The sequence below is a fragment of the Oncorhynchus keta genome, chromosome 13 (genome assembly GCF_023373465.1).
Source record: "Oncorhynchus keta strain PuntledgeMale-10-30-2019 chromosome 13, Oket_V2, whole genome shotgun sequence".
In the NCBI taxonomy this organism is placed as follows: Eukaryota; Metazoa; Chordata; class Actinopteri; order Salmoniformes; family Salmonidae; genus Oncorhynchus; species Oncorhynchus keta.
The window spans coordinates 29,515,770-29,759,537 of record NC_068433.1 but is presented as its reverse complement, the minus strand read 5'-3'; the positions used below and the strand labels follow the sequence as shown (position 1 = coordinate 29,759,537).

General features: G+C 43.6%; 12 protein-coding genes across 17 annotated transcripts; 6 read left to right on the top strand and 6 right to left on the bottom strand.

Moving 5' to 3' along the window:
• Nucleotides 1-8,606: 8,606 nt before the first annotated feature.
• Nucleotides 8,607-30,323, top strand: LOC118375081 (splicing factor 3B subunit 2-like). Of its 2 annotated transcripts, none has more exons than XM_052459963.1 (22): nt 8,607-8,845; nt 10,099-10,145; nt 10,247-10,306; nt 10,584-10,811; nt 11,018-11,080; nt 11,783-11,906; nt 18,017-18,138; nt 18,382-18,490; nt 18,755-18,858; nt 21,963-22,163; nt 22,421-22,537; nt 22,843-22,923; nt 24,619-24,846; nt 25,825-25,974; nt 27,218-27,307; nt 27,520-27,627; nt 27,777-27,884; nt 28,089-28,231; nt 28,430-28,531; nt 28,653-28,752; nt 29,047-29,238; nt 29,796-30,323. In XM_052459963.1, exons 1-22 carry the CDS (start codon nt 8,716-8,718, stop codon nt 29,865-29,867), a joined length of 2,679 nt encoding a protein of 892 aa, XP_052315923.1. In that variant the 5' UTR covers nt 8,607-8,715; the 3' UTR covers nt 29,868-30,323. The 2 variants fall into 2 exon arrangements, with proteins under 2 accessions (XP_052315923.1, XP_052315922.1); XM_052459962.1 differs by having other exon boundaries at nt 8,608-8,845; nt 10,247-10,330.
• Nucleotides 30,324-36,651: 6,328 nt separating this feature from the next.
• On the top strand, nt 36,652-92,028 carry LOC118375080 (phosphofurin acidic cluster sorting protein 1-like). Its single transcript, XM_052459961.1, has 24 exons — nt 36,652-37,067; nt 66,649-66,733; nt 67,166-67,255; nt 68,128-68,253; nt 69,386-69,530; nt 69,675-69,766; nt 70,170-70,247; nt 71,491-71,550; nt 75,573-75,733; nt 76,950-77,049; nt 78,976-79,059; nt 79,148-79,269; nt 79,530-79,677; nt 82,398-82,502; nt 82,905-83,011; nt 83,431-83,585; nt 83,780-83,890; nt 84,024-84,126; nt 84,260-84,302; nt 84,858-84,900; nt 85,034-85,175; nt 85,893-86,131; nt 86,371-86,490; nt 87,405-92,028. The coding sequence occupies exons 1-24, from the start codon at nt 36,913-36,915 to the stop codon at nt 87,521-87,523; spliced, it is 2,733 nt and encodes a 910-aa protein (XP_052315921.1). The 5' UTR covers nt 36,652-36,912; the 3' UTR covers nt 87,524-92,028.
• Nucleotides 92,029-92,310: 282 nt separating this feature from the next.
• Nucleotides 92,311-108,814, top strand: LOC118375084 (kinesin light chain 2-like). Of its 2 annotated transcripts, none has more exons than XM_035761574.1 (15): nt 92,311-92,809; nt 97,156-97,404; nt 98,179-98,301; nt 98,609-98,792; nt 99,174-99,390; nt 99,632-99,821; nt 99,955-100,128; nt 100,392-100,491; nt 101,183-101,232; nt 102,133-102,200; nt 103,527-103,635; nt 103,875-104,021; nt 104,382-104,506; nt 104,682-104,739; nt 105,044-108,814. In XM_035761574.1, exons 2-15 carry the CDS (start codon nt 97,183-97,185, stop codon nt 105,125-105,127), a joined length of 1,851 nt encoding a protein of 616 aa, XP_035617467.1. In that variant the 5' UTR covers nt 92,311-92,809; nt 97,156-97,182; the 3' UTR covers nt 105,128-108,814. The 2 variants fall into 2 exon arrangements, with proteins under 2 accessions (XP_035617467.1, XP_035617468.1); XM_035761575.2 differs by lacking the exon at nt 92,311-92,809 and adding an exon at nt 92,866-93,062.
• Nucleotides 108,815-108,943: 129 nt separating this feature from the next.
• Nucleotides 108,944-123,416, top strand: LOC118375082 (serine/threonine-protein kinase D3). The gene is made up of 19 exons (XM_035761573.2): nt 108,944-109,261; nt 109,563-109,765; nt 111,302-111,440; nt 112,130-112,261; nt 112,445-112,602; nt 113,551-113,755; nt 113,996-114,085; nt 114,556-114,712; nt 115,281-115,404; nt 115,499-115,576; nt 115,801-116,014; nt 116,361-116,389; nt 116,555-116,627; nt 116,768-116,874; nt 116,998-117,159; nt 117,347-117,445; nt 117,556-117,823; nt 120,021-120,106; nt 122,980-123,416. Exons 1-19 carry the CDS (start codon nt 109,204-109,206, stop codon nt 123,142-123,144), a joined length of 2,547 nt encoding a protein of 848 aa, XP_035617466.1. The 5' UTR covers nt 108,944-109,203; the 3' UTR covers nt 123,145-123,416.
• An 11,845-nt stretch (nt 123,417-135,261) lies between these two features.
• LOC118375090 (leukotriene B4 receptor 1-like) lies at nt 135,262-158,697 on the top strand. Of its 2 annotated transcripts, none has more exons than XM_035761583.2 (7): nt 135,262-135,476; nt 141,836-142,282; nt 142,665-142,934; nt 145,436-145,539; nt 145,744-145,840; nt 145,977-146,020; nt 146,190-150,510. In XM_035761583.2, the coding sequence occupies exons 2-7, from the start codon at nt 141,845-141,847 to the stop codon at nt 146,356-146,358; spliced, it is 1,122 nt and encodes a 373-aa protein (XP_035617476.1). In that variant the 5' UTR covers nt 135,262-135,476; nt 141,836-141,844; the 3' UTR covers nt 146,359-150,510. The 2 variants fall into 2 exon arrangements, with proteins under 2 accessions (XP_035617476.1, XP_035617475.1); XM_035761582.2 differs by lacking the exon at nt 146,190-150,510 and adding an exon at nt 155,655-158,697 and having other exon boundaries at nt 135,264-135,476.
• A 45-nt stretch (nt 158,698-158,742) lies between these two features.
• Nucleotides 158,743-162,051, bottom strand: LOC118375091 (leukotriene B4 receptor 1-like). Of its 3 annotated transcripts, XM_035761585.2 has the most exons (4): nt 161,781-162,051; nt 160,303-160,846; nt 159,761-159,970; nt 158,743-159,246 (listed from the first exon to the last, which is right to left on the bottom strand). In XM_035761585.2, exons 2-4 carry the CDS (start codon nt 160,843-160,845, stop codon nt 158,848-158,850), a joined length of 1,152 nt encoding a protein of 383 aa, XP_035617478.1. In that variant the 5' UTR covers nt 160,846; nt 161,781-162,051; the 3' UTR covers nt 158,743-158,847. The 3 variants fall into 3 exon arrangements, with proteins under 3 accessions (XP_035617478.1, XP_035617477.1, XP_035617480.1); XM_035761584.2 differs by lacking the exon at nt 161,781-162,051 and having other exon boundaries at nt 160,303-160,938; XM_035761587.2 differs by lacking the exon at nt 161,781-162,051 and having other exon boundaries at nt 159,118-159,246; nt 159,727-159,970; nt 160,303-160,938.
• Nucleotides 162,052-168,035: 5,984 nt separating this feature from the next.
• LOC118375089 (leukotriene B4 receptor 1-like) lies at nt 168,036-175,412 on the top strand. Its single transcript, XM_035761581.1, has 4 exons — nt 168,036-168,228; nt 172,588-173,153; nt 174,178-174,448; nt 174,591-175,412. Exons 2-4 carry the CDS (start codon nt 172,648-172,650, stop codon nt 174,984-174,986), a joined length of 1,173 nt encoding a protein of 390 aa, XP_035617474.1. The 5' UTR covers nt 168,036-168,228; nt 172,588-172,647; the 3' UTR covers nt 174,987-175,412.
• A 13,365-nt stretch (nt 175,413-188,777) lies between these two features.
• On the bottom strand, nt 188,778-191,167 carry LOC118375094 (complement C1q-like protein 2). The gene is made up of 3 exons (XM_035761589.2): nt 190,841-191,167; nt 189,711-189,845; nt 188,778-189,418 (listed from the first exon to the last, which is right to left on the bottom strand). The coding sequence occupies exons 1-3, from the start codon at nt 191,061-191,063 to the stop codon at nt 189,132-189,134; spliced, it is 645 nt and encodes a 214-aa protein (XP_035617482.1). The 5' UTR covers nt 191,064-191,167; the 3' UTR covers nt 188,778-189,131.
• Nucleotides 191,168-191,297: 130 nt separating this feature from the next.
• On the bottom strand, nt 191,298-197,859 carry LOC118375093 (kelch-like protein 33). Its single transcript, XM_035761588.2, has 3 exons — nt 196,932-197,859; nt 196,637-196,807; nt 191,298-196,501 (listed from the first exon to the last, which is right to left on the bottom strand). The coding sequence occupies exons 1-3, from the start codon at nt 197,855-197,857 to the stop codon at nt 195,979-195,981; spliced, it is 1,620 nt and encodes a 539-aa protein (XP_035617481.1). The 5' UTR covers nt 197,858-197,859; the 3' UTR covers nt 191,298-195,978.
• A 488-nt stretch (nt 197,860-198,347) lies between these two features.
• LOC127906868 (uncharacterized) lies at nt 198,348-199,468 on the bottom strand. Its single transcript, XM_052460679.1, has one exon. It carries the CDS (start codon nt 199,071-199,073, stop codon nt 198,348-198,350), a length of 726 nt encoding a protein of 241 aa, XP_052316639.1. The 5' UTR covers nt 199,074-199,468.
• Nucleotides 199,469-202,586: 3,118 nt separating this feature from the next.
• On the bottom strand, nt 202,587-222,711 carry LOC118375085 (zinc finger protein 79-like). The gene is made up of 2 exons (XM_035761576.2): nt 222,412-222,711; nt 202,587-209,784 (listed from the first exon to the last, which is right to left on the bottom strand). The coding sequence occupies exons 1-2, from the start codon at nt 222,575-222,577 to the stop codon at nt 208,736-208,738; spliced, it is 1,215 nt and encodes a 404-aa protein (XP_035617469.1). The 5' UTR covers nt 222,578-222,711; the 3' UTR covers nt 202,587-208,735.
• A 6,820-nt stretch (nt 222,712-229,531) lies between these two features.
• On the bottom strand, nt 229,532-243,492 carry LOC118375086 (zinc finger protein 793-like). Its single transcript, XM_035761577.2, has 2 exons — nt 243,194-243,492; nt 229,532-234,555 (listed from the first exon to the last, which is right to left on the bottom strand). The coding sequence occupies exons 1-2, from the start codon at nt 243,357-243,359 to the stop codon at nt 233,591-233,593; spliced, it is 1,131 nt and encodes a 376-aa protein (XP_035617470.1). The 5' UTR covers nt 243,360-243,492; the 3' UTR covers nt 229,532-233,590.
• Between the last annotated feature and the right edge of the window lie 276 nt (nt 243,493-243,768).

The window sequence follows — 243,768 nt, the reverse complement described above, 5'->3', positions numbered from 1 at the left end:
CGAGATAATGCAAGGGGTCCAGTCTTTCAACCCAAAGAGGACCACATTCTTGAATTGACCTTTTAGTAAGATTTAGGGACCTCAAACACAAGGTTCATCATACCAAGCGGCTTCTTGATAGGAGAGAGAAAAGTGGAAGGGACAGATCGTCTACTCTCTTTGACTTTGTTGTGTATCTAGAACCTTATAAAGAGGTCTTCCATGACCTATTTCGACTTTGTACGATTTCTGTTGTTACACCAGTCAGCAGTGCTTCTTGCGGGAGAATCTGCTCAGATTTAAAACGGATTAAAACCCACCTTAGGACAACAATGGTTGATGACAGGTTAAGTCACATTGGAATTCTCAGTGTTGAGTCAAGGAGGGCACGCTCCCTCAACATGGATGAGTTTGTGAAACATTTTGTCAGTTCTCACCAGAACTGCAGAATTATACTGTTTTAAATCTACCTAGGATAATTTGGCACTTAGGCGGTCCCTCTGGTCATGATTAAAACCTGCACTGTGTACTAGCTAGTACACTGACATTCTAAAATGATATCATATATCATGTCACACATATTTAATTTGGTCTTGATTAGGCCAATTCCAAAACTTTTCTTTGCTATTAGTTAACATAATATATATGAGCATACATATGATACTGTAAGTTTGTTATATTGACGGGCACCAAAATTATTTTTATCGAAGTCCATTTCTGCTTCATACCCGGTATGTCAAATTGCAGTGTTTTTTTTGTAAATGTACTATTTTGTAAATAAACTATGCAAATGCTATCTTATGTCCTTGGTGCTTGAGCTTTATTTTCTGAAAACATTTGGGATGTTCCACACTTACAGACCCAGATTATATATTCATGAAAACAGAGTGACCTAAGTCTCTCCAGTATGTGAGTACAGTGTGTGTGTGTGTGTGTGTGTGTGTGTGTGTGTGTGTGTGTGTGTGTGTGTGTGAGGTATTGAGCTGCAGTTCCGAGGTAGAGACACTGACTATTCATAGTATGTTAAATCATTCTAATGAGGTAACTCTTTTGGACCACACTATCTGCCACATTGAAGAACTCCGGGTTAAGTGAATTATCACTTCTACCTCTAATCATCAATCATATGATTCACTCATGCTCATTAGATGCCAGGTTAGGGTTACACACAAGTTTTCTGTCATGGTCAATGGACCCCTGGCCACCCCATGTATAAAGCTCTAGTTCCGCCACTGCACTTGGGTACACTGCAGCATCCACCGAGAGGTTCTTGCTGCCAAGGGAATGCCTGACAGCTTGAAAGACGTTTTGGACACTACAGTGAAAATGGTTAACTTTGTTAAAGCAAGGCCCCTGAACTACCATATATTTTCTGCACTATTCAATGATATGGGCAGCGACCATGTAACGCTATTACAACATACAGAAGTGCGCTGGTGATCAAGGAGCAAAGTATTGACACGTTTTTGTGAATTGAGAGACGAGTTTAAAGTTTTCTTTACTGACCATAATTTTCATTTTTCTGACCGCTTGCATGACGATGAGTTTCTCACATGACTGGCCTATCTGGGTGATGTTTTTTCTCGCCTAAATGATCTGAATCTAGGATTACAGGGACTCTCCGCAACTCTCCGCAAAATGTGCGGGACAAAATTGAAAAGCTCTTCTTGTCACGCCTTGGTCTTAGTATTTTGTGTTTTCGTTATTTATTCGGGTTTATTTTGTTGTGTTTCATATTGGGGTGTTAGTAGGCATTGGGATTGCGGCTGAGTAGGGGTGTCTAACATAGGCTTGGCTGCCTGAGGCGGTTCTCAATCAGAGTCAGGTGATTCTCGTTGTCTCTCATTGGGAACCATATTTAGGTAGCCTAGGTTTCACTGTGTGTTTTGTGGGTGATTGTTCCTGTCTCTGTGTTTGTTGTCACAAGATAGGCTGTATAGGTTTTCGCGTTTCGTTTGTTGTTTTGCATATTTAGTTATTTCATGTATCGTTCAATTTTCATTAAAGAACATGAGTAACCACCACGCCGCATTTTGGTCCGACTCTTTCAACAGACGAACGCCGTTACAGAATCACCCACCACACCCGGACCGAGTGGCGTGGTAACAGGCAACAGCGACAGCAGAAGCAGCGAAAGGAGGAATGGACATGGGAAGACGTTTTGGATGGCAAGGGTTGTTACACTTGGGACGAGATACTGGCTGGAAGAGATCGCCTCCCATGGGAACAGGTGGAGGCACTTAGGAGAGCAGAGGCAGCCGGAGAGAGGAGCCGACTTTACGAGGGAACACGGTTGGCAAGGAAACCCGAAAGTTAGCCCCAAAACTTTATTGGGGGGAGGCTCAGGGAGAGTGTGGCAGAGTCAGGGTTCAGACCTGAGACAACTCCCCCTGTTTATTGTGAGGAGCAGTGATCACAGGACTTCTGGACTTGGGAGGAGATATTGAACGGAAAAGGACCCTGGGCACAGCCTGGTGAATATCGACGCCCCAAAGAAGAACTGGAGGCGAAGAAAGCGGAGAGGCGCTGGTATGAAGAGGCAGCACTGCGACGCGGATGGAAGCCTGAGAGTCAGCCCCAAAAATTTATTGGGGGGAGGCTCACAGGGAGTATGGCTACGCCAGGTAGGAGACCTGCGCAAACTTCCTGTGCTTACCGGGGGGCTAAAGAGACCGGGCAGGCACCGTGTTATGCTATGGAACGCACGGTGTCTCCAGTGCGGGTGCATAGCCCGGTGCGGTACATACCAGCCAGAGCTGTCAGTCTGCATAGAGCTGCTAGTCTGCATGGAGCAGCCTGAGCTGTCAGTCTGCATGGAGCAGCCAGAGCTGCCAGTTTGCATGGAGCAGCCAGAGCTGCCAGTCTGCATAGAACTGCCAGTCTGCATAGAGCTGCCAGTCTGCATAGAGCAGCCAGAGCTGCCAGTCTGCATGGAGCAGCCAGAGCAGCTAGATCCGCCAGTCAGCCAGGATCCGCCAGTCAGCCATGATCTTCCAGATCTGCCTGTCAGCCAGACTCTTCCAGATCTGCCAGTCAGCCAGACTCTTCCAGATCTGCCAGTCAACCAGACTCTTCCAGATCTGCCAGTCAACCAGACTCTTCCAGATCTGCCAGTCAACCAGACTCTTCCAGATCCGCCAGCCAGCCAGGATCTGCCAGAGCCAACTACCTGCCTGAGCTTCCTCTCAGTGCTGAGCTTCCTCTCAGTGCTGAGCTTCCCCTCAGTCCTGAGCTTCCCCTCAGTCCCGAGCTTCCCCTCAGTCCCGAGCTTCCCCTCAGTCCCGAGCTTCCCCTCAGTCCCGAGCTTCCCCTCAGTCCCGAGCTGCCCCTCAGTCCAGTGGGGTTCTTGGGTTATTAGGCCTAGGTCGGCGGCGAGGGTCGCCAATCAAAGGACGCGGTACAGGGGGACTAAGACTTGGTTGGAGTGGGGTCCACGTCCCTAGCCTGAGCCGCCACCGTGGACAGACGCCCACCCGGACCCTCCCCTATGGGTTTAGGTGTGCGGCCGGGAGTCCGCACCTTGGGGGGTTCTGTCACGCCTTGGTCTTAGTATTTTGTGTTTTCGTTATTTATTTGGTCAGGCAGGGTGTGACATGGGTTTATTTCAACAGACGAACGCCGTTACACTTCTCTATCTGCATTAACAAGGACAACACACAGGTCTTTCCATCATTGTATGGTTTTTTGCGTGCATATGAACTCAAGCTTACGGGCTCAAGCTTATGTCAAATGTGATATAGTGAAGCACCTGAGTGACTGGATTCGTTATCCCTTTCATGCCCTGACTCCAGTCCACTTACCGATATCTGAACAAGAGAGCCTCATCAAAATTGCAACAAGTGGTTCTGTGAAAATGGAATTTAACCAGAAGCCACTGCCAGATTTCTGGATTATCGTGCCTTGGCAAATTGCGCTGTTAAGACACTGATGCCCTTTGCAACCACTACCTATGTGAGAGTGGATTCTCGGCCCTCAGTAGCATGAAAACTAAATACAGGCACAGACTGTGTGTGAAAAATGATTAAAGACAGAGACTCTCTCCAATAGAACCCAACAATGCAGAGTTATCTGCATCCTTTCAAGCACACCCTTCTCATTAACGTGTGGTAAATTATTCAACATTTTCGATGAACAAATAAGGTTTTATATGGTTAAATAAAGAGCAAAATTATTGCTTATTATTATTTGTGTTCTGGTCCTCTAAGAGCTCTTTGTCACTTTGTACGAGCCGGGTTGTGACAAAAACTCGACCTCATTCTTATGTTTAATAAATGTATCGTATAGTGTGTGTGTGTGTGTGGCAGGCTTACAATGATGGCAAAAAACAACATTTGAGAGTACGCTGACCCTGGTGCTAGAGGAAGGTACGCAGCTGGAAGTTGAATGTTTGAAAGGGTACGGGACTATAAAAAGTTTGGGAACCACTGCTCTACAGGATCAGTGGATCCCTTGCAGGATGGTTGAGCTAACGTAGGTTAATGCGATTAGCATGAGGTTGTAAATAGCAAGAACATTTCCCAGGACATAGACATATCTGATATTGGCAGAAAGCTTAAATTCTTGTTAATCTAACTGCACTTTTCAATTTACAGTAGAAAGTACAGTTAAAGAATTTCATACTATTGTTTGAGGAGAGTGCACAATTTTGAACATGAAAAGTTATTAATAAACAAATTAGGCACATTTGGGCAGTCTTGATACAAAGTTTTGAACAGAAATGCACTGGTTCATTGTATCAGTCTAAAACTTTGGAAATACACTGCTGCAATCTAGTGGCCAAAAACACAATTTCACCTGGGATGGAATAATACATTGTGGCCTTTCTCTTGCATTTCAAAGATGAGGGTACAAAAAAAAATACAAAAGAACTGTTGGTTTTTCTGTGTAATATCTTTTACCAGATCTAATGTGTTATATTCTCCAAAATTAATTTCACATTTCCACAAAATTCAAAGTGTTTCCTTTCAAATTTTAACAATAGTATGCATATCCTTGCTTCAGGCAGTTAGATTTGAGTATTCACCATTTTAGGTGAATTTATTTTATTTTATTTTTCCTTTATTTAACTAGGCAAGTCAATTAAGAACTAATTCTTATTTTCAGTGATGGCCTAGGAACAGTGGGTTAACTGCCTGTTCGGGGGCAGAATGACAGATTGTCAGCTCAGGGGTTTGAACTTGCAACCTTCTCGCTCTAACCACTAGGCTACCCTGCCACCCCAAAAATGGGGGAAAAAGGGGCAGATCCTTGAGATGCATTGGGTTAAATGTGAAAGACATTTCGGTTGAATGCATTATGTTGTACTACTAGCCTGAACTTAAATGATGACAAAAAAGCTCATTTTTGTTTCCATTAATCATTACGATATAGCCAATTGGGCCTTTGTGGCTGTGGTAACTAGTGACAATCCATTTTCTTCAGCGAAACTGGAGATTAGTCTGAAGAATTGCATGACGAGAAAGCTGAGAAAGATGAGCTTCAAGACCACCCTGCCGCTGTTCTATCATGAGCAAGAAGCCCCCATCTATCATGAGCAAGAAGCCCCCACCAAAAGCTGTTTTAAGAGCTTAATGCTGCTGTTCCTCTCTCTCAGTGGCTTTGGACTCACACGTGTTTTGTTTGCTGGGCCCAAAACACACCAGGGACAGCATCCAGGAACCCTGCAGTGTGTCAGCTGCGCCCTGCTGTTCTCCAAGGGGACGCTTTTGGGGGCTCGCCTGGAGGAAGGAACTTAGATTTGGAAACAATGGTGGAGTAAGGCCAAGGGGATATGGTTATTAGCATAAATTGGAGGGTCTATAAAACTTGTATAAGCATGAAACTGTATAAAAGGAGTGGGCTGAGAATGAGTCCGGCAGTTGCTCCATGGACCAACTCGGCTTGTTACTTTGTAATAAAGTCTATTTGAATTCCCAGGCTCCGGTATCTGAGAGATATTATTGAACCAATATTTCCACAACAGGTGCTCATGGGCCGAAGGGCAAGGGCACCAGCAAAATCATATTTGCCCTTTACCACAGTGGATGGATGGCAAGAACCCACCACTAGTGGTATCCCTCGGCTGGAGAAGACGCTGGCTGCCCACTTCGTTCCAGGTTGCAGACAATGGAATGCAAAGATGCCTTCACTGCCCCCCTTCAAAGACTGCGCAACTGGCAGACACGCGCTATACCCTCAGCTGGCAAGCTGTGGCAGCGGCTAACAATGTCACTTAGCTTACTGCGACTCTGTCCCGAATGTCAACCTGTCAGACATCCTTCTCCGAGGCCGAAGTCGAGGAAGTGTCACGTCTGTCTGGCGACGTGCTCCACCTTTACCAGGCATTGGCTGTGTGCTCGGTACGAGTTATGGAAATCTCTGTAGTTACACAGAGGCACCTTAGGCTTTCTTTGACAGCCATCAAAGAGGCTGACATAACGCTCCTACTGAATGCTCCCATCTCTGATGACAGCGTTTTGGGAGTCACCGTCGTAGAGGCTACGGAGAACTTTTAGAAGATGGAGGAAGATATGTGACTGCTGACTAAGCACCTTCCTCTAGCCAGAGCTGTAGCTGCCCACCGAGACTCGGCTCCCCACGCCTCCACCTCATTGCGGGCCCAACCTGGAGCGGTGGCACGTCGTCGTCCTACCTGTGAAAACCTCTACTCTTACTCCGGCGACACCAGCCGCCTCTACGGCCAAACCCACAGTCAACTCATAGCTGGTTGCGGCCCCTACATGGCAGAATGCGCCTCAAAGTTCCTACAATAGGAGACGCCGAGACGTGGGAGTGTGTGTCAAGGACTCAGTGACCAACTGTTCTGTCATTATGCCTACTCTCTGCACGCTCTCCCCCTCTGTTGTGAAGGGAGGAGAGACTTGTTTGTTTATTGGTTATCAAATATAGATATTCTAATTCTTGCTCAAGGGCACGTCGGCAGGGTTTTCATCTAGTCGGCTCAGGGATTTGAAGCAGTGATCTGTCTGTTACTGGCACAACGCTCTTAACCAGTATGCTACCTGCCAATACCACATACGTATAATGCTCTCGTGTCATATGCTCTACGGGCCCCTGCACTACAGGTTTAAACCATGCCAAGTAAGGGCATGGGGCCTACACACAGGCTCAAATGCTGGGGTTACAAATGTAACCATCGTGGTGATGCCTCCGGTACACACAGAGTGTAACACACTTTGCTCTCCCTTTCAAAAGGGGCCCCCTTGGGCGGACAGGGCCATAGAGGACTAAAGACGTTTTGGACGGAATGCTCCTCGACTTTGCACTCAGAGCATTATTGGGGATGGCATCGAAGCTGTTCTCTGCCCACCGGGTTAGACTGGAAGCTGAGGCGAGGTGGAAGTTGAGATCTCCTGCTCTTCTCTCGTTGACGTCATGCCACATTCCAGGCCACCTCAATGTGGGGGCAGACCTCATATCCCGTGGAGGCCCTCTAGATGACGAGTGGCGCCTACACCCTGACATTGTCCTCCAGCTATGGGAACTTTTCGCACATTGCCCCTTCTGGTTCTCTCTTTGGGCCCAGGATAAACCGCCACTGGGATTGGATGCGTTTGCTCACCACTCATGACCAAGGGTTCTCCTGTATGCTTTCCCCCAATAATGGGGGGGCCTTGCGGTCGGAGGCCGAGCAGTTGCCATACCAGACATTGATGCAACCCGCCAGGATGCTCTCGATGGTGCAGCTGTAAAACCTTTTGAGGATCTGAGGACACAAATACCTAGGATTGCGAGGTTTTATTGCAGAACAGTTGCAGGGGGTGTTGGGTGGTGGTGTTATGTCTTCTCAGACCGTTGGTCTGCAGTAGGATTAGATAGGGTAAATAGTGGAATGGGGTGATGTTGTTTTTGATTATATTTTTTTTTAGAGAGGACTAATAGTTGGCAGGGTAATATACCCCAATTTAATAGTACCGTATCACAAATCATTTAATGTATGTAGGTAGGCTGTGAATGGCCTCACACTCCAGTAGAGTAGGTGGTGGTGTATGCACCTTAAAATTGGACGCGATCCGTCAACAATCCCAAAGAAGCCAAACTGAGCTCAGTACCGCATCGCCTTGCGCCTCTCAAATTTGGTAAAAATGCGGAGGGCTCCATAAAGCTCCGCATTGACATGATTGGTTGACGATAGGTGAGGGCGGGAGGTCCTGAATAAACACAAACTGACTTCTTTAGCAACTTGCTTCACAACAGCTCTGCGCTGCTCAGCAAAGCACAAGAAGTAGGAATGCCCTGACATCTGCAGAGGCAGTATCACCATAACACTTACAAAAAAAGATTGCTGTTTTGAAACTGGTATTTTGGACGCAGTATATACTGCAGTTATACTCCACTGACTGAAATCTTTTTTCATAAGGGAAATGCGGCAAGGCCCATGCAGGTGACAGATTGACCATACAGCGCCCTGTATGGAGCTCAATTTGGCCTCTGAAGACTCCACAATTGTGTCACACCATCCATACAGCGCCTCTGACCACATTTCTCGGATCAAGCATACATTACCTCTCACTTCACATTGGCATGTCATTTTGGCAATGAATCAGGATCGTGTTTTTCTTAATTAAATACTGCGACCTAGTGGTTGTAATTTGGAAACCCATGGATAATATTATACCTCCTACAACAAACGACATTACCCAGGAATCTCCAACTGCTTTTTCCGGTTTGCAAGATTTGTCAGGTTTTCGTGTCTTGTTGTTTCTGTAGAGTTTCATTGCTCTGTTGAATTTCAACATGGCTTCCGACGGACCGCCGGGGACTGAACCCATGCCTTCTGACTTGGGGAGCTCTGTAGCGGCCCTGAATACATGGAGCAATCCGGAGCTTAAAGCCAAGCTAGGCGAGCTAGGCGCACCTAACATGGGTATGATTAGAAGCAAGCTTTGAATTGAATGAATTGTGTGTAGCAGTAGCTAGCCGCTAACATGCTATCCATACATATGTACATCCGCGGCAAAGTTAGCTAGCAGGCCCTCGTGAAAGTAATGGAGAGTGCAAACTAACGGTATCATAACTCGCTCGCTATCTACATAAACAATACATATTAGCTACAAGTTCATCTCTACGCATAGTGTTTTGCTTAACGTTAGTGAGCCATCTTGGTTGATAGCTAACAGCTAATCTTAACTTGCTGTTTTGGTTGGGTGTTTGATTGATAAAAGGCACATTTAACGCCAATGTATGCTTGATTCGAAAATATGGTCGGAGGCGCCGTAAGGATAATGTGACGCAATAGCGATGCCCCAGAGGCATGCAGAGCCCAAAAATGAGCTCAGTATTGCATTGCCATGCCCCTCAAATTTTGTAACAATGTGGAGGGCTCAATATAGGTCCGGCATTGACATGATTGGTTGAGGGGTAGGTGAGGGCGGGAGGTCCTGTATAAACACAAACTCACTTCCTTGACAACTTTCTTCACACTAGCTCTGCGCCGCTCAGCGAAGTGCAAGAAGTATGAATTCCCTGACTTCTGCAGAGGCTGTATCACTGTAAATGCTGCACGGCCAATGCAAATATCTGATTGACCATGCAGCAGCGCAGAGCTGTTGTGAAGGAAGTTGTCAAAGTTTGTGTTTATACAAAACCTACCGTCAATGCAGAGCTATATTGAGCCCGCCGCATTTGTACAAAATTTGAGGCGAACAGTGACGCGGTACCAAGTTCAAGTTGGCCTCCTGAGGCTCCGCATTTGTGTCGCGTCATCAATTCGCCACCTCCGACCACAGCCGCGCGAAGTAGGGCTGATGAGGTACAGCAGCCCCTGAAAAAACGGAATTTAAAAAAATATCAAACTGGTAGAAATATATTCTTATTGCACTGGACATTTAATAGTCCTGTATTATAGGACCTATATAGCCATCTGCAGCACGGGGGAAAACGTCCCCCCTCCAAGAAAACAAATTGCTGCACCCCCAAACCTTCCAACCACATTTTCAGATCAAGGATAAATGATCTATTAGCAAGTCACGCATGCGCAGATGCTTTCCTCGAAGTGGCTGATTTAACTACACAGCAATATAAATGAACCTTTCATTTCATCCATTTGTAATGAAATCATTGTTGTCCCAGCTGTATTGTTCATTGTTTGTTTACAGTTGTCTTTTCCTCCTTCCTTAGGCCCCAGAGAGGAGATGCTGGACAGGCTCAAGGGATACATGATGCAGGTCGGTGTGTGCTAGTGAGGAGGAGAGTGGAAGAGTGTATTGCATCTTATGCGTTTATCTGATCCATTTATCTTTGTGTGCATCTGTGTTTTCCCACTCAGACTGGAATGATGCTCAGCAAGCCCAACCAAGGGGGTGATGACAAACCTATGACCACGCAGGTCAGCACCAACCGACCCTATAAGGTTATTAGACAGTCTAATCTAATTCCTCTCATTCTTACATTTACTGTGATTGTTTAGCCATACACTCTGCAGCATGTGATCAATCTGTCATGAACAGGACCAGGAGTTTTACCTTTAGCATGTGATCTGACCAGTAAAAAACAAGGGGAGTTTTCCTGGTTAGGGCACATGGTGCTGGAATTACGACTTACCCAAATCAAAAACAACCTTACCAACAACCACCCTTCCCTCCTCCTCTATATTTGTCCCCCAGATGCCAGGCATCCCCCCCATGCCCCCAATGCCCATGCCGCCCATGCCACCTGGTATGGGTATGCTCCAGGCGATGAGCATGATGGCGGGTGGACCCCCTCCACCAGGGATGCATATGGGCATGGAGCCTCCAGGCATGCCCCCTGGCCTCTCCCAGGAGGACCAGCTGAAGATGGTGCAGCAGAGGGCTGCCATGATGATGCAGCATGAGGAGAGGGCCAAGCAGCAGGTAAGACCAAACCACCGGAGAGGGTTTTTTATCTAGGCCCCTGAGTTTTACCTGACTAGGAAATACTCTAGGCCCCAGTTGTAAGGTAGTCTGTCTTCTCTTGCATGGGATGGAAGCAGTGGCTGTAGAGGGGTTCTGGTATTGATCAGTTGGTGATGAATAGTTTCAAAAGTTTACCTTTTGTGTGTGTGTGTGTGTGTGTTCAGGGGGATTCCCGTGCTATGGAAGAGCACATGAAGGAGCAGGAGCTTCTGGAGCAGCAGAAGAGGGTGAGGGCTGGAGGCTGTTCATGTCTTTCTCCCATCTAAATTATTTTGTTGTTATTGATCAGTAGTTTTGTGTCACAACCAATCACATTGTAATGGTACCGTCCCTTGCTTGAAATATATCAATCTTCTAATTCTCGCTCTTCCCTACCTCTCTTCCCTTCATCCATCTCTCCCCTCCCTTCTCTCTCTTCTTTCCCTGCTCTCTTCTTTCCCTGCTCTCTTCCTTCCCTGCTCTCTTCCTTCCCTGCTCTCTTCCTTCCCTGCTCTCTTCCTTCCCTACTCTCTTCTTTCCCTGCTCTCTTCCTTCCCTGCTCTCTTCCTTCCCTGCTCTCTTCCTTCCCTGCTCTCTTCCTTCCCTGCTCTCTTCTTTCCCTGCTCTCTTCCTTCCCTGCTCTCTTCCTTCCCTGCTCTCTTCCTTCCCTGCTCTCTTCCTTCCCTGCTCTCTTCTTTCCCTGCTCTCTTCCTTCCCTGCTCTCTTCCTTCCCTGCTCTCTTCCTTCCCTGCTCTCTTCCTTCCCTGCTCTCTTCCTTCCCTGCTCTCTTCCTTCCCTGCTCTCTTCCTTCCCTGCTCTCTTCTTTCCCTGCTCTCTTCCTTCCCTGCTCTCTTCCTTCCCTGCTCTCTTCCTTCCCTGCTCTCTTCCTTCCCTGCTCTCTTCTTTCCCTGCTCTCTTCCTTCCTTCCTCATCTCTCCTCCCTCTGTCAGGCGGCAGTGATGATGGAGCATGAGAGGCAGCAAGAGCTCGCTAAGATGCAACATGGAGGACCAGGGCCCAGGATGTCTGACCCGGGGCCACGACCCCCTGGCATGATGCCCCCCATGATGAGAGGTCAGTAGTGCACACCGCTAGAGAACGACTCGTAATTGGTCGGGCCGATATTAACCCTTAGTTACCGGCAATCGGCCCTTGAGTATCGGCTAAGCCGATATTCCCCTTTTATAGCATGTTAACACACTTGCCTCTCATGTGAAACTCATGTAATCCGGCGCCACTGCTGACTAGTTAGCCTGTCCTCGAGGAACCTCTGGGCTGCTTGCTAGCTACCCACTCCTAGACCTTTCATGCTGCATATACATTTTGCACACTTTAATAATGCCACACAGAATGTAGACATCTCTACAGTGATAATTGATTAACTGTTAGGCAAGACAATGTCCATGCAGGCTGCAGCCCTTACAAAGCAACCAGGGCCTTACAAAGCAACCAGGGCCTTACAAAGCAACCAGGGCCTTACAAAGCAACCAGGGTTACAAAGCAACCAGGGCCTTACAAAGCAACCAGGGTTTTTTTTTTTTTGTTGATTGCGATCTAATGCTTTTAATTCATTGGTGGTGTGCTCCAACTTCAAAGTCAAATATACTTTAGGTTAATAAATCCTCAAGCTGCTTGGAAATGAAGAGTTTCTATTTTTACTCGCGCAAAAGACGCAAGGTCCTTCAGATAAGTGTACCCCGATTGGGCAAAATTGGCGCCGGTTGTGTTGATTATCTCTGTGTTCAGTGTTCCCACCGAGGGGATTCTTTCTCCAAAACAGTAGACTGCCTCAAGATTTCACTTTTTTTCCCGAGGAGAAAGTAACAGGGCTGATGCACATCGCACGCTGCTCCAAGGAGTTGTAACAGTTTTGACTTCCCAACAGCAGCGGCTCACTTTGAGCAGGTCACGGTCCACCGCAAACGCAAATAAATTAAGAGGCAAATTGCGTTCGTCAGGCCCAGTCCCCAACAGTTCTGCTGACGCCCTCGGCAAGATCAACACATCCCGCCCTTGTGTCATGTATAGTATACAGATTTGGAATGGATTGAGAGAGGAGAGTAATTATGTGTAGGCTTATCATATGAAATTGGTGCATTTCATTTCAGCTTATTCAGTAGCTCTTGGAAACGAAACATCGTTGCCAACTATTCACATCGGAGAGTTTCAATCATTAGTCAGCCGACGGCATATAATAGTTGTTTATCAATAAGCCACGTGTATCACACATGAAGAGTCACGACCCCACAATAGTTCAAATTATAACATAACATTTATTTAACATCCAGTAGAAGTGTAAAAATAGATAATTTTGGTTATGGTAACCAGTGCTTTCATAAATGCATGGCGTGGGCCTTCTTTTACAGGACCATTGTAAAATAAGCTTTCTCTCCATGAGCCAGCCTTACCGAATGTTGTTTATTTGCATATATCGAATTTGATTGTCCAATATCAGGTTGTTAATTTCTTAATTTCATGGCCTCCTAGAGTGGCCTCTTTAGCATCGGGAGTGGGGCGGGCTAGCCCTGGTCTTCATAGACTGCCATGTTGTTATTTATTAGGCCTAATTAAAATGTTTAGGCCTAGATTGTATTGTAAAAGAGCTGTGTTTTGTTATTTATTAATAAAAAATATTCATAAAAATAGTCTATAGGACAGGTCGTTCAAGTTATATTATACACTTTATTATATTTTGAAGTTTTATTACTGTGTAGGCGGCTTGTTCTTCTAGGCGTAATATTAATATTTTTTTTTTATATATATATGTATATTAATTTATGATTTATAACAGGGAGGAAGACGCAATGGGCAATGTTTTGCTTTTCAATTAACTAAATGTGATTTTGTTCACCGTGGGTGGACACCCTAATTGCGTTAGTGTTTAGGTCAATTACAATCTTTCCGGTCACACAGTCCGGCGGAAAATTTTGACGAAAACCCTGAAAGCAACATACCAGTAGCTAGCTAGATAAACAACATTCAGCAAAGAGCTAACTTTTGCTAGCTAATCAAATCAAATTGTATTAGTCACGTGCCGAATACAACAGGTGTAGGTAGACCTTAGTGAAATTCTTACTTACAAGCCCCTAACCAACAGTGCAGTTTCAACAAAAAAATATGGCTAAGAATAAGAGATAAAAGTAACAAGTAATTAAAGAGCAGCATTAAAAAATAACAATATATACAGGGGGGTGCCGGTGCAGAGTCAATGTGCGGGGGCACCGGTCGGTTGAGGTAGGTAGAGTACATGTAGGTAGAGTTATTAAAGTGACTATGCATAGATGACAACAGAGAGTGGCAGTGGGGCGGAGGGGCAAATAGTTTGGGTAACCATTTGACTAGATGTTAGGGAATCTTACGGCTTGGGGGTAGAAGCCTCTTGGGCCTAGACTTGGTGCTCTGGTACCGCTTGCCATGCGTTAGCAGAGAGAACAGTCTACGACTTGGGTGGCTGGAGCCTTTGACCATTTTTAGGGCCTTCCTCTGACACCGCCTGGTATAGAGGTCCTGGATGGCAGGAAGCTTGGCCCCAGTGATGTACTGGGCCGTTATCACTACCCTCTGTAGTGCCATGTGGTTGGAGGCCGAGCAGTTGCCATATCAGGCAGTGATGCAACCAGTCAGGATGCTCGCGATGGTGCAGCTGTAGAACCCTTTGAGGATCTGAGGACCCATGCCAAATCTTTTCAGTCTCATGAGGGGGAATAGGTTTTGTCGTGCACGCTTCACGACTGTCTCGGTGTGCCCTGACATGTTAGTTTGTTGGTGATGTGGACACCAAGGAACTTGAAGCTCTCCACCTGCTCCACTGCAGCCCCGTTGATGAGAATGGGATGCTGGGTAACGTCAATTCACTACACTAACTTTATTTGTGATTGCTAATATGCAAACCCTAATGCAAGGTATGCTAACTTTAAAGCTGTGTTTGTGCTGAGCGATTAACCAAAATGTAAGTTAATTTTCAGTTTAAAAAAACAAATTGCGTCATCGGTTCAATTATTTGAATTCCATTTAGTTCGTTTTTTCTTCTTCTGTGAGCTCAATGCGCGCATTGCATTGCACAGTTTCTCTAGAGATAAATCATATCCAGCCTGAACTGTGTGATGTAGTTGAGTTGTAGTTTCCAATAGGCCAATATTTGACATAGTCTAGCGCATAAAACATGGTAATTAACTACAATGATCATAATCCATTGCACATCTCTACTGAACAAAAAATATAAACGCATCATTCAACAATTTCAGTGAATTTACAGTTGCAGTTCATATGAGGAAATCAGTCAATTGAAATAAATAAATAAATCAGGCCCAAATCTATGGATTTCACCTGACTGGGAATACAGATATGCATCACAGTGGGCCTCAGGATATCGTCTCGTCATTTTTGTGCATTCATATTGCCATCAATAAAATGCAATTGTGTTCGTTGTCCATAGCTTATGCCTGCCCATACCATAACCCCACCACCACCATAGGGCACTATGTTCACAACATTCACATCAGAAGACCGCTGGCCCACATGATGCCATACAAGTGGTCTGCGGTTGTGAGGCCAGGTGCACGTATTGCGAAATTCTCTAAAACAACGTTGGTGGCGGCATATGGTAGAGAAATTATCATTAAATTCTCTGGCAACAGCTCTGGTGGACATTCCTGCAGTCAGCATGCGAATTGTACTCTCCCTCAACTTGCGACAACTGTGGCATTGTGTTTGTGTAACAAAACTGCACATTTTAGAGTGGCATTTAATGTCCCCAGCACAAGGTTATCATGCTGTTTAGTAAACTTCTTGATATACCACACCTGTCAGGTGGATGAAGTATCTTGCCAAAGAAGAAATGCTCACTGACAGGGATGTCAAATTTCTGTTAACTTTTATGTCAGCTCATGAAACATGGGACCAACACTAAATATTGTTTATATTTTTGTTCAGTGTGCTTGACCGGTCTGTTTATTTTTCACGCCTGCTACAGAAGAGACAAGAATGCATGCTCGTGAAGGGATATAGAGAGCAGCTGTTGCTTTGTGAGGTATCTCTAACTGAAAATACAAAGTTATTGATAGTTGGTATTCAGCAGTAATAAAAGTATGCCTTATTTACTTTGAAGAACTTCAAAATAGTAATTTTGTCAGACCGCATAGGCAACAGCTGATGATGAATTGGAATTAAATAATATTAATCAATAAAACAAATGTAATATACACAACTGAAATATTTTATTAAAGTACATTTAATAAATTATTCAGTGGTGTTACAGCATTCAACCCAAATAATCTAATCCGAGATTATTTTTAGTAATTCAACCGAAACTGAACCGACCTCAAAAGGCACTAACTGTTCTGCGCTACCAGAAATGTTGTTAATTCACTGAGTTAGCTAAATGACTTGTCTTTCTCTTGCTGAGCCGACCTGAACTGCCTGACTACATGCAGAGTATGGGAGCGGAGTTGAGCATCGGAAATCCCGTTCCTCGCTCACGGAGCGCTGCTTGCCGCTCTAGCGCTCCACATCCTTACGCGTTCAGCATTTAAACATTTAATTGTATTAAATCACCATAGTCTATAAATTGCGCATGTAGGCCGTGACTTAAAACTAAATAAAAATGAAAAAATGCTTTATTCGGCTCCTCATCTTAGTAATTAACCTTGATTTTGCACCTGTGCGCTTTTTCAGTTTATTTATGAAAAAATGTAGTGAACTCCATGACAGTGCCTTTTGAATTCACTTTTAGAAACACAAGTTTGGCCAGAGTCTGTGGCTTCAGGCTCATGTGACGGTGCCTGGAGAGTAGGCCAGTAGCGGAGAATACCCTCTCTGCGATTGCAGAGCCACGGGATGCTGAACACCCTTCGGCCCACTCTTGCCAGGCTGGGCGGGGAGGAGGAGTTTTTCTTTATGTAGGCGTAAAGTTTTTTTTTTTAGGAAAAATAACCCTATCAAAACAGAAAGCCTCTTGAAAGAGGTAATATGTCAGGCTTATTGAGCCAAAATCAAGGATACCCTATTGTAGAGATAATAGAACGAACATGAAGGAAACATTTAAGAGATCAGATTTTTTGTTTATGAATACTTGAATACAATGGCACACTTAGCTAGCTACCCATCTCGTTCCTTTCTGTTAGCATGTGCATGTAATACATCATCATGCTTTCGGGGTACGTGTCTTTTCAGATTCCACAGTGATTCGTTAGTGGACACTACATCACCGCTCTCCCGCTCTTGCTCTTGGTCCTCATCTTTGTGAGTCACCTTGATTTTGCACCTGTGTTTTTTTCAGTTTCTTTATGAAAATATTTAACGAACTCCATGACTGTAGCTAATGCAAAAGGAGGTATAGCAGCACACAAGTAGACTACAAATGCATGTCCTGATCTCGTGAAATAAGTGGAACTGGAGCGAAATTGGAGGGGCCGAGACAGCCGCTGCTCCATCCTTTGGGAAACTGGCTCTGCGCTTCAGTCAAATTCGGCAAGCTCCTCTCTAGGCTCTGCTCAGGCTCTGCTCACATACTTTGGTTACACGACACAGGAGTGTTGTCATGTCTCTTAAAGAGACAACACATATTTTTGAAAATATATATTTTTTAAAATAAGAAAAATGTCTTTATCAGTAGGCCTAACGTGGTCTCAAATGAAAGGGCAACAGATTGTCTTCTGTTGCCCCATAGACTACTGAAAAAAGCCCAAAAGAGTCAATAAATCAATCCATGAAGACCTCTTAAATATGAATTCACCTGTATTCTGATTAGGCCTATACAATCTTGCTTCACCCAGTTTATCAATAAATGTACCATTATGTTAAGTAGTTATAGTGTTAAGAACAAAGTCAAATGGATTGTATGGTTGTATAAACGATTTGTTGAAGCCATATATGGCTTTCTATGGGAATATTTATTCAAATGTTAATAAAATTATTGAAATGTTCAAATGATTAAAATGTTCACATTTTCAAGGTATTATCGCCATAAACTATTGGCCATTTTTCAATTTTTCTCCATATCGGCCCTTCAAAACCCGTGATCGGTCGTTTTCTCCACAGAAAACGACAACGAAGCGTTCTTATTGGACATTTCCAGATAGTCCCTCCCTGTTTCTGTCCATTTTCGTCTGTTTCTTGCTTACATAACACGGCGGTACATCCACATGGTTGGTGTAAATCAAAATGTGGGTCTTGTTGTGTTGTAGGTATGAACCCACCCCCTCCTGGTATAAACACTGGTGGAATGAACCCACCCCCTCCTGGTATGTCCATGATGCATACCCAGAGACAGAGAGTTCCCCCACCGCCAGGGGAGGACGCCAGAGAGGTACGACCCAACGTCGAGCTAATAGACATTGTCCTTGTAAATATTGTTTGTCGTGGTCTACTTTGCTTTTAAACACAAGGGACAAATACCCATGTCTATTGAACTGGACGCTTGTTTTCATTTAGTGAGTTATCTCAGGTAAGAATTCAGCTGCTATAGAAGTCTGCTCGGTGTAAGATTTAGAAGAAATGTATATGCGATATGTTTAGTATCAGGAAAATCTAGTGTGAGTGTGTTTAACAGGTGTGGCAGGGAGAGGAGGTGGGCATTGGCCCTAAGATCCCTCAGGCCCTGGAGAAGATTCTCCAACTAAAGGAGATCAGACAGGAGCAGCTAAGCACCGCTCCCACAGGTCAGAACACACTGGAGTGGGATTATGCATAAATCCTTAACAAATGACAAAATCGTGACTTAAGCAAATAAAGTAAGCTAACTCTATTTATAACATATATTTATTGAATGTTTCTTTCAGTAAGTTAACATCAACCAAACCTCTAACCCTGATGGTATCTTTTTATTCTAAGTACTGCAGTCCTAGTTCTTGTTATCTGGGTTCAGAGCCTTGTCGGAGCTTGAACTGGTCAGTGAATGTTCTGTGTTTTCTATCCTTTTCCAGAAGAAGAAGAGGAGGAGGAGAGCCAGGAGATGGAGATGAACAACTCCTCCGCCCCCGTCTTGTCTGAGACGGAAGAGGATGACAGTTCTCTCTCCAAGAAAGATGTGAGTATTGTTCTCATTCACAACTTATCTCCTGCTGTCTGTGGGTGAATCTCAATTGTATTTTCTTGATTCCTCGCGTCCTCTCCTTGCCTCCTTTTCAAAATGCAACAGAGGGGAAGAACCTTGGCGCTTCTCCAATGCGAATTCAGAATGACGCGACTCAGCAGGGAATTTAGCTCACAACCTTAGAATTTTACGGCGGACACTCTAACCCAGGGGTGTCAAACTCATTTCGCATCGTGGGCCACATACGGCCTAGGGAGATGTGAAGTGGGCCGGACCATTAAAATTATACCATACTCTGCTATAAATAACCAAAATATCATGTATTTCCTTTGTTTTGGTGTAAAGAAGACAAGAACATTAGGAAAATATTGAAATTTAATGAACTATCCTTTACAAAACATTTCATGAAACACCTCATATTTCCTTAGACAAATGTGCAATTTACTTTTATCATTCACAAATATGCATTGCAACTGATTGTACAAAGGCACAAAACTTTAATTGGTACTGAAAAATATAGTAATGCACTTTAAGATTAAATGAGACTTTTAAAGAAAGGAATTTTAAACCACTTACACATACGCATATAAAATCTAAATGTAATCCCTGCGTACACCTTACAAACTAAGGAGAGTGATTTTAAATGTGTAATGAAGAAAGTGTTCGCCTGTCCTGTAAATCTGTAAACTTCATACATGAAACATACATACACATACAATACATACTGAAAATTTATGGAGTTGTATGAACAGTAGAATTCCATCACACAACTTTTGTTTTGAAGCTGCTGACTAACATTAAAGTGCACTTTTTTTAAATCACCACAGTAAGGATTCATCTTCACAGAGCTGTATTCTTTCAATGCAAACAGTATCTAAGGCAGCATTTTAAAGGTGTTAGTCTAGTCTGGACTTGTATTTGTACCTGAAACTTGGCATATTTTGGCCTGTACAAGTGCATCAACACCAGGTGTCATGTCCTGACTAGCTGTCACTTTCAGAATGTCATTTAAGTGCTTGTTTGTGAGCCTTGAACGCATTTTTGTTTTATTGATATTCGTCACTGAGAAAATTTGTTCACAAAGGTAGGTTGTCCCAAACATGCACAAAATTTTAGCAGCCAGGGCTGTTAATTTGGGGTACCCTGGTAGTAGATACTGATAAAATCTGTCCAGACCTACAGAGGCAAATTTGCCCTTCAAATCTGCATCACACTGCAAATCAATTATCTCTAGCTGAATTTCGACCGGCAGATCAGAAGCTTTAACTGTGAAAGGTGAGCGAAAAACTGAAAATTCTGTCTCAAGTTCACCAAATACCTGAAAACGTTTCTCAAACTCCCGCAGTAGTCCTGCAATTTTGTCTTTGTACCGTTTCATGTCCGCATCAGGTCTGGTCACACACACATCTCTCAGACAGGGGAAATGAGCAGGGTTGCCATTTGCCAGTTGCATCTCCCACAAAGTCAGCTTCAACTTAAATGCATGTATGTTGTCAGAAAACTGTGTGACAACTTTTTGCGGCCTTGCAACATTTTGTTCAGATTGTTCAAGTGTTCAGTAATATCAACCAAGAATGCAAGGTCCCGTAGCCATTCCTGAGATTGTAATTCCAACACCGGTTTTCCTTTTTCTCCATGAACTGTCCGATTTCCTCTCGTAGATCAAAGAAATGCCTCAGCACAGCGCCTCGGCTTAACCATCTCACTTCAGTGTGGTATGGCAGGCTGTGGGTAATGTTGCTGTCGCTGAGAAGTTTGTCAAACTGACGATGGTTCAGACCTCTGGACCGGATGAAATTTACAGTGCGAACAACCACCTCCATGACGTGGTCCATTTTCAGCGACTTGCAACACAATGCCTCCTGGTGCAAAATACAGTGAAATGTCCAGAAACGATCTCCTCCATTAAGGGCTTGTACTTTGTCTTTGAACTTTGTCGCGACACCTGCTTTCTTTCCGACCATGGATGGCGCGCCGTCTGTAGCCAGGCTGACAGCGCGGGACCAGTCCACTCCAACTCTGTCCAATGCAGCAAGGACAGAGCCGAAAATGTCCTCGGCTGTTGTGGTGTCCATCATTGGCACCAACTCAAGAAACTCTTCAGTAACAGTCAATGTCTCATCAACTCCTCGAATAAATATGGCCAGTTGGGCCACGTCTGTGATGTCAGTGCTCGTCAATTGCCACGGAAAATGCAATAAATGACTTGACTCTCTGTTTCAATTGACTGTCTAAATCTGCCGATAGTTCCGAAATCCTCTCTGCTATAGTATTCCTCGTCAGGCTAATATTGGCAAAAGCTTGTCGCTTCTCGGGACATACAAGTTCAGCCGCCTTCATCATGCATCGTTTAACAAAGTCACCGTCGGAATACGGCTTCGATGCTAATGCTATTTCGCTAGCAATTAGGTAGCTGGCTTTTACCGCTGCTTCACTGACTTCTCGGCTCTGGATGAAAGTTGACTGCTGTTTCCTCAGACCCGCCAGCAATTCGTTAATCTTATCTCTTCTCAGTTGTCCTTGCAAGCCGTCATATTTTTCGCTGTGATGAGTCTCGTAGTGGCGTCGAATATTATATTCCTTCAATACCGAAACTTGTTGCAAACACACCAAGCACAAAGGTTTTCCGTGCATCTCTGTAAATAAATAGGACGTGGTCCATTTTTCTTTGAAAATTCTACACTCCTTATCTACTTTTCTCCGTTTGGATAACGACATTTTGGCTAATGAGGGTGTAGCGGAGAGGTAGAGACCAAGGTATTAACAACGTCGTAACAAGCAGCAGATGGCGCATTGATACCGTCTGCTGTTTTCAGTCTGTCTCAGTGATGCGGCTTGTCTTCTACTCTGATGGAAAGAGTGCGCCCCTTAGCGGATAATCCATGAATTGCAGCGAATTAAAAATATTAATTCCATGTCTTTTATGCATTTTTTCCACTTTCAAATTATCCTGCGGGCCTGATCGAACCTCCTTGGGGGCCGGTTCCGGCCCGCGGGCCGTATGTTTGACACCCCTGCTCTAACCACAAGGCCACTGAGTTGGTGTGCGGATTAAGAAATGGTGCTATTTCCTGACATTATCTCTCTTCCCTTCTCAGAAAAACCGCAAGCGCAGGAACCGCAAGAAGAAGAACAAGAAAAGGCGTGTGCAGGAGAAGAGGGAGCAGGCGGTGGAGAAGAAGGAGGAGGATGGAGGGAAGGAGAAAGAGCACGAGGTGGAGATCGAGTACATCACTGAGGAACCGGAGATCTACGATCCTAACTTCATCTTCTTCAAGAGGATCTTTGAGGCCTTCAAGGTGAGAGCCTGCTCCGTTTTGATCATTTGTTTATTCATAACGAATTAACAAATGATCAGTCAAAACATCCTACACATTTGTCCGCAATCTCCTTGGCCTTACTGTTTACCATTTTGATGACCACTTATGAAATACAATATACTGTTGTTCAATTTGGATATTGGTTTTCTGTTTGAGTGTTCAGTAAATTGCTTCACTTAACCCGCTTTGTCTCCGTCCCTCTCACTGTTTTTTTTGTTTTGTTTTTCATCCCTCAGCTGACTGACGATGTGAAGAAAGAGAAAGAGAAGGAGCCGGAGAAAAAGGAGGCTCCTACCATGTTTAAGAAGAAGGGGTTCGAGGAGGAGACAAAAGACAGCGATGACAGTGATGACGTTAGTATTCGTCTATCCTATGGTTTCTTCATTCCTTGGCTTGGATGAAGAAGACAAAATCTCAAGCAGGACTGTTCAGTGTCTCAATTATCTAGGCTACTGCCCTAAGTAGTGCACTTTCAGGGAGAAAGTTAGAGGATTGGGACATGGGGGATAGTGTCTTCCTGTTCATGTTGTCAATTACTCCTTCTTTGGAACTGTTGACCATTGAAGTCCTCCTTGCTCCTCTTTCTCCATCTCTCGCTCTCTCTCTCTCTGTCTCATTCTGTCTCTCTGTCTCATTCTGTCTCTCTCTCTGTGTACAGGAGATCAGAACAGATGTTCCCAAGCTGTCTAAGAAGAAGCTGAGAAGGATGAACAGACTGACTGTGGCTGAACTCAAACAGGTAAACCACTTTCTTATAACATAGTGGTTATGAGATCTAGCTGGTACCAGTCAAAAGTTTGGACACACCTACTCGTTCAAGGGTTTTTCTTTATTTGTATTTTTCTACATTGTAGAATAATAGTGAAGATATCAAAAACTATGAAATAACACATGGAATCATGTAGTAACCAAAAAAGTGTTAAACAAATCAAAATATATTTTATATTTGAGATTCTTCAAAGTAGCCAGCCTTTGCCTTGATGACAGCTTTCCACACTCTTGGCATTCTCTCAACCAGCTTCATGAGGTAGTCACCTGGAATGCATTTTAATTAGCAGGTGTGCCTGTTAAAAGTTAATTTGTGGATTTTCTTTCCTTCCTTCTTAATGCATTTGTGCCAATCAGTTGTGTTGTGACAAGGTAGGGTTGGTATACAGAAGATAGCCCTATTTGGTAAAATACCAAGTCCATATTATGGCAAGAACAGTGCAAATAAGCAAAGAGAAATGACAGTCCATCATTACATTACTCTAATGTACCTGTCCTGACAGGTGTGGCATATCAAGAAGATGATTAAACAGCATGATCATTACAAAGATGCACCTTGTGCTGGGACAATAACAGCACTCTAAAATGTGCAGTTTTGTCACACAACACAATGCCACAGATATCACAAGATTTGAGGGAGCATGCAATTGGTATGCTGACTGCAGGAATGTCCACCAAAGCTGTTGTCAGATAATTTAATGTTCATTTCTCTACCATAAGCCGCCTCCAACATCGTTTTAGATAATTTGGCAGTACGTCCAACCGGCCTTACAACCGCAGACCATGTTTAACCACGCCAGCCCAGGACCTCCACATCCGGCTTCTTCACCTGCGGGATCATCTGACATGCTGACCACACCCCAAAAAATGACACATACATGTTATTCATTAATTTCAACCAAACCGCTCGCACACGTCAACGAGCATCTGCGTAGCCAGGCGCTAAAATAGTCCTGCCTCTCCCATCTTGTTATTGGTTTTTAGAAGCATATACCCACGTGGGTGATTGAAAGCTGAACTGAGGTCCACACTCCAGTCGGGGGTTATAATGCACCTTAAAGTTGGGGCGGCAGGTAGCCTAGTGGTTAGAGCGTTGGACTAGTAACCGATCGAATCCTCGAGCTGACAAGGTTAAAATCTTTCTGCCCCTGAACAAGGCAGTTAACCCACTGTTCCTAGCCGTCATTGAAAATAAGAATTTGTTCTTAACTGACTTGCCTAGTGAAATAAAGGTACAATTTAAAAAATTTAAATAAAAGTTGGTTGCCAACCGCCATATAAAGTCAGAAGATTACTAGAATCTTACTAGGTTTACCCTTTTCTCTGTGGATTGTTGGAGTAGAGGACCTTGTGTTAAATAACACAAGGTCCTAAATAAATAATATCCCAGGACAAATTAGCTACAACTGCAAGCTAGCTACTGCAAGCTAGCTAAATGGCATGAATGTTTAATGCGATTCGACCTGTCCCCAAATGTATATCGTTGGTTCAGAGTTAGTTTTGATATTTCCACCTGCGTGTCCTGATCGTGAATGGACAAAATTAACAAGCGAGCGATAGCGCATGCGAGTCCCAAGTCTAGTCAGCATGTGACATCCCAACTTTATTACCTCTCTTTTCGCTCCCTTCTCTCCTGTCATCCCCCTCCCTCTCTCCTCCTCTCCAGTTGGTGGCGCGGCCCGACGTGGTGGAGATGCACGATGTGACGGCCCAGGAGCCCAAGCTGCTGGTACACCTGAAGGCAACCAGGAACACGGTCCCCGTACCCCGACACTGGTGCTTCAAGAGGAAGTACCTCCAGGGCAAGAGGGGTATAGAGAAGCCCCCGTTTGAGCTGCCAGAGTTCATCAAGAGGACGGGCATCCAGGAGATGAGAGAGGCTCTGCAGGAGAAGGTGGGTGACTGGTTGGGGTTGAGTGGGTACAGGGGGCCACAAGCTGGTGGCAATATAAGTGGGTCCATTTTGGGATGTACTCATGTTTGAATGCTTTCCTCTTTGAGGTTAACAAGGATCCATCATGACTAGATAGGTGTAAGAATGTGGTTGGGGCATTGCTTTTATCTGTGATTACTTAGTACGGAAGGACCATGTATTTCGGGGATCATCAACTAGATTTTTCTTGAGCGGATGGATGGTCAGGGGGCCAGAACATAATTACAAATTTGTTGACGGCAAGAAGCACAGATATAAAATTAGACTAAAACATAGTAATTTCAAACCTTGCTTGTGTTTGTATAAGATCACGTTAAAAAAAGAGAATTTTCTGCACATCTAGGCATACCTCTTGAGCTGTCTGTATCCTCCTGATTGGTGGTTATTTTAATCTCTGCTAAAATCGGGGTAAAAGATTGAAAGGAATGCGAGTCTCATTCAGTACATTTAGTAATTAGTTGCTTTTCTAAAGTCTACCAACCTTGCCAGCAGGCATGCCAGCTAAGATAATTAGACAAGCTAGCTACTTTAACTTGATTGATAGCCTGAAATTGGCTTCTTGGTAGCTAATTGAGGTTGGGAGATTGGGAACCTGTCTGAAACCAACTTTATACAATTGCTAGGTGGCTAGTAGTATTACAGAAAAACAACAAGACAAATCTGATGGGGCATGTGCCGCTTTTGATCACATACAGTGTATCTTATTATACTTTGGAACAGATTTCCAAAATGAAAATCAATTGGAACTGATTTGCTAGTGTTTTTATAGTCCCCCAAAAAGTAAAATAAACTCGAGGGGCCAAATAAAATCACCTGCGTGCCAAATTCGGCCCGCGGGCCTCCAGTTGGGGAACCCTAATGTATTTCTATTGTAGTAGGACACAAACTAATATGCATCTGTTTTATCCTGTGTAAACTCTTCAACACTCCTGTTCACAGGAGGATGCCAAGACCATGAAGACCAAGATGAGGGAGAAGGTTCGTCCCAAGATGGGCAAGATCGACATTGACTACCAGAAGCTCCACGACGCCTTCTTCAAGTGGCAGATGAAGCCTAAACTCTCCATCCATGGAGACCTATACTACGAGGTAGATATACTACACCAAAAGTATGTGGGCACCTGCTTGTCGAACAACTCATTCCAAAATCATGGGCATTAATATGGAGTTGGTCCCCCCTTTGCTGCTATAACAGCCGCCACTCTTTTGGGATGGCTTTCTACTAGATGTTGGAACATTGCTGCGGGGACTTGCTTCCATTCGGCCACGAGCATTAGTGAGGTCGGGCACTGATGTTGGGCGATTAGGCCTGGCTCGCAGTCTGCGTACCAATTCATCCCAAAGGTGTTTGTCTAGAATGTCATTGTATGCTGTCACGTTAAGATTTCACTTCACTGGAACTAGGGGTCTAGCCCAAACCATGAGAACAATCCCAGATCATTATTCCTCCTCCACCAAACTTTACAGTTGGCACTATGCATTGGGACAGGTAGCATTCCCAAGTTTAAACAAATTTGATTAGTTTTACATGTATAGACAGGTTGGTTGTTTAGCAACAAATCCGATGTGTGCGCAACTATGGGGAAAAACACACGGTTGGCTTAGATGGTTGACAACATGTAAACTATATTCTATGATTATTGAAAACATAAATACATTTGCACAAAGAGCACTTCTTGTCTCAAATACATCATTACAGTTGTTGGTTAGTTAGCTAGCACATTTTTTTCCATATTAGCATTGACATGAAATCAGTCAATACACCTCAAAACAAGACATGGTATCAAGAACAAGATGAAATGAGCTTTTATTTATTTATTTAACCTTTATTTAACTAGGTAAGTCAGTTATGAACAAATTCTTATTTACAATGACGGCCTAGCTGAAACGAGTCCCTTACGATTCCCCAGCATGGCAGTTTCTTATCATTGTTCGTAGCCATCTGGCCATCCAGAATCATAACAAATCACGGACCTCTGCACCATTGAAGCATGCGCATCGGTTTTTGTGTGTGACATTGTCAGCTAATCCATCTCTTTCAACTATCCGGATATCCCCCCAAAATATCATGATATTATTTAAAATAGTGAATTATTTGAAATTCACTTCCCTAGCACATGAATGTTATAAACTTACCATTCTATTTATCAATATCCCATACATTTAGGGAATTTATCGCGATATGGATTTTTGTCCGTATGGCCCCAGCTCTCCTATGTGGTTGATTTTGGGTTTCCTTCAATAGTTCCTTGTTCTTGAATGAAGTCCTGGTTGTCAGTGGACTGCTCTGGTAGGTTTCTGTTTCTCACACTGACCTTTCTCTCTCTTTCAGGGTAAAGAGTTTGAGACGAGGCTGAAGGAGAAGAAACCAGGCGATCTGTCAGATGAACTGCGTATCGCTCTGGGCATGCCGGTTGGACCGGTGAGTTAATCTTCATCCTCATCCTCACCACCGCTACTTCATTTTATTGTTATCTCGCCACTAACTTTATTGTTGCTGGGCAGCTTTATAGTTGTGCTTTATTTGATTTGACGAAAATAATTGTATTGATGATCGTCTTTTTGAGAGCAGAATGACACTGATACACAATGGTCTTGTCACTAAAATTGCTTCACCATCCCCTCTCTGTGCAGAACTCCCACAAGGTGCCCCCTCCCTGGCTGATCGCCATGCAGAGATACGGCCCCCCTCCCTCCTATCCCAACCTCAAGATCCCTGGACTCAACTCACCCATCCCAGAGGTAAGCCCGACTTTAACAGACACACCTTTTAACAATTTACCGACTTGTTACAAAAGTATTAACACTGTGTTGAAATGTTGCAGTGTCGTGAAGCTCATTACAGACGATTAACTCCCCCTCCTCCGCTCTCGCTCTCTCCCTCCTCTCAGAGCTGTTCGTTTGGTTACCACGCTGGTGGTTGGGGGAAGCCTCCTGTAGATGAGACAGGCAAGCCTCTGTACGGTGATGTGTTCGGGACTAACGCAGGAGACTTCCAGGTTAGATCCTCCTCATACACTGATGGATAACCTACAATCGAGCCTCATACCCCTAATATTTACCGTACACCAAACTTCCCTACACTCTACCACATGTGCCTATATCATACAACCAGTCTGCTTTTAATCTATTGGTGTATTGACTGGTGCCCTAATGTGTGTGTGTGTGTGTGTGTGTCTCTCTCTCTCTCTCTCTCTGTGTAGGCTAAGGCTGAGGAGGAGGAGGTAGATCGTACGCCGTGGGGAGAGCTGGAGCCTTCAGATGAGGAGTCTTCAGAGGAAGAGGAGGAAGATGAGAGCGACGAGGAGAAACCAGACGAAACCGGCTTCTTCACACCGGCAGACAGGTAGACATTCACATGTTGTTTACTGGACGTTTGAAACACAAGTTGACATTGACTTGAACTGAACCAGTCTCTTTATACTGTTGGATCAATTGGCCTTTGGTCGCACGGAATGACATTTTGCATTTGGTTGACTTGAGTACCTTGATCAGTGTTCCAACTCCAGCCCTGTGTGTGTTTTGTATATGCCTCTTCCCCCAGTGGTCTGATCACCCCAGGAGGCTTCTCGTCAGTGCCTGCTGGTATGGAGACTCCAGAGCTCATCGAGCTGAGGAAGAAGAAGATTGAGGAGGCCATGGACGGGTGAGTGCGTGGCCATACTTAAGCTGTGTGTGTATTCTCTATTGTGTGTGTTGTGCTACCTAGGCTGTGAGTGTGTGGGTTTGTATCTTCTGGTGATTTATTTCTGCTGAATGATGTGTAGGAATGAGACTCCTCAGCTGTTCACGGTGCTCCCAGAGAGGAGAACGGGCTCTGGAGGGGCAGCCATGATGGCATCCACACACATCTACGATGTATCGGGGGTAAGAACCACGTCTGCTTTCATGCCAGCTTTGATACATACTGTACACTAATGCATTGCGTAGTCAACACATCTTCATCCATCCTCAGGATCATACGCACACACACGCACTACGACTGCGCCTGAATCAGCACCCAATCTATAGTGAACTACTTTTGGCCAGGTCTCCAAACCATTTGGACGCAGTTGTACCACACACACACACACACACACACTAGGGAATTAGGGTGCCACTGCCATTTCAGATTGTCTTTTGTTTGAACCCCCTTCTCGCTCTCTCTTTATCCCTCTCCAGGCGATGGCTGGTCGTAAGGCGGGTGGAGGCCAGGAGTCCCAGGGGGTGGAGGTAGCCCTGGCCCCAGAAGAGTTGGAGCTGGACCCAATGGCCATGACCCAGAAGTACGAAGAGCATGTCAGGAACCAGGAGGCCCAGGTGGAGAAGGAGGACTTCAGCGACATGGTGGCCGAGCACGCCGCCAAACAGAAGGTGAGAGGTGGGAGCGACTGCAGGCTAGCGTACTCGAAATCTTATTCTCGGTTTTCGAAATGTATTAGACCACTAGAGCCTTGCTGAGGTCAAGAGTGTTTGTATTACCAGTTTTCAGTTCAAAAGGAAGCCAAAACAAACACTAGATGGGAAGACTAGAGGGACATTTTTATTATCTACTGGTATGAGTGATTTCAACACCTTAATCCCTATTACAAATTTAGCTCCAGGAATCCAATGTTTTTAAAAATGTACTTTCATAATAACTAATATTGCAAGGCCTTGCTTTAAAAAAATGTTCTCTATGCTTGTGAATATGGCCATCCTCCTGTAATATCAGTATTTGAAAGGGGCGTGCACATGCACAGCTATCTCCCTCCTTCCTCTCTCTCTCTTATCAGCCCTGTAGAGATAATGAGAGAGAGACCTATGTCAACATGTTGTGCCGGGATAGGGGGTTAGTAGAAGGGGGGGGGAGTAGTCTTTTCACTGTTGTATGACAATATTGACAACTTGTTTTTTTCTCGCACTCTCATTTCTCTTTCTCTCTCCCACAGCAAAAGAAGAGGAAGGCCCAGCCCCAAGACACACGAAGTGGTGCCAAGAAATACAAAGAGTTCAAGTTTTAGACCAACAAAATCACACAGAGCGGAAATGGTAAGGGAAGAGAGGACCAAGTAGAACGAGACTGACAGGGCTCAGATTTTAAACCATGAGGAACCACTCTTTCATGACCACAAAACCATCAATTATCACGGTTGTTTTATTTTCCTTTAAATGATGATGTAAATAAGTGTCTGGCAGGTTTGGGGTCATTTCCATTTCAATTCCAGTCAATTCATAACGTAAACCAAATTCCATTTCCCAATGTTCCTTATTGAGCGTTGAAGATAATTGGAATGAGATGTTCAGTGTAATTCCTGAATTGAAATGAAATTGACCCCAAGACTGGTGTCCGGTAGAACCACTGCCAGGTCTCCTCCTCCGTATACAGCATTTGTATGACCCATCAATTCAATCCTGTGTGACTGTTATTTGTTCATGTACCTGCTTTTCTGTTTTTGTAAATAAACGACTCAAATCCATTCCATGGTTAATATTTTCAGGGTTTATTGTTTTTTTTCCTGGCCATGTGACCTGTCACCTGACCAGGAACACTCCTGTCCCTAGTTAGTGATCGCCAATAACAAGTCGAGACACACGGTGCGGAAAAACTGGGCCCTACATTGCTATAGTCCTTACTTTAGTGATCTACACCTTTAACATTCTGTCAACATGCCTATGGCTCTATGAAGTCAAACCTAGCATGAAAAACCATGAGCTGGCCTCATGCCTCGCCGATATACCCCCTGACCAAGTCCTAAGGCTCTCTAGAGCCATAGAGCTGACTGATGTACTAACAAGGTGTAGTTCTAAACTCGTCCACCAGGGGCTGACAGAGGACCCAGTGTGACAGACACCTGACGTCCGGGGAAACTTACCCTCATACGAACCATCCTGATCTCGCGAGCTTACATTCTGTTTCGCCTAACAGAATGTAAGCTCACGAGATCAGGACGATGCTAGGAAACACTCACTGTGACCTAAATAACTGCAGTAGCCGCATGCTGACTCGATCACTAGTACACACACATATACACACACACACACACAGTAACACAATGCCTGTGAGGCCCCCTCTGCACCACACTGTCTGGCAGGCTCTCTCCAATACCATTCCAGGATTTGTCAGGCAAGCGTATAGTAGCCTACTACAACCTCTCAGCCACATGCTAGAATAACTATTCCATGTATTTTTCTCATTAGCCTGCTTAAAAAAGAGGTGACTGCTACATAACCATATGATATACACTATCTCTCAAATATGGTTAAAGATATTGTGTCAAACCCAGATGAAAGACCAAATAAGTATTTTCCTGTGTCTTAACGTCTTCATGAAAGGTCAAGTGGACTCGAGACATTGCCTATTGTTTGTGGAAAAATGCCATCATTTTAACAGCGTATGAATGATTTCCCGCCCCACACTGGAGAAACCCTGGCATGAATCATCTGGCCGAAGACACCACGTAGATGGGATCACACACACCGTGGGAGATTCAGGAAACCGGTGAAGAGACTCGCATTAATGAATGAATGTCATCCTAACTGCAAGTACTAGGCTTGGCCATTTATACCGTCATCAGTGATGCGCAATGGCCCCTTCAATAGACATGTCCTTGTCTTCCATACTCAGTTCTCGTTGATAAGATATATTCAAGACACTGTTTCTTTACCACTAATTGGCAGTCAAGCCAAAAGTTGCATCGTCACTGATAAATGGTCATAAATGACATTGGATTAATTTTTTTATTTTTTTTACCATAGCTGGTCTGAATAAGGTATCTTCTCCACTTGACGTCTTGGGTTCAGGGTTGACGTCTTGGAACGCAATGAGATGTGGCAGATCCAGAGCACTGTTTAGAACCCCTGGGTCCATCCATGGCCATCATTTCATCTGTGTCATCCTAATCTCTTTCTGGATGTCATCACAAGCAGCAGTGGTGGGAAGAAGGAAGCAAGCAACACCTTATTTAATTTGACCTTTATTTTACTAGGCAAGTCAGTTAAGAACAAATTCTTATTTTCAATGACGGCCTAGGAACAGTGGGTTAACTGCCTGTTCAGGGGCAGAACGACAGATTTTGTACCTTGTCAGCTTGGGGATTTGAACTTGCAACCTATCGGTTACTAGTCCAATGCTCTAACCACTAAGCTACCCTGAGACAAATATAAATGGCCTGCCTGCACGCATATTATTCACAGGTGCAGGCATAGCCACGGGAAGTAGGGGTGCTGCAGCACCCCCTTGAAAAATCTGAATTAAAAAATATATGTTTTGAACAAATATATTTTTTTTTGCCTCAAAAGTAGTGCACTGGGCCTTTACTTGTATTAGCTGACCGATATCGACGTCTGCAGCTCAGGCCAAAGAAAATGTTCAGCATCTCTCCGCTTTGGCAAAAAAAAAAAGAAGGTAAGTTGTATAATTAAGAACAGTGTCGAGCAGGATTCAATGGTTGGAATTGCATGAGTTGTTGCCCTGTCCCTTTCTCTGATATTCATTGTAATGGAATCCAAAAGAACAAAACCCTGTCCTCAAACATTTTCATCAAAGGGTGCCAAGTTATGGGCAAAAACACAAAACATCCACATCAAATGTAACATTTTTCTTGATCAAATAACATGGAAAACAACTATTTTTTTTGTGCAGTGTTAATTGACCATCCTTACAAACCACTTAATGTAAATGTACGTTACTGTATATAGGCTGGTCATTTAGGTTTGTACCTGTAGACTTTCCATCACCGTGAAGAAAAACAATACACAATACAGTAATTGTGTACATTGAGACATCAAGTGGTATGTGATGATGTGGCTCATCTGGTGAAACATGGTGCATGCAATGCTGGGGGGTTTGATTCCCACGGGGGACAAGTATAAAAATGTATGCACTCACTACTGTAAGTTGTTCTGGATAAGAGTGTTTACTAAAATGGAAAATGAATTAATAGACCATTTCAGCTTCCACATAGAAATAGGTTGCATCCGCCAGTCAGCAATAAAATCGCAGCACTCCCAAACTATTTTCCAGCAGCTATGGGCGCAGGGTGTTTATTTCAATAAACCGTTGCCTCCAGGAAGATGAAACATGCTATGTGAATACCGGTTATGACTAATTCATGACAAGTATGCATAGATTATAGCCAAGTAACTAAACTCCTCCACGGAATTGAGTGTAGACGAGTTTTTTTAATGAACCTCTGACTCCTTCGAGTCGTTATGCGTCGATAGGCCTACTTCAAACATGTACATTCTTAAACCGTATCATGTACCTATGTTTGTCATCTGTTGTTTCATGCCTTTCTTTGTTTGCTGAAATCCATACTTTTTAATACAGTTTTAAGAAAATACAACCACTGACTGTTTACACATTGCTGTTGCTCTAAAATGGCAACAAAGCACGAACGCGTAGGCTATGTGCCAATTTAATCTCAACAAGGAAACAGTCGGTGGTTGTGTTTTATTCAGGCCATGTGACGTGTATGTGATTATCAAATGACAACATCTAAGTGATTCATAGTCTAGCCAGACGGTAGCCAGACTATAAAATGCGCACCACTTCTCCTTTTGGCATTGGGCCTACAGCTAACCGCAGTAGCCTATTCACGTGCCCGTATCACATTGAAACCGGCCACGATAAGCCTAATTATTACTATCACCATGAAGAATCAGTTACTCGGTTATAGGCTGTGACTACCGAAAGTAGTAGAACCAATTGTAAATGAAAGGGAAAGCAACCCGTAGTCAACATGTGCACAGTCAAACATTTCCCCAAGGTCGTGTGACGCAACGAAGGTGAGCTCATATGCTAAATCAAACGTCTGACTGTAACCAGCTCTGCATCCTAATAAGCTACCCTTTACTCATGAGCTAGATGAAACGGCTGACTGTAACCAGCCCTGCATCCTAATAAGCTATCTTTTACTCATTACATTTACATTTAAGTCATTTAGCAGACGCTCGCTCTTATCCAGAGCGACTTACAAATTGGTGCATTCACCTTATGACATCCAGTGGAACAGCCACTTTACAATAGTGCATCTAAATCTTTTAAGGGGGGGGGTGAGAAGGATTACTTTATCCTATCCTAGGTATTCCTTACTCATGAGCTAGATGAAACGGCTGACTGTAACCAGCTCTGCATCCTAATAAGCTATCTTTTTTCTCATGAGCTAGATGAAACGACTGACTGTAACCAGCTCTGCATCCTAATAAGCTATCTTTACTCATGAGCTAGATGAAACGGCTGACTGTAACCAGCTCTGCATCCTAATAAGCTATCTTTACTCATGAGCTAGATGAAACGGCTGACTGTAACCAGCTCTGCATCCTAATAAGCTATCTTTACTCATGAGCTAGATGAAACGGCTGACTGTAAACAGCTCTGCATCCTAATAAGCTATATTTTACTCATGAGCTAGATGAAACGGCTGACTGTAACCAGCTCTGCATCCTAATAAGCTATCTTTACTCATGAGCTAGATGAAACGGCTGACTGTAACCAGCTCTGCATCCTAATAAGCTATCTTTACTCATGAGCTAGATGAAACGGCTGACTGTAAACAGCTCTGCATCCTAATAAGCTATCTTTACTCATGAGCTAGATGAAACGGCTGACTGTAACCAGCTCTGCATCCTAATAAGCTATCTTTACTCATGAGCTAGATGAAACGGCTGACTGTAAACAGCTCTGCATCCTAATAAGCTATCTTTACTCATGAGCTAGATGAAACGGCTGACTGTAAACAGCTCTGCATCCTAATAAGCTATCTTTACTCATGAGCTAGATGAAACGGCTGACTGTAACCAGCCCTGCATCCCAATAAGCTATCTTTACTCAGGGTGAGAGATAAATGGTGGAAGAAGGTGAGTCACACCGAACACAGACCGCATACTGTCAGAGTCAGGTAGGCTAGTAACCGGACCTGGGCCGATTAATTCCCTGTGGGATTACAGCAACAATAACATGGCTGGAATTCCAAAACACCCGAGCCCCCCCCCATGTCCTGACTGATGGATTTAAAAATCTCAAAATTAAATAATCACCTCTAATCATGTCACTTTGGGGAAATTCCTGGAATTCATCATCAGTCACACCAAATGACTTTTTGAAGCATGAGCTCGGAATGAGGTGCATTATGAGTACAAATCCATACACATTGATTGACTCATTGATTAATCAATTTAGTTTGTTTAACTCTAACAGCATAGCCTAGCATTTATTTATAAAGCTTTACCTGAAATAGTTTCTTAATTAACCAACTTAACCTTTAAAAAACAGAATGTTAAGGGGGCACATGTTGTCACACTGTTTTTATGATTTTCCCAACTCTCACTCTCTCTCCCGCTCATGTAAAATAACAAAAAAATAAAATAAGCATACATCTTCTTTAACCCTTCAACCACATTCTCAACAGGCTTGTAGAGCAAGTTTTGACAATGGATTTAGAAGTGAATAGGAAAAAAATATTCACTTGAACTTGATTGGACTACCTGACATGATGACTCCTTGCTGTCCCCGGTCCACTTGACTGTGCTGCTGCTCCAGTTTCAACTGTTCTGCCTTGTTATTATTCGACCATGCTGGTCATTTATGAACATTTGAACATCTTGGCCATGTTCTGTTATAATCTCCACCCGGCACAGCCAGAAGAGGACTGGCCACCCCACATAGCCTGGTTCCTCTCTAGGTTTCTTCCTAGGTTTTGGCCTTTCTAGGGAGTTTTTCCTAGCCACCGTGCTTCTACACCTGCATTGCTTGCTGTTTGGGGTTTTAGGCTGGGTTTCTGTACAGCACTTTGAGATATCAGCTGATGTACGAAGGGCTATATAAATAAATTTGATTTGATTTGGTCAACTAATACAAATAATGCCTATAATAGTAATAAAGAACGTCACTTTGTCATATATTTTCAAAATGGGGATATTTTTTTGAGGGACTGCACTATACCTCCACCTGAAAACACATTCATTTCAATGTAACTGAATATTCATGTTTGGACATACAAAATGACCTTTATAGGTTAACATGTAACACTCTTCAACAATACTTACCTATCAATAAAAGGCCATTGAAGCAGACTTAAAGTATTTTTTAAATAATATTGAAATGAGTCAAAATGCTATGCAAATTGCCATTCTAATATGGCATTGCTGGTATGAGCTTATTTTACTATCTCAACTACCTGGTAGAGCTCTGTTATTTCCAAATAAACATCAAGTTGAAAATAAACTATTGTAAAGTTCTTATTTTAGTTGTTAGTAATAGGAATGTATGGTGCAAACATGTTTTTTTTTATTTTTAGAAACAATTAAAGGGTTAACAAGAGAAGAGGCACGTTGATCATGCATTGTGACCAAGATTTTCATTATATTGACAAGATAGTTGAGTGACTGCTGTTACAATGAAAATACATGAACTCTGATGGAAGACAGGCGCCAGCAGGCGAGATCAGGTGTGACCATTTTAGCCAATGAGAGGGCAGATACGCGTGTGACCACAGGGCACAACTCCGATAAAAAGTCGTATTTTTTCAAAGTGGCCGAAATGCCACGTGGTCCACTTATATAAGTGCATTTGTAACAACCCAACCAATACAAACCATATATTCGGTCAAAGAAGCCTCACGTAGAACATTTGCAATTATTTTTGTTGTTGACCAAATTCGAGACTCATTGACCTCCATACAAAAATTCCTCACTTCGTGGTCTTGTTTTCGTGGGCAGACTTTGGGGGGAGAGTAGAACCTCTCGCTTCGCCTCGTCTCTGATTGTGCGATTTGCCTTGGTGGAGAAATGTTCTGTTTCCTGCACCAGGCTAGAGACAAGTTGAGAGCGAGAAAGAGGGTTTGCTCGTTGTGCTCTCTGAAAGAAAGGAAATTCACGGTAAAGTTAGAATTTAGTACGACCAAAATAATAGTTATTCAATTGTATAGAAGATACGGATTCACTTTTAATTGCACAGACGAACATTTTAACGTGTAGCCTAGACGGGCACACCGAGGTTTTTGCAACGAAGAGGCAGAAGGGAAAGAGGCTTTTATACCCCTTCGTTTAAGCTAACCTACCTCCAGGATGTCGGAGCGAGGAGGGCTCCCGCGGACTGGAGGTGCACCCTCCCCTCACTTGCAACCCTCCAAACCGGTCACAATCACCTCGAATCGCCCTGTCCACATGAACCTATACGCCACCTGGGAAGTGGACCGCTCTTCACCAAGCTGTGTGCCGAGGTAAGAGCCTTCGAGTAAGGGAAGTAACGTTAGTTCTATCCGTTGGTTCTTATTGTCTGTTTTTTTGTTCGTTTAAGACAAATAAGTACTGTTTGCAGACCATTTAAAGACGTCCACTATGGGTTTTACGGGTCATACTTTGGGTTTACTACCAAAACGATCTTAAATTCTCTAACATAACTGTGGCAGACATAAAAGGCAGTCTTTGCATTGTTTTTAGGTGACTGGGTAAATAGCATAATAAGACATTCTCAACTTGCAATAACATTTTATTGTTGTCTATCTGGTCAACCCAGACACGTAGCCTATAGGTTAGTCTACCACAATCTAATACAGAATCAACTTCTGTATCGTTCTTGTACACGTACTCCTCACGAGAGTATCCTGTGCCTATGTTTCCGATAGAGCATTTTTATCTCTCGGTCGGTCGCGGTATTTTGGAGGAGATCCGTCATATGAAATGCACCACTGGCCATTCAGATGGTGGCATACAGAAACCAGTTGTTCATTCCACGACAGAACAGACTGTCTTGGTTTATTTCCCCATAGCTAAAGGCTCCACCGTTAGATTTGGATTCCAATGTTGCCAAGGGTTTTAGCAACGTTCTATGATCATTAGTATATCAATTGATAGGTTAGATTTGCTGTAATAGAAGTTATATTTTGGAGGGGGGGTTAACTGGAAGGGAGTGTATTAATCCAATGTAATGGAGCAGTAGGAAGAGTAGCCGGGAAATCTCACACACCTGACATCCATCCATGGTCATTCTGAACAAAGGCTCTCAAGATCGTGTGTGTGTGTGTGTGTGTGTGTGTGTGTGTGTGTGTGTGCCAGTTTTTCTATTCCACTTTTCCCCTTTCTCTGTTATTATAATATACTGTATGCTCATATGCTACTGTATGTGTTTATGCTAAGTTTATTTCCGATGCATTCGGAAAGTATTCAAACCCCTTGACTTTTTCCACATTTTGCTTTACGTTACAGCCTTATTCTAAAATTGATTACACTTTTCCTCATCAATCTACACACAATACCCTATAATGACAGAGAAAACAGGCTTTTAGAAATTTTAGCAAATGCATTAAATATAAAAAACAGATGCCTTATTTACATAAGTATTCAGACCCTTTGCTATGAGACTTGAAATTGAGCTCAGGTGCATCCTTTTTCCATTGATCATCCTTGAGATGTTTCTACAACTTGATTGGAGTCCACTGGTGGTAAATACAATTGATTGGACATGATTTGGAAAGGCACACACCTGTCTATATAAGGCCCCATAGTTGACAGCGCATGTCAGAGCAAAAACCAAACCATGACATCAAAAGAATTGCCTGTAGATCTCCGAGACAGGATTGTGTCGATGCACAGATCTGGTAAGGGTACCAAAACATTTCTGCAGCATTGAAGTTCCCCAGGAACAAAGTGGCAACCATCATTCTTAAATGGAAGAAGTTTGGAACCACCAATACTCCTCCAAGAGCTGGCCGCCTGGCCAAACTGAGCAATCGGAGGAGAGGGGCCTTTGTCAGGGAGGTGACCAAGAACCCGATGGTCACTCTGACAGAGCTCCAGAGTTCCTCTGTGGAGATGGGAGAACCTTCCAGAAGCACAACGGTCTCTGCAGCACTCTGACAAATCATGCTTTTATGATAGATTGGGCAGACTGAAGCCACTTCTCAGTAAAAGGAACATGACAGCCTGCTTGGAGTTTGCCAAAAGGCACCTAAAGGACTTGGATCACGAGAACTCTTTGGCCTGAATGCCAAGTGTCAGGTCTGGAGGAGACCTGGCACCATCCCTACGGGGACGCATGGTGGTGGCAGCATCATGCTGTGAGGATGTTTTTCAGGGACTGGGAGACTAGTCAGGATCGAGGCAAAGATGAACAGAGCAAAGTACAGAGTGCTCCTTGATGAAAACCTGCTCCAGAGTGCTCAGGACCTCAGACTGGGGTGATGGTTCACCTTCCAACAGCACAATGACCCTAAGCACACAGCCAAGTCAATGCGGAGGAGTTGCTTCGGAACAAATCTCAATGTCCTTGAGTGGCCCAGCCAGAGCCCTGACTTGAACCCGATCGAACATCTCTGGAGAGACCTGAACATAGCTGTTCAGCAATGCTCCCCATCCAACCTGACAGAGCTTGAGAGGATCTGCAGAGAAGAATGGGAGAAACTCTCCAAATACAAGTGTGCCAAGCTTGTAGCGTCATACCCAAGAAGACTCGAGGCTGTAATCGCTGCCCCAGGTGCTTCAACAAAGTACTGAGTAGAGGGTCTGAATACTTATGTACATGCCACTTTCTCCCCAATTTCATGGTATCCAATTGTCTCATCGCTGCAACTCCCGTACAGACTCGAGAGGCAAAGGTCGAACGGCGTGCATCCTCCGAAATGCAACCCAACCAAGCCGCACTGCTTCTTGACACAATGCCCACTTAACCCATGAAACCAGCCGCGCCAATGTGTCAGAGGAAACAAAGTACACCAGGCCACTGTGTCAGCGTGAACTGCGCCCGCCGGTCACAGGAGTCGCAAGTGCGCAATGGGACAAGGATATCTCTGCCGGTCAAATCCTCCCCGAACCTAGACGACGCTGGGCCAATTGTGTGCCGCCCCATGGATCTCCCGGTCACAGCCGGGCAGCGACAGAGCCTGGACTTGAACCCAGAATCTCAAGTAAGCACAGCCTTAGACCACTGCGCCACTCAGCAGGCCACTTTCTAAAATGTATACTAACCTGTTTTTGCTTTGTCACTATGGGTTGTTGTGTGTAGATTGTAGGGGGAAAAAATATTGATTTTTTTTTTTTTTTAATAAGGCTGTAACGTAACAAAATGTGGAAAAAGTCGAGGCGTCAGAATACTTTCCAAATGCACTGTATACCCCCTCCCCTCCAAATGGCGATTAGATACCTCAGCAGTATTTCAGTACTATGTCAATGCAACATTCACCTGTAGAAGTCGGAGGAGCGGTGCTCCCTCACATTTTTTCCCAATTTGACTCGAGAATACACTGAGCTGTGACACTATTTCTGTCAAATGGCTTCTGAGAAATTATATTTAATTACAGCAATAATTCAATGTCAAACCAAATATTTATAGCAACCTAGAGGTAAATGGTGGTTTCTTCTCTCTGGCGGTGGCAAGAACGATGAACTATTAGGCTACCAGTGTGCACTGCGGAGGCCTGTCCGAGTTCTGATTGGCCAAAGTGGTCAGGACGTTTGAATTAGTCCTTGAGGATGTTCACAAAACTCCACGGAGCCCTCGTACACTGTGGAACCCAGAACGATATGTGACCACTTGGTTACGACGACGCCGTTTTGTCCAGGACCATAGTGGCCATCGGTTTTGTTCACTGCAATTGATTTGATAAAATTTCATCTATGCACATCAATTCTATGTTTTGTTTTATTCTGTAATGGGGTATATCATCACCGTGTGTTCAAGCTAATCACGAACAGTTCAATGATATTAAGCTATATGCATGTGCATTCGGCTGTAGCCTAAAAACAGCTATACCACGTAGTCGTAGGCCGATTAGGTTAGTCCTACTGCAAGGGCCGTGGCTTTTGTGGAGCGATGGGTAACAATGCTTCGAGGGTGACTGTTGTTGATGTGTGCAGAGGGTCCCTGGTTCGCGCCCGGGTATGGGCGAGGGGACAGTCTAAAGTTATACTGTTACATTAGGTCAGAGCCAAGTCACAGAAAAACACAGCTATTTTTCCAGCCAACGAGAGGAGTCACAAAAAGCAGAAATATAGATCAAATGAATCACTAACCTTTGATCTTCATCAGATGACACTCATAGGACTTCATGTTACACAATACATGTATGTTTTGTTAGGTATTTATATTTAAATATTTATTTATATTTTTTATATTTATATCCAAAAATCTGAGTTTATATTGGCGCGTTATGTTCAGTAGTTCCAAAACATCCAGTGATTTTGCAGAGCCACATCAATTTACATAAATACTCATAATAAACATTGCTAAAAGATACAACTATTATACATGGAATTTTAGATCCACTTCTCTTTAATGCAACTGCTGTGTCAGATTTTTTTTTAAAATTACATAAAAAGCACACCATGCAATAATCTGAGTACGGCGCTCAGACAACAAAATCAAGCCATACAGATATCCACCATGTTGGAGTCAACAGAAGTCAGAAATGGCATTATAAATAATTACTTACTTTTGATGATCTTCATCAGAATGCACTCCTAGGAATCCCAGTTCCACAATAAATGTTTGTTTTTGTTCGGTATTGTCCATCATTTATGTCCAAATTCCTCCTTGTTGTTAGCACGTTCAGCCCAGTAATCCAACTTCATGACGCACGAGTAGACAAAGTACAAAAGTTCCGTTACAGTCCGTAGAAACATGTCAAACGATGTATAGAATCACTTTAGGTTGTTTTTAACATAAATCTTCAATAATGTTCCAACCGGAGAATTCCTTTTGTCTTCAGAAATGCAATGGAACGCAGGTCGCTCTCACGTGAACGCGCAAGACTGAGCTCGTGGCTGCTGGCAGACCACTGACTCATTCCCCTCTCATTCGGCCCCACTTCACAGTAGAAGCATCAAACAACGTTCTAAAGACTGTTGACATCTAGTGGAAGCCTTAGGAAATGCAACATGACACCATAGACACTTTTCAATAGGCCAAGCTTTGAAAGACTACAGTCCTCAGATTTCCCACTTCCTGGTTGTATTTTCTTCAGGTTTTTACCTACCATGAGTTCTGTTATACTCCGACATCATTCAAACAGTTTTCGAAACTTCAGTGTTTCCTATCCACATCTACTAATTATATGCATATTCTAGCTTTTATGGCTGAGTAGCAAAGCAGTTTAATTTGGGCACGCTTTTCATCCAAAATTCCCAACGCTGCCCCCTACCCTGGAGAAGTTAACCTCTCTAGGGTAGTGGGCAGCATTTGGAATTTTGGATGACAAGCGTGCCCAAAATGAAACGGCCTGCTACTCGGGCCCAGAAGATGGTGCTTGTTTAGAAAAAGTGATCAATGTCTTGCCAGATCATATAATGATTTAATTTGCATGTTACATAACAGAACCGAAATATAATGGCATAGTAGGGCTGTAACATTACTGCTACACCAAAAACACCTACTTTCTAATGAGATTTTAGGATGGTTAGCTGAAGCCGAGATTTTAGGATGGTTAGCTGAAGCCGAATTGTCAAAGATAGGCGCTTTGATTGAAACAAAACACAAGAAGGGCTAATTGTTTAACCCGGTCTTCTCTAAATACGCTCCCGGAACAGTCATTCAAGAAGACCTCTAAACGTATATATTCCCACGAAACTGACTGATCAATCAAACGGTCGGTGTGGACATGCAGCTGGGACTTTTCCCCGGGTAAAACATGAAGAACTATCCCTCAGAATTTGACGGTGGCGATGGCCCGTTTTAAAAAAAAAAAATGAGGTAGCCTATCCCGAACTTGGAGTTTTGAGGGTGTTAAAAATAGGCTCATGTCAAAAGGAAAATGGCTGCGTGAGCACAGGCAGATGTTGCATTTTGGAGGATCCGTTTTCTTTTGCATCTGTTGGCACACACTTTTGAGGAAAAGTTGACGTCATTTACATTTTTCTTTGTGCTCCCTCACCTAAATAAATAGAGCTACTAGCACCCGTAGTAAATTAATGACATTATTAAAATAATAACCATCCTATAGAATCAATGAATAAAGATACCACTGTATGAGACAAGGTGGGTAAAAGCATCATTAATGGGCCTTAGTACTGTACGTCTTCTCCTGTTCAAAAAGCTTTAGAGCTTGGCTGGTTTAGTACTAAAGCCTTTGAGTGTGTTTTGACACATGCTTTTTAGTATTTTTGTCAAGTGCTTTGTTTGGGGTAAGTAAAGTAGATGAGATATCTTTAGAGCACAACTCGTCTGTGTCCTGGACTCAGATCTCCGTTAGTTTGACGTCCTGTCTCTGATTACTAAGAATCTTTTTATTTGGGAAGGGGGGTGCATAGTGATGTCACCTTGCTGGATCTGGACAGTTTCAGGGCTTTAGCAGAAGCCACGGTCCATCACCCCTTCTTCCATTTCACTGCAGAGAAACCGAGAACCAACCAGAACGCTGAGAAATACAGCCTTCCTTCCTTTCCTTCCTGGAGACAATCACTGATCTGACACCATGTAGATTGTTAGACTGTGTTATAGAACCCAGAGTTTCGCCTGTCCAGTCGTGTTCGATGTGATCACTTCAAGGAAGGAAGGAAGGAAGTGGAGGAGGTGAGGAGTGATTTATTTTAGAAGCATCGTACCCAGCCCTCACCTGTGTCTCAAGACATTGTGATGGCTGGGTATGATTCGAACAGGCCAGGGTGTCTTATTATTGTTGTTGTTGCAGGAAGCTGACATGTGAACACCCTCCCTGTAGAGGTTTGTAGCTGTAACCTCTTCTACTTCCCGTCTACCCACAATGCTGTTGGTGTGTTTACATAGAGTGAGAGTGCCTCTGTAAGGTCAGTTCTTATGGACACTTTACCTTCATTAACTATTCTGTGGGCGGGAAACTATCAGTTTGCAGTAACCTACTTCCTCCAATTTACCATGTTTCTGCAGCATTGTCACCAACTGTCTCTTTCTCACAGCTTTTTCAAATTTATCCCAAGCTAAATAATCCCAGTGACACCAGCAGGCCAACTACCTGTCTTTGGGTCTCTTAAAAAGTGTCTTCAAAAGCTCTATTAAAGTGCATTCGGAATCTATTCAAACCCCTTGATTTTTTTCTACATTTTATGTTACAGCCTTATCAATTTTTTTCCCCTCATCAATCTACACATACCCCATAATGACAAAGCAAAAACAGTTTTTTTTTCTCATACATTTTTGAAAACGTGTATGTATATTTTATATATATATATAAACAGAAACCCGCCCGGAAAATATCAAATTTACATAAGTATTCAGACCCTTTACTCAGTATTTTGTTGAAGCACCGTTGGCAGCGATTACAGCCTTGCGTCTTCTTGGGTATGACGCTACAAAGCTTGGCACACCTGTATTTGTGGAGTTTCTCCCATTCTTCTCCGCAGATCTTCTTAAGCCCTGTCAGGCTGGATGGGGAGCATCGCTGAACAACAATTTCCATGTCTCTCCAGAGATGTTTAACAGGGTTCTCGTCCGGCCTCTAGCTGGGCCACACGAGGACGTTCAAATCAAATTTGATTTGTCACATGCGCTGAATGCACAGGTGTAGACCTTAAAAGTGAAGTGCTTACTTACAAGCCCTTAACCAACAATGCAGTTCTAAGAAAATCCCTAAATAGTAAGAGAGAAGAATAATAAATAATTAAAGAGCAGCAGTAAATAACAATAGCGGGGCTATATACAAGGGGAACCGGTACACAGTCAATGTGCGCGGGGCATTGGTTTCGAGGTAATTATGTACATGTAGGTAGAGTTATTAAAGTGGCTATGCATCGATAATAAGAGTAGGAGCAGCGTGGGGGGGAGCCAATGCAAATAGTCTGGGTAGCCATTTGATTAGCTGTTCAGGAGTCTTACGGCTTGGGGGTAGAAGCTGTTTAGAAGCCTCTTGGACCTAGTCTTGGCGCTCCGGTACTGCTTGCTGCAGAGAGAACAGTCTATGACTAGGGTGTCTGGAGTCTGACAATTTTTAGGGCCTTCCTCTGACACCGCCGGTATAAAGGTCCTGGATGGCAGGAAGCTTTGCCCCTGTGCTGTACTGGTAGTTAGTTTGTTGACGTGGACACCAAGGAACTTGAAGCTCTCAACCTGCTCCACTGCATCCCCGTCGATGAGAATGGGGGCGTGCTCGGTCCTCCTTTTCCTATAGTCCACAATCATCTCCTTTGTCTTGATCACGTTGAGGGAGAGGTTGTTGTCCTTGCACCACACGGTTAGGTCTCTGACCTACTTGCTATAGGCTGTCTCCTCGTTGTTCGGTGATCAGGCCTACCACTGTTGTGTTTTCAGCAAATTTAATGATGGCGCTGGAGTCGTGTTTGGCCGTGCAGTCATGTGTGAACAGGGAGTACAGGAGAGGACTGAGCCCGCACCCCTGAGGGGCCCCCGTGTTGAGGATCAGCGTGGTGGATGTGTTGTTACCTACCCTTACCACCTGGGGGCAGCCCGTCAGGAAGTCTAGGATCCAGTTGCAGAGGGAGGTTTTTAGTCCCAGGGTCCTTAACTTAGTGATAAGCTTTGAGTGCACTATGGTGTTGAACGACGAGCTGTAGTCGGTGAATGGCATTCTCACATAAGTGTTCCTTCTGTCCAGGTGGGAAAGGGAAGTCTGGAGCTGTTGGTGCGGTATGCAAATTGGAGCGGGTCTAGGGTTTCTGGGATAATGGTTTTGTGAGCCATGACCAGCCTTTCAAAGCTGAGTACTACGGGTCGGAAGTCATTTAGGCAGGTTACCTTGGTGTTCTTGGGCACAGGGACTATGGTGGTCAGTTTGAAACATGTTGGTATTACAGACTCCGACAGGGAGAGGTTGAAAATGTCAGTTGGTCAGCCCATGCTCGGAGTACTGAGAGACCTTTCGGTGCTTTGCAAAATTCAAGTGGGTTGTGGTGCCTTTTTACTGAGGAGTGGCTTCATTCTGGCCATTCTACCATAAAGGCCTGATTGATGGAGTGCTGCAGAGATAGTTGTCCTTCTGGAAGGTTCTCCCATATCCACAGAGGAACTCTGGAGCTCTTTCAGAGTGACCATCGGGTTCTTGGTCACCTCCCTGACCAAGGCTCTTCTCCCCCTATTTCTCATTTTGACCGGGCGGCCAGCTCTAGGAGGAGTCTTGGTAGGGTCATACTACTTCCATTTTTTTTGAATGGTGGAGACCATTGTGTTCTTGGGGGACCTTCAATGCTGCAGACATGTTTTTGGTACCATTACCCAGGTCTGTGCCTCAACACAATAGTGTCTTGGAGCTCGACAGCCAATTCCTTCGACCTCACGGCTTGGGTTTTGCTCTGACATGCACTGTCAACTGAGGGACCTTTTATATAGACAGGTTTGTGCCTTTCCAAATCATGTCCAATCAATTGAATTTACCACAGGTGGACTGATCAATGGAAACAGGATGCTCTTGAGCTCAATTTCAAGTCTCTTAGCAATGGGTCCGAATACTTATGTAAATAAGGTATTTCTGTTTGTTAGATTTAATAATTGCGCAAACATTTCTAAACTGTTTTCACTCTGTAATTTATGGGTTAATGTGTGTAGATTGAAGATTATATATATATATATATGGTAGAATAAAGGAAGGGTCCTGAATACTTTCTGAATGTGCTGTGTAAGACTCATTATTATTATTATTATTATTATTATTATTATTATTATTATTTTCAATCAGCAATGCATATCATCTGATCACTACCTCCCATTAAATATAGCTGCTAATATAATCCTGCTGTATGTGGCATTTAATAATCAAACATGCCCGTTACGAAGCTTTTTAGTCAGTTGGAGTCTGTCTCGGGAGTAATGTGGACCGTTGGCGTGTTAAATAGTTGACAGTATGGGCCCTGGACTAAAAGTAGTGCACTATATAGGTCATAGAGGTCCATTTGGGAAACACCCTGAGAGTTGACAGGGGATGGTTGGGATTCCTTCTCCTTCTGACTGTGTTGTTGGAGCTTGAGGCCCGGGCAGGAACCCAACTCAAGTCCTGTGACTCTCTAGCCTAGAGGAATGGAACGTACGGTTGAATAAGTTCTAATGCTGAGCTATACTGGACTCTGTCCCTGGTTGTGGCCGGGGCCTTGAGTGGGTCTGGGTTGTCACTGTGTATGACGAGTGATCCAGTACCCTTGTCCGAGCCAGAACGGCCCATGGGGCTGGAGCCTGAGGCAGCTTGATGTACACGTACTCCCACTGGACAGGACGTTAGTCTATCGCAGTGAGATGCACCTCCTTAATGCCCACACCTGAGCTGTCAATGAGAAACACGAGCTATGAACGAAGGAAGGAAGCCCACAGATTGTAGGCTGTGTGCTGCTCTCGTGTGCTTTTAATCAATCCGCACCACAATAGGGTGTCACACCGCTACGCTATACCACATAGTCAGTCCTTGCCTAACCTGCCCTCTCCACACACACACACACACACACACACACACACAATCTCACGCTCATACTCATACTCGCCTGATTTAAGAAAGACTGGCACATGGATCGGGCCACTGCTCACTCTTCCGCTCAGTTGAATGGCTGAGAGGTCTGAAGCTTCCCTTCGCACTCCGCTGCCAGGAGAAGTGATGGCAGACGGAGTGAGGTAGAGCAGGAGGGAGGGATGGAGGGACCCCATTCTCCACCCTTCTCGCGTGCCCACACTCTACGCTTCTTCTCGACGTGGGCACTCGTTCACCCCCCCATGGATGTAAGATGAATAGACTCTCTAGTCCTGGCTGACACCAATTCAATGCGTTTCAGTACATCTATGGGGCGTAGTGAACAAGTGTACACGCCTAGGAAAGAGAATAGGATCGTATCTCTGCTCTCTGTCGTCTGCCTCTAGAGAACAGTCGTATTGTGATGGGAGACTGTCTGGGTGACCTTGTTGAATGTGGATCGTACTGCTGCTGAATCCTGATATGTTGGGTTGTAAATATAAGGTGTTTTGTGGTGGATCACTTCTGTTCTTGTCCTCACCAGAGTTTGTGTGTGTGTGTGTTCACACAGTTAATTGGCCCTGACATCAATCTCATAGCTGTGGAATCGTATCCTCGCATCTGGCAGAGGTACCAACACCGGGATGTGTGTATTACAGTGTGTATGTGGAAAGAGGATAGACATCCTGTTATGGCCACGGACGCTGTGAAATACACTGAGTGCACAAAACATTAGGAGCCATCCGCTCACCCGGACGACGCTGGGCCAATTGTGTGCCTCCTCACGGGGCTCCCGGGTCGGCTGCGACAGGGCCTGGGATCGAACCCGGATCTGCGGTGACGCCTCTAGCACTGCGACACGGTGCCTTAGACCGCTGCGCCGCTCGGGAGGCCCCTCCATGTGTATTATTTTTGTTATGTTATGATGCTGGTTGACCTCGACACAGTGGGATACTGACACACTAAGTAGTAGTGGCACTCTGAAGAAGAAGCACTACCTCTCCGGCATGATACACACACACACACACACACACACACACACAGTGCAGCCCTAAACAGGATTAGACGTGTGCTTTGGACATTAATCTCTAATCGCTTTAATGAAGGGCCAGAATCTTTCTCGTTCTGTCTCGCTCTCCTCCCCTTATCTCTGTACCGCACATGAAGTAACATGGTGTCTCCAGGAACAAGGGGTTAGGGGTGAGCGACCAAGGTGCTGGGTTGGATAACTGGGCGCTAACGCACGAGAGCGCCACTTAGCAAAGTTGTGATGTCCGATCAGTTCTATGATTTACAGTACTAGTTAAAAGTTTGGACACACCTACTCATTCAAGTTTTTATCTTTATATATATATATATATTACAATTTTCTACATTGTAGAATAATAGTGAAGACATCAACTATGAAGTAACACATATGGAATCATTTTGAAACCAATATTTTTTTCAACAAATCAAAATATATTTTATATTTGAGATAGCCACCCTTTGCCTTGATGACCGCTTTGCACACTCTTGGCATTCTCTCAACCAGCTTCACCTGGAATGCTTTTCCGACAGTCTTGAAGGTGTTCCCACACGCTGAGCACTTTTGTTGGCTGCTTTTCCTTAACTCTGCCGGTCCAACTCATCCCAAACCATCTCAATTGATTTGTGGTCAGGTGATTGTGGAGGCCAGGTCATCTGATGCAGCACTCCATCACTCTCCTTCTTGATCAAATAGCTCTTATACAGCCTGGAGGTGTGTTGGTTCATTGTCCTGTTGAAAAACAAATGATAGTCCCGTTAAGCACAAACCAGATGGGATGGTAGATCACCCATTCACCTACTCTGTGTCTCACAAAGACACGGCGATTGGAAGTAAAAATCTCAAATTTGGACTCCTCAGCCCAAAGGACATATTTTCACAGGTCTAATGTCCATTGCATGTGTTTCTTGGCCCAAGCAAGTCTCTTATTTTTATTGGTGTCCCTTAGTAGTGGTTTCTTTGCAGCAATTCGACCATGAAGGACTGATTCACGCAGTCCCCTCTGAACAGTTGATGTTGAGACGTGTCTGTTACTTGAACTCTGTGAAGCATTTATTTGGGCTGCAATTTCTGAGGCTGGTAACTTTTTCATGAACTTGTCCTCTGCAGCAGAGGTAACCTCTGGGTCTTCCTATCCTGTGGCGGTCCCCATGAGAGCCAGTTTCATCATAGCGCTTGATTGTTTTTGTGACTGTTCTTGACGAAACTTTCAAGAAGACACACCTGTTAATTGAAATGCATTCCAGGTGACTACCTCAAGAAGCTGGTTGAGAGAATGCCAAGCGTGTGCAAAGCTGTCAAAGGCAAAGGGTAGCTACTTTGAAGAATCTCAAATAGAAAATATATTTTGATTGGTTTATCACTTTCTGGTTACTACGTGATTCCACATGTTATTTCATAGTTTTGATGTCTTGACTATTATTCTACAATGTAGAAATAAATAATAAACCTGGAATGAGTGGTCCTGTGGTTAGCTGTTGTGCTCCTGCTGCTAATGTTCCAACTTTAATTCAGTGAGAGACGTGCCCAACACTTACAGAGGGGGGGAGACTATATTCTTCAATCAGCTATTTTATTTAACCTGTGTGTCTGTGTGTGTGAGAGAGAACCTTGCTCGTGTCTGGTCATTCACAGAGTTGACCTCTACGAGTGAAGGACCTACAATGCAATACATATTTTGCAGCACTTCATCCTGATTTAAAACAAATATGTATCAGTGGTTGGAGAGAGCCTGTGTGTTGCCGTTTGTGTGGTTTTACTGCAGGCGTCTGACTGCGCCCAACAGATTGCGCAAATACGGGGCAACGGAGGGTGGCGGAAACGATTGGGGGGGGGTTGTAGAGTGAGGGAGGCCGATTATTGCTTTTTCCCCGCAGAGAAAGCGAAAGGGGGAGGGAAGGTTCTTTCTCTCTCTGTAGACTAGTAGCTCAGTAAGCAGCACCTATTTATTTTTGCCTGCTCTCTGTCACACACCTGCTGTTGCCACCGCGGCTCTAGGTTGTTATTGCCACGGGCAGCATAACAACACTTCTCGCCGCCGCCACCACCACCACTGCACAAGACAAAGTAGGCTGTTCTGAAGCTGCTTTGCCACTTCTTCTCGCCACGTCACGGTCCAACCAAGGTGACGTGTGAAACCAGGAGTGAAGCAGTGCGAGGCAACGGAATATCGTCAAACAGCCGTGGAGAGAAATTGAATTCAGTAGCAAAGTATGTAAAAGGTGTTCAGGTTAAACAAGGCACCAGTAAACATGACCCCCTTTTGGACCAATTAGTGGCAACAATTTAAGCTCAGTTTGGAATTTCAGTTGATTGCTGTAGCGTCCCCCTTCAGCCAATCAGTGTCATGTTGTACATTCCAGATCTCTATGGCATGATGCATCATTCACCCAAGTTTAGTCAAAATGGGGCCAGTTGTCTCTGCGATATCTCCTGTGACTTACGCACGTACTAACATGCGTACGTATGAACGGACAGAGACGGATCCATAGTCCCCCCCGATTTTCGTCACGGGGGACAAAAACGAGCCCATTTCAGCTTGGCTAAGAAGTTCGAAGCGGCCATTTTTAAGCGTTTCTCTGCCTCTTGTCAGAGGTGCAGTTTGGACAGAGCACAGCTTGACTATGGACACTGCCTTTTCACTTGCTGTTTTCTCTTCCTTAGGAAGACTTAAAAACCGAACGAGTCTGTTTTAAATGTATTCGCATCGTTCTCACACTGTCGCTATATAATTGATATTTCGTCAAGTTAAAGGAATAATCCACTCAAACTATCTTTTGGTATTTTGTCTTCACTATTCCACTCTTCACTGTTGATACAGTCCCACAGTGTTAAGGTCTAGGAAGTTTCGGTTGTGTTGACGTCGGGACATTTTTAAATTAGAATTTCCCACCGAGATTAGAATTGGATAAGAGCTCTGTCTTTCTCCAGAAGTGGAGCGTACAGCCACATGTACTGTGCAGACTAACTTCCTCCTCCAGGGACCCCTCTCTCTCGCTCTCTCTCTCTCTCGACTACCGCAGTTTCTCTACCGACTGTCTGTGACGAGCGCAGGAAGAGAAACGGAGGTTTGTCATGACCTTTTGTTAGACTTGCTGTGGCGGAGGGAGAAACCCATAGAAACGCACACCGTGGAGGACGTACTTCTGCACTGCCTTCAGATTAACTATGAGCCAGAACACACACGCACTCAGTCATGCATTCATATTGTGGAAAGTGCACATGAATACATATTACTTATAACCCACTTTGACCAATACCCCCCCCACCTCCCCCACACACACACACACTGATAGAAGCATCCAGGGACATTTAAAGGAATGCGCTGGCAGTTTGATGTGATTGAGAGCTAGTTCATACACACAGACACCACACAGACAGGGGGGTGTTGAGAGAGGGGGAGGATGGGAGAGCAGGGGTGGGGGAGGGGGAGAGGAAGGGGTGGAGAGGGGTTGTGGGGTGGGCGGAGAGCAGGGGACGGTGGGGAGAGGACAGAGCGCGGGGGAGGGAGAGAGCAGAGGAGGAAGAGCATGGGAGATGGGTGTGAGAGAGCGGGGGGCAGAGAGTGGGGAGATGGGGTGGGGGAGTGGGGGAGAGAGCGGGGGGTGGTGGGGGAGCGTGGGAAGGAGGAGAGCTGGGGAGAGTTGGGGAGATGGGGGGTGATCGGGAGAGAGGGGAAAATGGGTGGCGGGGGGCGTGGGGGGAAGGAGAGCTGGGGGGGAGATGGGGGGGGGATGGAGGGTGCAGGAGACCTGGGTGGAGAAAGTTGGGGAGATGAGAGAGCAGGGAGAGGAGTGGGAGGGAGAGAGAGCAGGGTAGAGGGTGGGGGGGCATGGGGAGGAGGGAGAGAGAGCGGGGAAAATGGGGGGAAGACCTGGGGGGAGTAAGTTGGAGGGGGGGTGTGACAGCAGGGGAGAGAGGGGGAAGAAGGAAGGAGGGAGGGGAGACCATGGGAGAAGGGAGAGGGAGCAAGGGGCAGGGAGGGGGGGGGGAGAGCAGGAGAGAGGGCTGGGGAGAGGGATTAGGGGAAAGGCTGGGGGAGAGAGGGAGGGATGGAGGGCAGGAGGGAGATGAGAGGTGGATGAAGTTGGATGGAGTGAAGCAGAGGCTCTATCGGATGACAGAGGGAGAGAATTAAGGAATGAAAGTGTGGAATGAAAAAGCCTTGAGATGAAAGGAGAGCGAGGGAAGGAGAGAGATTGTCGTTTTCATTGGCAGGCGGAGGCAGTGGTCCCCGGCTCATGTTGCCGTGGGCGATAAGAATTTGGGAAATGGAGAAACATGACAATGACACCCGACGAGACAATAGGATGAGACATGAAGCCAGCCACATACAAACACACACAGTATGGACACTGCTGCTGGGCCTCAAGCTGCTGGGCCTCGAGCTGCTGGGCCGTTACACACAGACACACAAAATGGAGAAGCGAAATGCCACGGGAGGAAGAGAGACTGGCAGATCGGGACGTCTTCGTTTGGCGCCTAATCTCCCTTGGCGGAGCGTATCATAATGTCTCTTTTGTCGTAGAATAGATTGAAATATCCACGGCGAGAATACACCAGCTGCTTTAACGGGAGCAATAACCCATAAGGCACTTGTCGTGCATAGCGCTCCAAGCGCTCTGAAAAAAAAATTAATAATAATCATAATGGTTCCAACGTCAGACGAGACGATTTAGGATGACACGGAGGAAGATGACTTTTCATCATATTATGACACAATATCATTATACTTTTATTGAAGTGATGTCATTCTGCATTTGGGGATACCTCGACTTTTATTGGGGCTGTGGGTTAACCTGGTCAGGATCCGTGAGCGGCGTTACGTGAGTACAGACAGAGGGGGGGAGGGGGGACAGAAAGCCAAGCAGACAGAACAGGAACATGCACTCACTCGGCATTAAGTTTTCAGAAGCTTCGGGATCATTTTAGGGGAACTGGGTGCGTTAGAGCAGATTTGCAAGGACCTCAACATCAGTCACTGTCGGCAGGCAGGCTCGGTAGAGGCAGACAGGTCAACAGACGGACAGAGAGACTGTAGACCGGCAGAAGGACACTCAGACGAGCAGTATAGTGGGTGGGCTCAGCAGTGTCTCTGTTAAAACTAATGAGAATCAGCTCGGATCGGATCAATACTGACTGACTGTGCTAAAAGCTGCTGTTCTCTCTCCGTCTCTCACTCTTCATCTCGTTGTCTCTCTGTCTCGTTCATCTCTCTCTCTTTCTCCTCTTTGTCTGCCTCTCTCTCTCTCTCTCTCTCCTTTCTTTCCATATCTTTGTCTTTCTGTGGTTCTTTCTTTCTCCCTGTATTTCTGTATCCCTCCCTCTCTCTCCTCCATCTCCCTCTCTCTCTATCTCATTCTCCTTACTCTCTTATCTTCTCTCTCTCTCAAGCTCTCGAGCTTTCTCTCCCGTCTCGTTCTCCCCTCTTTCCATCTTTCCCACCCGTCTCTCTCTCCATCTATTTCTCCATCTCTCACTGGGCTAACAGCAGAGTCACAACCCAGTCTGGGTGCAACCAAGCGTACTTGCATACTGATCAGCACCGCTGTCATTATCTGCTTTGTGTGTGTGTGTGTGTGGGGTGTCTCTGTGTTCATTTATTGGCTTGTAGCGATCCATACCAAGCAGAGAGGAAGCAGCCACCGTCTTTCCATACAGTACCAGTCAAAGGTTCAGACACACCTACTCACTCCGGGGTTTTTCTTTATTTTTTGACTATTTTCTACATTGTAGAATAATAGTGATGACATCACAACTATGAAAGAACACACATGGAATCATGTAGTAACTAAAAAAGTGTTAAACAAATCCAAATATAATTTATATTTGAGCTTCTTCCAAGTAGTCACCCTTTGCCATGATGACAGCTTTGCACACTCTTGGCATTCTCTCAACCAGCTTCATGAGCTAGTCACATGGAATGCATTTCAATTAACAGATGTGCTTTGTTAACCTTATTTATGGAATTTCTCTCCTTATTGCTTTTGAGCTAATCAGTTGTGTTGTGATAAGGTAGGGGTGGTATACAGATAGCCCTATTTGGTAAAATACCATATTCCATATTATTGCAAGAACAGCTCAAATAAGCAAAGAGAAACGACAGTCCATCATTACTTTTAAGACATGAAGGTCAGTCATGTCAAAAACCATCGAGTGCTATGATGAAACTGACTCTCATGAGGACTGCCACAGTAAAGGAAGGCCCAGCGTTACCTCTGCTGCAGAGGATAAGTTCATTAGCGTTACCAGCCATCTTAATTTTTTTAAATGTACCTTTATTTAACTAGGCAAGTCAGTTAAGAATGGCCTAGGAACAGTGGGTTAACTGCCCTTTCATGGGCAGAAGGACAGATTTGTACCTTGTCAGCTCGGGGATTTGAACTTGCAACCTTTCAGTTACTAGTCCAACGCTCTAACCACTAGGCTACCCTGCCGCCCCCGCTCTGAAATTTCCAGCCTAATAAATGCTTCACAGAGTTCATGTAACAGACACATCTCAACATGAACTGTTCAGAGGAGACTGCGTGAGCCAATTGTCGAATTGCTGCAAAGAAACCACTACTAAACCACTACTAAAGGACACCAATAATAAGAAGAGACTTACTTGGGCTAAGAAACATGAGCAATGGACCTTAGACCAGTGGAAATCTGTCCTTTGGTCTGGAGTTTAAATTTGAGATTTTTGGTTCCAAATTCTGTGCCTTCGTGAGACGCGGAGTAAGTGAACGGATGCTCTCCCCACATGTGTGGTTCCCACCGTGAAGCATGGAGGAGGAAGTGTGTTGGTGAGGGAGTGCTTTGCTGGTGACACTGTATGTGAGTTATTTAGAATTCAAGGCACGCTTAACCAGCATGGCTACCGCAGCATTTTGCAGCGACACGCCATCCCACCCGGTTTGCGCTTAATGGGGTCTATCATTTGTTTATCAACAGGACTATGACCCAACACACCTCCAGGCTGTGGAAGGGCTATTTGATCAAGAAGGAGAGCGATAGAGTGCTGCATCAGAAAATAGTCAAAATAAAGAAAAACCCTTGAATGAGTAGTTGTGTCCAAACCTTCAACTGGTCCTGTAAATCCTTCCATAGTTAGTCTGTTTTTCACTGCAGGTGTTAGACAAATATTGATAAGATCCCAATTGCCAGGGCCTGCCCATCTCCCCAGCCCACCTGCTGCTAGGCTAACCGCTAATGCTGCTAATGCTACATCAGCAACATTTACCATGAGGTATTTTATAATACATTTTAAAGTGTGTGTGTGTGTTATTGGTTGGTAAAGTCAGCTATGACGTGTTTATGAATGCTTCTAGTAGTATTTGAGTAGAGTAGACTATATGAATGCTCATAGGTGTGTTACAAATGCTTACAAGCTAGTGTTATAGTGTACGGATAGATCCCTTGTCCCTCTGTAGTCTGGCTGTCGGTGTGTCTCACTGCTGCTGTGAGACGCATGCTAATCGCTAAAACCCTGCCAGCAGGACGCTACACACACACACACACACACACACACACACACACACATTCTCTAGAGCTGGATGATAAATTGCCTGAATTGGTATGATAGATAGAGCGAGAAGTTTATGACATTAATGTGCTCCACCGTAAATCATTTTGCATTATCCTTTTAAACTACTACTAGTTTGATGGTTGTTGCCATCATTTATCCCGTTAACAATCAGCCATATTAGCAGACGTATTTCCTTTCAAACTTCACATTTCTCTAGTTTAGGCTACTTGTTGTAATGAACGATATCAGGAACAAAAGCCTGCGGTAGGTGATCAGTATGGTCTGTATCAATCATTTTTGGTTAATCTTTCCAGCTCTAACAACACACACACACACACACACGTTATGTTTTTCTATCCTTGTTGGGACCTACAATGAATTTCCATTCAAAATCCTGTTTTCCCTAAACCTTACTTCTAAACCTAACCAGTTACCACCCTAACTGCCACCATAAACCTAACCACTGAGCTTGAAATATTCTTTGTCCTCATGGGGATGTGGGAAAAGTCCCCACAAGGGAGAATTCTTCTTATTTTTACTGTCCTTTAAAATCCATTTGGGGATTTTAGGTCCCCACAAGGATAGAAGAACTAACCCACACACACAGTGTGCACGTAACAAATACACACACATAATCCCAATTCCACACACACACACACCACACACACACACACACACACACACACACACACACACACAGAGCTTCTCTGTCCTAGTTACAACAGACAGTGTGAAGCGCTATTACTAATCCCCGATACCTACACGGTCAAAAATAACAAAACCCATTGATGGGTGACTGCTGGTTTCCCTCAACCCAGGGTTTCTGTTAGGAAAATGTGGCACGGGACATTTGACCGGCAGCACTTCAATTTCCGGGACATTTTGAGAAGTTCACCGAACCCAAATGCATTGGGTGCGTAACCTGATAAGGGCGTCCAGCCACGGTGCTCAGAATGACAGACTTCAGATTATTAGATTATTGTATATTAACAGAACATGGAAGTCCAGGATGCAACGATGTGCGGTGTCCTAATATTGATGCGCACTCTGACGTGAGAGTAACTGTCCACATTTTGCTTTTCCACCTCTAAAAAAAAAAAGACGAGTAACGAACGGCAAAATCACGAGACTATCCCCCTATAGTAGACCTATTCTATTGGTTAGTATGTCGAGAAAGAAATGGCCTAATTCCAAACAGATTCAGGACAGTTGTGGGAGGATCGATCCCAAATTCATACAACCAGTAAACCTAAGCTACATAAAATATGTAAAAACGTTGACCCAACGAGTCTGATGCAGCACTATTGAACGTTTAGCTTAAAAAGTTGATCACCTATTATTTCTTCACATTATAAGCCCAACAATGCGCACAAAGGCAGTAGGTTATGCACAAAGTTCGTTCCACAATGCAACTAGTGGGAGAACACCATTGTCAAAAGCGCACCCCACATGCAAGCGACAGAGATGAAAATATCCGTTAGAATTTTTAAAGAGGAGAGGTCTAATATGCAACAATTACCATGGGTTGCTACTATGACAAGGATTGTGCCTTTGGCTACTGGACAATGAAAGAAAGTTTATATAAAATAATTGCCTCCACGGATATGGTCTGAGGCTACTTTGAAGCAAGGCCTCATAGGCCTCATGTGTAGTAAAACTTCCAGGTTTCAAACAATGAAGTATATGTTTTCAAAATGCATACTGCCTCCAGCACATTGCAAGGTGAACAAGATGGCGCCGGAGAACAAGGCTGAAGTTTTACGTATTCCTGACCAATTGTTTTTTTTTGCGTTGTTTTTAACTTATTTTTTAAAACTTTGTACATAATATTGCTGCTACCGTCTCTTACGACCGAAAAAGAACTTCTGGGCATCAGAACTGCAATTACTCACCACGGACTGGCAGAATCTGTTTTTTTCCGTTAACGAGTCCAACGTGAATGATCGACTGCTTTCCCGGGAACAGGCCCAGATCCCCATCATTTGCTTGAAGAGAAGGTGGAGGAAACGGGGCCAGAGGGCAGGCTGCCTTCTGAGAATTCATAGGCGATCAAATAAACCCCCACTTCCTTCCATTCTGCTAGTAAATGTGCTATCTTTGGAAAATAAAATTGAAGATTAAATTGAAGATTAAACGACCAAAACGGTGATATCCTATGCTTCACGGAGTCGTGGCTGTGCGAGGTAGCGTATCTCATGATAAGCTGTAGACCACAATATCGCCCAAGAGTTTATCGGTATTTTTCGTAGCTGTCTTACATACCACCACAGACTGAGGCTAAAGACTAAAAACTAAGAGACTAAAAACTGCACTCAATGAGCTGTCTATGAACAGTCTATGACTGGGGTGGCTGGAGTCTGACAATTCTAGGGCCTTCCTCTGACACAGCTTGGTATAGAGGTCCTGGATGGCAAGAAGCTTGGCCTCAGTGATGTACTGGGCCTTTCGCACTACCCTCTGTAGTGCCTTGCGGTTGGAGACCGAGCAGTTGCCATACCAGGCAGTGATGCAATCAGTCTCGATGGTGCAGCTATAAAACCTTTTTGAGGATCTGAGGACCTATGACAAATCCTTTCAGTCTCCAGAGGGTGAATAGGTTTTGTCGTGCCCGCTTCACGACTGTCATGGTGTGCTTGGACCATTCTAGTTTGATGTGGACACCAAGGAACTTGAAGCTCTCAACCTGCTCCACTGCAGCCCAGTCGATGAGAATGGGGGCGTGCGTGGTCCTCTTTTTCCTGTAGTCCTTTGTCTTGATCACTTTGAGGGAGAGGTTGTTGTCCTGGCACCACACGGTCAGGTCTCTGACCTCCTCCCTATAGGCTGTCTGGTCGTTGTCGGTGATGGTGTTGGAGTCGTGCCTGGCCGTGCAGTGCAGTCATGAGTGAACAGGGAGTACAGGAGGGGACTGAGGATGCACCCCCTGAGAGGCCCCTGTGTTGATGATCAGTGTGGGGGATGTGTTGTTACCTACCCTTACCACTTGGGGGCTGCCCGTCAGGAAGCCCAGGATCCAGTTGCGGAGGAAGGTGTTACACCGCTACTACTCTGTTAACATCTATGCGTAGTCACTTTAATAACTCGACCTACATGTGCATATTACCTCAAATAACTGGTGTCCCCGCACATTGACTCTGTACCGGTGCCCCCCTTTACACATAGTCTCGCTATGTTATTTTACTGCTGCTCTTTAATTACTTGTTACTTTTAATTCTTATAGTTATATGATTTTTATTTTTTAACTTCATTGTTGGTTAGGGGCTCGTGAGTAAGCATTTCACTGTGAGGTCTACACCGGTTGTGTTCGGCGTATCTGTGTGCTGTACGCATGATAAATAACTAATATACTGTACACTCTCGCAAAATTTTAAAAGCATAATTTTCGCAATGGGATTGATTCTTCTTCTCCTGGACAATTGTCCGGTGACAATTTTAGTTATTGGCTTTAAAAAAATACAAATAAATGGGCCAAAAGCCGTCTATTTCTGGCCAACGGAAACCCCATCTCAACCATAACCAGCGATGACAGTTTCTCTCTGTTCGACTGTACGTCTAGCGAAGATGGTCCCTGTTTCTCTTTGACCACTACACAACCAATCATGACTAACCTGGTCTAAACGGAATTGCAACAACCAATCACGACCAACCTGGTATAAACGGAATTGCAACTCAACCAATCACGACCAACCTGGTCTAAACGGAATTGCAACTCAACCAATCACGACCAACCGGGTCTAAACGGAATTGCAACTCAACCAATCACGACCAACCGGGTCTAAACGGAATTGCAACACAACCAGTGACGATGTCTTTGTCTAAACTGAGCTCATCTGCTTTTCATTTGACGAATCCCAGAATACAGGAGGATTCGGTTGGAAATGTACTGTACTAAATATGTAATCTGTGTCCTTACAGGAAAACGCTACATTGTGTTTATGCCGAGGTTTATACAGTTCTCTTAACAACAATAACATAGACGTTCATCTCCACAGTGTGTCTCCCTTGGTAGTCACTGGTCACCCTACACTCCAACGGTTCTATTTTAAGACTGTCAGTTTCCCTTTGAAATGGCTCAGAACCAGGGCTATATAAATACTTTTTTTTCATGTCCTCTTTCCGCCCTCCTTCTCCTCCCTCCTCCTTTCTCTTATCTCCCTCCCTCCCCCATGCCGATTTGAAGGAGCCTTACTGTAAGGTGTGTGTGTGTGTGTGTGAGAAGGATTGAAGGGTGGTAGGGGAACCGATGGCTTAAATCCTCACATGGTGCCCTTTCTGATATTTCAACCCACCCCAAGAGGCTTTTGGGTAAGCTCTACCCCTTTGGGGGGGCCACACCAAAGGCACCAGGCAACGGTACACCAGCACACGACCACGAGTCTGAGGTAGAGGTCGACCGAATATGGTTATTCAACGCTGATACAAATTATTGGAGGACCATACCGATTAATCAGATGATTTTTATGTAGGTAGGTAGGTATAATTACAACAATACTGAATGAACACTTTTTAACTTTTAATATAATACACATAAAATCTATTCTCAAATAATGAAAAATGTTAAAATTGGTTGAAATAATGCAAAAACGGTGTTGGAGAAGAAAGTGAAAGTGCAGTATGTGCAATTTATAGGACTATTTCTCACTATATAATTTGTATTTCATATACCTTTGACAATTGGATGTTGTTATAGGCACTATAGTATTGCCAGCCTAATCTCGGGAGTTGATAGGCTCGAATACATAACCAGTGCTGTGCTTCAAGCATTGCGAAGTGCTGCCGGCAAACGCAGGAAAGTGCTGTTTGAATGAATGCTTACGAGCCTGCTGCTGCCTACCACCGCTCAGTCAGACTGCTCTATCAAAGATCAAATCATAGACATAATTACAATATAATAAACACACAGAAATACGAGCCTTAGATCATTAATTTGGTAGAATCAGGGAACTATCATTTTGAGAGAGAGTTTATTCTTTGAGTGAAATACGGAACTGTTCTGTATTTTATCGAACGGGTGACAACCCCAAGTCTAAAAATTTCTGTTACATTGCACAACCTTCAGTGTTATGTCATAATTATGTAAAATTCTGGCAAATTAGTTACGGTCTTTATAGGAAGAAAACGTCTTCACACAGTTCGCAACGAGCCATGGGGCCCAAACTGCTGCATATACCCTGACTCTGCTTGCACTGAACGCAAGAGAAGTGACACAATTTCCCTAGTTAATATTGCCTGCTAACATGAATTTCTTTTAACTAAATATGCAGGTTTAAAAAAATATATACTTGTGTATTGATTTTAAGAAAGGCTTTGATGTTTATGGATAGGTAAGTTGGTGCAACGATTGTGCTTTTGTTAAATCATCACCCGTTTGGAGAAGTAGGCGGTGATTTCAATAATAAATTGCAGGCACCGCATTGATTATATGCAACGCAGGACAAGCTAGTTAAACTAGTAATATCATCAACCGTGTGTAGTTAACTAGTGATTATGTTAAGATTGATTGATTTTTTTTTTTTTTAATAAGATAAGTTGCTCGCTAGCAATAAACTTAACTTTGCTCCATTCTGCACTCGCATAACAGGTGGTCAGCCTGCCACGGATTGCAATGTAATCGGCCATAATTGGCGTCCAAAAATGCAGATTACCGATTGTTATGAAAACTGGATATCGGCCATGCCGATTAATCGGTCAACCTCTAGTCTGAGGGTAGTAGTTGAGTTTGAAGCCTGAGTGTAACAAATACACCCATACTGTATAAAGGGAATAGGTTACCATTTTGGATTGAGAGTATTAAGTGACTCTGGACAGGTGACAAATAACTAGACATGGTATAGAAGGCTGGCCGCCATACAGACACGCAGTGATGTTTGTTATGAAACTGCTGGTTGGAAGCAGTGTGTGTATGTATGTGTTTGTGCAGTTGATTAGTATTTTCTGTCCTTGGTATAGAATAGCTGTATGTGTGTGTGAGTGCCTGGTAGTAATGAGGTGTGTGTGAGAGAAGAGGGAATGTCAAAGAAGAGCTGGAGGGGAGAGGGAATGAGTTAAAGGAGTGGGGGACTCGAACTCTTACTGACAATGACTCCCTGCCTTAGTCCTGATCAACGAACCACTACCTCTGAGGAGAAACGGAGAGGGGAGGTTTCCTGAAGGTCAGCTAGAACGATTGAGGAAATGCACAAGAGGGAAGTTGAAAGGTGGGGAGGTGTGCAATCATGTGTCTCGGACGCAGCTTGCTTGTATGACACAGCAAGGTTACAAGTCCCATGATGGTCTCTGTTACCAAGGGAACCACATTGCAACTGCCTCTTAAAGCTGCAGTCGGGTATTTATCCCCTCCAACAGCCGTGATATCACAGTTTCGTCCCATATTCATTCCTTTCTCTACTAGAAGCCATGGTGGGGAATGTATGCAAAGGTTTTTGTATCGTAGTTGGCGAGCCCCTATTTCACTGCTGGCACTTAGATCATATTGACACGCGCTTCAAACGTCAAAATAGGCGATTTTATGTTGTTGCAGACAGATGCCGAAGACGTAAGAATAAATGTCAGTGAGAGGAGCGATTGGATTAGCATTCATTTAGCTGTTGGCTGTTTTGGAACAGTAGGATCGACTGTAGTACGTGTCACCATTTTTTGAATATGCTATTTTGTGAAGGTGCCATGGTATTTTTCTGTGGTATTTCAACAGGCAGGGGGCTAAATGTTTGCCGTGTGACTAACACTCCCGACACACTCTCACAGATTGGTACCATTTTATGACAGACAGGGATTCTTTGTGTTTTTACAAGTCTTGTCTGACCCTTGTGTAGAGAGAGAGAGAGCATGTAAAAAGAGAGAGGAAGGTAGAGAGACCGAGAGAGATGGGGGAGGGAGAACGACGCGGAGAGACAGACCATTGTAAATACATCCCATATGTTTATTTATTTCCCCTTTTTTGTAATTGAACTATTTGCCCATTTGTTACAACGCTGTGTGTAGACATATGACATTTGAAATGTCTCCTATTTTTTGGAACTTCTGCGAGTGTGATGTTGACTGTAAACTTTTTATTGTTTCACTTTTTTGTTTATGATCTACTTCATTTGCTCTGGCAATATTAGCATATGTTTCCCATGCCAATAAAGCCCTTGAATTGAATTGTGAGAGAGCGAGAGGGGGGGGGGGAGACGGCGTTTATAGCTGGGGTTTATGATAGCAGTGAGTGATGTCTCTGTCAGGTCGAGGCCTCATAAAGAGACGGGCAGTCAATGAGAGAGGTAGACATTATTATCTCAGCCTAGCAGAGCGCGGGAGGGAGCTGTGCTAGTAAAGGTTACTGGGCCTGTAGTCACAAAGTAACTCCGAGTAGGAGTGCTGATCTAGGCTCAATTTAGCCTTTTATTTAAAAAAAAAAAAAAAATTTTAATCATAAATTAATAAGATTATACGGCCAGAGAGGACCTGATCCGAGATCAGCATTCCTACCGTACTCAGACACTTTGTGAATACGGTCAGGCACTGGACAGTCGGGCAGACTTGCTCTCCATTCAAGATACTTTATTATAAACTTGGCTTACGAGTGTTTATTTGTTTCGGGCAGTCTCTTCTAATAAATGTAGGTGTTCGGAGGTACTTTATATGAGTAATTAATGGAAATGTTTCATGATACCCCTAAAGTGATTATGAATATTCACATGTAACAAATTCCTGTATGGAAATGTGGACCATATAAGTCAATTAAAACGATTTGACAGGTAGCACCATGTCCTTGACGACCGACCTTGTCATCCCGAATCCTTCATCACGTTTCTTTGAATAAATGCTTTGAACACACGGATCAACAACTTTCAGCACAATGGGGAACGTCTGGTGTTATTAAGTTCTGGATCGTGTTTTCTACTCCAGACATTTCTCTCCTCTGGGATTCCCGTGGTAAACCCTGACCTCTTGTCCATATCAGCGTTATTACCTCACCAATGGAAGGAAGCCAGGCCGTCTGTAACCAGCGGTATGATTTTCAATACGCCACTGTTTATAACTAAACCGTAAGTTGAGTATAACTATGACATCTAAGATGTGTCATTCTATCCAGTTTAGGGCTCCGGCTGTGCATTTGGTTTGTTAACTTGTTAGTGGCTAGATGTCAAGATCAAACTTCTTGGTTACTGCAGAGATATTCAATCCCCTCCTGGATCAAGATCCCTGTTGCCTAAATAGTTTTGTGTGTAAAAATAATAATAGTGCCCCCTGTGTGCACTTCCGGTAATACCGTATATCCCGGTATGGTACAGAAATGGTATGAAAATCTTACCCCCAAGGGGCAAGTTTTACCCCTTACCCACAAGGGGCTAGATTGAACCCTTGCCCACAAGGGGCTAGATTGACCCCTTACCCACAAGGGGCTAGATTGACCCCTTGCCCACAAGGGGCTAGATTGACCCCTTGCCCACAAGGGGCTAGATTGACCCCTTGCCCACAAGGGGCTAGATTGACCCCTTGCCCACAAGGGGCTAGATTGACCCCTTGCCCACAAGGGGCTAGATTGACCCCTTGCCCACAAGGGGATAGATCTACTAGAATGGTTTGGATCTTTTCCACCTAACCTGTCAGAGGGCAAGTTGTTGTCTTGAAAAGCTGACACTTGGCATCAGTGACTAGGGCCTGGTTTCAATGATGGACTCTTTTGGCATAGAGGAACTACGTCCCTGCCTTAGTCTCTACTTTATCAGCTTGAATAAAATACAATATGGTAGCTACTAAGATGCAGGTCAGAGGTTATTTTTAATGAGTGCATTTCACAAGAGGCTTAAAAATATATATTTAAGTTAACAAATTCTTATTTACAATGATGGCCCAGGAACAGCGGGTTAACTGCCTTGTTCAGGGGCAGAATGACAGGTTTTTACCTTGTCAGCTCGGGGATTCGATCCAGCAACCTTTCGGTTACTGGCCCAACGCTCTTAACCACTAGGTTACCCGCCGCCCCAGTTTGTGTTAACTAACTTCACTAAAACCACTGCAAAGGTTTTGCCTGCCAACTTTGGTCTTGAACCGGGACCTTGTAGCAAGTCTGCTTGGTGATTATCTTTTAATTCGTTTTTTTTTTTAGGCAAATTTGTCTGAAGAGGACCCACCCCAGAACATTTCTTTCCCCCCGTTATCAAACTTGCCAAAAGGGTCCATTGAAACCCAGTCACTGTCGCCTAGGGTCTGGGTTTACAAGACTAGGCAAGTTGAAGCTAGTATTACCACATTATCCAATCCTGACTATATCTGGCTTAATGTGACTAGAGGTTAGGGCCTGAGGGTTGGTTTGGAATGGAGCCGACGTTGGTGTCTGTCTTGTCTACTAACTTGTTCTTTATGGCAGTCATGACCCTGCTGTGTCCAGGCCACATTAGCAGAGCAGCGATTAGCCCTGCTGTCTGTCTGTCTTTTATCTCTCCCTATCTCTCTATTATATCTCTTTTCCTCCCCCTGCCCCACTCCCATCCCCTCCCTCCCTACATCTCTCTGCCCAGGCCTGTTTAAGTTGTGTCTCAGAGGCCCCAGATGTGAATAATTCAACACACTGCCCTTCTGGGTTGGACTGTTCAGTTGGTGGGGTGGGGGAGTGGAGGGTCGAGGGGTGGGTGAGGTCTAGTCTCTATTTTCAGTCTTTAACGTAATATTTTGGAAGCAGTAGGTGCGGTTGTGTCTGAGCTGTGCTGTAGGTGTGGTTGTGTCTGAGCTGTGCTGTAGGTGTGGTTGTGTCTGAGCTGTGCTGTAGGTGCGGTTGTGTCTGAGCTGTGCTGTAGGTGCGGTTGTGTCTGAGCTGTGCTGAAGGTGCGGTTGTGTCTGAGCTGTGCTGTAGGTGCGGTTGTGTCTGAGCTGTGCTGTAGGTGCGGTTGTGTCTGAGCTGTGCTGTAGGTGCGGTTGTGTCTGAGCTGTGCTGTAGGTGCGGTTGTGTCTGAGCTGTGCTGTAGGTGCGGTTGTGTCTGAGCTGTGCTGTAGGTGCGGTTGTGTCTGAGCTGTGCTGTGCTGTCGTTTGAGCTGTGCTGTAGGTGCGGTTGTGTCTAAGCTGTGCATCCCACAATAGGTGCACGGTTGTGTCTGAGGTGGATTCAATTTAAGGTGCGGTTGTGTCTGAGGTGCTGTGTCTGAGCTGTGCGGTTGTGTCTGATTTACTGAGCTGTGCTTTAGGTGCGGTTGTGTCTGAGCTGTGCTTTTGTTTGTTTGTTCAACTGTGCTGTGCTGTAGGTGCAATTGAAAAGCTGTGAAAATATGCGGTTGTTCTGTTAGCTGTGCTGTAGGTGCGACAATGTGTCATAACCTAAATGTTAGGTGAACCATTGTGTCTGTGCTGTGTTTTAGGTGCGGTTGTACCTGAGCTGTTGTAGGTGGACGGTGTGTTCTCAAGCTGTGCTGTAGGATGTTGTTGCAGCTTTGCTGTAGGTGCGGTTGTGTCTGAGCTGTGCCTGTCTTATTCCAGGCTGTTTAACCTGACCCTGAAAAAAAGCTGATCATGTTGAAGGTGCTGTGTCAAAGACTGTGCTGTAGGTGCTGTGGTCATGAGCTGTGCAAGGTGCAGGTACTGCCTGAGCCTGAGATCACTATAATACAGCTGTGCTCATTGGGGTTTCTGTAAGCATCCCTCAATTCCATCTCTCCCTGGATTCAATTTCCATCACTAGTCTCTTGTTCTTCTTATACTCTGTTCTCCCCTCTCATTCCTTTTCCCCTCTCATCCATCCACCCCGTCTAATTCTGTTGAAAAATCTGATTGTTTGGACTAATGTGCCATAACCTAAATGTTAGATGAATCATTATGGTAACCAGATCTGGTTTTCTGCCTGCCTTCCTTGTAGTGCCTCCCTGCCTGTTCTCCCTGCCTAGGATGTCCCTGTTTGCAGTGCATTTTGCTCAGTCCCTCCCTCCCTCCTGTCTTATTCCAGGCTGTTTAACCTGACCCTGAAAAAGCTGATCATGTTGAAGGAGCTGGACAAAGACCTCCCTGTGGTCCTCCCTGTCAAACTACAGGTCCCTGCCTGACCCGAGATCACTATAATACACTGTCTCATTGAATTCCCTCAATGCCCAGCATCCCTCCCTCCCTCCATCCCTCCCTCCTCTCCCTCCCTCCCTAGTCTCTTGTTCCCTTCTTATACCCTGTTTTCCCTCCATCCATCCCTCCCTCTGTCTCTGCCTCCCTGATTGTTTGGACCTAGTACGTCAATGCCTCATCTTTAACCCTGCCTCCCCCTGCCTGCCTGCCCCTCCCTCCCTGCCTGCCTCCCTCCCTCCCTCCCTCCCTCCCTCCCTCCCTCCCTCCCTCCCTCCCTCCCTCCCTCCCTCCCTGCCTCCCTCCCTCCCTGCCTCCCTCCCTCCCTGCCTGCCTGCCTGCCTGCCTGCCTCCCTCCCTCCCTCCCTCCTCGACCTCTTTTTATTCCGCTATTCATGATCCTCCCTCAGGGTTCTAAGCGTATCCTGAGGTCCAATGAGATCTTGTTGTCTTCAGCTGGACTGACAGAGACAGACCTTCAGCTCACCTTCTCTCTACAGGTACTACTACTACTGCTATTACAAATACAGTAGGGCTGGCCTTGCAACTGAGACTATTTACATAGGAACGGGGTCACCACTCGCACCTGCGCCCCCAACCAGGTAAAATATTAAAGTGTCCTGGACCTTTTCAGTAAGGGATCCACACCGATATTCTGTACATTGCCCTGATGGAAAAAAAAAAGGCACAGTGATGCCGAAACATGGATGTTTAAAATATATATTTTTAAATGTATTACCCGATGTGTTACTGGGAGGTTACACATTTGGAGTGTGCAAGTCTTTTTTTTGTTTTTCTAGCTTCCAGTTTATTCTCCGTTTTTCAGCACCTCTACACTAAATAATTATCTCTTGTGCCGGTAAATTATTATTATTATTATTATTATTATTATTATTAGTAGTATTTTTTACCACGCAGTCCTCAGCTCTTGGCAGAGTTCATTTATTTTCTCTCTAGGTTTTATTTTATTATCTGTCCCAGAGACATCCGACTGTCCCATTTTAACTGAATCAGAAACGAGTAGTCCGCATCGCTGTGGTACTGCACCACAAACACACAAAAACAGTCCCGTTTTATCGAGGTCAGTTGTTTCTGTACGTGGGTAACGGGGTTATTACAGACTGCAGAACCGGGGTGATTTCATATCTTCAAGTCGGTTGAACTTTCCGTTGAAGGTTGCTGCGGAGCGCTCCGGTCACTGTAGGTTAGTCTGATTTCGGGGGGTTACGAGATGTGCCCTGTCACTACAGAGTCAGAGACCGGTCGCAGAACAGGAACATTACTCAACACTCCGATTCTATATCTGTGTAGTTTATACAGTCTGACGATGAGTCTGTCATGGTTCTCTCTCTGTGTGTGTGTGCCCTCACAGTATCCCCACTTCCTGAAGAGAGACGCCAACAAGCTTCAGATTATGCTGCAGCGTCGCAAACGCTATAAGAACCGAACCATCCTGGGCTACAAGACACTGGCGCTGGGTCACATCAACATGGCTGAGGTACGGCGCTAACCTCTAACCTTTTATTCAACCTTAACCTCTTGTCAACATTATTATTCAATTCCTATTTCATCTCCAATCATCCTTGGTTTAACGTATATTTGATCGATCTTCACCACACCTTTACAAGTCGCACAGAAAGGAAATAGGCTACTGCCCTGAGGGCCATTCTGGCTCAGACGAGGCTACTTACTTTACGTAGATCTACCTTTACAGTAGCTAACAGTTGGTGTTTAAAGTCTATTTTGCCTTTGGCTAACCTCTGTTCAACCTTCATTCAACCAGCTACACCTTTAATCAAGCCTTTAGTAAACCTCAGTGTAGCCACAGCACTCTGTCACAACACTCCATGTCATTCTGACACGCTCTACCCAAAGCTCTGGCAGTGTTTTTGAAGTTTAATAAAAGAACTGCGCTGTAGCTGCTGCATTGTGCGTGTGTGACTGCTGCCTGTGTAATAGGATGTGTAGACTTCATTAACACAGCCAGAGTGTGACCAGACTGCAGAGAGAAGGGGGGAAGAGAGCTGATGCTGTTCTGAACACCAGCCTTTGTACAAAATATGTGGTGATCCCTTTTCGTTTCCCTCTGTTTTCTATTCTCTCTGTCCCGCTCTCTGTCCCGCTCTCTGTCCCGCTCTCTGTCCCGCTCTCTGTCCCGCTCTCTGTCCCGCTCTCTGTCCCGCTCTCTGTCCCGCTCTCTGTCCCGCTCTCTGTCCCGCTCTCTGTCCCGCTCTCTGTCCCGCTCTCTGTCCCGTCTGTCTCTCCCGCTCTCTGTCCCGCTCTCTGTCCCGCTCTCTGTCCCGCTCTCTGTCCCGCTCTCTGTCCCGCTCTCTGTCCCGCTCTCTGTCCCGTCTGTCTGTCTGTCTCGGCCCCTCTCTGTCTCGTCTGTCTGTCTGTCTCGGCCCCTCTCTGTCTCGTCTGTCTGTCTGTCTCGGCCCCTCTCTGTCTCGTCTGTCTGTCTGTCTCGGCCCCTCTCTGTCTCGTCTGTCTCGGTCCCTCTCTGTCTCGTCTGTCTGTCTGTCTCGGTCCCTCTCTGTCTCGTCTGTCTGTCTGTCTCTCTGTGTGCTCCCTTCTATCCCTTTGTCTTCACTCATCTTTCCCCCTGTTTCCATCCCCCCTCCCATGTCCAGGTGATGCAGCATCCCAGTGAGGGGGCCCAGGTGTTGGGGCTCCACAGCCAGTTGAAGGATGCCTCAGTGCCCGTGGCGGAGGTCAGGGTCTACTCCCTCTCCAGCCAGCCCATTGACCACGAGGGACCCAAGGCCAAGATGTCTGGTAAGGGATCTGAGTCTCTGTGTGTGTCTCTCTCTCTCTGCGTTCCATCCCTCTACTCCCTCTTAGACTTTTCGCCTCCTCCCTTCCTAACCATTAATGCTTCCTCTCTCCCTCTCCTTCCCCCTCTATCACCTCTCTCTCCAGATCGTTCTCCAGACATTGATAACTATTCTGAGGAAGAAGAGGAGAGCTACTCATCAGAACAGGAGGGCAGTGACGACCCGATCCACGGCCAGGTGTGTGTGTGTGTGTGTGTGTGTGTGTGTGTGCGCACGCGTCTTTTGTCCTGTCTTGTTTGTGAAGCAGAGATACCTGGAGCCCAAGGGATTTGAAGAGGAGGAGGGAGGGAGGTGATAGTGAGAAGGAGAGGAGAGAAAGCAGCAAACAGACAGAATGAATAGATAAGGAGAGGGGGACATGGCTCGGGGAGGACAGATGAATAGAGTGAATGGAGGTATGGAAGGGGCGAGGAGTGAAGGAGAGGACTAGTGAAAGGATGGCGGGAAGGAGGTCACGGTTGGTAGGGTATAAATAACCTGCTGTGAGTGTGTGTCTCATGCTCTGAATAACTCTCCAATCCTCCCCCCTCTCTCTGTCATCACTCTTTCTCCTCTCCACTTCTCTCTCTCTCTCTGACAGTATCTGTATGATGAAGAGGATGAGGTGAGGAAGAAGAAGCCCCGACGGAAGCTCACCTCCAACGCTTCCATCACTAGAGTGAGAAACCCCTCCCTCCCTCCCTCCCTCCCCCTCCCCCTCCCTCCCTCCCCTCTCCCTCCCTCCCTCCCTCCTCCCTCTCTCTCTCTCTCTCCCTCTCTCCCTCTCTCCTCTCTCTCCCTCTCTCTCCTCTCTCCCTCTCTCTCCTCTCTCTCTCTCTCTCTCTCCCTCTCTCTCTCCCTCTCTCCCTCTCTCCCCCCTCCATTCTCCTGCTCTCAAACCTCCTCTTCTTTACACCTCCCTCTATCCCCCTCTTTTTCCACCCATCCCTCTCTCCACCCATCCCTCTCTCCACCCATCTCTCTCTCCACCCATCCTCTCTCCACCCCATCTCTCTCTCCACCCATCCCTCTCTCCACCCATCCTCTCTCCACCCATCTCTCTCTCCACCCATCCCTCTCTCCACCCCTCTCTCTCTCCACCCCTCTCTCTCTCCACCCCTCTCTCTCTCTCCACCCCTCTCTCTCTCTCCTCCACCTCTCTCTCTCTCTCTCTCCACCCCCTCTCTCTCTCTCCACCCCCTCTCTCTCTCTCTCCACCCCTCTCTCTCTCTCTCTCCCCCCTCTCTCTCTCTCTCTCTCCACCCCCTCTCTCTCTCCATCCCTCTCTCTCTCTCCATCCCTCTCTCTCTCTCCATCCCTCTCTCTCTCTCCACCCCTCTCTTCAGTCAACCTCTCCCTCTATTGTTCTCCCTCCTTTGTCCTTAATTCTGCAATCACTCTGTTCCTCCCGTTCTTCTTCAATGTGTGTAATTACATTTCCCAGGAGGCAAACAGACGATTCTGAAAATATATCCAAACACACACTCCCGCATGCACACACACTCCCGCATGCACACACACACACACACACACACACACACACACACGCGCAGAATGAGGCCATGGCTGCACTAGTCACTATATATGATAGAATACACTGTAAAACACCTGAGCATCATTTGTCTTGGACTGCAGCAGCATCTTAAATGATCTGTTCTCTGGTCAGTTGATATTCATATTCATTCAAGGGTTTGTAGATGGGTCATTTTCAAAAGGCACCGGACGGAAGATAACGGACTGACACGGGTTTCTATAAGAAACGCTTGTTTTCGTTTTCTTTATGGAAAAAAAACAACGTTTTGCGCTAATGAATTTGACTCAGGTCTATAGAGAAATGTGCTGTTGCTTGACAGTTGTCCACGAACTCGATGTTTCTCAGAACACTTAACCCCGAGGGAAAATAATAGTTGTCTCTCTTACAGCAACCAAACATCAAGCAGAAGTTTGTGGCTCTGCTGAAAAGGTTCAAGGTTTCTGATGAGGTAGGCATCTCTCTCTCTCTCGCCTCGTCTCTTGTCTTTCTCTCTCAATTCAATTTTAGGGGCTGGGAAACATATGTTGACATTGCCAAAGCAAGTGAGATGGATAATAAACACAAGTGAAATGCACAGTAAACATTACACTCACAAAAGTTCCAAAAGAATAAAAACATTTCAAATGTGATATTATGTCTATATACAGTGTTTTAATGATGGGAAAATAGTTAAAGTACAAAAGGGAAAATAAATAAACATAAATATGGGTTGTATTTACAGTGGTGTTCTTCACTGGTTGCCCTTTTCTTGTAGCAACAGGTCACACATCTTGCTGCGGTGATGGCGCACTGTGGGATTTCACCCAGTAGATATGGGAGTTTATCAAAATTGGGTTTGTTTTCAAATTCTTTGTGGGTCTGTGTAATCTGAGGGAAACGTGTCTAATAGGGTCATACATTTGACAGGAGGTTAGGAAGTGCAGCTCAGTTTCCACCTCCATGTTGTGGGCACATAGACCTGGCTCTCAAGAGAAGGCAGGCTGCTGTAGACAGCCTGTCTCAATAGCAAGGCTATGCTCACTGAGTTTGTACATAGTCAAAGCTTTCCTGTGTACTGTGCCACTGTGTACTCTCTGGACAAATAGCTTTCTAGCCCTACTGTTATTCTTTCCAATTTGTCAAATGATTCCCTTTTTTTTCATGATTTGGTTGCTGCTAATTGTTTTGTTGTCCTGGGGCTCTGTGGGTTGTGTTTGTGAACAGAGCCCCAGGACCAGCTTGTTTAGGGGACCCATCTCCAGGTTCATCTCTTTGTAGGTGATGGCTTTTTTATGAAAGGTTTGGGAATCACTTCCTTTTAGGTGGTTGTAGAAATTAAGGGTTATTTTTTGTATTTTGATAATTAGCGAATATCTGCCTAATTCTGCTCTGCATGTAGTATTATTATATATTTTTTTTACGTTGTACACTGAGTATATTTTTTTGAAGAGTTCTACATGCATGTCTCCGAATTTGGTGTTTCCCGTTTTGTCAATTCTTGGTTAGTGAGCGGATCCCAGACTTCACAACCATAAAGAGCAATGGGTTCTATAACTGATTCAGGTATTTTTTGCCAGATCCTAATTGGTATGTCAAATGTTATGTTCCTTTTGATAGCATAGAAGGCCCTTCTTGCCTTGTCTCTCTGATCGTTTACAGCTTTGTGGAAGTTACCTGTGGCGCTGATGTTTAGGTTGAGGTATGTATCGTTTTTTGTGTGCTCAACAGTGTCTAGATGGAATATGTATTTGTCGTTCAGGCAACTGGACCTTTTTTGGAACACCATTTTTGTCTGGGCCCTGAGATTTACTCTCAGGGCCCAGGTCTGACAGAATCTGTGCAGAAGATCAAGGTGCTGCTGTAGAGGCCCTCCTTGGTTGGGGACAGAAGCACCAGATCATCAGCAAACTGTAGACCTTTGATTTCAGATTCTAGTAGGGTGAGCCCGAGGGCTGCAGACTGTTCTGGTGCCCTTGCCAATTCGTTGATATGTATGGTGAAGAGGGTGGGGCTTAAGCTGCATCCCTGTCTCACCCCACGGCCCAGAGCAAAGAGAGGTGTTTTTTTTGCCAACTTTAACAGCACACTTGTCACTTGTTGTTTGTGTACATGGATTTTATAGTGTTGGATGTTTTTCCCCCAATACCACGTTCCATCAATTTGAATAGCAGACCCTGATGCCAAATTGAGTCAAACTGTTTTTAAATCATAAAGCATGAGAAGACTTTGCCATTGTTTGTTTTTTTGTTTGTCATTTAGGGTGTGCAGGGTGAATACGTGGTCTGTCGTACAGTAATTTGGTAAAAAGCCAATTTGACATTTATACATTTCCTTAGAGAAAACAATGTAATGAGTGAGTCTGCTGTTAATGATAATGCAGAGGATTTTTCCCAAAGTTGCTGTTGCCCACGGTAGATATGGTGGTCAAATATTTCTCCAGTTTTGTGGATTGGGGTAATCAGTCTTTGGTTCCAAATATTGGGGAAGATGGCAGAGCTGAAGATGATTTTTAAGAATAGTCAATTGGAATTTGTGGTTTGTATATTTTCATTTAATTTAGGATACCTTCAACACCACAGGCCTTTTTGGGTTGGAGGGTTTTTGTCCTCTAGTTCATTCAATATAATTGGATAATCCAGTGGGCTCTGGTAGTCTTTTAATAGTTGATTCTAAGATTTTGTATTTGATCATGTATAATTTTTTGCTGTTCTTTGGTATCGGGCCAAAAAGCCTGGAGTATTGGTTTATCCACACATCTACGTTTTGGATAGATAACTCTTTGTGTGTTGCAATTTTCCCAGAAGTATACTGTATACAGTTTAGGTTTTCTACTGTCAAGTTTACACCTTCACTATTACAGTGAAACATTTTGTGTAAAAGGGATTGAATTTGTTGTTGCCTAATAGTTTTTTTGGTAGGTTTCCACACTACTTTCCTTCCATCTATAGCATTTCTTAATATTATTCAGTTCCTTTGGCTTTGCCTCATGATTGAGTATTGCTCTGTTCAAGTAGACTCGTGATTTTGCTGTGGTCTGACAGGGGTGTCAGTGGGCTGACTGTGAACGCTCTGAGAGACTCTGGGTTGAGGTCAGTGATAAAGTCGGCTACAGTACTACTGCCAAGAGATGGGCTATAGGTGTACCTACCGTAGGAGTCCCCTCGAAGCCTACCATTGACTATGTACATAACCAGCGTGCAGGAGTTTTTGTTGGTTATGTTGTCGTAGTTGTGTCTAGGGGGGCATATGGGGGAGGGAATGCTGTCACCTCCAGGTAGGTGTTTGTTCCCCTGTGTACTGAGGGTGTCAGGTTATTTACTGGCATTTTGGTTGCCGCAGACTAGTTTATTTGATCTAACCGTTATTTAACTATGCATGTCAGTTAAGAAGAAATTCTTATTTACAATGACGGCCTACCTTGGCCAAAACCTAACTCGGACGATGTTGGGACAATTGTGCGCCGGCCTATGGGAATCCCAATCACGGCCATTTGTGATGCAGCCTGGAATCAAACCAGGGTCTGTAGTGACACCTCTAGCAATGAGATGCAGTGCCTTAGACCGCTGTGCCACTCTGGAGCCCATGTCCTTGGGCCTGGAAATTGTGGATCTCCCCCTCTAGGATGGAGAAGCTGTCATCGTTAAGGTATGGCAGCACACAGGAGGATGTTTTTCTCTGTTGAGATAATTTCCTCTTGAATTTCTAGCCTAATGTAAAGTGTTCCTGTTTTGATTCATTTGAGTGAGTTAGTTTCTTATAGGATGACAATGTCTGTATTTCTGATTTTCTTTGGCGAAGTCCAGGTTCCTGCTCTTTAGGCCAAAGGCAAATTTCCTCAGGCCTTCGATTTTCAAGGATGAGATAGTGAAGCCTTTGTGTTCCATAAAGTGTCCAATGTTAGTCGTGTGGTTTGGCCTCAGACCAGTAAGTGTGAGCAGAGCCTGCTGATCATCTGGTACATGCCATTGGCTTGAGCTTGTGTAAGAGTCGGGGGCTGGGCCTGTTCGCCTGCTCACGGCCTGTGCGTATGTGTGACTTTCGTGTTGAGGCCCTCTTTGCGGGAGTGGGGGGCATGGGGTGGGCAGAGGAGGGGCATAGGTCGGATCTGAGGGGGACTATATGGTGTGTGTGTGTGTGTGTGTGTGTGTCTAATCAACTGGGATACAAAAACATTCTTCACTCAAACTCCCGACTTTTTACTTTCTGTCTTACACCCCCCCGCTCTGTTTCACTTCTCCTAACACCCTGTTTTGTGCAAGTTGCAGACATTAGAATTGCAATTTGATGGTGTTTCTCTACACACAAGTATGTGTGAGAGAGAGACAGAGAGATGGATGTGGTAATACAACTGGAGCTCTTATTTTTTTTTATTTTTGTTTCCTTTTCAATGCCTGTGCGTTATAAGACTGTGCCTCTGTCTGTGTTTTTGGTATGAGTGAGCTATGCTTCTGTACCCGTGTAATATGTTGACCTGTCTGTGTCTGTGTGTAGGTGGGTTTTGGTCTGGAGCATGTCTCTAGTGAACAGATCCAGGAAGTGGAGGAGGATTTAGATGAGCTCTATGACAGTCTGGAGATGTACAACCCCTCTGACAGTGGCCCTGAGATGGAAGAGACGGACAGCATCCTCAGCACACCCAAACCTAAACTCAGGTGTGTGTGTGTGTGTGTGTGTGTGTGCACCTAACCCAATCATGCTTTGGCCTTTACGTACAGTGCATTCGGTAAGTATTCAGAGCCCTTGACTTTTTTCACATTTTGTTAGGTTACAAAATTGATTCTAAAATGGATAAAAAAATATATTTTAAAATCCTGACTTTTTATAAATTTCTAAATACATTTTTATTTTATTTTTTACCCATCAATTTCGTGTTATCCAATTGGTCTTGTCTCATTGCTGCAATTACCATACATACTTTGGAGAGGTGAAGGTCAAGTCCTCCGAAACACAACCCAACCAAGCCGCACTGCTTCTTGACACAATGCCCGCTTAACCTGGAAGCCAGCCGCACCAATGTGTCGGAGGAAACACCGTACACCTGGCGACCGTGTCAGTGTGCATTAGGCCCGGCCCGCCACAGGAGTCGCTAGAGCGCGATGGGACAAGAACATCCCTACCGGCCTAACCCGGACGACGCTGGGCCAATTGTGCGCCACCCCATTGGTCTCCCGGTCGCGGCCAACTTCGACAGAGCCTGGATCTCTAATGGCACAGCATGCAACTGCGATGAAGTGCCTTAATCCACTGAGCCACTCGGGAGTCTCTCTCAATCATTCGCAATCTACACACAATACCCCATAATGAAAAAGCAAAAAAAATAATTTTAGCAAATGTATTCAACATTTTTAAACAGAAATACCTTATTTACATAAGTATTCAGACCCTTTGCTATGGGACTCGAAGTTGTTTCTACAACTTGATTGGAGTTCACCTGTGGTAAATTCAATTGATTGGACATGATTTGGAAAGGCACACACCTGTCTATATAAGATCCCACAGTTGACAGTGCATGTCTGAGTAAAAACTAAGCCATGAGGTCGAAGGAATTGTCCGTAGAGCTCCGAGACAGGATCGTGTCAAGGCACAGATCTGGGTAAGGGTACCAAAAAAAAATGCCTGCAGCATTGAATACTTTCCGAATGCACTGCATATTTTTATTTTGCGACGTTATGAACATCGCGAGCAACAACAGAATAAAACACATTTTTAACACATACAACAGGAAAAGAGAAGAATATCTTCTTTCTAATGATGAACTTTATTACTCAACTAATACTGATCATCACTATGAACACACCGCTCCATGTATGTTACAGTCGGTGCTAACCGTGTGTGTGTGTGTGTGTGTGTGTGTGTGTGTCCATCCAGGCCGTTCTTTGAGGGAATGTCCCAGTCCAGCTCTCAGACGGAAATCACCAGCCTGAACAGCAGAGGAGGGAGCCTGGGACGAGACGCCTGCTTCAGCCCTGTGAGTAATGGAGGAAGGGGGGGGAGGATAAGTAATGCATTAAAGGATGGAGGGGGGGGGGTCAAATCTATTTTTATTGGTCACATACACATGGTTAGCAGATCTTATTGCGAGTGTAGTGAAAAATGCTTGTGTTTCTAGTCCCGACAGTGCAGCAATATCAACAAGTAATCTAACAATTCCACAACTACCTAATGCACACACATCTAGGTAAAAGGATGGAATAAGAATATGTACATATAAATATATGGATGAGCAATGACCGAGCGGCATAGGCAAGACTCAATAGATGGTATAAAATACAGTATATACAAATGGGATGAGTAATGCAAGATGTGTAAACATTATTAAAGTGGCATTAATAAAGTGACTAGTGGCCAATGATTTCAAGTCTGTGTGTAGGCAGCAGCCTCTGTGTTAATGATGGCTGTTTAACCTCTCTGGGATCGTTCGGGACGCGTCCCACCTCGCCAACAGCCAGTGAAATTGCAGGCCGCCAAATTCAAAACAGAAATCTCATAATTAAAATTCCTCAACCATACAAGTATTTTACACCATCTTAAAGATACACTTTTCCTTAATCGAACCACAGTGTCCGATTTCAAAAAAGGCTTTTCGGCGAAAGCAGAACATATCATTATGTTAGGTCAACAACTAGTCACAGAAAGATTTCAGCCATTTTCCAACTGAAGAGAGCCACATCAAATAACAGAAATACTCATCATAAACTGATGAAAGATGCATGTTTTACATAGAATTAAAGACAAACTTGTTCTTAATGCAACCGCTGTGTCATATTTCAAAAAAGCTTTACGGCAAAAGCACAATATTCAATCATCTGAGAACAGAGTTCAACCACAAAACAAGCCATACAGTTACCCGCCAAATTGTGGAGTCCACAAAAGTCATAAATAGCATTATCAATCTTCACTTACCTTTGCTGATCTTCGTCGGGAATGCACTCCCAGGACTCCCACTTTCACAAGAAATGTTTGTTTTTTTCGATTACGTCCATATTTATGTTCAAATGTTTAGTTCACTATTCCAAAGGCACAATGCTCGAGCGCAAAATCCAGACGAAAAGTCAAAAGGAGTTCCATTACAGTTTGTAGAAACATATCAAACGATGTTTACAATCAATCCTTAGGGTCTTTTTATAATAATTCTTCAATAATATTCCAACCGGACAATAGCGTATTCATTACAGAGGAAAAAGAAGGAACCCGCGTGACCGCGCAGTAAACAACTGATTGGCCACAGCCTGGTCCACTTGTTGAAACAGCCCTCCTTTGACCTCCTTCCACAATAGAAGCCTCAAACAACTTTCTAAAGACTGTTGACATCTGCTGGAAGCCTTGGGGAGTGCAATCTGGCCCCATAGACACAGCATATTGGATAGGCAATCACTTAAATGAAACTACAAACCTCAGATTTCCCACTTCCTGGTTGGATTTGTATCAGGTTTTCGCCTGCCATATGAGTTCTGTTATACTCACAGACATCATTCAAACAGTTTTCTATCCAATACTACTAATAATATGCATATATTAGCATCTGGGACAGAGTAGCAGGCAGTTTACTCTGGGCACCTTATTCATCCAAGCTACTCAATACTGCCCCCCTGTCACCAAGAAGTTAACAGTCTGGTGGCCTTGAGATAGAATCAATTTTTCAGTCTCTCGGTCCCGGAAGAATCTTGTGAGAAGGGGCTTAAACAGAAAGGAGACAACAAGAGAGGAATGTTCGAGGGAAAAAAAGAGGGCGAAGGTGAAGGATTGATATTCACACCAGGTGAAGTGTAGCCCGCGTTCATCCGGCCGGTTCTTGCGAGTTTCACGGCGCAGCGGTCATCCCGTGATCATCAGTCTGCTAATACGTGGCTCGGTGAGATGTGTGGTAGTGACTGTATTTCCCGCATGTCTCCAGCAGGGGGAGCAGCGGCCTGTGGAGATGAAACACTCTCGCAGTCGCAACCTGGAGGTGGAGACCCTCTCTGAGACGGACACGCTGGTGAGACGCGCTAACAGGCTCTGTGTGCTGTGTAAGAGGTAGCGATCCATTCTGAGCTCAAGCTAATCTGTGCGCGTTCTGTGTGCAGGAGTTGACGGATCAGGAGATGTTTCCGGAGGGCCCCTGTATTACGGTGTCAGGGGCTGAGAAACCCCGTACGCCACTGAAGAGCAGCAAGAGTGGAGGAGGACAGACCATGCCCTCCCCCAGGTAACTACAAACACACACACACACAGACTATTGCCATAGTGACTCCAACAAAATGACACATGCCTGATACCAAACCAACCTCCCAGGTGCCTTTGCAGATGTGCATATTTTCCTCAGAAAGGTAGAATTGTTCCAATCATTCATCCCCAGAGGAAAGGGTTTGGGGTCAGTTTGGAGTTTTAACACAGACGCGTAATACCCTCCACACTGGTTGAACTGGGGATCGGTCTCCTTTAAAGGTGTATGTGTGTGTTTCACAGGCCGGATGGCAGGGGCCCCACCCCCAAACAGAAGAGACAGAGTAGTACTCCTATGAAAGAGAGACAGCTGTCTAAACCAATCAGTGAAGGGGGAAGGACCAACAGCTCCGACAGCGAGAGATCCCCCGAACTGGGACACAGCTCACAGGTAGCTCATGTGTACACACACACACACACACACACACACACACACACACCCACACACACATTCTTAAAACTACTGTGAGCGCCAAAAGTATTGGGACAGTGATACATTTAGTTGTTGTTTTGGCTCTATACTCCAGCACTTTGGATGATTTTTAAGTTCTACAATGACTGAGGTTATAGTACAGACTGACAACTTTAATTTGAGGATATTTTCATCCCTGGTGAACCGTTTAGAAATCAACACACTTTTTGTACATTCCCATATTCATAGCATGCAACGACTACATCAAGCTTGCGTCAAGTGACTACAAATTTGTTTGATGCGTTTGCTGTTTGTTTTGGTTGTGTTTCAGACTATTTTATGCCCCAGTGGAAATTAACGGTAAATAATGTACTGTGTCATTTTGGAGTCACTTTTATTGTAAATAAGAATAGAATATGTTTCTAAACACTTCTACATGAATGTGGATGGTACTATGATTACGAATAGTCCTGAATGAGTCGTGAATAATGATGAGTGAGGTAGTTACAGAGGCATAAATATCATAACCCCAAGACACGCTACCCTCTCACCATTACACACACACACACACACACACACACACACACACACACACACACACACACACACACACACACACACACACACACACACACACACTTAAAAAATATATATATATATAGCAGGGGGTCCTATAGTTCCAGTTGTCACATCTCATCCATCCATGGATGGGAGACCAGATGCTGCTGGAAGTGGTGTTGGAGGGCCAGTAGGAAGCACCCCTTCCTCTGGTCAACAAATATATATACATCTATATATTTATATTTTTATATATATTTATATTTATATTTCGGATGGGAAGTTAAACAGGTGTCCTGACTCTCTGGTCACTTATCGTAAGAGTAGAGGGTGTTAACCCCGGTGTCCTGACTCTCTGGTCACTTATCGTAAGAGTAGAGGGTGTTAACCCCGGTGTCCTGACTCTCTGGTCACTTATCGTAAGAGTAGAGGGTGTTAACCCCGGTGTCCTGACTCTCTGGTCACTTATCGTAAGAGTAGAGGGTGTTAACCCCGGTGTCCTGACTCTCTGGTCACTTATCGTAAGAGTAGAGGGTGTTAACCCCGGTGTCCTGACTCTCTGGTCACTTATCGTAAGAGTAGAGGGTGTTAACCCCTGTGTCCTGACTCTCTGGTCACTTATCGTAAGAGTAGAGGGTGTTAACCCCGGTGTCCTGACTCTGGTCCCTAATCGTAAGAGTAGAGGGTGTTAACCCCGGTGTCCTGACTCTGGTCCCTAATCGTAAGAGTAGAGGGTGTTAACCCCGGTGTCCTGACTCTCTGGTCACTTATCGTAAGAGTAGAGGGTGTTAACCCCGGTGTCCTGACTCTCTGGTCACTTATCGTAAGAGTAGAGGGTGTTAACCCCGGTGTCCTGACTCTCTGGTCACTTATCGTAAGAGTAGAGGGTGTTAACCCCGGTGTCCTGACTCTCTGGTCACTTATCGTAAGAGTAGAGGGTGTTAACCCCGGTGTCCTGACTCTCTGGTCACTTATCGTAAGAGTAGAGGGTGTTAACCCCGGTGTCCTGACTCTCTGGTCACTTATCGTAAGAGTAGAGTGTGTTAACCCCGGTGTCCTGACTCTCTGGTCACTTATCGTAAGAGTAGAGTGTGTTAACCCCGGTGTCCTGACTCTCTGGTCACTTATCGTAAGAGTAGAGTGTGTTAACCCCGGTGTCCTGACTCTCTGGTCACTTATCGTAAGAGTAGAGTGTGTTAACCCCGGTGTCCTGACTCTCTGGTCACTTATCGTAAGAGTAGAGGGTGTTAACCCCGGTGTCCTGACTCTCTGGTCACTTATCGTAAGAGTAGAGTGTGTTAACCCCGGTGTCCTGACTCTCTGGTCACTTATCGTAAGAGTAGAGGGTGTTAACCCCGGTGTCCTGACTCTCTGGTCACTTATCGTAAGAGTAGAGTGTGTTAACCCCGGTGTCCTGACTCTCTGGTCACTTATCGTAAGAGTAGAGTGTGTTAACCCCGGTGTCCTGACTCTCTGGTCACTTATCGTAAGAGTAGAGGGTGTTAACCCCGGTGTCCTGACTCTCTGGTCACTTATCGTAAGAGTAGAGGGTGTTAACCCCGGTGTCCTGACTCTCTGGTCACTTATCGTAAGAGTAGAGGGTGTTAACCCCGGTGTCCTGACTCTCTGGTCACTTATCGTAAGAGTAGAGGGTGTTAACCCCGGTGTCCTGACTCTCTGGTCACTTATCGTAAGAGTAGAGGGTGTTAACCCCGGTGTCCTGACTCTCTGGTCACTTATCGTAAGAGTAGAGGGTGTTAACCCCGGTGTCCTGGCTAAATTCCCAAGCTGTCCCTCATACCATCACGACCACCTCATCATCCCCGGTTTACAATTGGCTCATTCATCCCTCCTCCTCTCCCCTGTAACTATTCCCCAGGTCGTCGCTGTAAACGAGAATGTCAACAGTACACTTACCTGGTTTAAAAAAAAAAAACACACACAAAAACAAGCTTAAGGAGAGCAGAGTATATGCCAAGAAAGAAACGTTGTCTCTCTCCATTCCTCTCCTCCCCCTACTCCCTTCTTGTCTAAATAAAGAACAGGAATGTACCCATGATGACGAGACTAAGAATGAATGATGTATGTGTTGTTGAGTCATCTAAAAAAGAAAACCTGCTCCACTTTGTGTGTGTGTGTAGGTTCTGAGGAAGGCGGTGTATGATCAGCTGAACCAGATCCTTCTGTCTGACGCGGCTCTGCCTGAGAGTCTCATCCTGGTCAATGGCACCGACTGGCAGGGCCAGGTAAGAACCGTGTGTGCTAGTGGTGTTAATAACCCATCCGTAACAGCCTGACCATATGTGAAAATCGGAGGCCAACTCTCCATTTCGCAGCTTTTCTCTTATTGAATTCAACTTCGACATTGTCCTTTTTTTCCTCTGCGGATCGGCACTAACTTTTTTTGCCCGTTCCCAAAAGCATTTGGCGATTTGACCGTCTAGGCTATTTGGTGGGTACAGTTAGGCCCTTAGTCACTAATACCAGATAACCTAAAATAATGAAAGAAAAACAAATGTAGCCTATAGATTAATGGGTTATGAGTCCTCCCGCGCATCACTGGTGTGTGTGTGTGTGTGTGTGTGTGTTGTATCAGGACAAACCTGTATGTTGCTGCAGTTCTTTAAGTGTGTGTGTGTGTGTTCCAGTACGTGGGAGAGCAGCTGCAGGTACAGAGGCACCCGGTGGTGTGTACGTGTTCAGGAGCTGAGATCCAGGCGGTGCTGTCTGCTGTCCTCACACGCATCCAGAAGTTGTAAGTCTAACACTTTATATGCATGCGTACGAGCACACACACACACACAGTTGTGAGTCTGTTGGTCTAACACATTATCTATGCTCTATTAATCTCACTGTCTATGAAATATTTAGACTGCCAAACTCAGTCTCTCTCAGCTCCTCTCCTCTCTCTCTCTCATTTTCTTTATTTTTTAAGTGAAGTATTTCAAATGTCATGGTGTATCCTCGTATGTCACAAGGATAGTCAAATTACATTTTATAGCAAAGCTTTTTCATTGTCAAAGTAGGCCTAAAAAAAAATACTCAAGTGGTCGAATGCTAGCATCCATTCGAATACCTGGATATTCGATTAACCGTGCTCATCGCTACTTGGTGGGTTATGTGATTATCTTTACGCCCCCCCATCTCTCTCTTCCTCTCTACTTTCCTCTGTAGTTGTAACTGTAACTCGTCCATGCCCAGGCCGGTCAAGGTGGCAGTGGTGGGTAGTCAGAGCTACCTTGGTGCCGTCCTGCAGTTCTTTGTCACACAGTTGGCAAGCAAGACCTCTGATTGGCTCAACCACCTGAGGTTCCTGGTGGTGCCCCTGGGTGAGACAAACAACATGGGCGCCTTCTGTCCGTATCCATGGTGACGGGCGTAGTGAATGGTTGACAATGGAAAAGAGTTGTTGTTGTCAGGCTGATCACGTACACTAAAAGATCATCTCTCCGTCTTTCTCTCGCTCGCTCTCTCTCTCTCTCTCTCTCTCTCTCTCTCGCTCTCTCTCGCTATGGTCTTATAGGCTCTCATCCTGTTGCTAAGCACCTGGGTGCCATAGACAACCGTTACAGCTCTGCGTTCTTAGACGGGGCGTGGAGAGACATGTTCAGCCGCTCTGAACCCCCACAGACAGGTACACACACACACACACACACACACACACACACACACACACACACACACACACTGGATCTGGATACATAAAGTTAGCACTCTAGAGGCTGACCAATGACCTCTAATCTTTGATCTGTGTTCCTGTGCTGCAGACCTGTTGGACGTGGCCGGTAGGATCTCTCAGTACGTCAGTGGCGCCACCGTCACACACCAGCTGCCCATCGCTGAGGCCATGCTTACCTGCAAACACAGGACGTGAGTGGACGCGCTCGCACACACAAACTGTCAGGGTGTAACGCATACCTTAACCCGGAGCAATAACTACAAGATGGTATTCAATTTAAAAACCCATGTAACTGGTCATAACTCATGATTTGTCTCTGTTCAGGCACGATGAAGATTCCTACCAGAAGTTCATTCCTTTTATTGGGGTACGTATATAGTAAGCCAGGTCTCTCTGTAGACTCTTCCATAGATCTACCATTGAAAATCTGTATATAGCCCATCCTTCTACCTCATCCCCATACTCTATTTATTTATTTAGCTCCTTTTGCACCACAGTATCTCTACTTGCACATCCATCTTTTGCACATCTACCATTCCAGTGTTTAATTGCCATATTATAATTACTTCGCAACCATGGCCTATTTATTGCCTTATTAACTCTCTTATTTGACCTAATTTGCACTCACTGTATATATATATTTTTTCACATTTTTTTCTACTATATTATTGACTGTATGTTTTGTTAATTCCATGTGTAACTCTGTTGTTGTATGTGTCGAACTGCTATGCTTTATCTTGGCCAGGTCGCAGTTGCAAATGAGAACTTTTTCTCAACTAGCTTACCTGGTTAAATAAAGGTGAAATAAAATGTAAAATGAAGATCTAGTTTGGATAGTAACTCTTCAGCTGATTTTAGGGTGTTTGGAATACGAGGTATTTGTCCTGATGTTGTAGTAACAGGATGTTGTCATGTGTTCCAGTTGGTCAAGGTTGGTCTGATTGAGCCAGACACTTCCTCTACAGGTAGGTGGTTTAAAAACCAATGAAGAAGTGCACTCTTACTGCTATATTTCCATCATCCAGGCCTATTTACTTGATAATATTACAAATAGTGACATTAATCTCACCTCCATCCCTTGCCCATGCGGTCGCCTAGGAGACACAGAAGAGGGCGTGGCAGGGAGCTTGGCTGTTCCCTCTACGTCCCCTCCCTCCCACGGCTCTCCCACCGGGCTGATCAAAGAGGCTGCCACTCCCCCCTCCTCTCCGTCTATGAGCAGTGTTCTCTCAATACAGGGGTAAGTCTGCACCCAACCCCCCCTAGCTTGGGGTATAGTCTTTTGTGCTGTTATTTCTTATTATGAGGTGCTGGGCAATTCCAGTTCTCAGGAGCTGCTACGTTTCCTCTCTTTCCGAGTAATCATGAGTGGATCAATTAAGTGCCAGAGAGTGTCTGCATACCTTTTCATGTCTAAATCAGTCCCTGAATGGAACGAGAACCAATAAACCGACTCGCTGTGTCCCCCCCTCCCCTTGATCTGACAGAGTTGCCTGCCGCTGTTTGAGTGAAAGAAAGGAAAGGGGAAAAGAGAGGGAGGAAGGGAGTGCGGGGGGAATATTACCAGCACACTGCTTCTCCTCAGGTCAGCCATCTCGGGTTCATTATGTCCCCTTCATGTCTGCCCTGGTGAAACTCTAGAGCAGTGATCCTCTCTGTCCGTCTAAAAATAACCACAGTTGCATCAGCAGCTTCTAGCGTTATAGCCCATCATTGTTTTGGGGTTTGGTGCTGTAACAGACTCTCTTGTCCTCTCTATAGCCAAACTCCGGGTTGATGCACCGCATGCAATGCCGGGCCCTTGAATCCATAACCCTCTCTGTCGCTGAATACCTCCTCCCTACACCTCACAAATGAACAAAGCTTTTTCTACTTTGTTAGCACAGAACCTCCATAACTTTATCTTTCCTGTATTGTATCCTAACCTGTCCTCGTGACCCTCCTCTTCCTGTCCCAGGAGCCCCAGTATGTCCCAAGGTGTGGACGCCATTGGGTTGCAGGTGGACTACTGGCTGGCGTCGCTGGCGGAGAAACGCCGAGAGGGCGAACGGCGCGACACAGGCTGTAAGAACACCCTGAAGAGTGCCTTCAGATCCCTGCAGGTCAGCAGGCTACCAGGAGGGGGCAGCAGTGAGACACAGGCCCAGGTCAGCACCATGGCCATGACCGTGGTCACCAAGGAGAAGAACAAGAAGGGTAAAGAGTTTTAGAATAACACTTTTCTATGGCACAATCAAAGTAATTCAGTGTTTAAAAAAAAAAAAAAACAGTTTTTAATGCTGAATGATCAGTGGAATAGATGCATTCCATCTAGTTGGTGTTCTTCAGTCTTTCTTCCTACAGTATGTGATGTGACTGTTATAGTCTTCCTGGTTGTATAGTTCTAGAAATCTTATTGCATTTATAATGAAGGTTGACTTTCTCTGTGTCTGCAGTTCCCACCATATTCCTGGGTAAGAAGCCGAAGGAGAAGGATGTCGACTCTAAGAGCCAGGTCATTGAGGGTATCAGCAGACTCATCTGTTCTGCCAAGCAGCATCAAACCATCCTGAAAGGTACAGGAACATGAGACGAGGAAGGAGGGAGGGAGGGAGGGAGGGCGGGCGGGGAAGAAGTATAACCAGTGAAATTGGAGAGAAGGCTCTGAGAAGAGGGGGAGAGAGAGAGAGGTGAAATTATAGTGCTTCTCTAGATGCACAATCTTTAGAAAGAGTCGACCCATCAGTAAAGATGAGGTGTAAGAGAAGGCAGGGGAAATGATTTATTGGGGATGTTGGAGGAAAGAGAAAATTAAGGAAGGGTTGTGTTAACGGACCTCTAAGACTGTGCCCGAAATGGCACCCTATTCCTAACACTGGGCCAATAGGGCTCTGGTCAAAAATGGTGCACTACTGTATATAGGGAATAGTGAGCCATTTGAAACGCAGCCCGCATACTAGGTTCAAAAACTTGCTTGAAAAACTAGATAAAAAAACTGCAATTTTACTGTTTGTCCCTCTTGAGACGTCGTATCAACATTGTAGCCTGTATGCACTTCCTCAAAGTAGTCAGAATTATTCAAAGATGTATCAAGAAATCTGTAATTCATTTGGACATTTTTGCTGAGGGAAGTCTTTGTCTCGCAATTTTACATCTAACTAAGATGTTTGGTGCAGTATTTCTCAAGTGAAAAAATATGCATGAAAACTCGTTGTCTCTCATTGAATGACAACAAACACTTAATTGAAGAATCCTGTCCATAGTTCCCACTCCTACTAGGAGTAGTACTGTTGACCAATCACAGACGAAGGGGCGTAGACTTGTGCTACCGAACTACAACTTGCCTCAAGAAAAAAAAATGTAATATCCGCAAATGTTCTGAAATGCGCAAACTGTTTCTACTGGGAAGCGTGCGACAGGCTTAAGTGTTCCCTGTCTGAACAATAGTCATACTTAACCAGTATCTGTGTGTCTCCTGTGTGTGTCTCAGTGTCCATAGACGGAGTGGAGTGGAATGACGTCAAGTTCTTCCAGCTGGCTGCCCAGTGGCCCACCCATGTCAAGTATCTCCCTGTTGGACTGTTTGGTTACAACAAACCCCCCTCCTAGGGTCCACCCTGTACCCCTCGCCCAATCCCGTCCCACCTACGCACACAGACCCCCGCCTCTCGGAACGCCGTGGCGACTAATATCGGTCAATTACAATGAAGGGTTGAGGGGCCGAATGTATTTGCTATGTTTTGTCTTGTTTCTCTATAGTAGGGAGGGAGAGATGGGTCGGATATGGGGCGCAACGCTACTAGTCACTTTAATGAATTTAAATGCCCCTCTGTCTAGCGTGTGTGTATGACGAGCCCTGACCCTTGACCCCTGACATTTGACCCTTTAACCCTTAACCTTTAAAACCCTGACCGGGTAGTTCTCTTATCACCTTGAACCTGCCCGGTGTCATCAAAGGCCAACCTGCATGCTGTACTACTACACCACCACGTGCCAGGACATGTTATAACAGCAATGCCACAGTTATTATAGGGTATGGAGGGGAACTTGGGATCCAAACATACTGTGCATGAAATGGAATGAACAACAGACGACACCTACAGTAGCAATGCTTTTTCTGCTCCCTAATTACATGAAAATGCTTTTTTTTCTCTCACCAATGATGTACAGTAAGTTGACATGTTATGCATACGAAGAGCAGAAAATATAAGAGAACTCTCTAGTTTTTTTGTAACGACATTTGAACTCCCTGTGTACGGCGAGGGCGCCGACTTAAGAGCTCACTGTTTGCCCCAACTTTACTGAGAAGAGGCAACATTTCTGCTGTCTGCAAGGCTTGTCCCTTTATCAACCTCAGTTGTTGTTGTCAGCGTTGCTCTCTTGATCCACCCTCCACTGTATAGTCCTCCTTCCGCTTGTGGACGTACAGTATATCACCTGTGTGGGGCTGTTGCATGCTGGGATTTGTAGGCTGAGGCTCGTGCTGAGGTTAAATTGGGGGACATAATCTTCATTTTTTGCGACGCACTTCTAGTAACTATAGTAGTATCTTACTCCAAAGCACAATGTCGCACGCTACTAGTGACTTTTTATCCCTGTCTTTACCTGTCAAGGATTGCAAAATTCCGGTAACTTTCCCCAAATTACCAAGTTTTCCAGAAATCCTAGTTGGGAAGGTTTCTGGAATTAGGAGGGAATAAGTAGTAAATCCGGAATCTCCTGATCTGGATTTCTGGAGAACATGCATTTTCCAGCCCTGCCTGTGCTAGACGGGCAGCGTTCACGCCACTGAAATGGTGGTGTGTTGTGTCTAGGGTGTTGTGAGGTGTCCAGTGACAGGTGTGTTATTATGTAATGTGGTAAAATGAAAAACAATATTGAAATATCTATGAAACCCAATTTTTCTAAGTAACCCACGCGACACAGTATGATTGTTTTGTGTGTGTGTGGCCACGTGTTTGTGTCGAGATGTGGTCAATATCGCTTTATGAGTTCTGTAGGCTGCCGGTATCAGCGGCCAGACGTTTGCCTTGTAGACTGACACAAAGATGGGTGACACCAAATTACCTTTTTAAGAGCTACTAAACAGCTCTGGTGCTTTTTAAGAAAAACTGCAGACCAATCATTTGTATCCAAAGAATTTGACTGAAATAATTGATTTTCAATTTAGTAGCAAAGTCTATGGTCTAATAATGTACCTGCAAAGTACATTCAAATGAGTATATTTTGAATGAAATGGCAATGTGTTGTAAGCAAAACACTAGTTCTCTTGCTGTCTAAAACGAAAGCTAACGAGTGTTGAGTAGCTTAGCCTTGTGTCACCTACAAAGTAACCTTCCCCATCTGTGCGGAGTGAAGAATTGTGACAAATATCAAGTATTACAATGCCAATGTCTCGATTTTTGCTGTTATTATGATTTTCGGGGGTAACTTAGAGGTAGGTTTTTCAGCTTAGGTGTAACCGTGTTAAAAATTGTGACGTCAACACCTTGTGTAACTAAAATCTGGCCCTGTTGTCTTTTTTTTTTTTTGGGGGGGGTAGTACAAAGTAAGGTTTTTGCACCAAGGGCTTCAAACTGATTGAGAGCATAAGTACACAGCTAGGCATGTTCCACAAATCAGTCTGAATGATAGTATGTACAGATCTCAGACAACAAGGATGTATTTCCAGAAATCATTAGAGGTATCATCTGAACTTAATTTGAATGTGCAGATAATATTCATCATTAGTTTCTATTATCTCTTCTCGGTCTTGTCGACAAAAGCTTTATCGTTTAGTAAACATACATTTTGGAGTTTTTAACACCATTTTACCAGTCCAGAATAGGGTTGCAAAGGGAGGATATATTACTGGAAACTTTGTAAGTTTGCCAGTAAACTACCACCATTTTTGTAACTTTCAAGGATTTTATGTAATTTATCACATCTATTGGCCATTTTGGGTACTTCAGATTATCACAGATGTCTTTCATTATCTGTGGCCTAATCACCTATATAAAATATAATATAATCAAATAAGATTTTAAAATTTTAAAAATGCAATGACAAAGCTGTAAAACGTATTAATAATCAACTTAGTGAATACCATTGGTGATTAATATGAGGGTTTCAGCATGACATGTCAACCATAACATTTTTTTTACACACTTATTTATTTTACTATGTCAATATGCCTTTGTTGTAAATGTGATGGCAGTTGTGAAAAAAGTCAATAGTTGGAAGAGTTGCAGAGTTAATTAAGAATAATGCCATTGTTGATTAGATCCTTTTTAAAATTAATTTGGCTATTTTCTCTTGATCAGAGGGTGTATCCACTAGGAACTAATGGATATTATGGACACAGATATGACAAATTAATACTATACATGATTTTATTTTTTACATTTACTCAAGTTTAAATGACAAGTTACCATCGAATGCTATAGATTCCGGCAACTTTTGTAAATTACTGGTAGCTTTACCTTAGTCCATAACCACCTGTTATTTCACGAGAACATTTTTGTTTTATTATAGAAGAAAACACACCATAATAATCTCTCTCAACTCCATAGTCAGTTGACCTTGTAACCTCTGTGTGCTTGAGTACTTTGTGCAACTTCCCTGTGAGTATCAAAGAGAGATACGGCAAAGGCAGTGGTCCTCTTGAAATCAGACCATTTTAAACCCTGCTTCTCATAGCAAGTGTCACTGCCCACCAGTCAAGGGCTAGACCCAGACCAATGCCTTGATGTGGACTTGGACTCTTAATGCATATTTTAACTGAGACTGTATCCTACTGTATGAATGTTATGTACAACAGGGTTTTCTCTATGGGAGAGACGTTTTTGCTTGAGGATAGTGAACCCTACCTGTATCTACGCTACTCCCTAACCACAGATCTAGGATCAGATTACAATTACCCCCCTAGTTCTAACCATAACCATTAGGGGGATTAAAAGATATCGGACCCCGTGTCAGTGGTTAGGGGAGACTTCTACCGTCTCTGAGCAGAACAAAGAGGTCCAATTTCTCTATGCCTTGCAGCGTGTTATTAGTGTAATAAGGAGTGTAAGATAGAATCATCTATTTGAACTCCCGTCTCTTCATAGGGGGATCATAAGAATTCACTGAATGGGACAAAGAAATCACTGCCAAGATGTCAAATGTTACATTGATATAACACCAAGCTGAAGCGGGGGGTGATGTAGATATAGGTGTTAAATGTTTTTGGTGATAAAACTTTGTTCCAAAGTAATCATTTTAATGTTGGAAACATTATTTTTTTTCCCCACTATACATTCCAATGTTTACTCCTCTCTCTCCTCTCCCCCTGTTTTCCAGTTCAGTCCCTTCTGTCACCTGTTGTACCATTTAACATTTTTTGTTGTTTTTTCTACCTTCTCGAGGCCTATTTGTCCTGTGTGGCTGTCTCTCAAACTTGTACCTGTGTCTCTACCTGTATTGACCTGTAGTTACTCTTATGTCCATGACTAACGTATAGGGACAGCGGTTTTTGCTGACCATGTGACCCGACCAGGAACAATCCTGAGCCTTAGTTATAGTCTTTTGAGTACAGGGCTCAGACTGTCTCCCGAAACGGGTCATATGGTCCTGAAACACTTCTGTCCTGGAGGGGAAGAACAGTATGATCTATTAATATGAATAAATCAATTTTAGCGGGATCAATACTGTCCTTCCTCTCTGCTAATCATCACAATGTGTTTCAGAACAAATGGAGTGAGAGATCTAGAACAAAAAGCTATCTAGAGTCTCTGGCAGGATTCCACAAGCTTTGCTTCTAATAAAGCCCATTTTGAAAGGATCCCTGCTTGTAACATGGCACCATATCACAGAAGAGAATCTGTTTTTGCATAACACTGCTTAGACTACACTTATGCTTGGTTGTAGTTTGAGGGGAGGATTCTAACGCTTGTGCATTTGGAGAGTGATTTTGCACATGCCATTGTTTCTTCAGCAGCTTTTTTGCCTTTTGTCTATAAACAGTAATAATGCTTGTACATATCACAACAGTACTTCTGTATTGTATCTTAGTCCTTGTTTTTTTTTTTTGAAATGTTTTGTAGTACTTTTTCATGATTATGTTGTCAATTAAACTGATGTGGGATGGAAAAGTGGATCTGTTTTTTCTTTATTTTGTAAATACACCTGAGTTGTGTGTGCGTTCTGGTGCTTTTTCAGTTATTCGTTTGAATGGAAGCTAGGAATTAATGTAGCTTATTAAAGTTAAAATTAAGTTAATTTAGGCTTCTCTAGACGAGTTATTATAATACACAGGTCTACATTAGAATGGAGGAAAAAAAAACGTATTGTAAATGCTTATGGTGATTAGCCACAGGAAATATCCACAAGCCTACAAATAAACGTTAATTGCGCATCACCCTTTATTTTGATCTCTCCCATGTAACAGGGGTAGCGGTGAAGTCGTATCGCCCGGACTGTGCTTGAGGATTGTGGGAGAATTCGAACAGCAGCCATTTTCGGGTCGCGACTGTCATTCTTCGAACACGCTTCTCAGACTGAGAACGCAGCGGGTCCCGCACTCTCCCAAAACAACTTCCCGAGGAAAGATCGGACGATGTCGATTCACTTTGCGAACAGCCTTCCTGTATTTTGATCCCAACTCCCGATGAAACCAACCGTCGCAAGACAAGAGAACATTTTGACTAGGCTAATTCGTGCCCGGATCGAATTCATTAGCTAATCAGCAATGCTAATATAATTGGTAACAATGTATTGCTTAGAACTCGCAAGCTTTTAGACGCCAGCGACAATCGGATTTAAGCAAAGTGGTGTTCCGTGGGCTATTTTGTATTTATTTATTTTTACAGCTAGTTCAGAAGGCTGAATAACGCGTCACCCGGATCTTACCCGTGGGGCAACAGCAGGGGAGAGCAGGTAAATAACGTTGTTTATCGTGATGTACAGGCTATTTATTACTTTACGCACATCGACCTGATACATTTGACAGTTTATGGTTTTAGAGATTCATGGTGATATAGCCCACCGTAGGCATAGTTATTTTTTTTGTGTGGTAAGTGTAGGGTTATATTATCCCCTGCCTTGATGTTATTGATGTGGACGAGCGTAGCAGCCCCCTGCCAGGAGCAGCGCACTTGTCTTTGGGGAAAATAGAACCGTTTCGAAGAAGGTAACGTTTGGCCGACACGGTCTTTTGAGTGCATTTTATTATTATTTATTTTTTTACGTGTATGAGTTATAATTGGAATATATTTTTGAGTCCCAACAAAGAGCGAGAAACTAGTGAATCGTGGGCTACGCCAACGGATCAATGTCTTGCATATTTCTGTCTGGGCCTCGCTCAAACCTGCCAATGTTTACAATAATGTTGTAGTTCTTTGTAGGACATGATCCTACGTGTGAGTGTGACAGTTATACATACTACAGTATATACGATATATCTTACAATACATTTAGTCTGAGAGACGTATTGTACTATATTTGTGTGTAACGCTCTCTATCCGTCACCTTCATTGATTCTCCCCCATTTCTTGTCATTCTGTGAGGGAGTGGAGAATCCTGGAGTGTCTCGGCCCATATTTTACTACATAACACTAATTGACAGTTTAATGGATCGATGATAACACCTGCACATTGCCAAACGTCCCGTACAGCTCGTGAGAGATTTGTTAGCTGTGCCTGCGGAAACAAGGACGATAGATTACGGGATCGCTCATATTGCTGCATTGCGGTCAATGGATGGGATGGGGTGGGCGGAGTGGTGTTGGTGGGGGAACAGAACAGGTGCTCGTCCAAAACGGAGCAGCGCAGTGGAGAAGTTGCAGAGTAGCGCATTTCTGATCACTCCACCTGCAACGACCAGCTTGTTTACATTAGTAATGATTCTATTTCGTCAGTTCTCTTCTCTCGGGAGATAGAACAACTGATTTAAGGCAGTGCCACTCAAAATATGTATGGAGTAGGTTTGGAACCGAAACGCTTACAGTTCCTTAATTTTCTCAAGATCAAAAGATTAGAGTCCAATTGGAGTAGAAACAGGGTCCAGAGAAATTAACTGTGCCTTGGTTGGTTTTTGGTAACATACTGAACAGTTGTGTGAACAACATTTCTTGATTTGGCATAATTTATTTGGGGGGATTTTTTTTTCTCCTTTATGCTCAGCCATGCATATATGTCATAATTGTAATAATCTCATCAGACATGAATTCTTGCTGTGTCTTGTAGTTTCTCTATATACTGTATACAGTACCTGGGGAAACTACTCAGGCCCCTTGACTTTTTCCACATTTTGTTAGGTTACAGCTTTATTTTCAAATGGATTAAATCTCCCCCACAATCAATCTATACACAATACCCCATAATGACAAAGCAAAAACAGATTTGATTTTTTTAACATTTACTTTACTTAGTACTTTGATGAAGCACCTTTGGCAGGGATTACAGCCTCGAGTCTTCTTTGGTATGACTCTAGAAGCTATTCACACTGATATTTGAGGACTTTCTCCCATTGTTTTCTGCAAATCCTCAAGCTCTGTCAGGTTGGATGGGGAGTGTTGCTGCACAGCTATTTTCTGGTCTCCAGCGATGTTCAATCGGGTTCATGTCCATGCTCTGGCTGGGCCACTCAAGGACATTCAGAGACTTGTTCCAAAGCTACTCCTGTGTTGTGTTTTGGCTGTGCGCTTAGGGTCGTTGTCCTGTTGGAAGGTGAACCTTCGCCCCCAGTGTCGGGTCCTGAGCTCGGGTCCTGAGCTCTCTGGAGCTGGATTTCACGAAGGACATCTCTGTACTTTGCTCTGTTCATCGTTGCCTCGATCCTGACCAGTCTACCAGTCCCTGCCGCTGAAAAACATTGCCACAGCATGATGCTGCCACAACCATTTTTGAACGTAAGGATGGTGCCAGGTTTCCTCCAGACTTGTTTGTCACGGTCTGAGAGTATTTGTAGGTGCCTTTTGCCAAGCGGGCTGTCATGTTCCTTTTACTGTGGAGTGGCTTCTGTCTGGCCACTCTACCTTAAAGGCCTGATTGGTGGAGTGCTGCCGAGATAGTTGTCCTTCTGGAAGGTTCTCCCATCTCCACAGAGGAACCCTGATGGTCACTCGAGCTCTGTCAGTGACCATGAGGTTCTTGGTTACCTCCCTGACCAAGGCCCTTCTCCGCCGATTGCTCAGTTTGCCCGGGGGGCCAACTCTCGGAAGAGTCTTGGTGGTTCAAATCTTCTTCCATTTAAGAATGATGGAGGCCACTGTGTTCTTGGGAACCTTCAATGCTTTTTTTGGTACTTTTCCCCAGATCTGTGCCTTGACACAATCCTGTCTCGGAGCTCTACAGACAATTCCTTCGACCTCATGGCTTAGTTTTTACTCAGACATGCACTGTCAACTGTGGGATCTAATGTAGACAGGTGTGTGCCTTTCCAAATCATGTCCAATCAATTGAATTTACCACAGGTGAACTCCAATCAAGTTGTAAAAACATCTCAATGGAAACAGGATGCATCAGTCAAAAGTTTGGACACCTACTTACTCCCCCAATAAAAAAAAAGATTTTCTAATTTGTAGAATAATAGTAAAGACATCAAAACTATGAAATAAATAACACATTGAACTGTAGTAACCCAACAAGTGTTAAACAAATCAAAATATATTTGAGATTCTTCAAAGTAGACAACCTTTGCCTTGATGACAGCTTTGCACACGCTTGGCATTCTCTCAACCAGCTTCATGAGGTCGTCATCTGGAATGCATTTCAATTAACAGGTGTGCCTTGTTAAAAGTACATTTGTGAAATTTCTTTCCTTAATACGTTTGATCCAATCTGTTTTTGTAGTGACAAGGTATGGTTGGTATACAGGAGATAGCCCTATTTGGTAAAAGACCAAGTCCATATTATGGCAAGAACAGCTCAAATAAGCAAAGAGAAACAACAGTCCATCATTACTTTAAGACATGAATTTCAGTCAATCTGGAAAATTTCAAGAATTTTGAAAGTAAAAACCATCAAGTTCTATCATGAAACTGGCTCTCATGAGGACCGCCACAGGAAAGGAAGACCCAGAGTTTCCTTTGCTGCAGAGGATAAGTTCATTAGAGTTACCAGCCTCAGAAATTGCAGCCCAAATAAATGGTTCAGAGTTCAAGTAACAGACACATCTCAACATCAATTGTTTAGAATAGACTGTGTGAATCAGGCCTTCATGGTCGAATTGGTGAAGAAACCACTTCTAAATGACACCAATAAGAAGAGACTTGTTTGGGCCAAGCAACACGAGCAATGGACATTAGACCGACGGAAATCTGTCCTTTGGTCTGATGAGTCCAAATTTGAGGTTGTTGGTTCCAACCACAGTGTCTTTGTGAGATGCAGAGTAGGTGAGCAGATTATCTTTGCATGTGTGGTTCCCACTGAAGCATGGAGGTGTGATGATGTGGGGGTGCTTTGTTGGTGACACTTTAAAATTCAAGGCACACTTTACCAACATGGCTACCACAGAAACTTGCAGCAACACCATCCCATCTGGTATGCACTTAGTGGGACTCTCATTTGTTTTACAACAGGACAATGACCCAACACAACTTCAGGCTGTGTAAAGGCTATTTGACCAAGAAGGAGAGCGATGGAGTGCTACATCAGATGACTTGGCCTCCACAATCACCCAATGTCAACCCAATTGGGATGAGTTGGACAGCAGAGTGAAGGAAAAGCAGCCAACTAGTGGTCAGAATGTGTGATCTCCTTCAAGACTGTTGGAAAAGCATTCTCAGGTGAAGCTAGTTGAGAGAATGCCAAGCGTGTGCAAAGCTGTCAAAGGCAAAGAGGTGGCTACTTTGAATAATCTCAAATATAAAATGTATTTTGATTTAACACTTTTTGGTTACTGCATGATTCCATGTGTTGTTTCATAGCTTTGATGTCTTCACTATTCTTTTACAATGTGGAAAACCCATGAATGAGTCGGTTTGTCCAAACTTGGACTGGTACTGTATGTAAATAGGGTATTTCTGTTTAATAAATTAGCAAACATTTCTTAACCTGTTTTCGCTTTGTCATTATGGGGTATTGTGTGTGAATTGCTCAAGTTGTTTTGGTATAATACATTTTAAAATAAGTCTGTAACGTAACAAAATGTGGGAAAAGTCCATGGATCTGAATACACGGCTCTTCCTCAAACTAGCTTCAATTCCAAGCTCTCTGTACAAGACTAGGAGTATGGTAACATGAGACCAGTCCCTATCTAACCCCTCTCCCCCTTCCTACAGTGTGTGCGAACCCGGGTTATCTCCACCATGGTGTACCCACGCAGCGAGGAGGCCCTGGAGCGCCTGTCCCAGGATGAGATCGTGCTCAACACCAAAGCTGTGATGCAGGGCCTGGAGACCCTCCGCGGGGAGCATGCCCAGCTCCTCACCTCCCTGCTGGACTGCACACAGCCACCTGCTGCCCAGGAGAAGTCAGGCCTGCTGCGTAAGAGCCTTGAGGCCATCGAACTGGGCCTGGGAGAGGCACAGGTAGGAACGAGATGAGGGATGTGGAGGGAAGAGGGTGAGGGCTAGCGAGGCAGGAGAGAAGTGGAAGACGAAAGAGGGAAGGCACAGGGGAGTGAGAGAGACAGGCGGTGGGTGAGCGGAAGAGGCTCAGCCTTGAGAGGTGAGGGAGGATAATGAAATGATGGGAGAGTAGAGGTGAATGGAGAGGGGGAGGATGCTGGTGCTCGATGTGGGTTATTGCTAGTTCATACGCTGTGACTAAGACTTGAAGGAGAGGATGAATTTAGATGCATGCCTCAGAGCGTGAGGAGGGTGATTCATCAAGAGGATATGAGAGTTGTTCCTGTAGGAAGGCAGCGGTGGGAATCTGGGTTGGGTACAGATGGTCTGATATAACATGAACGGCATAAAAGAAGGTCCCTAAAGACAACTCCCCACCCTCTTTTGAATGGACCAGACTATAATAGAAGGATATTGTCCTCCAAGAAGGAAATTCTTTGCACTTGTTTTGGAGCCGGTGACAACAGTCACGCACACCGTACAAATCCCAGGTAAACATTCTACAATGCTCCTCACTTCTTCCGATCCTGGTAGTCCCCGCTAACGTACAATGTGGTCTGGCCCCCAAGCTAGCCGCTTCCCCTTTTTTGTTTTAGTTTCATTCCTGCAGGGTTCCTTGTTTTATTTGAACCACCTCATCCCTCTCTCGTTTCCCTCTCTCGTTTCCCTCTCTCGTTTCCTTCTCTTGCCATGTTGTCATTGAAAATAAGAGCTGGTTCTAACCCCCCTGTCCAGGTGATCATTGCCCTGTCGGGCCACCTGAGTGCGGTGGAGTCTGAGAAGCAGAAGCTAAGAGCCCAGGTCAGACGACTGTGTCAGGAGAACCAGTGGTTACGAGACGAACTGGCAGGAACACAGGTAGACATACTACAGCCAAATCCACCTTACGTGTATGTACAGCGTAGGACACGGCATCATTCACTCCGATATCAAAAGTCTTTGTTTTCAGACCTCGGTGGTGAAATGTTCTGGGGATGTGGGATGAGTCCACATCCCAACGTACACAACCGACTGTGTGGAGTGTGGACTCATCTCAACGTTGCTTTTGAGGGCGGTCAACATCTGGCTAACATTTTAGGGATTTTTGGAGTATACGATCACTTTGATCCTTTCCAAAGCGAGACGTTTCCAAAGTGTCCCCTTCCACTCACCTCCCGCCCCCCAGAGCAAGCTGCAGTGTAGTGAGCAGAGTGTTGCCCAGCTGGAGGAGGAGAAGAAACACCTGGAGTTCATGAACAAGATCAAGAAGTTTGACGACGACGTGTCTCCGTCTGAGGAGAAGGCTGCGGGCGAGACGTCCAAAGACAGCCTCGACGACCTGTTCCCCAACGACGACGACCAGGGACAAGGTAGGGCGCTCGATTGGCCCGAGGAGAATCCCATTGCGGGGACAGGGTAGACATGGGGTTAGATGGTAATGTTGAAGACGATGGGTGTTAGATATGGTTGGGGATACAGAAGGGGTTAGACTTATGGTACTTGATTTATTGATTTGGCATTTTTGGTTCCTGACACTGCCACCTTTTAAAACGTGAAATAAATGACATATCGTCATCTCAGATATTCCCTTTGCGAAATAAGCATTGTCTCTTAACATGCCACAGTTGTACCTCAGCGCGAACACGCCATTCTGCACCAAGAATGAAAGCCCTTTTTTGATTTGGAACCCCTGTTCTGTCCCAACAAAGTATTCAAGAGTGAATCACTTTTAACCCCCTCCGCATCCCCAGCCCAGCCCAGCGGAGAGGCTGCGGCCCAGCAGGGTGGCTACGAGATCCCGGCCCGTCTGAGGACTCTTCATAACCTGGTGATCCAGTACGCCTCCCAGGGGAGGTACGAGGTGGCCGTGCCCCTCTGCAAACAGGCCTTGGAGGACCTGGAGAAGACCTCCGGACACGACCACCCCGACGTGGCCACCATGCTCAACATCCTGGCCCTCGTCTACAGGTGAGAGGGGAAGGGAGGGAGAAATGAGAGTGAGTGAGGGAGATGGATGGAGTGCGGGACGGGTGGGATATGCTCGTGGGAGATGGATGGTATCGAGGGACGGCTGGATGTGCTCATAGAAAAAGATGATTGGGTGCGGAGAGGATGTGTGGATAGCCGGGTAGAAGAATGATTTGAGACTGACTGCTTAATTACGGTGCTTCTGCAAATCTTCTTCCCTGGAATTATATTTGTGTTCCAGGGACCAGAACAAGTATAAAGAGGCAGCCCACCTGCTGAACGATGCCCTGGCCATCAGAGAGAAGACTCTGGGGAAGGACCACCCTGCGGTGGCTGCCACTCTCAACAACCTGGCCGTGCTCTACGGGAAGAGGGGCAAGTACAAGGAGGCTGAGCCCCTCTGCAAGAGAGCCCTGGAGATCAGAGAGAAGGTACACAAAATAACACTAATGATTTGAATTGCATTTATGACTCAACATGTGTAGTGCCCAGAGAGAACTCTCATCTCCTTTCATTGTAGCTAAAGTAAGTCTTGATGTGCGTCTCTGTGCCTGTGGTGTTCAGGTCCTGGGCAAGTACCACCCTGACGTGGCCAAGCAGCTGAACAACCTGGCCCTGCTGTGTCAGAACCAGGGAAAGTACGAGGAGGTGGAGTATTACTACAGACGAGCCCTGGAGATCTACCAGTCCAAACTAGGAGCTGATGACCCCAACGTAGCCAAGACCAAGAACAACCTGGTGAGGGGGAGGAATATGGAGGGGGAAGCAGGGAGAAAGAGAGGTGAAGCGGGAGGGAGAGAGCATATTCTGGAATACCTCAGAAGATCATTTAGCCAAATGTCCAGTATAGGGCAGTACTGCATTCTAATGCATTCTAATCTTTAAAAAATTACCCTGTTTTGGGAAATGTAAAACAGTTTTGTTATAGATGTACATGGTTTTATGTGTTGATGTGAAATGTTTGTCATTAAACCTGTGTACATTTCATCTTATCTCTTTAGGCTACATGCTACCTCAAACAGGGGAAGTTCAAGGATGCTGAGTCTCTGTACAAAGAGATCCTGACCCGAGCACACGAGAAGGAGTTTGGCTCAGTCAACAGTGAGTCTCCTACAATCACATTGACGGGACTAGGCCTGCGTCCCAAAATGGCACCCTATTCCCCGTAGTGCATTTCTATTGACCAGAGCACCTTTGGGAATAAGGTGCCATTTGGGACACTGCCTGGTTCTACATTTACCACCACGCTAGACCTAACGACTCTATGAAGTCTTCATTCTGGCCACGACTTCCCAGTAAACCCTGTGGTTATTGGCTGGCCGTGCGCGGCCGTGTCCTGACCGGTCGGATCAGGACTAATCTGTCGTGCGTGGAGCGGCTTAATTCACCACTGTGTCCAGATCACTGCCCGTAAGCCAATCAAACACGGACATACTCAGAACAGCACAGTAGAGGGCGGCTTTGGCGTTGTTTAGCTAGCATGGCACAGACCAGCATAACCCACTGTGTACACCCCCCCCACTACACAAGTGAAGTGTGTTGATTTTACGGTTTAATTAGTGAAATGAGCTCACACTGACGGGTAAATGCACGGAGAGGTTAAATCCTCTGAGTTACATGCCATAAATCAACCCATTTTGATTTTAAATTCAAAACCCAATCTTTTTCCAGTGAGAGGAGCACCTACATTCTTACACGTTTTGGTCCACGCAAAACAAGGTGTATGAATGTACACATAACACAGTGACACTGATAACCCCCCCCCCCCTATACCTTCTGTTCTCTCTTTCAGATGACAACAAACCCATCTGGATGCATGCGGAGGAGAGGGAGGAGAGCAAGGTACTTTACAGTATGGACCTGTTGTACGGTGTGCTGAACCACGGTCCTGTTACTGGATGACACTGTCCGGCTATTAACTCTGATGGATAGGTGGACCTGATAGAACTGAGAGGGAGAGCGTTAAATATGATATAACGGACGCTTTGTAATAAGGTCCGTGATTTGTCTCTGCTGCTGCTGCTTATAGTCCAGTGGCTAAGCCTAATGTTTGATGGCAACTGTAGACTTTTGTGGTAAAGGCACTAAATTACACACACAGCTAGGATGAGTCCTTAGTGTTTTTAGCTATATGGGTTTTACCTGTCTCCTTTGCTGGACATAATGCATTACTATGGGATTTTACCTAGAGAGATGTGTGCATTGGAGGTTTGGTGTCACGTTTCTTGAAATTGACATAGTATGTTATATCATTGTGTCATTGTAAGCAGCCCCGACTTCAGGGAAAACGTTACTTTTTGTTTTTAAATACCCGCAGTCAACTTTTGCAACTTTTTTTTTTTTTAACATTCTGAGGCTTCTACTAAATTCCCCAGAACAGTGGAGCCAGTCATGTGTTTGTTTGTAAATAGCACAACAGGTGAAAGCTGGAGCACGTGAGTCCAGCTGTGTATTGACAGGGGTCGCTTTTTATATTTAAAGTCAAGTGTTTTTGTTGTTGTTGTTGTCGTTGGGTTAAATAGAGTGATCGGGGACGTGCAACTATAGTTTTCCATCACAGAAAATACATTAGTGCAACACATTCGGCAGAAAATAGCTTCATTTTCATGATCAGAAGTGGAACACTATTTGGCTGGTGGCCGCAAGTGAATGAGTTTTTAACATTCAATGTCATTCAAATGTCCACAATTTCTTCCCTTAGTCGCTGGACTATAACTGCCTGCCTCTCTCTCTCTCGCTCAGGCGAAGAGGAAGGATGCTGTGCCCTATGGAGAATATGGGAGCTGGTACAAGGCCTGCAAAGTTGACAGGTAACAGTTAGTATTTGAAATTAATTTTAATGTGAGAAATACAACTCAGTGTTCTAAATTACATTAATGTTGTGCTTTAATCATGTATGGAAGTTCAGAAAGGACATATGAGTAAAATAAATAAAAATCCCTCATGTCTCGATCACAACTTATCTCATGATCACGACACAGTAAAAGTTGCTTTTTCGAGATCAGGAGATAATCAAAAGTACAGTGCTTCATTCATTTGTTCCCATGCACAATAACCACCTCAAGGAGCCCAGTGGCTGCACTCGTGGGGGATTTAAGCCGCGAACAATGCCTGACAGGCAGCCTATTCTCCCAGGCAGCGTGCCGCCCCCAAGACCACAGACAATCTCATGCAAGGAGCAACGCAGCCAACTTGGCTAGGCTTGTTAGCATGCATAACTGATACGTGTATAATTATAAGGGACATATTTACATTTACAATGGGTGAGCTCCATTCCTGACAGGCTGATCAGATTCAATTTCAGCTTTAGAGGCTGATAAGACAGGATGCTGCCTTTTTTTATTCTGTTTTATAGGTAAGGCTCCTTGTAGACAGCCAACAAGGCAGCATCCTGAGACGGCTATTGAATCTGATCAGCCTGCCAGGAATAGAGCACACCCACTCTTGATCATATACATATTGCACTGACTGTCAATATGCCTGTCAGAAATGGGGCCCACCCACCCACTCTGTAAATGTAAATATTATCCAGAAAACATGAAGTGTCCATTACAATTATACACATGCCAGGTATGCAAGCTAACAACCAGCATAGATAACAAGCTAGCTATCTAGCTAACAAGACTAACTAGCTAGCTCGATCAAGACTAGCCAAGTTATCTGCATTGTTGCTTGCATGCGATTGGCTGTGGTCTTGGGGGGTGGCACAGCCTGGGAGACGAAGCTGCCTGTCAGGCATCGTTCAGGGCTTAAATGCACCACGAGGGCTTAGCTCAAAGTAAGGGACATTTAGCTTCCTAACTTTCTTAAACTGATAATGAGCTCCAAACACAAATACAAAGCTTGATGTTAGCATGAAATGTACCATCCCTTGTAGCGATCAATGAAATGTATGTGCTGATCCACCATGGGCTCTGCTGTCTCAGCCCATACTGTCAATCTGTCATCAATACATCCACTCCTATTTAGAGTTTCTTTCGGGATCTCGATGTATCAACTTTTGTGATGTCGTGGTCATGAGATAAATAAGTTGTGATCCCGACGTAACGAGGGAATACCTTTTTTTATTCGTACGGTATGTCCTCTCTGGACTTCTGTAAATGACATGATATTGGCATGTGCTTAATTCCTGTTAGCCCAACGGTCAATACCACCCTGAAGAGCTTGGGGGCGCTGTACCGCAGACAGGGTAAACTAGAGGCAGCTGAGACACTGGAGGAGTGTGCTACCAAGACACGCAAGCAGGTACTGCACGATCACTGACACACGCAGGTACTATACAATCAGTCAAAAAATCAATTGCTACACAATCATTAAAAAAGCAGGTACAGGCACTCGGATACACTGGCAGTGCAATTACCCACGGTTGTGGTCTCGAGCCTTAAAGCTCTGAATGCATTCTGTTTTAACCCAGCGGACATTTAGAATGAATAATCTCTCTCACTCTATCCCTCCCCTCTTTTCGTCCCCTCCTCCTCTCGCAGGGTATAGATGCCATCAACCAGAGTAAGGTGGTGGAGCTCCTGAAGGACGGGGCCCCTGGAGGGGGGGAGCGACGTCAGAACCGGGAGGGTTTTAGTGGTCCCCAGCGGGGGGACTGTGAGGGAGATGATGGAGCAGAGTGGAACGGGGTACGAAACCTCTGTCTTTTTGGGGGGGGTTATGGAAGTGCACATACATTAAAATGTGATTGTACACCTTTTCATCATACATGTCATTTACTTCCAAAGTGTCTAAAATTAGCAAATTATATCAATTATTAAACAATACAAACAAGCTGATATCGTTACTAAACCTGGATGCATTCAGCAAAACACCACACAAAAAAATGCAAATAGCTCAAATAAAAAAATCTGGTGTGATGTTTGTCCAATACATTGATAGAAGACACGAGAAAAGGTTTTGGAAAAAATAATCAAATACCTCAAATGACTATTGATTCATGTTTTGAGGCCCATCCTTGACGGGGTGTGTTTGTCTTGTTTTCTCAGGAGGGTAACGGTTCATTGCGTCGGAGCGGCTCCTTCGGAAAGATCCGCGACGCCCTGCGCAGGAGCAGTGAGATGCTGGTGAAGAAACTACAAGGCAGCGGCCCCCAGGAGCCCTGCAACCCAGGGTGAGCCGTCACTGCTCATACCGTGCATGAATTAGTGTTTCCCCTCAGGGTTTTTTCTACGGTGGGGAGCCGACAATGCACCGTAGTTCGTAAAACTGATAATAACAATAAAGCAACATCCAAGCAATGACATTTTTTATTTTTATTGAAGCCTAAAAGATTGTGTGATCCTTAGGATGACGAGGGCGAGCTCTCTCAACTTCCTCAACAAGAGTGCAGAAGACCCCTCACAGGTACCAGCAGCACACGGTTAACCCCCCTCCCTATCACATATAGTTATTAAGATTAAGATTTAGATGCACTATTGTAAAGTGACTATTCTACTGGATGTCATAAGGTGAATGCACCAATTTGTAAGTCGCTCTGGATAAGAGCGTCTGCTAAATGACTTAAATGTAAATGTAATGAGCCAAGGACTGCTGTGACAGACAGAGCACAAACAAGTCCTGGGTTATACATTGAGATGAAAGGATTGGACTTGGACAGTTTCAGATTTACTCTTGGAATATCCCTGCTAAACTCCCTCCCTCTCTCCAGGATGCCAACACGGGCCTTTCGGAATGCAGAGGACTGAGCGCCAGCAACGTGGACTTGTCAAGACGCAGCTCCCTGATTGGTTAAACAGACAGGAGGCGGGACCAGGAGGAGGAAGGGCCAATGAGAAGAAACTGCTGGCTGTCCGATGCGATCAAAACACACTTCAGGTCCCAAACACTCGCATTCAAGACATTTTCGGGGAAAAAAATGATCGAGAAAAACACGACTTGACATGGCTTTTTTGTGACAAATCTCTGTGTCGGTCTGCTTCACTGTATACTTCGCTGGCATCAAACAGTAGAGAAAATGAATATTTAACACGGCATGCTGCATACTAGAACATGGAATGTCTGCACTACTTATGGTGACTGAGGCATAGCATCATAACAGAATAGCGAGTAATTATTATTGCAACTTGACAAATGTCTATCATAACTGCCTGGTACTTCTGGTGCAGACGCTCGGCCATAGAAATCGGAATAGAACTAGTTTATCTGTCTTCGAGAAGTATCACACTCATTGATTACTAGTGGCATGAATACTGCAAATGCTAGCAACCTGTTCAATAGATATCACAGTGCTAGAGCGGTATAAATCATATAGGTTTTTAAGACGAGTTACAGGAGGTATGAACTACAGCTGTTAGAAGATTCAGCAAGGACAAAGACTGTACACAATATTTTGGCGATGATGAAAATAATCGGAGTGCGTCTGTATTTTAACATCAAATGGGAGCAAAACAGCGCTGACCAGTTCAAGCTCACTATTTTGCCTTCTGAATTTTTGTTCTGTATATACTGGTTTAAGTTATTTAATATTTCTTTCTTTGTATATAGCACAAGCAGTTTTTGTTTAGAGCATAGGAGGACCTTTGTTGGGGAGACAGATGCTGGAATAATGTCAAACAAGTGAATAGAAACGGAGAAAATACACTCACCAGACAGTTTATTATATTACCCCTCTAGTACCGGGTCGGACTCCCCCTTTCCCTCCAGAACAGCCTGAATTCTTCGGGGGATTATACAAGGTGTCGTAAACGTTCCACAGCGACGTTGGTCCGTACTGACACGATGGCATCACGCAGTTGCTGCAGACTGTGCGGCAGGTACATTCATGCTGTGAACATCCCGTTCCATCTCATCCCAAAGATGCTCTATTGCAGAGGTAGGCAACCCTGTTCCTGGAGTGCTGCAGGGTTTTTTATCCAAATAGGCCCCACACCTGACCAACTACACTAATTGATCAGGTCAGTAATCGCTTACATTCAACAGACCTGAACATCCACGTCAGTTAACTCAAAAACATGGGCCAGGGTTTCCTACCTCTGCTCCATTGGTTGAGGTCTGGGGACTGCACAGGCCATTCAAGTAAACTGAACTCGCTGTCATGTTCCAGGCAATGTTTTTCCACTCTTCAATTGTCTAGTGTTGGTGATGGCGGGCCCTCTGGAGCCGCCGCTTCTTGTCTTCAGATGATAGGAGTGGAACCCGGTGGGGTCGTCTGCTGCAGTAGCCCATCCGTGACAAGGATTAACAGGTTGTGCATTCCAGAGATGCCGTTCTGCGCACCAGTGTTGTACGGCGTTGTAATTTGTCTGTTTGTGGCCCGCTTGCACGATTCTTGCCATTCTCCTTTCTCGTCAACGAGACTGCCGCTGACTGACGATCATTCCACGCTCAGTCGCTTAGGTCACTCGTTTTGCCCATTCTAACTTTTCATTCGACAGTAACTGAATGTCTCGATGCCTGTCTGCCTGCTTTATATAGCAAGCCACGGCCATGCGACTCACTGTCTGTAGGAGCGATTCATTTTTGTGGACACGGTGGTGTACCTAATAAACTGAACAGTGAAAAACAGTGAAAAGACAAACGGGGGAATATAGACTAGTAAAGAGATCAACCAGGGGGAATATAACTTCTAGTCAAATGTATTACTTAGTCTCGTTTGACATCAAGTGAAAATTTGACTTAAACCGAAGTTAGGATTTCCCTCAATCTGTAGCCTGATCTGTCTAGATTTGTTTGCGCTCTAGCCAACTACGCTATCATTAGTTGCCTTACCAGACAATTCTGAACGTGATAAATAAGGCTGTTTACATAGGCAGCCCAATTCTAATATTTTTTTTCCACTAATTTGTCTTTTGAACAATCACATCAGCTCCTTTCACATCAGCTCTTTTTCAGAGCGGATCTGATTGGTCAAAAGAGCAAATAGTGAAAAAATATATATAAATCGAGCTGCCTGTGTGAAAGTAGCTCATTTGGCGGAAGCACAGACCGATTTTTAAACCAGGTTCGAATTCATTAGGCACGAAACTGAAGAAAAGGGGCTGAAACCTAGGACAACCTGGACTTTTCCAATAAGAAATGTTCGTTTTCTGTTGCTCCAAAAAAAGTTTTGCTACGATGTGCGCTAATGAATATGAGGCTAACTTAGTTCTGCTCAGGGGGGGGGGGGAATACTGGAAATGCTGACATTGGACAAACAGTGCATCTCAGTCAGTGTAGCCCTTTAGGCACGACGCGGTACAGTCTCCAGACACACTATAAATGGAATGCACGGACACAGCACAACATCACTCCAATCAAGTTAGATTTCCACGTAGTTGTACTGCTCTCTGATGAGTTTAGCGAGGTACTGTATCTGTTTCTTTAAGAGGTTAGAGTTGGGAGAACGGTAACGTTATGTAACTATCAATTCTTCTAGTTCTTGTGACTTCTCTCTTTCCTTGGTTGGCGTTTACTGAATATGTGAGCATGATCTGCCCATCTCTTTTTATATATATATAAAACAATGATTCCTGATCACTACTGTTGATTGGAATGATTCAGATCGGTTTACAGAAGCTGGCTCTAGGATGATCCAACCAATGGCAGTCCTCTCACCAAACGTTGTCGTCATTCGGTCTGTTTTTGTCTGATCGGCTCCAACCTCAAGTGAAGATGTGCAGGTTCTTGTTGAACACCGAGTGGTTGATTTAAATGTTGGGTTTTTACTTTTATCATGGGAGGGAGGAACAAGGAGGAGGGGGTTGAGAGTCGCGTTGTGTGTTGGCTCTTTAATTGTTTTGTTTTTTAAGACTGATACCAAGAGACTTGGACCACAGAATGTATATTACTGTACGTCTTTGAGAAGGAGAGTGGTCTTGACTATTTGCATCTTCAGATTGCGCTGCTAGTGCTTTGTCATGTGGGGAATAGGGATGGGAACGGGGATATAGATTTGTACATGGAGGGGAGAAATGATGGAACAGAGGCTAAAGTGTGTGACAAAAGAAGAATGATGAGAGGAAAAAGAGATGTGAATCGCTGTTAGGTGAGAATCAGTGACTGAGGGGGTGCTTTGCATCAGTGCAGCAAATAATGTACAGAATTGCCCATCTATGACCTCTGTCACACGCACTCAAACTTACTCCCAATGCGTACAGGCGCATTATCTCAAACACACACTTCCATGCTTTGTAAATATGTAGACGTTGGTGGACTGTAGTTTGTAGACCTATAAAGAGGCTGTATTTATACACCGAGGAATGTTTAAAAGAAAAACACACATACCTAAACGCAGTGCTTCTCTTCCAGATAGATAGATATATATATTTGCCACATGTAGAAGTAAACACCCCTCACTGAGTCAGTGGGTTAATATGGGATGGGGCGGGGGGTTATGTGATGCACTCTACTTCAGTATAGCGGATCTCATTGTTAAGGGGCCAACAACCTTGTATATTTTATTGAAAGTTCAATAAAGGAAAAACTCCACTTTTCAAACTGATTCTGATCTGTTTGTGTGACGTCATTATTTTTGACACATTGAAACGGCTTGATTTGAAGTGAGTTTGAAATACACACCTTGCCTCCTGGAACGTAGTAAGAGATCAATTTGTACACCACGTAAGCCAACAAACCAGTGTGACGTTTATTGGATAAATGATAATGGTGGACCAGGCTTCTGGTAAGTATCAAGTTGACGTGTGTGTGTGTGTGTTCATATTCTGGGTTGAGGGTGTTACTCGGTGGCTTCCTGTCACTGTTATAAGCCTACAGCCTCACATGAGGAAATCAAATCCACCAGTGTGCTTCTGAAGAAAAGGTTGAGAACAGTAGCCACTGTTAATTTGTCAATGTGTCTTTTACACGAGGACAGGAGACCGGGCTGCTAAGATGGAGCGTTCCGAGCCTGGAAGGTGTCAACTGGACTGCATGGACTCTGAAATATCAAGTAAGGGGGTTTACCTCACCAAAAGTACTGTGCTGTGTCTCGGTAGCCATGTTTGTCTGATTTGAATTAGGAAAGAAAATCTAGTATGTCAATATGCGCTGTTATATGTCTTGACAAGCCTGTGAAGTACATTCAGTTGCTGTGTATGTAGGACATTTGCTATATGAACAAATGTTAGTTTTAGTCTGCCTCTGCATCCATGATCCATCAGTACTTCTGTTCCTGATGCATCTGTTAAATCTCTCCTATAAGCCTTATTTCGGTCATACCTCTCTAGTGCTCTCCCTATCTGCACCTATAGGTACTCTCTCCAGGATGTCAGTGGCCCGGTCCAGCCCGGGTACCCCTGATCGACCTTCCGCCCCCGGGCCCCTGCAGGCACCTCTCGGCCCTGCCTTGGTCCAGTTCCAGCTAGGCCTCTTCAGGGAGGTGGTATGGGTGCCTAGAGGGCAGCTCAGCTTTCACCACGCCAAGAGACTGGCGGCAGAGATCATAGAACGCAAGGTAAACCCCCCAATCTAGAATGGTTTAGCCAATTCCTTTAACTATTGTTGTGATGCAACACAGTAGCTAAAATGTCTTTCCCTGCCTCTCTCTGTCTCTCTGTCTCTCTGTCTCTCCCTCTCTCTCTCTCTCTCTCTCTCTCTCTCTCTCTCTCTCTCTCTCTCTCTCTCTCTCTCTCTCTCTCTCTCTCTCTCTCTCTCTCTCTCTCTCTCTCTCTCTCTGTCTCTCTCTGTCTCTCTCTGTCTCTCTCTGTCTCTCTCTGTCTCTCTCTGTCTCTCTCTGTCTCTCTCTGTCTCTGTCTGTCTGTCTGTCTGTCTGTCTGTCTGTCTGTCTGTCTGTCTGTCTGTCTGTGTCTGTGTCTGTGTCTGTGTCTGTGTCTGTCTCTCTCTCTGTGTCTGTCTCTCTCTCTGTGTCTGTCTCTCTCTCTGTGTCTGTCTGTCTCTACCACACCTCAGTGAGAGATAGCCCTGTTACTATGTCAGCTAGAGGGGCTGCTGTGTGGTTTAGCTGTGTCTGCAGCTTACTTTCCAACCACAACCTCTTCTCCTGCATCTCTCACACACACACCTGCTCAAACTATGGTTAGGTTTAAGGTAAGGGTACAGGTTAGGGGTTTGGGAAAATAGGATTTTTGAATGGGACTGAATTGTGTGTCCCCACAAGGTTAGTTACACAAGTGTGTGTGCGCGCGCATGTGTAGGTGTCTTTGACCATGGTACTTGCCTACGGAGCAGAAAGAGGAACTGTCCCTCCCTACCTTCAGGTTTATGCTCAAACCCTACACCCCAAACCGAGCACTCTGTTCTCTCAGCTCCCGCTCAGCCCAATCCAAGCTCTTCTCTGTCCTGGCACCCCAATAGTTAAATCTGCTTCCCCTTGAAGTTAGGACAGCAGAGTCCCTGCCCATCTTCCCGAAAACATCTGAACCCCTGCCCATCTTCCCGAAAACATCTGAACCCCGACCTCTTCGAAGAGCATCTTAAATACCCCCCCAAGTGAACTAACACGTGCACTTGACTTTATCCCTCCTTACTAGCTCTGACTTTGCTGAAATGTACTTTGAGGAAAAATGTATTTATTGTGACTGTGATATGTGGTTGTCCCACCTAGCAATCTTAAAATGAACGCACTTACTGTAAATTGCTCTGGACAGAAGCGTCTGCTAAATGACTTAAACGTAAATGTTTTTGTGTGAACCTTCTATGTGGTCTGTGTGAATAATCTGGAAATCCCCCACCACCCACCCCCAGAGGTCATTGCACTTTGCCTGTTTTTGGTAGCAAACATACAAACGGTCAGAAAGCCTGGAAATAAACCCACACTCAAACTTGTTTCCATCACATTTGAATATCTAACGACAATGACGCTTGACATCCCTCACATTGTTCCGTGACCAGTCTCTCTCCTCACTGAACGCCCACTGTCTGCCTGTCTGTCTGCCTGTCTGTCTGCCTGCTTTTGATGATGCACATCCAGATGATAAACCAGCCAGAACCAGACTGATTGATTGATCGATCATATCTCTGGGTATTTTAGGCTCCAGACTGCAGTGTGGTGGGTGTAGGGGAGAAGGTCCTCCTGTTTAGACACCAGCCTGGCTCAGAACACCTCCTCCACAGACTCACAGACCAGGATCCACTGCTGGACGGTGACCTCATAGAGGTCATCCTCTCAGGTCAGGCCGGGGTTGTGTCCCGACTAGCATCCTATTCTGTTTATCGTGCACTACTTTTGACCGCGTATTGAATCGACTTACTTACTAGTTTAACGCCTCGATCAGACCCGACAGCGTCATTGAATATTTTTTGGGTACGCCAGAAGTACATTAATTTCCAAAGGAACGCTGCCTTTGCCTTGCAGCATTAGCGTTACACAGGCAATCGCAGTGTGTTCTGTGTTGTGGTGCATGCGATTTATCCAACGCGTGCATCCAATTGTTAAGCGTAGACTTGACAGAACTTGTAGCAAAAGGTGAATGTTGGAACTTTTATTGCACACATCCACACACATTTTGGATCATGAAGAAAAGTTGGAACTGCAGCATTTATTACACCGCATTGACGCAATAACGCTGTCAGTCTTATCGAGGCATCCTAAGGTTAATGAGTCTTGCCAGTTCAGTCTGGCCTGGAGCCCACTGTAGCTCACTGGTAATATACAATATCTGCTCCGTTGTCCTAAAGGACCCATTAAAGGACTATGCCAGTTGTGGACTTACTAGATTTACACCTAGTTTTTCTGGATCTATGTCAAGTAATGCAAGTGGGAAAAAAATGGCATTTTGGGAGGGGGTGTGGATGACCACACACCATAGCAGTCATCACAGATTGTGATAGACAATCTGCTCATTCTGATCGGACTCAGGATCAGCTGCTGTGACGGAGATGAAGATCCGCCCACACACCCTGGCTGTCCAATCATATCGCACCCCCACCTTCTGTCACCACTGTGGTGAGATGCTGTGGGGACTGATACGTCAAGGGTTAAAATGTGAAGGTAAGGTGTTGGATACAGTCGTTCTTTTTCTGTATATCCTATCTTTAATCACATCGATTGAATGTTGAATTGTATTGAATTCTTAGTCGTATATATATCTTTGTACCTCAATCTATTCAGCAATTGTCCGATTCTGTCTCAATTATGTCTCCTCTCTCTCTCTCTCTGATACTCTCTCCGTAGGTTGTGGGTTAGACTTCCATAAGCGCTGTGCGCTGCAGTTGCCTAGTGACTGTAGCCGCGCACGGCGTCGTGTGTGTGGCCCCAGCCTGTCCCTGTTCCCCCCTGGCAGGCCCCGGACGCACTCCCTCTCCACACCTGCAGGAGGCAGTCTAGAGGAGGTCAGAATGCTTAGATATAGTGAGCGTCAAAAGTATTGAGACAGTGACAAATGTTTTGTTGGTTTGGCTCTGTACTCCTGCACTTTAGATTTGGAATGATACATTGACTATGAGGTTAAAGTGCAGACTGTCAGCTTCAATTTGAGGGAGTTTTCATCCAAATCGGGTGAACCGTTTAGAAATTACAGCAGTTTGTGTACGTAGTCCCTTCATTTTAGGGGACCAAAAGTGTCGTGTATTATTAAAGTAGTCAAAAGTTTAATATTTTATCCCATATTCCTAGCATGCAATATTACAATATTACATTACATGGGGCGGCAGGGTAGCCTAGTGGTTAGAGCATTGGACTAGTAACCGAAAGGTTGCAAGTTCAAATCCCTGAGCTGACAAGGTACAAAATCTGTCGTTCTGCTCCTGAACAGGCAGTTAACCCACTGTTCCTAGGCCGTCATTGAAATTAAGAATTTGTTCTTAATTGACTTGCCTGGTTAAATAAAGGTAAAAAAATGTTTTAAAAATCAAGCTTATCTCCACAAACTTGTTAGATGTGTTTGCTGTTTGTTTTGGATGTGTTACATATTATTTTGTGCCCAATAGATGTGAATGGTACATTAATTTATATTTGTAAATAAGAATAGAATACGTTTTTAAACACTTCTACATTCATGTGGATGCTACCATGATTACGGATAGTCCTGAAGGAATTGTGAATAAGGATGTGTTCAGAAACATACACTGGAGTGGCTGATGTCATAGACCTGCATACGTTCTATTCTAATTCTATGTTAGCAACACTTTGTGTATTCACATGGATACACCTATAACTATATTACAGGGCAATATTGGGTGGTTCTAATGGCAACAGTAGGACCTGAAAATCTCTCTCTCTCTTTTCTTCTTCTCCCTCACCCCTTCCTTCCTCTCCGCTCTCTTCCCCTCCATGTCTAGATCAGCATGTCCAAGCCCAGGTCCAGACCCCCGTCATGGACAGATCACCCGGTGTGGCTGGGGTTGGGCCAGGGAAAGGATGGTGAGACTGGCAGGGCCAGGGTGCCCCACACCTTCCACATCCACAGCTACACCAAGCCTACCGTGTGCCAGCACTGCCGCCACCTCCTCAAAGGCCTCTTCCGCCAAGGCCTGCAATGCACCGGTGAGATGGGGTGGTGGGGGGGGGGTCATAGTGTGTGGTTATGGGAGCAGCTGACAGATTTCAGGATTTATTTTAGCGGAGGATGCTTTCTCTAGTCGTACGTTTCTGGAGAGGGTACGTCGATCGCTTGGTCAGATTTCACACGTTATTTCTGTGTCCGTCGTCTTGGTGTACTGAAGTTCACCTCTCTCTCGCTAATTCTCGCACTCCCTTTCTCTCGTTCTCTCTTTCTCTCTCCAGACTGTAAGCTGAACTGCCATCGTCGCTGCGAGAGCTCCCTGGTCCCCGCGGACTGTCCTGGAGAGAGGAGGAACACCAATGGGGAAGGAGGTGAGAGACGACGTCTCGGAGCAAGACAGGCCACTGAACTTATTAACCAGTGGAGTCCATGTCGAACGTGCTTCATGGAAAAGTTAAAAACCCTATTTTTGATGTAAATGTCCGGACACTTGTTTAGCGATTCTTTCCGTTGCCGTTTCTAAAAGGACATATTTGAGTGTTTTTGGAGCCTTTGGTCAGGTTTTTCTGTGCTTGTACAACTGCAGAACAAGCATGAGGAAGTATATTACTGGTGGGGTAAGTTTCTCAAAACCAATTGAAAGAAATCACAAAAAAAAAGTGTCTGGACACTTCTATGACATTTACATCAAAAATAAAGATTTGGTTGAAAAAAGGTGAAATTGTCCTTAAAATGATACATTCCATGTACATGCTTTGACAGAGTAGAACTGCCTTACTTCTCATTGACACAAACAGTGCCTTCGTAGCTTAATATTGATGTAGAAAGTGTTGTGACTCAGACTCAGTGTCCAGTCTCGGCTACAAGAACGACACAGAGGATGATGATGAGGAGGATATGAGCTTGAGTTTAACATCACTAGAAGACGATGACGACGAGCCATCTACCGAGGTTCCATTTGCTGAGAACAAGGAAGTGGGACATCAGCCACCAATCCTGTAAGATATATATTATTTTTAAATGGCTATGATAGGATGTCAAGTTCAGTATGTTTCCATTTTGAGTTTTGATGATGATAATAATCATTTGAGTATGTAGTACATGAGTGTCTCATTGAAGTTGTAAAAAAGTCCCTCCCTCCCTCCCTCCCTCCCTCCCTCCCTCCCTCCCTCCCTCCCTCCCTCCCTCCCTCCCCTTATCGGTCCCTCTCTCCCCTTATCGGTCCCTCTCTCCCCTTATCGGTCCCTCTCTCCCCTTATCGGTCCCTCTCTCCCCTTATCGGTCCCTCTCTCCCCTTATCGGTCCCTCTCTCCCCTTATCGGTCCCTCTCTCCCCTTATCGGTCCCTCTCTCCCCTTATCGGTCCCTCTCTCCCCTTATCGGTCCCTCCCTCCCCTTATCGGTCCCTCCCTCCCTCCCTCCCCTTATCGGTCCCTCCCTCCCCTTATCGGTCCCTCCCTCCCTCCCCTTATCGGTCCCTCCCTCCCTCCCCTTATCGGTCCCTCCCTCCCTCCCCTTATTGGTCCCTCCCTCCCTCCCTCCCCTTATTGGTCCCTCCCTCCCTCAGTCCATGTTTCAGTAGTTATATTCCTCTAATGCGGGTAGTCCAGTCAGTCCGTCACACTAAAAGACAGGCCAGTGGAGTACTGAGAGAGGGTTGGCTACTCCATCACACCAACACTGACACACTGGTGAGAACACATACGCACACAGGCAGGTATGCGCGCACACACACACACACACCGAGAGAACACTCACACCATACTTTCTCATTGTTTCTGTCAGAGGAAACGGCATTACTGGATATTGGACTGGAAGAGTATCACTCTGTACCAGAACGAGATCAACACCAAGTACTACAAGGTTGGTTCAATGGGGAAGAAAGAGCCATCTATCATTCTAGCATTTACCATCCAAGGCCTGTCAGTCACCTCAACACTACAGTACTGACTGCTTGTGGCCAAATAGAACATCAACAAAATGTGTTTTTCTTCCTCCCTCCCTTCTCCCTTGTCTCTCACTCGTTCCCTCTCTTTTCTTCCCTTCTCCACACCCTCTCCTGTCTCCCTTCCTCCCTCCCTCTCTAGGAGATTCCTCTATCTGAGGTGCTGCAGGTACGAGGCCCCGCCCAGTTGTCTGTCCCCTTGTTGCCCGGCAACAGTGCCCACTCCTTCGAAGTGGTGACGGGCACGCTGGTGTACTGTGTGTTGGCGGGCCGGGACGGGCAGGCCTGGGAGACCGCCGTACGCCAGGCTCTGATGCCCGTGCTGAACAGTGGGCAGGTGGACAAACTGGGACAAGGTGAGTCAGAGAAGTAGCATGTTTGGACTGGGATACTAGAGTATTGTTCAGAGAGAGACCAATGACTGACATCAGAGCCAAGTATTTAGAGAGTTTAAGTCATTGCGGGTTCTGTCTGAACGTTCTGTGGGTGACCCCACAACTCACCTGTGTCAGTTGGCCAAACTCTGAGTGCTCTGAGGGCCATGCCACTGGATGGTCTCTCACATTTGTTTTTTCATAAAGGCTTTAAAGTAAAGTTGGCATCATCCTCATGCATGTTAGACTTAGTTCCATGGTCATGTTCTTTAACAATGGTGAGATTGACAGTCGGTGCTTTTAATAAAGAGAACTCTTTCTGTTGTAGACCATGAACCCCAGAGTGGAAAAAGCCCGGTAAGTGTGTGGGGTGGGTGGCTGATGGATCTATATGGAGCTCTCTCGTCTCATTGTCTGAAATGGATAGATGAGTAAACTAACACTGTGTTTGTGTGTATTGCGTGCATTTTTGTGTGTGTGTGTGTGTGTGTGTGTGTGTGTGTGTGTGTGTGTGTCATTCAGGATGTCAGCTCAGTGTATCAGATCTTCACTGATGAGGTGCTGGGTTCAGGACAGTTTGGAGTGGTGTATGGAGGTGCGTTTGTCGTTACACTGGAAGAAATGCTTTCTCTACCGTTACCTGTTTGGCTCAATGAGCTTCTTCTATTCGGATTACATATAGGGTATTATCATGGTATTACTCGGCTAGCTGAGAGTCCTCTCTCTCGTCCCCAGGCACCCACAGACAGTCTGGTCAGCCAGTGGCCGTCAAGGTCATCGACAAAACCCGTTTCCCTACCAAACAGGAGAGACAGTTGAGGAACGAGCAGGCAATTCTACAGGTGATGGTTCTACATTTTGTTTGTTTATGTTGCGTTTGTGTTACAGGGAGGTACGGTGTTTGAAATGAACATCCCCCGTTGTCATATTAGTTTCCCCCTTTCAATATATTTGTGTGTTTTCAGAATCTGTCCCACCTCGGTATAGTTCTACTGGAGGGCATGTTTGAGACCATGGAGCACGTATTCATTGTCATGGAGAAGCTCCATGGAGATATGCTGGAGATGATTCTGTCCAATGAGAAGGGCCGACTGCCAGAGCGCACCACACGTTTCTTGGTTACACAGGTACTGGTGACATAGCTGAAGGACACAGACTATTTCTTCAACAGTCTGCGGTATTCAAATAGGGCCTCTAGAGGGGGAAAGTAGTGCCTTTTTTAATAATATGTTTGATGTATAAGTCAATGTAAAATTCAGTTGATTTTGAATTCTTTGTTGACTCATAGACTAGTGTGTGTGTGTGTGTGTGTAGATTCTAGAGGCCCTGCGCTACCTGCACTTCAAACACATCGCTCATTGTGACCTGAAACCTGAGAATGTACTGCTGGCCTCCCCAGACTCTTTCCCTCAGGTCAGTGTGTGTGTGTGTGTGTGCGTGCATGTGCTTCAATTTGTCTGTGAAGACTCTACTTTGTAGAAGAATCCTTCCATCAGACTTTACAGCGCCTCCTCTCCCCTCAGGTAAAGCTGTGTGACTTTGGTTTTGCCCGCATCATCGGCGAGAAGTCGTTCCGCCGGTCGGTGGTGGGCACGCCGGCCTACCTGGCACCCGAGGTCATCAGTAGCCATGGTTACAACCACTCGCTGGACATGTGGGCGGTGGGTGTGGTCCTGTACGTCAGCCTGAGCGGAACGTTCCCCTTCAACGAGGACGAGGACATCAGACAACAGATCACCAACGCTGCCTTCATGTACCCACGCCTGCCCTGGTCTAACATCTCACTAGAGGGTAAGTTTGTTCCCCTGGTAGGACCAATGCAAGCAAAAGAGTCCCATAATGATCATCAGTGATCCACCACCATATTGTACAGCTGATATGAGGTTATTTTCTGCTTATGCATATTACTTTCAATGGTGAATCCACCAGTGGTTTGCGTGGCCATAGAGCTCTATGGTCGTCTCATCTGACCAAAGCACCTGGTTCCAATCCAAGTGCCAATGCTGTTTTTTTTTTTTTTAGCAAGGCGTTTACAAGGCGTTTACATTTGTTGGTTGCTCTTAATAAAGGCTGTTCTAGTGGTAAGTGGTATACTGTATTTCCTTTTTTAGCTGTTTTGTACCTGATTTATGAAGGTCAACAAACATTTCTCTTTTTCGTTTGTAAGTTCTTTGCCTTTCTCTGTGGTGGTGGATGACAAATGTATTTTACATGTGTGTTACCTCATTTTTATACCCCAGTGAAACTGGAAGCCATGGATGACCACAATACAGTTAATTTAAGTTTAGATGAACTTAAAGTTGAACGTTAATGCAGATTTTATTTTTTGTAAGATTCTTAAGAAGTGCCAATCATTTTGAGACCTATCTTTTTTGAGATATAACAATTATTACTTGTTAAAGAAAATCTCTTTCTCTGGGCAATTGTATTAGTAAAAAATAATATCGATTTTCAAATTGTTCTGAGCATACCAATACAGCTCAGTATTTTTTTATTTTTTGTTTATCTTTATCAAGGATGCCAATAATTTTGGAAGTGACTGTATGTATCAATTTGACTTCATGACTCCTCAACCCCCTTCTCTGATGGGTATGGTGGCTCACCCAGGAAGGTTGTTTCACAAAAGTGTCTCCCTTCAAAAATATTAAGTAGATCCGTACCCCCGCCTGCCTTGGGCTAACATCTCACTGGAGGGTAGGTCTGTATAGAACGCCTGCCCTGGGCTAACATCTCACTGGAGGGTAGGTCTGTATAGAACGCCTGCCCTGGGCTAACATCTCACTGGAGGGTAGGTCTGTATAGAACGCCTGCCCTGGGCTAACATCTCACTGGAGGGTAGGTCTGTATAGAACGCCTGCCCTGGGCTAACATCTCACTGGAGGGTAGGTCTGTATAGAACGCCTGCCCTGGGCTAACATCTCACTGGAGGGTAGGTCTGTACAGAACGCCTGCCTTGGGCTAACATCTCACTGGAGGGTAGGTCTGTACAGAACGCCTGCCTTGGGCTAACATGTCACTGGAGGGTAGGTCTGTACAGAACACCTGCCCTGGGCTAACATCTCACTGGAGGGTAAGTCTGTATAGAACGCCTGCCCTGGGCTAACATCTCACTGGAGGGTAGGTCTGTACCCCCGCCTGCCTTGGGCTAACATCTCACTGCAGGGTAGGTCTGTACAGAACGCCTGCCCTGGGCTAACATCTCACTGGAGGGTAGGTCTGTACAGAACGCCTGCCTTGGGCTAACATGTCACTGGAGGGTAGGTCTGTACAGAACGCCTGCCCTGGGCTAACATCTCACTGGAGGGTAAGTCTGTATAGAACGCCTGCCCTGGGCTAACATCTCACTGGAGGGTAGGTCTGTACCCCCGCCTGCCTTGGGCTAACATCTCACTGCAGGGTAGGTCTGTACAGAACGCCTGCCCTGGGCTAACATCTCACTGGAGGGTAGGTCTGTACAGAACGCCTGCCCTGGGCTAACATCTCACTGGAGGGTAGGTCTGTACAGAACGCCTGCCCTGGGCTAACATCTCACTGAAGGGTAGGTCTGTACAGAACGCCTGCCCTGGGCTAATATCTCACTGGAGGGTAGGTCTGTACAGAACGCCTGCCCTGGGCTAATATCTCACTGGAGGGTAGGTCTGTACAGAACGCCTGCCCTGGGCTAATATCTCACTGAAGGGTAGGTCTGTACAGAATGCCTGCCCTGGGCTAATATCTCACTGAAGGGTAGGTCTGTACAGAACGCCTGCCCTGGGCTAATATCTCACTGGAGGGTAGGTCTGTACAGAACGCCTGCCCTGGGCTAACATCAGTGGTTTCAAAAGTAACATTCCCCCTAGTGTTTTGTCTAAGGCGGGGAGCAGAAACAAATGAATCAGCATTCAAATATTTGATTTCCTTATCCCTGGGCTAACGTTTTATCTGTGTGGAGGTAGAATCAGTCTCTCATTACGTTGTTCTCTCGCACTCTCTCTCTCTCTCTCTCTAGCGGTGAGTCTTATCAACAACCTGCTCCAGGTTGCAGTAAGGTGTAGGTTCAGTGTGGGAAAAGCACTGGGACACCCCTGGTTACAGGTAAAAGACCTCAACTCCTCCTAACAGAAACACTTTAAGGCTCAGACACACCAATGATATTGACTGTTGAGATGTACTTGGCACCTCCTGTTGGCAGGTAACTTTTTGTTGTTCACATATCACAGATACACCACCGAAGCGATAGTCAAAATACTCCAGACCACAAGGTGGCAGTAGCTTGTTTGGCTTGTCCCTGCTGTAGATAGCTAATGTTAGCCAACTAGCAAGATAAGCTAATTATGTTGCTAGCTAGCTATAATGTGTAGGAAGCCCTTGTTGATATGAGACAGATGGCCACAACTAGATAACTAGCAGCATTATAATTAAATCCCAAAGGATTTTTTTTTTTTTCGTGAAGCAGCTGCCTCTTAAGTCACTGGAGAAGCTAGCTACAGTTTAAGTCGGAAGTTTACATACACCTTAGCCAAATACAATTAAACTCAGTTTTTCACAATTCCTTACATTTAGTCCTAGTAAAAATGCCCTATCTTAGGTCAGGAAGGATCACCGCTTTATTTTAACAATGTGAAATTTCAGAATAATAGTTGAGAGATGTATTTCAGCTTTTATTTCTTTCATCACATTCCCAATGGGTCAGAAGTTTACATACACTCAATTAGTATTTGGTAGCATTGCCTTTAAATTGTGTAACTTGGGTCAAACGTTTCAGGTAGCCTTCCACAAGCTTCCCACAATAAGTTGGGGGAATTTTGGCCCATTCCTCCTGACAGGGCGGGTGTAACTGAGTCAGGTTTGTAGGCCTCCTTGATCGCGCACACTTTTTCAGTTCTGCCCACAAATTTTCTATAGGATTGAGGTCAGGGATTTGTGATGGCCACTCCAATACCTTGACTTTGTTGTCCTTAGCCGTTTTGCCACAACTTTGGAAGTATGCTTGGGGTCATTGTCCATTTGGAAGACCCATTTGCGACCAAGCTTCAACTTCCTGACTGATGTCTTGAGATGTTGCTTCAATATATCCACATAATTTTCCTTCCTCATGAGGCCATCTATTTTGTGAAGTGCACTAATCCCTCCTGCAGCAAAGCATCCCCACAACATGATGCTGCCACCCCCATGCTTCACGGTTGGGATGGTGTTCTTTGGCTTGTCCTCCCACTGTTTCCTCCAAACATAATGATGGTCATTATGGCCAAACAGTTCTATTTTTGTTTCATTCGACCTGAGGACATTTCTCCAAAAAGTACAATCTTTGTCCCCATGTGTAGTGGCAAACTGTAGTCTGGCTTTTTTATGGCGGTTTTGGAGCAGTAGCTTCTTCCTTGCTGAGCGGCCTGGATATAGATACTTTTGTACCTCCAGCATCTTCACAAGGTCCTTTGTTGTTCTGCGATTGATTTGCACTTTTCGCAACAAGTTATGTTCATCTCTAGGAGACAGAACGCCTCTCCTACCTGACCGGTATGACGGCTGCGTGGTCCCATGGTGTTTATACTTTTATACTATTGATTGTACAGATGAACGTGGTACCTTCAGGTGTTTGGAAACTGCTCCCAAGGATGAACCAGGCTTGTGGAGGTCTGCAATTTTTGTTTTCCCATGATGTCAAGCAAGGAGGTACTGCGTTTGAAGGTAGTAGGCCTTGAAATACATCCAAAGGTACACCTCCAATTGACTCAACTGATGACAATTAGCCTACCAGAAGCTTCTAAAGTCATGACATCATTAACTGGAATTTTCCAAGCTGTTTAAAGGCACAGTCAAGTAAGTGTATGTAAACTTTTGACCCACCGGAATTGTGATACTGAATTATAAGTTAAATAATCTGTCTGTAAACAATTGTTGGAAAAAATTGCTTGTTTTATGCACAAAGTAGATGTCCTAACTGACTTGCCAAAACTATAGTTTGTTAAGAAGAAATTTGTGGAGTAGTTGAAAAACTAGTTTTAATGACTCCAACCTAAGTGTATATAAACTTCCGACTTCAACTGTATGTTGTGCTACTGGAAATAATGACGATGCTAACGTTAGCTAGAATGTGAACTGGCAGAGTGGGATAGTGGAGAGTGAATTCAATTATTTATTATTCATCTTGCTAGATAGCTAGCTTAGTAAGGCATTTAGTGTTTTGCGCATTTTTTTGCACTTACAAACCCATTCGATTCATATGAAGTGTTTGCGGAAGTCAGTTGGTCAGTTAGCACGCTAACGTTAGTGAGCTTGTGCACATTATCAAGCCGAAGAAAAAGACACTTATTCAAGCCCAACATTCCTTAGCTAGATGTACAACAAATAATGCAATGCTTTATTGTCTTAGTTAGAACAATTCTGATGAAAAGAGAGAGGATTACACTTGGTGTAACTTAGGTTTTTTTTTATTTTTTTTCTTGACAACCGTTGTCTCCCTGCCACATGGAGGTTTGTGCTCTCTGATTGGCTTAAAGTCAAGTTGACGGCCACTGCTGAGAATCGTAGTGTCAAGACAGGTTAGTAGAAATGACAGGTTTGTCGGCACCAGTATGCCGCAGGTAGTCTACGTATTTTTCTAGCAAGAGAAGGAACGGTGCTAAGCATAGCTGTGGGAAGTAGCGGTGCTGCAACACCCCCTGATAAATCGCAATTTAAAAAATGATCTTCTGACATCTTAAACAAACTGAAAACATATCAGAGCAGTTTGTAAGGTAATGGGTTTAGCCTATAACAAGTGAGAAGGGTAGCCAGTTTGTAACCCATTATGAATGGCCAGTCATTGACAAACCATCTCTACATTTCACACTTCTCTCTCTCTTTGTCCTTTTCTACTCCCCCCTTCCCCCTAACCCTAGCTCCATTCCGGCTCAACACCAACCCTAGCCATAACCAAACCCTTCTAATGCTTTACCATAATCTTAACCCTAACCTTAACTCCCCAGGACTTCCAGTTGTGGTGTGACCTGAGGGAGTTTGAGAAGAGAATGGGCTGCAGGTACCTGACCCACGAGGGGGACGAGGACCGCTGGAGATGCCACGCCTTGGACAGGGGCCTGGTCTTCCCCTCTCACCTCACCTGGACCTCCGGGCACGATGACAGCCTGTGACCCTTGGCCAAAATGTCAAAGGTGAAGGGTCGGACAAGATGGCTTCTGGACTACTTGTGTGTTTCAGTGGTGTTCAGCATAAACAACTGTCTGGATGCTGTTAGTGGAAGGTGGAGTGGAGTCTGTTTTTAAAGCAGTCTCGTAGAAAAAGATCACTGGAAGAGATGACGACTCCGGATTCGGACACAGTGACAAATCCTGGACTTTACGGTGCCCTCGTGGTGCCAGCTCTTGAAGTGGTTATTTTTTAATAAATCATAAAATTAAGACTGTTTCAGGCCCTTTTTTATTTAACTAGGCAAGTCAGTTAAGAACAAATTCTTATTTTGAATGCCGGCCTAGGAACAGTGGGTTAACTGCCTTGTTCAGATTTGTACCTTGTCAGCTGGGGGATTCGAACTTGCAACCTTTCGGTTACTAGCCCAATGCTCTAACCACTAGGCTACCCTGCCCGCCCTCTGTGCCCCAGAGTAGTAGTTTACCAGGATCACAATGCAGGTTCTCTGTCCTTCTCCAAAATGCATCCTTCTATGACCCTCCTCCACAGAGTTCAGACAAATTCACTCTGCCCCTTTATCCTGCGTTTGGGAGGTATTGGTACGATACTGAGATGTGTAAGCCTTGGTAGAGGTGATGGCCTACGCACACTATATAATGCAGAAGTATGTGGACACCCCTTCAAATGAGTGGATTCGGCTATTTCAGCCACACCCATTGCTGACAGGTGTATAAAATCGAGCACACAGCCATGCAATCTCCATAGACAAATATTGGCAGTAGAATGGCCTTACTGAAGAGCTCAGTGACTTTCAGCATGGCACTGTCACAGGGATGCCATCTTTCCAACAAGTCAGGTCATCAAATTTCTGCTCTGCTACAGCTTCCCCAGTCAACGGTAAGTGCTGTTATTGTGAAGAAGAAACCTCTAGGAGCAACAACATCTCAGCCGCGAGGGGGTAGGCCACAAAGGCTCACAGAACAGGACCGCCGAATGTTGACGAGCGTAACTGTCCTCAGTTGCAACACTCACTACCGTGTTCCAAACTGCCTTTGGAAGCAACGTCAGCTTCCAGAGGCATGGAATGGGTTTCCATGGCCGAACGTACACACACAAGCCTAAGATCACCATGCGCAATGCCAAGCGTCGGCTGGAGTGGTGTTAAGCTCGATGCTATTGGACTCTGGGGCAGTGGAAAGGCGTTCTCTTGGAGTGATGAATCACTCTTCACCATCTGGCAGTCCGACGTCCGAATCTGGGTTCGCCGGATATTAGGAGAATGCTACCTGTCCAAATGCATAGTGCCCAACTGTACAGTTTGGTTTAGGAGGACTAATGTTCTGGGGCTGTTTTTCATGGCTCAGGCTAGGCCCCTTAGTTCCGGTGAAGGGAAATCTTAACGCTACAGCATACAATGACATTCCAGATGATTCTGCCCTTCCAACTTTGTGGCAACACTTTGCGGAAGGCCCTTTCCTGTTTTAGCATGACAATGTCCCCGTGCGCAAAGCGAGGTCCAAACAGAAATGTTTTGTCGAGATCGGTGTGGAAGACTGGCCTGCACAGAGCCCTGACCTCAACTGTATCGAACAACTTTGGGGTGAATTGGAACGCCGACTGCAAGTCGGGCCTAATCGCCCAACATCACTGCCTGACCTCAGTAATGCTCTTGTGGCTTGATGCTGCAGGGACTTTCTTCCAACATTTAGTGGAAAGCCTTCCCAGAAAAGTGGAGTCTGTTATAGCAGCAAAGGGGGGACCAACTCCATATTAATGCCCATGGTTTTGGAATGAGAGGTTCAACGGGCAGGTGTCCACATGCTTTTGGTCATGTAGTGTGTGTTGCTTTAACATTTTCCTGTGCATTTGTTTTTCACAATGATTGGATCATAAAACTGTCCACTTGATGGCGCTGTTTGCCAAACAATAAACAGCATTGCTAATCTACTCAGTAACTTGCTTCATTATCCTAGAAAGTCTTTAAATAATGATGTTTAAGATCAACTATCTAGAGTGTAGAATATATTAAAGTAATGCTACTGTTTCGGGGGTTTATAAAGGTTTTAAAATAGTTTAAATCTGTTCTCTCACGCTCTCTCTCCCTCCTTCCCTATAACCCACCCCTTAGGCAGATCCCTCCCATAGTCCTCTCTCTGTCTGTGTCTCTGTCTGTTTGTCTCTCTCTTTTTCTCTCTCCCCCTCCAATTTCTATCCCTTCCTCCTTCCCCTCTAACTCCACCCCTCCCACACTCGTCTGAGGAAACGAAACTGATCGGAGTCTATGGCCTTTTCTCATTTGGGCATAGAAATAGTACACACAGAACAGATCTACGGCTTCTTGGACTTGCTTTCAATGAGCATGACAGACACATTTCGTTGGGTCGGAGGAAGAGAGAGAAAAAGAGGGACAAATAAAGTTACAGGGTTGACCGTAACAGGGTTCACGACTTCATCTTAAATCAGCCATAACTCCCCTGGGGGGGTGGAATGTTGTTGTGTGCAACAGGGAAGGGCAATTGAATATAAGCTTCACAGAAAATATATATAACTATAACAGGGTAACAGGGTTGACATGTTCTACTCGAAGTGCTCAGTTTTCCACCACTAAACACCAGAAAATGTCTCACTTGCTTTTACACTGTGATTTGACTATTCAATGTCTCTTTTAAAATATATACATATTTTTTTAAAGGAATAGTTTTACCATATTAAAATGAGTTTAGTTCACGTAACAGGGTTGACCTTTAAAATCAGGGACAAGTTTAACTAATAACATGAAATGTATAATTATCTTCATAAATGACTTTGTCAAAGCAACAAAATAACTTTACTATGATGGTGAAAATGATGGGGTTAAGTAGGTTCAAATCTTCCTGGAAGTCACAGGGGATGCACAGAGGGACATGTAAATATGCAGAATTTTGGCACTTTAGCATGTCTTTATTCATATGAAAGGGTACTCCATTTAATATAACGGGCTTTTAAAATGCAATATTTGTGTGAAATTTCTACTTCTAATATCGAAAGGCACTCATTTTGTGGAACGACCCTGTTACTGTATCGAGGGCTGCTGGGATCAGGATGAACAGAAGCAATCCTCAGTGTAGTCAGACATTCACTCCGAGTGCCTTTTTTTGCAATGGAGTCCTGCATCTGACAATTACACAGCAATGCTATGGATGAACATAAAGGCGGTGATGCAGTGTCAGCTGCAGCATAGAGGACTGAGGTAAAACAAGTCAAGACGAGCTTCGGAACTTTGGCGACGACTAAGTATTTTTTTTTAAACCTCCCGCTTTGGGAGGGATGTTTCAATGTGCATAATCTATGAGCATAATTACTGTTTTACCTCAATTAGCCACAAAAATCCGGTACCGGTACCGAGTCAATGTGCGGGGGTACAGATTAGTCAAGCTAATTTGTACATAGGTAGGGGTAAAATTACTATGCATTGATAATAAACAGCGAGAAGCAGCAGTGGGGGGTGTCAATGTAAATAGTCCAGGTGACCATTTGATTAATTGTCCAGCAGTCTTATGGCTTGGGGGTAGAAGCTTTTGAGGAGCCTTTTGACCTAGACTTGGCGCTCCAGTACCACTGCCGTGCGGTAGCAGAGAGAACAGTCTATGACTAGGGTGTCTGGAGTCTTTGACAATTTTTGGGGGCTTTCCTCTGACACCCCGCCTAGTATATACAGTGGGGCAAAAAAGTATTTAGTCAGCCACCAATTGTGCAAGTTCTCCCACTTAAAAAGATGAGGCCTGTAATTTTCATCATAGGTACACTTCAACTATGACAGACAGAATTAGAAAAAAAATCCAGAAAATCACATTGTAGGATTTTATATGAATTTATTTACAAATTATGGTGGAAAATAAGTATTTGGTCACCGACAAACAAGCAACATTTCTGGCTCTCACAGACCTGTAACATCTTCTTTAAGAGGCTCCTCTGTCCTCCACTCGTTACCTGTATTAATGGCACCTGTTTGAACTTGTTATCAGTATAAAAGACACCTGTCCACAACCTCAAACAATCACACTCCAAACTCCACTATGGCCAAGACCAAAGAGCTGTCAAAGGACACCAGAAACAAAATTGTAGACCTGCACCAGGCTGGGAAGACTAAATCTGCGATAGGTAAGCAGAAATCAACTGTGGGAGCAATTATTAGGAAATGGAAGACACAAGACCACTGATAATCTCCCTCGATCGCGGGCTATACGCAAGATCTCACCCCGTGTGGTCAAAATGATCACAAGAACGGTGAGCAAAAATCCCAGAACCACACTGGGGGATCTAGTGAATTACCTGCAGAGAGCTGGGACCAAATTAACAAAGCATACCATCAGTAACACACTACGCCGCCAGGGACTCAAATCCTGCAGTGCCAGACGTGTCCCCCTGCTTAAGCCAGTACATGTCCAGGCCCGTCTGAAGTTTGCTAGAGAGCATTTGGATGACCCAGAAGAAGATTGGGAGAATGTCATATGGTCAGATGAAACTAAAATATAACTTTTTGGTAAAAACTCAACTCGTCGTGTTTGGAGGACAAAGAATGCTGAGTTGCATCCAAAGAACACCATACCTACTGTGAAGCATGGGGTTGGAAACATCATGCTTTGGGGCTGTTTTTCTGCAAAGGGACCAGGATGACTGATCCGTGTAAAGGAAAGAATGAATGGGGCCATGTATCGTGAGATTTTGAGTGAAAACCTCCTTCCATCAGCAAGGGCATTGAAGATGAAACGTGGCTGGCTCTTTCAGCATGACAATGATCCCAAACACACCGCCCGGGCAACGAAGGAGTGGCTTCGTAAGAAGCATTTCAAGGTCCCGGAGTGGCCTAGCCAGTCTCCAGATCTCAACCCCATAGAAAATCTTTGGAGGGAGTTGAAAGTCCGTGTTGCCCAGCAACAGCCCCAAAACATCACTGCTCTAGAGGAGATCTGCATGGAGGAATGGGCCAAAATACTAGCAACAGTGTGTGAAAACCTTGTGAAGACTTACAGAAAACGTTTGACCTCTGTTATATACCCTTTGTTTGCAATGACAAAGTATTGACAAACTTTTGTTATTGACCAAATACTTATTTTCCACCATAATTTGCAAATCATTTCATAAAAAATCCTACATTGTGATTTTCTGGATTTTTTTTCTCATTTTGTCTGTCATAGTTGAAGTGTACCTATGATGAAAATTACAGGCCTCTCATCAGTAGAACAGTAGGCGATGTAGATTCTAGATTAGGATACTATGTCAAGTTCTGGAGTTTAGAGTACTCTTGTGATAGCTATTGGTGTAGTTATCATTCCAGACACACAAATTGTGAAGTTGAAGTATCAGGCCCTTAGTCTTCCAGAGTAAGAGTGTGCCTGGATCACAAGGCAGGTAATCTGTACTTCTACAGTGCATTTTCTAATACAATTACCCTCCTCCACCGTGTACAGACCACATTCACTCAGTCCCTCTATTCTGGGTTTACACTTCTTGGTACTGCCGACTGAGCTGTGTAAACTGTGGTAGAAGTCCATACTAGAGTAATGCCTCATCAACTTCTGGCAGCGAGAACACTGCAAAACTTTAGGCACAAATACTCTAACCATGTAACTCGTATCCTAGAATTACACTATCAGGGAGAACCTCCAACTCAAAGCACAACACCACGGCCAGACTCTCCTCCCTCCACCTGCCTCGATTTATGTTTAGTTGTCTGGCTCCACACATGCTCGTGACCTTCTTACAGGGTGACTGCACTTCCTGATTTGGATACATTTTTCATCTATGCTCATAAACAAATCCTACCAGCCATGACTGAGGGCAAACGATAGTTATCATGTGGGTGTGGTTTGATGTGGGTGTTTATTGGGTGTTTCTTGTGTGTGTCTTTGCCATTCAGTCACAACAGAAGTGAGTACAGCGAGGTTAGCCAAGTTAACTTTGCTATGGAGAGAACAAAGTTTTGAACTTGAGGACTTCTCCCCTCCTGACTGACTCACCATGTCAAGATGGTCAGCTAATTCAGTTCTATGTGTAGGCTAAAGGCTGTTCTGACCTTGTGTTTAGCCAAGCTGACAGCAGCTAGCTAGCATAGCTTGGTGATAGAATAGCCAGCTGCAGCTATCTACCTGGTATGTCTCTGTTAACACAGTCATGGCAAGATAGCAAGAGCTAGTGTCTGGAATGTGTTTCATAAGACACTCCTTCTACAACACCTTGCTACGAAAGAAGCAACTTAGTTTCAACGGTTCATCACATCAGGGAAATTCATGTTGCTGTGGAAACGATATCAACTACTGCGAGTTGAATGCCCATGAGTTGTCTTCAGTCAGCTCACCTACAACACAATATTCTATAACTGGCTAGATGTCTCTCGTCTTCTCTCTCCTTATGTCCCCTGTTAGGTATTTCCCAGGAGACAAATCCCAGAACTAATATCCCAAAAGGTGTAGGCTACATGAGAACACTGCACAAACGTCGCCCAGCTTTAGTGCAGATACAATGCATTCGGAAAGTATTCAGATCCCTTGACTTTTTCCACATTTTGTTACGTTACAGCCTGATTTTAAAATGGATGAAACAAAAAAAAATCCTCTTCAATCTATACACAATACCCCATAATGACAGTGACAAATAAAAAAATGAAATACCTTGTTTACATAGGTATTCAGACCCTTTGCTATGAGACTCGAAATTGAGCTCAGGTGCATCCTGTATCCATTGATCATCCTTGAGAGGTTTACAAAACTAGATTGGAGTCCACCTGTGGTAAATTCAATTGATTAGACATGATTTGGCAAGGCACACACCTGTCTATATAAGGTCCCACCATTGGCAGTGCATGTCAGAGCAAAAACCAAGACATGAAGTCGAAGGAATTGTCCCTAGAGCTCCGAGACGACAGGATTGTGTCGAGGCACAGACCTGGGGAAGGGTACCAACAAATGTCTGCAGAATTGAAGGTCACAAAGAACACAGTGGCTTCCATCATTCTTAAATGGAAAAAGTTTGGAACAACCAAGACTCTTTATGGTAGAGTGGCCAGATGGAAGGCACTCCTCAGTAAAAGGCACGACAGCCCGCTTGGAGTTTGCCAAAGGGGACCTAAAGGACTCAGACCATGAGAAACAAGATTCTCTGGCCTGATGAAACCAAGATTGAACAATTTGGCCTGAATGCCAATCGTCACGTCTGGAGGAAACCTGGCACCATCCCTACGGTGGAGCATGGTGGTGGCAGCAGCATGCTCTGGGGATGTTTTTCAGCAGCAGGGATTGGGAGACTAGACAGGATCGAGTGAAAGATTAACGGAGTAAAGTACAGAGATCCTTGATTTAAAAAAAAAAAAAACTTCTCCAGAGCACTCAGGACCTCAGACTGTGGCAAAGGCTCACCTTCCAACAGGACAACGACCCTAAGCACACAGCCAATACAACGCAGGAGTGGCTTCGGGACAAGTCTCTGAATTTCCTTTTGTGGCCCAACCAGAGCCCGGACTTGAACCCAGTCAAACATCTCTATAGATATCTGATAGTAGCTGTGCCGCTCCCCATCCAAACTGACAGAGCTTGAAAGGATCTTCTGAGAAGAATGGGAGAAACTCCCCAAACACAGGCTAAGCTTATAGCATCATACACAAGAAGATTCGAGGCTGTAATCGCTGATGAAGGTGCTTCAACAAAGTACAGAATAAAAGGTCTGAATACTCATGTAATTGTGATATTTCTAAAAACCTGTTTTTGCTCTCATTATGGGGTATTGTGTGTAAATTGATGAGGGGGTAAAAACTTTATAGTAATTTTAGAATGAGGCTGTAACGTAACAAAATGTGGAAAAAGTCAAGGGGTCTGAATTTCCCAATGCACTGTCTCCTTATATGGCTGTGAATGCGCCAGGAATGAGCCTGCGCTTTCTGTATATTCCCCGAGGTGTCTGCAGCATTGTGACGTGTTTGTAGGCATATCATTGGAAGATTGACCATAAGAGACTACATTTACCTGGTGTTCCGCCCGGTGTCCTGTGCGTAATCAGTAAGTCCATGCGCGTTCCATTTCTTCAGAATTGAAAGTAAACTGCCACAATGGATTTTATCGTCGATAGATATGTGAAAAACACCTTGACGATTGATTCTAAACATCGTTTGCCATGTTTCTGTCGATATTATGGAGTTAATTTGGAAAAAAGTTTGCGTTTTAATGACTTATTATTATTATTGTTTCCTTACCCAAACACGATGAAACAAAACGGAGCGATTAGTCGACACAAATAACATTTTTTGTAAAAACGGAACATTCGCTATCTAACAGTCTCCTCATTGAAAACATCTGAAATTCTTCAAAGGTAAATTATTTTATTTGAATGCTTTTATGGTTTTTGTGGAAAATGTTGCATGCTGAATGCTAATGCTAAATGCTACTTTAGCCATCAATACTGTTACACAAATGCTTGTTTTGCAATGGTTGAGAAGCATATTTTGAAAATTTGAGATGACAGTGTTGTTAACAAAAGGCTAAGCTTGAGAGCAAATAGATTTATTTAATTTCATTTGCGATTTTCATGAATAGTTAACGTTGCGTTATGCTAATGAGCTTGCGGATAGATTTACACAATCCTGGATACAGGTTTTTTTCGTAGCTAAACGTGACGCAGAAAACGGAGCGATTTGTCCTAAACAAATAATCTTTCAGGAAAAACTGAACATTTGCTATCTAACTGAGTCTCCTCATTGAAAACATCCAAAGTTCTTCAAAGGTAAATTATTTTATTTGAATGCTTTTCTGGTTTTTGTGAAAATGTTGCCTGCTGAATGCTAACGCTAAATGCTATGCTAGCTATCAATAGCTATCAATACTGTTACACAAATGCTTGTTTTGCTATGGCTGAGAAGCATATTTTTGAAAATCTGAGATGACAGTGTTGTTAACAAAAGGCTAAGCTTGAGAGCTAGCATATTGATTTCATTTCATTTGCGATTTTCATGAATAGTTAACGTTGCGTTATGGTAATGGGCTTGAGGCTGTAGTCACGATCCCGGATCCGGGATGGCTCGACGCAAGAAGTTAAGCCATTTTGCCACAACTTTGGAAGTATGCTTGGGGTCATTGTCCATTTTGAAAGCAACCAAGCTTTAAGTTCCTGACTGATGTCTCGAGATGTTGCTTCAATATATCCATGTAATTTTCCCCCTCATGAGGCCATCTATTTTGTGAATTTAACCAGTTCCTCCTGCAGCAAAGCACCCCCACAACATGATGCTTCCCGGTTGGGATGATGTTCTTCGGCTTACAAGCCTCCCCCTTTTCCCTCCAAACATAAGATGGTCATTAGGGCCAAACAGTTCTATTTTTGTTTCATCAGACCAGAGGACAATTCTCCAAAAAGTACAATCTTTGTCCCCATGTGCAGTGGCAAACCGTAGTCTGACTTTTTTATGGCGGTTTTGGAGCAGTGGCTTCTTCCTTGCTGAGCGGCCTTGCAGGTTATGTCGATATAGAACTCCTTTTACTGTGGATATAGATACTTTTGTACCTGTTTCCTCCAGCATCTTCGCAATGTCTTTTGCTGCTGTTCTGGGATTGATTTGCACTTTTCGCACCAAAGTATGTTCATTTCTAGGAGACAGAACGCCTCTCCTACCTGAGCGGTATGACAGCCGTGTGGTCCCATGGTGTTTTATACTTGCATACTATTGTTTGTACAAATGAACGTGGTACCTTCAGGCGTTTGGAAATTGCTCCCAAGGATGAACCAGACTTGTGGAGGTCTACAAAAACAATTCTGAGGTCTTGGCTGATTTCCTTTGATTTTCCCATGATGTTAAGCAAAGAGGCGCTGAGTTTGAAGGTAGGCCTTGAAATACATCCACAGGTACACCTCCAATTGACTCAACTGGGGGGTGAGAAGGATTACTTTAACCTCTTTAAGGAATACCTAGGATAGGATAAAGTAATCCTTCTCACCCCCTTAAAAGATTTAGATGCACTATTGTAAAGTGGCTGTTCCACTGGATGTCATAAGGTGAATGCACCAATTTGTAAGTCGCTCTGGATAAGAGCGTCTGCTAAATGACTTAAATGTAAAATGTAACTGATGTCAATTAGCCTATCAGTTAGCCTATAGCCTATCAGAAGCTTCTAACGCCATGACGTAATTTTCTGGAATTTTCCAAGCTGTTTAAAGGGACAGTCAACTTAGTGTATGTTAACTTCTGACCCGCTGGAATTGTGATACAGTGAATTATAAGTGAAATAATCTGTGTGTAAGCAATCTTTTTGAAAAATTGCTTGTTTTATGCACAAAGTAGATGTCCTAACTGACTTGCCAAAACTATAGTTTGTTCAGGCTTATCACCCCCTTGAGAGGAGCTTTGACTAAAGCTCATTAGTTCCCATTCAAACTGTTAGACTATGGGTGAAGCTTGGAACATTGTTATATGCAGAAGCATAAAGGAGTGAAAGAGACTAGTGTTTACAACAGAAGTAACTTGTAGGAGACAGGTGGTTTTGGAATGTTTTGTTTCTTCCTTTTTCTTTTTTCTTTATTTAACGAGGCATGTCAGTTAAGAACACATTTTTATTTTCAATGACAGCCTAGGAACAGTGGGTTAACTAACTGCCTTGTTCAGGGGCAGAACAACAGATTTTTTTTACCTTGTCAGCTTGGGGATTCGATCTTGCAACCTTTCGGTTACAAGTCCAATGCTCTAACCACTAGGCTACCTGCCGCCCCGTGTTGAGTGCACGGGAGGAAGTCACAGGATTGCTATTGGGGAAGCGGATGGACATCTGTGAATTAGGCGAGGGAGGGAGAAAGGGAGAAATTGTGGTTATTACCCTCTCCCTGTCGAACCATAAGATGTAACGATTGGAGAGAAGGAAAAGTGCCTAAAGTGGAGTATATATACTTCTGGTGGTGGAAACATGTTTTTGTCTGAATCCAGCTGTATCAACCCTTTGGGAAGAATTAAACTTGGTTAAGCTTCTCTAGTGTCCGTGGGTTATTTACTCTGAAAATTAGAAACCAAGCACAAAGCTCAATTCCTCTAGGAGACAGATGTACACTCTATCCTAATAAATCCACTTCTCGCAACCTTCACTGGCTGCACCTCTCCTAGATTACTTTACACCCACCCTGATACCTCAAACCAATCAGACAAAACTCCATGATTTGACTTTTTCATTGATTTGTACTCCAATCAGCAAAGAATCCTCGTGGGCACGTCGTGGATTTCCATTTCCCGACTCCTCCTCTTCCATTCTTCAGACACTGCCTCTTCCTCACTCCCTCCATGTCACTATTAACAGGAGAGACAAAAGGTCCTCAGTTCTGTACCCTGGTCAATCAGGAGATGTAGGCCTATTTTCAGGAGTCGCATGTTTGTGTTTTGTGTTTTTTCCTCCTTGTCATAACTCGACCTAACGCCTTGTTACTAAATTTGACTGTCGCTGTCAAATAAACTTATTGTAGTACTTTAGATACGAAAATATGGTTGTATAAAGAGAAAGATGTCAAAATGGCTTCTTTTCCCCATGCACCAGACTCTATCTTTTCAGTTCAATTAAGTAGCTAACCTCTCAGCGGGGCTCACTTGAAGTGTCAGGTTTTGGACCCTAGATTTGCATAGGGAGTGACGTGTCACATTTTCTGGCCTATCCAGACAAACGAGCGATTTCCTGTGTCTGTGAAACTCTAATTCTAAATTCTGCCCTATGATTCAATCTTTGGAGAATTAGATGTTAGGTGAGAATGAGGTGTTTTAAAATAGTTTAAATCTCTTGTTGTGCCTTAATTACTCTCTCAATTGATTTTTATCAATTGTTATTGATCATACGTACAACTCAATGTGATTGGCTCATACATTTATTTACTTTTAGAATGTTTGGAACTCATTTTCTCTCTCTCGCTCGCTCTCTCGCGCTCTCACTCTCTCTCGCTCTCGATTCGATGATAGATTGTGAAACGTGGGAATACCATGTGACTAATTCACCTGTTTGTACTGTGTGTGTGTGTGTGTGTGTGTGTGTGTGTGTGTGTGTGCATGTGTGTGTCTCACTCTTTATACGGCGAGGAGGTGTCATTTACATTATACAAGGATACACCCCCTTCCTTTAACTCTGCTATAGCATGCTACAGCCAGCATGACAGCTCAGGGAAAACACATCGTTTGAGAGCGCCAGAGAGTGAAAGTAAGGGATAAGGAGGAGAGAAAGAGGAGTATCGAGAAAAGTAGGAAGAAGATAAACATCAAGACTGTAAGAAATGAAATAAAGGAAGTCTCGTCAATCCAAGCCTCTCGTCCATGTCTTTCTCTTCCCCAGCATATTAGGACTATTTGGTGAGTATGTTTTCCCTCTCTTTCTTCCCCCACCACACTCCTGACTGGTCCTGTCAGTCAATGGGAATAGTCAGTAAAGTTAACACTAACGAGCTATTACCGTAGCCTCGGATAACAAAAGAGATAGATGTACACATCAGAAATAGGAATGCATATATATTGGTAGTCCCGGGGCCTTATGTCCTATCAAGCAGTTCAGAATAGGAGTTGACATTTAGGATACGTTTGACCTTTTACACCGAGTGTACAAAACAGTAAGAAAACATTCTCTTTGCATGACAGACTGACCAGGTGAATCCAGGTGAAAGCTATGACACCTTATTGATGTCACTTGTTAATTCCACTTCAATCATTGTATATGAAGGGGAGGAAATCGCTTAGAGGATCATTTTTAAGCCTTGAGACAATTGAGACATGAATTGTGTATGTTTGCCATTGAGGGTGAATGGGCAAGACGAAAGACTTACAACATGGTCCAGCATCCCTGTGGAACGAGTCCAGGCCCCGATGAATTGAGGCTGTTCTGAGGGCAAAAGGGGGTGCAACTCAATATTAGGAAGGTATTCCTAATGTTTTGTGCACTCACTGTAAGTAAATCTTAGTTCAAATGTTCTTGTCCTATCAAAGTAATAACTTAATTAATAAGCTGCACACAGCAAGTCAATACATGTCGAACATATTTACACTATTACCCAGTAAAAGAACACACCTATAATCTAACACACACACACCCACACACACACACACGCACACACACCAAGCAAACTTCCTTGAACTTTCACAGTACTTTTTCTTGTAATTCTGCTTCATTATCTAATTGTTTGCTATAATAAAAGCAAATTAATAGTTGATAAAAAAGAAAGTTAGACAAATTTAGTAAGAGTTCTCAATATGCGTCTATGGGCATACTACCTCTGTTCCCTATTCTAAAGTAAGACCATATTTTTACTTGCAGAATTATTTTCTCCATAAATGACAGAAAGGGGCACACCTTCCCTCATAAATGCCATTTACCCACAATGTGAACAACCAAACTTCTATTTATAATGACATAAATGTGAATGTTGACTGTAAAAGATCAGATTATGAATTATGAGCGAAAGAATAAAATGTCTGCCTGATTTGTGTAGTTTGATGACATAAGTGGATTAATATCTGTCATATAGTCACCATTCAAGTCTGTAAACAATTCATGTAAACAATTTAGTTTCGGGCAAACATGACATGGTTTTGATCAATTCACATTATACCTTTTATATGCCATACAGACATTCATATATAGAAGTATAAATCAAGTCTTTGTTGCTAATTGTTTAGGTCAAATTTGGACTTGAATGCTGTATGGCATATGGTTGGGAGTGTTCCCCTTTCTGTCCAATTAGGTCATTTCTGAAGAAAAAATCATAAATTCTTCTGCAAGTAAAATTATGATCACACATATGCCCTTATTAGTCCCACATTGAGAACGCTTACTAAGAGTCTTTCTTGTCTAACTTGCTTTTTATCAACTATTAATACATCGTTATTATAGTTAATAATTTGGTTAAGGATTGTCCAGTATTCCATGACTTATGTTTGAATTAGAAAACACTTAATTAACGCCTAATATATGGCTAATAAAACATAAAGGCCTTATAAACTACTTATCTACCTATTTATACACTTCAAATGAGTGGTTAATGTGTGTATCTTAAATTCAAGTGTTACCCACGGTTCTAATCTAGACAGTTGCAAGGAAAACACACGATATATTAGATTGTGATTGTTATGTTTTCTACACAACACCTTGGAGTTGTTGTGTTCATTTCGACTCAACTTAGATGTCCTACGGGAGCCACCGTACCTGGGATAAACAGTGTTTTTATGCGAGCTCAAGAACTTGAGGATGTCAGAGTTGTAGCTTAAAAACCTGAGGCTGATAGGAAAGAAAAAAAAGTATTGTCATTTTAACACAACACTGATCTTCTATTAGAACTACATTCTCAGACTAGTCTTCTCTGGACCAAACACTAAGATATAAGATTCATCCAACATGGCACCTTATTCCCATAGCACCTTATCCAAAGTTGTGCACTACATGGGGAATAGGGTGCCATTTCGAAAGCAGGCATACTGCTCTGAAACAGGCCTCGGAGGGAGGTAGAATGATTTCTCAAACAAACACTGTAGCTACAATATATTGTTTGCGTCACCACTCAAGTCTGGTCTAGCTGGTTAGGAATCAGTGTAGTGGAGAAGCCTGTCACAATTCCTCAACATTCCTACACATGTAGAAACTCCTCCCATTTGTTTCAGCAAAAGCCTCTGACAAATAAGGACACATACTTTTGGAAGTAAGAATACATACCTTTCGGGGGATTTTTGTCTGATGCTTTGAAATGCAATAAGGTGCATAAAAGACGTAGGCATCAAAATAAAAGTTATTACTTCAAGAATTTGAAGGTAATGTAGAGTAGTAAGCATGTGTACGCGTGCATGGACACGCACAGGCTCACACGCAAGCACACACACACATTACACACGTACACACACACACACACTGTAATGGAGAACTGTACATTTTATGGTCATTTAGGGTATTATCAACAGTAAAATACTCAAACGTTTTACTGCAGCATACTATCAATAATGATGCATTGTGGGAAAATGTTGTGGGTTTGGCAAACAATTGCTGTATGTTGAATGGTACTATAATACATCCCACAGAATAAGGTATTGTACCGTATCTTTGGAGCACCAAATACCTTTTGACCACTAGTGGGTGCATAGTATTATTGTTTCTGGTGCATGAATATATTTCGAGGCATGCCTTGTAAGAGGCTATATTTGTTGCACCCACAAGTGAGAATGCTGTACCACTCCAATGTGGTTACAGTTCCCCATGACTTTGTATAGGGGACAGATTTGAGTGGCAGCAAGACTTAAGCCCTATTCACACAGGACTAGTATTACTAGGGAATGTTGGTTATTTAATTAATACCCCAGAATGTCCGTTATGCCCACACTGGCACTGCAGATGGATATTACCACTAGCACAGGACTATTAAAGGCCCAGTGCACTACGTTTGTGAGACATTTATTTTTTTCCAATATTTAAAAACTATATATATATATTTTTTAATTCAGGTTTTTCAGGGGGTGCTGCAGCACCCTCAGAAACCCTACTTCCCACGGCTGTCTCCTCCCATATAAAAATGACTGCCATGGGACTAAAATTACAGATGTGGTGCTTCGGTAAAACTAATCCCATCCGAATAGGGCTTTAAACCTTAAATGGTTGAGCATTGGGCCTCCCGAGTGGCTCAGTGGTCTAAGGCACTGCATCGCTGTGGTCTAACATACGGCATCGCTGTGCCTCAAAAGATTATGGGTTCGAGTCCAGGCTCTGTCGCAGTTGGCCATGACTGGAAAACCCATGGGGCGGCGCACAATTGGCCCAGCATCGTCCGGGTTTGTGGAGGGTTTGACCGGCAGGAATATCCTTGTCCCATCGCGCACTAGCGACTCCTGTGGCGGTCCGGTTGCAGTGCAAGCTGACACAGTCAGGTGTTCGGTGTTTCCTCCGACACATTGGTGCGGCTGGCTTCCGGATTAAGTGGGCATTGTGTCAAGAAGCAGTGCAGCTTGGTTGGGTTGTGTTTCGGAGGACGCACGGCTCTCGACCTTTGCCGGCTCTCGTACGGGAGTTGCAGCGATGAGACAAGACTTTAACTACCAATTGGACACCATGAAAAAGGGGTAAACATTTTTTTTTAATGTTTGTCATGTCCTTTTTGGTCTGTTTTGCCATGTCGTCGCTGCCAGTTTGGAAGCCTTTGTTAAGGCCTCTTGAAGTGCAAGTGATATAAAACACTGAATATATATGGACACACTGTAATATGTAAACACTTTACCTAACAGCCAACCTGCTTGCACCAATCCCTTGTAATTACAGTAAAATACTGTGAAATACAAACCCCTCCCATGAATTTCATGCATACATGCATTCTGATTGAGATGGTTTGGTATGAGTTGGACCACAGAGTGAAGGAAAATCAGCCAACAAGTGCTCAGAATATGTGGGAACACCAAGATTGTTGGAAAAGCATTCTAGATGAAGCTGGTTGAGAGAAAGCCAACAGTGTGCAAAGCTGTCAAGGCAAAGGGTGGCTCATTTCAAATATAAAATATATTTTGATGTTTAGCACTTTTTGTGGTTACTATATGATTCCATGTATGATATTTCATAGTTTGGATGTCTTCACTATTATTCTACAATGTAAAAATTAAGAAAAACCCTTGAATGAGCAGTTGTGTCCAAACTTTTGACTGGTACTGTATATATACACTACCGGTCAAAAACTTTAGAACACCTACTCATGCAAGGGTTTTTCTTTATTTTTACTTTTTTCTACATTTAGAATAATAGTGAAGACATCAAAACTATGAAATAACACGCATGTAGTAACCAAAAAAGTGTTTAACGAATTAAAATATATTTTGTATTTGAGATTCTTCAAATAGCAACTCTTTGCCTTGATGACAGCCTTGCACACTCTTAAGGTATTTCAAGTTTTCAATTTGTATACATTTGCAATTTTTTTTAAATATAAACCTGTTTTTGCTTTGTCATTATGGGGTATTGTTTGTCAATTTGATGAGGAAAAACATGAATTTAATAAATTCCAAAAAGGCTGTTGCGTAATAAAATGTGGAAAAAGTTTAGGGGTTTGAATACTTTCCGAATGCACTGTACTGTAATATAAAATACTGGATTTTACTTGCCTCCGAGCTGTCTGTAAACTACTGTCAAATTCACAGTAACCCCTTAACAGTTCACACCAGCCAGTTGCTCCCCAACAAGGGAATGTATTCGCCATAAGTGAATCACTCAAAGCTATCTGTTCATCCTAAATCAATTCCACATTATTCCCATGATGTTTGATCTTCTCTATTTGTTCTCTTTGTCAGGTCATGTGTTTCACTGATTTCTCATTGGCTGCTCTGTTTCCACTTCTCTCCTCTGCCTGGCTTTGTTCAACCCTGGTGTTGTACAACTGATGTGCAGTGTATTCAACATATGAGTTGCCATACAAAGATCATTGCTCCATCATTGTTCCGTGCCAGAGACTGATAGTTGTGATACAAATACATTTGACTGCATACAAATATTTATACAACCGTTATGTGGGGAACTGGTTTTGTAGACACACAACAGCCTCGCTGTCCATTAGGTGTGTTGGCTATGTTTAATAGTGAGTGAGAAAAAAAACCAAACATGTCAATTGCTGGCTGCACTCCATTGGCCTAAGCCAGTGGTTCCCAACCAGGGGTATTAGGACCCTTGGGGTTGCTTGGCCTATCCACAGGGGGTACTTCAATGGTACTCTGGGCAGAGCAAAAATTCATTTGGTGGTACAGTAACTGAAAAACTTTGGGAACCACTGGCCTAAACTATACATGTTTGTCTTGCAATTAGAACCGCCACAGTGTTCGTATGGATTATAGCACTGCACACTGTCCAATGTGAATAAGCGTGTGCGAGCGCGGCAAAATAAATGTACAGTACACATACATGTTATTCAATCATTGCACCCACACTACTCGCGGGCGTCAGCGAGCGGTCTATGTGGCCAGGTGCTAAAAATAGAAATTGGTTCTATTTGTGACGCTCAACGCGCTGCAAGTCCGGCCTCTCCCATCACCTCACTGGTTTTTAGAAACATGTACCCGTGCCATCTCCTCATTGGTTTTTAGGAGCATATACCCACTTGGGTGATTGAAAGATCAACTTAGGTCCATATTCCAGTAGGTTGTAGTAATGCTGTAAAGTTGGTTGCCAACCATGAATATTAAGTCCAAAATAAGAAGAATAAGCCTGAGGATTGAGGAGAAATGATGAGAAAGGAATTCAGTTTACCGTTTTATCTGTGGATTAATTGTCGGAGTAGAGGACCTTGTGCATTTTCAGGTAAAATAACGTGTGCAAGTGTGCATCTGGTTTGGTCAGCATGTGAGCGTGTTTCGAATCTTATCAGACCTGGGTTCAAATGCTATTTGAAGTCTTTCAAGTACTTTGAGTGTTTGTTCTAGCCTGCCTGGAGTGCCAGGTGCGTGGGATTTGACTATTCTATTGAATTACCAAACCAGGCAAGCTCAATCAAGCACAGATAAAGTATTTGAAATCGTAGTTGAACCTATCATCACATTTAAGTCATTTAGCAGACACTCTTCAGAGCAATTAGGGTTCAGTGCCTTTGTTAATTAAGGGCACATTTGACAGATTTTTCACCTAGTCGGCTCAGCTATTCAGCATTGGTGCTTATACAAGTACATAAAACATGCCACTGTTTTGAAATCAATAACCTTGTCCCTTGCAGGTCATCACAATGGCCCACAACCAAAGCATTCCCCTTCGCCTCCTGTCCAACTTCTCCCTCCCCCAAATCATCCCTCCATCCCTCACAAACCCCTCCTCGTCCCTCTTTCCGTTCTCCTCCTCGACATCCCCCTCCCTGTTCCTGTCCACCTCCATGCACAACCTGAACACCACCAACACGTCTGTTTTCGGGGGAAACCAAAGCATTGTGGGTAATACCACCTCCACGACAGTAGGGGCTCTCATCCTGTGTCTGGTCTTGCTGCTGGGCCTCCCCGGCAACCTCTTCATCATCTGGAGTATCCTGGCGCGTGCCCGCCGCCGCTCCGTCACCACCCTCCTCATCCTCAATCTAGCGGTGGCCGACGGCTCACTCATGGCGCTCACGCCCTTCTTCGTGATCTACCTGGTCAAGAAGACCTGGGTTTTTGGCAACATCATGTGCAAGGTGGGGGCTCTTTTTCTTGTTGATTGTTGATATAATGGCTCCATTCCAGGCTGACTACATTGCAGTCAGTGCTAGGTATTACAAAGCCTGCATAGGTATTAAGCATATACGCTAACCTCATCATATGATATACCAATCTGATGCCCGATTGTGCAGTCGATGACGTGGCAAGCAACCATTGCTTGATGCAATGCAATGACTGCAATGTCGTCGGCCTGGAACGTGACCAATCTCAATAGACCAGTGACATCATTTTATGCCAAAAGACGGACATATTTCAAAACACATTTGATACTTAACATGCAGTGAGTACTTTAATTTTTCATTGAATCCTTATCCTTTTTAAATGCTAAGAATATGTCTCTCTTTTCGTCTCCATCAGATACTCTTTTACTTGTGCCTAGCCAACATGTACGCCTCCATCCAACTGATCATGCTGATGAGCCTGCACAGGCTGGTGGCCGTGGTGTGGCCTAAGCGCGTCGCTGCACTTGCTGGATGGAAGGCGGTACTGCGTGGGGTGCTGGTGCTGTGGACCATGGTGCTGGTCGCGTCCATCCCTGCGTTGCTGTTCAGGGACGAGCGGAAGACCGTGCACCCCAACGGGAAGAGCCGGGTCGTGTGTGAGTCGTTGCACAAGCAACAGAGTCATGTGAGTGACACTATTTACTGACTGCCTTAATCCTCTTCATTCCTGGTGGTTCTAGCTTGTATGGCGCCCTATAAATATATATACAAAAAGAACACTAATAACGATCGGAAAGAAGTGAGAAAGACTAATAGAAACAAATTGTAGTATATAAATACAAATAGAAAAGAGAATCAAATTATTACCCTATTGCTAACAAAATACACACAAATAAAACTCAATTGCACAAATCCTATATCTCTAAATACACAAATAGAATAACACCCTTATAAAGAAGAGAACCTGATTATTACACCTTTTCACTTCAAACAAGAAAGACACAAACTAAAATGCACAACTAATTGCAATTTCTAATTACATTAATACCGTACAAAGTAAGAGTTGCGCTATTTGATACATTCACCCGCTCCCCCTACCTCGGGCTTCCAGCGGGGAGACCTGAGATCAACCTACCCCGCCCCCTCCCAATCTTGTACTTCTGAGTGTGAGACATTCCCAGGTATTAGCCTGCCTAGCTCACAAACTAGAATCAGGGCGCCCACAGGGTGTCCCACATCATTGACGTGAAGTGCAAATGAGAGACAAATGTCACCATTCGGTGTATATACACTGCTCAAAAAAATAAAGGGAACATTTAAACAACACAATGTAACTCCAAGTCAATCACACTTCTGTGAAATCAAACTGTCCACTTAGGAAGCAACACTGATTGACAATACATTTCACATGCTGTTGTGCAAATGGAATAGACAACAGTTGGACATTATAGGCAATTAGCAAGACACCCCCAATAAAGGAGTGGTTCTGCAGGTGATAACCACAGACCACTTCTCAGTTCCTATGCTTCCTGGCTGATGTTTTGGTCACTTTGAATGCTGGTGGTGCTTTCACTCTAGTGGTAGCATGAGACTGAGTCTACAACCCACACAAGTGGCTCAGGTAGTGCAGCTCATCCAGGATGGCACATCAATGCGAGCTGTGGCAAGAAGGTTTGCTGTGTCTGTCAGCGTAGTGTCCAGAGCATGGAGGCGCTACCAGGAGACAGGCCAGTACATCAAGAGACGTGGAGGATGCCGTAGGAGGGCAACAACCCAGCAGCAGTACTGCTACCTCCGCCTTTGTGCAAGGAGGAGCACTGCCAGAGCCCTGCAAAATGACCTCCAGCAAGCCACAAATGTGCATGTGTCTGCTCAAACGGTCATAAACAGACTCCATGAGGGTGGTATGAGGGCCCGACGGCCACAGGTGGGGGTTGTGCTTACAGCCCAACACTGTGCAGGACGTTTGGCATTTGCCAGAAAACACCAAGATTGGCAAATTCGCCACTGGCGCCCTGTGCTCTTCACAGATAAAAGCAGATTCACACTGAGCACATATGACAGACGTGACAGAGTCTGGAGACGCCGTGGAGAACGTTCTGCTGCCTGCAACATCCTCCAGCATGACCGGTTTGGCAGGGGGTAAGTCATGGTGTGGGGTGGCATTTCTTTGGGGGGGGCGCACAGCCCTCCATGTGCTCGCTAGAGGTAGCCTGACTGTCATTAGGTACCGAGATGAGATCCTCAGACCGCTTGTGAGACCATATGCTGGTGTGGTTGGCCCTGGGTTCCTCCTAATGCAAAACAATGCTAGACCTCATGTGGCTGGAGTGTGTCAGCAGTTCCTGCAAGAGGAAGGCATTGATGCTATGGACTGGCCCGCCAGTTCCCCAGACCAGAATCCAATTGAGCACATCTGGGACATCATGTCTCGCTCCATCCACCAACGCCACGTTGCACCACAGACTGTCCAGGAGTTGGCGGATGCTTTAGTCCAGGTCTGGGAGGAGATCCCTCAGGAGATCATCCGCCACCTCATCAGGAGCATGCCCAGGCGTTGTAGGGAGGTCATACAGGCACGTGGAGGCCACACACACTACTCATTTTGACTTGTTTTAAGGACATTACATCAACGTTGGATCAGCCTGTAGTGTGGTTTTCCACTTTAATTTTGAGTGTGACTCCAAATCCAGACCTCCATGGGTTGATAAATTTGATTTCCATTAATCATTTTTGTGTGATTTTGTTGTCAGCACAAAAGTATTTAATAAGAATATTTCATTCATTCAGATCTAGGATGTGTTATTTTAGTGTTCCCTTTATTTTTTTGAGCAGTGTATATAGATATATATTCAATTTTTTTGTGTGGGTGCCCCTTGCTGCCCCCGGCAGGATGCCGGCTTTACATGTCACCTATGCCTAAATCCGCCACTGACCATAGCATGTGAGTGATGGGAGAAGGAGAAGAGCATTTCATCAACAATTAAAGACTTGTATGTCAGTTGAGAGAAGAAGAAAGTACTTACTTTTCATGATGGCTTTCTATCACCGTAGCATCTGTAGTCAGATCATCCATAAAAACATTGTTAGGTATGGAGTATAAACATTACATTGCTTTTGTGTATATAGCGTCACTGACACTAAACAATCAAGCTGTCGATGAAGGTGATCTCTATGCTGATACAGGTGGTGCTCCAGTACACGTTGGAAACAGTGCTGGGATTTGTAGTTCCTTACGGGGTGATTATAGGCAGCTACATCTGCATCCTGCGGCGGATCAGGCAGACAAGGTTCACTGTTTTACTACTGTTTTACTATCTTTAATTTCATTGAACTTGATCTTAATTACCATTTTCTCGATCTTCATTTCATATTTGGCTAGAATGTATTGTTTTTCCTCATCTTTCTCACTTCATTTTATGTTTGTTTGTGAAGCACTTTGAAATGCATTTTTTGTAAGACTGTGCCGTATAAATAACATTTGATTTGACCAGGTTCAGGAGGAGGATCCGCAGTGAGAATCTCATCCTGGCCATCGTGGTAACCTTCGGTGTCTTCTGGTTGCCCTACCATGTCATCAACATTGTGCAGGTATTGCGTGTTTTGTGTGTGAGTTTTATAGCCAGGGCCTCACACTCCCTATTGGGGCTAAAATAATAGCTGCTGCTGTAACATGACTGTCTGTTATGATGAAATATGTTCTCATAGATTAAATATGTCCTTACAGGTTGCTGCAGCACTTTCTCCAAAGGATTCAACTCTAAAAGCAAGGTAGGCTTTCTAAATGACTGCGTCATAACATCCTCATCCACTTTTGTGTTTGTAGTGTCATAATAACCTTTCATTAATTTTATTATGATCAAATCCCAAACTCAATTTTCATTAAAAGAAAGAACACCCTCCCTCCCTCCCTCCCTCCCTCCAATGGTATTATCAACAGTAAAAAAAAAAATCTGACTGAAAATTTAACTGCAGCGTACTGTAAATTATGGAGCATTGTAGGATATTGCTGTTTTCAAATCACATTTTATTGGTCACATACACATATTCAGCAGATGTTATTGTGGGTGTGCAAAATACTTGTGTTCCTAGCTCCAGCAGAGCAGTAGTATCGAACAATTCACAACATTACACCAATCTAAAAGTAAAATAATGGAATAAAGAAATATATATAAATATTAGGACGAGCAATGGCACTGACTAAAAACCTGTATCGAATACAGTTAATACATATGAGATGAGTAAAGCAGTATGTAAACATTATTAAAGTGACGAGTGTTCCATTATTAAAGTGGCCAGTGATTCCATGTCTATGTATATACGGCAGCAGCCTCTAAGGTGCATGGTTGAGTAGCCAGGTGGTAGCCAGATAGAAATGGCTATTTAACAGTCTGATGCCCTTCAGTTAGAAGCTGTGTTTCAGTCTCTCGATCCCAGCTTTGATGCACCTGTACTGACCTCTCCTTCTGGATGATAGCGGGGTGAACAGGCCGTGGCTCTGGTGGTTGATGTCTTTGATGATCATTTTTGCCTTCCTGTGACACTGGGCGCTGTAGGTGTCCTGGAGGGCAGGCAGTGTGCCCCTGGTGATGCTTTGGGCAGACGACACCCTCTGGAGAGCCTCTGGAGAGCCCTGTGGTTGCGGGAGGTGCAGTAATACAGCCAGACAGGATGCTCTCAATTGTGCATCCGTAAAAGTGTCTGAGGGTCTTAGGGGCCAAGACACATTTATTCAGCCTCCTGAGGTTGAGGAGGCGCTTGTTGCACCTTCTTCACCACACTATCTGTGTGGGTGGACCATTTCAGATTGTCAGTGATGTGTACGCCGAGGAACTGAAACCTTCCACCTTCTCCACTGTGGTCCCGTCGATGTGGATTGGGTCGTGCTCCCTGTTTCCTTTTGATGATTATGTTGGAGGCTTACTTGGCCACTCAGTCATGGATGAACAAGGGAGTACTGGAGGGGGCTGAGCATGCACCATTGTGGGGCCCCTGTGTCGAGGGTCAGCGAAGTGGAGGTGTTGTTTCCTACCTTCATCACTTGGGGGCGGCCTGTCAGGAAGTCCAGGACCCAGTTGCACAGGGTGGGGTTCAGACCCAGGGCCCCGATTTTAATGATGAGCTTGGCGGGTACTATGATGTTGAAGGCTGAGCTTGGATAAGAGCGTCTGCTAAATGACTTAAATGTAATGTAAATGTAGTCAATGAACAGCATTCTGACGAATGTATTTTGAAAAGGTGAGTAGCAGTGGTCTAGTGTTTTCCCTAAGCGAGTAATACAGTCAATGTGTTGATAGCGTTTTCTGCAAATTTGCTTTGTTAAAATCCCCAGCTACAATAAATGTGGCCTCAGGATATGTGGTTTGCAGTTTGCATAAAGTCCAGTGTAGTTCCTTTAGGGCAGTCGTGGTATCGGCTTGAGGGGGAACATACACGGCTGTGACTATAACCGAAGAGAATTCTCTTGGGAGGCAATACGGTTGGCATTTGATTGTGAGGTATTCTAGGTTGGGTGAACAAAAGGACTTGAGTTTCTGTAGGTTATCTCAATCACGCCATGAGTAGTTAATCATGAAACATACACTCCTGCCTTTCTTCATCCTGGAGAGTTCTTTATTCTTGTGTGCACGATGAACTAAGAACCCAGCTGGCTATATGGACAGGGACGGTATATCCCGACAGAGCCATGATTCCGTGAAACAGAGTATATTACAGTCCCTGATGTCTCTCTGTTCGGAGGTCCTCGCCTTAAGCTTGGCTACTTCATTGTCCAGAGACTGAACATTAGCGAGTAATATACTCCGAATGGTACTGTAATTCTACCCGACAGAATACAGTTCCGTACCATATCTTTGGAGCCCCAAAAACCTTTTGAACACTAGTGGTTGCATGGTATTGTTGTTTCTGGCTCATTAACATATTTTGAGGCGTGCCTTTTATAAGAGGCCATATTTTTTGCACCTGTGAGGGAGAATGCTGTACAACATTCTGCTGAAAAGGCAGCGTGGGAAATTCAAAAATATTTTCACAAAAACTTTCACACATTAACAAGTCCAATACAGCAAATTAAAGATACCCATCGTGTCCGATTTTTAAAAACACAACATATATTTGTTAGATCATCACCAAATCCAAAAAAACACACAGCCATTTTCCCCAGCCAAAGATGGTCACAAAAGCAGAATTAGAGATAAAATTAATCACTAACCTTTGATAATCTTCATCAGATGACCCTTATATGACATGTTACACAATACATTTATGTTTTGTTATATATTATGCATATTTATATCGACAAATCTCGGTTTACATTGGCGCCATGTTCAGAAATGCCTCCAAAATATCTGGAGTAATTACAGAGAGCTACGTCAGATAACAGAAATACTCATCATAAACTTTGACAAAAGATACATGTTTTACACATAATTAAAGATACACTGTTTCTCAATGCAACCGCTGTGTCAGATTTTTTTTAAACGTTACGAAAAAAGCATACCATGCAATAATCTGAGACGGCACTCAGTCGTAAATATATTTCTCCGCCATGTTGGAGTCAACAGAAATACGAAATTACATCATAAATATTCCCTTACCTTTGATGATCTTTCATCAGAATGCAGAGCAAGGAATCCTAGTTCTGCAATAAATCGTTGTTTTGTTCCATAATGTCCATTACTAGTGTCCAATTAGCTACTTTTGCTAGCACGTTTAGTTCACATGTCCAAAAGCTGGCGCTGGTCCAGGCGAACTCGGACGAAACTTCAAAAAGTTATATTCCAGGTCGAATAAACTGGTCAAACTAAGTAGAGAATCAATCTTCAGGATGTTAATATCATATATATGCAATAACGTTCCAACCGGAGCATTCGTTTTTGTCTACAGAGTAATGGAACGCAAGGCGATATAATGACTACTGTGCGTAACCAGGAACTGGCATTCTGCCAGACCAGTGACTCAAATAGCTGCCATCCGGTCCCACATCACACTAGAGGCTTCATTCCACATTCTACGGACTGTTGCCATCTAGTGGAAGGCGTAGGAAGTGTGAACAGATCCATATCTTATTTGGATGTGAATAGGCGATGAGTTGAAAATCAACCAGCCCCAGAATTTCCACTTCCTGTTTGGAAGTTTGCCTGCCCTATGAGTTCTGTTATACTCAGACATAATTCAAACAGTTTTAGAAACTTCAGAGAGTTTTATATCCAATAGTAATAATAATGGGACAGAGTAGGAGGCAGTTCACTATGGGCACGCAATTCATCCAAAGTGAAAATGCTGCCCCCTATCCCTAAAAGGTTTAACTTATGTCGTTATAGTTCCCCATCATTTAAAAATGTATAGGGGACAGATTGGAGTGGCAGAAAGTCTTAAACATTAAATTGGGGGTGTCAAACTCATTTCATGTATGGTCTAGAGTCTGCAGGTTTACTTTGTGCATATATTAGCAGCTTCTGATTGACACAAATAATATCAATTAGCCTATTGGAGGCGTACCTGTGAATGTATTTCAAGGCCTACCTTCAAACTCAGTGCCTCTTTGCTTGACATCATGGGAAAATCAGAAGATATCAGCCAAGACCTCATAAAAAAATTGTAAACCTCCACAAGTCTGGCTCATTCTTTGGAGCAATTTCCAAATGTCTGAAGGTACAACGTTCATCTACACAAACAATAGTACCAAATATAAACACCATGGGACCACACCGCTCAGGAAGGAGAAGCGTTCTCTCTCCTAGAGATGAACATACTTTGGTGCGAAAAGTGTAAATCAATCCCAGAACAACAGCAAAGGACATTGTGAAGACGCTGGAGGAAACGGACACAAAAGTATCTATATCCCCAGTAAAACGATTCCTATATCGACATAACCTGAAAGGCCACTCAGCAAGGAAGAAGCCACTGCTCCAAAACCGCTATAAAAAAGCAAGACTATAGTTTGCAACTGCACACGGGGACAAAGATTGTACTTTTTGGAGAAATGTCCTCTGGTCTGATGAAACAAAAATAGAACTGTTTGGCCATAATGACCATCATTATGTTTGGAGGAAAAAGGGGGAGGCTTGACAGCCGAAGAACACCATCCCAACCGTGAAGCATGGGGATAGCAGCATCATGTTGTGGGGGTGCTTTTACATTTACATTTTACATTTAAGTAATTTAGCAGACGCTCTTATCCAGAGCGACTTACAAATTGGTGCATTCACCTTATGACATCCAGTGGAACAGCCACTTTACAATAGTGCATCTAAATCTTTTAGGGGGGCGAGAAGGATTACTTATCCTATCCTAGGTATTCCTTAAAGAGGTGGGGTTTCAGGTGTCTCCGGAAGGTGGTGATTGACTCCGCTGTCCTGGCGTCGTGAGGGAGTTTGTTCCACCATTGGGGGGCCAGAGCAGCGAACAGTTTTGACTGGGCTGAGCGGGAACTGTACTTCCTCAGTGGTAGGGAGGCGAGCAGGCCAGAGGTGGATGAACGCAGTACCCTTGTTTGGGTGTAGGGCCTGATCAGAGCCTGGAGGTACTGAGGTGCCGTTCCCCTCACAGCTCCGTAGGCAAGCACCATGGTCTTGTAGCGGATGCGAGCTTCAACTGGAAGCCAGTGGAGAGAGCGGAGGAGCGGGGTGACGTGAGAGAACTTGGGAAGGTTGAACACCAGACGGGCTGCGGCGTTCTGGATGAGTTGTAGGGGTTTAATGGCACAGGCAGGGAGCCCAGCCAACAGCGAGTTGCAGTAATCCAGACGGGAGATGACAAGTGCCTGGATTAGGACCTGCGCCGCTTCCTGTGTGAGGCAGGGTCGTACTCTGCGGATGTTGTAGAGCATGAACCTACAGGAACGGGCCACCGCCTTGATGTTAGTTGAGAACGATAGGGTGTTGTCCAGGATCACGCCAAGGTTCTTAGCGCTCTGGGAGGACACAATGGAGTTGTCAACCGTGATGGCGAGATCATGGAACGGGCAGTCCTTCCCCGGGAGGAAGAGCAGCTCCGTCTTGCCGAGGTTCAGCTTGAGGTGGTGATCCGTCATCCACACTGATATGTCTGCCAGACATGCAGAGATGCGATTCGCCACCTGGTCATCAGAAGGGGGAAAGGAGAAGATTAATTGTGTGTCGTCTGCATAGCAATGATAGGAGAGACCATGTGAGGTTATGACAGAGCCAAGTGACTTGGTGTATAGCGAGAATAGGAGAGGGCCTAGAACAGAGCCCTGGGGACACCAGTGGTGAGAGCGCGTGGTGAGGAGACAGATTCTCGCCATGCCACCTGGTAGGAGCGACCTGTCAGGTAGGACGCAATCCAAGCGTGGGCCGCGCCGGAGATGCCCAACTCGGAGAGGGTGGAGAGGAGGATCTGATGGTTCACAGTATCGAAGACAGCCGATAGGTCTAGAAGGATGAGAGCAGAGGAGAGAGAGTTAGCTTTAGCAGTGCGGAGCGCCTCCGTGATACAGAGAAGAGCAGTCTCAGTTGAATGACTAGTCTTGAAACCTGACTGATTTGGATCAAGAAGGTCATTCTGAGAGAGATAGCGGGAGAGCTGGCCAAGGACAGCACGTTCAAGAGTTTTGGAAAGAAAAGAAAGAAGGGATACTGGTCTGTAGTTGTTGACATCGGAGGGATCGAGTGTAGGTTTTTTCAGAAGGGGTGCAACTTTCGCTCTCTTGAAGACGGAAGGGACGTAGCCAGCGGTCAGGGATGAGTTGATGAGCGAGGTGAGGTAAGGGAGAAGGTCTCCGGAAATGGTCTGGAGAAGAGAGGAGGGGATAGGGTCGAGCGGGCAGGTTGTTGGGCGGCCGGCCGTCACAAGACGCGAGATTTCATCTGGAGAGAGAGGGGAGAAAGAGGTCAGAGCACAGGGTGGGGCAGTGTGAGCAGAACCAGCGGTGTCGTTTGACTTAGCAAACGAGGATCGGATGTCGTCGACCTTCTTTTCAAAATGGTTGACGAAGTCATCTGCAGAGAGGGAGGAGGGGGGGGGTGGGGGAGGAGGATTCAGGAGGGAGGAGAAGGTGGCAAAGAGCTTCCTAGGGTTAGAGGCAGATGCTTGGAATTTAGAGTGGTAGAAAGTGGCTTTAGCAGCAGAGACAGAGGAGGAAAATGTAGAGAGGAGAGAGTGAAAGGATGCCAGGTCCGCAGGGAGGCGAGTTTTCCTCCATTTCCGCTCGGCTGCCCGGAGCCCTGTTCTGTGAGCTCGCAATGAGTCGTCGAGCCACGGAGCGGGAGGGGAGGACCGAGCCGGCCTGGAGGATAGGGGACATAGAGAGTCAAAGGATGCAGAAAGGGAGGAGAGGAGGGTTGAGGCAGAATCAGGAGATAGGTTGGAGAAGGTTTGAGCAGAGGGAAGAGATGATAGGATGGAAGAGGAGAGAGTAGCGGGGGAGAGAGAGCGAAGGTTGGGATGGCGCGATACCATCCGAGTAGGGGCAGTGTGGGAAGTGTTGGATGAGAGCGAGAGGGAAAAGGATACAAGGTAGTGGTCGGAGACTTGGAGGGGAGTTGCAATGAGGTTAGTGGAAGAACAGCATCTAGTAAAGATGAGGTCGAGCGTATTGCCTGCCTTGTGAGTAGGGGGGGAAGGTGAGAGGGTGAGGTCAAAAGAGGAGAGGAGTGTAAAGAAGGAGGCAGAGAGGAATGAGTCAAAGGTAGACGTGGGGAGGTTAAAGTCGCCCAGAACTGTGAGAGGTGAGCCGTCCTCAGGAAAGGAGCTTATCAAGGCATCAAGCTCATTGATGAACTCTCCGAGGGGACCTGGAGGGCGATAAATGATAAGGATGTTAAGCTTGAAAGGCCTGGTAACTGTGACAGCATGGAATTCAAAGGAGGCGATAGACAGATGGGTAAGGGGAGAAAGAGAGAATGACCACTTGGGAGAGATGAGGATCCCGGTGCCACCACCCCGCTGACCAGAGGCTCTCGGGGTGTGCGAGAACACGTGGGCGGACGAAGAGAGAGCAGTAGGAGTAGCAGTGTTATCTGTGGTGATCCATGTTTCTGTCAGTGCCAAGAAGTCGAGGGACTGGAGGGAGGCATAGGCTGAGATGAACTCTGCCTTGCTGGCCGCAGATCGACAGTTCCAGAGGCTACCGGAGACCTGGAACTCCACGTGGGTCGTGCGCGCTGGGACCACCAGATTAGGGTGGCCGCGGCCATGCGGTGTGGAGCGTTTGTATGGTCTGTGCAGAGAGGAGAGAACAGGGATAGACAGACACATAGTTGACAGGCTACAGAAGAGGCTACGCTAATGCAAGGAGATTGGAATGACAAGTGGACTACACGTCTCGAATGTTCAGAAAGTTAAGCTTACGTAGCAAGAATCTTATTGACTAAAATGATTAAAATTATACAGTACTGCTGAAGTAGGCTAGCTGGCAGTGGCTGCGTTGTTGACTTTGTAGGCTAGCTGGCAGTGGCTGCGTTGTTGACACTACACTAATCAAGTCGTTCCGTTGAGTGTAATAGTTTCTACAGTGCTGCTATTCGGGGGCTAGCTGGCTAGCTAGCAGTGTTGATTACGTTACGTTGCGTTAAAAGAACGACAATAGCTGGCTAGCTAACCTAGAAAATCGCTCTAGACTACACAATTATCTTTGATACAAAGATGGCTATGTAGCTAGCTATGTAGCTAGCTAAGATCAAACAAATCAAAACGTTGTGCTGTAATGAAATGAATAGTTTCTACAGTGCTGCTATTCGGGGGCTAGCTGGCTAGCTAGCAGTGTTGATTACGTTACGTTGCGTTAAAAGAACGACAATAGCTGGCTAGCTAACCTAGAAAATCGCTCTAGACTACACAATTATCTTTGATACAAAGACGGCTATGTAGCTAGCTATGTAGCTAGCTACGATCAAACAAATCAAACCGTTGTGCTGTAATGAAATGAAATGAAAATGTGATACTACCTGTGGAGCGAAGCGGAATGCGACCGGGTTGTTGAGTGCGGAAGTTCTATTCGGTAGACGTTGGCTAGCTGTTGGCTAGCTAGCAGTGTCTCCTACGTTAAGGACGACAAATAGCTGGCTAGCTAACCTCGGTAAATTAAGATAATCACTCTAAGACTACACACTCTAAACTACACAATTATCTTGGATACGAAGACAGCAAAGACAACTATGTAGCTAGCTAACACTACACTAATCAAGTCGTTCAGTTGAGTGTAATAGTTTCTACAGTGCTGCTATTCGGTAGACGGTGGACGTTTGCTAGCTGGCTAGCTGCTGGGCAGATAGCAGTGTAGACTACGTTAGGATGACGAAATACGATAATTACGCAATTATCTTTGATACAAAGACGGCTATGTAGCTAGCTAAGAAGAAATTGCTAAGATTAGACAAATCAAACCGTTGTACTATAATGAAATGTAATGTCAATTTATCATCCTGTGAGGGAGAGCCAGGCAACCCCAGGAGACAATTAAGACCCAGATCTCAAACCCCACCGTGACTTTTCTGCAGGAGGGACTGGTGCACTTCACAAAATAGATGGACTCATGAGGAAGGAAATTATGTGGATATATTGAAGCAACATCTCAAAACATCAGTCAGGAAGTTAAAGCTTGGTCTCAAATTAGTCTTCCAAATGGACAATGACCCCAAGCATACTTGCAAAGTTGTGGCAAAATGGCTTAAGGACAACAAAGTCAAGGTATTGGAGTGGCCATCACAATCCCATAGAACGCTCGTGGGCAGAACTGAAAAGGCGTGTACGAGTAAGGAGGCCTACAAACCTGATTCAGTTACACCAGCTCTGTCAGGAGGAATTCATGCCAAAATTCACCCAACTTATTGTGGGAAGCTTGTGGAAGGCTACCTGAAACGTTTGACCCAAGATAAACAATTTAAAGGCAATGCTACCAAATACTAATATACTGTTCTCTCTGCTAATGCAAGGCTAACGGTACCGATGCACCAGCAGGACCCTTAACAGCTTCCACTCCCAAGCCATAAGACTGCTAAATAGTTATTCTATGTAGCTATTTGGTTAACTATTTAACTATCTGCATTTACCCTTTTTGCACTAACCTTTTTGACTCATCACGTACACTGCTGCTACTGTTGACTATCTGTCACTTTAATCCTAGTTATATGTACATACAGTATTGACCTCAATTACCATGTACCGTTTCAGATTGACTCGGTATTGGAACCCCATGTATATAGCCAAGTTATCTTTAGTCGTTATTTCTCCATTTTCTTTCTCTCTGCATTGTTGGAAAGTGCCCGTAAGCAATAATTTCACTGTTTGTCTACTCCTGTTGTTTACGAAGCATGTGACTAATCAAATTTGTTTTGAAAAAAAAACCCAACATAATTTTGCTTGGCTGGAAGTTACTGTCAAATTCATGGCAACCCCGTTTACAGTCCTCTGTACCCCCCCATTCCTCTCACTCCCCCTCCCCAAGGCTTGACCCTATTTGGCAGTCCAGCCGTGCGGTCACCTCAGCCCTGGCCTTCATCAGCAGCTGTGCCAACCCTGTCCTCTACACTTTTGTTGGCAAGTCCTACATCAGGCGGGACGGCTTTGCCTTCATGGCCCGCTTGTTCGAGGGCACAGCGCAGGACTCTGGGACAAGGAAGAGCCGACAGAACAGCCAGAATAGCCGAGAGAGAGACAGGGATGCAAAGGAGGTCGGACTGAAGGGAACGGAGGGAGATCTAGAGTCGACAACCAGCTCCAATGTCATGAGTCCCGTCTGTGTGAAACCTGTTAAGAATGGCAAGCCGGGCCCGATTCCGACTTAGGCAATGATGCCTTTCTTTTGCACATCTTTCCTACACATTTCTCAGTAGTTTACCTTATGAATGTGACTAATGGGCTTAGCAGGAGTGGTTCCCTTACGCGCACTGAAGAGATGTCATTCAGCTGCTGAAAACCCTCGTGGAGTTTTCATTCAATAGAGTTTTCAGTACATTTATTTAGCCATCCCTTTAAATATGGCGTACCTTTTAGTTTTGTTTACAGACTCGATACAATATATCGAGAGAATGGGTTCAGAAAATTAGGGATCAATTAAAGAAAGCAATCTTAGTATATATGTGCATACTCCTTTCAGTTTCAGCACCAAGTGGTAGATTTTAAAACACTCTGATCTTTTAGATTATTTAGGGTTAGGAAATTGTTTGTGAATCCTAAAAAAAAGGTTAGGAGGAAGAAAATGGGTTTGATTCATACAGAAAATTGCCACGTTCAGATCTTTAACTCATGGTAATTTTGGATGATTAGTGAACAAAGAAATATAATAGGGAGAATAGTGTGAAATAGTAGGCTATACCTTCATCTATTTCCTGCACTAACCATGGAACTGTGTGATGACACATCCAAGTATTGCCCCATACGCACCAAACTGTTACGTTTGGTCTGTGCTCCTCTCCATAACGATTGAATTAGCTATGTCTTATATATATATATATAACTGTTACTAATGATCCTCACCAACAACCACATGCCCGTGATGGCGTTTACAGAGGAAGCAAATGAAGGTTAACAAAATAATGTCATTAAATGGAACGATAATGTAGACTACACCAACTGAAGGGAACTAACAGTAAATTGGCAGTTGAATATGTGATATTAGGCCTACTGACGATTGATGCTCATAGTGACTAATATTTAACATGATAGAAATAGGAAAGGGAGAAGGTCGGGATAGCCTATAAATCAAGACATTCGAGTGCCCATCCCAGCAAGGTAAGGCAGTACAATTTAAATTCTGCCTAAATGGCAAAGCATTTCATAAACGTCACTGTGGGAAAGTTGATATGCTTCAGTTTTCTACCATTTGACTGGTTTCACATATGCCTCCAGCAATTATAAGATAAAATATATCTAAAACAGGTGTCATTTAAATGTAAAATTCCCTTATCCAAAGGGATGACTCATTTACCTAGCTCTTCCCAATAGCTCTTATCAAGTTATAAATTAGACAAAAATTAAGTAGATACTTTTTTCCTTATTCATGGTTTCCTCATGCTAAAGGTGTTGGAATTATTACCTTCATTTATTCGGTCTCCACCCCAAATTAATAGCAGGTGAATAAGCACGCTATTCTCATGCTTAAATTCAAGGTCAGAATACGCATAGAGAGAAAAGTGCATAAAAAGGCAATTACACTCATTTTACACATGCTTAACTATTGACCCGATTCCGACTTTAGGAATGTATGCTATTCCTATGCATGCCTTTCCTATGCACTTTTCAGTATTTGGCATTCAGACTTATTTAGTCGTGTAAAGCGCTCTGCAGGAGTGGCTACCTTGCGCACTTTGAATACATTGCATTCAACTGCTGAAAACCCTCCCCCATATGCTGGGCAACAGATTTTCTCTAGGAGTTTTCATTCAATGGGGTTTTCCTATAGCTCTCGTCTCCAATTTTCATCTTTGCAAATAATGAGAGCACACAATTAGAATTCGGAATAACTGCATGGCTATTTATATCCTATTTCACTGTGCAATACAGTAACTGTCATGTTGATAAGACTTTCAGTTTGCTTCCATATGGCTGGTTTCACATAAGGAAAATTTATCTAAAACAGTTACCATGTGTATTTACAATCCCCTTCTCAAAACGGATTACTCGTTTACCTAGCTCTTATAAATAGATATGATCAAGTTGTTATTACAGTGCATGGAGAAATTGTGTTATTTCTATTGGAACAAATTAAGTAGATGCTTTTTCTACTTTGAACCGGGAGGTTTGCTAGACCTTATTCATGGTTTCCTCACTTAAAGGTGGTGGAATTATTCGGGAATTAAGTCAAGGTCAGAATACGACGTATCTGTAGACACTCCGCCGCCTCACCTACATTTATTCGGTCTCCACCTCGAACGAATAGCGGATGAATAGCATACTATTCCCATGCTTAAGTTCAAGGTTAGAATACGCATAGAGAGGAAAACGCATTTTAAAAAAGGAATAAAGTTCCATTTACACACGCTTAACTCTGGTCGGAAACTGGGCCATAGTGACTGGAAGATGAATGAGTTGGATGCTATTTCAGAAGCTGGTTTGGAGGGAATGTAGTTTCCTGTAGTTCGCATGGTTGGCCACTAGATGTGCAAGTCATGTTTCCTAATGGTTCATGACTGACTTACCGACTAACTGAACCATATCTCTGTTTTTAGAGGTGGTGATTCAAGCTCAGTGGGTGGTGGAGTGAATTTAGGTAATTGTCTTTACAGTATGCTTTGTCTGACTCTCTCTCCTTCTCTCCATTTGTGTCAAATCAAATTTTATTTGATTTGTGTGTGCGCGTGCGTGCGCGCATGTGATTTACTGCTGTAAGTACAGTACAATACCAAATTGTTCGAGTAAAAAGAGCACTGTATAATGTAAAGTGTTACCAATTTTTGTATAATTGTTTACCACATTTATTTGATCAAAAGCATTAAGACATGTTGTGTTTGTGCCAGTGCAAGAAAATTAAAAACACTTTTCTCAGAGAATATATGGCTGCCGTTGATTGATTAGGAAACTCTTAGAGGTGAGATCGACATTCACAACAAGACAGCTATCAGAAGAGTCATGACCGACTGGCAAGCAATAGCATGCAGGACTTTCACAATCAGTCCAGTCATTTCTTTGCCTTCAGGGAATTAGTTTCCCTCCTCTTTTCCTGGAACTATTGTCATCTCTTTTTCTTGTTCTGCCTCCTCGTCCTCCACCTCTCTTTTCCCTGGAACCATTGTCATCTCTTCAACCTCTCCCTCTGGTTTCCCACCTCCCCAGTCCTCCTTGTCTTTCTCTCTACCGCTACCATCATGCTTTGCTCTCACGCTGGGCATGTCCATGTTGGAGGCCGTGCCCTCAAGCAGCTGTGCCACGCCCCCCAAACACCTGGAGGAGGAGCCGTAGATTGTGAGGGAGGAGCCAGCCATGGTATAGAGCAGAGGGTTGACAGCACTGCTGAGGTAAGCTACAGCTATGACCACTGTCCTAGCTCTCAGACAGAACCCCAGCAAATCCGTGGAAGACCCGGAGAGAACGGCCCCCACCTGAAACAAGGAATCATAAGTTTCATTATGAACTTGAACTATGTCTACAGACAGTAGATTTGTGATTTAATGCTATTTTTTTTTACCCCCAATTTCGATCTTGTCTCATCGCTGCAACTCCCCAACGGGCTCAGGAGGCAAAGGTCGAGTCATGATTCCTCCGAAACATGACCCGCCAAACCGTGCTTCTTAATACCCGCACCAATGTGTCAGAGAAAACACTGTTCACCTGACGACTGAGGTCGGCCTGCATGCGCCCGCCCCGCCACAAGGAGTTGCTAGAGCGCGATGTGCTAACTAAAGTAATACCCCTTGACTTATTCCACGTTTAGTTTCACAGCCTGAATTCAAAATGTGTTAAATAAAAAAGGTTCATCGTCAATCTACACACAATACCCCATAATGACAAAGCGAAAACAGATTGACATTTTTTTTTTTTTGCTAATTTATTACAAGTTTTAAAAAAAATACTTTATTTACATAAGTATTCAGACCCTTTAATATATATGCCCACTTGCAGGATGTTGACCAGGTGGTACGGAGCCCACAAGAGGGCAAAAGTCACGACTATCAGTGTGATGAGGCGGTTGGTCTTCCTGTAGGAGCGGTGGTGCCAGTGGGAACGGCTGGATGCTAAGGCATGAGCGATGCGTAAGTAGCAGAACGTCATGATGCTGAAGGGGACCAGGAACGCAGTAACTGTTTCTAGGGAATAGTGGAACACCTGGTGGAGAGGATAGGACGAGAAACGATTTGATTTCATTATTAAAGTGTCTTCAGGATGCCAAGCCCACATGGGGTTACATTTTAGTACGAGTGTAATTACATATTTTATCTACTTAAATTGCAGTTCTTGTCTGTTACAAATAAATGCATCAAAAACTATGTTGACAGATTGATCAATTGTTTTAGCTATATCCACATCTATTTAGAATAAATATGCATATAGAATTGAAAAAAATCTACGATATGTTTTATGGAAAACAGATGAAATAATGTGGGGTACAATACTAAAATAACAAGATGTATGAAGGAATATTCTGTCAGTAAAGTTACCTGGTGGGCGGGCCCGGGGTGATGCGTGGTACACTCCCCCTTTCGGACCTGGCGGTACACAAGCTGAGGAGTGGGCAGCACTGAAGCCAGCGCCCACACCACACCCATGATGGGAAAGAGCCTCGACTTCGTCCGGACGCGCTGGGACCAGAAAGGGCGTAGCACGCCATGGAGTCGGTCGACCCCCATCAAGGTAATCAATAGGATGCTGAGGTACATGTTAATGCCACAGACATAATGCAGGAGCTTACACATTATCTCTCCAAACTCCCAGACTCTGGCCTTGAAGAGCTGGTGAATAAAGAAGGGTGCGGAGAGCAGCACGAGTGCGTCAGCGGCCGCTAGCTGGAGGATTAAGAGGGACGTGATGGAACGGCGACTCAGGCGGAATAGTATGGTCCAAACCACTAGGAGGTTTCCGGGGAGACCCAAGGCCATAGCAACCAGGAGAAAGGAGATTCCAACAGAATAAGGGATGGAGGGGTTGGGAGCGGATGAGTCTGTAGAGAAGTAGGTGGTGGTATTCCATGCTGTGGATTCCATCCTGAGAGTCGGAATCAAGAGACAGAGAGGGAGAGCGAGACAGACCGAGAGAGACGTAAAACAAGTGGGGGAGGAAATGGATGATTTTATCATTGAGAAAGAGGAAGTTGCTTGATTCGTTGTTTAGCAACCCTGTGACACAGATTATTGTGAAATGTATTTGTGTGCAGTACATTTTGTAGTGAATTTCAATCACAGATAAAGACAGTAGGTTACTTAAGACTGACAGGAAAGGAGGATGGGTGGGCATATAGCATGAAAGTCCAGCAACCCGAAGGTTACGGGATTGAATCTCAACATAGACAACTATTACATTTGAGCTAGCAACTACATTGCAAACCCTTCCCCTAACCTTAACCCTTTAACCTAACCTTAACCATTTAACTACTTAGCTATCATGTTACCTGACGCTAACCTTAACCCCCAAACCTAACTATTCTGCCCTTGAGTTGCGTTCTCATACAAAACTAGACACATGGCTAACAACAAGTTTTCAATAAAACTCCCAAGGCGTGACTTTTCTTGAATGAATATATTAAAAACGTTTGTTGTGAAACTGCAAAACACAAAAAATAATATACTTTAGTATTAAATTCACACCGACATACTGTAGCTGTACATTATACATTTGAAGTTGCATAAATACAAAGCACCATATAGCTAATAGTTCCTCATATGGTAATTGGCTAACTCCTTTCGTTACTCTAATAATGTACAACCATCTATGTAGAATAACAAAGCATATTACACTAGAAACAGTTAAGTATATTTTACAATTCGTTTGCATGACCCACGAGCAAAGAAATACAGCTAATGACATACATGAAAGGCATTGCAATTTGTGTGAGTAAATTCAACCAACATTGATATATATGTAAGCAACTCTATCAATAACAAGATTATCATCATTAGCTAAATGCTTGAATCGAACTTACAAACAAATATTTTCCAAGGCTGAAGCGTGACAAGAAATAACTACACCGAAAGACTGGCACGGTGGCGTTGTTCTTAGTTGCTTCTATGCGTGCAGAACAAATTCTCTACTTCCTTTTTGCGTAGTCTTTCTAAGTACCAGAAAGCTCCACTAGGTGGCGAATAACACCATGGAACACAATGAAAATACATTTTAACCATTGTAATAAAATAATCTGTTACATTCTAACAGGATGGCAGCCTGGTATAATGAAATTGTGCCACTATGAAATAAAACATATCAAGAAAGAAATAATGTCCTTTGTATTATTATCTTTTGTCTCTAGGATGCTTCAGAAAGAAGAACAACAATCTCTGAGATTGGTCTCAGAAACACCTTAGCAGCTCCTTGCTTGACAATTTTTAGTTCTACTTTCCTAACCTTTTTGTCAGTACTGGGAAAGGTTTTGACCACAAGCCTGACCATCCAGTCATTTCTGTGTGCCTGACTGTCTTTCAATAAGACAACATCTCCCACTATTACATTTGGCTTTTCTGCTGTCCATTTTCTGCGTCTCTGCAGCGTTGTCAGGTATTCCTGTCTCCACCTTTTCCAAAAGGTGTCAGCGAGACACTGGACTTGCTTCCATTGTTTTCCATGAAGGTCGTTCATGCTGAAGTATCCAGAAAGGGCTGAGGAAGTGCTGGTCTTTTGTGTCAGTAACATTGAGGGTGTGAGAATGGCAGGCATGTCAGGGTCGGTTGACACCGACACTAGAGGTCTCGCATTGATTATTGCCAGAACTTCAGACATAAGAGTGCTCAAGACCTCATGTGTGAGACGAGTGGAGCCCGTCTGAAACATCATAAACAGCATAAGCATCAAGGATACAACCACAATGAGTCTCTCCCAAGAACCACCCATATGAGACGAGTGTGGAGGATTAAATATCCAAGTACATCCCTTATCTGAGAGGTAATTTAGTCAGTTCTCTGAGTCATTTGTGTCGATACCCAGTTCCCTGCAGGCACCTATAAAGTTTGTACCTCGATCAGACCGTAGCACTTTTGCTGGACCACGGATAGAGAAAAAAACGCCTCAGCGCGTTGATGAAGCTGGATGTGGATATGGATTCGATGAGCTCGATATGGACTGCTCTACTAGACATACATGTAAAGAGCACCGCCCATCGCTTGGAGTCTGCGCTACCACCTCTAGTGCGACGAGTTATGACATTCTATGGTCCGAACACATCAAGTCCAACGCTGGTGAATGGTGGTTCAGATGTGACTCTGTCTGAAAAATGACAGCCCTGGTGAGCCACTTGCTCGTGATAATGTCTTGCCAGCAGAGTGGTGACATGATGTGTCCGTGGGATGATGATGATGAGGATGTTTGTCGTCTTGTGACATGTCGGCGGAGGATAAGCAGCCTCCCACACTCCGCAACCCATCCTCATCAATCACTGGGTTCAGCTTTTTGAGTGTACTTTGTTCTGGGAACTTTTCCTTTTTCAGGGCATTTGAATTCCTCTCTGAAGGATTCATGTTGCACACAGTGAATGATTGCTGTTTTGGCTTGTGACGACTCACTTGTACCGCATGGTTTATTACAGTCATGCCAGCCTCTGCAGCTGGTGTTGTCCGCACCTTCATGGAAGGATCTGGGAACATGAATGAGTCGTGCTGTGGCTCTATTGAGAGCTTTCCAGCTTGAGAACCGAGTTGAACTCCAGAAACCTTAGAGGCGAAGACAGTGATGTCTGTTTGAATCTCTGCGTCTGCGTGAGGCTCTATAATGTCAAAATGTATGTTCTCTGGTTCACTTGAGTTTGTTTGGGTCCGGAAAGGTGGACCTGAGAACCAACTGGTGTACTTCAAGAGCGCAGTAAGCATAGGCCTGGTTGAATGGTCTGCCAGTGTTTACATAACACCACTGGTCTGGATGGGTAGACTTTCTGATGCGAGTTACCCTATTGGCAACATACACATAGAATCTTTTGGTGACATTGTGGATATAACCGAGAACTATCTTACTGTCTGTGTTGAATTTGGCCGCATTTACATCAATGTCAATTTAGTCTCTGATCAGTTCATACATCTCAACAGCTAGCAAAGCCACACACAGTTCTAGGCGTGGGATAGTGTGGGCCGGACGAGGGGCCAATTTTGATTTCCCCATGACAGATCCAACATGGCATTGACCTTCCGAGTCAATAACTCTCAGGTAGGCTACCGCTCTTATTGCTACTGTAGAGGCATCCGAGAAGATGTGTAGCTCTCTTTGAGTGGAAGACAAGGAGACTGGGATGTAGGTCCACTGAATATAAATATGTTCCAACTCAATCAAAGATTCCTTCCACATTTTCCATTTCTCTTCTTTTTCTGTGGGAAGAGGGGCATCCCACTCACTCTGATCAGAAGAGAGTTCTCTGGGCCTCCCGGGTGACGCAGTGGTTAAGGGCGCTGTACTACCAGAGACCCTGGGTTCGCGCCCAGTCTCTGTCGTAACCGGCCGCGACCGGGTGGTCCGTGGGGTGACGCACAATTGGCCTAGCGTCGTCTGGGTTAGGGAGGGCTTGCCCGGTAGGGATATCCTTGTCTCATCGCGCACCAGCGACTCCTGTGGCGGGCCGGGCGCAGTGCACGCTAACCAAGGTTGCCAGGTGCACAGTGTTTCCTCCGACACATTAGTGCGGCTGGCTTCCGGGTTGGATGCGTGCTGTGTTAAGAAGTAGTGCGGCTTGGTTGGGTTGTGTATCAGAGCACGCATGACTTTCAACCTTCGTCTCTCCCGAGCCCGTACGGGAGTTGTAGCGATGAGACAAGATAGTAGCTACTAAAAACAATTGGATACCACGAAATTGGGGAGAAAAAGGGATAAAGGTATTAAAAAAGAAGAGTTCTCTGATTAAGGCTTTACCTTGCATTGTTATTGGAGCCACGAACCCAAGGGGGTCATAAAGACTATTCACTGTGGACAGGATGCCTCCACATAAAAGGCTTCATTTACAGGGCTTTCTTTTCCAGGGACACCTGGAATGAGAAGCTGTCTGTTTCCAGGTTCCAGGAAAGTCCCAGACTCCGTTGAAAGGGGAGAGGATCCACTCCTAGATCCAGATCTTTTCAATCTTTTGCACGATCCTCCATAGGGAAAGCTTCCATAACTGTTTTGCTATTGGATGCAATCTCGTGTAGTTTCATGTTGGACTCCGCCAACATTGCTTGTGTTTTTCTTAGAATGTTGATAGCTTCTTCTGTAGTAGCTACTGATGTCAGCCCATCATCGACGTATAAGTTCCTCACTACATATTGCTTGGGTTCTGACCCGTGTTCCTTCTCACCCTGTAGCGCTGTTAGTCTCATGCAGTAGATGGCTACGGCTGGTGAAGGGCTGTTCCCAAATAAATGGACTTTCATCCTGTACTCAATTATGTTTCTATCTGGGTTGTTGTCTTCAAAAACAGTAAAACATTTGTTGCACATCTGCCGTTAGTGCAATGCAATCCTTGAGGAAACGCATTAGGACACCCAAGAGTGTGTTGTTTAAGTCTGGACCACTGAGCAGAACATCGTTAAGTGACACGCCTTGACACTTAGCACTGGTGTCAAATACTACTCTTATTAGTTCAGGCTTTTGTGGATGGTAAACACCAAATATGGGCAGATATCAACGTTCTTTGTCTCCCTCTAGTGGCGGTGAAGGTTCGGCTTGGTCCTTCTCCAGCATCTTTTGCACGAAGTCAATAAAATTACGCTTCATGTCAGGCTTTTTGTCTAAAGTCCTGCGAAGTGATGTGAGACGGTTCATGGCCTGCTCCCTGTTATTGGGAAGGCGGCGTCTAGCAGGGCGAAAGGGTAGTGGAGCCACCCAGTTGTTTCCATCATCCTGGAAAATCTGTTTGTCCATAATGTCCAAGAAGGCTTTGTCCTCCACTGATGGTGCTGGTTTATCATCGTCTTGCGTTTTGTCGAACACGGAACATCCCAGGCTGTCTGTGTTCACAGTTGTGCTTGGATCTGTCGAGTGCAATGTAGAGGGAGAGATGTGTTTCTGAACTACGCTGTTGTCGTTCTCTTTTACCTGGATGATGTCAGGGCAAGGGCTCAGATAGGATGTGCGACCATTTTGAAGTATGTTTGTCCTGAAGACGTTAACATTGGCTGGTCGGTGAGCCGTTCCCAGACAGACCTCACCCACAATGACCCACCCGAGGTCGAGTCGCTGTGCATAAGGAGTGTCGTGGGGCTCATTGATTTGTCCTCGTACCTTGTGTACCCTTAAGATGTCTCGTCCTAAGAGCAGGAGGATGGGAGCGTCTGGGTCCGCAGCTGGTATTTTGTCCATAACTGGTTGCAGATGGGGATGATGATACGCAATGTCGGGGGAGGGAATCTCCATCCTATCGTCTGGCATCATATCACACTCTATCAGAGTAGGGAGAGTGAGCTGCATGTGTCCATCTATAGACTCCACCATGAAGTTGATGGCTCTCCTGCCTAAAGTCTCTGTTACCCCAGAACACGTCTTCATGGTGTATGGAGCAGAGTTGTCATTGATGTTGAAGAGATTGAAAAACTCTGTCTTGGCCAGAGATTTGTTACTCTTTTCATCAAGCACCACATACATTTTGACAGCTTTCTCTCTTTTCCCAACCGGATAAGCTTTGACTAGGCATATTTTTGAACATGATCTTGGATTGACTGCGTCACCATACATCTCCGTACACCTTGAGGTGACAGATAGAAGAGCATCGTCACCTTGCTCCCCGCCATGCTCTGTCTCTGTTGTAGCGGTGGCTGTATTTGAAGGGGCTGGGCTTGGATGCAGAGCAGCAAGATGTCTGTCGCACTCAGAGCACTTGATTGACACCTTACAGTCTTTAGCTCTGTGCTGAGTTGACCCACAACATCGGAAACAAATGCCATTGTCTTTTGAGATATGATTTGCGCTCATCTAGAGTTGTGTATCTAAACCCACAACACTTTTTAAGAGGATGAGGCTTGTTATGTATTGGGCAGTGATGGTCAGGGTTTTCAACCTTTGTCTTACTGGGTTTGGTTTGGTGGTCTGAGGCCTCGGATGACGCATCTGTTTTGTATACAGTCACAGGTGTCTTGCTGCTGTACCTGGCAGGTTTCTCACTTTTCATAGACACCTGGTTAGTTGAGGTGTAGAGGGTGAAACTGGGGTCATTTCTAGTTTTCAACCTGATGAATCTCGAGAAGAACAAGAATGGTAGGAATGCTACCCGATAGTCCTCCTTGTATTTGGATCCCTGTTCAATCCATTTTTCTTGTAAACTGAATGGAAGTTTCTCTACAATAGGGTTTACCCCCCTGGCGGATAAATTCAAGTCTCTGGTCGCATTGAGAAAGGATGCTTTCCATGCCCAATAATTTTCAGGGCGATCATCAAACTTCAGGAGTCCTGAACTCACCATCTCACGGTGTAGGAGGTACTTGATGAGGTCTGGTGACACTTGTGACTCAGGGAAGCTTTGTGTGTATGACTAGAAGTGGGCTTGTTTTCCATTTCCACCTTTCTGCTGTTCATTTCTTCCCAATATGCTGAAGAGGCTCCTCCATCTCTCGCTGTCGGACTCTTGGCTCTGCTTGTTGTACAGTAGACTGCTGGTCTTCCCTAGGAACAGAGGCTAGATGTCCTAACCGACTTGCCAAAACTATAGTTTGTTAACAATACATTTGTGGAGTGGTTGAAAAACGAGTTTTAATGACTCCAACCTAAGTGTATGTAAACTTCCGACTTCAACTGTAGCAAAATTCCAAATGCCAACAAAGTAAAACACCTCATTGCATAGCAGTATCAAAGCAGGTCCCCCTCTCTCCCACCACACAGGGAACCCCACATTCCTCTAAATTCCCACCAACTTGAAATATCCCACTGTGCACAGACATCAATTCAATGTCTATTTCATGTTGTTTCAATGTAATTGAATTGAAATGACATGGGAACAAATGTCGATTCACCCATTGTGTGCCCGGCGGGATGGTGCCAGGGAAATGAAGAGAGCAAGCAGGTGAGTAAGAAAGACAACAGACTACAAAGACGGATGGATATTTGACAGTATGACGTGTATATTTTACGTTATTGCGTATGCTTAATGCAATAGGATTGGTCAACATAAATGACCAGGTTGGAACAGAAGGCTCTCATCGCATTTGAACATGGTCAAATGGGATGAGCACAGACTTACTTCCTTATTTGTTGTGATATCACATCCCCAGTGCTTCCCCTCGCATTGCGTTCAAGAACATGACGCAATAATGGCAGAAGGAGTACAAGAGTGAGTAAAGAGAGGAGAGAAGGAAGACTGAGACGTGGAGGCAAGTGGACGGACGGGCAGTCAGATCGGCGGACAGATCAAACATTTACAAAATAGCCAACAAAAGCACTTCCTGTGGATTTGCTCTGAGAAGATCACGCCACAAGTGAACCAGCTCATAAAGGTCAGCGTTGTGTTAGTGTAAAAGCCAATATACATTTTTTTATATATTTGTTGATACAAACATTGTCTATAGTGTTCAGAATGAAACGTTTTTGGAGGGGAGGTGTGTTTTATTGTCCCTTGTTTGTGACAATGTGATGTCCATGTGCGTGTATGACTGTATGGGATGATGTGTTGAAGATAGGCATGCAAAGATCCTGAACTTTTCAGTGCTTATTGGAAATACAGCCACAGGGAACTAGCTGTAAACAAGTCCCTCTGACCTTTTGTCCAGTTCTTATTTGGAGCCAGATCTGGCCAGAACAGGATCCGGAACCTCTAAATTTGGGACTGTTTCATTCCGGAACCCATTTGCCAGGATTCGGTAACTCTCATGGCATGAAAAATTATTTCCACCAGGGTTGCAACTTTCACGGGGGACAAGTGACAGTTTTATCATTGGAATGTGATATAAAACAGTAAACACTGGACAAGCCAGATGCTATTTTAAGGCAGTCTGACAAACTTCCAAGGTTGATTTCCAAACTGTATCAAGGGATGATTGAGGCTTTGCCCCAAGGACACAAAACAAACATTTGAGGAAGACCTGGGAGACGCTACTGGTAATGATGAGAGAATACAGAACTGTTAGAATGCCCAGTCATGTTCATATAATCTCACCGATAAATGACTGCAGTTTAAGACCATCCATAGAACGTACTATATGCCAGTGAAACTGAACATCATGCACTCAGAAATTGTATTATTCTGCTGGAGGTGTAAAACACGAAAGGGGAGATATTTGCATATGCTATAGTCTTGTGAAGGCTGACTGAATTCTGGCAAATAGTATGTTCTTTTATCTCAGCAACTCTACAGATTCTTCCTACTCCCTGTTTTTGTTTGCTTGGTAATGTTGATACTGGAGACTTACCAGACAAAACTGCGTAACCTAGCATTTATACTGGCTAATACATGCATTGCCATTAATTGGAAGGTTGGTTATCCTTCCACAATGTATGGAACAAATGTCAAGTTGTGTACAGTATCACTAGATTTGTTTTAGGATTCAGGGTATACTGTGCAACTTTCATAAGGTTTGGATGCCTTATATGGAATACTGTACGACAAAAGGAGTTGGTCTTGAAAACATGTCCACGTCAGAGGAGATTTAGGCGATCCCTAGCTGCCGGGCTGCTGAGTCCTGGCCTTGGGGATCTGCTGTACTGTTGTCACTCTGGCCTTGGACTAACAGACCTCTGAAAACAATAATGAATGTTTCACTAAGATCCTAAAGCTGATTGGGGTGTGTTGGGTTGGGGCGCTACAGGGCTGTGTGGACCGCTAGGGGCAGGACGGGGTGACCCAGCTATATTGTGTACAAGTGAAAAGAGCTCTACAGTACTATTAGGCCTATGATATGAATTATATGGAGGGTGAACTGTTTCTGTGTCTTAATGTGTAGGTGTATGTGTGTTTTCATTCAGCTTTTTTTCCCCACGCCTTTCCCGTGAGACGTTAAAAAAAACATGTGAAGGAAGTGGTGTTGGGGAGAGAACTGAGTTATTGACTAGACTGGTGGTGTCGTGAGTGTAGGAGGCTCGGGTTGGCTGGGCGGTCTGGCTGAAATTTGTAATAGAGGATGTCTTAAAGACAATCAAAAGTTGTCTTTGTACTTTGTTTGTAAGAGTTGTTCATTTGTTAGGCTATTGGTTATAGGTGCAACACAATACTGATTATTGAATTATCATGGCTCTAGTTCAGTCAATCACTTACCTAGCTTGATGACTGTGGGAATTGTTGCTTACTTTTTGTTGTTCTACATAGAGATGGCTAGAAGGGCCATGGGTCATATTAGATTATGTAGAAATGCAGGAAATGTGCTTTAGATGCCCCAAAAAATGGGAGGGCCCCCAGACCGCTGCCAAGTTATGTCCCCCGCTGAAAATAGCACTGCTGGGCGATTTAAAAGTCATAGTCAATTGATCAATAGTATAATAATTCTCTGAGCAAAAAACTTTATTTAATTTTATTTACAATTATGTCGAATCTATGAGAATAGAAAGGTTCAGAACTTTTGTAAAACATCACAGCACAGTTGAAAAATATTTGGCAAATAGAAATTGAAAAAGTGGATGGTGTTCAGAGATAGATGGGAGGGGTTGAGTGGAGCTGAAGGATGGAACTAGATACAAACAAAAGATAATTATTGTAAAATATACTGTGTCCGTAAAATGTATATAGTATGTATAGGCTGAAGTATAAGCCTAAGTGTTGTTGTCCATTAGTTTACTCCAGGTAGGGGAGGGATGGTAGGGTTAGAGAAAAATAATAAAGGAAAATATATAAAAGTTTCGACAGTTACTGGAACTGTATATATTTACCCCCCAAAATATATGGGGGATTGGAAATGATGCGGACATTCACATTGATGGAAGCAACAATCTATCTGCAATATTAAAGCTGATCTTCCCCCTAAAAATATATATATATGTATTATTTTGCATTATTATGTCCCCACCACATAAAACCAAAGTTGCAGCCCTGATTTCCACTGTTTGCAATGTAAAAAATGTGGCTTATTCAAATGGACTCCTATGGCAGTTTCCTGGCTGCCCCCTACAAAATGTAACGTGAAAACGTGCCTGATAATTGATTCTTGTGTGGCTGGACCAGTTTTTTTTATTTTGCTCAATATTGCAGCCTATACAGAACAACGTGTAACCAGTGCCGTCGGGAATAGCTCGCCTGTATCTCACACAGTTTTTCTTTCTTTTATTTGACCTTTATTTAACAAAACTACAATGCAATTCACTTTCTATGATCTCTCTCTCTCGCCCTACTCTGATAACCATGAGCCTGCAACTCATCTCTCCAGCGTTGCACTTTTGTCATTTATTTCCTTATAGAATCATAGGCACGCGAAGGCTTCTGAAGGTGCCACTGCACCCCTGATAAATTGAAATACATTTGTCAAAATTAAAGAATTACTGCTATCAGTTCAGAAAGAATTGAAATAATTTTGAAAACTACACCAGGAGTAGGCCTATAAATTGGCCATAGATAATTAATGGTTTATTTAACAAAATTGCCTGTGTGTAGCCCACCCAGCTAGCACAGTGGATCTGGGCCGATTCCGGCTGGGAGCAGGGGCACTCAGCTGAGAGTCAGACTCTGTCTATGTCATGTGGCCCGGAGTCTGGGCTGTCTTCGGCAGTATTACTTATGCCTAGGATGTGGGGATTGAGCTCGGGCCGATTCCGGTGTGAGTTATCTGGCCAAAATGTATTACTTGGGGCTCGGGCCGATTGGGGCTACTCCCTGGCAGATGATTACACGGGCTGCTTTATATAACATTTAATTATTTATTTTTCCATATTTTTTGTCCTTGTTTCTGTGATAAAAAAAAAATACAATTAACATTTAAATAAAATTCTTTAAAAGTCCTGTGTAGTAGTTTGATACTTTGTGCAGGGCAATTGATAAGCATTACAGATGCTGGGTCGAGACTTGTGCCGGCTGCTTCTGGGCCAATTCCTCATTGCTAGCTGGGCAATCACCAGGCATGCCTACAGTCGGGAACCTGCAGCAAATCTGTCAGTCTTGCAGCCAAAACTGTTTACAGTCGGGAACGCACTGAAAATCTGTCAGTCATGCAGGCCTTTACCGATATTTCAGATACAATCACGTCAAAAATACAGGTTGGAAAGAAAATGGATTCTGTTGAAAAGAGAAGACTATTCTGTCTGTAGGCTACCAAGTTTTCAACTTCCAAATAGGCCTATTGAGCAAACAGCATTGTTTACCAAGTAAAACAAGAGAGAGACGTTTTACCACGAGCACAACGCCAGTGAGTGAAACTGGAAAGTTTTTTAGGACTATAATTTCCTCCTGGTATTGTACAATATGTGTCTCCACACACATAGATCTAGGCTATTGATGTATTGAAGACCAGGTAGTTTTTATTGATCTCAGATTAAATAAATAAAGGTTAAATTAAAAGATTCTTACTTTGTTAGTGTCAAAGTAGCCTGTCATTTTGATCACAATTATGTAGAATTGCGGTTATAAAGGTCACCTTTTCCACAAACTCTAGGCTACAAAATGTTTTCCCCATGTGTACAACTTCTGCAAGCGCCTCTACTGAACTATGCCAGTATGCAAAAGCAGAGCTTCAGTTTGCTCTTTGTGGTCTAGGCTGGGTAACCAAAAAGCACTTTGTGACAAATGTATGTTGATGAAAAAGTGCTTTATGGATATATTTGATTCAATTCTCTCTTCAGGAATTGTGTAATATCCATTGTTGTCCTCTCATTCTGTGTCTCTTGCTTCTATTCATAGAGCTATATTTCATACCATGTGTTCTAATTCTATTCAACAGTAGTGAGGACTGCGAATCCCAAAGTTCTACAAACCAAAGATTCTTCAATTCCCTCCCTAAATGGCGTCAGACCTCTCCATCTCCGCTGCACCCCCCAGCTCCCCTCCACCTCTCCTCTCGCCTCCTCTCCTTTCTCACCAGTCAAACCAGATCGGCATCTCCATCCTGGTCCTAGCATTCGTCTTCGGTTTCCCCGGTAACCTATTTGTTGTGTGGTCGGTGCTGTGCCGTGTGAGGCATCGGTCAGTTACCTGCCTGCTCGTCTTAAACCTCGCTGTGGCCGACGCGTTGGTGTTGCTAAGCTCCCCGCTTTTCCTGCGCTTCCTGGCAGGCGGACGAGGCTGGGAGTTCGGGGCGGTGGCCTGTAAAATGGTACACTACCTGTGCTGTGTCAACATGAACGTGTCCATCTACCTGATCAGCCTGATGAGCTTGGATCGCTGGCTGGCCGTGGCAAGGCCATTCCTGGCCCAAAGGATGAGGACCAAGAAAACCCTGATGGCTGTTCTACTGGGGATCTGGGTGCTGGCTTTCGTCTTGGCACTGCCCATGGCCTTCTATCGCAGGTAAGGCTGTTTGCATGGGTTGTGTGTGTGTGTGAGAGAGGCATGAGAGAGATTAAATATTAAAATACACACACTAATGTTACTGTAATTTAATTATGCCAATGTGTTTTCATTAATTGAAAACCCTTAATCTATTTCATGAGAATTTGTAAGATTCTTGTTTGCATAAAATAGACGGAGACCAGTCTTTTCAATAATAGGTAACAGAATTTATTCTCGGAGCGCACTGCCACTTCACCACGAGCAACAGTTTATATACAAAACATGACGTCATTTCATTGCTTAACAGAAACCCTTCCTCTCGACAGGGACAAAGTGAGGTGAAAAGTTAATTCTAACTTACTAACACACTCCCAGGTAACTTTTGACCCCTCAACATTATCGATCACCACTTAGCTGACAGTTCTAATTAACAGAAAACCTAGGAATGCACTCACTGTCTTATCTAAAAACCCCAGAGCTCAGTTTCGTCGGTTCAACCATAGGTTAACGACCTTGTCTGTTTACACAGTCCACTTCTTTCTTCCTAGTTGGAATGGTGTTTATTAACTTGAATTACTCCTTGTCTGTGTCACACAATCCCCTCTTATGAACTCATATTGTCAATCAGATATAATAAAACAGAGTATAAGTTTACTTAGTTACAGTTCTATTTGAAATGGGGATATTGTTTATTCATTTACTCATAATAATTATAACAACTAACAAAAAAGCTTATTCTTCAATACTAATCTGAAGATTTTTTGTTTGCATTACAGGCTGTTTTTTGTGTAGTTCTTGAGCTCTTATACACTTCTCTAATAACCGGCGCAGTATGGCTGCAATAAAGACAACCTGGAACACTCCCATTGTCTCAATCAAACAAACTCTCTCTCTCTCTCTTTTTTTTCTTATGCATTCCTCAAGTCACACACTGTGGTCCTGGGGAACATCCATGAGACCCATCATGTCTCCTTCATGTTGTAAAATGTCTCTCTCACTCTCTCTCTCTCTCTCTACTTACCTTACCTACCTACCTACCTAGTAACCTGAAGCTGCACATGAACAGCTCCGTGACCGTCTGCATGTCGTACCACTGGAAAAGTGTGGGTCACCAGGTGTTCCAGTACCTGTTTGAGACCGTCCTGGGCTTCTTCCTCCCCTTCACTTTCATCATCGTCTGCTACACCTCCGTCATCTCTGGACTACGCAGGGCCATGTTCCAGCACAAGGGACGGGGAAACCGTCTCATCCTCCTCATCATCGGCACCTTCGCTCTCTTCTGGCTGCCCTACCACGTGGTCAACATCTTACAGGTATGAGAGTTTGACAATATATTTCTAGGTACTGCGCATTATTAAGCAGTTCATTTGTTTTGTGTCATACAGGTATAATAACAGGTATAAGTCCTATCTGTCTCTCTTGTATCTACCTCTCAACTCTTTGTCTCTCTCTCAGGTGATTGGTCTACTTGGTGGTAACGACACTCTGTTTAAAGCGGCCGCGGTGGCCCGTCCCAACGTCACAGCGCTCGCTTTCCTGAGCAGCAGCGTGAACCCTGTGCTGTACGTGTTCGCTGGCAGCTCCCACATCCGCCAGGCCGGCCTCAGCTTCATGGCCAAGCTCTTCGAGGGCACCAACATTGAGGGAGGGACCTCTGCCTCCTTTACCCGCAGCACGAAGTCCAGCCGGAGTGGTTCCTCGGCCCCGCTGTCACTCAAGCTGGGGCGGTCGGGGAAGGGGAAGGGGAAGGAGGGGGATGGGAATAGTGTGACGGAGCTGCAGGAAGCTGAGGTCAAGGTTAAGTCCAAGCCGGAGCTCAAGACTTTGACCTCCAATGATCAGTTGGAGTAGTGTTACTTTTTGTGGCCTACTGTACTAGTCATAGGTTTACCGTATTTAATGTATTTCGCAGATCTTTGATACAATTTGTGCTTTATAGCTAGTGTTTGTGGTTGCCTCCATGCAATTTCTGGATAATAATATTATAAAATATCCTTCAAGTTTTAACCTGTTAACAAATCGAGTCAATGGCTGTGCCAATGGCTAGTTGAGCAAATTGAAGTGTTTTCTTCTCATGCACAATGCAAGGCATTATGACTGGGATATGAGGTAACAACAGGGCCTTGCCTATGTTAAGTGTTTTAAAAAGTACAGAAGTGTTTGTTAGGCATTTAGCCTGTGTTTTTAAAATATGCTTAAATTATTTAAAGAGAAAAAAGTGATTATTAATTCTGTTGATAAGTGTTTGGGAAATAAAGATATACATGGTTTTAAAAAGGTAGTAGTGGTGATATTTTATTCAGTACAGAATTTTTTAGGCAGCTTTACTTGCCACTTCCTGTGGCTCAACCATACATACCCAGGGTAAGTTGTGCCAAAATAACACTTTTTTTTATACAAGCTATATATATACATATACAAGTATGGCCACACAGTCGTGGGTGAACAGGGAGTACAGAAGAGGGCTGAGCACACACCCTGGTGGGGCCCCAGAGTTGAGGGTCAGCGAAGTGGAGATGTTGTTTCCTACCTTCACGACCTGGGAGCGGTCCGTCAAAAGTCCAGGACCAGGTTGCACAGGGAGGGGTTGAGACACAGGGCCTCCAGCTTGATAATGAGCATGGAGGGTACTATGGTGCTGAATGCTGAGCTGTAGTCAATGAACAGCATTCTTACATAGGTATTATTTGTGTACAGCTGGCATAGGGCAGTGTGCAGTGCAATGGCGATTGCGTCATCTGTGGACCTGTTGGGTCGGTATGCAAAATTAAGTGGGTCTGGGTGGCTGGTAAGGTGGCGGTGATATGATCCCTGACTAGCCTCTCAAAGCACTTTATGATGACAGAAGTGGGTGCTAGTCATTTAGTTCAGTTATCTTTGATTTCTTGGGTACAGGAACAATGGTAGCCATCTTGAAGCATATGGGGACAACAGACTGGAGATGGAAGAACTGAGATATTTTCAGCTTCCAGGAATTGTGTACAGATCCTTGCGTCATGGGGCCGTGCATTATCATTTTGAAAAATTAGGTGATGGCGGCGGATGAATTCAATGACAGTGGGCCGCAGGATCTCGTCATGGTACCTCTGTGCATTCAAATTGCCATTGATAAAATGCAATTGTGTTTGTTGTCCATAGCTTATGTCTGCCCATACTTCACCGCACCACCACCATGGGGCACTCTGTTCACAACGTTGACAAGAGCAAACCTCTTGCCCACACAATGCCATACACGCTGTCTATGCTGTCAATTCCAATTCAAAAATCTAACTGGCACGAGATGGTGCGCATGCAAGATGAAACATTGCATGAAATACTGAGACTCAGATTTTCACTTAGAAATATACAGTTGAAGTCGGAAGTTTACATACACCTTAGCCAAATACATAAACTCAGTTTTTCCCAATTCCTGACATTTAATCCTAGTAAAAATTCCCGGTCTTAGGTCAGTTAGGATCACCACTTTATTTTAAGAATGTAAAATGTCAGAATAATAGTAGAGAGTGATTTATTTCTTTCATCACATTCCAAGTGGGTCAGAAGCTTACATACACTCAATTAGTATTTGGTAGCATTGCCTTTAAATTGTTTAACTTGGGTCAAATGTTTCAGGTAGCCTTCCACAAGCTTCCCACAATAAGTTGCACTCCCAGAAATCCCAGTTCCACAGTAAATGTTTGTTTTGTTCGATAAAGTCCATAATTTATGTCCAAATACCTCCTTTTTGTTCACGTGTTTAGCCCAGTAATCCACTAGGTCCACTAGGTCGTGACTCACTGGTCCAAACTTGAGGTCCTCTGCCTCGTTGGTGTAGTGGTCCAGGGCGATGAAGAAGACGCCTGACTCCACCTGGTCAAATGTGTTCTCTCTACACACACTGACCTGTCTCCTGAGAAGAACTGGAGTTGGAGTTTACATTTTTTCACATCTTAGTGTTGCATTCAAGGTAACAGTCCATTTTAAGACTGCTGTGGCTGTATCAAAAAGAGGAAAATATGGTTAATAATTTAGCCAAATAAGTGCTAACAAGATGTGGGACTGAGCATAGATGTAAGGCAAGTCCACGATAACAGAGTGATGCTGACGATACATTTTAAAGAGAAAAAATCTTATGTCAAACAAAAACCAATGATTTCCAAGTGAAACAAACTCTATCCACAAGGACTACTTTTAACAATTTTCAATGGTTGGTTTGTTTGATATACAGTTGAAGTCGGAAGTTTACAAACACTTAGGTTGGAGTCATTAAAACTAGATTTTCAACCACTACAAATTTCTCAAACTATGGTTTTTGGCAAGTCGGTTAGGACATCTACTTTGTGCATGACACAAGTAATTCTTCCAATGATTGTTTACAGAAAGATTATTTCACATATAATTCATTGTATCACAATACCAGTGGGCCAGAAGTTTACATACACTGAGTTGACTGTGCCTTTAAATGGCTTGGAAAATTCCAGAAAATGATGTTATGCCTTTAGAAGCTTCTGATAGGCTAATTCACATCATTTGAGTCATTTGAAGGTGTACCCGTGCCTCTTTGTTTGACATCATGGGAAAATCAAAAGAAATCAGCCAAGACCTCAGTCTTGTTCATCCTTGGGAGCAATTTCCAAATGCCTGAAGGTACCACGTTCATCTGTACAAACAATAGTACGCAAGTATAAACACCATGGGACCACACAGCCATCATACCCCTCAGGTAGGAGAGGCATTCTGTCTCCTAGAGATGAACATGCTTTGGTGCAAAAAGTGCAAATCAATCCCAGAACAACAGCAAAGGACCTTGTGAAGATGCTGGAGGAAACAGGTACAAAAGTATCTATATCCACAGTAAAACAAGTCCAATATTGACATAACCTGAAAGGCCGCTCAGCAAGGAAGAAGCCACTGCTCCAAAACCGCCATAAAAAAACAGACTACGGTTTGCAACTGCACATGGGGACAAAGATTGTACTTTTGGTCTGATGAAACAAAAATAGAACTGTTTGGCCATAATGACCATCGTTATGTTTGGAGGGAAAAGGGTGAGGCTTGCAAGCCGAAGAACACCATCCCAACCATGAAGCTCGAGAGTGGCAGAATCATGTTGTGGGGGTGCTTTGCTGCAGGAGGGAGTGGTGCACTTCACAAAATAGATGGCATCATGAGGATGGAAAATGATGTGGATATATTGAAGCAACATCTCAAGACAGGAAGTTAAAGCTTGGTCGCAAATGGGTCTTCCAAATGGACAATGACCCCAAGCATACTTCCCAAGTTGTGGCAAAATGGCTTAACTTCTTTGCGGTAGAGGGCAGCATTTTCAGTATTTTCACTTCCGGATGAAAAGCGTGCCCAGAGTAAACTGCCTGCTACTCAGGCCCAGATGCTAGGATATGCATATTATTAGTAGATTTGGATAGAAAACACTCTGCAGTTTCTAAAACTGTTTGAATGATGTCTGTGAGTATAAAGAGAGACAATACAGCCGCATTAGGTTCATGTGCAAAGGATTAGCATTTCAATTGTTATAATTATCAACAGTGTAGCGTTGTCGTGACCGCTCTTTCCGGTGGATTCCTGGGCATAACACACCAAACTAACGGAGGTATTTGGATATAAAAAAATATCTTAATTTTTTTACTGCAGCGCCAGCTGTGCCACCAGAGACTCTGGGTTCGCGCCCAGGCTCTGTCATAACCGGCCACGACCAGGAGGTCCGTGGAGCGACGCACAATTGGCATAGCGTCATCCGGGTTAGGGAGGGTTTGGCCGGTAGGGATATCCTTGTCTCATCACACACCAGCGACTCCTGTGGCAGGCCGGGCGCAGTGCACGCTAACCAAGGTTGCCAGGTGCACGGTGTTTCCTCCGACACATTGGTGCGTCTGGCTTCCGGGTTGGATGGGCGCTGTGTTAAGAAGCTGTACAGCTTGGTTGGGTTGTGTATCGGAGGATGCATGACTTTCAACCTTCGTACGGGAGTTGTAGCGATGAGACCAGATAGTAGCTACTAACAATTGGATACCATGAAATTGGGGAGAAAAAGGGGGTAATCTTTTAAAAAATATATCTTATATATATATCTTCATGGAACAAAAACATTTGTTGTCTAACTGGGAGTCTCGTGAGTGAAAACATCCGAAGATCATCAAAGGTAAACTATTAATTTAATTGCTTTTCTGATTTTCGTGACCGAACAAAAAGTTACCTGATGCTAAGTGTACTGTTTTGTTGAGCGATCAATAAACTTACACAAACTTACGCTTGTATTGCTTTCACTGTAAATCATAATTTCAAAATCTGAGACGACAGGTGGATTAACAAAAGGCTAAGCAGTGTTTTGTAAAATATTGCACTTGTGATTTCATGAATATGAATATTTTCTAGTAATATTATTTGACTGTGGCGCTATGCTATTCAACGTTGCTGATGACAATTATCCTGGATCCGGTATGGGTGGTTCAGAGGTTAATGCAAAGTAATTACTTAAAAATAATACAATGTGATTTTCTGGATTTTGTTTTAGATCCCGTCTCTCACAGTTGAAGTGTACCAATGAGAAAAAAATTACAGACCTCTACATGCTTTGTAAGTAGGAAACCCTGCAAAATCGGCAGTGTATCAAATACTTGTTCTCCCCACTGTATACGCAATCAAGACATCTTCATTTATAATGTTTTTAATAATTTAGAACATTTTCTATAATGTTTATTTCACTTTGAAAGGATGGAGCAGGTTGTGTAGATAAGTAGGAAATAAAATATAATTGAATCCCTTTTTCGATTAAATTTTAAGGCAGCAAAATGTGAAAACTGTGCAAGGAGTGTGCATTCGGAAAGTATGCACACAGAGCAAAACATGTACATAAGTATTCAGACCCTTTACTCAGTACATTGTTGAAGCAACGTTGGCAGTGTCATGACTCTCTCTCGTTGGTGAGAATCAAAGGCACCAGATCAGCTCGGCCCATGGCCGACAGATAAGCAGACGCCCCCTCTCTCCCACATGAGAGGAGGGGGGGGGGGTTATCCACGTATTATAACTTAACGACCGGACGAAAATACCTTGCAGACACTCTCCCTTTGGCTCGCCAGTTTGTATATTGCTGAATCAACAATTAGGTTAAGGTTCGTGCAGATTTATGAAGTCAACGATGTTCAGAATGAGACTGATTTGAGGAAATGATTGATTGATGACTGGTATGATATCAATATATTCTTGAGTTAATCCTGGAAACGTTTCCCATGGTGCCCCAAATTCCTGTTGAGTTAATTGTTGCATGATTAATTTAAAGAGTAGTAATTAAATATAGTAGGTAATTATTCAATGAATAGCAGTCATCACATGAATGATAGTCACGTCATGACAGCAGCGATTACAGCCTTGAGTCTTATTTGGTATGATGCTACAAGCTTGGCACACCTATATTTTGGGAGTTCCTCCCATTCTTCTCTGCAGATCCTCTCCAGCTCTGCCAAGTTGGATGGGGAGAGAACCCAAAAAACATTGAAAATGACACAAAGGATAATCTCTCTCTCCCCTCTTCCCTCTCCTCCCCTGGCATGGCTCTCACCTTCCTCCCTCTGGCCCAACAGGCCTCACCATCACCCACTGGAGGCCTCCCCAGCGGTGCTGAGCGTGGTGGGGCTCGGGACGGACCATGTGAGGGGTTAGTGGCGCTCTCAGTAGTGAGCTGAATGTGAGCAATGAGGCCCTTGTGGCCCTCAGTGTCCAGTGGTCGATGTGCAGCTGTGGATGGAGCTGGGGCTGCATGCCAACTACCTTATAGGGCAGGCACACTTGAGAGGAGTTGTTTCAGTGCTGTTATTATTATTATTTTAATTATTGTGTTTTTTTTTTTTTACTCAGTCAGGGTCTCAAATTACTGTAGAAAGGTAGAATCGTAAAATATAGAAGGTGCAAGTTCGAAATTTGATCGTGCATCAGCAGTTTATCTCTTGTTTTGTCAGTCACTGAAAGTCACTCAATTAGCACATTTTTGGATTGGTAAGTTAGTCTAGATGGTTATCTAAACATGTTGCAATCTTTAACACCTGTTTAGAATTTTAAACATCAACCTATAGTCTTGTTCATTCCGTAAACTCTACTTATACTCCTGTGCTTGATGTGTTTTTAGAATTGCCATTGTACTGGGATGATATGACCATTGGTGAAAAGCTGAAGAAACTGCAGCTCTTGCCTAACTAACCAGAGTACGAGAGAGTTACACAGGGATTCCAAAGCACCACAGCAGCACAACATTTCATCATCCAAAATGTAAGTGACAGACACCCTGACATACAACAACACACACAAACAGCTGCTTGCTGGGAGTATATTTGGTACTATAAACGAAGATAGAAGATACCAATTCAGTAGATAGAAGATAGTAAATTAAGATAGAAGATACCAATTTTTTCTTTTGGAAAAGTTTTATTGACACAATTCCTTTAAAAACAGCTCATACATTTTTTACATCATTTACACACATAAAAACGGCAACAAAGCATAAAACACAGCATTTAAAAGTTACATTTAAATTTGTTAAAAAGTACATGTTGTTAAAACCAATGAAAACAACCATGAATAAAAGTACTTTCTTTGTAAAAACATCAAATCTGTAAAAGCCATTTAAAATGTGTGCTGATGATCTAACAAAGGTAAAACATTTTTAAGGCATGAAAAACATTTTTAAAAAGCCACTTTGTTAAAAAGCTGTCTTCAGTCCCTTGTACTGGAGCGGGGTGAGTCTTTATCAAGCTCACCTCATCCTGCTCTTCTGAATAGATCATCGTCCCGTCCTTCGGGGCCCAGAGGAGATCCCTCCCCTAGGCGCATCGCCCTAGGCGCCGCAGCGCTGTCAGGCCGTGGCCGCCGGGACCTAGGGTGTTGTGGGGGACCCTTCGCCTGGGGTCGAGGCCCCCTTCCTTTCGTACCACCCCAGGGCTTCCGTGGCTACCATGGCCACTGCCTGGGGGGTGGTCTCTACGTTTTTCGCTACCAGCAGGTTACGGGAGGACCACAGTGCTTCCTTCAGGCACGTGAGGGTGGGCCAGAGCTTGGTGAAGGTCTTCGATGGAAAGGGCCTTCGGCCCACCCCATACAGCACGAGCTGAGGTGTTAGGTCCTCCCCTGCTGGCAGACACGAGGAGATCAGGGGGCCTGCTTCCTTCCACAGGTCCCTGGCGGCTCTGCACTCCCAGAGCAATAGTTTACTCTTGTATACTGTTGTGTTTAAAGGGATACTTCGGGATTTATGCAATGAAGCCCTTTATCTACTTCCCCATAGTCAGATGAACTCATGGATACCATTTTTATGTCTCTGCACCCAGTATGAAGAAAGTTGGAGGTAATTTCATGAGCCAGTGTTAAGTAGCGTTAGCACAATGACTGGAAGTCAATCGTATCTCCTAGCATACTAGCATTTACCATAGACTTCCAGTCATTGCGCTAATACTAGCTAGCAATTGCGCTAACGCTAGTTAGCAACTTCCTTCAAACTGCATGCAGAGACATAAGAATGGTATCCACAAGTTAATCTGACACTGGGGATGTAAATAAAGGCTTCATTATAATATCTTGAAGTATTCCTTTAAGGTGTTGATCTGTTCTGGAAACATTGCCTCTTTGTCAGATCGAGCGTGTGCAAAATGTATTTCTGTGGCAGGAGTACGCATTGAGTGAACTCCGGGCCAAGAGTGGGCCAGGTGAGATGGAGAAAAGAAACTACCACGGGACAGCAGCAACCACCTGTGATGCCAATGAAAGGAATTAATTAAACAGGAGACTCGCTAATTAGTGGTATTGCTATTGCAATACATTATTTTTTTACAATGCCATGAGCAGTGTGTTTGTTATGGTGATGAACAGAGTAATGTCTGTTTTTAAAATAATTTATCGCACAAGGTTTACATTTTATATTGACCTTTATTAATTTATTAACAGACTCTGGCTCAACACTTTTTCTTGCTTTGTTTAGCAGCAACATATGGACTGGGTGTGTATTTTTCTGTGAATGCAATCCCACATACCCCTACTGATGGTGCTGGCCACAGTTGTATTTACGTGGCACGTGTCCTGAGTTACCCAGGGAGCTATACCCTGGGTTACTCCACCATAAAGTTTACCCCTCCTCGCTCCACCACAGACCCACTGACTGCTATGACAGTCTAGTGAACAACTAGCAGACATGATGACCAAACCAGAGTATCTCATCATGTTCAGCTAATAGTGACCCTTTATTATCATTTATAAACATTTGTAAGCATTTTTAGAGGCCTAGTTATAAACAAGTGTTCCCAATGTGCCTAATTTTATATAATTCTCACTTCACTCAATTCTCAAATGCTAACTTCTTTTTTATTATAAATGGAAAATAAAACAATCTTGATTAGAGAAGTATTCAACTCCCTGAGTCAATGCATATTAAAATCACATTTGGCAACGATTACAGTCTTTCTGAATAAATCTCTTAAAAGCTTTGCACACCTGGATTGTACAATTAATTGCCCACTATTCTTTAAACAATTCTCCAAGCTCTATCAAGTTGGTTGTTGATCATTTTTAAAGTGCCAATATATAACTTTTTTGGGCAAACCGACCAAATTCAAATACAAGAGTTATAGATCGATCATTCTTCTTTAAAGCAAGTCTAAGAAGCAGCAGATCTCTTCTATGTGTGCTATTTCTATGCTTACCCTTCTTAATGTTTGTTTTTGCGTCTTTTACTTTCGGTTTGTACACCAGCTTCAAACAGCTGAAACAACAACAAAATTTGGTTATGAAAATATTTTTCACAGCGGTTTTTAGATGGTACAATGATTCTCTATACTAGCACATGTTTTCACATAAACTTAAATTAGGCAAACTATTAGAGTTTTAGCAACCAGGAAATGGCAGAGTGATTTCTGCATAGCGCAACTTTAAGCCTTGCCATAACTGTTCAAGACGATTTAAGTCAAAACTTCAACGAGGTCACTCAGGAGCATTTATTGTCATCTTGGTGAGCAACTCCAGTGTATATTTGGCCTTGTGTTTTAGGTGATTGTCCTGCTGAAAGGTGAATTTGTCTCCCCGTGTCTGTTGGAATGCAGACTGAACCAAATTTTCCCAGAGGACTGTGCTTAACTGTCCTCTTATGGACTTAACTGTCCATAATTATTATTTTAACTCCCTAGTCTTTGCCAATGACAAGCATAACCATAACATGATGCATTTTTAAAACATGAAGAGCTTGTACTAAGTGATGTGTGTTGGATTTTCCCCAAACATAAGGCTTTGTATTCAGGACAAAAAAGTTAATTTCTTTGCCACATTTTTTACAGTATTACTTCAGTGCCTTACGGACACATCAAATAAATGTGTATTTGTCACATGCGCCGAATACAACATGTGTAGACCTAACAGTGAAATGCTTACTTACAAGCCCTTAATAAAATACTGCCAAAAAAATAAAACAATTAAAGAGCAGCAGTAAAATACCAATAGAAGGTTATGCACAGGGTTAATGTGCGGGAAATAGTTAGTCGATGTAATGGAGGTAATATGTACATGAAGGTAGAGTTATTAAAGTGGCTATGCATAGATAAACCGAGAGCAGCAGCAGAGGGAGGGGGGCAATGCAAATTGTCTGGGTAGCCATTTGATTAGATGTTCAGGAGTCTTATGGCTTGGGGGTAGAAGCTGTTTAGAAGCCTCTTGGACCTAGACTTGGCGCACCGGTACCGCTTGCCATGTGGTAGCAGAGAGAACCGTCTATGACTAGGGTGGCTGGAGTCTGACCATTTTTAGGGTCTTCCTCTGACATGCCATACCAGGCAGTTGCCATACCAAGCAGTGATGCAACCAGTCAGGATGCTCTTGATGGTGCAGCTGTAGAACCTTTTGAGGATCTGAGGACCCATGCCAAATGTTTTCAGTCTCCTGAGGGGAATAGGTTTTGTCATGCCCTCTTCACGACTGTCTTGGTGTGCTTAGGCTATGTTAGTTTGTTGATGTGGACACCAAGGAACTTGTAGCACTCAACCTGCTCCACAGGTTACAGCCCCGTCGATGAGAATGGGGGCATGCTCGGTCCTCCTTTTCTTGTAGTCCACAATCATCTCCTTTGTCTTGATCATGTTGAGGGGAGAGGTTGTTGTCCTGGCACCACACGGTCAGGTCTCTGACCTCCTTTCTATAGTCTGTCTCGTGGTTTTTGGTTGATCAGGCCTACCACTGTTGTGTCATCATCATACTTAATGGTGTTTTTGGAGTCATGTCTGGCCATGCAGTCATGAGTGAGCAGGGAGTACAGGAAGGTACTGAGTACGCACCCCTGAGGGACCCCGTGTTGAGGATCAGCGTGGCAGATATGTTGTTACCTACCCCTCTCCACCTGGGGGCGGCCCGTCAGGGAGTCCAGGATCCAGTTGCAGAGGGAGGTGTTAAGTCCCAGGGTCCATAGCTTAGTGATCAGCTTTGAGGGCACTATGGTGTTGAACGCTGAGCTGTAGTCAATAAATAGTATTCTCACATAGGTGTTCCTTTTGTCCGGGTGTAAAGGGCAGTGTGGAGTGCAATGGAGATTGCATCATCTGTGGATCTGTTGGTATGCAAATTGGAGTGGGTCTAGGGTTTCTGGGATAATGGTGTTGATGTGAGCCATGACCAGCCTTTCAAAGCATTTCATGGCTACAGACATGAGTGCTCTGGTCGGTAGTCATTTAGGCAGGTTACCTTAGTGTTCTTGGGCACAGGGACTAAGGTGGTCTGCTCGAAACATGTTAATCTTACAGACTCAGACCGGGAGAGGTTGAAAATGTGAGTGAAGACATTTGCTAGTTGGTCAGCGCATACTCTATTTTACATAGGCTGGTCATCTAGATTTGTGCCTGTAAATTTTAATCACCATGAAGAAAAACAATGCACAATATGATAATTCAGTACATTGAGACATCAAGTGGTTTGTGATTATGCAATGTGATGATGTGGCTCAGTTGGTAGAGCATGGTGCTTGCAATGCTAGGGCTGTGGGTTCAATTCCAAAGGGTGACCAGTATGAAGAAAATGTATGCACTCACTACTTACAGTAAGTTGCTCTGGATATTTTTCTACTGAAAAGGAATGAATAGACCATTTCAGTTTTCCCATAGAAATGAATAGTCCATTTCAGTTTTCACATAGAAATAAGTTGCAATAAGTATTAAAAGAAACTGGAAAACATATATCAAGCAAGTATTTTTATATTCCACAAGTATATTCAGATCATCTCTTTTGTACAGATACTTATCAGACTTAGAACTTCTCGAGGATACGGGGCAGCATTTGGAATTTTGGATGAAAAGCATGCCCAAATTCCACTGCCTGCTTCTCATCCCCAGATGATAATACACTGCTCAAAATAATAAAGGGATCACTTAAACAACACAATGTAACTCCAAGTCAATCACACTTCTGTGAAATCAAACTGTCCACTTAGGAAGCAACACTGATTGACAATAAATGTCACATGCTGTTGTGCAAATGGAATAGACAATAGTTGGAAATTATAGGCAATTAGCAAGACATCCCCCAATAAAGGAGTGGTTCTGCAGGTGGTGACCACAGACCACATCTCAGTTCCTATGCTTCCTGGCTGATGTTTTGGTCACTTTTGAATGCTGGCGGTGCTTTCACTCTAGTGGTAGCATGAGACGGAGTCTACAACCCACACAAGTGGCTCAGGTAGTGCAGCTCATCCATGGCAAATCAATGCGAGCTGTGGCAAGAAGGTTTGCTGTATCTGTCAGCGTAGTGTCCAGAGCATGGAGGCGCTACCAGGAGACAGGCCAGTACATCAGGAGATGTGGAGGAGGCCATAGGAGGGCAATAACCCAGCAGCAGGACCGCTACCTCCGCCTTTGTGCAAGGAGGAGCACTGCCAGAGCCCTGCAAAATGACCTCCAGCAGGCCACAAATGTGCATGTGTCTGCTCAAACGCTCAGAAACAGACTCCATGAGGGTGGTATGAGGGCCCGACGTCCACAGGTGGGGGTTGTGCGTACAGCCCAACACCGTGCAGCACCAAGATTGGCAAATTTGCCACTGGCGCCCTGTGCTCTTCACAGATGAAAGCAGGTTCACACTGAGCACATGTGACAGAGTCTGGAGACGCCGTGGAGAACGTTCTGCTGCCTGCAACATCCTCCAACATGACCGGTTTGGCGGTTGGTCAGTCATGGTGTGGGGTGGCATTTCTTTGGGGGGCCGCACAGCCCTCCATGTGCTCGCCAAAGGTAGCCTGACTGCCATTAGGTACCGAGATGAGATCCTCAGACAGCTTGTGAGACCATATGCTGGTGCGGTTGGCCCTGGGTTCCTCCTAATGCAAGACAATGCTAGACCTCATGTGGCTGGAGTGTGTCAGCAGTTCCTGCAAGAGGAAGGCATTGATGCTATGGACTGGCCCGCCCATTCCCCAGACCTGAATCCAATTGAGCATATCTGGGACATCAAGTCTCGCTCCATCCACCAATGCCACGTTGCACCACAGACTGTCCAGGAGTTGGCGGATGCTTTAGTCCAGGTCTGGGAGGAGATCCCTCAGGAGACCACCCGCCACCTCATCAGGAGCATGCCCAGGCGTTGTAGGGAGGTCATACAGGCATGTGGAGGCCACACACACTACTGAGCCTCATTTTGACTTGTTTTAAGAACATTACATCAAAGTTGGATCAGCCTGTATTGTGGTTTTCCACATTCATTTTGAGTGTGACTCCAAATCCAGACCTCCATGGGTTGATAAATTTGATTTCCATTGATAATTTCTGTGTGATTTTGTTGTCACAGCACATTCAACTATGTAAAGAAAAAAGTATTTAATAAGAATATTTCATTCATTCAGATCTAGGATGTGTTATTTTAGTGTTCCCTTTATTTTTGGAGCAGTGTATATGCATACTATTAGTATATTTGGATAGAAAACACTGAAGTTTCTAAAACTGTTTGAATCATGTCTGTGAGTATAACAAAACTTATGTAGCATGCGTAACCCGTGGACAAACCATTCAGATTTGTTTTGTTGAGGTCACTCTCTTTTCATTGAGTTTTTATTGGGAAACCAGATTTCTAAGGGACTTGCTTGCAGTTCCTACCGCTTCCACTGGATGTCACCTGTCTTTAGAAATTGGTTGAGGTTTTCCTTTGTGTAATGAAGAAGCACGGCCATCTTGAATGAGGGTCACTTGAAGTGTACTGTTTGATAGATGTGCGTGACTAGAAAAGTAGCGTCAGTTTGTTTTCTTTTGTATTAAACACAGATCATCCCGTCTTCAATTTTATCGATTATTTACTTTAAAAATACCTAAAGTTGTATTACAAAAGTAGTTTGAAATGTTTGGGCAAAGTTTACAGGTAACTTTTGAGATATTTTGTAGTGACGTTGCTCAAGTGTTTTCCTGGATCAAACGCGCCAAATAAATTGACATTTTGGATATATATGGACGGACTTAACAAAAGGACCATTTGTGATGTTTATGGGACATATTGGAGTGCCAACAAAAGAAGCTCGTCAAAGGTAAGGCATGATTTATATTTTTATTTCTGCTTTTGTGTCGCACCTGCAGGGTTGAAATATGTTCTCTCACTTTGTATACTGACTGAGGTGCTACCCTCAGATAATAGCATTGTTTGCTTTCTCAGAAAAGCCTTTTGAAATGTGACATGTTGGCTGGATTCATAACACGTGTAGCTTTAATTTGGTATCTTACATGTGTGATTTCATGAAAGTTTGTTTTTTATAGTATTTTATTTGAATTTGGCGCTCTGCATTTTCCCTGGCTATTGGCCAGGTGGGACGATTGCGTCTTTACTAGTCCTGTATTATCAGACCGATATAAACATCTTCAAAACAGGATATATATATATATATATATATATATTTTTTTTCTGCATCGGGTTTTATCTCATGATAGAGGAAAATATATATATATATATTTTCTGCATCGGGTTTTATCTCATGATAGAGGAAAATGTGACATTGTGCTGTCTGCTTCACATAGGAAAGAGCAGGAAGCCACTGAAGGAGCAGTAGTCATATCGCCCATCGATGAAGACCCATGTGTTGATCCACAGGCTCATGTAGACCCCTTCGCCCTTCTCCAACTGCAGTGTGACTCCATTGGACGCATGGTCATTCTGTTCTCCACTGGATTGGTATTCGTACACAGACATCATCCTTTGGCCATCCTTGAATATGCTCAGACCCATGTCATGGCCTGCAAAGCCATTTCCAGAAAATCTGAAGTAGTAGACCCCTCTCACTGGCGCTGTGAAGACACCTGAGGCATAGAAGGAGTCGATAAATAGTGGTAGCATTTAGCCATTGCTACTAGAGGCTTAAATCAGGTGGACCAGTCGTACGCACAAAGGAACCCTAATGGTGCAGGCTTTTGTTCTAGCCAAGCAGTAACACACCCGATTCAACAAATCAAAAGTATTTATTGAAAATAATTGATTAGTTGAATGAGATGTGTCATGACTGGCTGGGGAAAATGACCTGCACCTCATTGGCCCTTTTTGACCACCCCTGTTATACATAATGATGTAGATACAGTATGTTCAGTGCGAGACCTGTGATTGGGTTGTATGCACTGCCAATGTTGGTCAGGACCTTTCCGAAAATGAGGTTAGTCTCTGCGTCGATGGGCCCATGGTGTTTACTTTCAGGCGACAGCAAGGCTGCTGAGAAGGCTACCTTGGGTTGCTCTGCCAGCAAAGATAGTAGCAACAACAACAACAACATCAATCAACAACAACACAGCAATGAGAACATCATCATCTCTAACAACGGGCAAGTTCGTTTTGCATGGCCTGATGCCCCAGGTGGGTGGAGATTTCACTTTAGGACTAATGGAATGGTCTAAAATGAGCAAACTCCGCCCACCCGATGCAAAACAAACTCGCGCATTGGTAGAAAAAAGGAGTAAGGGGAGGAGCAAGAAGAGGACTTTCTTATTTGTGAGCATTATTGACCTGTTAAGCATTGGGTAACACTTTATATACACATTTATATACACTTATATACATTTATATACACTTATATACATTTATATACGTTGACCTGTAAAGTATTGGGTAACACTTTATATGCATTTTCATGATAATAAGCTAATCCTGAGGACCTGAGCCCTAGGATCATGTCCGGACTACATGGCCTGATGACTCCTGGCTGTCCCCAGTCCACTTGGTTGTGCTGCTGCTCCAGTTTCAACTGTTCTGCATGCTGCTAGGGAACCCTGACCTTTTCACCTGACGTGCTGTTTGCAACTCTCTCGCTCTCTCTACAGCACCCGCTGTCTCGACATCTGAATGCTCGGCTATGAAAAGCCAACTGACATTTACTCCTGAGGTACGGAAATGTTGCACCCTCTACAACCACTGATAATTATTTGACCCTGCTGGTCATCTATGAACATCTTGAAGAACAATCTGGCCTTAAAAGGCCATGTACTCTCATAATCTCCACCCGGCACAGCCAGAAGAGGACTGGCCACTCCTCAGAGCCTCTAGGTTTCATCCTAAATTCCTGCCTTTCTAGGGATTTTAGGCTGGGTTTCTGTATTGCACTTTGATGACATCTGCTGATGCAAAAAAAGGCTTTAGAAATAAATTGGATTGATTTGATTGAGTACATGTTTATAAATGCTTTAGAAATGTCTGCTTATAAATACTCATTCATTGATATTTACAATTTACTGTACCTTCTCTCTCTTTATTCAGCTTATCCACCATAGCTCTCTGCTCTTTCAGGTCTGCCTCTGCTGTATGGAGCTTAGTACTCAGCTCTCCCACCAAAGACCTAAGCTCCTTCAGTTCAGTGTAGATATTTACCACAGAACCCAAGACCTCCTCTTCTTGAGCCAGACACACGTAGCCCAGCAAGACCAGCCAGCCAGTAGCCGTCCTCTTCATCATCATTTTCATTATCCTCTCGGGAGAGTGGAGTAGCTCTCAGCGTTTCCTTAGTAATCTTATTCGCTATGATCTAAGAGGGAAAATCAACCCCTGCTCAGTACTTTTACTCTGAGAAGCTTTGTAAATACTGAGTGAATAGGGCTACAGTTGATCATTAACGCCAGACACATGGATATTGGTGCTCATTGGCTGGCTGACTTGAACTTGCTCTTTTGCTCTCGTTGTCTCTCTCTCTCCTATTGGACTTTCATTTGTTTCCAAATTTTGGCTTTTCCAAATTCTGTTCATGATTTCATCACTGTGAGAACGAGTTTAAGAACTAGCAAATGCCTACAATTACATAAGCAGAATAATATTACAGTGTACAGTATTTACTTCTGAATGCAAATCAGGCTATTTGTAAGGTCATAAGGTATTTAATAATATCAACACACATCTTTACCATTTTCAGTCAAAAAATTATATCAGTGATAAAGAATCAGACTAATTTCTGGCATACAATACATTTTCTCTCACCTGTAGATTAATGGCAGCCAAGCTCCTCTGTGTTGTTGTGTTGTATAGTCATAACAAGGTTTGGGATCAATTCCACAAATTCCAATTCTATTCCAAGGATGATTTTCTCCTTCAATGTCAATTAAATCCCAGGTCAGACAGCCTAAATTCCAAATTAATTGCAATTCCGTTTTCTGAAAATTGCTGCAATATCAATTCAATTCCAAGTAAATTCTCCACTTCCTGCTTGATTTCCGGAATCTAATTTGGAATTATAAATTAAATTGGACCCCAACCTCTATCTCACCCTCTAAAGTTCCTTTTCTCATTGTCTTAAGTGGTTGGGCAGGCGAAGCAGACAGGCTCGTATGTCTGTGTTGTGTCCGGGCATCTTGCCCAAATTCTTCCAATGTTGGGTAATGAGTTCATCTGGCAGGGAACATAGTACTGAGAGAGGTGAGCTTGGACAATCTAATCTATCAATAAGAGATGAAAATGTATATATTTTAAATTAATAATTAACAAAAGCCCCTGTTGAGGGTACTCCTAGAGCAAGGTTTTCCTTAAGAGGGCCACAGCTGAGGTAACTAGCAGGACTGAGTTGAGTTGATAACAGTGTTCTTAAGTGAGATATCCTTGGACATAATTGTTAATTAGCCAGTTGCGGGCAACCAAAAGTTCAGATCCGTGGTACTGGGTTGATTATAGTAGGACTGGTGAGGTTAATGTGTAAAACGAGGGACTAGAATGCAGGTGATGCCTTGTGAGGCCCTCTGGCTTGGTGAAGTTCAATTCTAATTATACTTATTGGTATTGGGCAAAACATATACACAATCGCAAATACCACTCAATTGGGGGGCAATTGGTCCAAAACATATTGCATGTGGACCATGGCAAATGTCGGGTGTAATTAACCAAAAATCCCAAAGGGGGCAAGCGCGCTCCACCGCAGGATTCTATATGGGAAATGGTCAGAAATTCAGGTCTCAAGGGTGAAATCTTCAAAATCAGATTTAAAAAAAAAAAATGTTAAACCTCGTAAAAGGTGCGTTTTGGACACAAAAAAATATATTTTTTTGTCAATTATACATATGTAGGAACTGTATGTACACAGATTGTGTGCTTGTTTGTCCATAAGGCATATGTGATCACAGCAAGTCAGTTACTGGCCCAATGCTCTAACCACTAGGCTACCTGCCGCCCACAAGTGACATATATAAGTATTGAAAGTACTAAATCAGGATTTTATGTCCATTTGCCATATATGCCCAATAGGAAGTCGGCTTCCGAACCCAAAAGTAAATAAACCATGTCCAAATGCCATAGGAAATGTCCAAATGGCATACATAAGCATTGAAAGTACTAAATCGGGATGTTATGGCCATTTGCCATACATATATGATCATAGGAAGTTGGCTTCCAAACCCAAAAGTCAGTGAACCATGTGCAAATAGCATATATAATGTTGAGATGGCCTATTTACTTACCAGATGTATGCTGGGAGCGTAATCATAGCCTCAAGCTCATTACCATAACGCAACGTTAACTATTCATGAAAATCGCAAATGAAATGAAATAAATATATTGGCTCACAAGCTTAGCTTTTTGTTAACCTCTTACGTCGACCCGGCACGCATGCGTCCCATTTAGACATCTGGAAATGCAAATGCGCTACGCTAAATGCTAATTGCACTCGTTAAAACTCAAACATTCATTAAAACACACATGCAGGGTACTGAATTAAAGCTACACTCGTTGTGAATCCAGCCAACAAGTCAGATTTTTAAAATGCTTTTCGGCGAAAGCATGAGAAGCTATTATCTGATAGCATGCAACACCCCAAAAGACCCGAAGGGGACGCAAACAAAATAATTAGCATAGTCGGCGCTACACAAAACGCAGAAATAAAATATAAAACATTCATTACATTTGACGATCTTCTTTGTTGGCACTCCAAGATATCCCATAAACATCACTATTGAGTCTTTTTTTCGATTAAATCGGTCCATATATAGCCTAGATATCGATCTATGAAGACTGTGTGATCAAGGAAAAAACAGCGTTTTAAAACGCAACGTAATTTTTTTAAATGAAAAAAGTCGACGATAAACTTTCACAAAACACTTAGAAATACTTTTGTAATGCAACTTTAGGTATTAGTAAACGTTAATAATCTATCAAATTGATCACGGGGCGATGTGTATTCAATAGCTCCACGTCTTCAAATCATGTCCGGATATTTCTCATCCAAAACAAGTTTCCATTCAACAATACATGCAAGTGGCGCATTGATATATTTTCCAGTTTTCAGTGATCAGATTTTCTTGCGCTTTTCGATGAAACGCACGTTCTGTTATAGTTATATATTCTGTGATTTAACCAGTTTTAGAAACGTCACAGTGTTTTCTATCCACACATACTAATCATATGCATATACTATATTCCTGGCATGAGTAGCAGGACGCTGAAATGTTGCGCGATTTTTAACAGAATGTTCGAAAAAGTAGGGGGTAGGATTAATAGGTTTTAACAACACTGTCATCTCAGATTTTCAAAATATGCTTTTCAACCATAGCTACACAAGCATTTGTGTAAGAGTATTGATACAACATTTTCACAAAAACAAGAAAAGCATTCAAATAAAATAATTTACTTTTGAAGAACTTCGGATGTTTTCAATGAGGAGACTCTCAGTTAGATAGCAAATGTTCATTATTTGTGTAGGAGAAATCGCTCCGTTTTGTTCATCAAGTTTGGCCAAGAAAAAAACCAGAAAATTCAGTCATTACAACGCCAAACTTTTTTCCAAATGAACTCCATAATATCGACAGAAACATGGCAAACGTTGTTTAGAATCAATCCTCAAGGTGTTTTTCACATATCTATTCGATGATAAGTCATTCGTGGCAGTTGGGTTTCTCCTCTGAAGCAAATGGAAAAATACACGCAGCTGGAGATTACGCAATAATTGCAACGGAGGACACCAAGCGAGCACCTGGTAAATGTAGTCTCTTATGGTCAATCTTCCAATGATATGCCTAGAAAATACGTCACAATGCTGCAGACACCTTGGGGAAACGACAGAAAGTGTAGGCTCATTCCTTGCGCATTCACAGCCATATAAGGAGACATTGGAACACAGCGCCTTCAAAATCTGGGGCATTTCCTGTTTGAAATTTCATCTTGGTTTCGCCTGTAGCATCAGTTCTGTGGCACTCACAGATAATATCTTCTTGTTTTCTTTCCAAAGCTGTCAATTATATGCATAGTCGAGCATCTTTTCGTGACAAAATATCTTGTTTAAAATGGGAACGTTTTTTTATCCCAAAATTAAAAGAGCGCCCCCTATATCGAAGAAGTTAAGCCCTGAATCAACCTAGAAGGTCTATTTGTCAAGTTTGATCATACGAAGTCATAAGAAGTCAGAATTTCTCGTTGATGTTGATTCAGCATGTCCGTTTCGTAATGTGAAGTCCTTATGAATATACATTGGCAATGGACACTGTCAACTTGCAGAAGAGAATGTTCACACTGGTAATATAGCATATGTGTAATGGACACTGTCCAATTGCTATATATTAGCAATGGACACTGTCCAACTGCAGTATAACATGTTAAGACTGGCAATGTATTATGTGTATTGAACACTGTCCATTAGCAATACATTAGTGGGCATTTACCATCATGAATTAGACATGCTGTTATATATTGCTGAAATGCCCAATTGTCTGGCTTGTTGAACTCGAGATGCCCTAGCAGTGATACTGGTTCCTCTCCCTCGCTCGTTGGTGTTGATTTAAGCAAGTTCATTTGGTAATGGCAAATCCTCATTAAATACATTGGAAATGTACAAATGTAAACTGTCCATTTCCAATGTATAACAATGGGCATTTAACCTTCACGAATTGGACATGCTCTAATATACTGCTGAAATGCCCAATTGTCTGGCTTGCTGAACTCAGGATGGCATAGCAGTGATAGTGGTTCCTCTCCATCGCTCGTTGGTGTTGATTTCAGCCTGTCCATTTGGTGATGGTAAATCACAATTTGTCTGCCACAGTTCCTTGCCTGCTAATAGTCCCTCTTTCTAAAGGACAAACATTATTTATCATTATACAGAGACAGGGTAGAATTCTGTTAGTTATAGTTCTACGTTAAATGTAAACATAATTTAGTAATTATTCATAAAATTCATACACTAGGTAACAAGCTTCTGTGTTCACAGCAGTACAAGGATTCAAAATATGCTTTGTTGCGTATTTTTGTGGGACTTGAAAAAAATACCCGGAACATAAAAAACGTTAATATCCAGCCCCATGCGTTTAAAATAACGGTTCTGTTCCAGAACACTATGACTCACTTTCATTCCCGGTTCCGTTTCTGTTCCCTGACAAATGTAGTGTAGTCTTATGGGATTTATAGTGATGTGTCATTGTCTTAAGTGGTTGGGTAGGTGCAGCAAACAGGCTCGTATGTCAGTGTTGGGTCCTGGCATCTCGCCCATATTCTCCCAAAATTGGATGGTGGGATCATAACGATGAACCAGTCTGGTCTCTCTGTAGTCCTCTTGGCAGTATCCTCCCAGCACATAGAGCATCCCCTCCAGAACCACAGAGGCTGCTCCAACATGGGGGACGGCCAGGGGTGTGAGAGCACTCCAAAGGTCACTAACCGAGTCATAGACCTCACAGGCCAGCTGGTCGATAGACGTCATGTTTTCATCAACAGTGACACCTCCTGCCACGTAAAGATTGCCGTTTAAAGTCTCCATGCAGTGACGGGCTCGAGGTTGGCTCATCTCGGCCAGGTAGGTGGTTCCTCTCTCAGGGTGGTACAGAAACATAGATACTCGACACTGGTGCCTGCAGTCCAACCCCCCTGAGATGAAAATCTTTCCATCCAACATTGTGGCAGCATGGCAGCTCAATGTCATATCCAAGGGTCGCGAAAAGCTAACAGGGAAGGCCAAAGTTGGTAATGATAGCAACAAAGAAACAACGTTTTACTTAAATCTCCAATGGAACATTAACTACTGCAAGCAATTCTGTGTTACCATTCTCTTTTGAGTTACCAAAAAAAAAACCTACCTCCAGGTATCTGTGTTTGGACAGTAGCGCTCCACACTATCCAGGTTAGTTTCTGGATCAATGTCCCCTCCAATGGCATATATCATCCTGTCCAGCACAACCATGGAAAAGTTGCACCTTGTCTTATGCAAGTCAGCCAACCTCTCCCAGAGGTTCTGAAGCGGATCATATCTGAAAGACAATAAAGAATGAGAGATGAAGGAAGAAAATCATGTAAAAACATAAAAATATAAAACATGTCATACCTAAAAGACTCATTGGTTAGTAGATACAAACCCAAAGCGTCTTATCTCACCTGTAGGTCGAGTTGAAAACGTCAAGTGTGCCTTCATAACTCTGTCCCCCGACCACGTACAACTTCCCTGTGAGTACCGCCACCTCGTGACTTAGCCTTGGTGGCTTTGGCATCTCGCCAAGCAACCTCCATTCCACATTCTTTACAATGCCTGTGTAGTTCCTCAGAGAGTTTCCGAACCACAGTTCTCGGCTGGGAGATCGGCGGCTAAAGTCGGCAGAGATCTGATCTCCACCCACCAAGACTAGACTGTCCTTTGGCAAGTAAACCCTGCACAGGGTTCGAGGTGCAACGTGATGAGAGTGAAAGTCCTCCAGTATAGTCAGGTAGAGACCTTCCGTGTTGCGTTCAGACCACAGTTTTGTGGTTTTAACTTCATTGAACTCCTTGACGTTCATGAGGGGAAAGTATACTTTCTTCATCAGCTCTTTGGTGAGTTTAAGCCTTTTGCTGGGACACGCCTCGATCCAAGCCACCACAGCCTTGAAGACGACAAGCTCAGAGGACACAAAGAGGGAATCGCTTTTCAGATATCTTCTAAGCTTCTTGGCTGGCAGGTCTTGAAATTTAGGGGTGGCTGCCACGTTTTGGAAGTGTCTCAGGACAAAACTGTTTGCCACTTCGAGGAGTTCCGGCATCCCATAAGCCTCAGCGAAGGAGGCCACGTCCAGGCAGGAGTGAGCATCGATTTCCTGTTCCAGGAAGTTGAGGCACAGCGAGAGGGCGGGCTGGAACTGGAGCTGGAGGGCGGTACAGGTCATCTCAAAGACACGCCCCCAGCTGAGGGGGAGGGACCCACTGTAGGAGCAGCCAATCATGGCCTCCAGCTCAGCAGCCTCCAGGAAGGGAAGGGCCACACAGGGCTGCTGGGATTCCTTCATCCCGCTGGTGAACATTCCCCGGAAGAAGTCACTACTGGCAGCCATGAGCACTTTGTGGACTTGGAGGAGACAGGAGAGAGAAGAGGAAATGGATTATTGATGTTATCATCCTTATTATAATCAGGTAGCTCATAAATAGACTACCTCCCCATCTGGTTTATCATGACTCTTCTGAATTCAGATTTAAGACAGAAAGTAGGAATATTTGAAGTTAACATAATTTTATTTTGTTGATCCCGGACGAGTCCACAACAATTATTACAAAAATATAAACAACATTTATATTTAATTTATATATTTTCTCATTATAACATAATGTTTTTATATATTAATATATTAGTAATATTAATATATTATATATCATCCTATTATTATTTAAAATAATCTTATTATATGCTAAAAATCAATATTATTACTATTATAAGCATGCATGGGTTATTTAGCTTGATCTCGGACGCTCCCACCTAAAAATAAATGAATTGTCTTCTCTATCATTGTACAGTACATAGTCATGATGTATTTTGACACCAGTTTACTAACCATGGAATGATGTCCCATCAACCTCCAGCTCCACATCACAGCCCACTCCCTCTTTCCACAGCTGTCTGATTGACTGAAGAGTGAGCTTCATCTGTTCTTCAGCAGATACCTTCTTTTCTTCAGTCCTCTTCTCTACTCCCTTCTTCATTTCCCCCTCCTCTTTCCTGCAGAGTTCTAGAACTCTGGGGACCCCTAGTGTTTTAGCTGCAGTCTGTATCTGGGCCAGTGAATCTCTGTTCAGAGCTGCTATGGCACCAGTGTAGGCAAACTCGGTCACCCCTGCCAGCCCTACACACCTCACCTCAGAACCCAGACTGATGAATATCTCTGTCTGTATGTTCATATCTCTGTCTGTATCTCTCCTCTCCCTCATCTTCTCCATATCTTCATCCCACTTGGGAAGCCTCTGGTGTGTTAGGGAGTGATGTACCAGGGAGCTGACAGCAGCCAGGACAAGGGAGTGTGCGTGGAGACGCTGTCCATTCTCAGTGCTCAGAGTCAGGTCAGTGAGGAGAGACGAGTCCCTGAGCTGCTCCAGGGCTTTGAACATTTCCCTGGCATATGAGTCTCTGCTGTATACCCTTGTTGTATCCACATCATCTATCACCCCTTTCTGCTCTCCATCAACTGCCCGCTCTTCTTTCACTTCTTGAACCTTATCATCCTCTTTTTCAGCTAGCCCTCTCTCTAGAGCTGTCTTACTGTACTGACTCCCTTGCATGCCCTTTTCCCTCTCGATCTGCCTCTATATTGTGCCCTTCCCCCGTCAATTCTTTATCTTGTCTCCATAGAGTCTCCAAGCCCCCTTGGAAGCTTGATCCAGCTAAAGCCATCGCTTATGTCAACAAATGTCCAACAGTCTCCCTACCTACAGCTTACCAATACATCTAGGAAAAAATACCACAAAAAAACAACAGTAAAATCTGTTGTCACACTAAAAAAAATCCTAAAGTCACTTACTTGACACGGGTTTCTGTGGAGAAATACAACAGAACAGTATAGTCGTATCAGTGTTCAAGCATCTGTAGTGGCTCTCAGCTGTAGAATGTGTGTGATCTTTATACTGCAGTCTTCTCTTCCACCCCCCATACAGGGTCAGTTATCTCTGTTGTTTCCTCTTCCCCTTCCTTCTACTTGTGTGTACTGACCCCTATTTGACAGAACCCTTTATAAACCCCCCGAACAAGCAGCTATATATATACTCATAGTCATACAGATCAGATCTCACAGTAAACTATTGTCTCTGTTTCTGGTCCAGGTTCTCATTCCTCAAAGTCTTTCCACAGTACGAACGAAACAATAATAGATAATAAAGGGTTTGGGTTTCAGAGTGGCAATGTCCACAATTTTACCATGTGATAAGATAGATTGTTGTGCTAGTGATGGAGAGATGTCTTACAGCAGAATACACAAGACTGCATCTTGCCATTCTCCCATTTTCTCTTCATCATTTCCCCACACACCTCTCCATCATTATTTCCTGTTCTCTCAATAAATTTCTCACAGTTTTTAATAATTTTCCTGCAGTTTTTACTATGTATAACATGTGAAACATAGAAGATCAAAACCCTAGAACCGTAAAAAAAAAGGGATCGTTTTAGGCTTAGAGCCTGACTGAGCTCCTCCAATCCCAAGGCTTCTTCTAGACATCCCAAGGCCTTGGCAGCCACCTCCCAATGTATTCTGGGGCATGTTACAAGGGGATCAGTACGGGTATGGCATGCTTAGAGGGTCAGCGGGATTGTGTTGCTCCTCCACAGCCAAACACTGGGGAATCTGGGTCAAGGAGGTAGGAAAAAGGAGTGTGAAGGGCAGAGAATAGGACATTTACACCCTTCAGCCTATTGAGTCTATACACAGTTGACCCTTATTTTAACCCTGGCCCTTTACAGCACAGCCTGGTCATTACTGTCAGTTACTCCTTGATAATGCTCACTCAAATTATTACATTACCACCATATATGTGGTTCATGTTGCTTTGCTCTTTTGATTGCTCTTGGTGTGGTTTTGGGGGATGACATTTTCATGACCTTGTGTAACAGGTTGAAGTTTGTAGCCGCTACGCCACTTTGTTTAACGAGGTGAGGCACTCGGATACCTCTTAAATACAACGAAACATTAACAAAACACAGGTTCTTCACATCAAAGGTGAAGCATGGACGTGATAAGACCTTATTATTATGCTTTTCTGTTGCAGCAAATGAGATCAATATCACCATAAATAGTCCACAATCGGAGCGGTCTGCACATATCAAACATGATCTTCAGCGCTGACACTTGAACAACAGGCTATCCAATAGTTAGATTCAATATCAGCTTTCAATAACAAGTACAAAAGTGCATAGTTGAGGAAGGCCTGCTCAGGAAGACCGAGAGTGGATCTGGAGGGAGAGAGAGGGGTACTCACGCCGCATGCACACTTACAGAGTTCCACTGGGTTTGGATGAAGCCACACTGTCGCATCCTTGCTCTCATCCTTCCAGAGCACACCAGCCTAAAGGCTATACGGATAAAAAGGGATCTGCCGAACACAGGGAATCACTGGGCATTTATACACAAAACCCCATCACTGGGCATTTATACACAAAACCCCATCACTGGGCATTTATACACAAAACCCCATCACTGGGCATTTATACACAAAACACCATCACTGGGCATTTATACACAAAACCCCATCACTGGGCATTTATACACAAAACCCCATCACTGGGCATTTATACACAAAACACCATCACTGGGCATTTATACACAAAACCCCATCACTGGGCATTTATACACAAAACACCATCACTGGGCATTTATACACAAAACACCATCACTGGGCATTTATACACAAAACACCATCACTGGGCATTTATACACAAAACACCATCACTGGGCATTTATACACAAAACACCATCACTGGGCATTTATACACAAAACACCATCACTGGGCATTTATACACAAACCCCATCACTGGGCATTTATACACAAAACACCATCACTGGGCATTTATACACAAAACACCATCACTGGGCATTTATACACAAAACACCATCACTGGGCATTTATACACAAAACACCATCACTGGGCATTTATACACAAAACACCATCACTGGGCATTTATACACAAAACCCCATCACTGGGCATTTATACACAAAACCCCATCACTGGGCATTTATACACAAAACCCCATCACTGGGCATTTATACACAAAACCCCATCACTGGGCATTTATACACAAAACCCCATCACTGGGCATTTATACACAAAACCCCATCACTGGGGATTTATACACAAAACCCCATCACTGGGCATTTATACACAAAACCCCATCACTGGGCATTTATACACAAAACCCCATCACTGGGCATTTATACACAAAACCCCATCACTGGGCATTTATACACAAAACCCCATCACTGGGCATTTATACACAAAACCCCATCACTGGGCATTTATACACAAAACCCCATCACTGGGCATTTATACACAAAACCCCATCACTGGGCATTTATACACAAAACCCCATCACTGGGCATTTATACACAAAACCCCATCACTGGGAATTTATACACAAAACCCCATCACTGGGAATACACAAAACCCCACATTCACAGGCAACACCTGGAACTAATCACAATTACGTGACGCATGTCACACTTATCTTGATGTCATGATCTTGGTTACACTTTACATGAAGGTGCCATCTAAGTGTTTCAACACTGCGCTTATTTGCTTTATTAAATATGTTATAAGTTATGAATGAATTCATGGCTTAAGTCATGAGATCATTGTCTGGAGTTTGTCAAATAGCGGAGAGTTTATATGGCTACTAATAATGAATGAATAAGTGTTTATTGGTTGCACCACAATGTGCTGTGATAAACAACATCTTTAGATGAAACGGTCTGTCTCAGCGATAACAGAGCCAAGTTGCAAAAGAATGGCTCCATGCATGTCTCCTTGCATGTTTTAGGTACTGCATTGTATTGACTTTGCAGCAATGCGCATATGTAACAGATATAGAAGAATTCAACAAGATTCTTATACAGTGCCTTGCGAAAGTATTCGGCCCCCTTGAACTTAGCGACCTCTTGCCACATTTAAGGCTTCAAACATAAAGATATAAAACTGTATTTTTTTGTGAAGAATCAATAACAAGTGGGACACAATCATGAAGTGGAACGACATTTATTGGATATTTCAAACTTTTTTAACAAATCAAAAACTGAAAAATTGGGCGTGACAATTGGTCGTAAACCAATTTACTCACATACAGTGAATAACAGCAGTGAATTTCACACATACTGTACAAGCAGGGGGTGAAAATATACTTTACACCATCACATCTTATTGAGAAATCGACACGAATTAGCCTACTTATTCAAAATTCATGACAGGCAGACAAAGAAGTATAACACAATTCTATACACAATGCATTTCATGTGTATTGTAGGATTTTCATTCTTCATAATGCATTCGTGTACATTACAGTACATTTGTTGTGGCTAACGTTAGCTAGTCTAGCTAGGTGGCTAACGTTAGCTATGCTAGGGGTTAGGGTTAGATTTAGCGGTTAATGTTAGGGTTAGGTAACATGCTAGCAAAGTAGTTAAAGGTTTAAAAAGTATGGATTTCAGCAAACAAAGAAAGGCCAGACTTTAATCAGGGCAAACATAGGTACATGATAAGGGTTTAAAATTGTACATTTTTACAAGCATTGACTGATAGCAACTTGATGTAGTCAGAGATCCAGTCCACCCACAATCGTTGCCACTCAACTCCCTTGACCAGTGTGTCGTGAGCAACATTAGCATGAGCAACTATAGTGGAATCGGCGGAGCGCCTTCGAAATAAGTCCCCTATTGAAACTGCTGCAAACGGATACAATTTGCGGAATCATATAACAATTGGACTAGATAATGCTAAACAAGGTTGGAATGTTGTTATATAAATTCAGCAAGACAATAATTAGTTAATTTGACACAAAGTAAAAATCTGTTTAAATTACACTGTGGATGTATAGACTTCAGAATTGCAATGGAAGCATACTTATATTGCAATGTACAGCCTTATCTATGGATCATATCTCCATTAGATGGGGTATCAGCCTACTCAGTAACACCAACAATACACAACTGTAAAGAGTTTTCAGAAATATTAGCGTCTTAGCTCTTATTGTGGGATTTTACCTCACGATTCAGTCTATTGTGTATATTGGGCATTCATATCGCAATGTACTGCCTTGCCTATGGATCTTAAGTCAATGCAATGGGGTATCAGCCTATTCGGTGACACCTGCATATTACAATTCTAAAGAGTTTACACAAATATTAGCTTTGTGGCTCTTAATGCAGGACTCTGAAACCACTACGAAATGAGCAACATTAAGCTCACCATGTCTATTGAACATTCATATTTATATGTACAGCCTTACCTATGGATCTTGGGTCCATGAAATGGGGGTACTCAGCGACACCCACCCAGATTACAATTCTAAAGAGTTTTCACAAATACTGGCATCGTAGCTCTTATTGTGGGATTTTAACTGTGGAAAAATCACCTCACAATTCATTCTAATGTGCCTTGAAATGCATTCCACGTGACTACCTCATGAAGTTGGTTGAAATGACGATATCACTGGAGTCATTGCAAATAAATTTGTGCCACATGTGTAGCCTACCTGGAGCTGGCAAAAAGATTGAGTAAATAGCCTATAACTCAAGTTTGTTGTTGTAGCCTTGTGTTATCATGCAATTCTTCATGGTCATGTTCAGTTAATTAAATTGGAAGTTATCAATTGTGATCATGGTTACAGCTCTATCGCAAATGTATCATTCTCCACATTTAATGTCAGTTTCATTGTGGACTTTTCTCTGAAATTCGATGTTGCCCTATCAGGGGCTATAGGCTACCTTTATCTAGCTCAGCAAACCATGGCAAAGTTGAATGACAATTATAAACCCAGATTTTAGTCAATAGCCTATGCCTATTGGAATAACAAGTAAATCTCGCCAATAGGCAATATATAAGGGTTTGTAGTCTTAACATCTGGCACATAATACTGGCACAATTGTCCAAAAATTGCCCAACATTCATGTTTTGAAGTTCATCCAAGTGTTTCTTGCGCAAAGATCGGTCCAACTTTCATCAAGCACACTCTCCTGTTGGATTTATCTATAGTTATGCACATGAGCAAACACAAATTGGGTGGTTTGAGCCCTGAATGCTGATTGGCTGACCGCCGTGGTATATAAGACCCTATACCACAGATATGACAAAACAGCTCAAATTACGTTGGTAACCAGTTTATAATAGCAATAAGGCACCTCAGGGGTTTGTGGTAAATTGCCAATATATCACACTTCCTCTGGCCTTATTGCTTAATCATAGAAGTCAAAACAATTTAGAATGACATCCGTTGATCGAAAATGATAGAAATCTTTCTGATGGAGAGGGGATCAAATGCTTATTTCCCTCATTAAAATGCAAATCAATTTATAACATTTTTGACATGCGTTCTTCTGGATTTTTGTTGTTATTCTGTCTCTCACTGTTCGAATATACCTACCATTAAAATTATAGACTGATCATTTTTGTCAGTGGGCAAACGTACAAAATCAGCAAGGGATCAAAAACTTTTTTCCCTCACTGTATGTGTGGGATACAGTGATGTAGTCATAAAAAAAATCATGTTAAATAATATTATTGCACACAGTCAGTCCATGCAACTTCTGTGACTTGTTAAGCTCATTTTGACTTCTGACCAATTATCTGAAAGATCCCCAAGTCGATCAGTGAATTGCCATAACAAATGGATTGAGTACTTGACTCAGGACATTTCAGCTTAATATTTTATTAATTTGTAAAAACATAATTCCACTTTGACATTATGGGGTATTGTGTGTAGGTCAAAATGTTTAAATTCAGGCTGTAACACAACAAAATGTGGAAAAGTTCAAGGGGTGTGAATACTTTCTGAAGGCACTGTAAGTATGCCCCCAATGCAATTCTGAAGTCTATACATCCACAGTACGATTTCAACAGATGACATTTTTTTTTGTCAATTAACTAATGGTCTTTTATTGATTTTATGTAACATTTTTGCAATGTTACACCAATATTTTCATCCATTTCAAATCGGGGACTTTAATTTTGAAGATGAACTGTTGATTCCACTAGTGTTGTTTACGACACACACGTTCTCCATTGTATGTGTGGAGTTGATTTCTCAGCAAGCCAGAGTATATTCCATTTCAAATAGTTTTTTGTGACATTTAAATGTTATTAAAAAAAACTGTTCCGTAAAATGGATGAAATAGTGATCATTGTTACCCTGAACAGTTTATTAATAGAGTAGAACTATAGCTAGCGATCAGTAGATGTACATACACACCTATTCCACAGTTCTCTCTCTGGTGTAAGACCATGACCTCAGCAATTTTCCTCCAAAATAAAAGTCCCGCAATGGTGAAAAATACAAATGGTCGAAATGTATAACATTTAGGGAAGATTTTTTCCCCCATATATTTAATGATAAATTAATCTCCTTTTAAAGCACAAATAATATAGCATTGACATTCTTGTTAGGACTAACAACATTAAAAGTAATGATTTCTATTGTAGATAATTATATAAATATATAAAACATTAATTATATAAATAACAAAACATTTAATGCTGCTATTAATAGTAATAACAATATTATAATAATCAACTTTGGAAAACACTTAAATCCTATTGTTAATTAGCCCATTCGCATTGTACGATGTTCAGTAAGTTTTTCATATTGGACATACTGCTCCGTAGCACACCATTTCCTGTACATCGTGTTGCAGTAAAAGGGGGGCCCATTCTACTCAGGGGCACCGCTAGTTTCCAAATCCACAGTGTACAACCCAAGGAGCATCACTGCTCATTCTGCGGCCCTTAGCTTAAATGAAGTAGGTTTTTCATAATAGACATACATATTGCATCGTACACAATTTCCTGTACATTGTGTCATTCTACTTAGAACCTCAGCTTTCCACATCCAGAGTTTATATTTGATTTTCTATTAAAAAAAAAAGACATGCACACGAAACAACCAATTATTAACCATTATCAATGATCTGCTCACAGAGGTCAAATAAGAAAATGAAATGAAAAAAAAACAACCATGATAAACAATGTTAATCCTACCAACAATGGCCTCTAGTCTTATGTCGAGGGCCTCCTTCGCAACTGGTCAAAATAGGTAAGTAGAATGTGTAAGAATACTTATGAGCTTACAGTACATTTGCATACAAAACACATACTTATTAGCTAGCCAGCGTAACGAAAACAGAGGCTGCATTTCTACATTTCAATGGGGCTAGCAAACAGCTAGGCTAAACACAATACACCTCTGACAACGGCTAACAGCTAAGACCGTTTTGGACATGCATGAAAGGGATGTCATCAATAGAACTACCTAGTATTCAGCCATCGGGTTACATCTGAGCCGCTCCAACATGCGTATCTATTAGGCCGACAGTGTCCTGTTATCTAATAGCTCACACATTTCACTGTAGCTTAACCAATAACCTATTAGGTCTTATGACAACGTCGCTTAACTTGCTACTTCACGTTTAATTATAGAATATCTGTAGACCTACTTGAAGCCCAATTACTGCCTGCCATTAGGCTACAATGGTTTGTTGAGCAATTACAAGAACCATTGTTATCATATCCTACTTTTAGGTCACCTTGATATTTTCTAAAATGGCGACCGAGGGGAACGAGCGAGCGACTGACCTTCGGCTTCACTCGTTCTTGTTCAGTTACACAAACTGAAGAAATGCAGATTTGACATAAATCAAACATGGTATACAAAATAGCACAAGAAAACACTTAGGATACATAACACATGGAAAGCTCTTCAGCCTATATTCTGGAATCATTTTCAGCACGGGAAAGCTCCGGTAATGACAGTTAGGTTTCACTTCGTAACGAGTGCACTGCATTGCGTTTTGGGAAACGGGCGTGACATCTGTCGTTAAGCCTAGGTTCCAACGCTAATCGGGAAACCGGGCCCTGATCACTACTGAAAAAAACGCCGTAGTCTGGCTGAAGTTTCGTAACTACTTATTCACTATACAAACAAGCACTAGAAGCTCTGACTATTGAACAGACATTGTAATGACTCTATAGTATTTTGACTACACAATTCCTACAAGTCTACAAGTCTACACATAGTCACTACTGCACAAATATGTTTTGTGTAGTGATTAAGTAGTACTTTTTTTCACAACGGTCAACACCACCACTCTGGTCTAGAAGGCCCAGTCCATCATTGGGACCGTGGTCCCACCCATACAGGGCGTTTTCCCCAAGCAGTGCCCGAGAAAGGCCCGTAATATTATCAAGGACCCCACACATCCCAGCCACTGACTGTTCGCTCCCTTAAATGTCGGGCAGACGGTATCAGAGCGTTGTGTCTCGGGACCGCCAGGCTCAGAGACAGTTTCTACCCAAAAGCCATCAGACTGCTGAACACCTGAACTGGCACTGACCACCAACAGCTCCTTTGCACCGACTCGCCACACCTTGGCACACATGCATATACACCATGACTGCTGCTACTACTAAACATCAACTAATTATTGCTTAACTATTGCACAATTCAACACTTTGCTCTACACATTCCCCTCCCCTAACACACGTGTAAATATTCTACTGTAAATTTGTTTGAGTGGCCTCCTTGTATTTATATTTATTTGATTGTTATTCAATTGAGCCTTTATCTGTATTATTGTTATACTTGTATTCTATTGTTGTTGCATTGTCAAGGAGGTGAACCTGCAAGTAAGCATTTTATTGTACACCATGTAGATCCTGTGCATTTAAATTTTAAAAAGGCACTCGCACATCTGCGCCATCTTTGTTGCAGGTGCATGGTAACAGTTGAATAAGATAAGATCAAAGAAGAAACCCGCACACTGCTCTTGCGAGTATCACCGCTCTTGCTAGTATCACCGCTCTTTATTAAGCTTTACGTATCGGCCTCAAAGCTCTAACGAAGGCCTTGAGGCTGACACGTAAAGCTTAATAAAGAGCAATGATACTAGCCAGAGCAGTGTGCGGGTTTTCTTCTTTTTTCTTATCCTGTGCACATGACAAAAACTTAAAAACTTGAACTTTTACTCCCATCTGACAGAAGACGTTATGTCCTAATTTTCTTTCTTTCCGCTTTTGTCCTGATTTCTTTCTTCGTGGACTTGATAAACATGTTTCAGCAGATGAGCCTTACGAATGAATGTTCACCCACAAACTGAGCAACCGTGTGCTTATCACCTGTGTGAGTCAATATATGCCTCCACCCTTAAACCGTTTAGCTGTGACGACTGCTCCCCTCTGTATGAGTCCGTAACTGATCAGGTAGTATGATTGCGACTGAAACATTTCCCACAGTCACCACAGCTAAATATTTTCTCTCCTGTGTGCGTCAACATATGCTTCCCTAGGTCACCCTTCTGCCGGAATCTCTTCCCACAGTCGCCACAGCTAAACGGTTTCTCTCCTGTGTGAGTCCGTATATGCCTCCCCAGGGCTCCCCTTTGACTGAAGGTTTTCCCACAGACGCCACAGCTAAATGGTTTCTCTCCTGTGTGAGTCCGTATATGTTCGGTTAGGTACTCTTTGCGATTGAAACTTTTCCCACAGTCACTACAGCTGAATGGTTTCTCTCCTTTGTGAGTCTTCATGTGCCTGGACAGATCTCCTTTGTATCTGAAGGTCTCGCCACAAACAAGGCAGGGTTTCCCACCCTGACAGAGTCGAACATGGGTCTTCAGTTTACAGGTGGAGTTGTAGTGTTTTTTGCATAAGCGGCATTCACTCTTCTTGGGGTGAGTCAAATGCCTCTGCAGGTCAGCTTTCAGAGCAAATTTTTCACCACAGTCATGGCAGCAGTGAATATGTATAGATGTGGTGCTGGGTTTAGAACGGCGTTCCCCCAATGGTGCGTTGGCATCCATTGGTGGGCTGCTGTAAAGTCCTACTGGGTGGCTGCTTACCGCTGAGCTGTGGCCGGAGGCATTGTTTTGATCACTTGGACGGTCACAAGGAATGTCAAGACCCTTTAGGTTGGTAACAGTGCCACAAGGTTTGAGATCCACTGGTGTAGAGTCACACTCTCTGTTCTCCATAGTCTGGGTTAGGGGAAGAGTTAACGACTGAAATGAGACCTCCTGATCACATTCACTTTTCACACAGGAAGGAATAAATTTGAACTCTATGATATCAGGCTCCAGCCCTTGAAGCTGTTCTTCCTCCTGACTGGTCCAGAGTTCCTCCTGTTCCTCTTTAATCTGTGTGTGCCCTGGGTCCTCCTGCCCCAGACTGTGGCTCCACTCCTGCTCACATTGCTGCTGCTCAGGGGGAACCGCCTCTTCAGCGACAGCAAGAGAGAGCTGCAGGGAGCCTTGAGGGAAGGAGAGGAAGAGCAGAATGAAATAGAACACTTGAATCATACAGGTGAATTATAGATCTCAATGATCTAATACAGCCTTTAGACGTGCCTGAAGGCAGATAGCGGACTATTTGCTCTCATTCGGACAAGCCCTAGGCCTATAGCCAGTTCACATGCCTACTATGAAATACACCATGGCTAATGTGTACCAAAAGTTCAGACACTAACTGTTAATAATCCTGACTTTCAATACGGTTTAGATACTATATTCACCCAAATATAAAAAGATACACTTTCTGCGTGTCGTTTTAACACGGATTCCGCATAGAGGTGCTTTGCGTTGCACCTTTACCTGAACTACGACACTTCCTGAGCTAATGGAAACAAGGTAGGGACACACAAACTTTGATTCAATCTTTGTAAAGTAAAATCTTTGTAAAGTTATTTTATGATAATTAAGTTGCGCCGTTTCCAGCCCCGATGTTGCTATGCTGTCCCTTGGTCAACATCGTCATATATATATATTTGTATTGATGAAAAACTAGACGTCCCTCGTCTCTCGCAAATGTTGAATAACATTTCATTTGAACTTACTCTACCGACTGTCTCAGTCTCAGTCTGCTGGTATGAACCGCTAACTCCAAAACCAGCATATTCTGACAGCATTCTGTTGTAGCCTTTACTACACAGTAGCAGGACTTGGTTGAGCTTGATGTGCCAGGGCAGCTTGTACACAACCCGAAGCCTGTCTGGTCTCATGTGGTATGAGACTGTAATCCACTACTATTGAGGTCACTAGGGCAGGGGACTAACAGATCAATGTCAAAACCAGAAATGTCTAGAAACCCCAGCCAATAGAAATGCTATGCTAGAAACGTCGACAACAAATAAAAACAGCTGCATTGAACCTTTAAGACCTATATGTTTAGGCTTTGTTTGAAAAGTTTAAGTAGGAAATTGCATGCATTTTGGACTTTTGGAAAGAGCTCAGAGCTTGTTTTCCACTCACAGCTGTCCCCCAGTGTTAGTTATAAAGAGGAGATGGTAATGAAGCAATACAGACCAAATTAAAGTGTTGAGTTTTTGCATGTTCTTAGGGTTGGGCGGTATCCAGATTTTCATACTGTCATGCGGTCCTTCTCTCATCCCATAATTTACAGTATTACCATAGTACACAAGGGGGTGCCAAAAACGCACAAGATACCATTTGGCGACTATTACCAGAACACTAACAAAATTTGTGAATTTCAAATAGAGGCTGCTTGCAAAATATGCTAACGAGCGCAAACGAAAAAAAATTAACTAATTGCAAAGACAGGCAATCCAGCTCATAAAGTTAAACATATATATAGATAGGAGCTACCGAATGTAATTTTTTATTGAGTTTGGATATTTACAAGCAAATGTGAAGAGACATTGTGCAAATAAACAAAGTTTCAAAAACATGCTTGTCTTAATGAAGAAAAGTACTAGCTCTGGAGCAGCATGTGTACACGCTGTATCTGTGTGGAGTCTGGAGTCGCTAGGGCAAAGGGCCTGCCTGCTCGGAGATGATGGGAGAGGAGCGGATGGGCCGAGAACAGAGGAGAAAAAATGCAAGAAAATCAAGTTGTGCAGTGGCAGCAGTACAGATAATTCACCCAAAGGGCTTTGACGGCAGAAAGCTAACACAATAAGATGCCATCACCTTATTAATTCAGCCACTTACTTAGATAACTAGCAAGTTAAACTTAGGGGCCACGTTAACACAGAGCAAAACATAAGGAAATGGATGATACACAAATCAGATGGCCATGCATCGTTTATGCAAAAAATACCTTGCTTTTTCATTGTAAGCTCATTTACTTGTGTGGCTGCTAGCCAAATAGTGTTGCACTTCCGTTGTCATCTGACAATGAAGCCATTTTCTGCCGAATGTGTTGCACTAATGTCTTTTCTATGAAGGAAAACTAGTGTGACAGGTAAAACGAAGAACGCATCTAATGTTTTGCACAAGTTGATTGCAGGTATTTACTTTAAAAGGAGCTACAAATATAAAAATTTAGAGAAATAGTTAACGGTATTTGCGGTATTGAAAAAAACACCCCGTGGCTATTTCCAAATACCCCAGTATACGGTATACTGTCCAAGAATAGCGTGTTCTACTGTCTTGTTAAGATAGGGGGTGACTGGGACAGATAATCCATCAAATGTTTTGGATAAAGTTTTTGTAAAACATGCACCTTACATCAGATCATCATGAAACTTTCATAGAGGTTTTGAAAGGTCTACAATTGGTTTCTCTTTTCATTGTCAGTATCCTTTTCCAGCGTTATAATATTCGTAACATCCAGGTAGGTAGCCTAGCGGTTAAGAGCGTTGGGCCAGTAACAAAAAGGTCGCTGTTTTGAATCCGAGCTGACGGAAAGTGACAAATCTTTTGATGTGCTCTTGAGCAAGGCACTTAACCCTAATTGCTCCTGTAAATCGCTCTGGATAAGGGAGTCTGCTAAATGACTCAAATGTTAAAAATGACATCTTGATGCATCATACCTTTGCTTCAGAAGTCTTTCACCAAATTTGTTGAACTTGTTCTGAGATGTATTCATCAGACTTTTGCTGAAGCAATTGTTAATATCTTGAAAATCATGTGTTCTAGCTAAGATTATCTAGGAAATATATGCTGAAATGCATCTCATACATGGCCGGTACAGTTGAAACCAGGATTCTTCAGTTGTGCCAACCTACTGTTTCATCAGGGGCGGCAGGTAGCGTAGTGGTTAGTGTTGGGCCAGTAACTGAAAGGTTGCTGGATCAAATCCCAGAGCTGACAAGGTAAAAAGCTGTCGTTCTGCCCCTGAACAATGCTGTCATTGTAAATGAGAATTTGTTCTTAACTGACTTGCCTAGTTAAATAAAGGTAAAATACATTTTCTTTAAATCAGCTATCCATGTGGCTCGTCTCGGACAATCCCGCAGGTGAAGAAGCCAGATGTGGAGGTCCTGGGCTGGTGTAGTTACACGTTGTCTGCAGCTGTGAGGCCTGGTTGAACATACTGCCAAATTCTCTAAAATGACGTTGGAGGCAGCTTATGGTAGAAAAAAAAACAATTAAATTCTTTGGCAACAGCTCTTGTAAACATTCCTGCAGTCAGAATGGCAATTGCACACTCCCTCAAATCTTGGGACATCTGTGGCATTGTGTTGCGTGACAAAACGGCATATTTTAGAGTGGCTTTTTATTGCCCCCAGCACAAAGTGCACCTGTGTAATGACCATGCTGTTCAATTAGCATCTTGATATGCCACACCTGTCAGGTGTATGGATTATATTGGCAAAGGATAAATGCTTACTAACAGAAATGTGAACAAATTTGTGGAGAAAATTTGAGAGAAAAGCTTTTTGTGGGTATGGATCATTTCTGTGGTATTTTATTTCAACTCATGAAACCAACACTTTACATGTTGCATTTATATTTGTTTAATAATATATTTTTCCCTTGACGGAGTGATGCTAAATGTAAAAAAAATAAAAAAAAGTTCCAATTTATCCCACTATGTTTTAGATAGAAAGATGAGAAGAGTGTTTATCAACAATCTGTGAATAGTCCAAGCAGAGGCATCATGTAAACAGGGGTATGCCCCCCCCCCCATAATATGTCCTGTTTATGGTTTTAAACATTTTAAATAAATCAACAAATATTTCTCAATAATAATGCTAGTCACGTAGCAATTTTATAAAGTTGGCTTTAGCTAGGTTCCCCAATCTGCCAAACTCATAACTATCTACCAAGAAGCCATTTCAGGCTATCGATCAAGTTAGAGTAGCTAGCTTGTCTAACTATCTGAGCTGGCATGCCTGCTGGCAAGGTTGATATACTTTAGAAAAGCAAGCAATAAAGAAATACTGAAAAAATAACTTACAATCCTTTCAATCTTTTCCCCAGATTTTAGTAGCTACACAGAGAAGCATATTTAGTTTATTTTTTTACATATAATTTAGCATAGTTATTATGGCTATAGACTGCAGGAAAAAGCTGTTTCGGGTATTTGAAAAATGGATAGGGGGGCACCCCCAGACATCCTCATGTACTTTGTCCCCCCTCAGATTTTGGGGGTGCTTGACACCCCTGAGTGTCTTTTTCAAATGAAACCCCTCCAAAATATACTGACTTCATCCAGTGTCCAGAAAGGTGGATTGGCAGTATAGGTACTAGGGTATAGGTACTTATTTTATGACAAGACTGGGGAATTACACAAAAAAGCCCCAATGTCACACTAATGCAATTCCACAAAATACACAACATGCGCAGCAGCAGATTATATCATTTTTAAATAGCACATTATCCAATTCTCACTTGGAAGCCTTCAGCCTAGTGTATTTTACTTCACACAAAGTTACCATAAATTCAAAGCACACAAATAATTGACACTACCGGACTGCACACGTGACCCCAATGCAGCTAATAAACCCTATAGGAAACCCCTTCAGTATAGCCTATAAAATAACGTGTTCGGACAGTCACAAATTTGATAGGCCTATACACAATTCTGTTAACAATTCAGAGATGTATGAGGTCAAATTCTATTTTCTCCTGTCCTAGAACATAGGCTATTTTCATATCCAGTCCTAATCCCGCTGAAACTCCAAATCCCGACTCCTGTCTCGCATGAAAATTCCTAACTTTATTCTGTAACCCATAGGTTGCATTATCAAGCACGTCTCGACTATGCATGTCAAAATAGCGCTAAAACATTTCCCATTTTCTCTGCACTGTCTTGTACTTGCTGCTTCAGTAGAGAATGTGTGATCAACAAACTATCTCCACTCCTCTCCCGGTTACATAATAATGCTAGAAATGTCCAGTTGCAGGTGGTTCCACAAAAACCAGAGAGAACTCCGGAAGATAAATATTCCACTTTTTGTATCGAGTGAGGAATGCCTATTGCATGTGTGTAGATCTTTGTTTTGTTGGCACTGTGTGACTTGCGGTCTACTTCTAAACGTTGTATTGAAACGAATAGCTCCTGCAAAGATATTGGAAAATGCTAGACGTGCGGGCAGGCAGTTAAGTTGGCGAGGAATCTTGCTGTGCAGTAAGACATGAACGTGGATTTAATACCTTTCAGAATTGTCTATTTCTTTTTTTACAATCTGCAACTGGACACATCAACTTTTCCCTCGAAACGAGAATGAAGAAAGTATCGCCAAGACCAGGTTAGTTTAACCCATAAGGGTCTAAGTCCTGCCTACGCCGAGGGAGGGGGGTTTCTACTAAGATATAGGAATTGTTTTAAGGTCATACCAAGGACAATTTAGCTATTTGATTTGGAATATTCTCTCAAATCTTGAGTGGCGGTGGTTGTAGATCTTCTTGGAGTCATCATTTTACAGGAACATGAAGGCTATCAAATGTGTACTGTAACAACTGTGTAGCCTCTCTGGATTAAAACCAAGTTATGATAAGTGTACTACGTATTGGATCACTAAAAAAAAAATGCACATTTTACATTACCATGTCGTTTACCAATAAAATGGTCTGATGGAGATGTGGACATACTCGGTATACAAATCCCCCAAAAAAGAAATGTTCTCACTCTAATACATTTTTATAGAAAGTTTGCAAAAATAGATAAGATCTTGCTTCCATGGAAAGGAAATACCTGTCTATTTGTGGAAAATCACCCTGATTAACTCTTTAGTCATATCACAGTTTACCTATTTGCTTATGGTTTTGCCTACACCTAGTGACCTGCTTTTTAAATTATATGAACATAAAATATTCTATTTTATTTGGAACGGTAAACCAGATCAAATTAAAAAGGGCCTAATATGAATTCGGAGGGCAGAAATGATTAAATATTAAAGCATTAGACCTCTCACTAAAGGCATCAGTCATACAACAGTTATACTTAAATCCAAACTGGTTCTCTATTAAATTGGTACGAATGTCTCATCCTATGTTCAAGAAGGGCCTTCTTCTCTTTATTCAGATTACACCGGGCCACTTTCAATTGTTTGAAAAGGAAATAATCTCCAAAATATCTTTATTTTTTTAAAACAATATCTTTATTTTTTTAAAACAATATCTTTATTTTCTTAAAACAATATCTTTATTTTTTTTAAACAATATCTTTATTTTCTTAAAACAATATCTTTATTTTTTTTTTAAACAAGCCTTAGAAGGTTGGTTGCAATTTCAGTTTAATCCACCTGAAAAGACAGAACAAATAATACAACAAATATTGTGGTTAAATTCAAATATACTTATTGATAAAAACTTTTTCGAATAATTTCTTTTTAAAAAAGGTATAATTTTGGTTGTGAATGATATCATAAATAGGACTGGTGGAGTTATGTAACACATGCAGCTAACACAGACATATGGACATGTCTGCTCTACCCCAAATTACAACCAATTAATTGCAGCATTACCACAAAAATGGAAGAAGCAAGTAAAAGGGGAAAAAAGTCGGCCCTGTATTAAGGAACAAATGGTTAAAGAAAAGAGTGATAAATAAAAACATATACAAATTTAATTTAAGGACCAAAAAACTGACAGCTGTGCCATATAAATCGCAAAATAGTTGGGAAGAGATTTGCGATGTGCCCATTCCATGGCACATGGTTTATGAATTGATATGCAAAACAACGCCGGATGCAAAACTTTGAATTTCTCAATTTAAATTACTATACAGAATTCCTGCAACTAATAGAATGTTATATATATGGGGGATACAATCTTCCCAGCTCGGCAGATTCTGCTGTGAGGAGGCAGAGTCATTAGATCATTTGTTGGCATTGTCCATATGTAGCTCGTTTTTGGTCACAGGTCCAGGAATGGCTGAAGAATTGCAACATTTTCCTAGAACTAACGCTGCAGACAGCAATACTGGGTGATTTGAAAAGTCATAGTCAATAAATTTATAATATAAATTATTATTATTTTAGCAAAAAAATATATATTTTTACAATCTGTAGAAGCTATGAGAATAGATAGTCATTAGCGAAACATCACAGCACAGTTGAAAATTATATGGCAAATAGAAATCCAAAATGGATGATGTTGAGAGGTTGAATGGAGCTGAAGGGTTGGACTAATAGCAAGATAAAACATGTAGAACATACGGGGTCTGTAAAATGTATATAGGTTCAGAACTTTTGTGAAATAGCACAGTTACAAATAGAAATCAAACTGGATGGACAGAAATAGAGGAAGGACTAAAAACAAACAAAAAATAACTATTGTAAAATAGACTGAATGTAAAATGTGTATAAGATGTATAAATTGAAGTTAAAAGCCGAAGTGTTTATTAGTTTACTCCAATTGGGGGATCGGCGGTAGGGTTTGCTGGGAATAATAATAAAGGTATATTCTTTTAGAAAGTATGTATGTCTATATAGGTATATGTGTATGTATATATGTGTATATGTATGCATGTGTGTATGGATATATATATACCCCAAAAATATATGGGGGATTGGAAATTATGCAGACAATTACATTGATGGAACCAATATTCTTTCTGCAATATTTAGCTGATCCACCCCTTTAAAAACAAAAACAAAACAACAACTGCGCTTTACAAATACATCCTGCCAGATCACTTATGTGAGGCATATAATTAGTTATATATATTGGTAGAATTCTCACATCATATGCACGTGAGAATATATGTTATATGTACAACATATATACACACAAAAGTATGTGGACACGCCTTCAAATGAGTGGATTCAGCTATTGCTGACACCAGTTTCTGTGTATAAAATCGAGCACCCGGCCATGCATTCTCCATAGACAAACATTGACAGTAGAATGGCCTTACTGAAGAGCTCAGTGACTTTCAACGTGGCACCATCATCGGATGCCATCTTTCCATCAAGTTAGTTCATCAAATCTCTGCCCTGCTAAAGCTGCCCCAGACAACTGTTAGCGCTTTTATTGTGAAGTGGCAACGTCTAGGAACAACAACGGCTCAGTCGCAAAGTGATAGGCCACACAAGCTCACAGAACGGGGGTTCCAAGCAGAACGGGAGTTCCAAGCCTACCAAGTTCCAAGCTGCCTCTGGAAGCAACGTCAACACAAGAACTGTTCGTTCGGAGCTTCATAAAATGGGTTTCTATGGCCGAGAAGCCACACACAAGGCTAGGATCACCATGTGCAATGCCAAGCTTCGGCATGGTGTAAAGTTCGCCGCCATTGGACTCTGGAGCAGTGTAAACGCGGTCTCTGGAGTGATTAATCACGCTTCACCATCTGGCAGTCCGACGGACAAATCTGGGTTTGGCGGATGCCAGGAGTATGCTACCTGCCCCAATACATAGTGCCAACTGTAAAGTTTGGTGGAGGAGGAATAATGGTCTGGGCTAGGCCCTTTAGTTCCAGTGAAGGGAAATCTTAATCCTACAGCATACATTGACATTCTAGACAATTCTGTGCTTCCAACTTTGTGGCAACAGTTTGGGGAAGGCCCTTTCCTGTTCCAGCATGACAATTCTCCTATGCACAAAGCGAGGTCCATACAGAAATGGTCTGTCGAGATCGGTGTGGAAGAACTTGACTGGCCTGCACAGCGCCCTGACCTCACGAATGCTCTTGTGGCTGTATCGAAGCAAGTATCCGAAGCAATGTTCCAACCTAGTGGAAAGCCTTCCCAGAATAGAAAAAGGCTGTTATAGCAGCAAATGGGGGACCAACTCCATATCAATGCAAATGATTTTGGAATGAGATGTTTAACAAGCAGGTGCCCACATACCTTTGGTAATGCAGTGTATATATAGCTGCGTTTTCCATTAGCTAAGCCGTAAGTTGGGTATATTCCATTCCAATGATTAGCTTACTATTGACAATTTCCACAGGAAACCTTGTCTTGTTTCTGGTGGAAAAAGGCATTAAATTGCTATCGAACACTAATGATGTTTTCAAACAGCAAGACCAAGATCAACATGGCAGTTGCCATTGATTTATCAAAGTTGTTCTTTATAACGTCTAAATAAAACATGTCTAGTGCAACCCCCATATCAAATCAAATGTGTATGTGACAAATAAAATGTGATTTGATTTGAATTGTATTTGTCACATGCGCAGAATACAACAGGTGTAGACGTTATAGTGAAAGGCTTACTTAACTGCATTGTTGGTTTAGGGCTTGTAAGAAAAGAAAAAGTAAGAGATAAGAATAACAAATAATTAAAAAGCAGCAGTAAATAACAGTAGCAGGGCTATAAACAGGGGGTACCGGTACAGAGTCAACGTGTCAATGTGCGGGGGCTCCGGTGACGAGGTAATTATGTACCTGTAGGTAGTTATTAAGGTGGCTATGCATAGATAACAGCAGAGAGTAGCAGCAGCGTGGGGAGGGGGGGGCAACGCAAATAGTCACACACTCACTAAATGCAGGCGAAGGCTGCAAGATGAAGTCCTGTTTGGCCCTGTCCGGGGGTGTCCTCGGATGGGGCCACAGTGTCTCCTGACCCCTCCCGTCTCAGCCTCCAGTATTTATGCTGCAGTAGTTTGTGTCGGGGGGCTAGGGTCCGTTTGTTATATCTGGAGTACTTCTCCTGTCCTACTCGGTGTCCAGTGTGAATTTAAGTGTGCTCTCTCTAATTCTCTCTCTCGGAGGACCTAAGCCCTAGGACCATGCCTCAGGACTACCTCACATGATGACTCCTTGCTGTCCCCAGTCCACCTGGCCGTGATGCTGCTCCAGTTTCAACTGTTCTGCCTTATTATTATTGGACCATGCTGGTCATTTATGAACATTTGAACATCTTGGCCATGTTCTGTTATAATCTCCACCCGGCACAGCCAGAAGAGGACTGGCCACCCCACATAGCCTGGTTCCTCTCTAGGTTTCTTCCTAGGTTTTGGCCTTTCTAGGGAGTTTTTCCTAGCCACCGTGCTTCTACACCTACATTGCTTGCTGTTTGGGGTTTTAGGCTGGGTTTCTGTACAGCACTTTGAGATATCAGTTGATGTACGAAGGGCTATATAAATACATTTGATTTGATTTTGATTTGAAGTTGGTGAAGAGCAACAGAAAAAACTTGCAGTCAACTTCATGACCTTTGATCACGATTTTTTTTAAAGTTCACGCAGTCAACATGTCGGCAAATCGAACAATTTTCATCCCCATAACGCGACAAATTTTGAAAAGACACAAAAGTGTTCTGCTCAAACGCACCCATTCACTTTCAATGTAAGGAAAGCGAGAGAAACGGAGTGGGTGGGGAACGTTGAGCGATGCGAGCATGGGCGAGTGAGCTGAACAGGACGGGACTAAAGTTGGGGAAAGCTGAACGTTGTGCAAATCCTGCCCGATATTGCAGTGCAAGTGACCAATCAAAGCTCACCATAGCCTCCAACCCCAAATGGATTGGCTGACAATGGCTGTTGATAGGTAGCACTACCTAGTTTGCTTGCTAGCTTGTTAACGTTAGCACCCACATGAGGTCGCTAAGGCGAGTGTTGATTGTATAGTGTATCTTACGCAAACGGAGCGCAACGGAGTACGTGAAGGTGGTTTTAAATCACAAAATGGCTGTCCCTTTGCAGTACGCAGTCCTGCCTACGTTGTTTGCATCGACAGAGTTTTCTTTCACTCAAATATTGAAAAAAGACCACGCAATTCCTTGTGCAGCGGCAGTGTTGAGTAATATGAAGCTCTGTATTTTAGACCAAACTCACTTTGGTTGAAAATGGAACCAGGAAAATTTTTGCACAAAGAAAATAATTGTAAATATATCAACTGTAATTGTAAAGTAATTGTAAAGTCCTCAACTGGCAGCTTCATTAAATAGTACCCATAAAACACCAGTCTCAATGTCAACTTCTAGGCAGAGTTCCTCTGTCCAGTTTCTTTTGCCCATCTTAATCTTTTCTTTTTATTGGCCAGTCTGAGATATGGATTTTTCTTTGCAACTCTGCCTAGAAGGCCAGCATCCTAAAGTCGCCTCTTCACTGTTGACATTGAGACTGGTGTTGAGCGTGAAAAACCCAACAGCGCTGCAGTTCCTGACACACTCAAACCAGTGTGCCTGACACCTACTACTATACCCCTTTCAAAGGCACTTATAATAATACTAATAATATATGCCATTTAGCTGACGCTTTTATCCAAAGCGACTTACAGTCATGTGTGCATACATTCTATGTATGGGTGGTCCCGGGAATCGAACCCACTACCCTGGCGTTACAAGCGCCATGCTCTACCAACTGAGCCACAGAAGCCACATGTTGATGTTGGATCATTCACCCTCTAAATGGCACACATTCACAATCCATGTCTCAATTGTCTCAAGGCTTAATAATAATATATATATATATATATATATATTTTTTTTTTTTACCTGTCTCCTCCCTCCTCAGCAACACTGATTGAAGTGGATTTAACAAGTGACATCTATAAGGGATCATAGCTTTCACCTGGATTAACCTGGTCAGTCGGTCATGGAAAGAGCAGGTGTTCCTAATGTTTAGTACACTCACTGTATATCAACAGGACAGTATAATTACATACACTTTTCAAAGCACTGGTATGGAGTTCAGATTTGTGCACAAGATAAAAATACATGCATGAGACGCAGTCATTCTTGCCGAGCTCGTACACGCGTTTACATGGTTCTGTGCATGCTTCAGGTGATAGAAATCTGAACTCAATACCAGTGCTTTGAAAAGTGTATGTAATTATACTGTCCTGTGGATATGTCTCACATTCCTACTATCATCACCTGGACGACCGGTAAAGTAGGTTCAAATATAATTTAATCAACATTCGGGCTTGTGGAGGTGGAAACCATGTGTTTGATGTATTTGTTACCATTCCACGAATTACGCTCCAGCCTTTACTGCAAGCCCGTTCTCCCCAATTAAGGTGGCACCAACCTGTGCAAGAAGCTGATTAAACAGCATGATCATTATACAGGTGCACCTTGTGCTGGGGACAATAAAAGGCCACTTTAAAAAAATTGCAGTTTTGCCATACAACACAATGCCACAGAGTTCTCAAGTTTTGAATAAGTGTGCAATTGGCTTGCTGACTGCAAGAATGTCCACCAGAGCTTTTGCCTGATAATTAATGTTAATTTCTCTACCATAAGCTGCCTGCAAAATCGTTTTTGCGAATATGACAGTACGTTCAGACGACCTCACAACAGCAGACCACCTGTAGCCACACCAGCCCTGGACCTCCACATCCGGCTTCTTCACCTGCAAGATCGTCCGAGGGAGGGTGCTGAGAAGTATTTCAGTCAGTAATAAAGCACTTTTGTGGGGGAAAACTCATTCTGATTAGCTGGGCCTGGCTCCTGAGTGCGTGGGCCTGGCTGCCAAGTGGGTGGGCCTATGCCCTCCAAGGCCCACCCATGGCTGTACCCCTGCTCAGTCATGTGACATCCATTGATTTGAACCCAATGAATTTATTTCAATCGACTTATTTCCTTAAATAATCTGTAACTCAGTAAAATATTTGAAATGGCGGCATGTTGGATTTATATTTTTGTTCAGTTTAGCTATTTCAATAAGCTTTTCGTGAAAGACAGTGAAACTTCCAATAAAACTGTACTTTAAAATGGATTAAATAGTGCTCACGTTTAGCCTAAACATGTTATTAATTGAATAGGATTGTATCTAGTTATCAGTAGATGTACATACGAACCTATTCCACATAGTTTTATCTCCGGTGTGATTCGCAGCATTCTCCGTAGCCGATCATTCTCCTCCTGGTACTCCACTACCGCTTTCTCAACTGCACCAAAAATCTCCACAGCAGCCTCCGTTAAGCGCTCATTTAAAAACACACGAAACGACTGTAGTTTAGACATTTTCAGTCGAATGAGAGTTGAGGAGCCAATTTAGTTCGGGCTGTGGGTCTTTCTTTACTACACAAAAAATTGCTAATTTTCTCCTATGGTGTTATGGCCTCTTCTTCTTCAACGATGGGGTTTAACCGCGAATGGCATCCGTTGTTAATGGCGCATTACTGCCACCAGCTGGACAGGATATTGAATAAGAAACCACAACAAAAACATTGCGGGAAAGGGGGAAAAACGACATACAAAATTAAACACATCAACGAACAAAATCCATCCCACTTCTTTAATCACAATCCACTAAAAAAATACATATCTAAACAGGCTCAGGGATTTCTTGCACAGTCTTGGGTGTGAAATCACAAAGACCCAAACTTTCAACTGCATTTCACAATGATTCCAATTTTCTTAGACGTGTTCTTCACGTGTGCTGTACAGTTTATGACCATTACAATAAATAATACAAATACCACCTTTTTAACATATAGCATTGGTCGTGGTGACTCTACTACCATTGTTTCTTCCCCACCACTTTTTCCTTCCAGTCTTCTCACCGCCTCCAGATAGGAGAAACGCTGGACACTCCTTACCCTTGCCACTTCATTCTCCTTCACCCCAACAGGGCACTCCAGGAATTCAGGTGCATGTTCACCTCCACAGTGGCAGCATTTCACTTTATCTGGCATACAATACTCTTCCCTTCTTGCACACACTTGACACATTAACAAATATGTTATATTCATGACACTGAAGGGGCTTGTGCACAAAAGCTCTTACATGGTATCTCATGAATCCTAACTGTATATGTTAATTTATTTTCTCCATCCACCATACAAGTCAGTCGACATTCCAGTCTGGCTTCTTCTTCTTTTGCGGGTTTTATGACAGACTACAATCCAAATGGTTTATTACTGCCACCAACTGGACAGGGTTGGGAAAAAAACAATAAAAATAAAACCCATACGTGATAGGAAAAACGAACTTAATCCACCCAACATAAGACAATAAAAAAAAATCATTGACAAAAACAAAACCCCAGACTCCCACTTCTTCCTTCCTTTAAATCTCCATATGTCCCTTCTCAAGCTCTATAACCTGCGATGGTGGTATGTCTTGAGACAATAATCTATGCAACTCCTCCGCCGAGAAGACTTTCAGTCCCAGGAACCGTTCTGCTGCATCCACAATGATATCTGTTTTCCTGGAGTTCCTCTCCCCCTTGGCAGGGACCATTAATCATCATAGCTATAAAGGCCACAAAGTCCACATTTTTAACCTATAACATGTCTGGGTCACTGCTGTTAAATGGATACCCCTGCAGCCTTCGGTGAAGGCCTATCCACCACCATGGACTGACTATTCAGGAGCACCAATCAAACCCTCAACCCTTTTAACAGCTGCTGCATATGAAATACTCTGGACAGCCCTGACTTTGGCCACCTCATTCTCTTTCACCATGGTTGGGCATTCCAAAGACGTGGCTTCATGGTTCCCAACACAATTGCAACATTTCACATTTTCATCACTTTTAAAACACATGTTAAGATCTTTTCCACAACCTGTCTTCTTGTCTTCTTCATCTTGTCTTCTCCCTTCTGCAAACACTTGAAACATGTCAAAAAGCTTTACAATGATAACACTGCATTGGTCTTGGAACAAATACTTTGACTCTGTAGTCTACACTTGAGTAGGGCAAGACTCCATATAAAAAAAATGAAATAACAAGACTTCACGTTTTCTTAATTCACCACGCGATTCATCCAACGAGCATCAATCACTCCAATCCCTGCAACATTGACTTCCCACGAAACGCCAGATAGTACCCCCTTTGAGGGGTTCCCTGTTCTCTCTCTAATATCAATATGCCTCGTCCATTACTGTCCTGGTCAGTGATTACTGTTTTATTTCACTGTAGAGCCTCTAGCCCTGCTCAATATGCCTTAACCAACCATGTTGTTCCACCTCCTACATATGCGATGACATCACCTGGTTTAAACGTCTCTAGAGACTATATCCCTCTCATCATTACTCAATGCCTAGGTTTACCTCCAATGTACTCACATCCTACCTTACCTTTGTCTGTACACTATGCCTTGAATCTATGCTATCGTGCCCAGAAACTTGCTCCAGAAACCGTGCTAGACGGCCAGTTCGTATAGCATTTAGACGTACCCTTATCCTACTTCTCCTCTGTTCCTCTGGTGATGTAGAGGTTAATCTAGGTCCTGCAGTGCCTAGCTCCACTCCCACTCCCAGGTGCTTTCATTTGTTGACTTCTGTAACCGTAAAAGCCTTGGTTTCATATGCATGTTAACATTAGAAGCCTACTCCCTAAGTTTGTTTTACTCACTGCTTTAGCACACTCTGATGATGCCTGGCTATTCTTAAAACCTCTTAAGGAAGCTGCGAATAAGCATGCCCCATTCAAAAAAATGTATAACTAGGAATAGATATAGTCCTTGGTTCACTCCAGACCCGTCTGCCCTTGACCAGCACAAAAACATCCTGTGGCGTTCTGCATTAGCATCGAATAGCCCCCATGATATACAACTTTCCAGGGAAGTTAGGAACAAATATACACAGGCAGTTAGGAAAGCTAAGGCTATCTTTTACAAACAGAAATTTGCATCCTCTAGTACCAACTCAAAAAGGTTCAGGGACACTGTAAAGTCCATGGAGAATAAGAGCACCACCTCCCAGCTGCCCACTGCTCTGAGGCTAGGAAACACTGTCACCACCAATAAATCCACTATAATTGATTTTTCTACGGCTGGCCATGCTTTCCACCTGGCTACCCCTACCCCGGTCAACTGCCCGGCACCCTCCACAGCAACCTGCCAAAGCCCTCACCATTTCGCCTCCAAATCCAGATGTCTGATGTTCTGAAAGAGCTGCAAAATCTGGACAACTACAAATCAGCCGGGCTAGACAATCTGGACCCTCTCTTTCTAAAATTATCTGACGAAATTGTTGCAACCCCTATTACTAGCCTGTTCAACCTCTCTTTCGTATCGTCTGAGATTCCCAAAGATTGGAAACTGCCGCGGTCATCCCCCTCTTCAAACGGGGTGACACTCTAGACCCAATCTGCTACAGACCTATATCTATCCTACCTTCTCTTTCTAAGGTCTTCAAAAGTCAAGTTAACAAACAGATTTAACGACCATTTCGAATCCCACCGTACCTTCTCCGCTATGCAATCTGGTTTAAGAGCTGGTCATGGGTCCACCTCAGCCACGCTCAAGGTCCTAAACGACATCATAACCGCCATCGATAAGAGACATTACTGTGCATCCGTATTCATCGACCTGGCGAAGGCTTTCGACTCTGTCAATCACCACATTCTTGTTGGCAGACTCGACAGCCTTAGTTTCTCAAATGATTGCCTCGCCTGGTTTACCAACTACTTCTCTGATAGAGTTCAGTGTGTCAAATCGGAGGGCCTGTTGTCCAAACCTCTGGCAGTCTCTATGGGGGTGCCACAGGGTTCAATTCTCGGGCCAACTCTCTTCTCTGTATACATCAATGATGTCGCTCTTGCTGCTGGTGATTCTCTGATCCACCTCTACGCAGACGACACCATTCTGTATACATCTGGCCCTTCTTTGGACACTATGTTAACTAACCTCCAGACGAGCTTCAATGCCATATAATATATATATGATATATGCCATTTAGCAGACGCTTTTATCCAAAGCGACTTACAATCAATCATGTGTGCATACATTCTACATATGGGTGGTCCCGGGAATTGAACCCACTACCCTGGCGTTACAAGCGCCATGCTCTACCAACTGAGCTACAGAAGGATATAACTCTCCTTCCGTGGCCTCCAACCGCTCTTAAATGCAAGTAAACCTAAATGCATGCTTTTCAACCGATCACTGCCCGCAGTTGCAAATGAGAACTTGTTCTCAACTAGCCTACCTGGTTAAATAAAGGTGAAATCATTTTTTTTTTAAAATTACATAATCTCCATTGCACTGCCCATTCCCACATGGACAAAAGGAGCACCTACAGTGGGGCAAAAAAAGTATTTAGTCAGCCACCAATTGTGCAAGTTCTTCCACTTAAAAATATGATAGAGGCCTGTAATTTTCATCATAGGTACACTTCAACCATGACAGACAAAATGAGAAAAAAATCCAGAAAATCACATTGTAGGATTTTTCATTTATTTATTTGCAAATTATGGTGGAAAATAAATATTTAGTCACCTACAAACAAGCAAGATTTCTGGGTCTCACAGACCTGTAACTTCTTCTTTAAGAGGCTCCTCTGTCCTCCACTCGTTACCTGTATTAATGGCACCTGTTTGAACTTGTTATCAGTATAAAAGACACCTGTCCACAACCTCAAACAATCACACTCCAAACTCCACTATGTCCAAGACCAAAGAGCTGTCAAAGGACACCAGAAACAAAATTGTAGACCTGCACCAGGCTGGGAGGACTGAATCTGCAATAGGTAAGCAGCTTGGTTTGAAGAAATCAACTGTGGGAGCAATTATTAGGAAATGGAAGACATACAAGACCACTGATAATCTCCCTCAGTCTGGGGCTCCACGCAAGATCTCACCCCGTAGGGTCAAAATGATCACAAGAACAGTGAGCAAAAATCCCAGAACCACACGGGGGGATCTAGTGAATGACCTGCAGAGAGCTGGGACCAAAGTAACAAAGCCTACCATCAGTAACACACTACGCCGCCAGGGACTCAAATCCTGCACTGCCAGACGTGTCCCCCTGCTTAAGCCAGTACATGTCCAGGCCCGTCTGAAGTTTGCTAGAGAGCATTTGGATGATCCAGAAGAAGATTGGGAGAATGTCATATGGTCAGATGAAACCAAAATATAACTTTTTGGTAAAAACTCAACTCATCGTGTTTGGAGGACAAAGAATCCAAAGAACACCATACCTACTGTGAAGCATGGGGGTGGAAACATCATGCTTTGGGGCTGTTTTTCTGCAAAGGGACCAGGACGACTGATCCGTGTAAAGGAAAGAATGAATGGGGCCATGTATCGTGAGATTTTGAGTGAAAACCTCCTTCCATCAGCAAGGGCATTGAAGATGAAACGTGGCTGGGTCTTTCAGCATGACAATGATCCCAAACACACCGCCCGGGCAACGAAGGAGTGGCTTCGTAAGAAGCATTTCAAGGTCCTGGAGTGGCCTAGCCAGACTCCAGATCTCAACCCCATAGAAAATCTTTGGAGGGAGTTGAAAGTCCGTGTTGCCCAGCAACAGCCCCAAAACATCACTGCTGTAGAGGAGATCTGCATGGAGGAATTGGGCCAAAATACCAGCAAGAGTGTGTGAAAACCTTGTGAAGACTTACAGAAAACGTTTGACCTCTGTCAATGCCAACAAAGGGAATATAACAAAGTATTGAGATAAACTTTTGTTATTGACTAAATACTTATTTTCCATCATAATTTGCAAATAAATTCATAAAAAATCCTACAATGTGAATTTCTGGATTTAATGAAAATAATTGTGTCTGTCATAGTTAAAGTATACCTATGATGAAAATTACAGCCTCTCTCATCTTTTTAAGTGAGAGAACTTGCACAATTGGTGGCTGACTAAATACTTTTTTTGCCCCACTGTATGTGAGAATGTGATTAATTGACTACAGCTCAGCGTTCAACACCATAGTGCCCTCAAAGCTAATCAATAAGCTAAGGACCCTGGGACTAAACACCTCCCTTTGCAATTGGATCCTGGACTTCCTGACGGGCCGCCCCCCAGGTGGTAAAGGTAGGTAACAACACATCAGTCAGTCTGATCCTCAACACAGGGGGCCCATTAGGGGTGCGTGCTCAATCCCTTCCCTGTTCACTCATGACTGCACGGCCAGGCAAGACTCCAACACCATCATTAACTTTGCTGATGACACAACAATGGTAGGCCTGATCACCGACAACGACGAGACAGCCTATAGGGAGGTCAGAGACCTGACTGTGTGGTGCCAGGACAACAACCTCTCCCTCAACGTGATCAAGACAAAGGAGATGATTGTGGACTACAGGAAAAAGAGGACCGAGCATGCCTCCACTCTCATCGATGGGGCTGCAGTGTAGCAGGTTGAGAGCTTCAAGTTCCTTGGTGTCCACATCACCAACAAACTAACATGGTCCAAGCACACCATGACAGTCATGAAGAGGGCACGACAAACCTATTCCCCCTCAAGAGACTGAAAAGATTTGGCATGGGTCCTCAGTTCCTCAAAAGGTTCTACAACTGCACCATCAAGAGCATCCTGACTGGTTGCATCACAGCCTGGTATGGCAACTGCTCAGCCTCCGACCGCAAGGCACTTCAGAGGGTAGTGGGAAACAATGGGAAAATGCAGTGGAGCTGGCTTCAAGGTCCAGAGTTGAGTTTGAGGGGCCTATAGTATCCCAACATACTCGAGAATAGCTTTTTAAATGTTTTATTATGAAGGAGCAAACATGTCTAAAAACCTGTTTTTTCTTTGTCATTATGGGGTATTGTGTTAAACATTCTGGGGCCAAGCTTCCTGCCATCCAGGACCTTTATACCAGGTGGTGTCAGAGGAAGAACCTAAAAATTGTTAAAGACTCCAGCCACCCTAGTCATAGACTGTTCTCTCTGCTACCGCACCGCAAGTGGTACTGGAGCACCAAGTCTAGGTCCAAGAGGCCTCTAAACAGCTTCTACCCCCAAGTCATAAGACTCCTGAACATCTAATTAAATGGCTACCCAGGCTATTTGCATCCCCCCCTTTTAGAGCTCTGCTACTCTCTGTTGTTATAATCTATGCATCGTCACTTTAATAACTCTACCTACATGTACATATTACCTCAACTAACTGTTGCCCCTGCACATTGTCTCTGTACCGGTAACCCCCTGTATATAGTCTCGCTATTGTCATTTATTGCTGCTCTGTCACAAATCTCTTCGTCGTCTGAGGAGGAGTAGGAAGGACCTGACCAATATGCAGCGTGTCCATGTTAATTTATTAGACTGAACACATGATACAAAATCACAAAGTGAAAGGAAGAAACTAAACAGTTCTGTCAGGTGAATACACAAAGCAGAAAACAACTACCCACCAATCATAGTGGGAACACAGGCTACCTAAGTATGGTTCTCAATCAGAGACAACAATTGACAGCTGCCTCTGATTGGGAACCATACCAAGCCAAAAGCAGAAATATAAAACATAGAACAAAAACATAGAATGCCCGCCCCAACTCATGCCCTGACCAACCTAAAACAGAGACATAAAAAAGGAACTAAGGTCAGGACATGACAGTACCCCCTCCCAAAGGTGCGGACTCCGGCCGCAAAACCTAACCCCATAGGGGAGGGTCTGGGTGGGCATCTGTCCGCTGTGGCGGCTCTGGCGCGGGACGTGGACCCCACTCCACCATAGTCTTGGCCCACTTAAGTGGCGCATTTGGAGCGGTGACCCTCGCAGCTGACCTCGGACTGGGGACCCTTGCAGCGGGCCCCGAATAGACGGGAGATTCCGGCAGCGCCGGGCAGGCGGGAGACTCCGGCAGCGCCGGCGTGAAGGGCGACTCCAGCAGCTCCTGACGGACGGGCGACTCTGGCAGCTCCTGACTGACGGGCGGCTCTGGCAGCTCCTGACTGACGGGCAGCTCTTATTATGCTGCGCTGTCGTTCGCTACGTTCTTTAGTCGTTTGTGTGATGAAGGAAAAGACGGGCATTGTACAAAACAAATTCATCAGCAATTAGATGATTTCTAAACAATCACAGTGTCAAAGCCAATGAAGAATTTTCAAATCGCCACTTTACCCAAGTGATTTCTGGCTCTGGCCCAACTCAGGGGTATCTGGACCAATCAGATGGCCCTGAATGTGATTGCATTCGGAGAAGGGTCAGGGAGGTACTCAGATCCAGGAATCTGAGTACCTCAGATCAGTACCTTTGATCATTACCATCAATCAAACCAAATCAAACCTGATTTCCATGTTTTACAATAGTAAATGCATCGCACATCTATTTCTGAGACCCACAGCATGAATAATACTGTGTTGCCTTGCGTTAAGATAAAAGGATAAGAAAAACGTTATTGTCCATTATGTTTACACAGAATGAAAACTATAATATTTCTTACGGAAAGAAGTATGTTCAATAGGAAACCGATTTTAGCAGGTGCGTCCTTGCTTCATGGCGTGTGCATTTCCAAGACTGTGTCCCTGATCTAAAACTGATATTTCTTATTTGTTTTGGAAGTTACAAGCCTGTAACCTTGAACATAGACTGCTGACACCCCGTGGAAGTCATATGAATTGCATCCTGGGAGGTAATTTTCAGAATGCACTTATACTTGCCATTGTAAGAGCATGGTCTCTAAAAAAAAAAATTCAGATTGGTTTTTCTTTGGATTTTCTCCTACCATATCTATTGTGTTATATTCTCCTACATCATTTGAACATTTATACAAACTTCAAAGTTTTTTTTTCCAATGGTACCAATTATATGCATATCCTGGCTTCAGAGCCTGAGCTCTGAAGTGACAGTTACAGGGATGTTAAAATAGCAGTGGTGTAAAGTACTTAAGTAGCACTTTAAATTATTTTTATTTAAGATGTTTTTGGGGTATCTGTACTTTACTTAACTATTTTTATTTTGCCAACTTTTACTTTACTACATTTCTAAAGAAAATAATGTACTTTTTACTCCATACATTTTCCCTGACACCTACTCTTAAATTTTGTCTGGAAAATAGTCCAATTCACACTTATAAAGAGAACATCCCTGGTCAACCCTGCTGCCTCTAATCTGGCGGACTCACTAAACACAAATGTTTAGTTTATAAATGTGTTGGGAGTGTGCCTCTGGCTGTCCTTCAATAACAATTAAAAAGTAAAATAAATTGTGCCCTCTGGTTTGCTTAATATAAGGAATTTCAAATAGTTTTTACTTTTGGTACTTAAGTACATTTCAACAAATCCATTTACATTTGATACTTAAGTATATTTAAAACCAAATACTATTAGACTTTTACTGAAGTAATATTTTACTAGGTGACTTTCACTTTTCCTCAAGTATGACTATTGAGTACTTTTTCCACCACTGAAAAACAGCTTGATAGCGGTAGCAACATCAGGGAAACTGCGCAGAAGGGAGTTACAGCAGTTCTGTAACATCTTTAATTGAGCCACTCATCCTCCTTAATTGCTGGTCTCAACACGTTCTGGAAAGAGATTAGTTGTATATGAAGCTCTGGGGACAGGTCATACTGGATACTGGACAGCCAATAAATTGGCAGATGCAAACAGATTATCACCTTCAGCAGACAACAGTTCTTGAGGGCTTGAACAAAAAAAGCTGTTTGCGATTTAGTACATACTGGTGAACCGGCATTTGAGTTGTGTAGTTGCAATATCAACAGTCCCTCATCTTTGATACACTATATACAAACGTATGTGGACACCCCTTTGAATTAGTGGAGTCGGCTATACAGGTGTATAAAATTGAGCACACAGCCATGCAATCTCCATAGACAGACATTGGCAGTAGAATGGCCTTACTGAAGTCTGTTCATTAAATATCTGCTCTGCTAGAGCTTTCCCGGTCAACTGTAAGTGCTGTTATTGAGAAGAGGAAACGTTTTGGAGCAACGCTGCGAAGTTGTAGGCCACACAAACACACAGACCACCACGCACAATGCCAAGCGTGGTGTGAAACTCACCGCCATTGGACTCTGGAGCAGTGGAAACGTGTTCTCTGGAGTGATGATTCACGCGTCACATCTGGCAGTCTGGCAGACAAATCTGGGTTTGGCGGATGCCAGGAGAACGCTACCTGTCCCAATGCATAGTGCCAACTGTAAAGTTTGGCAGAGGAGGAATAATGGTCTGGAGCTGTTTTTTATGGTTCAGGCTAGGGGGCCCTTAGTTCCAGTGAAGGGAAATCATGACGTTACAGAATGAAATGATATTCTAGACGATTCTGTGCCTCCAGATTTGTGGCAACAGTTCGGGGAAGGCCCTTTCTTGTTTCAGTATGACAATGCCCCCATGCACAAAGCGAGGTCCATACAGAAATGGTTTGTTGAGATCGGTGTGGGATAATTTGACTGGGCTGCAGAGCCCTGACCTCAACCTCATCAAACACCTTTGGGATGAATTGGGGTGCCGACTGCGAGCCAGGCCTAATCGCCCAACATCAGTGCCCGACCTCACTAATGCTCTTGTGGCTGAATGGAAGCAAGTCCTCACAGCAATGTTCCAACATCTAGTGGAAAGCCTTTCCACAGGAGTGGAGGCTGTTATAGCAGCAAAGGGGGGACCAACTCCATATTAATGACCATGATTTTGGAATGAGATGTTCGACAAGCAGATGTCCACATACTTTTGATCATATAGTGTATATCATGAGCTCAGTTCAACAGTCACCTCATCAGATCACAAAACATCAGAACCTAAAATCTTGTTTTACTCCATTATTTGCAAACAATGTGATTGTAAACAAACACTATATAGCCTCAAAAGATGGTTAAAAATATCATTTTGATCTCATGAGTGGCCAGTCCTTCCATCCGTAGACCGTAGTCTGAATTTGAGTGTTTAAACATTTCTTTCTCCCTCAGCTGTTTACCGAAAAAGCGTCGGGGTGTCCACTTTGTTGTTGTTTGTACTGCAAAGGGGTATACTATCCACCGTGCTTCTACATCTGCGTTGCTTGCTGTTTGGGGTTTTAGGCTGGGTTTCTGTATAGCACTTTGACATCTGCTGAAAAAACAGATTCATAAATATATTTGATTTGATTAGCATACCCCTCAGATCTGTAAGATTCCCATTATACAGTGTACTACTGTTTGATCATTACCTCGTCATTCAAATCATATCAAACTTTATTTACACAGGCTTTACAAAAGTAAATGAATCACACATCTATCTATCTGTAACGCAGACCATGAATGATCCAGAGTTGCTTTGCTTTCCTAGGAGTGTTATACACATCCTGTTTTTTTTTATTCCCATCTTCAGACAGATGTCTTTGTCCGAATTATCTTTCCTTTCAGTTTTCATCCTGTTTTCTTTCTTTGTGGACTTTATGCACATGCTTCAGCAGATAAGCCTTGTGAGTGAATCTTAAACCACAGAATGCACAGCCATGTTGTTTCACTCCTTTGTGAGTGAGTGTATGAGTGGTTAGGTTCCCCTTGAGACGGAAGCTTTTCCCACAGTCGCCACAGCTAAACGGTTTCTCTCCTGTGTGAGTCAGTATATGCCTCCTTAGGTCCCCCTTCTGACTGAAGCTTTTCCCACAGTCGCCACAGCTAAACGGTTTCTCTCCTGTGTGAGTCAGTATATGCCTCCTTAGGTCCCCCTTCTGATTGAAGCTTTTACTGCAAAAATTACAGCTAAATGGTTTCTCTCCTGTGTGAGTCAGTATATGTCTCCGTAAGTCACCCTTCTGAATAAAGCACTTCCCACAGTCACCACAGCTAAATGGCATCTCTCCTGTGTGAATACGCATGTGCATGGACAGATTTCCTTTTTGTTTGAATGTCTTGCCATAAAAGGGGTAGTTGCAGGGTTTCCCCATTGGTGGGGTCGGAGCCAATGGTGGGCTGCTGTCAAGTCCTACTGGGTTGCTGCTTATGGCTGAGCTGTGGATAGAGGCATTGTTTTGATTATCTGGAGGGTCACAGGAAATGTCGAAACCCTTCAGGTGGGTCACAGTGGCAAAAGGTTCAGGATCCACTCGTTTAGAGTCAATATCTACGTGCTCCACAATCTGGGTTTTAGGAAGAGTCAAGGACCAAAGTGGGTCCTCCTGATCACATTCACTTTTCACACAGGAAGGAGTGAATTTGAACTCTATGATATCAGGCTCCAGCCCTTGAATCTGCTCTTCCTCTATAATCGGTGTGGGCTTTGGGTCCTCCTGCACCAGACTGGGATTCCACTCTTGCTCACAGTGCTGCTGCTCAGGTGGATCCTCCTCTTCAGCGACAGCAAGAGAGAGAGGCAGGGAGCCTGGAGGGAAGGAGAGGAAGAGCAGAATGAAATAGAACACTTGAATCATGCAGGTGAATTATAGATCTCTATGATCTAATACAGCCATTAGATGTGCCTGAGGGCAGATATCTAGGGCCAGCTTCTAGAACGAGATTGTATCTTAGTCGAGCAGTAATAACACTAGCCCAGCATGCAACTGATTTACCGACCTGTATCTGTGCATGTTTGACGACGCTCAAACGGTACTTCCATTGTCAGCGAACGGTTCTGATAAGGAATGCCTTTGTATGCGTCGCCGAGTGGTATGAATAAGGAATTGATTGTAAAGGATTTATTTTAGTAGGTTACTATTTTTTCAATTATTTATCATGGGTGCCTATTTACATTGTCAGGTTGTAATATTGTCTGTTTTACCTGAGGGGATTTGATTATCTGGCCCAGGTTACACCGATGGGAGGCCTCCCGGCTGTGAGCCAGAGCCAGGTGCCCCGGCCAAAGTAGTGATGTGCAGTTCGCAAATGATTCCTTATTTTTGGGACGACTCTTTTTTTTACCTACTCGAGAGTGATGATTCGTTTTTCTGAGTAACTCGTTCATTTTAGTTGTTCGTTTGACCTGCTGGCCATCTGATCATTTATCACTCCAGTGTTAATCTGCAAAATTGTAATTATTCGCCTACCTCCTCATGCCTTTTGCACACAATGTATATAGACTCTCGTTTTTTTCTACTGTGTTATTGACTTGTTAATTGTTTACTCCATGTGTAACTCTGTGTTGTCTGTTCACACTGTTATGCTTTATCTTGGCCAGGTCGCAGTTGCAAATGAGAACTTGTTCTCAACTAGCCTACCTGGTTAAATAAAGGTGAAAAAAAAATGAATAAAAAAGAACTCTACAGCAGGATTAATACGCGCTCCTCTGGTGACGTGCTTACAACAACAACAGTATGAAATATATGCGCGCTGGCAAAATAGATCGTGCTGCAGGCAGCATACATAATAAATAGAAAATACATGTTTTGAACTGATAATTGTTCGCAGGGTGCAATAATTCATGCAATTAATTGATCATTGAATGTTATGATGGACAAAGCTTTGTTGAACCAAAACATACACAGCCTTTCCTCAACCAACTCGAACGCGAGAGTGAATGGTCACGGGTGCTGCAGTCCGCAAAATATATTGTGCTTATCGCCCTCGCGGCAGTCAAGCAATGCATTCCGAAAAGAGTTGTTCACAATCTAGTCCGGTTGTGGCCACAACTTGACCTATCATATTGTTATTTTGGTGTTTACATATTCCATTGGTCAGCGCAACATGGCCTCAGAATCTATTTGTTGGTCATTCTACAACTTATATATCAATCACGTCATGGCTTTTATTCACATATGTATAAAAGCCTCATTCTGTTTTACTTCTGAAAAAGGCCAAAAGCCCAAATGCGTTGGTTCTACTTTTAGCAATACCGACGCATTTTTTCAAATGTAATTCCATTGTCCTGCAAGTGCTGCCGAATATCCTCTCTACCTCAGTTTGCTACTTAATTCATGCACTTTGGTTGGAAAGTGAGGTAGTGGCAGTGATCCCTTCCCTTTGCATCCCAGATTGGTGCCCAGGAAATAATTCAATACAATTATTAGACGTGAACATCCCACCTCCAATTCAAAACCAAACATGGATGTCAATGTTTGCGCAGGATGTAAAAACACGCTTCGTTCTACAACCTGTCTGCAGTAGCATGGTGCCCGTATTGCCAGGCTGATTAGCTAGGACAAACAGGTGTGAAACACAGACAGGTGTGCTCACAAAGGAAGAACAACATGGAATCTATGTTTAGTGTTGATTTGGAGGTGGGGTGGTATAGCATCTAGGTACGTTCAGAGATGGGGGTCTACCTCTGCCCGAGCACCTGCCCAGTTTTCCCTCCTACTCGCCAAGAGCCCTTTTGGGTGGTGGTATAAAATATATATTTTTTTGGTAGTTTTTGTCGTTGTTGTTCTGATCCCACTGCCCCCAAGTCATTGTGACGTCAAGTTCGCCACCCCTACCCCGTCTGTTGGTCTGCCCTGTATGAAGCTGGGTTGTGCCAGTCTGCTGGGTTGTGCCAGTCTGCTCTGTACGGTGATTGCGTGCGTCCGTCCGGTACCCAAACATACACTGCTTGAAATACAGTCACTGGTCGAGTGTGTGTACCAAGTTTAGCTACATAGTTTAGCTACCAGAAGTGAAATGACAACATCATATTTTTGGATAAAATATCTAACAATGAAAGACAAGGATTGCTGTTTTGAATTTGGTCAAGTTAGTGTGGGAAAGGTGGAAAAAACAATTGTTATCATCGATGAAGATAGGCCACCAGGTACAGACAACAATGATGACAAACTATTGAGAATGGTAGCAGACTCAATAGTTTGTATTGAGCAGACTCAATGTATTGCCACGCCTATTTGCAATATTTTAAACTGAAGCCTAAATGAGTGCGTGTCTATTGGCGTGCAGGGAAGCTAAAGTAATTCCCAGGGGTGAAAGTAAGCCGGAACGGTCCGGAGTACTGGTCAAATAAATAGTGGGGGTACGCCGTACCCATAAAACACGAGCCTATCACAATAATTAAACAGATTTCAAGAAAACTGTAAGCCATTGCACTATTATCATATTAGCATACACTACAGTTAAGAACGTGTGGTATGTCAGTGAACAGCATGCAGCCAAAACAGGTCTTTCACAATATTTGAAAAACAATGGCAGGAAAACACAGGTTGGAAAGCAAATGGCTCCTGCTGAAAATAGAAGACTAATCTGTCTGTAAGCTACAATGCAAAACAAGAGAGAGAGATAGGCTTTTGGCATGAGCACATCGGCCATCGCTGGTGACTGAGCTGCGCATCATTGGGTGAGTCAGTGAAACTGGCAGTGGCGTGTATTCATAGATGCCAAGGGATGCCAGTGTTCCCCAAAATAATTACTTTAAAAAAAACTAAAAATGTATTTCCTCTCTGTGTTTCATCATTTTCCTTGAATTCGCAAGAGGATGAATGTATCTCACCGAGGGGAAAGCATCTGCGTGAGGGAAACAGCACCCCCTGTCTCTGTATATGTAGACCATCTATCTGATGCTGTCTGGTCAAAAAGAGTATGACATCGTCGCCGCCCGTAGCATTGAATGCAAGGGAAGCCAGCGAGCATTTGGCTTCCCTTGATAAAAAAGTATTAAATAATAGCGAATCAGCGTTGAACTGAACCGAGTGAGCTCAACTGTGAATGGTCCTGGTGCACCAAAAAAAAAAACAGTGTCAAGGGAAGCCAGTTTGGATTTGGCTTCACACCAATCACATCACATCGAGAGCAAAACGTCATTGACAGAAAACTTGAATTGTTGTGTTGTTGTCCTCCGGTGGCTAACTAGCTAAAATCGCTCTATTCATAAATGAGCCATGGATGGAGATAGGGATTTGGACTTGTGGTTTTAATTAATTTTTCGTACTGGACAATGATTAGAACAGCGATTCTGATCCAACCATAAATTCATACATTGTGCCCCTGGCCTGAGAGGATGGAAGTTCAACATGTAGCTAGATGTAGTAGTCTAATGTTAACTAGCTGGCCCATCGTTGCCCAAGAAAGGAAGTTAGGCTAGCAAGCAAGAATTTCAGCCAGGTAGCCTAGGACAACAAAAAATAAAAGCATGTACTGTATGACAGTCATAGACCGTTTCGTCAACATGAGAGAGGAGGATGGCATTGGCATTTCTCTACAAGTAGGGTGAGTCAACATGTTTTTTTTTTCTACTTAAACACAAGCTCACACACGCACAAACACACACACAGTATTATACTAAGAATGAGGTGATTTGATGATATTAAAATGTTGAAGTTGAAATGGTGCTGGAATTAGTGGAGGGAGCAGCTTTTTTCTTTGCGACTTGCTGTAAACTCTCCGTGGTTCTAAATCAATAGTTTAGTAGTCTGAAAATGTAGTAAACCAACTTGTTTGACAATGTTGTAGGTCATCTAACTGTTTGTTACATGCAATATGCTTTGTGGACTTCACCGAACAGAGGTTGCTCTCTGATATGTGAATATACAGTATTTTATCAACTCAGCAAAAAAAAAGAAACGTCCCCTTTTCAGGAGCCTGTCATTAGAAGATAATTAGTAAAAATCCAAATAACTTCACAGATCTTCTTTGTAAAGGGTTTAAACACTGTTTCCTATGCTTGTTCAATTAACCATAAACAATTAATGAACATGCAGACTCTGAAAAACACCAGAGGAAAGATGCCCAGGGTCCCTGCTCATCTGCGTGAATGTGCTTTAGGCATGCTGCAAGGAGGCATGAGGACTGCATATGTGGCCAGGGCAATACATTGCAATGTCCCGTACTGTGATATTCCTAAGACAGCGCTACTGGGAGAAAGTACGGACAGCTGATCGTCCTCGCAGTGGCAGACCATGTGTAACAACACCTGCACAGAATCGGTACATCCGAACATCACACCTGCGGGACAGGTACAGGATGGCAACAACAACTGCCCTAATTACACCAGGAACACACAATCCCTCCATCAGTGCTCAGACTGTCCGCAATAGGCTGAGAAAGGCTGGACTGAGGGCTTGTAGGCCTGTTGTAAGGCAGGTCCCCACCAGACATCACCGGCAACAACGTTGCCTATGGACACAAACCCACCGTCTCTGGACCAGACAGGACTGGCAAAAAGTGCTCTTCACTGACGAGTCGTGGTTTTGTCTCACCAGTGATGATGGTCGGATTCGCGTTTATCGTTGAAGGAATGAGCGTTACACTGAGGCCTGTACTCTGGAGTGGGATCGATTTGGAGGTGGAGGGTCCGTCATGGTCTGGGGCGGTGTGTCACCACATCATCGGACTGAGCTGGTTGTCATTGCAGGCAATCTCAAAGCTGTGTGTCACAGGGAAGACATCCTTCTCCCTCATGTGGTACCCTTCCTGCAGGCTCATCCTGACATGACCCTCCAGCATGACAATGGCACCAGCCATACTGCTCGTTCTGTGCAAGACAGAAATGTTTCCTGCAAGACAGAAATGTCAATGTTCTGCCATGGCCAGCGAAGAGCCCGGATCTCAATCCCATTGAGCACGTCTGGGACCTGTTGGATCGGAGGATCGGAGGGTGAGGGCCAGGGCCATTCCCCCTAGAAATGTCCGGGAACTTGCAGGTGCCTTGGTGGAAGAGTGGGGTAACATCTCACAGCAAGAACTGGCAAATCTGGTGCAGTCCATGAGTTTAAATGGTACCTCATTCAGTTGATGGTGATTTTCTATGTAATACAACACTAACATATTATAGAGAAAACAACACAATTATCACAACACATAGGTTGTAATGTTTTTTTTTTTTTTTTCTGTCTTGGCTTCCCCAGGGTTGTACCCATGGATCACTACTGGAAACTGGATATCATTTTTAGGACTATAATTTACTCCTCATATAGGCTATTGATGGATTGATAGCTATTGATGGATTCAAGAAAAGGTTGTTTTATTTATCTCAGATTCTTTATTTGTCAGTGTCAAAGTAGCCTTTAATTTCAATAATTTGTGTGGTACTAAAAAACATTCTGCCAAAGTCTCCAGTCATGTAGAATTGCCTTAAATGCCTTTATAAAAGGCCAGGTCCCCAGGCTACTAAAAATGGTCCCGTTTGTGCAACTTCTGTAAGTGCCTCTACTATTTTTTTTTTTTTAAATGATAATCTCAGAGCTCCTTGGGTCATCCCACTCTCGTGCTCACTTTTTATTCTAGCACCTCCAGATGTACAAATTAAGCACTGAACACCGGTAGTCTAGACTCTAGCTATATACAAAAATATCCACACAAGCTACTAGCCACATAGTCAGTCAGCCATACATCATGATTAAGAAGATAATGAATTTTAGGCTATATTATGAAATTATTTAAAGCGGCAATATATAACTGTTTGGGCAACGTGCCCAAATTCACATAGAGATGTGAGTTATAGATGTCATTCTCATTGAAAGCAGGTCTAAAAAGTAGTAGATCTGTTCTAGGTGCGCTATTTTTATGCTTCCCGTTCTTAAGTTTCATTCTTGAATCTTTTACTTTCAGTTTTGTACACCAGCTTCAAACAGCTGAAAATACAATATTTCCGATTATGGAAAATATATTTCACAGCGGTTTAGATGGTACAATGATTCTCTACACTATACTTGCTTGTTTTTTCACATAAACTGAAATTAGGTGAACTATTAGAATTTCAGCAACCAGGAAATGGAGGAGTGATTTCTGCATAGTACACCATTAAGAGCATTGAAGATAAATCACAATCTGTTCAACCTAATAATTAATTGCACACACCTGGTGTTCCAGGTCTAAATCAGTTCCTGATTAGAGGGGAACAATGGGAAAATGCAGTGGAGCTGGCTTCAAGGTCCAGAGTTGAGTTTGAGGGGCCTATAGTATCCCAACATACTCGAGAATAGCTTTTTTAAAATGTTTTATTATGAAGGAGCAAACATGTCTAAAAACCTGTTTTTTCTTTGTCATTATGGGGTATTGTGTTAAACATTCTGGGGCAAAGCTTCCTGCCCTCCAGGACCTCTATACCAGGCGGTGTCAGAGGAAGGCCCTTAAAATTGTCAAAGACTCCAGCCACCCTAATCATAGACTGTTCTCTCTGCTACCGCACGGCAAGCGGTGCCGAAGCGCCAAGTCTAGGTCCAAGAGGCTTCTAAACAGATTCTACCCCCAAGCCGGTGCCCCCTGCACATTGACTCTGTACCAGTACCCCCCTGTATATAGTCTCGCTATTGTTATTTTAGTGCTGCTCTTTCATTTCTTTTTACTTTTATTTCTTATTCGCATTATTATTTGTATTTTTTTAACTGCATTGTTGGTCAGGGGCTTGTAAGTAAGCATTTCACTGTAAGGTCTACTACACCTGTTGTATTCGGCTCATGTGACTAATAACATTGGACTTGATCAGATCGACAGCCTCGTTGCATCAATGCTGCATAATAAATTCTGCAGTCAAACTTATACCAATTAATTGTGTATTACAGCCTGATTAATCAGACTAGGCATTTGGAATATGTTAGAAAATGACAGGTCCAATCAGAATCCTCTCAGAAATAATGGGTGGGTTTAGGGACAAAATCCCACTTCGCCAAACACGGAGGGGATTCGATTAATATGGCATGGCTGCCCGGGTGGATGGACTTTGCACCGGGTGAAATGTGATTGTATTAGTTTTGGAACCGGGCTGCCTCCCTGCTGTGGCCGAAGGCGAAGTAGGCTCAAAACAAAAGTGAAGTAGGTTAAACACATGGAGTAACGAATAGGATTCAGTGTTTTCACATGTAAACGTGATTGCCTTTGATACAAAAAAAAACAACTTCATATGCCTTCCACATGAAGACTAGTTACAAAACTCTAAAACCTATTTTATGGAAAAAAGAGATGTATGTTTCTGGACGATGCATCATGCCGCATTGTTGACAATATGACTCACCGGCTTCACCGCACGCCGAAAGACGTGGATGTTGATTAAGGCAGCCCCCCGCACATCTCTAATTCAGAGGGGTTGGGTTAAATGCGGAAGATATATTTCAGTTGAAGGCATTCAGTTGTACAACTGACCAGGTATCCCCCTTTCCCATAGCCCGGTGCAACCTAGGCCAACTTAATCGAACAGTGCTTTGAACCTCTGATTGGTTGACGGTGATCCAATCGCTGACCAGGCTAGTTATTCTTGGGCGAAAAGTATTTATTTCAATCCAGGTTTATCTGACGACATAATTAAGTTACACATAATATCGTCAGAGGGTGGAGGGGGACCTGTATCAGTGATCTTGACCTGATAGAGACAGATCACCTGCATAGATTGGAGCACCTTATGTACTCACCCATGGATATAACTGGTTATAACCAGGTATAACCGTGTACAAAACTACCGTAGATAGTTGCGGTCAAAACAACTCATGAAAGTGAATAAATACTTTGTAGAACTGAAATGAGAGAATCCAGGTACCCTCTGAATGTACACATGCTGCATTAGTGTGCATTCTCCAATTTCTTTTATACAATTTCTATAATATCCTATAATATTCTATATGTGCAACTTGATATGATATTGTGGGTGCTATAGCATTTGGGTTGAAGTGACAGAGGTTTTGTCATGTTTTGATACCACTCCCATTGTTCCACTTACAGCAATGCTAATGCTGGCTGTGGGGTAAGTACAGAAATAAAATGAAGCTATCTTTTTTTTCTTAATTTTTTAAAAACCAAATGTGTATTTAAACGTTCTGAAAACGAAATGATACTATTATAAATAATGTGGATTGGACTTTTGGGAAAAAGCTGCGCAAAGGAAACATATTTTCGTTTGACAGAATATGAAAATGAACTGTAATTTTGATCAAATAAGTGTTTTAGTCAAGTTGGTTTTCAGATGACATTAATTACATGCATAGTTATGTTTTGATAAGACATTATTAGATGTTTTTGCTATGATCGATTTTTCCAATATTTTTTTTCCTGGGATCAAACTATGTTGGTAGCTTTAGGGGTTAAACAACTACGAAATTGTGATTACTGTTATGTCAAACAGTTGATTAATTGAGTAGAACTATAGCTATCTACCAGTGTATCTACATACGAACCTATTTTACATAGTTTTATCTCCTGTGTGATCCGCAGCATTCTCCGTAGCCGATCATTCTCCTCCTGGTACTCCGCCACCGTTTTCTCAACTGCCCCGACAATCTCCACAACAGCCGCCGTTAAACGCTCATTTAAAAACACATGCAACAGCTGTAGTTTAGACATGTTTAGTCGAATTATAGTTCTGCAGTCTATTCTGCTCAGCCAGTGGGTCTTATTTTCTCCACATAAGCAATTGAAAATAAAGTCGTCTACAATCCTACTTCCGTGTTGTAGTCTTTTTTTCTTCTTTCTTTTTCACTCCTTGCTTCTGGTGGGTGGCGAACACAGAAACATACAACAGCGCCGCCAGCTGGATGGGGGTTTATTACTTTACAAGGCAGCCTACAGACCAGAAGTCAATGGAAACGATAACTAAACTACATATACTGTACACAAACAGTGTTTAACATAAGTATAGGATGATGTGGGAGAATCAATTCTTCATCAGGAGTCGACTGTATATCGGTACTCTATACAAGATTAAATCAATATCATTAAGTGGCATTATATTAAAATGTATGAGAAATACTAT

Coding starts and splice junctions, on each gene's coding strand:
- LOC118375093 (XM_035761588.2), bottom strand. CDS start 197,857: ATGGCTGCCAGTAGTGACTTCTTCCGGGGAATGTTCACCAGCGGGATG. Junction 196,808..196,931: donor GTTTTCAACTCGACCTACAG/GTGAGATAAGAC, acceptor ATTGTCTTTCAG/ATATGATCCGCTTCAGAACC. Junction 196,502..196,636: donor CCAAACACAGATACCTGGAG/GTAGGTTTTTTT, acceptor CTTCCCTGTTAG/CTTTTCGCGACCCTTGGATA.
- LOC118375082 (XM_035761573.2), top strand. CDS start 109,204: ATGGAGCGTTCCGAGCCTGGAAGGTGTCAACTGGACTGCATGGACTCT. Junction 116,015..116,360: donor GGTGGACAAACTGGGACAAG/GTGAGTCAGAGA, acceptor TTTCTGTTGTAG/ACCATGAACCCCAGAGTGGA. Junction 117,160..117,346: donor CACGTTTCTTGGTTACACAG/GTACTGGTGACA, acceptor GTGTGTGTGTAG/ATTCTAGAGGCCCTGCGCTA.
- LOC118375085 (XM_035761576.2), bottom strand. CDS start 222,577: ATGTCTAAACTACAGTCGTTTCGTGTGTTTTTAAATGAGCGCTTAACG. Junction 209,785..222,411: donor GATAAAACTATGTGGAATAG/GTTCGTATGTAC, acceptor CCTTCCCTCAAG/GCTCCCTGCAGCTCTCTCTT.
- LOC118375090 (XM_035761582.2), top strand. CDS start 141,845: ATGGCCCACAACCAAAGCATTCCCCTTCGCCTCCTGTCCAACTTCTCC. Junction 142,283..142,664: donor TTGGCAACATCATGTGCAAG/GTGGGGGCTCTT, acceptor CGTCTCCATCAG/ATACTCTTTTACTTGTGCCT. Junction 145,540..145,743: donor CGGCGGATCAGGCAGACAAG/GTTCACTGTTTT, acceptor TGATTTGACCAG/GTTCAGGAGGAGGATCCGCA.
- LOC118375089 (XM_035761581.1), top strand. CDS start 172,648: ATGGCGTCAGACCTCTCCATCTCCGCTGCACCCCCCAGCTCCCCTCCA. Junction 173,154..174,177: donor CCCATGGCCTTCTATCGCAG/GTAAGGCTGTTT, acceptor CTACCTACCTAG/TAACCTGAAGCTGCACATGA. Junction 174,449..174,590: donor ACGTGGTCAACATCTTACAG/GTATGAGAGTTT, acceptor TCTCTCTCTCAG/GTGATTGGTCTACTTGGTGG.
- LOC118375091 (XM_035761584.2), bottom strand. CDS start 160,938: ATGATAAAATCATCCATTTCCTCCCCCACTTGTTTTACGTCTCTCTCG. Junction 159,971..160,302: donor ACCCCGGGCCCGCCCACCAG/GTAACTTTACTG, acceptor CCTCTCCACCAG/GTGTTCCACTATTCCCTAGA. Junction 159,247..159,760: donor ACCTGGTCAACATCCTGCAA/GTGGGCATATAT, acceptor TCCTTGTTTCAG/GTGGGGGCCGTTCTCTCCGG.
- LOC118375080 (XM_052459961.1), top strand. CDS start 36,913: ATGTCGGAGCGAGGAGGGCTCCCGCGGACTGGAGGTGCACCCTCCCCT. Junction 83,012..83,430: donor CTCACACGCATCCAGAAGTT/GTAAGTCTAACA, acceptor TTTCCTCTGTAG/TTGTAACTGTAACTCGTCCA. Junction 83,891..84,023: donor CTCTGAACCCCCACAGACAG/GTACACACACAC, acceptor CCTGTGCTGCAG/ACCTGTTGGACGTGGCCGGT.
- LOC118375081 (XM_052459962.1), top strand. CDS start 8,716: ATGGCTTCCGACGGACCGCCGGGGACTGAACCCATGCCTTCTGACTTG. Junction 24,847..25,824: donor GAGAGGCTCTGCAGGAGAAG/GTGGGTGACTGG, acceptor TCCTGTTCACAG/GAGGATGCCAAGACCATGAA. Junction 28,532..28,652: donor ATTGAGGAGGCCATGGACGG/GTGAGTGCGTGG, acceptor AATGATGTGTAG/GAATGAGACTCCTCAGCTGT.
- LOC118375084 (XM_035761574.1), top strand. CDS start 97,183: ATGGTGTACCCACGCAGCGAGGAGGCCCTGGAGCGCCTGTCCCAGGAT. Junction 97,405..98,178: donor TGGGCCTGGGAGAGGCACAG/GTAGGAACGAGA, acceptor CCCCCTGTCCAG/GTGATCATTGCCCTGTCGGG. Junction 99,391..99,631: donor ATCCTGGCCCTCGTCTACAG/GTGAGAGGGGAA, acceptor TTTGTGTTCCAG/GGACCAGAACAAGTATAAAG.
- LOC127906868 (XM_052460679.1), bottom strand. CDS start 199,073: ATGCAAGGGAGTCAGTACAGTAAGACAGCTCTAGAGAGAGGGCTAGCT.
- LOC118375086 (XM_035761577.2), bottom strand. CDS start 243,359: ATGTCTAAACTACAGCTGTTGCATGTGTTTTTAAATGAGCGTTTAACG. Junction 234,556..243,193: donor GATAAAACTATGTAAAATAG/GTTCGTATGTAG, acceptor CCTTCCCTCCAG/GCTCCCTGCCTCTCTCTCTT.
- LOC118375094 (XM_035761589.2), bottom strand. CDS start 191,063: ATGAAAATGATGATGAAGAGGACGGCTACTGGCTGGCTGGTCTTGCTG. Junction 189,846..190,840: donor GCTGAATAAAGAGAGAGAAG/GTACAGTAAATT, acceptor CTTTGCTGGCAG/AGCAACCCAAGGTAGCCTTC. Junction 189,419..189,710: donor TGCATACAACCCAATCACAG/GTCTCGCACTGA, acceptor TCTATGCCTCAG/GTGTCTTCACAGCGCCAGTG.